Source organism: Pimephales promelas, chromosome 20, assembly GCF_988280905.1.
Source record: "Pimephales promelas chromosome 20, fPimPro1.hap1.1, whole genome shotgun sequence".
NCBI classification, from domain to species: Eukaryota; Metazoa; Chordata; class Actinopteri; order Cypriniformes; family Leuciscidae; genus Pimephales; species Pimephales promelas.
The window spans coordinates 20177699-20464583 of NC_142788.1; the positions used below are offsets into that span (position 1 = coordinate 20177699).

At 39.1% G+C, this 286885-nt stretch overlaps 7 protein-coding genes across 17 annotated transcripts; 6 read left to right on the forward strand and 1 right to left on the reverse strand.

Annotated features, from left to right (window-relative positions):
- Positions 1-15078: 15078 nt before the first annotated feature.
- idh3g (isocitrate dehydrogenase (NAD(+)) 3 non-catalytic subunit gamma) lies at positions 15079-24455 on the reverse strand. The gene is made up of 14 exons (XM_039652208.2): positions 24338-24455; positions 23888-23935; positions 23486-23497; positions 23268-23365; positions 23063-23178; positions 22894-22954; positions 22573-22705; positions 17741-17874; positions 17538-17640; positions 17294-17440; positions 16566-16660; positions 16358-16418; positions 15786-15917; positions 15079-15655 (listed from the first exon to the last, which is right to left on the reverse strand). The coding sequence occupies exons 1-13, from the start codon at positions 24404-24406 to the stop codon at positions 15816-15818; spliced, it is 1179 nt and encodes a 392-aa protein (XP_039508142.2). The 5' UTR covers positions 24407-24455; the 3' UTR covers positions 15079-15655; positions 15786-15815.
- A 359-nt stretch (positions 24456-24814) lies between these two features.
- On the forward strand, positions 24815-30017 carry fam3a (FAM3 metabolism regulating signaling molecule A). The gene is made up of 10 exons (XM_039652209.2): positions 24815-25072; positions 25483-25544; positions 25634-25741; positions 26632-26655; positions 26749-26872; positions 27242-27300; positions 27395-27445; positions 27551-27635; positions 27779-27905; positions 29734-30017. Exons 2-10 carry the CDS (start codon positions 25532-25534, stop codon positions 29830-29832), a joined length of 690 nt encoding a protein of 229 aa, XP_039508143.1. The 5' UTR covers positions 24815-25072; positions 25483-25531; the 3' UTR covers positions 29833-30017.
- A 2583-nt stretch (positions 30018-32600) lies between these two features.
- On the forward strand, positions 32601-82264 carry wnk3 (WNK lysine deficient protein kinase 3). 5 transcript variants are annotated; one of them, XM_089124683.1, is made up of 25 exons: positions 32606-33092; positions 42528-43595; positions 60320-60492; positions 60880-61100; positions 62763-62920; positions 63204-63292; positions 63374-63593; positions 64014-64338; positions 64459-64565; positions 64732-64953; positions 66223-69495; positions 69953-69993; positions 70108-70237; positions 70328-70444; positions 70574-70675; positions 71014-71062; positions 71265-71417; positions 71611-73229; positions 73528-73765; positions 74122-74211; positions 76224-76309; positions 77340-77668; positions 77756-77991; positions 79051-79232; positions 79783-82264. In XM_089124683.1, the coding sequence occupies exons 2-25, from the start codon at positions 42894-42896 to the stop codon at positions 80212-80214; spliced, it is 9294 nt and encodes a 3097-aa protein (XP_088980809.1). In that variant the 5' UTR covers positions 32606-33092; positions 42528-42893; the 3' UTR covers positions 80215-82264. The 5 variants fall into 5 exon arrangements, with proteins under 5 accessions (XP_088980808.1, XP_088980809.1, XP_039507371.2 ...); XM_039651437.2 differs by lacking the exon at positions 74122-74211 and having other exon boundaries at positions 32607-33092; XM_039651438.2 differs by lacking the exon at positions 74122-74211 and having other exon boundaries at positions 32608-33092; positions 73528-73624.
- A 1434-nt stretch (positions 82265-83698) lies between these two features.
- Positions 83699-105410, forward strand: erbb3b (erb-b2 receptor tyrosine kinase 3b). 2 transcript variants are annotated; one of them, XM_089124200.1, is made up of 29 exons: positions 83699-83865; positions 84191-84380; positions 90982-91133; positions 91242-91422; positions 92244-92369; positions 92780-92842; positions 93378-93496; positions 93632-93773; positions 94722-94835; positions 94959-95076; positions 95338-95411; positions 95527-95617; positions 96941-97155; positions 97264-97396; positions 97505-97598; positions 98623-98780; positions 98870-98923; positions 99019-99160; positions 100051-100170; positions 100265-100363; positions 100445-100630; positions 100744-100899; positions 101370-101445; positions 101526-101672; positions 101770-101867; positions 101965-102141; positions 102769-102840; positions 103445-103691; positions 104232-105410. In XM_089124200.1, exons 2-29 carry the CDS (start codon positions 84302-84304, stop codon positions 105038-105040), a joined length of 4242 nt encoding a protein of 1413 aa, XP_088980326.1. In that variant the 5' UTR covers positions 83699-83865; positions 84191-84301; the 3' UTR covers positions 105041-105410. The 2 variants fall into 2 exon arrangements, with proteins under 2 accessions (XP_088980326.1, XP_088980325.1); XM_089124199.1 differs by having other exon boundaries at positions 83821-83928.
- Positions 105411-106058: 648 nt separating this feature from the next.
- Positions 106059-112298, forward strand: pa2g4b (proliferation-associated 2G4, b). Its single transcript, XM_039652800.2, has 13 exons — positions 106059-106276; positions 107055-107183; positions 107303-107408; positions 107501-107570; positions 108513-108605; positions 108756-108819; positions 108902-108980; positions 109067-109145; positions 109226-109359; positions 110154-110248; positions 110518-110645; positions 111351-111404; positions 111849-112298. The coding sequence occupies exons 1-13, from the start codon at positions 106189-106191 to the stop codon at positions 111912-111914; spliced, it is 1185 nt and encodes a 394-aa protein (XP_039508734.1). The 5' UTR covers positions 106059-106188; the 3' UTR covers positions 111915-112298.
- Positions 112299-117072: 4774 nt separating this feature from the next.
- Positions 117073-130208, forward strand: esyt1a (extended synaptotagmin 1a). Its single transcript, XM_039652213.2, has 31 exons — positions 117073-117604; positions 119883-119924; positions 120745-120879; positions 121036-121109; positions 121482-121554; positions 121636-121725; positions 121820-121875; positions 122184-122304; positions 122545-122721; positions 122996-123078; positions 123568-123616; positions 123775-123864; positions 123953-124054; positions 124162-124233; positions 124328-124414; positions 125012-125161; positions 125239-125397; positions 125491-125667; positions 125818-125900; positions 126753-126801; positions 126891-126980; positions 127068-127163; positions 127313-127384; positions 127469-127555; positions 127674-127820; positions 128197-128318; positions 128430-128528; positions 128658-128789; positions 128868-128973; positions 129052-129101; positions 129185-130208. Exons 1-31 carry the CDS (start codon positions 117263-117265, stop codon positions 129210-129212), a joined length of 3240 nt encoding a protein of 1079 aa, XP_039508147.2. The 5' UTR covers positions 117073-117262; the 3' UTR covers positions 129213-130208.
- A 2920-nt stretch (positions 130209-133128) lies between these two features.
- fmnl3 (formin like 3) lies at positions 133129-176692 on the forward strand. 6 transcript variants are annotated; one of them, XM_089124434.1, is made up of 27 exons: positions 133129-133907; positions 152113-152196; positions 152985-153065; positions 154051-154127; positions 158718-158801; positions 159145-159279; positions 160487-160595; positions 160815-160891; positions 161912-162005; positions 163550-163624; positions 163700-163810; positions 163981-164130; positions 165066-165167; positions 166022-166361; positions 167430-167510; positions 167649-167773; positions 167866-168068; positions 168161-168395; positions 168720-168788; positions 168890-168970; positions 169044-169173; positions 170380-170540; positions 170626-170727; positions 171485-171577; positions 172025-172148; positions 173638-173686; positions 174919-176692. In XM_089124434.1, the coding sequence occupies exons 1-27, from the start codon at positions 133794-133796 to the stop codon at positions 174947-174949; spliced, it is 3117 nt and encodes a 1038-aa protein (XP_088980560.1). In that variant the 5' UTR covers positions 133129-133793; the 3' UTR covers positions 174950-176692. The 6 variants fall into 6 exon arrangements, with proteins under 6 accessions (XP_088980560.1, XP_088980561.1, XP_088980562.1 ...); XM_089124435.1 differs by having other exon boundaries at positions 173641-173686; XM_089124433.1 differs by lacking the exon at positions 173638-173686 and adding an exon at positions 173099-173231 and having other exon boundaries at positions 133131-133907.
- The last annotated feature ends 110193 nt before the right edge of the window (positions 176693-286885 follow it).

Genomic DNA, 286885 nt, shown 5'->3' on the forward strand with positions numbered 1-286885 from the left:
TTTCATTTATGGATTAAAAAAATACATGGATTATACTAATACATAAAGTACATTACTATAATATTAGTGTGTTTATATATTATTCTAAAAATGAACCTTATCTTAATGGTTTTTGTCCATTCTATAAAAAGACAATGGGGTCCAAAACAACATCAGACCCCATTGACTTTCATTGTATGGTGAAAAAAAACCCATAACATTTCAAAGAAGAAAAAAAAGGAGCCATGAATCAGAGCTACTTCATGTCTGTATGTCCACTACTGCAGGAAACGCCACAGCCTAATAACCTTGATCATGTCTCGAGTTTACGTAACCATCCATGGATATGGCTATACATGTTAGTGTGTGTGCAGCCATATGTATATGTGTGTAAAGCGGTCCTCCTCTCAGCGGAGGGCCGTCCTGATTGCAGTCATTAACTCAGTGGGGGGCAAAAAGAAAACAGATCAAGGACACCAATGCCTCCTTATCCGCTTTAAACTTCGCTTTGAACGAAAGCTTTCTCATCTCTGCCCTGCCTTCCGTGATAGACAAGACAGAGAAAAGCAACAAAAGCCTGGGAGGACTAAAAAAGATGACAAACTAGAAAAACTTAAATTGACAGTTAACTACAGATCCTCTACCGCACCATTCATGCAAACACAAAGAAACTGAGAAAATCACAAACAAAGGCTCTCTATTCAAAGGATGAATCTTCAACAGAGTATAATGTTATGTTACTAACCAGCTGAGGCAAACAAACTGGCAGCTGAGGAAATGAAACCGCTGTGCAGTTCTGTGTAACTGTCTTTTTCATGGACTACTGGGCTTCTCACACTAATGATTTTAACAAGCCCATTTCATTTTCAGAGTGTTTTTATTGTCACTCATTTGGATGTCCGAGAGAGTACATACGTCATGCAGTGATCATGACGATGATTGTATTTATTTGTGAGAGAAGGTGGAAAAGGGACTGAAAGGCAGCTCTGTTGCAGAGGAAGGTAGATGCTGAAAGGAGCTACAGAAAAGAGGTGGTGAATGGTGCACTTGTGGTCAGTTTTACTGTTAATCCTGAGGCTGAATGATAATGTCAGTGAAACCTTTAAATGTGTATTAGATTTACACAAAGAAATTTCAAATTTGTGAGAAGAATTTCAACCAAATTAAACAGACATATTCAAATCTTACTGCAATCCTGGACAATAATGAAAAAAGTCACATGGCGTATTTATTTGATTTGTTTAATATAAAATTGCCTAAAACTTATTTAATAACAAACAAATTTGGGAGGCCAAACATACTTTAAAAAACTTTGTTAGTCCCTCAATTTACATGAGCTCATAAATGCATGATTAAAAAAAATATGGAAAATAGCATCAAACGTCAACGTGCCAAAAGTTTATTTCATGTCAACTATCCCATTATAAACATTCAGATTACAGATCAAAGTCTGGCTGTACAATTGTTTCTGTTTGTATAATGAGGGATGACACTGAATAAACTCCTGATGGACAAATGCAGGAAAGAGGACATTTCCGATTCATCTTGATAATAATGTTTAATTTTGACTAAAGCAAACATAAATGGATTGTCAAGTGTGACACGAGGGCAATGGATGGTATGAGAGAAGATGAAAGAGATGGAGAGAAAATATAAGGTGAAAACAATAGTGGTTTCTTTTCATTACATTATAGTTGACATAAATAAATAGAGAACGAAGTTGAAGCCTACAGAAAAAAAGAGACATAAAATACACGTCACAGAATGAAACTTGGTTACACGTGGAGTCAAAATTATTTTTAAAAATATATACTTTATATAAAATAAGGACTGTACATTTGTTTTACAGTAAATGTTCTATGCCGTATAACTTTTTTTACACTTTTTTTTTAAAGTGCTTTCACTTAAACATTAATCTGATGAGTGCTTAGTTCTTTAAAAAGAAACCAACCAATCTGTATTCCAAAGCATTCATGAATTACACTCATTTAAGTTTGGATAGTGCATTTTCATGTCTATGCTCAAAAATGGGGTGACAGTTAAGGAGTCTTAAAAATCGCTCTAATTTTAGAACAGTTAGTAGTTTTGCAATATGAAGATATTGCAAATATTCCAAAATTAGGATGCTATAGTAGCCTATGCTGTTTTGAATTAAGCCACTGAAAAGTACCAAAGATGTTCATATACCATATCATAATCCATCTTAATAAGCAGGGACAGTCATATGTTGGTAGAAAATTCTTCTGTGGCATTATCAAAATATTATTGTTAATATTTTGGTGTGTGTTTGGGGCAGGACGGTCTTTCTAACTGACCAATGGGAGACAAGGGAGAAATTTAGAGGGAAACCTGTTTTTTTTTTTTTTTTAGCAAACTAGTGCTGGTGCAAAATGAAACAGACAAAAATGTATTCCTCATAGGGAACAAATAGACAATTTTTAAAATTAGTGTGAAACAACTATTTGTATTTTATTAGAGTTTTTCTAATTCTTAAGGCTTAAATTATGAATTATGCATTACCCTGCAGTGGACCATGTTTTCTTTTCTTTTTTTAAGACAAATAAGCAAGGGATTTATTTGTTTTGTAAATAGCTGTGTAATGAGCAGGTTAATGTAATCTGGCTATTATCGGAAAATAAACTAGACAAAACCCTGCTGGGGTCTATTTTGCAATAAATGACGTCTGAATGTGCGTTATAGCTTTTTAAAAATCAATGAATAAATGGACATGAAATGTTGGTTTGAGTTAAAAGTATTTGATTAAGGCACTGAGTGCTAGTGACACAGTGTTGCCAGGGACAATAGTCACTATGCAGTTTAGTGGTCATTATTCAAAAATATTTGACCAAAAAATGTAGCAACTGATCAAACAGACTTGTGTATTCCAGTCCAATCATGAAAAAAAAAAAAAATTGTGCAGCTCCTGGAAACACTCTCACAGCCTTCAGAGAATAAAAGTGTAAACATTAGAAAGCAGTAAACAAGAGCCAAACAATATAATGGAAATAAGTACTCAAAGTGCTCAATAGAAGAGAGAGATGCTTGTTGGCATTGTATAAAACATAAGTTTGTTGTTCAGCTAATGCAGCACAGGATGTGTTTGAATGAGGGAGCTTTACACACACATGCTCAAATTTATGAGGTTTTGTTGTCAGTCTGGGTGAGGTCAGAAAAAACAAAGTTGCCGCAGACACTGACTAATTAGGCCTATTTGTTGTCATCTATTTACATTTCAAAGCCATAGAGTCACGCTTGGGTGAACGGAGGTATCCTCTAAGGTTCAGCGAGAAAATGTTTGTTCATCTCATTCTCTCGAAGCAAATTGTGTTTAACGTTTATGTGCAACAATATCTGAATGATGTATTACAGACCTAATGATTTCTACTTTTATAAGGAAATGATGGTCTTACTTCACCTTCTCATAAAATGAAGAATTAACCATTTTATAAAATGTTGTTGTACTTTATGGATGACTCACGTAATTGAAAGAGAAAACCGACACCTGTTTTCCAGGGCTGTTTTGTCAAATGAGGCAAGAAAAGCTGGGCCTCCACAAAACAATTTAGATGAGAAAATAATAACGGTACTAAAGGAAATCAAACAAATAAAAATGACATCAAATAGAGTGTAAATCACTTTTCTGAAAGTGACAGCAATTTTGGGAAAGTAAATGAACATGAAATGATCTGTGAGAGAGCCGGATTTAGCAAGCACTCAGCTTGGGTAGATTAAAGCTGCACCTCTGTGCCTGTGGCCTTCATTACACCTGCAGTGTTTACAGAGGATGTGATGACTAATGGTCTGAAAAGAAGGTAACTATTAATAATAATAGCCCAACAACAGCTGGTGGTGACAAATAAACAATGCCCACATATTTTTGTTATTGTACTGAAGCATTAAAAAAATGCATCAACTAAAAGTTACCATGAAATCAAAATTGACAATTCTTATTTTAATGGAATGGATTTTTTTTTTAATATTTATGTATGGAATATCTTCATTATGTAATGAAACATGAATTCACGTCATCGGCCCTAAAAAAAACTAAATAAAAACCAAAGAGACTTTTCCTCTTCCTTTCAGAGGTTCACCACACGCTGTTTCCTTGCGAGTCCCGATACAAAAGATCAGATATCAGTCACACAGTGGATAATTTTACATAATTATTCTTAGCAAATTACATGACTTAAAATAGTGTTACCCTAGTTAACTTGATCTTTTCAAGAAAAGACTATCAAATGTCAGTCTTTGTTGCATATTTTAGTCATACTATTTTTGGATTATAAAGCAGTGAGGATATGGGCAACAGGCCATTAGTGTTTAATGATGCTGACTCTAGAGTGTATTAAATGTACTTCAATAATGGAGAGGAAGGCAAGAGAAACCTCACAAAGCCTCACTGCCTTTGTGTCAGGGATTCATTATGCTACAAGGATTAAGGAGCTTTTCCTATCATATTCTCTTTAAATTGAAAGTGGGTGGAGATCTGATTATCCTAAATTATTCTTTATTATATCATCTTAGATTAAATCAAGAGGACTCAAACAGATATAATACTTACGGATACAATAGGGAGCGGAGACATTACGTTGGATGACAACAAATGAGGTTTCGCTTAGAAAGCCTATCAACTTCGAGTATTACAAAACGAGCCAATGGCAAAGAAATGCCATGGGTCTGCGGAATTTGCATGGCGCAACTCCGACCCACCTCGTGGGCTTAAGATATCTTTCTTTTAAGATATCAGATATCTTTCTTCGCTGAGGAGCCAAGACTGAGCTCAGGTGATCCCCGTGGTACAGTGGAAGTGACAGGCTGATGTAATGTCACCGTTCCCTACTCAGGGAACTACTGTAGGGTTACTTGCGTAACCAAGACGTTCCCTTGTGTTGTCACTCCGAGTTACGTCAGATGACAACGATTGGGGTTACCAGTCTAATCATGCCACCTTCACAGCTGACTTCCACTGCCCTGCGTAAATCTGAGATCCCTGTCGTGAGACTAGGCATGGACGAAGGACGGGGCTTAGAGAATACACATTTGACCCGAAGGGATACATATGGAAAACTCCCCCAAAACATATGGAAATTTTCAACCCCAGGGGTGCCGAGGGAAAGACACTTACAGAGAGGCTTACACTTGAAACACTCATGTGTGCCTCGAATTGTCTCAGGCAAGTCAGCGCGCTCGCTCGTAAGCTGTGCGGACATGGCGACCTAGTCGATATCCATACCTAGAAAACAGACCTCATTTCGGCTGGAGGGACAGTCCCAATCACACCTTCGCCAATAGGGTAGCAACCTCTGCTACAGGGGCACTGCCACTGACCATAGTGAAGCCGATTCTTCTGTCGCGGGGAGGAGACTGCGCAAACTGAATCGTGTAGCCGAGCCTGATAGTTTGTGCGACCAAGCGGGACAGACGAACCACAGACGTCCTCTCGGTGGGGCAGTGAAGCGGAGTGACCAGCCCAGACGTGGACGGGAAAGCAACCCGGTGTGGGGGCACGCACACTGACAGAAGAGACCAGGGAAGGACCAGCATTCCACGGGGGTTTGCTCTGCCAGGGTTCTGGCGACAGGGGGGGATGAGAGCGGTACAGTCCGGGGAAGGCATACACTGTCATCCGACTCTGAAACAGAGGAGGACGAAGGGTGCTCAGCAGAAGACTGAGAAGAAGCACTGTGAGGACACAGTAGCATCGCAACAGAGAATTCAACCCCCGTGTACCCATGGGCAACGGCCCCGTTGGCAACATGGGGGTCTTCCAGAACTTCGATATCTCATTATGCACATCCGGGAAGATAAGTATTGGAGTTGGGCGTGGACGAGGGTCGGCGGCCGCACCCAAAGACCAATTGTCCAGCCACGAGTGCTCGGGACAGGGCGGAGGGTTCCACTCTAAACCGATGCTCGCGGTCACCCGGGAAAGCATGGCCATCATCTCTGGATCAGACTGGACAAATGCCATATGCACACCCGAAGGTGGCAGCACTGTCGAATCTTCACTTCCTGAAGATTCTAGGCCACCCTGTGATGCTGTGATGGACATCAGATCCAAATCTGGAGCGAGAAGTGAAACTCGCGAGGCATCCGAAAATAGCAGGGAGAATCCCCTGAACACTCGCGCGTTCCGTCACTGAATAGGGGGACATGGTCCACGGACAAACAGTCGGCATTTTGTTCCACACTCTCACCCTCAGGTCACCCTGGCCACCAGCTGAAGTACCACCTCTTGTGGAGGGTGTAGATCAGGGTGTGGATGAGGGGACTTTCTCTCTAACAAGATGATTGAGTCTTGACCGTAAGGATGAGATTCTCGTGTAGAGTCATCCCGCAGAGAAAACATCAGTCATCCACAAACACTGCTCTAGCGTGATCAATGCCCAAACACGCAGAGCAGAGAACGTGCCCATCAGAATCAGAAATGAATCGACCGCAACCAGAAATGCACAGGCGAGACGTCTTTAAAAAGATGTGCTGTGTTTGAGCTCTTTTGGGAGAGGAAAAAAACTCAGTGGATGCTGAAGCGAGCAGGGAGAAACACACTCAGGCAGATCATTGCACAGATCAGCAGGCAGTGTGAACTCGCTGGAGATCGTCGTCACACCAACATCGCAGAGTCGCTCGTCTTGTAGAGGAAAGTCAGAAATGGCTATGGAGTGAAGAGAAACTCTTGGCTCCGAAGCCAAAAACATATCTGCATATTGCCGGCTTCTTTCTTTTATACCCACGAGGTAGGACGGAGTTGCGCCATGTAAATTCCGCTGACCCATGCCATTTCTTTGCCATTGGCTTGTTTTGTAAAATTCGATAGCCTATTATTTGATAGGCTTTCTAAGTGAAACCCCATTCATTGTCATCCGACTTAACTCGGAGTGACACGAAAGGGAACATAACGGTTCTTGTGAGTCATCAAGTTCACATACTGCGGATAATAAGCACTAAAAACCTATTTAATTTTGGAGTACATGTAATCCTTACCAAACAACTACTCAGTGTCCCTCATGACATGTGCCATTCCAACCCTGAGGACATAAAAACATATCCAATAAACATTGGGCAAAAGCAAAACAAATTAACACTCCGTGTTGGAAAAGACTTGGTGACGACGTGCATGTACAAACAAATGTTTCAGACTGACAGGAGAAAATAAACTGACTTGAAACAGCACCACTTTGAGTACCATCAGAAACATGGAAAACCAATACTCATGCATTGGTCTAGTGCCATGATTTTGAGAAAGCAAGCATTAATGGTAATAGCTTGTGGTATATAAAGAACCCAGTCATACTAGAGTCAAAGTAGATACCTTTATAGACAGCAAAATTTCATTGCATATGCAGCTGATTATAGCCATAGCAACTAGCTGAGTGGCAGGCAATAACAATGAGGTGCTAGAATCTCTGTTAGGATATGTGCTCTACTACAGTTGTGCAAAGGTGCGCAACACATCAAATTATCACAATGATGTTAAACCAACAGAAAACTGACTTACATTATTTTCAGGATTCTTTGATAAATAGACAATTCAAAAGAACAACATTTGAAATAGAAATATTTAGTAAAACTGTCACCTTTGATCAGTTTAATGTGTCCTTGCTAAAGTGTTTATTTATTTTCTATTTTCTATTTTTCTTTGAATGCTACTGTATCCGTTTCTTGAGCACAAAATCACAGGAATAAATTACATTGTTAAAATATATTTCTGTCATGACAACTCTAGGAGTGATTGGGATGGTAATGGGTATGACAATGTTGTATGTTTGGTGCGCTTTTATTGCCTCAGAGCAAGTACGAGATTTGCTACTGTCAATTCATACACAACACTCTGCTGTGAGCAAGTAAGACATGCTGCTGCTGTACAATACAGCATCAATTAGCTGTAGCAGATCTATACAGGTGGAGATGGGGACAGCAAAGACAAATGCTACCCAAGTATTTGAGGGTTGAGCCTCGAGCTCATTGGGTACTGATACAGCAGGAACCAATCAGCAACCCCTTATAGATAGCAAAGTGATTATGAACTGGTAAGTAAAAGGACCTATTAGCCTGCACCATCTAGAGGCTACATTTACACATTGCCAGCTATTTTCCATTGTTGCAAGAGTATTTAAGACTAGAAGTGAGGCAAAGGGGTGGTGGAGGGATTGTAAACAAAACATCACTACATGCAAACGTGCAAAGTTTTCCAAAATCTCCGCTCTGGCCGGAGTTTTTAGAAAGATTCGTTTTCAGAGGCGAATTCTCCATTTGCATGTAAACGAAGGGCAAAACCGGTAAATGTCTCGGTTTTTCAAAATAACCATATACATGTAAACAGAGCCAGAGTTTCATGCCAGAACTTTGTATTGAAACAGAAAACAGTTTTTTTTTTTAAAGTGCATTAATATTTTAAAACATTACTGTTTTTTACTGTATTTTTGATCAAATAAATGCAACCTTGGCAAGCATGGAAAGACTTTTTTCAAAAACATTAAAAATGTACTTATTGCTAACTATCAAATTCTTGAAAATTCTTCATTCCTTATGTTTAGGTAAAAACATATCAAATTAATTTTATATACAAATGCTGTCTCATCTGTTTAGATTTCCCAGTGGGAATCAATTGCGTGTTGTCCGGAGCACTTCTCTACTGATTCTGAGGAATGTTAATAAATAAGGCCCATATTCATTTGGAGCTGGAAACAATTGCCTTTTATCCTGAAAGCAAATACACGCAGACTAGCAGAATGCATTGCTTTTAAATCACGGAAAAACGGATTTCCTGTGTTCTTTTGATGATGTATGATGAAGGCTACTGTGTTACTCGAACTTTCAGAATTCAAAACTCCTTCCCCAGTCCAACCATTTAACTAAGCAGCAGAAACAGGTCTTCTGAAATCTTTGTGGTTGTGTAGTATGTACTGTGAAACTCAGTATACATGGGAAATTATATATAGAATTGTATTTCATAATACTGTCATGTTTAAAGATGTAGTAAGAGATTTGAGAAACTCTTTATCACTTCTTTATCATAGCAGAAGCGAAACCAAATAATGTTAGCGGAACAAATCACTTTTATTTGTATCTATAGCATTTTTCACAATACATATCGTTTCAAAGCAGCTTTACAGAAAATTCTTGTCTAAATTACAATTTAGAGTGATCTGTTATCAGAGGTGACTGTATGAGTAATCCATTTCAATTCAATTTTCATTCAGTTTCATTGTTAAACAATGTATTAAGATAAGACAGAAACAAGCTCATTGAAGTAAAGTAACCAGAAAACTTAACCATTTGGTTTTTTTTTTACAGACTCAAAATATGAGTGTAAAAAAGTCAACAAACTGAAAAAATAAAACCAAAGTTTGTATAATGTTGTTAAAACCGATTCGATTTTTTTTTTTTTTAAATTGGTATCGAAAAAAGTATCATTCAGGATCCGGAATGGGAGTCCCTAAAATGTTCTTTAGAAATGCCTGCCAGAAGCCTTAAAGTTTCTTTTGTAGTGTATTGTCGTGAACTGTACCATATTTTCACATAGTAGAGAGGAGCTCACTGCTACGTTTTAATAATTACATTACCTCTGCATATCAGTTGGAAGCCCCAAGAAATTTCTGACTGATTGATGGTTCGATAACTTCAAACCTCAAATAAAGCCGTCACAGCCATGCTTATCCGAAGCACTTTTGATAGGAAGAATGAAAGCGAAAGTAATCAGACTTGTGTTTTCTGGTGGATTTCAGAAAAATTTGTTTCATCAAAAGCTCTTTAGTTACGGTTCTCCAATATATTTGGAGGGAGAACACTAACATCAGAGAGACGGGGAGAGGAGTTTGATGCATGCTCTCACTCTCTCATTATCGTTGTCTACATGTACTTGTCCCCTGCCTTAAATCCGTTATTAGAAATTTCTATAAATGTCCTTAATCACAGTCTAGACAAGTCTTTGGCGATCATGACTAGGGGAGGCTACAGCTGAGAATTACGCTGCTCTTTGATGGACTCTCCTTTTTAACATGTTGTGCACCTTAAACCTGCTTTACTTAGGGGAGTAAGGGAGGTTTCTCATTTGCATAAGTGATAGTATGATTCCAGCGCTCAGAGGAAATTGGGAGAGTTGTAATGTGACAGTAAAAGTAAACTGAATGATGTGACAAGAGCAATGTGATGATGTTAAACTGATAAGAATTACAAATACCCCTCAAAGAGGGAAAGGAGAATAAGTCATTCTGAGACTATTCCAAGCTAGAGCATAAGCTTCTGCTGCAAAAGTGTCTCTCATTTTTCTCTAAAATACTTTATATATATATATATATGAAAACATTTTAACACTTATGATCTTGACAAATGGTAGTGACATACTATATAGTGTCAAATTAGCCAGTGAGCCATTATAGCCACTATTTCTCCCTATTCACTATTTACCAACCTCTTTTTCACAATTGAAGCAAATGGGAAAGTTCATTTTATTTAATTGTTTGATTTTTTTTTTAAATTGTACTTAAAATGTACTTTAAATTTATTCGGACATTATAATACAATTTTTGTGCACTGACACGTCACTTTCCATCAATGTTTTTGAGAAAACCTCCATTGTCCATTTCACAAGCAGTTTAACATTGTACTTTAACTTAAGTGTAATTTCTTGGTATTTTTTACACCCGTTATTGACGTTGGATTGACTCACTACTTTTTGGCTCAGTTTAAACTGGCTAAACACACTGTAAAAATGAATATGCTTTATCTAATCAATAAAATTGTGGCAACAGATTACAAGCAATATTATTAATTAAATTGAACAAATTAGAATTGAGTAATACTTAATCAAAACATTCCTTAAAAGTTAACCATTTAAAATGAGTAAAGTTTACACCAAAAAATTAAACAAAAATATCTGAATAACAGACAGACGTCAAAGATTAATTATTTTATATTATCTTTATTTTATATTGCCAACATTGAAAACACTTGATGTTAACCAGCAGAATCACTGAAGGAGAAAAACGTCATTTTTAAACAAACCTAAAACAAACACTGAGCACCATAATGGTGACTTAAACATACTTTCTTAAAAAAGTTGTACTCATTTTAAATGGTTAACTTTTAATGAATTAATTAGATTAATTATTACTTAATTCTATTGTTAAATTTAATTAATAATATTGCTTGTAATCTGTTGCCACAATTGTTTTGATTAGATAAAGCGCATTCATTTTTACAGTGCACAACAAAAAGTCTCGTGGCATTTTCTGGCAACAAATTCCCAAAACCCCAAATTCAAATTTAGAAAATTGTGAAAAGGCTTTCATAGCTGTAAGCCATAATCATCAAATTATAACAAATAAAGGCTTGACAATTTTGGATAATTTTGCATTCAAAAAACAACACCTCTTTCCCACTTTTATAAAAGGAACAAATATATCAGAGTATCTTGCAATTAATGATTTAACAGGATAATGGTATGCAAAAATTTTCTTATATTAAATTAAATTTCAATTTTAAATTTTCTTTTTTCGTATTTCTTTGGTTTTATTATTAATATTTAAAGGAGATTAACCAAGTAGTCAGCAGATAATATTAATATATTATCAATAATAGGGTTCCAAAATCCTCTAGGTGCTATTTTATTTTGTATTTGAAATATTGTACAAATATTTTATAATAATGCATTTTTTCATCAATCAATTCAATGCCATTTAAAATTAATTTTGGATTTATCATTAATGTGGAGTTAATTTGAATATGACTTTTGATAAGATGAGTCAGAGTAGGGTAAATAGCTTTAATGACAGAATTAAATTCTTTAAATGCACTGGAAAACTATAGATTCACATACATTTTTTGTATGTTAAAATATTTCAGTCATTATCAAACATATTCATAAGATGATTAATATCCCTGTTAAACCAATTCCTTAAAAATAACAAGGATGTATTGGTTGAGTGGTAGGCCTAACCAACAGTTTAATAACACGTTTGTCTTTTTTAATCTAGAGGGGAAGTTTAAACTTTGACATCCATTCTCTTGTTTTCCTCATAGTAATGACTGTGACGCGCAAACGGAAGCGTGTGTACATCGCGTGCACTGAAATGTATGGCGTGCGCACGTGATAGTATTTTTTATTTTTATTTTTTTTTGCAAAGGTCCCTTTAGGGGGGCTCCATAAAATACACCCCATATCATTAATCATGATAATGTGTGAGAAGCTTAAATGAGGGCAATGAAAAAAACTCCTGAAATCATGGGCCTGAAATCCATTGAGGAAATGACTAAAGAAAAGCTGCTGGAAATGAGTTTGAAAGCAAGAATGTAGTAGAGTGATGGTGCCGTATAAATAAGTGATTTCATGTGCTGTTATACCAAATGGAAAAGCGTGGAAAATTGATAGAGTGAGAGAATGCTCAGGACACAGAAAGTAAAAGCATTGTAAATCACCTGGACTGGACATAATAGAGTAAGTGTCTTATAAGTAACTCCTGTTTCCTAATTACACTGGAGCTACATTTTGGAAACTAGAGGTGCCCTGAACAGGAGTTGTTCAAAAGTATTGAAACTCAGACCAAGAACATATTTCCATGCAGTCCCCTTGACATTCACTGTCTGCCAATATTCACTGAGTCACTATTTGACCTGAATATAACCTTAACTTTAAGTAAAAAACATAAGTTAAAAGTTCTTGAACCTTCCGAAACTATCTGGATATCAACTGATGCATACATTAAGCTAAACAGTCACAGAATATGTACAGGGAGGAAAATAAGTATTTTTGAACACCCTGCTATATTTGCAAGTTCTCCCACTTAAAAATCATGGAAGACGGTCTGAAATTGTCATTGTAGGTGCAAGTCCACTGTGAGAGACTTAATAAAAAAAATAAAAAAAATCATAATGTTTGATTTTTTTTTTTACTATTTTTTATGATACTTTCTATCAGCTAGAAACTGACCCTCAAACAAAGGCTACTGTAACAAATATTAACATTGATTTTCTAAGGTGTTCAAATACTTACATGCAGCTGTATCATACAAATAGTTAAGATTTCTGGATTTATTTATTTATTTTTTGATCATTTTTAGACAATTTCAGACCCCTGCATGATTTCTAAGTGGGAGAACTTGCAAAATAGCAGGGTGTTCGAATACTTTTTTTCCTCACTGTGAACCTGACAAGCAGTGGTTGATAGATCAGTCCTGTCGTGTATAAACTCTGTTCCTCATATCATAACTCTAAAGGATGACCGAAGATTCGCTGAAACCTCTACTCTTCAGATTCAGTTGGCATTCTGCAATTATCTGTGGAAGAGCAAGACAAAGAATCCATGAACCAGAACCCCAGAGGGGCGATATAGATCAGCAGACATTTCTTTCTTGTAACATCTTTTGTTCATTAATCTCCATAGATCTGCAGTGTATTTGTGAATCTGCTCAGATAAACAAGTGCACAGCAATATCCAATATGCTTTACTGCCTCGAGACCTGGACAGCTTACAATTGTGAAGGGATCAATGAATTCCAAGCCATATCAGAAAATTCTAAAGCAAAATATTTGGCCAACTGTGTGTGAACCAAAATTCCCAAGTAGTGATGCCATGCAACCTGATCATGATTTTAAAAAGCAAACAAACAAACATCCACATAATAGTATGGAAATACAGAATATCAACATCAGACTCGAATAAGAAATAATGTGCCATGAATTCATACACAACTTTCAGACAATGCAAAAATCTATGAGAAATTAGATTGGGACTGGGTCAAACTACCTTTATTTTGCTATATTGACTGGCTATTGTCCATCATCCTGCTTATTACACAACTATTCAACAAATAAATATGTTAACATGAAATATTCAGCATTGACTGATTGAGTTCAGATCATGCACTGCAGTACAGCAATGGTTAATTCTCAAGACTTTCTCCAAGACATCACCTTTATCAGACTGCATGTTCTAGTATTCACAGATTTTTACAAGCCATCTCACTCGTTTTGGCTCTCGTTAAAAACACTTGATGTACAGGGCTACATGATATTTAACCCCAATATTTGTTCAAAGACTTGTATAATGTACTACAAATAACATTCCACATATTTTCCCCAGCTGCTGTATTTTGTTAGCGATTGCAAAGGCTGTTGAACGGCAGTGGGAATGGCTGTTTTTTTTTCTGACGCATGTCACTGGAAATTAAATTTCTAAGATTCATAATATAATTTTTTTTTTATAATATTCCCTTGGGTTTCCAGCTCAGAACATCATGATATTTTTTTTTCCACACAGAGAGGTCCAGCTGTAAACAATCAAAAGATTTTCATGTCATCTTGTCGGATTATTTGGAAAAGAACACATGCGGTTTTGTGGCTAAGAATCAATTTGAACTGACTTTATTGGTTATGCACAAAGCTGTTTCCAAAAAGATACATTTATCTATGATTTGTTGCCCTCTAGTGCCCAGACTCACACTTGATGCATAAATCCTTTAGTCAGTATGTTGGCCTGTAAATAACGATGTCTGCAGGAAAACATGTTTCTTTTTTTTCTTGGTTCAAAATACAGAACATTCGGCAATAGCCCCAAAAAGATATAATTCTTCGACTGGAAAGTTGATGTTTTCTTGCCACTATTGTTCACTTGGACAGTGTTTGCTTTAATGGAACTGCAAGTGTACTGCCAAACTCTCCGGCTCCTGAAAGCCTTAACACAACACATCTTGAATACATCCCATAGCTAACACTTGTCTTGTTTGTCATGTCAGATGTGAAAAACAAAAATGTGCAAATGTATATTTCTCAGTCTTTAAGTAGTCAGTGATCTACACTAAACAAGACATTTTAAAGAGGACAACCATTTTATTCATTATGTCATTGGATTACCTTTGAGCCATTAATGATTTGTGAGACAGTACAGTTTTTTTTTAACTCTTACAGCAGTGTTTCTCACTCATGGGGACTGGGTGACTCAGAGAGAGTTATTTCAATTACATTTTTTAATAATTAGCAGTATATAGTAATGTCAAGCTCTGATATATTTTATCAGGTAGAACTTACAAGTAAAAACTAATTTAAAAAAAGTTGTGGACAGCCTTGGAGTCAAAAAGGCTTGGCATGACAACTTGCATGTTTGATGTAAAATGTGCATGTTTAACTCATAAGATGACAGTATGACAGATCAATAATACAATTAACCACTGCATATCAAGAACTTAAATTAACATAAAGGTCTGAACTAAATGATGCAACAGTAGACCAACATTAAGTATTAAGCTTAAATAATACTAGTCTAATGAAAAAATATCATACCAGAGCATGAAGTCCATTTAAACACCCAACACTGTAAGCTGCTAGAAAAGTAAAATGCAGTAGTTTATACAAGTATGAAATGGACAGTTGGAGGTTTGTTCATATTATTCAGGTTCATTGAAGTAAACCCAAAATGAATACACTGTGTTGTAGAATAACGTGTTAAGAACTGATCAAATTTGGAATGCAATTGAGCAGCAGAAACAGAAACCTAAATTCAAGAACCTCATAAATACTGTGTTAGCATAGCATTTAAACAATATGATACATCTAAAAGCTCTACCGTTCCCAAGGAAAGACCACTATGCCCAAGAAACACCAAATGTACAATGCTGCATTTTAAATGAATCTTTGGACTGAAGTTCATGTAACGGATGTCCTTACGAAGCTGATGCATCTGAAAGTAAATTGGAAAGGGAAAAGTTGAGATGAAATATAAACAGATTTACCAAATAGGAATTGGAAGGAAACTTAGGCTTGTTACTCCTGGGCATGGATTATAGACTGATTGACAAAAGAAAATGTACCAAACAGATGTGGAGTGATGCTGACTGAGCTTAGATATCGGTGGTGAGGGGACCGCCACTCTCGATGTTCCTCATGATAGACTGAACCACTTCTGAAGTTGTGCCCTGCCCCCCAATGTCAACTGTGTGTAACTGAAACAGGAAACATCACAGAACACATTACAAACATGTCCTGGAGTACCACAACCAAAGTGTACAGGGCTGGTGGTACTCCAGAACAGGTTTGAAAACCACAGCATTACAACATGACTGTGCAACATCAATTGTGCAACAAGCATGTGACCTCACCCTATGAAAAATCTACAAATTGTACCAAGAAAAAGGAACGGTAGTGTAACTACATCAATATCTATACAGTCAAATAATATTACTGATTACTACAAAGAAATCTTTCATGCACAAATCCAATGAATAGTAGAATTGCTTGGTCTAAATGGTAACTTCATGAACAGGTTTTCACACCAGACAGTATCCAAGTTGTGAGCTAGAACCTGCCATACAAGATGTGCTAGACCAACTGTAAAATGTTTAGAGGTTGAATTAATATTTTAGAAAGAATCTATATAACTGACCCTGGTCTTGTTCATAGTGGTGAGAATTGCACCTCGGATCATGGTGGCATAGTCATAAAGCCTGAAAAAGAAGTCATATCGTAAATATTCTGTCCGTTCATCAAGTTAAAGATACAAGAGCTAACAAAGAACCAGAAAGGCAAAAATTAGCAAAATTATCATCATAAGAGTGGACACTTATAATATAACACATGAGCTCATCACTTACTTGAGATGATCTAACATGAGGCAGCTGGCAAGCAGCATGGCAGTGGGGTTGGCGATGTTCCTGTTGGCAATGCTCTTTCCTGTATTCCTGGTGGCCTGTTATGACATATTTAAACCCAGCCATTTAAAAGTTACTCAATATTTGCATTTTATTTTCAGTGGCATAGCTCAATTTCAATAGAGAAATAATAAATAAACATAATTCTTTTAAAGTTACAATATGTAGGAATTTTGTAATAAAATATCCAAAAATCACTCGCACAGTGCGATTTATTTCCTGCAGTTGTGAACTTACAATATCCCAAAAGTCTCCAAAGTTTTTTATTTTGGAGAAATTCCGATTTTAAATAAGTGGCCGTCCCGGAAAAAAAAAATGCCGCCTCGCCTACCGATTTGGCGCTCAAGAAACATTATAAGTATTAAAAACATTGTTATTTTTTTTTTTTTTTTTTGTGGAAACTGTGATGCATTTTGTTTAGGATTTTCCAGTGATTAAGAAGTTATAGCATTTATCTTATTGACCCTAAACATGAATGGCAGCGTTTTGCTAGCCATTTTATGTGGGCAGGTCTTAAAGCCATTTACATAGCTGACTATAATTATGATTCACACCGAGGCCAAAGAAAATAAAACTCTAAAAACATAAGGATTATTGTTAAGGGGTGACCTTCAAAATTCCTGCAAGTTAGGATTGTACTAATTGCTCAGTTTTTTTTCCTTCAAACCAACCGTTTCAAACACAGCATAGTCTCGTCCGTAGTTGGCACCAGGCACCAGACCGGGTCCACCCACCAGCCCCGCACACACATTGCTGACTACATTGCCATAGAGATTAGGCATCACCATAACATCAAACTGTTGGGGCTTAGAAACAAGCTGAAAGAAATAACACAATAAATATAGTAACAGGCTTATTTTTCTTTCTCATAACACATCAAAATTGTCAGCATGATTTGTTTGATTATTTGCTCACCTGCATGGTGGTGTTGTCTACAATCATGCTATCAAACTCAATGTCTGGGTAACCAGAGGCCACCTCCTTACAGCACTGCAAGAAAAGCCCATCCCCCAGTTTCCTGTAAAGAGAAAAGTGTGTTTTAACACATTATTGACACATTGATTTTTTGTGCCACAAACTGTGAATTAATTGTACAGACAAGTTGTAGACTAACTAACATGATGTTAGCCTTGTGGACAGCCGTGACCCTGCGGCGACCTTTCTCTCGGGCCAGTTTGAAGGCATAGTCAGCGATGCGGAGGGAGTTGGTCCTCGTGATGATTTTCAGACACTCTACAACTCCTGAAACACTCTAAAACACAAAGAAAATTCTTTATTTTTTCTAGGGTATATATACATTAAAGGCCATGGTGCAGGTTAAACACTACTGTCGATTAATGGGTACATAAAGCAGTTAAGATATGTATATGAAGTTAGAAATATCTCAAAAATGGTGTTAAAGTCCCGTTTTTGTAGTTTTTGTTTAGTGACGGTTATTTTTCACGCGACTCGGCGATGACGTCACATGAGGCAGACGCAGCTGCAGGCTGCAGGCAGCGGCGCGCTTCAGAATCGGTTCACAGTAGTCTGATGGTTCAAAGCCGAGGAGATCGATGTTCTCGTCAGGGCTGTAAAAGAAATAGAAGTGACATTGGGGATGGGACAAACCCACCCATATTAGCTTCGGTTATGCATATCAATTTGGGCAAATGTGTATGCTTTATGCCTATTTTTCCTATCGTCATCATGAACACAACAATGATTTCCCTCGTGTTTAAATAGTTTTCCTTATAATAATGCATCATTTGTAAAAAGTAAAATGCATCTGTGTAAATGAGAGAATAATCTACTATGTGTATGCGCGTTGTTCACTCTGTATCTGCAAGCATGCGGATAAAATAGCATCTGAAAGTACACGCAACGCGCCACTGACTTTAGACTTGGTTAGGGTGACCAACAGTCCTGTTTTACCAGGACATTTTCTGTTTTCACGTCCTGTCCTGGCTGTTTTTATTTTATTTTTTTAATTATGAAAATGTCCTGGTTTTCAAAAAACTTCTGGGAAAGATCAGATGGGCAAACAAGCATGAGGAAGAAAAACAGGATAAGGAGGAAGAAAACTAGATACATTTTGTTAGTTCGTTTTTGTAAGTTTGTGAGAGCTATTTTTGTTACATTTGGAGGTATTTATTTTAGTTATTTCTTAATTATATATTTATTTTTCTAATACAGAAGAGACATTTCATTCATTCAAACCTAAAATAATTATATATTTATTTTTCTAATACAGAAGAGACATTTCATTCATTCAAACCAAACAGGCTCTGAGAAGCCTATCTGAATTTGTGTCTTGTAATATAACAATTTTCTATCCATACAGAGGAGGCAGGCTACTTTAAAATATACTGATACAGATGTAACGTGTACATATCCAGCATTCTGGATATGAGGCATAATGCCTGAATCCATTTGTGCTACACATAGCATACTCACACTTCATGCAAGATAATGGTCCCCTTCAAACCAGCACGCATGAGTATGTTCATGAACAACAGCTATAGGTGACAGGAGATGTGTTGCATACACAATAAACATGAATCAGAGACGTTTCCAACCTACTTACAGAGTTTAAAACTTAAGAATCTTTCCTACTTATCCCTAGGCAATACCAGTACAGTGCATACAGACAGGCTATATGCTGGGCTTATGGTGTTTTAAGCAAGAGCAGAAGAAGCCTCTCGTGTGGTTTCAACCATCAGACAACAATTCCAAAGTCGTGACCAGACCTATCAGGGCTTTCAATCGCCTCGTTTGGATGAAAATTAATTTAAAAATATAATTGCTTATTCTGTTGTCATCACCCAATTGCCCTCAAAATGTTATAAAGTACACAGAACACATGAATTTTTATAAGAATAAAACAGTTTATTGGCATTGCTTGTAATGGTTACTAAACATTTTCTGAACAAGGACAAAGATTACTGAACAAAGACACAGGTTTTAAGTAAACAACTCTATACAAAAAATCTTTAGCCTGTAATAGTGTAGTCCAGAGAGCCATAGAGAGAGAGAGTTACGACACTCCCATAGACCGCCATAGGAACTCTGGAACTCTGAACTAACGCGTGTCGTGGAGCTGGTAAATTAATGAAATTACTGTATTGTTTTACTTTTACACACATTAGCCGACCTCTCGTGAATCTAGTCAGTACATTTTATGTAGCCAGTTTTAGTTAATGCTTATTGGAAGATAATGCATTAATTGCAGCAAGCTATAGCTTACATGACCAACTCTTCATTAAAGTTAGCTAACTTATGGTAACCTGAAGTATATATTATTTATAATATATATTCACGTATGTATGTAGGCCTATGCATATATACACACATAACCCTAACCCATTTAAATAAATGAATTGTGTGTGTGTGTGTGTGTGTGTGTGTATATATATATATATATATACACACACAATTAATATATTATGTTTATGGGTTAAGGTTAGTTATGTGTGATTCAAATATACATGTGTACTGTACATCAAATACATGTATTTGTATGTGTTTTCTGATATGGTTTAGTCCATGATTAGGGTAGGAAGAAGGGGCACATTAGCCATGCTGAAATTAATCCCGTTAACAGTTATGGATGATTAACTATCTCTCCGGTTTCATTTTATGTTAATAAAGTTTATTTTTACCGAACATTACTGCAAATTTGTACATGCACACTTATATTTTATGTTGGTTGTAATTCTGAACAGACCGCCTCTCCAGACCGCTTTGCGTGATCACGAAGGTAGGCTAATGGCTGAATCGGAATTTATAATCAATAGCCTAAGAAAAAAAAGTAATGATTTTGTGCAAAGTAAAACCAAAGAAACAGCACACAAAGAAAAAAACAAAACATGCAGAATGCAGGAAACCACCACTAAATGAGATGACAGGGACAGAAGGAAAGAAGATAACTAACAACTAAAATAAATAAATACAACTAAACCATTGGACTTGTCTGTGGAAAGAAAATAATGTGAAATTAGGTTCTTGAAGCGTGACTGCCGGGCTAGGTAGAGGCTGACGGCCTCCTCAGGAACCTGTTTGAAGGATGTGGCGATGGGGCGATGGGGACAAACTGGCGCTAACCTCTCGAAGAGCCGCAGGTGAATTGGTGTAGCTTTCCCGAAGGGCCTTCATTAATGATGTTGCATAACCTGCAGACATAATAATAATACTGTATAAAGATCATTGCCACTAATGGAAAAACATGAAATTGTCCTGCATATGAATTATAGCAAACATAAACAGTAAACAGAATGTTATGAGATTGCCAGGGAGATTACCCATTGGACCCTAATATGCACTACTAAATGTTTTAAAAAATAAATAAATAAAAAAATGCAGACCATATTTGATGATTTGAATGTTACTATTAAATGTTATACAATACTAGTGGTAATACACGTGGTAAAGTTAGTAACATAAACTCTGTGAGGTAGTGAATTACTGAGAGGTAACTTAGCTAAACTCTGAAGTGAAAAGTGGATAAACTGTTTCTGACCTAATTTCAGCAGGTAAACTGCATTTAGCCTCCACTACAGCCCTGACGACACGGTCAATGAAAAAGAGAACAGTAGGTAGCAGTCTAACGTTATAACAAAACGCAAACACACGATTGCGAAAGCCGCTTGATGATCATCACCACTGATCCAAACACTAGCCACGAAGCCTTCATGACAATAATGGACATTTACTTCTGGGCAATTTTGTTTTGGCTCAAATTCGTGCATCACGAAAAATGCTCTTCTAATGTCATAGTGATCGTGCTTGTAGTGGAGGCTATTATGTCAAAGGGAACACGGTAGTTATACAAAATACACACAGAGCTAGCTAACATGCAGCTTGTAAACATTAACGTTAGCATGATGCTTACCGTGGCAATTTCTCGCTTGCGGCAGACGGTGTCTCTCGACCTCGGGACAGGGCAAGCAGAGAGGTTTGCGTTCACAGACGGCAGTGCGGTTGGAAGTAATTTAGCACTCCTCTCACTCTTTAATCCAAGTGAAGTAAGACCATCTTGGCATCCCCTGAGTGGTTATCCTCCTCTTTGAAATGCGCGCTGCATATTCTCGAGTAGGCGGCGACAGAGCTAACGTTAACTTAGCTGAAAAATCTGCTCGCCTAATCTTGACAAACTGCACCCAGCTTCGGAAGATCTATCTATCTATATTTACTTATAAATCTGTAACTGTCAGTGTCACTGCTTCACTAGCTAGCTAACTTAAACTCCTCGTATCACTCTCCCTCAAAATGGTAGGCGGGCCGCGGGGCTGTCTGTCGTCCAACAGTCAGCGAGTGCCTCATGTGACGTCATGGAATGCATTGTGGGAGAAATAAGAATCCTCGCTTAGCTTTAGCTAAAAGCTAACATTTCACCCACTTTTCCGTGTTATATTTTAATTTTTGAGTACCCTACAACATCAGATACAATGGATAACTGTTTAAATGTTTATTACCAACTAGAAAATTGCCAAAAAAGAAAAAAAAAAAACCTGCACCATGGCCTTTAAGTTATAACATTCATTTTGGCAACAAATTTTTTTTTATTGTACTATTATTCCATGATAAACAAATATTCAAAATTATGAATGCTTACTATGTACAATACCATTTAAAAGTTTGGGGTCAGTGACTTTTTTTCCCCTTTGAAATACATTAATACTTTTATTCAGCAAGGAAGTATTATATTGATCAAAAGTGACAGTAAAAAATATATTTTTTTATTTTTATTATATTTTTTATTATTTACTTGAGACTTTGCTCAAGAATTAAAAAAAAATCTTACTTAACCCAAACTTTTGAACAATAGTGTATTTTTCTACATGACCAATAAAATAACACATTTGAATGTATTTATTGATAAATTCATGTCAATACCCTGTATGTGAGGAAAGATGTGCTAGAAACAGGTGGAGCTGTGTGAAAGTCTAATGAGTGGGTGATGTTAACTCCTGACCTCATGCTCCAGACTGCTGTACTCGCCCTCCGTGTTCTCTCTAATGATGATGATGTCGATGTTTTTGTGGCGCGTCTGGACTCCAGAAAGTGACTGGCAGTGCATCACATTGGCATACAGATCTAGACTTGTGCTGACAGAGAGAGAGAGAGAGAGAGCTGTGGTTGGAGATGAACCAGTCTAGACACACAGTAATAGACTGGAGGCCAAATCTGAGGCATTCTCACTTAAACTGAGGGGCCCAACAACTTTCTGTACAGCATCATAAACATCTGATGGATAAATAGATTATTTGTGTAATTATTAGTCTTTCAGCCTTACCGTAGAAGATTGTTCCTTGACTTGTGGTTAGGGGGCATTACGTGGTTGGTCTCTATGTTACCTGAGAAAAAAAGATAAATGATTAAATATAAACAGTTTGTTATCTAAAATCTCACTAATAACAGAGAAACAACTGTAACATTGTCAATAAGTAGCTGATTGTACAGACCCTTAAGAGCAACTCCATTGCGGCGAATGGCCATAATGGCATTTTTTATGTCGTCCTCACTGGTTAATGAAGAATTTACATTCACCACCTCAAAGTCCACAGGAACACAGCTGAATCTGTGATTCAACATGAAAATCTTAGTGTGGTAACACATTATTACTAGACACTAATTATATATTGTTTTAAAAGTATTGATTTGACAAACCTGAAGAGTTCCCGCACATGGCCAAGCAGCTCAGGTCCTATTCCATCCCCAGGAATCAATGTTACAGTATGCCGGCCTCCATACTTGGCAGGAGGAGGCTGCAAACAAACATTATGAATTAACATTCAGTGGCTATATTACATGTGCATGTTAATCATGTAAATAACTTGGGTATTTGGCTTCATTCTTTCTGTTTACTTTTGTCACTCCATACTTACTATGATTTGTCCCTTCAAGACAGAGGAGGACCGGAGGTGAATAAGAATAAACAAAAAATCCACAGTTAGTGAGAGAATTGGGAACCACCATTCATTATTATCTTATGACTTATGTTGAAGACATGTTTTTGTTTCACTCAATAGTACCATAAAGAACACTTTTCTGTCAAATAATGAATAACCAATCATATCTGATAGATAGATCTCAACTTATATTGAAACAAGTGTTGGACAGTTTCAAAAAACTAAAAATAACACTTGTTAACAGGAAACATTATTAGCCCTAGATTACTGTGTTGTACTCAAGACATTAAGCTAAAAATTTCTTTAGTACAACCCAATGCCATGTATATAGACAGGCATTATTAGCTGCCTGCCTGCCATGTAAAGACAACAACCCACTGTGTATGTAGGTTTTCCTCTTTGATTGCTGACTGCTGCGCCAAAGACCTACAAAAACAAACCGATTAAGCATTACAATATGTAATAGCACCCCTCACGTCATGCTAGTGTTTCAAAGCCTTGTAAGCTGCAGACATATAGAACATCATTTGGTTACTATAATGCAAAAAAAAAAAAAAAAACAGCAGGTCATTACGTTTTAAGACACTGCCAAATCACTGAACTAATGCCGTCAGTTTAATTTTAAATATGAATGAACAAATTTGTGAATTGAGTGAGCTAAAATACATGTATAATACGGACTAATACATAATCTGACATTTAGCAAGCTAACTCTGACCTTGTCTTAATAACATGTCACGCTAATAGGAAGGGTTGAGAAATCATTTCTGAATATTACTTGTATGTATACGGTTTCTCTGGTCATAATATGTAAATAAAATGTCTTGCCTTTGGTGCATTTCCCAATTGCCTTCCCAAGATTGGTTTTAAAGCTTTAGTAAGAGTGGCCATGATCATGACAGTAGTATGCGCATGAGTATGCGTGTGTGTGTGTGTGTGTGTGTGTTAACCTACTCTCCGGATTAAACACAGACCTGTGGAGAATAGTTCCGACTGCGTTTTTTTTTTAAAAATCTTTAAAAGGATATTAACGTTAGTTACTTTGGCACTGGCAAATTTACACTCATACAGATTTGTTATTGTACATTTAAATATGTCGTTCTGCTGTAATATCACAAACCTACATATTTAAAGAATGACTACTATCTATCTATATAAATTACACAATTTTGCATGGGTCAAATGTAATTTGGATTTAATTTAAATAAACACTAGGAAGTGGAGCATAGATTATATTTGCATAATGGGTTGGCAAAAGAACCACGTGTTCATCATTTTGGAACCGAACCGGAAGACTGTCATCGGGATTGGTGTTTTGGCAACAAATGTAACGTTATGCTTCTAGAGGTCGACGAACAAGGAAAACTTGTTAATACGTAGCTAATTGTGTGTTCGTTGACGTTGTGTTTTCGTTTATTTGCTGCCGACTAATCCAGTCGTCACTGGTTTTTAAGATGAACGTGTTTAGGACGCGAGTAAATTAGTCGTGACAGTTTCACAACCCAAGAGAGTAGCTGCAGCAAACCTGTAGCTACAGGTCAGGTTCACTTCACGTTTTGAAAGGTAACGTTATTTTTATTATTATTAGTGTGTTTTGGTTCAATTGGTGTGGTCCGGTATAAAAATGAGTTTGTTTGTTTATTTAACTTGCATCAACAGATTTGGCGTATGAAGCTTTGCCTAGGTTTCAATTCCAGGGAGGTTTGCTTCCCAAAAGACTAATAATGTCATAAAAGTGGGCTAAAACTGTAATTAAAACACATTTTAGCCATTAAATACCCAGCTAGATGTATTGAAATCAAAATAGGAAGTAGACTTAGGGGTCAAACTATCTTATAAGTAAGCGTTAACAGCTAAATGTCCTTAATGACAAGTTACTGAATCCTGTTGTTTGGAATGTTAGAAGCGTTTAATCTGAAAACTTACACGATGCGTATTTTTTTCATTAATGCTGTCTTTCTTGCTCCAAACAGAATATTAAAAGTGACCATTTGCTGACAAGATTTTTGACATCTGTCCACCATGAGGTTTACAGGTCTGTGCATTTTCTCACGTATCACGAACTAGACAAGTTCCTTGTCACAATGAAATTAAAGTACTATTTCCTTCCTTTGTATTCCCCAGTGGCCATGCGTGCTGTTGCCTTGATACTTCTTTTGGGGTTCACATGGCTTCTAGCAAATTCAATGCTAGGAGGGGATGGGAACTCCTTGATAAAGACACTCTTTAGTGGTAAGGCTATTTTATATGATGTAGGTTTTTCCATGGCCAATGCTGTTATCTTGGAAAGCATATAACATGTAGTTCTATTAATAGCTTTAAAGGAGTGGTTGAGTGCGATTTCCCTTTTTTCATTTTAAATAGTGTTTAATGTTGATGTTGGTGCATGAACATATGCAAAGTTGCAGCACTGAAAGTTCTGTTTAAGCAGAGATAGCGTCTTTTAAAAAACAGGCCTACAAAAACAACTCGAATGGGACAACAGCGGGTTGTCCCATGTTGTAACTAACCCATACATTTACATAAACCCTCTCTCCAGAATATGCAAAAAAGGGCATGGCCATATTTCTGCGGCTCGTCGAAAGTGTGTTATTTTCACCCAGCTGTCAGGTCTTAATGTGTTCGGGCTTCCCACGGACTTTGTAGTTCGTGAAAGATTGTAGTTTTTAAATGTGCTTTATAAAAATAAAAAATAAAGTGCACCAAAAGTTATTTTGAGTTTGCACGCTTTGCCTGTGATTGGTGTGTTATTTTAAATGCGTCTGAGTTTTGTTACGGTGCTGTGCAAAATCATCAGTTATTTCCGCCACTTGATCATGCCACTTTTCTTACAAGTTGTGATGGTCTTTTCTTCCCTATTGTGATGTATATCTTAGTAAAACAGCTTTTCAAACGAGAGAAAATGTTGATTTTTGTCCCTCAGGAAAGGAGTCCCTGTGGTTTGCTATTACTGTTATCTCATGTTTCAGGTTGTCCTGTCCCACCCAGTGAACATGTCATCAGAGAAGAGATGTTTTATTTAGATTTTTATTTTTTTATTGTGTGTGTGTACCATATGTACCATTTGTTTGATCTTATATGACTTGTTAGGCTTACTTTGATTATATATATATCATTCATAGGTGGACAAGAAGAAGCCACTCCAGGTAAAAATGACTTAAAGTACATCTACTTTGACATTTTCAGAAGAAACATTTAAGCAATCTGAACATTCAATGCAATAACCTTCTCCCCTGCAGAACCACGACCACGCAAGTACAAATGTGGCCTGTCGGCACCGTGCCCCCCCAAACATCTCGCGTTCCGGCTGACTTCTGGCGCTGCCAATGTCATCGGCCCCAAAATGTGTCTGGAGGATAAAATGCAAGTTGACTGACATTTTTAAATGCTGCGGCATCACTGTCGGTCTCTTTAAAGAGCTTGCATGGGCACCGCTGCACACTAAGCTTCGCATGCAACCTCCCTCCCTTTTTCTTGTTCTGTCTCCACTGGTATTCATTATATCGTCTTTGTTTTTCTCATGGCCATCACTACCAGAATCATAATCTTATTGGGGAACGTGATGCAAGTAGGCATTGGTTTCTCTTTCCGTGCCTGTGTTTTTGCTCATATTCATATTCCATTTTCTGGTCCTCCCTTAACTTCTACCTTAGAATTAAGTGTCTATTTAGAATAATATTTACAATAGCTGTTTACGAATGTTGTTTGACTTCTACTTGTTTGATCTTACAGTCTTGTCAGCAGTGCTAAAAACAATGTGGGCAGAGGTCTCAATATTGCTTTAGTAAATGGTAAATAGCTCAAATTCTTTTATACTGTTATGCTTGAATGTACAACATATTCACTTAAACAAGTACTAATTAATAGGAATATTTCCATTTTCAGGGGTCAGTGGAGAGGTTTTGGAGATAAAAGCATTTGATATGTGGGCAGGAGGTAAGTTGACCTTTAGGGTGATATATTATTTGGCTAGTTTGCCGTTTTCTCATGGATGTGGTCCATCATCTCCTAATATGAGTGTTTTCTCTCTTTCCGCCACAGAGGTTGCAGAGCTGCTGAAGTTTCTTCGGCCTCTCCATGAAGGAACGCTAGTATTTGTTGCTTCTTTTGATGACCCTGCCACCAAGTAAGAGTCTTATTAATTTGTGCACTCCTCTTTCAAACCCAGATTACTGTTGTTCTGTGACCTAATCTCTCTCGCATATCAGGGTTCTTTTCTTTCAGTGTTTCTTGTTGGATTTTAAACCAGAGTGTTTAACCCATTCACAGGTTAAACGATGAGGCCCGGCGGCTGTTCGAGGAGCTGGGGAGCACGGCAGCGAAGGAACTGAGCTTCAGGGACAGCTGGGTGTTTGTTGGAGCCAAAGGAATAGAGAATAAGAGTCCATTTGAACAGGTAGGACTTATGGAAAGAAATATGCATTATTGTCACTATAAAGAAACCACTGAGGAGATCGACAAAAGACAAGAGTCTGCAAAATAAGCCATGCTAAAATCTAATACTCGGGAAAAACTGAATCTGAGAAAAGATGTTAAATAGGCATTTAGAAAATGTCTTTAAGATGTTTATGATTTAGAATGTATGTAAAACTACTTTTTCTAAAATGTTTATCAGATTAAGCGATCTTTAGCAGATATCTTAGAGACGTAACTGTGCTATCTGGGTATATACAATGTATGTAGATGCTTTAAAGCAAGCAGCTTTACAGTATTCAATATAAAGAAAACAGTGTCATGCAGTCATGGTTTGGAATATGAACTTTCTGTTGTGAAATACTGTGTCTTTGTAGACAACCACACAACCACCATACAATGAAAAAAATCCACCTCTTTTTTTTATATTTCTCATTCTAAACACTCTCAATAATCGGCCGAGCACTATGTTATAATGCTCATCCTCCACCCAATGACAGACTGTTCCGTATTCGCATATTTCTGCCCTCAGTCATTTGACACTCCTCATGGAAGAGAGGGGTGGGGTGAGCAGTTGCTCATTATCATTTAAAGAGACATGCACCGAAATAAAGCTGTTTTTGAGGAGGTAAAATGTGTGTTTTACACAAGCATTAAGGAATTTTAACCAAAGTATAGAACAAATTTTATATGAACACTCTAAAGAATCCTACCTAATTGTGGAAAATGGGCATCCGATGACCCCTTTAAAGCAGGATCCAAGAATATATCCAATATATATGTGTATACCAGATTCTTGCTGATACACAGCCCTAATTTATGTGTTATATTACACCAGTTATATCACTGTATACCTCTTAGTAAACATATGAACACCATTTCCTGTTCCCTACATACAAAAACATGTTTTTCATACTGTAATAGAATAAAAAACATGGTGCCATGGACAACATGGAGGTATTATATAGGTTATATATAATGGTCTAAGGTTAGATCTAATATAGGTCTAAGATTATTAGAGGTGATATTTTCTAAATATAAATTTTACTATCTATATGTATTTTTTAAAAAGTAATTGATGCTTATGCTTTGCCTTAGTATCAGAAAAGCTATTGCTTCTCCTGTGCGTTTGGATAAAATAGTTAAAATAATTCAAGCTATCCAAAAACAACCAGGACAGAAACCTACGTGTAGTGTTTGATGATAACTACCCAAATTTAAATGACCACCCAAGATCTAGTTTGAACTTTCTAACATCAGGAAAATCAGAGCCTTCATGCGGTGGACCATTACGACCTTCATGAAAAACACCAAAATGCTCCTTTTTCTGCAACCTAAACCACAATTAAACATTTGCTAAAAAATAAATAGTTTCAAATATCCTTTTCTTGTCTCTTTACTCTAATTTTCTGAAATGTTTACTTCCTCACAAGCAAAGTCTCAAATTTACTTTTGTATAATAAATTGCTTCTAATATTCCTCATTTGCAAGCCTCTTTGGATTAAAATGTCTCGCTTGATGTTGTAATCACTTTAATTGCTGTGTTTCTTTAAAGCAGAAATTAGCGATAAAACGCCTTGCAATTTCATTTTAGCCCACGTACAATATAATTTCCAAATTGTGCAACTTTGAGCACATTTGGGAACATTTTATTCCAAACTGAGCTGTTTGTGGATGTTTTGACAGCTTGTCTAAGTGAACAACAGTAAGAAAAGGATTGAAGAGCTTACCTAAGAGACCATTTTGAAAAGGTTAATTACGGTTTAGAATTCTTAAAGCATGGATTTTACCTCCTTTTCTCTGTCTTTCAGCGAATGAAGAACAGTAAAAGCAATAATAAATATGAAGGCTGGCCTGAGTCACTGGAGATGGATGGCTGCATTCCTCTGCGCTCTCCGTTAGAGACTTGAGGACTCAAGTGGACTTTGAACTGTAGGAACACATCAAACCCAAAAAATCAAGGAGCAAAAGTGACTTGACTGTCTGAAGTGAACATAGAAGTGGAAGAAGCTGTCTGGTCCAGTGAAATTAGAATAGTTTCATTGACCAAAGAAGTAATTTTTCTTTTTGTTCTTTATTATATTTTTTAAAATATGTTTAAACAGAATGTTTATATATATATATATATATATATATACGGGTTGGGTGAAGTTGACTGTATATAAAAGCTGTGTCTAGTGGTTGCTCTGAAGGGTAGCATTTGCATTTACATTCAAAGACAGATAATTATATACACATTAAAGAATGTCCATGCAGAGAGTCCATTGTGGAATGTTAGTCTAATCCATACTTCTGAAAAGTGTCATAAGACTTGTCATAAGTGGCACCAATCTTCTTCCAGGTGTTCTATGTGAAAGTATGCACTGATGAAATGCACTGTAAACAAAATTAGATAGGAATCGACCTTAACATCGTTGAGTTTTTTTAGGACAGCTTTTTTTTTTTTTTTTTTTTTTTTTTTTTTTTGAGGATTATGTTTTTCTTATATAATAATAAACACACACACAGATGTTTATCCCTTCGTGCTTGACCAGAGTAATTGTTGGCTGTTTGACTGGAATTCAGGATCGCGTGTTGTCAGCGAATGAAAGCACGCAAACAAGGACCATGGACAGCGGCGTTACTGCTCATTTACACTAGAGGGCAGAAGAGAACCGAGAATAGTATTAAAAGTATTTAACATACTAGAGCATTAGGTTAGATGCTTGCACTTATTCCAGTGATGACAGGCCTATCAATTCAATTAGTCAGAATTACAGTTCTGTCAAGGAATAATCAAATTTATTCAACCCCCATTGCAAATCAGGTTTATTGGCAAAATGTACAGACTTATAACAAATCAAACAAAAGTAATTGAAATAGCTAAATTCAACTAATATTTTAAGTGTTTCCCCAAATTCAACTAAAAATGCAATTTATACTGACTTCTGCAGTCTCAACATTATTCAACCCCCTGAAAAGAATCTCACACAACAGCACAAATCTGCTAAACAGGTGTTGTCTCAAGCACACCCGAGGGCTTCATTAGTTGCACCAGGTGTGCCTGAGCTATATAACAGTTTGACTGCATAGAAATAAAATAATGGTTAAAAAAGTTAAGAGAAGATATCATTGCCCTTCACAATCAAGGAACAGGATACAAAAAGATATGAAAGGCACTTAGACACCGTTGGAAGCATAGATCACAGGTTTAAAGTTAAAGGAACAGTGGTTACACTACCTGGTCAGAATAGAAAAAGGAAGCTGTAACCATATTTCTGAGAAGGCAGGTTCAGAAAAACCCTTGAATGACTGCAAAGACCTGCAGGAAGACTTGATGGCAACAGGCACTGAGTTTTCAGCTTGCACAGGCGTGTGCTAAACCCAGGTGGTTTCCATCCATGCCAGAACTCCAAGATGTACTTACCCAAAACCACAAGAAAAGTTTGATCTGATTTGCTCAATATCATATAAATAAGTCACAGAAACTTTGGTATTCTGTTATGTGAAGCGATGGAACTTTTCGGCCCTGTGGGTCAGCGATATCTCTGGAGGAAGAAGAACAAAGCGTATGCTGAAAAGAACACTGTGTTGGTGGTGATGCTCTAGGGCTGCTTTGCATCCTCTGGCTCTGGAAACCTGCATGGAATGCAAAACGGATTGATTAAAATAGGAAACTCATGCCACCTATGAGGTAGCTGAAGCTTGGGCGTCATTGGACCTTCTTACACAATAATCCCATACCTCAAATACCACCAAGACTTGGTTGTAGAAGAAGTTCTGGAAGACAGTGGCCATTCCTGTCACCTGACTTGAACCCCATAATATTACTGAACTTGAGGCCATTGCTCATGAGGAATGGACTAAGATTCCTTAAAAACGCTGCCAGACACTGGTGTGGTTATACGTCTCGTTTGCAGCGGGTCATAACAGCAAAAGGATGTTCTACTAAGTATACCAAAGATGCTTGCCATGAAAGGGTTAAATAATTCCTTAAAAGTTGCATTTTCAGTTCAATTTAGGAAAACTTGAAACATTTGTTGTGTTGAGCTATTTAAATTACTTTTGTTTGATTTGTTCATTACAAACTGAAAGTCTGTACATTTTGCCAATAACCCTGATTTGAATAATTTTGATTACAACTTCCTATGCTACTCACTTTCCAAATAGGTTATTTAATTGTTATAGGTGATAAACTGCGAATTATGCCATAGAATAATAATTAATTAACTATTCACTTCAGACAAAGATGGTCTATTCCAGTCTTATTGGTATGCTTGAATAGTTTTATTACTAGCCTTATTGATTTTTTATTTTAACATTTTTATTTTATATTTGTATTTTACATTTATTAGGGGTGAATTCAGGTTAATTGAGAAACTTTTTGCTATTGTCATCTCCTTAATTTGCCTTATTTGTTGTATACAGTTAGAAACTCTTTTGCTTTAATTATATCATATCTTGTAATTTACATGACTAGTAGGCTATTAATTGACGTATTTTCATTAGGCAGTTAAGGCCACATGAAGTGAAATTGAAATTATTAATAGAAAAGCCAAAACAAAAGTAAAGGCAGGCATGCCCTTTAATTCAACATGTAACCCTATTAAAATGTAAATTAATTATACCAGAATGGCCAAATCGTATTGAACAGAGACGATTATTGGGACAATGCGCGGTCCCGCTTGGTCAGACAGGCGGCGGCGCGCATAGTTGGAGCACGCGGTACGAGCGAACAAGCACGCGCGCGTCTCTGTCGTTAACCGAAAAAGGAGAAACGATTGTGCTCGAGTGAACTACCACGAACGTCGCAGCGACGGACGTTGCTTTGTAAATTATGTAAAATAAAGATATGTATCACGCTATACGCCTGTGAATACGTTAACGTTGCATTCACCGGCGGAAATGTGTGCTAATAATCTCGCGGAAAAGAACAACAATATATTTTTAACAGATGATGTGTCCAGGAAGATTTGCAGGATTTAACGACGCCGCTCAAACAAGAGAACCAAACGCGCGTATAAGAAAAGGAGTACGTTACGTTAAACACCGGCAACGTTACACGACAAATTACGTTTATATCCAACGAGATGATGACGAGCTGTTGAGTGTTTGACAGATACATTGGAGAAAGCGAGACCTTTCGACGACCTGTTTCAGTTTTAATAACGACAGAGAATGCTGCACACCGGTGAGTATACCATTGGCTATTATGTTAAATAATCATCAGCTTCTGTCTGATATTCGAAGGACCACTATTTGCAGATATAAATTGTAAAATAAAAATGCATCTTTAGTTGCTGTAGCATATGTCTTTCAGACATATAGAAATCCCAGGCAAACATAGCTTAGATGCTAACACAACACGGTGGTGCTGAAATAGATATTGGTAATGGGCGAGACGAGCAATATTGCCGCCTGAACGGTAAAAAATAAAGATGTTTTCATCTTTTTTGGTCTGCTTTTCACTTCTGGTTCCACGTAGGTTTCTGCTCTTGATCGTGTCTTTTATTTTCTTTATCCGTATTTGACTTGCTAACTGAGTGACAGTAAATGAAGACTGAATGTGCAGCTAAGATAGGCGTTTGCTCTCTATCTATATCATTCTGCATTGTCATATTCTGCTCTCTTAACAGATTCACTTATGCTTGTTATTGTCAATTTAACGACTAATGGTGGTTGATTTAGCTAGTTACAACCTAATAGCACACATTTGTGTATATTTTATTGCTGCCATATGTTCTGTTGCTATGTGTTTTCAACTCAAAGCGTTGGCCACTGTTGCTCGGTGTAGTGGCTCATAGATGGTCCCTGTATATTGGTTGTTTACCTTATCTTTCTTTTATAATATAAGCATAATTTTGTAGTAGTAAGATTTTGAGTCAACGAAAGATAAGTATGTCTGAGGTTATGAAAACTAGAAATTAGTTAAAAGTGCTAAGTTCCTTGAAAATGGGTCGTACGATTTTCTACAGATGTTTTTGAGTTGTCAAGTGGTGCAAAAAAATGTATCATACATTTAAAATGGGTTTACTTCGGTGGGCCTGATGTGACCTGCCTTTTCACATTGTCACAATGTGTTTTTTTTAATTTATGACCATGAAAGACAGTAATAAGGCTCTATATGTATGATTTATGGTTTTCTTCTCACATGACATGACATAACAATGGTTTCCTGCTTGTTGGTTACTCCATGCTAACTTTGGTTTGATTAGCAGATGTTTTTCAAATATTAATCTTTTTAAAATGTAAAAGTGAATTTATAGATCTAGACAAAAATAAAAGCATCAGTTAGCCTAATTGATCCATACACGATGTATTGCTGTATAAAGAACTTTTTTACGAATAAAAAAAGTCTCTTGCTCACTCCGCTGAATTTATTTGATCGAAATACAATAAAATTGTAAAATATTATCAACTGTGACTTATCAACAGTTGTGCTGCTTAATACTTTTGGAAACCATGATAAAAAAAAATGTCTTGGCTTCTTTGATGAATAGAGTTCATCCTTGTTTATATGTATATATATATATATAAACAATATAGAAATATATATATCTAACACAGGTTTGTTCATTTAACTGTAGGATCTAGGGAAATATTTTGTAATGTCTTTACTGTACCTTTAGATAAATTTCATGTGCCCGAGTGAAAGTAATTCTTTAAAAAACAATCTTACTGACCCAACCCTAACTTGGATGCAGCTTTGTGTATTTGTGCAATGATGGGGACAAAGCAGTGATTAGTGTAAAAGTAATGTTAAAAATCAACTCAAATCTCAACTTCATTGGTAATCTTCTCCGTATTGTATGAAAGGATAAAAACAGATTTTATTTTAGTCATCAAAAGCACAGTAGTAGCCGCTTATTATTTGTAATCCACTTCGTAAGCTTTGATTTAACCTGGATTATATCATAGTCTGAACAAAGAGAATGCAGTATTAGGTAGTAGTCTCTCTTTTCTGGTTCACAGTTCACTGTGTACCCTATACCTTCTGTGACCACAGTGACACTCACTTTCACATGCTTGACCTAGATTGGACAAAAGTGTTTGTTTTGTGTTGTACTTGGTGTTACTTAATGGGATGAGGACAAACTTTATGCTTTCAACTCCAGCTGTCACATTGCTGTAATTTTCACCTTTGAATTTTACAAGCAGATTTTATAGGAACATTTGTCTTGACGCTGTGCTGGGTCCTCTTGGCCATAGCTTATTTTACTTTTAAAAGAGCATTTTGTAATTTTTAGTCAGATTTAGCATGATTCAGAGTTTACAGCCATTATCTTTGTGAATTATAACACAATCTCTTTTTCCTAGAAATAGACTGTGGTTGAGGAATGTGACTGGTTAAAAAGAAATCAATTGTGACAGCAAATTATCCAGCCTACTTGCATCAGCGCCTGAAGCAAATGCAGATCCACAATCTTCAATCATACATTTGATGATTTTTGCCTCTAGTGTCATTCAGAATAATATGACAAAAAACATATGACCATAGACATTTGTTGTACTGCTAACTGACCTTTTCATCTCAGCTTGAATGGCACTTAACTCGGTTGCAAACTAAGCTGTAAATTATGTAGATACCTCAGTAATCCAAGACAGACAGCAAATGACGGATGTTCCAGTTTAAAATGACTTTTTGTTGTTGTTGATGCACTTTGTGACACTTTAAATCTAAAAGGAATAGTTTTGAAAATCAAAAAAAAAAAAAATCTGATCATTTACTCACTCGTGTGTAGTTGCAAACCTGCATGACTTCTGCAAAACCACACACACACACACACACACACACACACACTCAAAACAGCAAGACATTTCTAAATTATATTCTTTATAATTTCTTCACAGAAGTAAAGCAGCATACTTGCAGACATGAAGATAATCAATTTTCATTTTTGGGCGAGTGGTACCCTTGATGTAATAAAAACAAATAAACACTAAATGTGATGTCAGTTAGGGTTAGGGTTAGGGTAGTTAGTTTTTTCTAATACACACACACACACACTCACTCACCTAAAGGATTATTAGGAACACCTGTATTATTAGGAAAGCGAAATATTTGTCGTATCATCCTTTTAACGTTCACGTTATGGGTATTTACCATAAATGCGCGTCAGCAGCAGCGCTAAAACGAAGATCAACATCTTTCGAAATGCAGAGAGCTCCACGTCCGCGACTAACTTTGGCTTGACGGAGACTCGAATGTTGCATGTTACTTTATTAAACAGGTGAGCAAATGTTAAGCATGGTGAGCAAACTAATCAATGTTATTTAGTTCAACATGATGAGACGTTAGAATATGATCTGTATGTTATTCTCTAATGTTAATCTAGCTTAGTCTCATACAGCCAACAAACAACCTAACTAACAACATACAACACACTCAAATAGAGCAAGAGAAGCAGCGCTGTGTTACCTCTAGTAAACTGACCTGTGTGAGTAATTCAGCATTTGCGTGTAGTTCAGTAGAATGAAATGTCCTTATTCCTTTATATCCGCGGGACTCGCGTTGCGTCTGGCGCTGGTATACATCTATCAATCGCGCCCTGCTTCATACCACAGTCATGTTAAAAACATTCATGTATTCACTTATCCATAAAAGATCCATCAGCTTGATGACAAGATCCATAAGTCCGCTTATTGCAGAATATGCTTTGTTAATTGTAAGAGGTTAGCGACCCCTGGTGGTGAAAAAATCGTCCATGTTGTACCTTTAAGTACCGAAAAACATGACATGTTTCGATATTCTGTAGTACCGAGGCAATTTGGTCGGTACCTAAAACGTACCAAACTCGGTACCCAGCCCTAACTAAAATTTCCCCACCCCACAGTCACTAGATCTCAACCAAATAGAGCATCTTTGGGATGTGGTGGAACAGGAGCTTTGTGCCCTGGATATGAATCCTATCAATATGGGCCAACATTTCTAGACAATGCTTTCAGCACCTTGTATCAATGCCACATAGAATTAAGGCAGTTCTGAAAGTGATAGGGGGTCAAACACAGTATTAGTAGGGTGTTTCATATTTGTATATATAGTTTTAATTTAGATTGTGTTAATGTAACTCAATTTGAATAATTCTAATATTCTAATTCTATTATTGGAGCCCCCCTGGAAGTTTGCTAAAACCCCTAGTGGGCCCCAGCTCCCTGGTTGGTATCCTCTGGTTTAAGAGGCAGAAAAAACTGGAGTGGAGTTACAGTATGATTATGTCTGTGGCTGTGCATTGTCAACACAGAAAGGCTATACTTACTTTGTACAATTTATTTACAATTGAAACATAGCTGACACTTATTCCATTCCATTTTATTTATTGCTTTGGCTGATACTCGTACTCATATTCTGCTCCACACCTCTTCAACTCCCACATGCTCAAACTTCAGTTGGTTTTCTTGTGGTGGAATTTTGTCTATTGTCACTGCTGTCACTCACACTCAAACTAGCACATATTTTATCACGGGGAAATCTCCTCAACTCTGTGTGTGTGTGTGTGTCTGTGTCTGTGTGAGTGACACCCCCCCCCCCCCCTTTATATCCCTCTCTTGTTCTCATTCTCACACATTTTTCCCACCCATTTCAACCCAACCCCCCTTATCTGACTCCCCCCTCGACTGGCTGTCTAAAAACTTGATGTCCTCTCTTCCTACCCACAATCCAATCCTTTCCTGCCCCCCCCCCCCCCTTTTTCATCCAGCTTCATCATAGCTCAATCCCCCCAAACCTCTCTGTCTGCCCCCTCCCTAAACACATACACACACACACTACGTTCCCTGGCTCCCTCTTTGTCTGCCTCAGTAAATCAGCAGAGCCTGCTCAGTTCCAGGGGATTAATGTGTGTATGCCAGTGAAGAGAGCATTGAAAAAACTGGGAGAGGCAGAGAGAGCTTGATTTTTTTGTGTGTGTGTGTGTGTGTTTGGGGTTTCAGAGCACTGTGGGAGCGGACAACGCGGCGTGTGTGTGTGAGGGAGAGAGAGAGAGAGAGTGCTTTACCAACACAGTGCACTGATTAGCTGTATCTTTGTTGAGGAAGAGCTTGGGTATGGCATGATAAAGTGTTTTCAGAGACATTTGAGAAGATCCTGTCCAATGTGAGCTGCAGTTGATGCACTCAGAATTTTTAAACCCACCTAGAGAAAGTGTTTGCACATTTCAAAGAGGATTAAATCACAGGCACGGATTTTAAAATTAGCGATACATCTGGGTGAGGTTGAACACCGTATGTCATGATCAGTCCCACATGCTCCACTGAAAGATGAGAATGTAGAATAACAGAGCTAATATATCAAACTCAACATCCTCACAGTTGACTGGGCTTGTCATATTCCGATTTTCCCTGAAAGCATTGCATGCTATATTACACAGGCAAGTTAAGGCTACTCTGAGGTTTTGCCTCCAAATGTGTTGTGCATGTATGCATGCAATGCTCAATATAAGCTAAAATATGCTGCACCGATTCGCCTCGGTTCTGGTTGTGTTTTTGCTCTGTGTAAATTAAGTGCAAAATCAGTGCAGCCTTAAAGGTGCAGTAAGCAATTTCTGAAATACGCTTTTGAAAGTGGATCAGACCGATCACCACAACACACTTGTTGCCAATCAGTAGTAGCAGTTGTGGCCTAATGGTTAGAGAGTTGAACTTGTTACCCGAAGGTCATGGATTTGAGTCTCAGTACTGTCAGGAAATGTAAGTGGGGGAGTGAATGAACTCTTCCACTCTCATTACCCACAATTGAGGTGCCCTTGAGCAAGGCAGCTAAACTCAAATCAATCGTGTGCAGCAGCAAACATAGTGGTCGACCGATATGGGTTTTTTGATGGCCGATGCCGATATCTGAGAGAGCAGGGTGGCCGATATAAAGCCGATATTTCAATATCAATATTTATTGATATTGTTGACAATATTTATTGACAATATATTTCAATATTTAATAAATTAGATAGATTTAATAAACTTATATTTAAAAAATCTTTAAAATAAACATGCTTAGGCTCTTTAATTTAGATTGCATCAACTTCTTGAATCTGCAATTCCATTACAGTCTTTTTTCACAAATAAAGTCATTGATTAAAAACATATGAATATGTGAATAAAAAGGAAGTAAACACTGTAACAAGGCATTCAGTAATCTGGCAATTTCATGCGCACTGATAATCATATATATATTTTTAAATACTTTTTTTGACTTTAACTTTTGACAAGGTAAGACTAATTTTACATACAGCACACAGTGAAAACGACATGAATATGACACAGTGGGCAACTGGATATAGAACAGCATATTTTAAAATAAAGGATTTAAAATGTTTCGATCGCTTCTCCTGTGAAGCTGATCTTCTGTTCGCATTCACTCACTGGGCACGGAGCATCACTCGCAGTAACACGTATATGCCAGCTACAAATGGACACTTCAGAAGATCCCACAGCTGGATTCGATTAAATCTGTAAGGTTTGTGAAATTATTTGTTTATAGATATTCGGAGATTTGTTTAAATGATGTAGATGTGCATTTGCTAAATGTTGACGGTAAATGAGAAAGTATTTTAGGCTGATTGTTTGCCTTTTGTTACAAATAAAATAAAAGCAAACGCATTACTTTTTCACATGCCATTTACTTTATTTGATTACCAGTTCTGAAGCCCCCTGTTCTGTCAAACAAACTATTAGATATGACTGACAGAGATCGTAAACTAATGAAGACGGACAATGTAAGTGAGCGCTGTTGTGTGATCACTGATCAGGTGCTGCGTTCTCTTCTCAGGTGCTGGTGTTCTCGGCGCCGTCAAAATAAAAGTCCCGCTTCCAACACATCGGCAAATCAGAAAAACGTATCTGCAGATATTTAAAAAATGCCAAATATCAGCCGATATATCGGCCGTGGAGAAATAAATAAATTATGTTCTTTTGAACTTTCTATTCATCAAAGAATACTGAAAAAAACATATCACTGTTTCAACAAAATATTAAGAGGCGCAATTGTTTTCAAGATTGATAATGAGAAATTTTGAATCATATAAGTTATCCTTGAAACTGAAGACTGGAGTAATGATGCTAAAATTTACTACCATAACATTTATACTCTACTTTTAAAAGATTGAATATTATTTGTAAAACAATAAAATATATACTATAATAGTAATATAAACTTTATATAATATATATTTTTATATGTATACATACATTTTACCCTACAAAATGCTCTCGAATCCTTGCCAGTATTCAAATTATTTTCTCCAAAGTTTCAGTGACCAAAACTTTGGTGCATTTCCACTCGTTTGGTACTTTTTGAAATAACGTCAATTGACTTTTCAGATGTAGTCATTGTTAAACCCGCTCCTGTCTGCTGTTGTTTGTTTAATACAATTTGAAAGTGGAACTTTGTAATAAATTGAGAAAATCGACTGTTCGAATGTAGGCTACGTAACAGTATTTAACTCTCTTAAACAGGACTGACAACCATATTCTGTTGTGGGAATACAGCCATAGATGCAATGAAGGAATATCTGATTGTGACATGATCCGAATCCTCTGTGTCAGACATGAGTTTGGGAAGGGACTGTGAATGATGTGTTTGATGTACGTTTGTGACGTTCTGTAATCACTCTGTGCGGTATGTGGCTGTTATGGGAACTCCTTGCCCTGAGGACACAGGCAAATAAGCTTGTGTTTAAAGCAGCACTTCCTCCACTTTTATGGGTTGCTGTTGTTGATATCCTTTTACACCCAAACCATCATAGACACCCACATATTGATATATAGTTAGATTGATTTGTTTTTAAAAAATTCTGATGTTTAGATTGATTTGTTTTTAAAAAATTCCGATGTAATTCGAGACTTTTCATAGATACAAAACTTTTCAATTATTTCCTGACATGCCATTCATGTCCTGATCATTGTAAGAATGCAGCCAGTTTATGGAGTTCCTGATGTCAACTATACAACTAGTCTAATGTGAACCAGCCTGCTTGCTCAGGTGGAGGGGTTACACTTACATCTCTTGTGCTATCCCTTTCAATTTTTTAAGTTCGCATTTGTGTGTGTGTGTGTGTGTGGGGGGGGGGGGGGTTACTTTAATCTTATCAGCAGTTGTTTTTTCAATAAACCAGAGTCGCCTGCTAAACCTGCATTTCAAGATATTTTCCTCATGATATCTATAAGCACAAAAACAAAATGTAAAAAGAGCTTTCAGTGATTGTTCTTCCAAACACAGAGTTAAGCTACTTCCTCTCTCCTGAAATACCTTCATCTGATCAATTTTTGAAGGCAGCATATGAAGAGTTCAGATGCAAAAGCCTCTAAATGCCATTTGAAATTTTCTTCTTTAATGATGATTTTTATCAAACTTGTATATTTAAGTTCAGTAATTTCACTTAAATAACAATTAATAGGTAATTATCATTGCCATTTAAGTGAAATCACTGAACTTAAATATACAAGCTTGATAAAAATGATCATTCTAGAAGAAAATTTCAAATGGCACTTAGAGGCTTTTGCATCTGAACTCTTCATATATCCTTCACCTGTGATATCCCACAATCCTATGCGTTCCATTCTGTGACATTTGAACAAGAAATAAATATGGTGTCTGAAAGTTGCGGTTGGTCGTCAGTTTGTGGGTAAAAGAATGTTTTTGGTATGTTTTTATCACTTTTACTCTTTTACTTTTACTCTTTTTACTTTTACTCTTTTTATCACTTTTAAAAGTATGTTTTTTTCACCTTTACTTCCATAACAACCAGAATAAATAGTTAACCTTTGTTTTCCCAGTTTTATTTCCTGAGAGAAAGCAAGGAACATCTTTTTCTGAATCAGTCATGTTGTTAGCATGTTGCCTGTAGCAATCTAACCTGATGGATGTGGCCTGCCAGAAGACAGATGAGCATGACACTAGGAGAGCTGAAGATAATGATGTCACCAGAGAGTAAAAGAAGGGATACTGAGTTTGTGATACTGGCAGAATTTGGTTTTATGGGTCACCAAGATCACTGGATCTTGTGAAAGGCATTGTCAGGTGTTGCTCTGTATAAATGCATCCGGAGAACACTAATAGAGGAACAATGAAAATCCACTCACTGTAAACATGAGAAGCTGTAATGCTCTCCATGTGGACCAATTCTGCTGACTACAATTAATATGGTTTTACTGCATGATCCCTTAGCGATGATCTGTGATGGTCACTCATGTTCATTGTCTATCTGCTCTGCCTCTGAATTATTTAACAATATAGGTCCTTTATGCCATCATTCATTATTAATCAATCACAATCGATCACAAAATGTTTTAATGGCTAATATTTGTTGGCACTTTTTAGATTTGTTATGCTTCAGCACCAGGTACCCCTCATGATTCTGGACAGCTTAACTGGATTAGTCATTTACTCTTGTTTAGAATATTGCTGGACTACTAATCATTTTAAAATGTTGCTACCGTCTTGGTACCGAAGTATTCTTATGACAACCTTATTCACGATATCAAATATAGAGACTTTTAAATAAAATAAGATTTTAAAAAATTGCAGTGAATGATATCATGAAAAACGTGTCCCTCTGTGACATTGTGTGATGGTTTTTAAATGCTCATTTGAGCCAAATACTCAATAATGATTCTCTGTGTTCTTCTTCCTTAGGATACACCTGAAAACCTCAATGAAGGTAATTTACCTGTGAATCTGTCACCTGAGCCAGCCAGGAAAAAAAAACTCTATGTAGGAAATGGAGATAAGGAAAGTACACATCAAAAACTGAATTAACCTGCACGGATATACTAACAAAACAAGCTCCCTCTGATACTCCTGTGAACTCGTGGAACGTGGAAGATAAGAGCTGCAGAAAAGAGTGAGTAATTCTTGTCGCTGACAGCTGGCAAGACTGGAAGGACGGCTGAGAAACTTCATAAGAGGGTGAGAGGGTGATCACTGAGTGAGAGAGACGGGGACTGACAGAGAGCCAGAGTGCAGGAGGGGGCGGAGGAGGAGTGGGAAAGGTCAATCGCCATGGCTACGGACCCAGGAGAGCCCACTGCCACAGAGGAATCCTCTGGAGAGAAACCTGATGGAGAGAGGGAGGAGGAGAATGACCAAGGGAACAGGGCTGCCCGTGAGAGAGAGAGGATGCACAGCATGCCGTCTGACTTCCCCTCCTCCCAGTCGCAGGAAAAGAGAGCATGGTGCGCAGGAGGAGGAGGAGGTGGAGTGGAGGACGGTAAAGAAATGGATGCACCGGTCAGACCTCTGACCTTCTCCATGCCCTCGTCCCCAGCAGGTCACGAACCGTGCAGGAAACGGGAGAACAAGCGTTTTTTCCGAAAGAGCGTGGAGATATGCGAAGATGATGATGATGAGGTGGAAGGAACCACCGATGCCCCTCACAGCGCCCCTCACCTCGAGTTTTGTGCCTCCGACTCTGTTTTCACCAGCGGAGCCCAACAGTTACCCGCCAGTGCCTCGGCTGCTTTGTGTGAGGATGGCACTAATGGCACTCAGGATCTGGATAAGACCGGCCTTTCGGCGCCCACTCTAAAGGGGAAGGAAAGAGATAGAGAACAGGAAGAAGAGGCTGAGATGAAGGCTGTTGCCACTTCACCCAGTGGCCGCTTTCTGAAATTTGACATCGAGCTTGGCCGAGGAGCGTTCAAAACTGTTTACAAAGGCCTAGACACAGAAACTTGGGTGGAAGTTGCCTGGTGTGAACTACAGGTGAGTCTTGTTTACCCAGAAATGAATTCTGTTTACCGTATTAATACAACTATTGCACTTAAGTAGCAAAGGTTTTGACCTTTCATTGCAATATGGTGGGCCGATAGCAGCGTTTAGTTAGTTTTTTTTGGACAGGAATTTGAGTTGTATCATGTTTTTCAGTCTAAGTGCTTTAGCCCTACTTGTTTGAATTAGGATGCTGTTACTCAGGAGTTTTCCAAGCTTGTTGGTGAAATCTTAGCCTCTTGTGTTTCTCTCTTCAGGCTGTTACAGTTGAGTGCTGTGAGAACGGTAGGAAACAAAAAAAAAGTTTCAAAGTCAGAGCTCAATAGCTTTATAGATTACACAGAGACTATTCGTGGGAGAGAAGGGTCAGGCCTACTCATGGGGCAATGAACTGGACAAACAACAAGGCTCAAAGAAGCTCTCTTGTTGTGAAGTGGATTCTATTTGACTTTGCCTCTATGCTGAACCTATTGTTGCCCACTGCGTGTTGCATTTATTTTCCCAGAAAAGTCGTCATTGAAAGACCCAACTGTTTTATGATGCAGTTGTCAACAGAGGGGCACACATAACTAGATGCCGACTGCGGACCGCATTGCTCTTGTATCCCAACAGTATAACATACAATAGCTTAGCCAGCATGCCATTAGAAATATTTTGGTGCCACGTGTCCTTTATAATCCTCTCGTGAAGCAAAGTCTTTCAGCGCATGCAAAACCACCAGCTGAGAGGAAAGCCTGCTGCATTTCAGCACTAAGATGGCACTCGGTACAATAATAATTAGCCAATAAGGTCCATTTGAGGAGGTTAATATCAGCTTATATAAGAGGCTTAGTGAATCAGATTATTGATTAAAAGGTTGAAGTGGCTTGTAAATCATGGGTCTGATCAAGGGAGATTATTTAGAGAAGTAAATAATTCACCCTCCCAACATTGATCATTTTTAACTGCACAATTTGCCGTTCATAAACCAACCATGCAATTTATTATCCCCAAAAACATTAACTCTGGCATGATAGACTGGATAGATGTCCCTTCTGATGTGGCAGTTTGTTGTCAATAGCAAAACAAAAATGGAGAATAACAACACTTGGATGTACTTGTATGATGATTCTTCTAATGTGTTCAAAAAGTTAATAGGGTGATTTAGTTTTTTAAACGGTTGAGAGATGAAGTGGTTGCTGTAAGCAGTTAATTTTCCAGGATTTTATCATTGTTTTAAACAAACAACAGAAAAACAACCAAAGGGTGCCATGGTGGAATACAGATCTCTGATAATCTGACAGTAAAAGAGGAATAATGAAAAATCGCAAAGCAGGGACTGAATGAGCAATCGGATATTTGTTCTCAGTTCTCTTTATCATGTGTGGTTTGTTTAGTTGCTTTGTGTTGAAAGGTTGGGAGTCATGTGTTTGGCTTGGAGCTAATCCCACTCACACTAAAGGGCCAATTCACTAAACAGTTGCACCATTTTAGTTTGTGATTTATCATGTGTTTGCTTATCTAATATAGTCTAGTGTTAAAACAATGTGGACAGCATGTGCAAATAAACAGTTCATAATGTGTTAAAACAGTCCATCCATTCCTTCCTTCAACTTCCTCTTTATTCTTATGTCAGCCTGGTACTTGACATGACAAAAACATAAGAGTGTGGCCTGCTATATGATTCACTTTAATTTTTTACAGTATGATTTGTGGTGTAATCTGTTGACTGAGATTGAGCAGATGAAACTATGTTTAGAAGGCATTCTGTCAAGCCACCGTGACCCTCAACAGTCCACACTGCTTCTTAGAGATTAATGTGATGCACAACTAAACTATCCAACTCTTAGACAGCTTCCTGATGTGAGCTGTTTGAACAATGTGGTTATTGCCATTTCGTGAAAATCTTGGTCAAGGAACTGTGAAAAACCCAGAATTACTCCTTTTCCACCAAAGCATTTTGAGAGGCGATTCGGAGCCGGTGCCGGCATCAACTCTTCGCTGGACTAGAACCGTTTACGTTGGGTGTTGGGGGCGGGGTTATTGTGACCAATAACGTGACTGGAATGGAAAAGCTGTTGACGTATGAATATGACGACGTACATGAATGTGACGAATATGACGACGTACACAGTGACATAACGACGTCGTTCGCTAGGCTGGGCTTTCTAGTCAGTGGAAAAACAAACAGGTTTGCATCTCCACTGAATTGACCAAAACAGCTGAAAATGGTCCTTTCCGTTGAGCCCTTATATGTGTCATTCTACCTTATGCAATATTTCTTTACAAACATTTGGTCCTATGTTGCTTCTAACTTGGTGACATAACATAAGCATAGAAGTCTACTGAATTGGCAATCAGAATTATTTGCATGCCAATTAATCATCAGCCAAACCTCTATAGTGACAGCCATATTGTCAAGAACAAGTTTATACTGTGTATAATACAATTAAAAGTGCTGAAGGAGTGTGAGAGGTGGACCGGGTGAAGGATGAGCCAAATAGAAGATTAACATTGCATCAGTCCCAGAGAAGCTGAGTGTATATATAGGCGCTATATAATATATGAGCAGAGGGGCACAAACATTTAATGATGCAATGAATCATAAGATAAGAACATAAGGCTCTATCATGCCTTGGCCTTTCATGTGAGTGCACAAAGCACACAACTGATTATAAGCAAAATTGCTTTCTTTGGTGTTCATTCACTTTATGATATATTGATCTATCATTAATAACTAGAATCTGGGGTTTGGCCTTCCTTAGAATAACCTGTTATTTTCAGCTGAGGTGAGTTCTGGTGGATTGCTTTCACTTTTAATTCTGATTTTGTATGAGATTCATCCCTGTTTTTTTTTTACATTTTACTATGATATAAGGACAAGGACAGCTTAGGTTATTTACGAACAGTGCTACTCTCTACGACCTCACTGAGTCCAAACATATTTGTACTGGGTGTCAGTAAGCACAGTAGTGATGGTTAGAAGGCATGTTGTTCTGTCATTTCGATGACAATTGTCTTCTCTATTGCCTGGATCCAGATAAACTTGGACAAGTGCATAACCCTGTAATGTAAATTTGGCTATTTTTGCAGCTAAATAAGGCGAGCAGAGCTGGCTAGACGGATATTCTTCCACAGCATCTAGGTTGTTTGTTGAAGATGGTTCTGTCTGGCCAGCATATCCTTTAATGACTCCTTCAGCGCAGGAGCAAATGTGAATTTATGCTGTTTAGTGTTTACAGCATTATCACTTATATGCAACTTATCTATCTGATATTTATTCATTTCATTAGCCAATCAAGACCTAATTTTCTTCATTGAAAAGCCCCATCAGAATCACATCCCACACACTCGTATATGAAGCATTTGTAGTTGATTGTAAGAAAGGTGCAGGGTTTAAGAGGATTAAATGATCTGAGAGAGAAGTCTGTCGTTTTTAGTTATGAAATGCAGTTTTACCTATTCATTAAGACGTTATTTATGTTTATTAAAACATTTTCCTCAACGGGACCATTCGCTGTTCAGTGAGTTTTCAGTGTTTACTAGTGGTCACATTTGGTCCTAACTTAACCCCACACTCACACAAGTGTCTACACACATTGAAATGGAAGGGAATGTTGAGCTATATTCCACCCAAAAATGAAAATTGTCATCATTTACTCGACCTCAAGTTGTTGCAAACCTGTATGAGTTTCTTTCTTCTGCGTGGAGTATCCCTTTAAGGATATTAAAACACTTGAAAGACTGGGAAATAAATGTTCATATTTCAGTTCCTCCCTTTGTTCTGTCCCATATAAAGCTCTTAGTAAATACTTACTAAGTTCTTTGTCAGTTTATGTCTTTAGGTGTTCTTTGTTCATTTAGGCCTATTACTTTGTGTAAATCCACACACAACTAAAGATTTATTATTATGTTCTCTTCTCTCCTATACTGGCACGTGAACTACAGTGTTGTGTGCCTTGATATGCGTGTGTGTGTGGGGCGTAGTGTTGGAGGGATGTTCTATCTGACCGTGTGATTGAGTATACAGGGTGATCCAGGGAGTTAATTACAGTGGGTGCCTGTCAGGCCTGAACAAAAAGCCTGCACAGACAGCACAACTCGCGCAGAAACAACTGGCTGAATGTAAGCAGCCCAGACCAGTCTGCCCTAGTTCAGCTCCAGCCTACTGCCACAACAAAACTCTCCAGACCATAGAAAAATAGTTTGATTTAGACATTTTACAAAGAGCAGCACTAGCTGAAACGCTAATCAGCTATAAAACAATATAATCATATTATATGTACTGCTACTGATATGGAAGGGATTTGGCTCTTCACTAGTTTTTAATTCAGTCTAGATGTGGGTTTTATTGGAGTCATGCGCTTTGGAAGCGATGGTCACAAAATGAAATCGCAAGACCTAAGTGATTTTAATTATATTTTTTATAGTATCATGTGAATCATGTTATTTTAGCCAGAGAGTTGGCCAAAAGGTCCATAATGAAGATGCATACTGTAAGTCAGAAATAAGAGCTTTTTCACAATACTAAATCATATTCTCTCTGTCCCAGTCTAAACTCTTTTAGTATTTAATTCAGTGTAATGTACTGTGAGTGCAGCAGAACCTTTCACCCCATCAGTTGTTGTCAACTTTAGTGTCAGGCATGCAGTGACGTAATGTGGCTCTGAGTAAAAGAGAAACTGAGGCAATGACTCTGTATGAACATCTTCCTTCTGATGACTGAGCTCTGAACCCTCTATTAAATATAGAGACCAACCCACTGGCATTTTGCCCCGTCTGTGCAAAAGGCTGGTGTCCGCAATGTTCAGTAGGAGGAGCACATTCAGACATATGGTGTGTGTTCAGTGAGAGTGAGTCTTTTGGCACCTCACAATACAATCCGATTCTAAAATGACTATTTATACATTAAATAATAATGAGTACTGACTGCTTCAAAGGATGCATTTTTAAATTATTTTATAAATTATATTTATGATTAAATTACTTTTCCTTGTCATTTATTTAAGCCATTTAAATTATATTAATTTAATGACTTAAATGAATATCATAAACTTAAAGAAAGTCCTGTGAGTATTTCTATTTTGCATATTCTGCCAAAAAGCGAGTCTTGTTAAACTTCACAGAGTAAAATGAGCTCCGGTGTGTGCACACACATCAAACAGACAGAGAATAATAGAAAAGGAGCGCAATAATTCTGACTTAAATACAGATATTGCTAAAATATGTTTTGTTAGAATATAAGTGTAGTTTTAAAATTCTACATGTAACCGAAGTAATCATATTTATGAGAGCAGTAACAGTAAAGGCACTATTGTTAAATGTAATATATTTACTATGATCAGATGTGTTAATGTGTGTGTTCTTCATACCCTGTACAAGTAAACATTTTGTGCTTTTGCTTTTGTTTATCATTTTTAATTTATTTGTTTTAATTTCTGCTTTAAAATAGTAAGCAATTACTTGTTTTTAGGATATAGAATAAAATAGTTTAAAATTAATGGATTACAATTGTTTAAAATCATGGATTTAAAAATAAATTATGTATAATAATTTTTAGATTTTCATTTGATTCATTGAAAAATAGTCAACAGATTAAATGGTTATCAAAATAATCGTTAGTTGCACCCCTTGATACATGACTAAATTTGTTATTAGTGACACTAGCATCAGTCTGTTCAGTTTTTACTAAAATGTGATTATATCATTCTGTATGAGTAATATGTATTAATTTCAGTTCTAGGTATTCGACTTTAGAGGAGTTAGCGTAATATATTTGAGTAATTCTGACATGCAGTTGCTCATGTTATTGATTTGTTTTTAGAGGATTGCTAAAATCTAGGATCGTTAAAATCGAAATGTTTGTGGTTGTCTTATTTTTCACCAACGCACACACATATACACTGACAGGCATGTGTCTTCATTGCAGTGCTTTGAACTAGTAGTGGGTATTATGTTGCTTTTGCCATGCTGCTGAATAACAGTGAATGTGTTAGTAATATGAGCTGATCATCCACCATCCCTCTCTTCTTCATTGAAGTTAAACCCAAAATGCGTATCGGCTAGCACAGTAATAAAAAGATGATGGTCATGATTGCTTTACACATCCATAGGGATCGGATAATTCAGTTAGATAAGTGAACATGGATTTCAGAGTCAATTCAATTTAAAAGCCATAATATACGCAGTTTTGTCTAGCATACTTTCTCTTTCTATGTTTTTCATCAGCACAAGCAGTAACTCAGCAAGTATTTATGCATAATGCTTTTGTGGGAGTTTTATGAGGCTGACCAGGTGACTGGTCCTGAGTGTTTCTTTTTGTGGAAAGGGTCAGGCTGGCTTAGGCTTTATGCTGTTTACGGTAGCCTGAGCGACTGCAGCCTCACCTGACAACTGAACAAACACGCCGCCAAACTAGATACATCTTCAGCATGGGAACTCAACTTGCATAATGTTTAAAGTGTGGTTGACATGTTGCTGGACCGGTTTGTTGTAGGCTGTCATTTGTGTGACTACTGACTAAAGCCATAGATATTGAACAGCTTTATCATTACCAAGCTACAGTGCAAATTTTTTGAACTCAACCTTTTGTTTTGTATTAAGTGTAATTTAATTTCTGCTGACTTTCAACATCTCAAAATACAGTTGGTTATGTGGTCAAGGTCTAGGGTCTTGAAATCCAAATGATGCAGGTTCTAATCCTTTAACTCTTCCTTAAAAGGGAAATGTCAGTTGGACAATAGTTGAACAGCAAAAACATTGTCCATTTGGTTTTGCATGATGTGATTAATGACTTTCTTAGTTATTGCTGAACATAATGTTTTAATGCAAGGTCAAGACAGTGCTGCATGAAGAGGGCAAAGGACTGGTGGAACTCAGACAGACAGAGGCGCCCTTACCAGACAGTCTTAGACACTAACTCAGCATTCAGGGGGGCACGTGGATGCTCAGACAAACACCCGCACACACAGGCACATATGCTCTCATGTTAGCTTTCAGCCACAAAATACAGTGCTCAGCACGAATTTTCAGTGCACCACAAAACAGGAAGCATCTGTCAACACAAAGATACCGGCTTGTTATATAGTTGCACTGGAAATAATCAAAGTTCAAGGAAATAGGATGGTACTTTTAGTGATGTGTGGGTTTGTTTGTAACTGTTAGAAGCTTTATTTTGATAGTTTCTTTGGAAATTGGAAAGAGAAACCTTTTAGATCAGTATTGTTTTTTTTTTAAATGAAACATTCTTAAACTGAAATATTTGGTCACACAAGTCTAATATATTTGGTTGCAACTTTGACAATGCCAGCAAAACTCATTCTGTATACATGCAAGAGGTGGGGGAAAATCAATTTCCTGATGCATCGTAATGCTTTCCTAAACGATTCTGGATCGATCCTCAAATTCATCGGAATTTAAATTAATTATTAATAATTCTGGTTATTGAAAATGCTTACACAGGGCCAAACGTTACAGATAAGTGCCATGCTGTGTGCTGTGCAACGCTGCAAAAATGGCACGGAACGCATATTCATAGTGGAATTTATACAATGAAAAGGTATGCTTGCACTGTACAAACAAGCATACACAAGAGCATTTAACATCTAAATGGAGTATACTACTGCAGAGTCAGACTAACACTTGTTCTGTTTTTTATGGATCAAAGCAGACGTGTGTGTGTGTGTGTGTTTATTTAACCTTCACACAAAATTAGCTAGGAGACACCTTGACAAATATTTTGTGCCTTTACACTGTTGCTGAAGAGTTGTTGCAGAATTGATTTAGGATCATTTTGCAATCATATGACGTTTGAAATTGAAGTCTACTGCTTTTTATTGGTAGCTGAAAGCATTTTCAAATGAGCTTTTTTAAAATTTTTAAGTAAAATAAAAAATGTCGGTGATAAGTGAAGTTTGAGGTTTATTTGAAAATATTTTTTTGAAAAGTCACTTATGCTCACCATTCTGCATTTTTTTTATCAATAAAAATTGTAATATTGTGAAATATTATTAAAATATAAAACAGTCTTCAACGTCACACAATCCTTCAGAAATCATTCAAATATGCTGATTTGTTGCTCAAAAAATATTTCTTATTATTATAAATGTTAAACTGTTGGGCTGCTTAACTTTTTTTTGAAACTTGTACTTTTTCAGGTTTTTTTAATGAATAGAAAGTTGATTTAAAGAAAGTTCAAAAGAACAGTATTTATTTAAAATATTTATAATGTTTAAATTGGTCAAAAGTGACATTAAAGACATTTATAATGCACCTTTGCTGAATAAATGTATCAATATCTTTACAAATGAGCTCTGACCTCAAACTTTTGAACACTAATGTATGCAAAACATTTTGTGAATGGCTGGTATTTGGATTATGGAGCGCTTTCGTCGCCGTTCTGCGAGCCGATTGGTTGTGGGCCTACGCATTACTTACTGGCATAGGAAGGAGGAAAAGAAAACAAGAGGCCTCAACTTCCACAGAATACTTCCTCAAAGTAACAATGTAGTTGATGGCTAAAAGGTGCGATGTCACACGTTTTTAGGCCAGCAAACATCTCCTCACTATCCGCGAGCTCCCTGTCCCCTGAACACATTGTAAAAAATCTGCTGTCTCTGTAGACAGCCCAGGCTACACAAACAGCAACAAAAACAATCTGGGGCAACTCGCTCTGCGAAACAAAACAAACAGTGTTCCAGCCAATAACCGACTTGAAGGATTTGGGGGGTTTGTGCGCGTGCACATGAAGGGCGTGGAGGAGAGAGAAGCATGAAGAGGGAAGTTAGAATTAGTCAAGTCAAACTTTATTAAGATCCCTTTTGGGCAATTTGGGTGCAGCACAAATAGACAGACACAAACTGACACATGCAGTACATCAAAACAGTAATGATGGCAATACATTTTTCAAAAAGCATAAATATATTATTATTAAAAAACAAAGAATAAAAAAAAATATAAAAACCTTAATAAATACCTTTAAGAATCATTTAGTAGTCTAATTGCATTCGGAACAAAAGAGAATTTGTATCGATTGTTTTTAATTTTTGGTAATCTGTAACGACGACCCGAGGGCAGCATAGAGAACTCTGAATATAATTATAACTCTGAATTATAACTCTTTAACTTTGATATGGCCGACACGACCAAAGAGATGACGTTCCTATGATGAACAGATTGCAAAAATGCATAGGAGAAGGAACTCGCGCAGTCCTGAATTTACATTGGAAAAGCCTTTGAAAGGTGGCGAGATCTCCGCCAGCACAAGGGCGACCAATCTGACATTCAGGTAACTTAGTTCTAGTTTTGCTGGACCGGTGGGTAAATCCAGTATGTTTTTTTACTAAATGGACTTTCATGTTTGCCTAACTAACACAAGCATATAATTAGCTAGAACAATGCATTCAGCGCTAACTTTGGTGAAGACAACATATAGGTTTCTAGCATCTAGCTATCGATCTCAATTGTAAAATATAGCTGCGAGCAGCGATGGCGGGCCCAAGCCGGAGGCACCGCAACCCCGGTTCCTTTAGTTACCTAAAGGCACCCGGGTGGCGGTGCCGAAGGCTTTGGCCCTTTCATGATTAAATGTTAAAGCGGCTTGCCATACTCTGTCATTTCGACTAGTCACAATTATGTTACAGATATCTTAAATGATAATACAAACTATCCAAAGTGTAACGACTAGACAGAAAGACGTTGTTGATATCTACAATGTTAATTCCGGACAGGCAAACTTAGCTTTTAAATGTTAAAAGGGCTTGCCATACAGGGACGTAGGCTCAGAGAGAGGCTCACCATATTCAGACCAAAATATCTGACTTCCTCTTGGTCCGAGCTAATGACTATGTATTAGAAAGTTGTACGGCTTGAGGAGTACAATGTATATACCGATTTTTGTAACTGTAGATAAAACTAACAACCAATGTAGTAGCACTTCTCTTTTTTTGATTGGCTGATGCGTAGCAGGGTCGACTGCTGAACTCCAGGCGAGACGCGCTTGATTCTCACGTGAGAGCGGCGCGGCCAGAGAAATTGCGTATATTAAATATATTATTAATAGTTTTTCCGCATGAGAAATACAATGTGTGACGGGAGTGTGAGACAAAAGACTGAAACGAGTGACTGTCATGCTCAATGCGTGACACACTATAAAAAAATATTTCACACTGACTCCACATTTAGGGGGCCACAAGGGGGTCCAAGCTTGTTGTCGCAGGGGCACTGGCCCCCCCAGGCCCCCGCCTAGAACCGCCATTGCTCACACACACACACACACACACACTTTCTCTCTCTCTCAAGAAGCAAAAACATGACTGCTAAAGGTTGTATCAGCGATGGCGGGGTAACATCACTTAACATCACGAGTGCTATTCCCTTAGGCCACGCCCCCTTGTCTCCCCAAAGTATTATAAGCAATCATGCGCATCCCGTGTGCAGAATGATGCACTTGAAGCAACACCAAGTCACAGCACGCAACGCTTCACATTGAAAAGAACATAGCGAAGGGATGGTATCTATAATCTATGCTTAGTAGGGCTGCACGATTTGGGAAAATGTCATATTGCCATTATTGAGCCAATATTGCAATTGCGATTTGCGACTCCGATATAATAAAATGGTTTCATGAGTCCAACTTGCTTGGTTCTAAAGTAAAATGCACACACAGATTAATGTTTATTTCTCAACTCAAACTAAAAACAACAACAACAATAAATGATTGATAACACCTATAATGATCAATAAACCATCAACCAAACCAACATTACAGTGATTCCATCAATTGAAAGCCATCAACTTTTTAAAAAATTATTACGCTTAAAAAAAATATATAACAGCTTTTAAATTAAGTGAACTTCAAACAATCCCCACATAAACCCATAATAAAAAACATATTTACCTGTGCCCTTCCTGTCTTAACAGGTACAGAAATTGAATAAAGTTATCAAACAGTCTGCGCTGCCTGAATCATAAATTATATATATAATAATCCTTATTAAAGCTACAAAAGTTCTTTACTCAAGATCAGTGAGTAATTTTCTAATTTCCCTTTGTTCTTTTAACTTTACTGAAAGAACGCTTTATTCGCTGCTGGCCCTTTAAGAGCACCCGTTGCCGAGACGCGGATCTCACACGCGCCTCATAGCACAACTCTTTTCATCCATAGACTTTTCTTATGTTATGAAGATACTAGACAAAATCACATTTTGGCATAATTGTGTGTGCTATTGTTCGTTCAAGCTCGAAAGAGAACTGTTTATTCTGGGCTGGCACACGGTCAGTGCATGCGCATTATGCGAGTCTCATCTATTCTAATCTAGGGCACTCACAGGCAGCTTTTCACTTCTTGTCGTGCAAAATGCGAAAAGGCATTTGAACCAATAAGAGGGGGATCTTGTAACACTAGTCAAAGGATGACAAAAAAGAAGAGATGCTGCGCTAATAGCCCTACTTTGTTTATTTCATATAAAATCGCGGCATTTTGCGAAATATAATTGCATAGGTTTGAGATCGCTATTACGACTGCGATATAATTAATCGTGCAGCACTAATGCTTAGTGTATTCTAAAGGGCAATAAACTCCACTCCAGCAAGATAGTCATTTTATGCAAATCATAGACCTTTATGCCTTATCTACAAATAAAGTATAATATTGGGAACATTGATCTTGAAGAGAGTGTCGTCGTGTTACTGTCGCAACCGAACGCGACGCGCTAATGCTGATGCATGGAGAATGACTGAGGCGAGATGACTTTCCGTTAACTTTAACTTAGAGACTAAAATATTAATTTTACCACACATTAAGCTATTGAATGACTTTAGAAGTCTTGGAATATAGTGTGAAAACTTGATTGTGCTTTACAGTTTTTTATGCCTTTAGTGGGGCTTAACAAAATAACACAATATGCAGAATGTCGGACGTCACTTATAGGCTAAACTGTTTTTATAGATAAAACTATTTACATTCGGCAGTCATGAAAACAAATCTCAGATAACGGTTGACTAGGTAACAATGTGTAATTTTGCGCCGGAGTTCTCCTTTAACTTACATTAGCTAGCTAACTACGAACGAGCTAACCAGATAACATTAACAAATTGACAAGCACTTACTGGGCACAGTGGGCAGAATGGCTCTTCAAATGACCGACGAAATTGGAGGTTGTCATCTGACTGTCCGCGATCTTAACGTTGCATGTCTTGCAAAGCGCTGTTCTTTTGCCATCTTGTTGTAAGAAATTCTTGAATCCAAAAGCGACGACGACCCTCGTTATCCCTCCGGCTGACATGTTGATGTGATCTGATGTAAGTGGGCGTGGTGTGCGCGTAAGGTATGAGAGGGCATGACTGATGATCTCGTGATCCAGTCATGACAGCGCTATTCTCAGCCTGCGCTCCAGCTGGATCAACTTTATTTTTTTTACATAATTTATATATTTTATATTCAAACTGAAAACATGATGTGATTAACACTCAAGTCATATTATTACATGCAAGTGTGTTTGATTTATGGACCAAATTTTCAGATCAAGTTTATGGACCAAGTTAATTTAATTAATAAACCTATAAAACTATTAATGCACTACAATTAAACTGGTTATATGCCTTTACTTATAAAAAATAAAAAACTTATTAAAAAAAATACCAGGCTTAAGGCATTTATTTTTTATGCAGGCCATACACACAGGAGTGAAATGGTTAAGACCCCTCCCCCTACAAACACACACACATACACAGACAGGCAAAGACAGAGATGTAGGCTCAGATTAAGCAAGACCACATTCAAACAAACATATCTGACTTTCTGTGGGTCCTAGCTAATGAGTGTCAATTAGAAAGTTGTCCGGCTCGAGGAGTACAATATACATACCGATTTTTGTAACTGTAGATAAAACTAACAACCCTACTTTTGTCAAAAGGTGGCGCTACTGAGCCCTCACCACGCCCGTTTCTGAAACATTGCACGTGTCTACTGGCTAATAAATGTGATGTGTCTGTCGAGTTTCATGCATTTTGAAGCATGCTAAGGGTCTCAAAAGCATCCTAAAAGCATCCTAAAAGAAGGGTAAAGTTTGATGTGTCGCCACGGCAACAGTTTCAAAAATATCAAGAATCCATTCACAGGTCTACATCTTCCGTATGTTTACATTATACATATGAAGTTTGAAGCAAATCGGGTAAAAATAAAAGGGTGATATCAAAGCATTTTGAAAGTGACACACTTCCTGCTGCCAGTTGGTGGCGCTATAACTTTGACTCACAATAGTCACATCCATGTGATCGTCCTCTTACAGCGAACACACTGCTGAAGTTTCATCAAGATCAGTTAATGTATGCTGAAGTTATAACAAACTTCCTGTTTCACGTTTCTCGCCATGATTTCGTTTCCTCGCCACGGCCAAACCGTTCGAGATATCAAAAATCCCCACACAAGCTTTCATCCTCAATGTCTTCACTTTACGCTGACCGAGTATCGTCGAATTTGGATCAAAGCTCTAGGAGGAGTATTTCAAATAACATTGCGAGCGTTTTACAAGCAAACCTCAATAGCCGACTTCCTGTTGGGCTGGGGTAAAAAGTAAAAGCGCGAGGTATAGATGAAACGATGAGATCAACATGCGTACCGAGTTTCATATTATTACATGCAAGCGTGTTTGAGTTATGGACCAAGTGTTCGGACCCCATTCCAGGGGGCGCTGACGAGCCCCCCTGCCACGCCCGGGTACCATCTTCAGCCCGGCTCTGATGGCCGCGGGTTCTGACCCGTGTGCAAAGTTTCAAGAGTTTTCGAGCATGTTAAGGGCCCCAAAAGTGCCCGAATAGTCGTAAGAAAAATAATAATAATAATAATAATAATAATAATAATAGAAAAGAATAATCCTAAGGAAAACAATAGGGCCTTCGCCCTTTCAGGGCTTGGGCCCTAATGATCAAGCAAACTCACAGTAGGGCAACAGTTTCTGTGAATGATTGTTTTCACCCACTGTTTGTTATGAATTTTAATGTTCATTCATAGCCTTTTGACAACTTTGACTAAATTTGATTACGACGGAGCCATTGTTTATGCTCACTAGGAAACGCGAAGCTAACGTTATCTTGCTATTATTTATTGCGTCCTTGTATGGGAGCTAAAGTTATAACCTCAAGTGGTGAAACGTTTTACCGTGTTTTTCTGTAATGTTTTTCTTTTTCTCCATTGGGTCATCTGATGGAGTTTTAGGACACCATAGGGTCACTTGATGGAGTTTTTCGGTTCCTTGTCACTGTTGCCTTTGGCTTGCTCAGTTGGGGATATTAAAATTAAATGACCCATCATACCATTGAACTGATCTACCAAACTTGGATTTATTACTTATTTCCAGTAATAAACAAACACTGTTAAGTTGTCTTGATTGATACTGTGAAGCAGCATTGATACAATCTGTATTGTGAAAAGCGCAATATAAATATATTTGACTTGACTTGACTCCTTGAATGAAGTATCAGTAAAACTACAGGGGGAGGGGACGGGGTGAGGAGGAGGGAGGGTCTTGCTAGCCTCCGTTTTGTTTGACAATACATCGAACGTCAACAAGAAGTGACGTCTCCCAACATCGCTCTGAGCACCTGTAAGAGAGAAGGAGAGAGCCGAGGAGAGAGGATGACATGATGATACAGTATACAGATGAAAGTTTAACGAGAGAAAAACCTCATTACATGGCAAATCAGATTGTATGCCACAAAAAAAAAAAAAAAAACCTCCAGAAATTAGCCCTCTTTGTTGATGCATAGACAGCAGGCCATTGGAAAGTTGTTTACAGAAATTAAAGTAAGATTATGTCCATAAATCTCATGCAGTGAGTTTGCTGAGCTGTGAAAGCTGGAATTTTTTTGCTTCTATTTGGTTGTTTATTTTACTGTTACTTGCGTAACTATTTTTGTGGCCTTTGACCCAGATATCTTTGATTTATAGTATCCATGTAGGTCACAGACAAACACTCAAAGCCAAGGAATCTCAATACTTCTTTTGTATCATGTACCAAATGACCTGTAAGAACCAATGTAGATTATCACAGTTAGACAGACTGTTTTTTTTTTTTTAGTCTATGAAATCGGAAACCGGAAAGATGTTTCATCATCTTGCAGATTAAAGATTACAAGCCTTTTTTGGGTGCTTGTTTTAACATCTGTTCAGATTTGGTGGAGAAAAGAGACAAAGAACAGTTTGTCTTAAAGGTATAGTTCATCCAAAAAATTAAAATTCTGTCACAATTTATTCACCCTCATATTGTTTAAAAACTTGATTTAATTTATTTTTCTGAGAAACACAAAAGATGATGTTTTATTTATTTATTTATTTGTACATGCAGTGAAGTCATAGGCGTCCAATGTAGTTTTAGTCCCCATTGACTTTCATTGTATGGACAGACATTTGAAACGTTCATCAAAATATCTTCTTTTGTGTTTCACAGAAGAAAGGAAGTCATACAGGTTTAGCTTGACTAAAGGCTGAGTAAATGATGACCGAATATTCACTTTTAGGCAAACTGTTTCTTTAAAAACTAATGCATTATATTGTTTTATTAGTATCGTGGGGTTGCTCCGAGTGAGCATAGTTAATCATGCAATGTTGCTTGTCTGAATAAGCGTGTATGTGCTGTTTGTCAGTGGAGTGAGTGTGTGCTTGGTGTTGGCAGTGTGGCATTTTCCCCCACTGTGTGCCAGCGAAGGGATTTAATCAACATCCGCCACACTGGGGCAATCTGGCCATGGTGGCTGAAATTTGATTTTTAGGCTAATGCTGGGTGTTGCCTCCCTGTCACACATCTCCTTTTTGCCAGCGCCACCTGGTGACCATTGATTGGTAGTGTACTGTCTATGAAGCTGTGCTGAGTGTATGTGCCAATGGTGAACTAAGCGTTTTGCTGTGATCATCAGCCGTCGGAATACACCTCTAAATATCTCTCCCTTCACCCCACCTGCCACAGTGCTCTATTAAAACCACCAAAGATGGCAGATTCGCTGATGACCGACATAACGTTGCATATTTGGGAGGGTTACATTCTTGCAGTAAAACTGAATGGATACAAAGCTTTGAACATTCCTCTCTCGCAGCACATTTTTTAAAGGGGAACTCATTTTCTCTCAGCAGCAAGTGACTGGCTGTGTGCTGTGCTATCATGGTATGCTGCTGACATTCATAATTAATGAGGCAATACAATATAATTTATGAGTATTTTGCTGTGATAATTTAAATCACATTTATATGAAATCACAGAATAGTTAGGAATATTTATGACTTGGTCATTAACATGATTAATAGGACGGTCGAGAGCACTTTTGGGTGTGGACATAATTATATCTTTCATGAAGAGGATGTTGAATCAAGAGCTGTTCCATTTCTTAACTCATTTTTGCTTAAGTACAGTCATAATTTGTTTAGACAGATATACTTTTATTATTGTCCATTGTTTGTAAGGTGTTATGCTTATGAAAACTAGCCCTAGGCTAACTTGACTGTTGTTAATAATATGCACTGTCCTGGTAAATAAATATATAAATTTGAAAGTTGAGACATGTCTGTGGTTTAGGTAATCTGCTTTTTTCCCCCTCTTTCTATCCCAGTCACTGTTTTTATTGTGAAGTGAATATTTAGACTAGCAAGAGTTAAACCAGTTTAATGGGATTTTAAATCATTACAGACTGCATTTTACTTGCATTTTATACTGTATTTAATGTTAATGTTTTGTTTGTTTATGTGTCAGGATCGAAAGCTGACCAAGGCGGAGCAGCAACGGTTTAAAGAGGAGGCTGAAATGCTGAAGGGTCTACAGCACCCCAACATTGTGCGTTTCTATGACTCCTGGGAGTCTGTTCTTAGAGGAAAGAAGTGCATCGTCCTTGTGACAGAGCTCATGACATCAGGAACACTCAAAACGTGGGTACAACACCGCCTCCCCCACTGTATCACGATTTCATGGGGATGAAACAAACCCCCAATCCATCCCACAAGCACTCCATCATAAACCCAATTTCAAGGGGGCCAACAACCTGCATCAAGGCCCCGGATACCCCAGCAACAGCCCTGGCTATAAACGATCAATGTTTTGCACCATATTACGTCATCCTGTTCAATTTGTTTGTAAATCTGGCCGACTTGTCAGCTTTTTCTGGTATTAGTGCATTTGTTTTTTTTTTGTTTTTTTTTAAACCATTTAGGCTGTTGCTGACAAGATTCATTCTATTTATCAATTTATCAACATCCAGTAAGGTTGCAAATTCTTACTTTATTAATGAACTCATAACGTTTTTTCCTGTGCTTCAGGTACCTTAAGCGCTTTAAGGTGATGAAGCCCAAGGTTCTACGCAGCTGGTGCAGGCAAATCCTAAAGGGTCTTCAGTTCCTACACACACGTACGCCACCCATTGTGCACCGTGACCTCAAGTGTGACAATATCTTCATCACAGGTCCAACCGGATCAGTGAAAATTGGTGACCTGGGCCTTGCCACCCTCATGCGGACATCTTTTGCCAAGAGTGTCATAGGTCTGTTACTTTTATTTAGTTTCCTGTGTATAGTATAAGTTAATATGTGACGGACCCCTTTATAGCCTTTTGGTGAAACGCCTTTCCTAAATGGTTGCAGGTCTTCCACGACTGTAATTGCGAGGACTATCAAAAAGGGCTGGGCGATTGTACAGTAACTTCAGTTTGGATGCAGATGTAAATACATCTTCATTAAAAAAACATCTGTAAAAATTGTAACAACCTCATTTTTATTGGGTAAAACTATGTTTTGGATAGTATTTAGTAGTGGTGTGAATCGTCACTCGTCTCACGATTCAATTCGATTACAATAGTCAATGATTTGATTCGACAGGACCATTTAGAACAAACACTAGTAAATACTAAAAACAAATGAAAATGTCAAGTGTACTTAAGTTATAATGACACACACACTGGCACTCAGCTCACGCACGCACACAGTTGCATGTAGCCACGCACGCAGCCTCATGCGTGCACACTAACTCACTAACACACTAACTGTTTTGTTGTCGCTCAATGTTTCTCCTGTTTTCCACGTAAATATCGGCGCCCTTTCATCTGGCTTTAAACTAGTTTAAATCATGAGGCTTTTGATTTGTGGTTTGGATGGGAGAACTCTGCACCGAACATGAACGCTTCTCACTGGATCTCACAGTGCTGTTTAGTGGGCAAGTGATCGGGACGGTCAGCCTGAGTAAATACATTCTCTTTAAGCTCACTGCGGTGTGTTTTGAGCCAAGTTAATACATTTTCTGTGTGGCGCGGTTTAAATGAGCAGCTCTGTTTTCTCTCCACTTTTGGCACATTTTCTGTTTAATGTTTCCCAGATGAAAACGAAATGAGAGCTTTTATTAGTTAGGCAAATTGATATTGGCACCAGTGCGTTGTTTTGTAACACGCATGCGCAGCATTATTTGCATCCTGCATAAACATTATATCGAATGCTTAACAAACTTTTGTTATACATTTATCGATGAAAATAATATTGTGGTAATTTTCTTTATCGTTTTATCGCCAAGCCCTACTCTCAAGGATATCCTGTGCTCTTCAGCTATCTTAACTCGTATTGCCACATTGGAGCTAACTAAAGAACACAGTTCCACATTATTGATCGCAATATGTGCACACATAAAACATCAATACCTATTGATTTTTTTAATATTTGCTGAGAAGAAAGTTAGCACACCAGATATTCACATTTGTACAAGCATAATAAAGCAAGCAACCTGAACACTCCCAGCAGCAGCATATTTGGGAAAAAGTATTCAATTATTGAAGTCTTACTAAGATAGAGGTCGCTGCAATGATTAGCAAGATTCGTGGAAGCACCAGGGTGCTGCATAGATGATGATTTCTGCTTGCAGCGGCTAAAATCCTTCAAGCCTTCTTGATTTTAAAGATTATATACCTCTATTTTGCAGTTGAATCTGAGGGAAATGATTTGCACTTGTTTTGGCTTGTTTGAGATTAAAAAAATGTCTCAAATATGGAGGATGCACATTTATACTTGTTCATTGATTGGCATAAGTCATGTCTTGTTGTTTCATGTCTTTTTGATTTCAAGGAAAAAAGTAGTTGTTTTTATTCATAGCAAAGATACCAAAAATGACAAACAGATGCCAAAAGAGAGGATTTCAAATGAATGTTCTATTGGTTTCTTAGGTACTCCCGAATTCATGGCCCCAGAGATGTACGAGGAGCACTATGACGAATCAGTAGATGTCTATGCCTTTGGCATGTGCATGCTAGAAATGGCTACCTCAGAGTACCCATATTCAGAATGCCAAAATGCTGCACAGATCTACCGCAAAGTCACCAGTGTAAGTCTTTGTATGACTCTTGATTTGTAGATTATTATTGGGTGAATTCACTAAATTATTGTAATACTTAAACAATATTGGAAAGTGAGCAGGCATATTGTTTAGCAAAGATTCACAAATAAACATCACTCTCAGCAGGAAAAGTTCATTCTTAGTGAATTCACCCTATTGTTTTTATTATTAATATTTAATCACACGATTTTTCTATGCACATACTAGGATCCAGGTGTTTTGAGAATCATGTGGGGGATTAACACACTAAATATTCTCTCTCTCTGTGCAGGGTATCAAGCCTGCCAGTTTTGACAAAGTAAATGACCCTGAGGTAAAAGAAATCATTGAGGGCTGTATTCGCCAAAACCGATTAGAGCGGTAAGCACTTAAATGGTTGAAGTTCTTGTGTAAGTGAAGCAAGATTGCAAAGTGATGTAAATTCACTCTTTTTACCTTCAGGCTCTCAGTGAAGGACCTTCTAAATCATGCCTTCTTTGCGGAGGACACCGGCGTGCGCGTGGAGCTTGCTGAGGAAGATACTGGCTGCAAAGACTGCCTTGCCCTGCGCATCTGGGTTGAAGATCCAAAGAAACTCAAAGGCAAGCACAAGGACAATGAGGCCATCGAGTTCAGCTATGACCTGGAGAATGACAGTGCTGAAGAAGTTGCACTGGAGATGGTGAGAAACAGCATTTTTTTTTTATATAAATCTGTAAAAACTGAAATAATGGAAACTACAATTTGTGCTATTTATTGTGTTTTAATGAACAGTTCAACCTAAAAATGGAAATACTGTCCTCATGTCATTCCAAACCTGTTTGACTTTTGTCTAGAACACAAAGTTTTTATATATATATATATATATATATATATATATATATATATAAATAACTATAATTAATTTCTGTTCTTTTCAATAAAATAAAAGTCAAAGATTTTTTTGTAAGATTTTGAAGTTTTTACATTTTCTGTTTCTAAGGTGCTTTTGTATAAAGTTTAGAATGACATGAAAATTATGAAAACGATGACAGTTTTTATTTTTGGGTGAACTCTCTTTATTCTTTTTTATTTATTCTCTATTTCTATTACTTTTTTATAGGTGAAATCTGGCTTTTTCCATGAAAGTGATGCTAAGGTGGTGGGAAAGTCCATTAGAGACAGGGTGACTCTAATTAAGAAGTCCCGTGAACGGCGACAACAGCAGCTCCTTCAGCAGCAACAACAACAACAACAACAACAAAGTCTTGATGACCGCCGTGACTCCACAGTCCTTACCTCCTCCTTTTCTTATGTTCATCCTTCCTGCACCACCTCCTCGCAGGGCACAGGAGCAGCTGCAACTGCTGGGGGTCAGGGAGAGGCAGAGGAGCTGCCAGAAGTAGACCAACATGTCCAACAGCAAGGGACTCCATTGGGCTTCAAAGGTGCACAATTAATTTAGGATCACAATCTTATTAAGAGGATATAACATGCACTTTTAACTATTATTTGTCCCAAATTGGTGTATACATGTTGATTTGTCTGTCTACTTTTTCCATATTTAGAGGGTGAGAGTCTTACCCCTGTCAGTGGACAAAGCCAAGCCTTTTCTGTAGCTGAGTCAGGGAACCCATGTGCTCATGCTCAAACCAGCTACCCCACTGGCACATCTGTAAGTACCACTACTTCAGAAACATTTTTTTTTTTATCTAGTGCCATACAACCCCTGTTGCTAAATCACCACCATTCTTGCTCATTTGAAACCTTTGTTATACAGTAAAAGTAAATGTTGTGTGAATGTACTCTTTGGTCAGATAAGAATTGTTTCCTTTATTTAGGGAGTGAAAGGAGCAGGGGTTATATCTCACCCCCAGCTGCTCCCTATTGGTCAGAGCGGAGGGGTTTCAAATGTGCCTGTTGGCCAGAATGGTGGGATATCTGGCATTTACATTGGTCAAAGTGGTGGTGGGGCTCCTAACATTCCTGTGGCACAGACTTTCATTCAACCAGTCGCTATGGCATCACAGGTCCCATTAAGTGTGCCTCAACAATATTCTCAGGTGATTGTCTCCCTTGTGTCCAGCTTCACTGTGTGTTTTTCCCCTTCTTTCAGTTCACTGTTGCACTGGACACAATAATTCATATCTAAAGCAAATCAATCCAGGGAGACTTCATTCAGTCTAACAAATGTTAAGTTATTTTAGAGGAATATGTTGAGGGACTGCTTGGTTATTTCACTCATGAAGTTATGTGCCTTTGACAAAATATGGATATGGCACAGAAAAACATATATTTTGATAAGTGACAATATATAGAAATGGAGCTCTGTTACTGAAATACTGAATTGAATTTCCTAAGATATCTATCTGTGCAATCTGTGACTTTGATTTAGGTCATGTGCTGAGTTACATGATGTTCACTGACCTACATTTTAATGTCTGGTCCAGAGAACATATTTGTTGTTGAAATTTACTGAATGTTGAACCAAATGAGCTGGTAATTTGAAAGAAATAATGGTTTTATTGGCTGTATATAGTCCTTGAATTGTAAATATGAATTGTGTCTGGAATATAATTCATAGTTCAATTTATTGTTGTATAACATTGTATGGTGTTAGACAGTAGGACATTTGTCAAGTCAAGAATACAGATAAATGCAAAAAAGTGAATCAAAGCAAACTGACTGCAAAAATAGCCAGTTTTTCTGGCTATTCTGGCTAAAAATAGAATAATTTTTCTGCTGACAAAACACTGCAAAAATATCTTTCCAAGAAATTTCAGTAGACAAAAAGAAAAAAACAAACCTCCAGACAAAATGATCTGTGGAAAATTAGTTGGGATTTAGGGGCTTTATACAGCTTTTTACAGCCGATGCCTTTAAAAACATGGCAAGTCTATCCCTCACAACCTCACTTTCATACCTGTCATGACTCGGCTCGAAATAAAGTCAGTAGGTTGTTTTGTTTTGTTTTTTTAATGCTTTTTGCATTTAGTATAGTACAGCTAGTTTATGGTGGATTGGTCTGACCTGAACACCATCTGTAATGTCTTTCATTCCTGGTGTACAGCTGCCTCTGATCTGAAGTGGTGTATAATCAAAAAACAGCTGCATTGATCGTAGTATGAACAGTCTTAGAATAACCTAATAACCGCACGTGCAGAATGTTGTCTTTTGCTTACCAAAATGTCTTGTTTCCTTTGGATGATTAATGAAGTGCACTAATGCTTCGCTCTCTCTTTTTCTCCCTCCCACCACTACTTGCTACCCAACTCCATGATCTGGCCTATCCATCCTTCCCAAATAATTTCCAAATGTGTTTTTCCCACCAGCCCCTTCCACCATACTCAACAGATGTTACATCCTCGCAAATGTTACACTCCCGACCCACCGATGCTTCCACTCCCCACAGTTCTCTTGTACAGTCGCAGTCATACATCCCCCCAATATCACCCCAGGCACCCATGACTGTCCTCACTTCCTCCATCCCAGCTGGAGAACCCATAGCATCAGCAGGCAACAACATGCCACCCATGCAGACCCAAACTAGTATTGCTTCTGTTCAACCTACTGATGTTTTGCCCAAGCAAACAATTGTTCAGACGCAACAGCAGGTGATGTCAGAATTGCCTGGAACGTTGCAACTGAACATTCAGCAAGCAACACCACAAAAGCAGGCAAATATAATGCAGCAGCGCCAGACTGTGGTGTTGCCACAGCCGACGGACCAGGTTCAACAAATGGCCGTTTTATTACAACAGCCACAGAATATAGAACAACCCCAGGTGGTTCTACAGGAACAGCCACCACATTCCAGTGCATCTCAGCAGCCATATATCCCATTGCCACAGCAGAACCAGCCGACAATGCCCAATCCACAGCAAAGTGAGCTACAACAGCAGGTGTACATACAACAACCTCCAAGCAAACCCCAACAAGTTGTGATACAGCAGCATCAGCTGTCAGCGCAACAATCCTCAGTAGAACAATATCAACACCAGACTCAGCAGCAACAGGCACAGCAAGTTTATGTGCAACAAATAGCTGAATCACAAGAGCAGAGCATGATAACAACCATGGTACAACAGCCACCGGTACTCCAAACAATCCAGCAGCCATTGCAATTGACAGAGCAACAACAACAGCAACTTCTGATTAGGCAACAAATTGAGCAGCAACAGAAATCCGTTTTGCAAAATCAAATGGAGCAACAACAGCAGCAAGTTTATATTCAGCCACAACAACAACAAGTTGAGCAACAACAAATTCTTCTGCAGCAACAACAAAACTTGGCCGTACAGCAACAGATCGAGCAACAGCAGCAAGCATTACAGCAACAAAAACAAATAGAACAGCAGCAAAAAGCCATTTTACAGCAACAGGTGGAACAACAAAGACAACAGCAACAGGCTCTGTTTCAGCAACAGCAACTGGAGCAACAGCAAGCACTATTGCAGCAGCAGCAACGTGAACAACAACAGGCTCTTCTGCAGCAACAACAGTTGGAACAGCAAGCTCTGCTACAACAACAGCAGCAACTCCAGTTAAAGCAGCAACAAGCGCTTTTACATCAGCAACAGTTGGAGCAGCAACAGCAGGCTTTGTTTAAACAGCAGCAACAGCAGCAGCAGCAGCAGCAAGCACTCATTCAGCAGCAGCAAAAGTTAGACCAAAATGTACTACTGCAGCTTCAACAGCAGACAAACATTGAACCGCAGCAAACTGTACTACGCCAGCAGCCTCAGCAGATAGAGCAACATGTTTTACAGCAACCGCCGCAACTACAGAAGCCGACAGATCAACAATTGCAGCAGCAGATATTTCAACAACAGACTGAGCAGCAACAACAGACATTGCTACAACAGAGAGAGTCACAGATGCAGCAACATTTTCTGATGCAACAACACCAGATTGAATTACAGCGACAACAAGCTCTACAAGCCGAGAATCAACTGCAACAAGTTTTGATGCAGCAACAGCATATAGATCAACATGCAGCTCTCGTAGAACAGACAAACCTAGGCAAATCAAAGCCTCCTGAGATGGTCCAGCAGATAAGTCAATTGCAGCACTCTCAACAAATGATGTCCCCACAACCTCAACCTCATCTTTCTCAACAACAAACACAAACTGAGCAGCAGCAGGTGTTGATTCAGCAGCAACAAGCCATCCTTCCCCTGGCATCGCATAGACCTTCTCTGGTAGATTTACAAGTTCCATCCCTGGTTCAAGCGGTTCCAAAAGTGGTTAGTGCTCAAATACCTAGTCAAGTTCCAGCCCCTGTACTCATCCAGCAACAGGTCCCACCTCAGATGTTGGCTCAACCTTCAACGCAAGTTCAAATCCAGAGTCAAGGGGACCCTGGAATTTATGGTCCGATTCCCCTGCAGGCTCAAAGTCATCCTGCACATCAGTCAATTGGAGGCCATATTCAAGCAGGCCAGCTGCAAGTTCCACAACCGACCCAACAAATCAAATCTCCCACACAAGTTCCTACACCACAACCCATTCATTCGTTTGTACCAACTCCAACACAAATGGTCTCACAAGGGCAAACTCAATTGGTACCACCTCAAGCTGCAACTTCTCTCCAGTGTCAAGTTGTGGTAGGGTCACCTGCACCTGCTCCTCTTGTGCATGCTACAGTGCCCACTGCTTCTACACTTATGCCCACACAATATGCTCAAGCACCTGTCGGCCCGCAAACCATTCAGTCTCTTCAACTAGACCTCACACAACCTGTGAAACCTCAACTGCAGCAATATCAGCAAGGAGTACTTTCTCCTGTGGCACATGCGCCTACCATCAACCCAGTGGCCACTTCATCAATGCAGTGCTATTTACAACAGACAAACCAATCACAAATGCAGGCTCCTCCCGTCATCCAAACGCAGCAACATCCAGTCAGTGGGGCCTCGATGCAGGCGGTCTTGAAGCCCATGCCTCCAGTGCAACCTCAGGCTACCCAACAGCATGAGCAGCAACAGCTCCACCATCAACATCAGACCCAACCTGTGCAGCAGCTTCTACCCCCTAATGTTGTTCTACCGCAAGATCTCCACCAACAACCTTGTCAGCCTCAATCATTGCTCCAACATATGCTCCCGGTAAACATAGCTCCCAGTCAGGTACCTCAGACCCAAGCTAGAACGGTACCTCTGTATAGTCAGGTGGTTTCGTGTCTACCACCCTTGCCCCAGAACCAGCAGAAACAAACTCTTCCTGCTCAAACACACACACAGACTACCATGCAGTCACAAACGCACTCAAATGTACAGGCGCATACCCATACCCACATAGAGGCTACTGGGAGTTACGAGCAGCCTCATTACTCCCAAGCTGGCCTTATACCATCACAAATCCCCCCAAGTCCATCTCATTATTCCCTACAGCCCTCTCCCAATCTCCCAGCCCTACAACCAGCTTTCCCAGTTCCAGAAATTCCTGTCCCAGCAGAGGCACAGCTAAACCAGGCATTGCCTGCTGAAATGATCTCTGATTCCCCTCCTACTGTCAATGCTTCACAGACCCATGACTCTAATGGCTCTGTGTTGCCCACCACCTCGCTGGCAGAAAGTGATGCTGCGGTGCTGGGCATTGCTCAGGTACAAAAGCACTTTATATTAGTTTCAAATATATAACGCATTACAGTGAGCATTTTTGTCCTGTGAGTTTATTGCAATACCTAAAAGTGCCCCATATACATGTATATGAAGGTTCTGCAGAACAGATTAATGAAGGTAGAAGACAAACAAACGTCTATCACTTCTAACTCTGTTAACTTGAGATACACTACCCACTACTTCTTAACACATCTTAGTAACACCTGCAAAACCAGTTTAACTTTCAAAAATCAAACTTGTTTTGTCTCTTGAATTCAGGACAGTTATTTTGTGTTGTGTAATACTTTGCATTTATTTTACTTATGGAGTTTTTTTTTTATAATTTGTTTTATTATTTGCATAACTCATTACATAACTGATATTTTGTTTTTCTTTTTGTTTTTCTGTTGGTATGTTGTGGTTCCTGTGTGTTTGTTTGTATTTTCTCTTGTCTAAACAGGAGAGCCCACATCAGTCTGCCAACAGGGGCTCCTCATCGGGGTAAATACAGTAGTTTTGTGTACTTTTTTTAAAAAAATATTTGGTATACATTTAACTATGCACAAACCATTTTTCTGATTTACCTTTTTTTGTTTTTTCGTTTTATAAATCCAGCTCTGTTCCTGCCAATGGAGATGAGGCTCAATCGCTGTGGGCCAGTGGAAAACTAGATAAACTGAAATCTCAGAGGAGATCATCCTGTCAAAAGACTGAAAAAACTCATTTTCAACTCAGCATGTTGCAGGTATGGAAATCACAATTTATAATAATTTCTGAGCTTTAATTTTAATTTGATTCATTGAATCATATATTATGAACACCGTCTATGTTTTAGGTCTCAGGAACAGGGGACAACATGGTAGAGTGCCAATTGGAGACTCACAGCAACAAGATGGTCACATTCAAGTTTGATATTGAGGGTGATGCACCTGAAGACATTGCAGATTACATGGTGAAATATGTTCAGCTGCTTTGTGTATCATTTGCTTCTTGAGAAGCAACATATTAAGAGAATTTGTGGTAGCTGATCCTGACCTGTTGTTCACTGGTAAATAATATCCTCTCAATTTGTTTTGTTTAGGTGGAGGAGGATTTTGTCCTTGAGCCTGAGAAAGAGAAATTTGTTGGGGAGCTGAGAGCTATAGTGACGAAAGCTCAAGGAATACTTAGCACTCAGTCACAGGTCTAATTTTTTGCTTCTGAAATGCCATTGAATGTATGCTAGCATTAAAATGCAATGTTTACCAATGCTGCGTTTATTTGATCAAAAAATACAGTAAAAAATTATTATTTTGAAATATCAGTTGCTTAATATTCTTTGTGCAAACTGTGAAACCTTTTTTTAGGATTTTCTTTGATGAATGGAAAGATCAAAAGAACAGCATTTAGTTGTTCACTAACAAAAGTCTTTAACTGTCACATGATCAAAAAACTGTAATGTGTCCTTGCTTCTTACTTTTTAAAATTTTGAGTATGTATGGTTTTTTATTTCTAATTTTATGAGTTTTTTTCCTGTCTCAGACTGGGTCCTTGGAGCAACTCCATGTGAGCACCCCATCCAGTGCAACAAGTGTGTATAACCTTCTGACCATGAAATTGAAGAATAAAGTTTAGATTAAAGTTGTATTGTCTTTGGAACTTTGGTGTCTTTTTATCTTGATTTAAAAATAAATAAATAAATAAATATTAACCAAGACTTTTTTTTTAATTTTGCACTGTTGTTACAGTTAGTAGCAAAATAAATGTTCTGTGTTATTCTCCTATTTGCGAAGTGGATTCAGCCCCTCAGTCATCCCCCGTGGGTCGCTGGCGATTCTTCATTAACCAAACCATTCGCCATCGTGACTCACAGTCCAACCAGGGAGCTTCCACTTCCCCACCAATGGGAGAGAGCCTAGTTCCCAAGTCCATAGAAATGGAGAAAGGTAGATAATTCACTGTGACACACAGTACTTTTTGTCTGGTGTGAAATTTGAAATTGATAACTTGAGTGAACGGTTACAACATTTCTGCTGTTAATTTCAGCTAAGATAGTGACATAGTGATGATAATTAATAAGATGGTTATTATTTAGCATGACATCTTAAGAATTTTACACTCTGTCTAATGTATTATCAGATCATGAGAGCCCTCAGCGCTCAGAGTCTTTTGCTGGGATAGCATCTTCCCCAAGTTCTTCAATATCTGCATCCTCTCCTATGGTCTCTGCTGTATCAGCCCCTGCATCCATGTCAGCCTCGGCCATTGCTACCCAAAAAGATACAACATCCTCTGCCTTGCCAACAGTTGAGCAAGTCTCCTCTGCTATCTTCACTTCAGGCTCAATCCCTGTCATGGCATCTAGCACCTCTGCTGCTCCTTTCCCTGCAGTTGCAGCCCTCACAGGCTCCAATGTGGAACAAGGAGATGCTGCAGTTAAAGGTGAGGGTGAACAGCCCCTCTCTAACTTGTCTGCTTATGGGACCCCTCCAGCATCTCTGGTGACCCACGCTGATCCATCACAGAAATTGCTAGCTCAAACCCAAATGGCACCCTCACAGACACCAGATATACTTCAACAGGGCCAGACACTACAGTTAGCAATGGCCACCACCGAACAGGCTCAGCAACCACAAATTGCACCTCATCCAGTGCTCCAGGTCGCTCCACAGCCACCTAAACTCCAGCCTAGCGAGTCAAAAGCACCATCACAGCCGATACCAGTGGAGACGGTCCCTTTCCAGGAAGGCCTTCCTGCTACCCAAGTTCAGCAGGTCCCTCACCAACAAGTACCAGTTGATTCTCATACGCTAGCAATGCAACAGACCACATTCTTGCAGCAACACGGCCTCCAGCAAACAGCCAATGCCGAGCAGATCCAACACCACACGGTAGAACAGTATGTGTCTCAAGAAACCACACCGGCCCCAACAATGGTGTCCATGCATCCTCAGCATTGCTTCCAGACCCAGGATCCCATACAGCTTCGAGCTCAGTTTCAGTCTGTAATCCCGCAGCAGCTCTCCACAGAGCAAACGCAGATGTTACTTCAGCAGGTACAGCATGATATGATGCCTATGGCACAAGCGGGAATGCCTCCGGCTGTGCAGAAGCAGGCATCTGTCCAGCAGTCGGAGTCTGAGCTGTCCACTGGTGAGGACACCGTCAGCCACTCCGCCCCACCCCATCCCTCTTCGGACACCTCTCTCCCACCCCTCCCACTTTCTGATGCTAACCTTCCCACCCTCTCCCATACATTCACACCCTCTCCTGCCCAGCCCTCGTCGGTTGCTGAGTCAGACAGCGAAGGCCCACCCAAAATCGAGTTTGTGGACAACCGAATCAAGACTTTGGATGAGAAACTGAGGACTCTGCTGTATCAGGAGCACAGTGGGAGCGGGGCAGCTCTGGGAACTGGCTCCACGGGCGGCGCTGCTCCTGCCCCCTCAGGATCTTCTGCAGCCTCCACAGCAGTTGATGAATCTTCAGAGCCCCCCTGTACGTTCTCCCCACCTCCTGCCTCCTCCTCAGACACCTCCCCTCACTCCACCTCTTCCAGCACCTCCTCCACCATCCCTCGTTCTTCCTCCACCTCTCCAGATGGAGAGCGGGAGAGGGCAGGTGAGGAGGAAACGATCCCTTCTGCCGTGCAACAACAGCCTGCATCATCCTTCTCCACTACATCCCCTCCGTGCTCCCTCCTTTCCCCTCCACAGGACCCTGGATCCCCGAGAGTGCCCAGTGAAACATCAGTAAGCGTAAGTGGGGTGTTAAGAACAGATCAGTGGCTGGAAGCTTTTATTCATACAAACAAACAAATGCATCTCTTCAATAGTATGTTTTATAACTTCTGAATTAAGATTAATTTCATTTTTTGGCAGGACATAAGGTAATAATGTCAGGTAGTACAGCTGTCCACATATAATGAAAATTAAAGCTTTTTAAAGATAATTTTTAGTTTGTCGTGATATTTTATCATTAAAAAAAACTTAGACCGAGATTTTATTTTCACATCTTACTTTTGTTCAATTCCTGTTGCTTACATGTTGTTTCTAGGCTCCCCCTTCCCTCCCTGGAGATGTTCTTTTGCCTTCCTCTTCTCAGTCGCCCATCCCACTGTGGCCTGGACAGCAGCAGCAGCACAATGAAGGAGGTGGATATTTTGGCCTAAACCTGACATGTCCTAGTATCAGAAATCCTGTTAGCAAGAAATCCTGGACTCGCAAATTCAAAAGCTGGGCATGCAAACTGCGCCACTCCGCCAGCTTGTTCAAGAAGCCCAGAGTCCAGCAAGGTAGTGTCCATAGGAAGAACGCAAGAGAGAGCGAGTGAGGGATGTGGGTGGGCACTGACCTATAACAAATGTTTAGCTTAAAATGAATGTAGCCAGTAATATAGCTGAGTCTTACCTTGCTAGATAGGGATTTCTTAATTTCTAAAAATACTGTTAGAATTAATAATTAGTTATTAATCCTAATAGTCTTTCCATGGTGACGTGGTTGTTGCTTTGCTTAGTCTGTACTGAAATCATTACATCATCTAGCGATACATTTGTTCTTGCTTGAGTTTTTGTTAAAAAGGAATTGCTCTGCTGTACATTAACATTTTTGTTGTAGATTCCTTTTTGTTTAGTCTGCATGGGTTACCCAGGGGTAAGAACAGAGGAGTGTAGAAAGGAAAGAGAATCTAAGAGGGATGACCCTTGTGCGTCGCACCTGGATCTGAGTCTCCATCCCCAGCGTATGCAGTGCAGTATTGCGGCACCCGTGCCCCTCACCTTCCTGAACCATGCCTCACTCACCCAGAAGCACCTGCAGTTGCGAAATAGCACACTTGTTTACGAGTCACATGGGCCAGACTCTGAAGTTTGCACCTGTTCATTTTTATTTGTTTAGGAATTGAAGAGGCGTGACACTAGGTACTACATATTGTTCATCATGCCCACTCTAATTAAATTTCTGTCCATTCTAATGCAAAAATAACAGCTGCAAACTTTTTTACTGATATACTGATGAATTAAAAATCTGGCCCATTTTTGAATTGACATTTTATGCACCATTGACACTGCATATTTATGAATTAACTCACTGAAGCTTTAGCAAGTAAGTCATTCTTATGTCTAAAGCGAACAGCTATTTTCCAGGTGCTATCAATCCATTTTTCATATAGTGTAGATTTTATTTCTCCCTGAACTTTAGATCATATCCTGTTCTTTCCTATCTGGGCAGACTTTTAGAAGGTTTTATTTTTCGTATTTTTTTTGCATGTCCATGGGTTTGTTTGGAATGGAATACTAGCATACTGCGGTCCTTACGGTTTTTGTTAAAAAACTGGCATGTGAAAAAGTACACAGTATGCACTGATCAACATTTCAACATTTCATTGCAATAAGTTTGGGATCAGTAAGAGTTAGAAGAAATAAGTAGTAGAAATAATTATAAATTAATACTTTTATTCTGCAAGGATGCGTTAAATTGACCAAAAGTTTCAGTAAAGACTTGCATTGTTGGCAAATATTTGAAATTGCGTTTGAAAATATATTTAAATAGTTATTTTAAATTGTAATGTTTCACAATATTTACTGTTTTTACTGTATTTTTGGTTAAATAAATGCAGTCTTGGTCAGCATACTCCAAACTTTTGAACATTAGTGTACATTCAGTCGCATGTTGGAAAAATATTTTTGTAGTACAAATGGCAGTCTAATCAAGTAATGAGTAAAAAAAGATTAGTGTTAGATTTTGTGCAGATTTTATTGCTTAAATTATTATTTCATTGAATGAAAACTGAACATTTGCATTCTATCCACAGTATACATACTTAGTATAAGTAGTATGATGGGATACAGTATTCCTTGTATAGGTTTCTGCTTGTATTCAACACATTTTGGTGAAAATGTCATATCTAAGTCATCTGGATGTTCTATAAATACTGAAAACTTGTATACTGTCCACAAAATGCTTGCTTAGTATAAGTAATATGGTAGTATACCATTCCTAACACAGCCTACATGTATTTCATCAGTCTAAAGCAATAGAGCAATAGTTTTTAGCAATTCAAGTCTTACAGACTGTAAATATTCAATATGTGTGTGTCCATGTGGATATGTATCATGAAAATAACCTTAGGACCATCAACTAGATATAGAATCACTGGAATGATATACAGTGTTTCTATGTACGCACCATGAACACACAGTAGATAGATTATTCACACATGCTTACTGGTATCACTGCCACTTTCTAGGGAGTGATATTAGAGTCTGACAGATGAATGCAATCGTGTGAGTGTGGATGGATGGGGCATACCGTACTTTTGTTTATTACTCTCGATTTTAGAAGTTATGGTGCAGAGATTGTTCTTCCATGAACTGGCTTTACTGTTTAAATCTGCTCCCTGCCACCCCTACCCAAACCCATTCCCCATCGCACTCTGCGTCCACTCAGCATGACATTTGAGATGATAATCATGTGCGTATTCATGTCCACCGACTGCCAGTGATGGTGTAATTTGACATGCTGACTCTATAATCTCACCATGTGAACATGCATGGATGCTTGTTAGTCAAAGATCCGTTGTGTGGTGTGGTTATTAATGCCATCTTTCTGTGTCTGTGGTGTCTTCTGTTTGTGTGCTTATTTGTGTGTGTGTGTTTTTTTTTTTTTTCTCATTATCTGTATATTCCCGTTTAATTTTACTATTGTCATTGTGTTCCCTCGTCTTTTGCGTCTCTCTTTATTCCTTCTGATAAGATGGCAACTTCAGCCAAGGGCTGGAGGAGGAGAGGGAGGCATCTGCAGATAATAACAAACCCTGCTCACACAGAGGGCGTTTCCAGGTACGGCCATTGTTCTGCCATTCTCATTTTGCAATGGCTCAATCTTTTTAGTTTCTCATCAGACTGGAAGAAGTGTAAACATTGAGACAAAACCACATACACAATAGACACAGTTAAAAAAGAAATTCTGCTGGGAAAATGACTACATAATGGAATTATTCATTATTTTGGTTGAGATCTAAAGAACGATAATGTCATATTTCTCCAACTGACAAAGGCAGATCTAATTTGACACAAGATGCATATTAAGTGTGAATTTGATGTATATAATGCTGCCACAGAGAATACTGGGAATTACTGCGGCCTTTTCATAAACCAGATTAAAAAAATCAAATAAATCATCAACATTTATTATTACAACATATTTACACTACCCTTCAAAATTTTGTTTGGTAAGATTTTTATATATATATTTTTGAAAGAAGTGATGTTCATGTTATTATAATTTTAAATAGCCATTTTTTGTTTTATCTTTTAAAATGTATTTTATTCCTGTGAAGGCAAAGCTAAATTTTCAGTGTCATTACTCCAGTCTGAAGTGTCTTTTGATCCTTCAGAAATCATTCTAATATTCAGATTTGCAGCTCAAGAAATATTTCTTATTATTATGTTAAAAGCAGTAGCGCTGATTAATATTTTTGTGGATACTGGTAAAATGTTTAGGATTATTTGATGAACAATTTTTGTTGTTGATTTTGCAATCTTTTGTATTGTTAAATGTATTTACTCTCAATTTTATCAAATTAACGTAAAAGTATTCATTTCTTTATATATATATATATATATATATTGATGTTTGAATAACGCTTTCCATTTACAATCTCATGGTGGTGTTCATGTGTTTAGCTTACAAACACAAGAAGTATGAGATCACTGGGTGACTTTCCCAGATATATGACAAGTAGTCCATCCAATCAAATTTTTTTAGCTGTTGGTCAGTTTACGCTTATTGTACGCTTTTTGTCTTAGTTACCTGAAATAATTTTAACTTTGTGACGTAACTGTTTCTTTCTATTCTCTTTTCTTGTAGGTGATTCCAGTGTCCCAGTCCGCAGAGCCCCTTTCACCACAGGAAGCTGCACCAAGCCAAGGATTAACGCAAAGAAAAGTTGGCCGTTTTTCAGTTACACAAGCCGAACACAGTGAGGAAAATTTGACGGACAGCTCTCCTGTGTCACCTGACCTTGAACGAGAGAGGAGGAAAACGAAAGGGAAGGATGGTGAAAAAGAGGAGAAGAAAACTACAGTATCCACCCACCCACCCAGGAGTCACGCACGCTCGCCCCTGGGCAGCAGCGACGATGAGAGCGAGGTGGAGGATGAAGATTTGAGGAAAGAGCTCCATAAGCTGAGAGAGAAGTGAGAGCAGTTGAATTCTGCATTGCTGTTCTTCTTATACTAATACTTCTAATTCTACTATTACTTCCTCCTCTTTTATTTTTGTAGACACATCAAAGAGGTAGTGTCCTTGCAGGCACAGCAGAACCGAGAGCTGCAGGATTTGTACAGGCAGCTTCGCTCTCTGAAAGACCACAGACATCCTCTGTCCATGACCCTGCCCCGGACCTCTCCTTTGCCCGCTGCACCCCTCGCCATCTCCCCACGCAGACCCCGGCCCGCCAAAACCAAGCTCCGGCCCCGACCCCACTCTCACATGGATAACAACGGAGTCACACACCAAGGTACTGTCATAATGAAGAGTTAGAATTAGCTTCTTCTTCTTTTTATTACTATAATCCACTTTTACGGTTTTCCTGTTGCTTTTAAAACACACTCAGGAAGTCTTCAGCAGTCTTGTAGGGAGAAAGGCAGGGAGTAATGCAGTAGGGAGTTTTCTGGTAGGGAGAAAGGCAGGCTTCACTGATACTGCAAGCCTGAGAAAACCCCATCACAGACAACTAATAGAGGTACTAAAGCTATAGAACATGCTCAAAATAATAATACATTACTGTTTAAAAAAAAATACAGTTTTGAAGGAAATTAATAGTTTAATCAACAAGGATACATTACATTGATCAAAAGTGACAGCAAAGATTTGTGTAATTTTGCAAATAAATGCTGTTCTTTTCAACTTTCTATTCATCAAGGAATCTTTGCATATTCGATGTGCACATTAGGCAGCAAAACTGGATAATTAATTATGTTTTATTTACAAAGTTCAGGAGGAGCACCAGATAATTAATCTAAATGAACTCAAGAGGAGCACACTCATTTAATCAACCAATTACCAAAATAAGAGGTATATGACAGTTTAACAGCATCCCTCCACCAACCCTTCTCCTCACTTCTAGTCCTAACTACAACAGTACCCTGGGTTCGGGCAAAAAAATCAGAGTCTGGAGCCCTCCCCCCTGGACAGCACGCCAAATACACATAACCTTTACTCCACTTAATTACATTTAAGTCTAAACTCGTGAATAAGAAATGTTTCTTGAGCAGCATATAACAATAATTTCTAAAGGATCAGGTGACACTGAAGTAATGATGCTGAAAATTCAGCTTTGCCATCTCGGGTATAACAATTTTAAATGTATTAAAATAGTTATTTTAAATTGTTATAATATTTCACAATATTCAATATGATATTTACTTTGATCAAATAAATGCAGCCTTGTTGAGCATAAGAGACTTCTTTCAAAAACCTCCACCTATCCTACATTTTTGAATGGTATTGTAATCAATTAGAATTACTTTGAGTTTATTTAATGGCATCTTTAACAATTCCATCATTTTGTTTTCAGACCAGAGTCCTTCAGGCAACATTTCTACCAATAGAAAGAGCACATTCACAGATGAACTGCATAAGCTTGTCGATGAGTGGTCAAAAGAAGCTGTGTGCCCTGTTCAGCCTAAGCCTTCACTGAATCAAATCAAACAGATCCAACAAGTGCAGGAGTTGGGCGGATGGGGTCAGACTACTGAGGTAAAGCATTCATCACAACAAATAGAGTATCTCCATTTGTCGTCATTTATGGATTCAAATATTTTGTCGTGATATACGATATACGAAAAGTCTAAGGGTAAGATCACGTTACTTTAATTTTGCAAAAGTTGTCAATAATGAAGAAATATATGAAGCACCGCTCACACAAATTACTTCCAAACCAAGCAGTTTTGAGTGACCAACAAACCCGTTGTGAAATCTGATGGAAAATCTTTCACCCTGATGAAATTACTGTATTTCATCAACAAAAACTCACTAAAACTTAACAATGGTAATCGTGTCTTCACCGTATGAACACAAGTGGAAAACTATCCTATTTTGCATTTTTCTTATTTAATACCACACGTGTGTGCGTAGACTCACGAGGCGGCTTTTAGAAAGGGTTAAAAGATGAACTAAAACCTATTTTCAGATTTTGCCAACTCCTCTATTTTCAATATATTTTCAGACATTTGGATTCCTCTGTATTGTTATTTGTGATGCAAGACAAATAAAAAAAATGAAGTAAATGAATGTTTCTATCTTGCAGACTACAGCTTCATCGGGTTGGTTTTCCGGGGCTCCTGTATCAGTCAGCATGACTACAATGGCGTCCACCCCCTATAGTACCATCAGTGGACAAACGCAGCCGCCTTCAACGCAATTTCCCATCGCTCCTCTACCCCAGCAGAATGCGCATGTGCAGTTCAGCCCGTGTCCCCTGCACCCGCAGCAGGTCCAGCTCCTGACAGGATCCCAACCCCTAGTGTCTGGCACGCCTCCCCCCAGCGCCTCGCCCTCACTCCTGACTGCAGCGGGGTCTCCTCTGCCCCCCGCCACCAGCATCCCAGCTGTCTCTGCCCCCGCCGAAACCATTTTCTGCTCGTGCACCTCCTCCTCGTGCTCCACCTCCGCTCTGCCCTCCAGTGCCAAACTTCACTCCAAACCCTCCACGTCCACCCTTCCTCTAGGACAGCAGTGAGGAATAACCGATGTACATCCTGTACAGGAAGGACACTAGTAGCAAGTGGTTGCGCGTTGGAGTGTGTGGGTATGGGGGTGTATTAATACTGTAGTGTGTGTGTTTGTGTTGCATTTTTCAATACATTTCCTCTTGCGTGTTTCCCCACCGTCAAGTTTTATATCAGAAATAGTTGGACCTGAACTCGCCCTATATAGAGACATTTTTGGACATGAGAGGTGATCCTCATTGTTTTTATTTATCAGTGCTTCAAACGAAAGGACTATTTGAATTTTAAAAAGTGCAATTAGTAAAGATATTTAAATTCTTTTCTGTGTTGTTGTGACGTGGGTCTGTATAGCTTAAAAGAAATATTTTTTATATATATACGCACAGAAACGACAACAACCAGACGTCAGCAGCGAAGCGCCATCTTAAAAGAGCACAACGGATTCTGCCGGTGGCGAGACCAATCGCATGTTCCAGTGCAGAGCATGGTAACCCTGCAGCTACGAAAACAGTCGAAAACACGTGTCGTGTACGGATAAGGCATGCTTCTCATGTATTATATTTTAGATTTAGCCAAGATTTTTTTTCTAGAATAACAAATAGCCATCGACTAATTCTTTTTACGATCCTGCAATTGATTCTGAGAAAAGAACAGTTGTTCAGTTCATTTGATTTCAAATGAAACTAGCTAATATGATTGCAGTATTTTTCACTAGCAGGCCATCATTCTTTTAAGGTTTACACTATTAACATTAATCCTGTGGTGAAGAGTGCGAGACTAGACGGGTGTTTGGAAAGCTCAACTGAAGTGAACGCAGCTTGTTCTTGTTGTTGTCTATTTTTGCACAGTCCCGTGTGAACAACGAACTGTGATCTGTGAACTGTGAGTTTGCTTTTCGTGAACGCAGCGCATCAGCAAAACACTGGCAAAAGGTTGTGTTCCTCATTGAATCTGGCATTTCATCAGATACTGCTCTGGTGCTAGATAAGATATAGACATATATACGTAACTGCCATGTAAATTTATGATTGGGAGAACATTCTGAAATAGGTTGCCTTCTACGGTGTATTTTTCTACACTGTAATTCTGATCTGATCATGTGGTTCATCTAGACCAAGATATCAGTGCCCAGACTTTAAATCAGACCTGTAACCAGACTGAAGATTCAGTCATTTATAAACCTGCAATGCCCATATACAGAAAACTGGCTGTTTTTAATGTTTTGTTGGAAAAAAAAAAGGAACTGAAGGTTGGTATGAAAGAGGCAACCTGCGTTTTTCAACCAGTAGGAAAGACGTGGACTGGATGGAATGTATTGTGTTAAGTGGAATGTGGAATGGGTTCATTTTGTGAAGCTTTTTAAATTGTGCTAATGCTAGAACTTGTGGATGTTACAAAAAGAAGTCAACATGACCGTTGCCTACAGAGGATTGGGATCATACAGTTTCCAGTATTTTATGTCCTTTTTCTAAAGACAAGACCCACCTCCTTACAGTAAACCCACAGTACAGTGGTGAGCAAAAAGCTGTTGTGTCTAAGTAAACTTAGCCATTTGATCTGTACAAATGGGAAATGTAAAGATAACCCTCTGCTGAAGTGTTACAAAAATGTAATCTAAAAAGAAACCATTATTTTTGTATTTTGAAAGGGGTTGTAAAAATGTAAAATTGTGTACTGATCAGTGTTGAGAAGGCTGTGGTTTTCTGATAAGACACAAGTCCTAAACAGTTTCTTGAGTTCCCCTGGCTTGCAGCTTTACCCCAAAAGTGTGTTCAAAGATTACGACCTGATACAAAATTTAGATTTATTTTTAATTCAATGCAAATGATTGGGAATATTATGAATCAAATCATTTCTACAGTGGAGTAACTTTTGGGTGAAGTTGTTCAGTAAAACTAGGGGGACCACCAATAATTAAAGGTTATTTAAGTTCAAATAATCTATAGAGGACTAAAATTATTGCTGGTGATTTAGCTACTGTAAATTATAACTAATTCAACTGTTGATTCTATTTATGTTTTGTAACTAATCAGAAATAAACATCAAATGTTGAATATCAAAGAGTTAAGGTTTATTTTATGTAACCCAACAGATGTGCTGCCTAATATTTTTATGAAAAAATAGATACTTTTATCAATCGTTTAACATAACAGAATTTATTTGAAAAAGGTATTTTTGTACAAATCTCTTTACTGTCATAAAGTTCTACTGACCCCAAACTTTTGAACTGTAGTGTAGCTATATGCATTGCTCATATTACACAGCCTGTAATATTCAATGTTACCGGTAGAGGTCTCAGTGTCCTAATATTCTGAAAAGAGAGCAAGCATTATTTCCTTTACAATCACAATAATAAGACCTGTTTCTTCTGCCAATCTCTAATCAGTGATAATAGGCTATAATTAACAGTTTTATCAATGCAAAGACAGTAAGCACATATTAGCTACTATTCAGTAAGCAACATGTTAGTCGGACTTTAAAAAAGTTTAAAATAAGTAGCCTACCGCAAAGAAAGGTTTTGCTGTCAGATAAGAAAATGAATCAGCCAGTAGCTGCCATAACTGTAAATTCATATAATGAAGCGTGATCTTAAGCGTTTACTCCGATGTGAGTGTTTACCACTGTACAGTGGACAGTCTGTTGAGATCAGGCATGTTCTGCTGTGGGTCCAGAAGTCGCCAAACCCCTTGACAATGTGTCTATTGTGATCGCTCGGTCTATATGCATCAATGGGGGGGATTAAGCAGCAGTTGACATGGCACGAGTACAATAATGCTCTTCACTGTGAACAAGAAACCCATGCAAGACCCCTGCCGGATGACGACCCGCTCATAAAACTCTGCGAGACTCTGACAAGATAGGCTACCTGTAGAATTATTAACACTCAACGAACCCTATATAATTAGCATGATTAAATATCCTGAAGGAAGGTATTTAATGGCCTTGTAAATTAGTCATTCTTCGATTATGTGTTCCCTTAATTAGCTAGTTATTTTGACCTGGAAGAGAGAAATTAAAACCAATACTTTATATGAGTGTTGAAATGTACATTTTGCCAAATTTGAAAGGGGGAAAAGCGAAATTTGTAGAATTCTAACAAGGTGAAAGATTGTTGACGAGTGTTACGAGCAGAGTGATTTAAAAAAATAATAATTTGTTTGTTCTTTCAATTCTCAAAATATAGCAATTATAAATATAAGCTATAGTCTACAGTTCATTCTTTCATACCCACAAAATAAATAGTTAATAGAGGGGATACTCAATTAAATTTGCGAAAGAAAGAAATTTGCCTCCTTCCGCATATATCCAATCATTGACAGAGATAAACATTCAAGCCAATCATCTTTTAGAAATGCGTTAGCGCGTCATCATATTTTCAACAGGTAAGGAGAAACTTTAAAGGTGAGACCGAACGATCTGATCCATTTACTATACTGACAATGACAAGTGTTGTGTTGTTGATCATAGGTATTATTTCAGGACATGGATTCAACATAATCTAAAAAAAAGTTGTTTTAAAAGATTGTAAGAAGTTTAAAGGTGCTCCTAATTTTACTTCTCTAGGCCTACTTCATGAAGAAACATCATATCGGTTTGTGAGTCACGGCATGCTGTTGTGCCAGTTTCCGAAGGGTGGAGAGGCGCAGTTCATGCAGTGATTGGTAAATGGCACAGCGCTCTATCGGGCCAATCCACATCTCAACATCATGTACACTCAGGGAGTGGTGAGCCTGCGTCACACTTTCAACTTTCCTTCTCACACTTCTAATCTCGTTTTAGCCTAGTAAATAGTTTATTATCCGTTGACTAAGTGGGAAAATCCAATGGGAATTGTGGTACTGCAAAGTGGAAATTATACAACGCGGCTGACAGGGAACAGAGATTATTCAACAGGGAAGCACCCAAAGTAAACAACTAGCCTAAATTAATTTCGTGGATATTTCATTTTAGCATAATTTTTTTCTTTTTTGTCCACCGGAATATCAGCCTCACGCTGCCCATCTTCCTTGAGAGGGGAGCACTTGGTGTGTGGATTTTCCGCAGCGCGCGGTATGTAGCTCGTGTCAGCTCGAGACGATTCTTCACTCAAGAGACGAGATGAGACAGCAGGTGCTCGCGCTCAGCGCGCTGATGTGTTTCTATCTACACCAGATAGTAACTTCACAAACACTAGAAGGTATAAAAGTCTTAATTCTCTTATATTTCTATATTATGTTAATATTTTAAGATACACTTAGACCTAAATTATGTGAATTTCTGAAGGAAATTATCGTTATTCCCTAACAATTCTTCGTTTGAGTTTAAAAGTAAACGATTTGTGTGATTGTGGCCAGTCACAGGAAAGCAGGTGGTGTGACTGACCACAAGTTGTTCAGTTTCAACGACTTAGGATATAGCTTTTTGCATTTAAATGCCCTGTGGTGTGACCGTGTGACAAATGGGTTTTAAAAGCACAAACTTTCCGTGTAGTCATTAAAACTTGTGTAGACTAGAAATCATAATAGTGGCATAATGTTTTATGAAGTTTACCATGTCCCAGTGCAGGACACTGCTGTCACTGCCTGACGTCATCGTGTTAAACACTCATTTGGACTTTCTATATGTCACTGTTGACCACAACCCTAGATAAGATAACTTAATTGTTCTCATATAAGAATGGACGAATGATTTGAGAAGGGTGAATGATTTGAGAAGTGTGTGTGACTGAGATGAGCTTAAACATTTCTAAAAATACTAGGGGAACATGTCTAACATTATGGCTACTGTGCTTTCACAGTAGGATTTTGAGTCTCTGATTATGCCAATTGCCAGACAACATTTGAGGCAACATAATTAGCCTATAAATATGCATACTTGTTCATTTAAATGAACTATAACATGTGGCACAGTGGTGAGTCATGTTGACTTGATATATTGACACTGATTAAACGATTGAAATTATTAAACCAGTTTCAACTTAAACAGCTTTAGGGCACAAATCTTTTTCCTCAGGAGCTCTTTTTCACAGAACTTTAGCTTCAAGCATTGTGATAGCCAGTCCCAATCACTTATAGCCTACTGTATTTGCCGCCAATCACACGTTACTCAGCTGAACAGAATAAGGTGTGGGACTATAGAGCCATATCATAAACCGCTCTTTAATAACTCCTTTACAGTCATGGCTCCAAAGTTCAGCCTCTTTTAAGCATACAAGAGGTTTGAAAGGAAGGACTTTATAAGTTAATAATCTAATCACCCTTTACTTCCGGAGAGAAAAAAAAACGAGTAGATTTTCATTGGAAGACATCTGCTCAGACCTAATAAAAGCGCAATATCCAATATTAGGTTACTATAGATTGGCAACGCCTGTTTGTTATAAAAGAGAAATGCAACACTTCATTGAACAGATTTAAAAAGAAAAGACAGAAAGCATGCATAGTTCCAGCCAACAGCCGAACGTACTGGCCTCAGATTTGGAGCAGTCTGTACTTGCAGAAGTTCATGTGAATAGGCGTGGATGTGTGTTTTGGAAGTTGTCTTTTTTGTTTCATGTTGGCTCTTCTTTCAGTTTGACACTTGTACTCGTGTCATATCTTTCTCAATGTGTCTACTAGTCTATCTTTGCTTTCCCTCATGGGTTCTTCCACTCACCCTCTTTTTTTGTCTCTTGTTCTGTCTGTCATGAGTGCCCAGTCCCCACCCTGACTCTCTTTGAACTATAATCATTGTGTGCTGCTGGATTCTATTGTTCCATAGTGGCTTCTGCTCACTGTCTCTGGTCCTGTTGATTTAAGATTACATGTATGAATGAACAGGACTCTGTAAATCCATACATTATTAGCATCCAAACATCATGTGTGTGTGTGTGTGTATGAATATGCACATGCTATCTAGACAATACCTGACGCAACAGCAAATATGTCATGTGGGTGTGTTCACCTTTACATGCGCATGTCTGCATAGTCTTTTCTATCTCAGATTTCATTCCTCATTCATTATCATTGACTGCTGGACAGATAATAGGGATGCACTGATTAAAATTCTGGTCATTACAATTATTACTCAATGTTATGGCAAGGTCTGCTATTTTGACTAAAAAATCAAAAAAATTCCTTTCAACTACTTTAGTTAACATGAATTAAGAATTAACAATACTTCTACAGCATTTATTAATCATTCATTTCAACATTTACTAATACATTATTAAAATCAAAAGTTGTATTTTTTAACATTAATTTTAATGCACTGTAAACTAACATGAACAAATAATGAATGATTGTATTTTTATTAACTAACATTAACAAAGATTAATAAATACTGTAAAAAATTATTTGTTCATTGTTAGTTCATGTTAGTTTATTCATTAGTTGGGAATGCAAAAATTGAATGCCGAATTTGAATGGATTATGTGAGTTAAAAGTAGCTAAAAAGTCTATTAAAATCTAAGTTTATGCAAAAAAGGATCTGCAGATTAATATCCAAAATTGGTCAATAAATATGTCTATAATATAAATATCAACCAATAAAAGTGTGCAATCCAAGTAGCCCTAGTTGTAAGTTCAAACTTGACTGTTAAATTCAATGTATAACATATATTGCAGAAACTAGAAATAAAAGGGCCATGTTTATAGATATATTGTGTTACAGTGTTCATACATGTTCAAATTTATTCATCATTAATTAATTATTCTAATTTTGAGGTTGTTTTTTTTAATCTTAGATAAAATTGCAGAATTTGCAAACAGCAACCCATGTGACAGCACTTCCTGTAAGCAGCACATTTTTATGCATTCCCAGAATAGATGCTGCTATAACTCATCCCCTCCAGCTTCATTCCTCGGGTATCAGAAGCACAGTTCAGTGAGTTTGACTGCTGTTGTAAAGTCACTCAGTGGTGTGATTGTACACATTTCAGGACGCAGTAACATATAGACTGGAGCAATGTGAAGGAGAGCGGTCACACTTAGATTATGTCCCTATGCACCCCCCGCCCCTCCGGACTCCCCCTCCTCTTGATAGAGTACTACACTCACACTCATCCTATTGTCTGGTTGTATGATCTCAACCCTGGACACACACACACACAGTCAGTGTCAATCAGAGCTACACATTAACAGAGCCACACATTTATAGCTAAGTGACAATACTGTGCTTTGTTCATTAATAATGCCCCTCTAGATCTCATAGCCAGATAGAGCCTTAGGCCTCAGACATGCAGCTGAGCATTACACTCGGCCAGTCTCGGGAATATACCGTTTAACCCCTCGCAAAATACGCCCACAATGCACACTATAGGTTCTCTTGGCTCTCAGGCAGTTGCCGGCTCCCAATGCTTAAAGATTTTTTTTGTTCTTCCTGAGTGTTGTTTGCACATTGCTAATATTTTACAGCAACACTATGATTGATGGGTTTATTGAATGCGAACATAAGCAGGTTCACCAGCCAGAACTTGCTGTGTTTGTTTTACAATGTCATTTTCAAGTTCTCCTATGTTTTTAAAAGCTATATTCAAAATTAAACTCACGCCCCATTGACATATTTGTGGCCGGATCGTCCAATCTTTAAAGGTTGATTTACATAACTCTGCTCTACAAAGGCAAAACACAGTACCGATTTTGTCTAAATTAAATGAAATTGGGTTTCTTAAGCCAGCTACACACTGTAGAATTTATAATAGTCCTTCATGTTTGTTGCTTGTCTGACTGTACAAACGATTCGTGCAGTAAGCCTTGTCACACTGTAGGATTTCAGTTTTCAATAAAGTCAGACCGTACAACAGTCACAGACACTTAACAATAAAACAGACGCACACTCGAAGACTCGTCTTGAGTTTTACATCATTATTCCGTGACATGTTCAGTGACTCTGGGCTGCATTTACATGCTGGGGGCTAGCAAACAAAAACAATCATGATCAATTTTGATCATGGCTTTTCTTGACAAGAAAATCGAGACAACAACACCATAGATGTTTGGGGAGCAAGTGGTGGTTTGTTGTTGTCTCACTAATTGCGTCATGTGGTTCTTGGCTCCTATTGGTTTTTGATTTTACGGTTGTCATAAGAGACTGGAGGGAATGTACCTCAAACCTGCACTGACAGAATCTCGTCGGAGGTCAAATTTGATTCGATGTTGGTGAACATGAAAAACTAGCAATTTGGCCTAGAATCGACAAAATGTGTCTCAGACGACCAAACCGTGGCAAAAATCGTTTTTTTTTAAACTAGTGGGTCCCCCACCACTGTGTATTTTGGATGTCTCACTCTTAACACACTTGATTCAGCTCATTAAAGGGTTAGTTCACCCAAAAATGAAAATTCTGTCAGTATTTACTCACCCTCATGTTGTTCCAACCCCGTAAGACCTTCATTCATCTTCGGAACACAAATTAAGATATTTTTGATGGATCACTCCTCCATACTAGTCCATAGGCTTCTTGAGGGATTGAAACTTACCGGCCTCGAAAAGTTATTAAAGACAACTTTAAAATAGTCCAAGTGACTACAGTGGCTCAATCTGAAGTTCAAACGACGAGAACTTTGAAGTTCAAACGACGAGAACTCTTTTTGTGCAGCCAATAGTGAGCCTACGTGTGACTTAGCTCTGCGCTATCACACTACGTTAACTGACTAGAGGCCCAGAGAAGGGCATGAATAGTTGAAATAAAGTTGTTATTTATGTTTGTTTTTGCGTACAAAAGGTATTCTTGTCGTCTGATAAACTTAAGATTGAACCACTGTAGTCACTTGGACTATTTTACCAATGTCTTTAATAACTTTTCGAGGCTGGCAAGTTTCAATCCCTCAAGAAGCCTATGGACAAGTATAGAGGAGTGATCCAGGTCTCAAATTTGCATTGTTGAGCAAAACTTATGCAACAGTAAATAAAGATTTAAATAAAGATTTAAAGCATTTTTTTTTTACAGAGGGTAACAACAATACAAACTTTACATTATACAATAGTTTTCCAGAATGTTCATATAACCAAGACAAATCTTCTTAAAACATAAGAAATTAATGTTTTTGTTATCATTAAAGCAACAAGAACATTAGGAAAACCTTCTTATAACATTATTATAGGGTACAGTAGCATGTATTATACGTTCACTAAAGATGATAACTATAAACTTTAAATAATTGTACTAATTCTATGATAATAGGGAAGTCCACATACATATATGTAATGATAATGAGAATTATGTTTTCCAGCTAGTGGACAATAAAAAAATTGACAATCAGAATCCATCAGACCTTAAAAGAGCTTGAAAATAATAAGTGCCAGATGTCATGACCACAGCTCATGATTATATTAAACAAATATATATATATATATATATATATATATAGATTATATTATATTAAACACAGGATCCTGTGTTCGTGTGGACACCAATATAGTTATCGCTATAGTTATCATTTTTGGTGTGAACAGGCCTTCAGTTGGATGGTTTTTATTCTCAGTGTACTTAATATGCATTCTCTGTTCATTTTTTTTTTACAAACTGAAGTTGAGTTTTACTAAAACTCAATTTGTACTGAACCTGGAATATTCTTGATATAACTAGAAGATTAGGTTTATTGTCATGTCTCATAAGACCAGGATCTCAAATCTGTATGCTACAATGCATCCTGGGTAATTTTGGATGCCACAGTAATATAGAGTGATATACACAGAGTGTTCACACACATGCTCATGGTAAACATGCACTGCAAGAAGACCCTTGAGTGTTTAATATGTGGGGTGAGTGAGAGTGACTTTTCTATCAGTTGTCATGTCTCAGTCACCTCAGGCCAATAATTGTAGATTCCTTCTCTGTCTGAAGCTGTTTCCCACTGTTATGCTCGTCTCTTTTTAAGTCTGTTTCGGGAATTTCAGTTGTCTTGTACTACATCCTGACCTGCAGCATCTTGGTGATCTCTGACCTTGCCCTCATTATGTTAATGACCTTGTGGTGTGGCTTCTGCATGATGCCTTTGTGTGCGCTGTGAGTGGAAGCCTTGTGTGGAAGTGGCCACTTCAAAAGGGCTATAGAGGCCTCTGTGACTGTTCTTCTGCAGTCTCTTACATTATTGCTATTTACAAATAGACGATCAAACAGATTGCCAGCCTATATATTTGAGCTGTACACCATAAAGAAGTATTCTGGGTAATTTACTACTTAACAAGTCTAAGGGCAGCATATCTGGCGTGCCATTGATTACTCCAGGAAGTTTACTTTGCCCTTTGGTTTGTACAGTATAGGGAAAATGCATGAACATTCATATACTTGCATTTGGAAGTCCTGCAGGCAAGTGAGCTGTACCACAAGTAAATGTTTAACACACCGTATCAGATAAGTTCAAGCCAAAACGAAGGGCTCTGCTCAAATTAATCTTCATAACAATATACAATTGAAAAATGTAAGGTCGGTAAGATTTTTTAACACTTGGTTTTTGAACAAAGTGTCTTATGCTCAGCAAGGCTGCATGAATTTGACCAAAATACTCTAAAACCGTAATATTGTGAAATAGTATTACAATGAACTGTTTTGAATTTTCAGCATCATTACAGAAATCATTCTAATAGACTGATTTGATGACCAAGAAACTTTTTCATTATCAAAAAACATTTTCAAAACATAAATAACAATGATTTTACTGTCACTTTACTGTCTACTGAATTCAAGGATTAATTTCTTTTTTTTTCTTTTAAAGACAAAAGACAGCGTTGTGAAATTTACTTTAAATTTATTTTCAAATGATCCACAAGCTCATATACAGTTCAACATAGTTAGATATAAGCAATCTCTTCCCTCACCAGTTTGCACAGGCACCAAGAATGCTCTGAGCTCCACGGGCACCCCTGAACAACACTACAACAACCTGAAGGAACGCTACACTGGGTGTGAGATCGTCATGGGCAATCTTGAGATCACACAGATGGAGAATGACCTCGATTTTTCATTTCTTAGAGTAGGACATTTTTTATATATATATGATATATTGATTTGACTGTGATATTACTGTAACATAACTGATTACTGATTACTTTAACATGCTTGTCTTACGCTTCTCTTTCAGAGTATCCGAGAAGTCACAGGCTACATCCTCATTGCTATGAACCAGTTCTCTAGGTTGCCTCTGGACCAGCTCAGAGTGATTCGTGGTAACAGCCTGTATGAGAAGGAATGGGCCCTTTCTGTCTTCCATAACTTTGAGAGTCACAGTGGCCTGGAAGATCTGGGCCTCACCAACCTTACAGGTGAGCCGAGATTGTAAAAAACTCTGTGAGGGAAAACACACATCGAGTTTCCAGCAATAAATCATTTTTCCAAACTGAGCATGCAGCGTGCCACTGCAGAAACAGAAACCAAGTAATCTCTTGGATTACAAATGCTTCCTTAGATTCCTCTTGTAAAGCTACCTTCTCAAAACAAATGGATGTGGCAGAAAGTAAATTTGACATCAGTGATTTGCGGAAGTGTGTAGGAGTATTTAGAAATCTGGCAGATTTGCATAGTGTTGCTCTGGCACACCCATTTCACTCAACAGAGCAAACTGATATACAGACAGGCCCTCGAAAGAGCTTGAGCCTGGCAGAAGTGTTTCTGTTTTGTGGATCACATCACTTAAACTGCATATTTTCTATTATTTGGCCTGTCCAGACTCATATGAAAATAATATGCATTGAATGGGCACATTACAGGGGTTGGAAAATGAAACTAAAATGCCTGGTTTTAGATAGGGTCTATTAGTTAGGTGTAGTGCCTTGTTTTGTATGCCATTACAGCATCAGATCGTCTTGGGAATGACAGAAAGAACAATTTTTGGGGTACAATCTTGGTTAGTACATGGACATTTCTTTTTAGACAGCTTCTTCTTGCGTCGACAGTTACTCCTGTTGGATGTGGTTTGTCCTACGTAGTGGTATGCCGACATTACATTTCCAAGAACTATAACAGCACCTCTTGATGAGAAAAAGAAACTTAAAATTAATCTTCATGCTCAATAAAGTGCAGACAATTCTTTAGACAAGCAGAAGTGCAAACAGGTGTTTGTTCCCTCTCTATGCGTCCCCTGCAGAGATCTTGGAAGGTGGAGTACAGATTGTCCATAACAGGAACCTCAGTCATGCTCCATGGATCAACTGGAAGGACATTGTCAGAGACAGTGATGCTCGCATCCAGATTCAGAACAATGGAGAAAAAGGTTTGTACATTCACTCCCTGATTGGGTGGTTATAGATTGAGTGTGTGACATTGAATTATGTTTTATATCCATGTCTAGAAAATGTTTTAATCATTTACTCACCCCCATGATGTCCCTTACCCATATTCTTGTCTTCTTTCTCTACCATGTGTAAAATGTGGATGAGGATGATGATATGAAAGAAAAGTAGTATTGGAAATGTCTTTCTTGAATATATGTTCAAGAACCAATGGCTTTTAGCACCAATGATTTCATTGTTTAAAAATGCTGTTTTGAAGCAAAAGCACAAAATCACTTTAAATGAGACAAAACTGGGTTAGAACCAAATAAGAATCTATTATTATTTTTTATTGTGAACTATTCCTTTGACTGCTCTCATTTAGATATTTGACCTCTCTTTGTGTTCATAGGGTCATGTGATTCTGCATGTGGAGAATTCTGCTGGGGTCCACATAAAGATCAGTGCCAGAAATGTAAGTAACTTAGATTCATTTCACATACACCACTGTTCAAAAGTTTGGGGTTGGTTTAAATTGTTGTTTAATGTTTTTGAAAGAAGTCTCTTTTTCTCAGCAAGGCTGCATTTATTTGAACGAAAATACAGCAAAACTAATATTGTGAAAATTAGAAAATGACTATTTTTTTATTTTAAAATATTTGAATTTCAATTGATTCCTGTGATGGCAAAGTTGAATTTTCACATGATCCTTCAGAAATCATTCTAATATGCTGATTTAGTGACGCATTTAAGAATAAGAATTTTACAATAAGAATAATTTATCAATGTTAAAAACAGTTGTGCAGCTAAAAAAAATGTATGGAAACCATGATTTTTTTTTTACTCACTTTTTTTACTCACTTTTACTGTCAATTTAATGCATTCTTGCTGAATTAAAGTTTGAATTAAATTAAATTGTTTGAATAATTTAATAGCTTTCTTTTAGTCATACACAATGTTACAGAGGTATTTTGTCTGTGTGTGTGTGTGTGTGTGTTTGTGTGTTTCAGTGACAAAAACAGTGTGTGCACCTCAGTGTCATGGCCACTGTTTTGGGACCAACCCTAATGAGTGCTGCCACACAGAGTGTGCTGGAGGCTGCACTGGACCAAGGGACACAGACTGCTTTGTGAGTTCCAGCACTATTGTCATAATGCTCTCATTGCATTGCTCAAGATCTGTCACATCTATTGTAAGAAACGAATACAATGAAAACAAAACAAAGCATTGTAACAAACTTTAACTCTTAATACTTTATCATAAGGCATGTCGGCGTGTCAATCACTCAGACTCTTGCGTCCCTCACTGCCCTTGGCCTCTGGTGTATAACCGACAGACCTTTCAGCTGGAGCCGAACTCTGAAGCCATGTATCAATTTGGTTCGATCTGCGTACCCAAATGCCCAGGTGAGTTACGAGCCTCAACACCCGGTTTACCACAGAGAAGGGCTTCACTAAAGCATGAGCCATAAAATAAATAGTTTCTGGGATATGGTGGCTTGGTGTATAAAGATCTAGGATAATTCAAAGAATACTGTTTTTTTAACTTGGTAGAACCGATGTATGGTCTAGTAAATTATTGTAAATGAACTGTGAATGAACTCTTGGAGCATTCAGTGAGAGCTTTGGGTGACATGCCTCATTGACAGTGCATCAGAACTGCACTGAGGTATCCATGGAAGACCATACACAACAACGTTAAACATAACACAAGTTTAAACAGATGCCAGATTTGAATCGTGCTACACCACTCCCCTTTCTGTGTTTTACTTTTAGATTCAATTTGATTCCACAATTAACTCTCACCAAACACTGCTTGCGTTGGCGTTGGAAAGTAAATAAAACACAGAATAGTTGGCTGTTGACATTTTTAGGAATTTCAACATAATTACTAAATTTGACTTAAGCAATATGAACAAATCAAATCAGAGATACAAGACGACTACTGAAGAAAACAGACTAAAAGTTTCCCAAGACACCAAAAGAAATGTATGTTTTTTATGTGACTTAAGCAAATAATATCAGATACCAGAAGTCTACCAGAAAGCCACTGAAAGAGAACACATGAATAACCATTAATAATAATAAAAAAAATAAATAATTCCTTTTTCTTTTTTTAAGTCTCAAAAATATATATTTTTTTCTTTTTCTTTTTCTTTTTCTTTTTTTTTTGAAAGAAATACAAAATACTTTCATGGCAGACGGCTCTTCTTTAGGATCTATGCATATCTATCTGTAATAATGGTAGTCTACAAAGCACACACACAAATAAAGAGAATCTTGTAACTGTCTTAACACATAATAAGGAGTTCAGCATGTAGAATGGGTGACCTTTCCTCTTATTTTTTTCTTCAGCACACTTTGTTGTGGATGGCAGCGCATGTGTGAGCAGTTGCCCTCCTGGTAAAACAGAAAAAGAGAAAAATGGCATTAAACAGTGTGAACTTTGCATTGGCCTGTGTCCCAAAGGTAAATTGTCCAACTGTCCATCCACCCATTCTAATCTACTGGATCATAGCAGATGAATGCATTGTACGAGTCTTGAATAAAGAAAATGAATCTGTTGTGACCCCTCATATTTGTTCTCTTTAGTATGTGAGGGAACGGGAGCCAATCATAGACAAACAGTGGACTCCAGTAACATAGACAGCTTTATCAACTGTACCAAGATCCAAGGAAGTCTACATTTTCTGATCTTAGGTATCAAAGGGTAAGACACACACAAACACTCTGCCATAAACAGTCTGTCCTATATTCCAGACCTTTGCCCTGTAATGTCATTGAAGGTTTTAATTAGGTCTTTACACCGTGATTCATGGGCTATTTCTCATTAAGACTCCAGCTCAGATTCCTTCGCTGCCTTCCACAGGTTATTAATTAATGAATAAACAGAGAGCAGATTGATGAGTGCCCACAGGGAGTCCATTACTGAGATTGTTTATGCTAATATCTGCACTGTTCTATTCCGCAGAGACGTCTATCATAACATACCACCTCTGGAGCCTGACAAGCTCAAAGTATTTAACACTGTCAGAGAAATTACTGGTATGCTACTTTACTTTAGGCACACACTGATTGCTCTCTGTTTGTGTTCTTGTTACTGTATTTTTTGTTACGTCATTCCGTCTCATTTTGTGACTCAGTGTGTGTGTGTTTGTAGGCATTTTGAATATTCAGTCTTGGCCCGATGAACTCAGTGATCTGTCTGTTTTCTCCAGTCTCACTACCATTCAAGGAAGATCTCTGCACAAGTAAGACTGAGTGTGTGTGAGAGTGACTTATGTGTGTTTGCCTGGTCTAATGTTAACTTTTTGCAACATACACAAATGGGTGAATTGACGTAAATATTTCCTACAGACCATGGAAATGTAAATTCAAATTGCATTTTTGTTATTCCAGAAAACATTTTTCTTACCAAAAAAATATGGTAAAATGTGTAATATTGTGAAATTTATATTTTAATTTATTTGAAAATGTAGTCAGAGTCTATAGCCTTGTGGGCAGCGACATGTAGTGCGGTTGTGTTGTTGTTGACTTTTATTATGCGCATGGGGAAATTTTGTTTCAGTGAGTTTCAACATGCGTTCACACACACACAAAAAAGCAATGTACACAAATATGAAAATCACACATTATACAAATCTCAAAATTGAAAAGACAAACAAATCTCCCCTGACTCATCACTGAGACCCGCTCAGTAAATTCGAAAAAATCTTTAATTTCAGCATTTTACCACCTATGGCAAAGGGCATTGTTTCCCCCAGTTAAAAAAAAAAAAACTTAAATCTCCAACCCGAAGGTAATAGCTGTTTACTACCTATATTAGCTATTACCTTTGGGTTGGAGATTTTAAATGCCAGTGTTTTTGGTTTTTGTACTTTTCATTTAACAGTTGATGCCTATGGTCTGGTATAATTTTCATTACTTTGTTGTGCTTCAGATGACCTGAGTTTGAGTCCCGGCTCAATAAAAGTATTCATTTTTAACCTGTGTGTGTCTGTGTGTGTGTGTGTTGCACATCAGTCAATATTTTGTGTCATATTCCAGTCACATCCTGTTTTTTTTTCCTTTAAATGTTTGTCTCTCCTCCACTAAGTGTTTTATGCTTTTTATTCCTGCCGTGTTTAACATTGTGCATGCGTCTCACCATTGTTTTTTGTTTTCCCTGTGTTTTGTATGTTACTCCCCTCATTCTCCACATGTGCTTATGTCTGTCCTGCAGCCCTAAAAGGTATGTACTCCCTGCAACCCATCTAAAAACCGGTATCTCCATACCGCCAAATCTCTCAATTACATGGGCAAACATTGTCTTTTTTCCTGCTGTGGGTGCCAAGTAATGACAGCAATCTTCCTGATAAGTTGTGAAATGTTTCTGTAGGGATAACAGGGGCATGTATGAGCATATATTCAAACTGACATGAGATGAGGGTCATGAATGGTTCATGTGCTTTCATTTGTGATCTGGCACTGGGAGCTTGTGGTGTGCTAAGGGGAAATCACTGTGGATCTGTCCCTTCCTTCGGTCATCCTCCCTTTATGCTCCAATTTCTCATTCATTTCATTCTCTCCATTAGGCCCTTCTCTTTGTTGGTGATGAAGATTCCCTCCCTCACATCTCTGGGACTGTATTCCTTGCGTGAGATCAGCGATGGCAGTGTATACATCACTCAAAATATAAACCTGTGTTATCACCACACTGTCGACTGGAGTCAGATCTTCACCGGTAACCGCCGGCAGCGCCGACGCAATAACAATGACATCAAGGACAATAAACCCCAGAACCAGTGTGGTCAGTTAAGTTTCTCACTAACAACAGAATGTGTACTGTCTGTTTCACATGTGTTATTATGTTGTCGTTCATTGTTAACTTGCATGTCCTTGCATTTCGTGTAAACAGAGGAAGAGGGCCATGTGTGCGACCCGTTGTGCTCAGACGCAGGATGCTGGGGCCCGGGGCCTGAGCAATGTTTGTCATGCAGGAACCATAGTCGGCACGGTACCTGTGTATCTCACTGCAATCTCAACTCCGGGTCAGTTTGCTTGGTAGATTTGTTTTATTTTTATATATTTATAAGTTCATTGAAATTTGGTTCAGTGTATGAAGGACTGTGTGTGTGTGTGTGTGTGTGTGTCCACAGAGAGCCACGGGAGTTTGCAGCATCTAATGGAGAGTGCCTTGCTTGTCACCCTGAGTGTCTACCACAAAATGGGAAACAAACATGCCAAGGAGAAGTATGCAACTTCAAACTTGTCAAATTAGTGTTAGTATTAACTAAAACTAAAATGATTGAAAATCAAATGAAAAAACGTAAACTAAAGTACTAAAATGACTAAAGCTAAAACTGAAATAAAAAAGCTTTATTAAAAGAACAAAATGAATACAAATGACAAAAGCACAATAAAATGACTTAAAAGAAACGTAAAATAAAAGCTCACTCAAAATATTAATAAATGCTACTTAAATAACACTGGCCCAAAATTTACACTAAATATTAATTTCAGAAATAATAAAAATTCCATCATTCATTTAAATTCAATTCAGTTCAATTAACTGATTTTTTTTCTTTTTCGTTTATCTGTTTTGATAATTGATTCTGATCCTAACATGTTTAGTTTCTATTTTTATTGAGAATTTTTAAAATCTCTCTTTTTTTGGTCACATTTGAAGCCCCATAACTTTCTCACACATTTGTTCTATCAGTCTGGGAAACCATTTTAGGTATGTAGACTCTTAAACACTTCAAGTTTCTGTTCCTGTGCACAAGTCACATCCTCGCTTTTGTAAAATAACGCAGTCTGTGTGTCCTTTGAAATAGTTCAGATATTTCCCCACTTACTGTAAATCAGCTGTTCTAGTGATTTGTTTTACTTCAACTTTATGTTATCCAAGTCTTTGTTTTTACCAGTGCCTATTACAGATTTTTAATCAACCTCTCACATATTTCTTACTGTGTCAAATAGTGCTAAAGGGTGTTATGATAATGATGTGAACAACTTTTTTTTTTTTTTACGGTAAATCCAACCCACACACTCTCTGTGTAATGTCTGCATGTTCGGTTCATTACAGTAACTTGCCAGACAGGCTTTGCCGGCTCTTTGCTTCAGATCTGTTCGTTGTGCAATACATCACTATTAACAGTGACTTAAAAAAATTCATTTGAACTGTTTGTCCTAGTGCTGGTGCTTAGTGACAGGAATATTTGTTCTATTAATATATAACTTATAAGTTTGTTTTCTTTCCTTCTCTGTGCATCAGGGTGCTGATCAGTGTGTAGCATGTTTAAACCTGATGGATGGCCCTCATTGCGTTTCTACTTGTCCTAATGGAGTGAACGGGGAAAAGGGTCAGACCATATTTAAGTACCCTAATGCAACAAATCATTGTGAGCTATGCCACCTCAACTGCACAAGAGGGTAAGTCCAATTGAGAGAAAGTCGCGTGCTGAAAACACTGTGTATTGGTATGTAAATGTGTTTCTTTGTGGTATGTGTCCCCTCACCAGATGCACAGGCCCTGCGCTCAGAAACTGTGTAGATCATGACAGACTTGTGAACAGGTTTGTAGCACCATCTTCTGGTTTCAATTAGATAGTACAAACGTTTTCAGATATACACATCAAAAGTTTTTCTTCACCAAGCATTTTCCTCTCAGCTCTCAGATCGCAGTTATAGCAGTTGGTGTATTTGCTGGTATCATTGTGCTCTTGGCACTGTTTGTGCTTGGCATGCTGTATCACAGAGGCCTGGCAATCCGTCGCAAAAGAGCTCTGAGGAGGTACCTTGAGAGTGCTGAGGTAAGTCATTTTGGTCTCTTTGAATATAATGCTTTTTATTTAACCTATATGTATTTTTTTATTTTTTTTTAAATGAGGTTCCTTGCATTTTTTAATACAATGATCTAATTATAATCGATACACACTACCATTCAAAAGTTTGGGGTCAGTAAGATTTTTTTAAAAGAAATTAACATTTTTATTCAGCAAGAACCTATTAAATTGATCAAAAGTGACAGAAAAAAAGAATTTCAGTTTAAATAAATGCAGTTTAAAAATGAAAAAAATACAACTGTTTTCAGCATTTACAATAATAATTATTGAGCACCAAATCAGCATATTAGAATAATTTTTGAAGGAGCATGTGACACTGAATATTAATGACTCCTGAAAAGCTCAGCTTTTTATATATATATATATATATATATATATATATATATATATATATATATATAGTTATTATAAATTGTACTAATGTAATCATATTTCACAATATTACCATGTTTACTGTATTTTTGAGCATAAAAATGCAACCTTGAGCATAAGAGACTTCTTTTAAAAACGTAAAAAAAATCTTAATGACCCCAACGATTTTAACGGTAGTGTATATAATAAAGCGAAGACCCATTTTAAGGCTCTCCGCATGCATTGTTCAAATACAATATTAATCTGTATCACTAGACTCTACATTTGTGACATACTGTATGTAATGTAAACATACAGTACGTCACAAATGTAAAGTCTAGTGATACAGATTAATATTGTATTTTAACATTGCATGCGGAGAGTAACTAAATAAACAGTGGCATCTGAAAGTGACATTTTAACTGTGTCATAAGTGTGTTATTGGCCACTGTACTTCCTTGGCTATCAATATTATATGATGTGCATTTCTTCCTGTCTCCACACAGAGCATTGAGCCACTGGATCCTGGAGAGAAGGGGACAAAAGTGCATGCTCGCATCCTAAAACCACAAGAGCTGCGAAAAGGCAAACTTTTGGGCTATGGAGTCTTTGGGACTGTGAATAAGGTAGGAATGCGTCACACATTTAAGTTTGCCTTTGGTCGATTCAATTCAATTCTGTTCTCTGGGCCGTGATTAACCCTAAGTGACTTATCCTTAGGGTTTCTGGATCCCTGAAGGAGACTCTGTAAAAATCCCTGTGGCAATAAAGACCATCCAAGACCGCAGTGGCCGGCAGACCTTCACAGAAATTACTGATGTGAGACATCAGCTTGCACTAAAGGTAGACTGATACATGCATTGCTTCATGCCTTCATACTTATTTTTCACCTGTCCGCAGCACATGCTTGCAATAGGAAGCCTGGATCACCCGTATATAGTGCGTCTCCTTGGGATCTGCCCAGGGACAAGTTTGCAGCTGGTCACCCAGCTCAGTCCTCAGGGATCCTTACTGCAACACCTTCGCCAAAACAAAGACAGCCTAGACCCCCAGCGTCTGCTAAACTGGTGTGTGCAGATCGCAAAGGTGAGATGAGAAGAGTATTTACTGAAGTGTCCTGATAAATTATTTACAAATGGTCTTTACATAAAGCTCTTTGGTGCAAAATGTTTATACACAACAAATGTATGTATCTTTAGGGCATGTATTATCTGGAGGAGCACTGCATAGCACATAGGAACCTTGCTGCACGCAACGTGCTGTTCAAGAGTAACTACATGGTACAGATCTCAGACTATGGAGTTGCAGACCTGCTCTATCCAGATGATAAGAAATATGTGTACAGTGAGCATAAGGTAATCTACAGATTAAATTTCTCCTGAAATAACATATATACACTACCGTAGAGGTTGGGGTCGGTACGATTTTTTTTTTTCAAGGCTGCATTTATTTGATAAAAAAAACTGTAAAAACAGTAATATTGAGAAATATTACTACAATTTAAAATAACAATTTTTATTCTATTTTTGTGGAAACTGTAATACTTTGTTGAGGAATCTTTGCTCAATATAGAAATTTCAAGAGCAGCAGTTATTTGAATTCGTTTTGAATTAGAAATGTTAAAGTCTTTATTGTCACTTTTGATCAATTTATCAATTCGCAGACTTGCTAAATAAAAATATAAATTTCCTTAAAAAAATATTTCTGGCCCCAAACTATTCATTGTTAGTCTATATATTTTTAAATATGAATAAAATTATTATAAAATGATGTATATGAGAAAGAGGTTTACTAAAAAGGCATCATCTGTTGCCTCTTTTTTCAGACGCCAATTAAATGGATGGCATTAGAGAGTATCCTCTTCAGAAGATACACTCATCAGAGTGATGTGTGGAGCTATGGTGAGTCTCAGCACTGTTGAATATCAGCTTTTAGTTGTTTAGAAGTTTATCTGAGTCAATGTTCTTCTTATTTATTTCAGGTGTGACTGTATGGGAGATGATGTCATATGGAGCAGAGCCATACGCAAATATGCATCCTCATGATGTGCCAGGTTTACTGGAGAAAGGAGAGCGGCTGGCTCAACCACAGATCTGCACCATAGATGTCTACATGGTCATGGTCAAGTGTAAGACGGATGCTTGATGCGTTTGAGCAATGATTTAATGCACTGTTAATTCATTGAAGGTCCTTATAAAGACTTTTTATTCCCCACCTTTCCCTAGGCTGGATGATTGATGAAAACGTAAGGCCTACATTTAAAGAACTGGCCAATGAATTTACAAGAATGGCAAGGGATCCACCACGTTACCTTGTGGTGAAAGTAAGAAACCAGGATTTTCTTTGCAAGTGGTCAAATATAGGCACTAGAAATCATTTTGTGACTGATTTAAGTGTTTTTTTTTTTTGCCATAATGTAGCCTGCTCAAAATTGCACTGGTTCAGAGGAAAGCCACCAACGTGTCAAAGGCACTCAATTAGAGGCAGACTTGGAGGAAGATGATGATGATGAGGTATTGCAGGATGGCTTTAATACTCCTCCCCTTCAGCTATCACCATCTAGAAGTCATTCTCGCCTCCGTATGGCCTCCTACAGGGTGAGATGTCCAACATTTCTATCATGTTTACACTATCGTTCAAAAGTTTGGGGTCTGTAAGATTTTTTTTTAAATAATTTTTTTGAAATAAGTCTCGGGATTTATTTGCATATCTGAATTTATTTAATCAAAATACAGTAAAACTGTAATGTAAAAATGTTCTAATATTGTTTTCTATATTAGTATATACAAATATTTGATTTTATTCATGTGATGTCATCTAGTAGACATTACTCCAGTCTTTAGTGTCACATGATCCTTCAATAATTATTGCTGATTTTGTGCTCAGGAAACGTTTTTTTTTTTTATTAAGTTGAAAGGTTTAGCTGCATAATATTTTTGTATTTTTTATGATTATTTGAGGAATGGAAAGTTCAAAATAACAGCATTTATTTGAAATAGAAATCCTTTGTAACACTATAAATGTCTTTACTTTTTAATGCATTTCTGCTGAATAAAAGTATCAATTAAAAACAAAACAAAAAAAACCCATTTGTACTGACCCTAAAACTTTGAAATGTAGTGTATGTTTGTTATTCTTCTCTGAATAGAACTGTCCTGGGTATGAATAGAAACTGCACAATTATTCCCTTCTCACTCTCTGTCTCTCTCTCGCTCTCTCATTAGGGCACCTCAGAACACACAACAACTATAGGTTATCTCCCTATGACCCCTGGCCCAGGAGACGACCTTAGACAGGTCAGCTTATATATCATGTTGACTTGATACTACAAGCTTTCATCTTAAATAACTGTTTTGTTATATGTCTGGACATCAGGAGTTTTCAAACATTTTGATGCCCCTTTCCTAAAATATAAAGGCAGACATATATATTTTCTTGTATAAAGAACCATAGTGTTAAAGAATAGTACAAAATTTGCATAATAGGCTTTTATATTACTTGTGTTATGAAACATGTCATAGCATGTTACTGTCCTGGAGCAAAATACTTTATCTAAAAAATACTGACTGGTTCTCAATCTTCAAAGATTGAAGGTCCTATGTTGTCCAACACAATATTCAATATTTCCAGTATTTCTCCTGCGATAATGACAAAATGATTTCAGTTTACATATTGATTGTCTTTTAATTTAGAATTTTTTTAAAGCTTTGCACTGTATATCTATATATTACAGTATTTGTATATATGTATATTAAATGTTGTCTATATATGTGAAGCACCACATTAGATGGAACTAACTGCCTGCCCCAAGGGATTAATAAAGCTCTAAAATAATAATAATAAACATTTTACAAATAAATACAGAATGTGAACTGATATACTTGCATTGATTCCACCCAGATGAGAGCCCAGAGGAGGAAAACTGGCTCAGTGAGGACAGATTCGGAGTGCTCAGAGGGCAGGGGGACCATGGTGGACATTGAAATGGCTGAACTTACTTCTCAAACAGGCAGTCTTCGCAGAGGTCGTAGTCGTATGGACAGTGCCTACATGTCCAATGGTGTGTCTGTGACGTCAGATCCATTCTCTCCAGGTCTGGAGGGCGTAGATGAGGACCATTATGGTTACGTGCTTCCCACAGAGAGAGGTAAAACAATATTGATCTTAAATGTATTACTTGCCATGTACACACTGTAACATTTCTGGAGTGACAACTGCTTTAAATACATGAGTGAATTCTCTAAATTATCATTCTGTGTGTGTACGGAATACAACTAATTCCCAAAATTGCGATGACTGACACTATTGTAACCATAGCAAAATTCTGCCGTCTTATGTGTTTGGTATCCGCAATTTTTGATCATAGTAATATTACAGCGACCAAAGATTTGTTCTGTTCTGCAATTTTAACATAACCACTGCCAACAGCAGCGTTGTGTTTTGTTTATGCTGGAAATTTGAAAATGTTGGTCTTTTTTCAATATAAACTATTTGGATTACAGAAGTGAGACAAATACATGTGATGTATTTAAACATGACAAAATTCGGTTGTCTCTCCTGTAAATGACTGAACTGGGTGTTACAGAACTAAGCACTAAACGGCGAAATGACATCTGACTAGCTGCAGTGTGTACATGGTTTTTGGGACTCGGCTGTGCATTTTAATGACACATATTTTCTCATTTAGGTTCCAGAAGCTCTGTTTCTCACACAAGGATGTCCAGTAACTCCAAGAGTGCTCTCTCGACACCGAAAACAGACACCACACAAGAGTACGAGCTAATGAACAAAGAGCCCCCTCGGCTTTCTACTTCAGCTACAGAGAGCGGTGATGCTTTGTCTGCACTGAGCAAACCATCTTCCCCTGCTTCTCCTCCTTACACATGCAACATTTTACCACAGAAGAGAGACGCTGACTCAACACAAACCGAACAGTCAGATAAGGCCACTACTCCCCCTGAAGGGGACAGCCTGGAGTCTGCTGCTTGTAAAAACGGTCGGGACGAAACAGTAACATGTACTGGCGGGAGTCAATCTGAGATCAGCGCTGTAGAGGACAAACCCTCAGAGGAGCAGCAGCCACAAGAAGCGGTGGTTGAGTATGAATACATGGACATACGTGCAGACATACACCAGCAAAACGTAGCAGGGGAGAGCACAGCGAGCAGTCCGGATGAGGTGGAGAGTGGCGTCAAAGAAGCAATTTACCAGAATGTAAGCAATCTACCAAGGTTGACTGCAAAACATGAGGATTCTGATTGCACTACACAGCACAGTGAATATGTGGACATGGAGGCATCTGAGGATGGGGATCAGGCTGATTATCAGAACATTCCGCTGAATGGAAGGCCTGTTGTGGGAGAGGAGTCACAAAATCCTGGTCTCAGATCCTTCATAAAAGTGTGTACTGGAGTGGAGGCTCAAAACACTTCATTTGACAACCCAGACTACTGGCACAGCAGATTATTCCACAAGCAGGACGCTGTATGCACGTAATTATTGACCTCAACTTACTAACAGAAACAATGTGATGGATGAACGATGGAAACAGAATGGACTGGGATAACTAGGATGTTTCTAACGATGTATATCTACCATGTGTTCAGTATTTGAACGCATGAATTTATGCTTATGTGCCGACAAAATAAGCTTTATAATAATATGAAATGTCTTGTTGAAGATTGGCCTACCTCTATTTGTTTGTCTCTGAAGTCCAAATCCTGTGGTTTTGTATACAGATTAAAGTTTGTTTTTTCAAGATGATTTTTGTTTACTTGATGAGGAACAATTTTTTTTCAAAAACAAAAACTGTTGTATAAATTGTATATTGATTTTCTGAATAAATAAAATCATTTTCACTTGAGTACTTACATTTATTGTCTCCCATAGTTAATTGTTCACATATTATACATAAAGAGTTTGCTATCACCAATGTCAAACAAGCGTAGGTCATTTTATTTGAAATGTTTCATTAAAAAATGGAAAAAAAATTACTTTATTTAAAAAAATCTGACACAAAACAATTTTCACACAGAAATTAGAAATCAGCTATTAATTTCACAAAGAAATACACTTTAATTAAACAGCAAGTAACATTGAATTGAATGTACAATTTTGTCCTAGAAAGACTGAAACAATATTTTCTTGTAAAACATACATTAAAAATCTTTTGTTTTATTTAAAAATGTATTTATTTATTTTTTACAGTGTACATTTGAAACATTTTCAGAATAAAAAGTATTGATGATGCTACTAAAATTTCAATGAGAGTTGACTGCTGTGGTTAGACATTAAAGCCGAGAATGTGTGCAAATTGTTTTGTGTAACATGAACAATTTTATATGGTATTGTAAAATCCCAAACTAGAAAATTATGCGATATAAGGCCTACTATTAATATTTCATCTAGTTCCCGCAGAGGTCACTATCATCAGAGAATGTCTGCTATCAGTGTGTCCGCATGTTTGTGACTTTTATTTTGAAGATCAGGGCAGTAAGCGGCCATCTTGCGTGTTTCCACGGCTGCTGCCTGGTGGCGCAGGCTGTGAGACCTGAAGCGTGCTGTGCGTGCTCCATCATTCTACAAGCGAAGCGAGGGAAAAAGTTACAACTACGAGCTCCTCTTGAATCCCAACACTGACAAGCATGTCAGGAGACGACGAACAGCAAGAGCAGACCGTTGCTGATGACTTGGTGGTCACCAAGTACAAGATGGGGGCCGACATAGCAAACCGTGAGGATGATTCTGTAGCACTAACTATCTTTATGCGAGATTAAGGGTTGAATTTGACCGAGCTGGGGTTCAGCTCCGCGCTCGGCCATGTGTCTGCGAGCTGTAGTGAGATTGCCATCGATGCCAGTCATTTCAGTTTATTTGACTCGACGTAACGTTAACTTGCAATCGTATCGACTAGCTTCAGCACCCTATGTTTTGTAATCTTAACTGCGTTATTTTATATTATTAAATATTCGGCTAGCGGGTTAGCCAGTTAGCTTTAGTTGTAACTTAGGGACACACAGTGATTGCCCAGAAAGTTTAATTCTTTCATTTTTACTCACGCTCATGTTGCTCTAAATCTGTATGACTATGAACCCGAAAAGAAAATGTTTGACAGAATGTAGACTAGGTGACTGACAGCCTTAGTCTCCATTCACTTTCATTGAATCTTGTTCCTTAGAATGAGAGTGAGTGGCGACTGACCCTGTGATTCTGCGTATCTCCTGTAGAGTTTACAGTCGTCTGTGTGGATAGATAGATCGTAATGTAAAAAAAAAAAGTGTGTCGATAGTGTTAAGTATTGTCTTCAAGTAAAATTTATGGTAAGGTGCTGAGAAAGCTTCAGGAAATGTCATCAGTCTTCTATTTGTTTGTCACGATTCCTTTTAAAAGTGCTAACAGATTTAATGTGTATTGATCTCGTTCTTCAGACCTTGTCACAGTGCTTTAGCTAGCGTTTCCAAATCCTTTGGGTGGGAAACTTTGTTATTTCATGTGAAATCTTTCCCCTCAGAGGCTTTGAAGACTGTCATCGAAGCAGCCAAGCCTGGTTTGTCTGTCCTCAGTCTGTGTGAGAAAGGAGACGCTTTCATCACTGCGGAAACGGGCAAGGTCTTCAAGAAGGAAAAAGAAATAAAGAAAGGTAAGAATGTTTCTGAAACCCCAAGTGTTTGTCCAAATATATATACATATCATATATTTAAAAAATTTAGAAAATTTATTTATTGTAATTATAAATGTGGTATTCTTCTTGTGTGACAGGGATTGCCTTTCCCACCTGTGTGTCTGTGAACAACTGTGTGTGCCACTTCTCACCAATAAAGAGCGATCCAGACTATACGCTTAAAGACGGTGACTTGGTTAAAATGTGTGTGTTATTTCTGCTTTTGTGTACATATATGTATATGTTCATCTGTTTTTCAGAACATTTCCTCAATACTGCATTCTGTTTTTACACAGTGACCTTGGAGTGCATGTGGATGGCTTCATCTCCAACGTTGCTCACAGCTTTGTAGTTGGCGCAACCAAGGTATGTCTCTCTTCTTTGTGGATGCCACATTCTGTTTCAACTAGGGGTGTAACGGTACACAAAAATCACGGTTCGGTACGTACCTCGGTTTTAAAGTCACGGTTCAGTACGTTTTCGATACAGCAAAAAGAAAGAAATGCCAGAGAAATTTCCTATTTGTTTAAAGAAAAAATATTTTTAAATAAGTGTGAGTTTTCCTAGATCTTGAAACTTTCAGGTTTATAAATGGGGGTCATCTTTGAAGGATGAACAAATAATGTTTTGGTCATCACATTAAAAATAACATTTAAATATATATTTATTTATATAATATTTGAATTTTGAAGAGCTGGAAAAAGATGTGTGAAGTACTTGAAAGCATTTCACCATTCCAGCCAAACTGGTTCCAGTTAGTGTTACTATATTAAATCCATGGTGAATGTTGCTGGTCTGTGGACGAAAGTATTACTAGTTCATTCACGGCACAATGTTTCTCCTGGTTTCCATGACAGCGCTGTTTGATCTAATAGAGATCTACGGTTAATAACGGAGAAATGTGAATGCATCTCACTAGATCTCGCAGCGATGTTATTACCTCAGTGGCGAATTCAAATGTGTTCTTTACCGGATCTCTTAGCGCTGTGTAGTAACAGTGTTGCTTGATCAAGATCGGCTCGCGCTGCACAGATGTTGCTGGTCCGAACTGATAAACGATCCGTGAAGCACATAACGAGTAGCGCAGTTTCGTTCTGCTTTCATTACGCTTGCCATTTGATGTTGCGCAACGTTGTGTTGGCCGCGTCAGCACGAATTTTGCCGGCAGGAAAAATGTTCCAAGCAATCGTTCGGTTTGTATGCGTACCGAACCGGAAGCCTCGAGCCGAAACGGTTCAATACGAATACATGTACCGTTACACCCCTAGTTTCAACGTGCACTAACATATAATTTTGCTGTTCTTCTAGGACAATCCTGTGACTGGACGGAAAGCGGATGTGATCAAAGCTGCCTACTTGTGTGCAGAAGCTGCTCTTCGGCTGGTTAAGCCTGGGAATCAGGTAAGATAGAATCAGTCTGGTCATGTAAATAACTGCTTATAACATTTTCTTGAAAAGTGTAAATAGTGTAATTTTACCTTTGTCATTAATATGTTTGAAAATGAAAATGTTTTTATTATTTTCTTCATCATCTGTTTTTCTGTCTCTCAGAACACTCAGGTCACAGAGGCCTGGAACAAGATTGCCCAATCATTCAAATGCATGGCCATAGAGGGTGAGCTAAACATAACCTGAACTCACTCACTGTTAAAGCATCATTGCGTGGTTTTTAAAATTCATTCCGTCTCTCTTCACAGGCATGCTGTCTCATCAGTTAAAGCAGCATGTCATTGATGGAGAGAAGACTATCATTCAAAACCCCACCGACCAGCAGAGGTCAGGACGATGAAGCACTAGATTGTTTTGGAAAATGATTGAGTGTTCCTCTATGCTAAATGCTCTCTGTCCTTGTCTGCTCTAAGGAAGGACCATGAGAAGGCAGAATTTGAAGTGCATGAGGTGTACGCTGTGGACGTGCTCATTAGCACTGGGGAGGGAAAGGTGAAAACTCGTATTAGCGCCACTTTTCCCTCAATTTCTACAATTAACACGTCATAACCTCGCTCTCTTTCTCCCTGCAGGCTAGAGACTCTGGGCAGAGGACCACCGTTTACAAGCGAGACCCCAGTAAGCAGTATGGCCTAAAGATGAAGACCTCCAGGGTGTTCTTCAGTGAGGTGGAGCGGCGATTTGATGCCATGCCGTTTACTCTGAGGTAATTTTTTTTTTTCAGTTCAAGTCATGGTTTAATATTTTTGCTGTCACTACTTGAGTATCTTATTTTAAGGACAACCACTTAAAAATTTAATTAAATAATCCTTTATCAAAGAGGTAAATCACAGAGGTAAACCTGGCTAGAAAAGCGAAATTGTTTTTTAATAGCTACTTAACGAAAGAAAATAGGGAAGTGTGATCTGTAATTTTCATAACAGCCTTGGAGCTGTCAAAAGTCCATTAAATGACTTGATTTGTTTCTCCGTAGTTCAGTAATGCAAATGTAAAAGATCGAAAAGATGCATCACTTTCAAATTGAATGTCAGGGTTTCTTTATTTCATGTTCTTAAATGTTACTAGAGTGTAAAATTAAGTCTCCTTTCTTTCTCCTTTTGCTAAATTATCAATTGTTCAATTTAGTTAAAAAGTCATTACTCTGCTCTTCAGTGTCACATGATCCCTGTAGTGAATTCAGTTTTAATAATTTGTTACATTATAAATATCACTTTTTATCAATGTAATGTATTCTTACTATTAAAAGTATTAATATCTTTAAAAAAAAAACTGACCTGACTGAGCAGTATATGTATTAATAAATAATATGCATGCATTATATAAATATTATATTAGAACAGGTCGCTTTACATTTATGCATTTAACTTGATGTACTTTGTTTATATGCATTTTCCTCCCAATCAAACATGTGCAAGACAAACTATTTACCTCTGTTGTTCATCACATTTCATTTGGTCTCTCTCCTTGTCCTTGTGTTGTCTGATGCCTGTGTGCTATCAGGGCGTTTGAGGATGAGAGTAAAGCTCGGCTGGGTGTGGTTGAGTGTGCCAAGCATGAGCTGCTTCAACCCTTCAGTGTCCTGCATGAGAAGGAAGGTGAGACACAAGTGCCTCTGTATTAATTTCACTTCTATATGTAAAATGTGCAACCAAGCATGAAGATGATAGTTAAAATTTTACAACAATTCTTTAAATCCAAATAAAACATTATTTCCTGTCACGCTGGTGCTCTGAGAAGCGCAACCAGCTAATTTTTCCGCATGACTAGGTCAAAAACTGTTAATATTTTAGAAGTTTGGTGCCATCCGCAAAGTTTCAAGAGTCACTTTGTCAAACCATCTATCGCCTTATTTTTCTCTTTCAAGGTGAATATGTTGCGCAGTTTAAATTCACAGTGATGCTAATGGCAAACGGCCCTCTGCGTATCACCAATGGGCCTTTTGAACCAGAGCTTTACAAGTCTGAGTTTGAAGTACAAGACCCAGAGCTTAAGGTAAGAGACTCAAACGCAGGGAACTAGTGTGTGTTTTACCCCAAGGGGCTGTAAGGAGTCTATGAAAAATTCGAAATATGTAATGTTATCTACAGAATTTGGTTTCCATGGGCTGGTTGGAAATCATAATTTTATTGACAAAACAAATTTTTCAATAATATATATATATATATATATATATATATATATTTTTTTTTAGACTAAGTACGACTAATTGTCTAATTATGAAAATAATTGTGGACACTATCTGATAACACAGCTTTGATTCCTCTTTCATGTTTCCTTAAACATTCACACAAAATGTACACATACACACAAAATTGTCAAAATACCGAAAAATTATCCGATCCGTGACTGAAAAAACATATTATTCGAACCATGAGTTTTGTTTTTCAATATATATAAACAAGACAATTTCTTACAAATTGTTTGACTATAAACAATTTATATATATATATATATATATACATGTTTAATATTATATATTATGTAAGTTTAATATTTATATAATATATAAGTTTGATATTTATATAATATTTATATTATATAAGTTTAATTTAATCTGTTTGTACTATTTCTTTTTACTATTTTTAGTGAAGTGGTCCCTTGAAATAAACATGAGACACGTATTTAAGGGTCCTTGGCAACAACATTTGAAAATCTGGTCTATACAATGAGATGTATTTATTTTTATTTTTCCCGCAGGCATTGTTGCAAAGCTCAGCCAGCCGCAAGGCACAGAAGAAGAAGAAAAAGAAGGTTGGTTGTGTCAACAACTGCTTAAACAATTTGTAATGGCACTTTGTTGTGAATATGAAACCATATCAGAGACTTTAGATATACAAAGACTGACTATTCATATTACTATGAATGGGAGAATATGGTGAAATACACCCTGCTTTCTAAATAATAGAGCCTCTCACCAATAGGTAAAGTCATTGCATCACTGCAGCTGCCGTTAGAAACAGTCACTGTTCTGAGACGTGCACTTCTTGCCTTGGCTGGTCCAACCTGAAAAAAAATCAGCATTTAGAAACTTTATAGTTGTCAGATTTTATTGGTGATTTCAAATATGAAGTTTAATCGTAAGCTTGGTGAATAGGATCTTTATTTGCACTCCAAAGATGTCCGCCTAGTGAAATGACTTGCCTTAAAGAATTTACATACATTGACCATTTTTACATGATTAATCTTGTCCCCCAGGCATCCAAAAATGTGGAGAGTGCTGCAGGACAACCCGTGGAGGCTGAGAGCGAAGCTGCTGCATAGACTCCCACTGCCCAACAAGCTGACTGACAGAGCCTCTGCACAGCCCAAAGAACTGAACCGTTAAAGCTAATTATGACCTGCCCCACTGAGAGGCCTTCGGGCCAAGCCTTCTGTCTTTTTGAATACCTCCTCATTAGATATACAAGACTGCTACAGGGTTTGTGCAGTTTACTTGCAATTGGTTGTCTTTAAATGAGGCTGCTCTTAGAGAGGAGTGTACCGATGAGCAGGCAGATACTGTCCAACCGTGTTTACAGGAGGCGACTGCTGGGGTTCTTTTGACCCTCTCTGTCATTGTACAAGCCATCATGAACAATAAAAGTGTAATGGTGGCACTGTTAAGGCAGCATTGCTGTGAAGTGCCATTCATCTCCATGCAAATGAGATCCCTGTTTGAAATCTGTTAAAGATTGAGTTTTTGTTTTGTTTTTTGGGAAGTGATCATAGTTTGTATTGATGACCTGTAATGAGTCTTTGGAGCAGTAACTGCCTCACCACAACTTGAATATAGCAAACAACTACAATAGAAGCGCTGTTTATCGAACAGCTTTGATTTCTGTTAAGATTACATTTTAAGCATTCGTTTTCTAGTATTTCACAAACTATAAAATTGTTTCAATGTAGATCTTCCCTACAGGTTATTAGACTGACTCCTGAAACCATTGTTTTTTTTTTTTGGTTTTTTTGACTGAACTGACCAAATTATCCTGCCATTTTGTAAGCGTATATCTAATAAATTTAATTAGCCAATTTATGGATCAGAGCCTGGTTTGTTTCAATTTAAGCACTCAAATATTACTATTTTAATTTTTTTTTTTACTCCTGCGGAAAACCTTCTAAACAACTGTGATGCATGGATCCATCAGAATGCAGTCATGTGATAAGTAGTGGCCCCAAAGGGAAAAGTTGTTTGAATCTCAGAAGACAAAAAAAATGTCAAACTAAGTGGCTGGCATCTGCAAAACCAATGACATTATACGTTTTTTGGGGGAGAATTTATCTTGCAATAACTTAACCAACTTGTCCTTGTAGAAAAGTGGTTGTAAATTCAGTCTTATATAAACTACTATTAATATATTAGTCAAATCTGCATTGTTCTGGAGCCAACACATTTCATTTGTTTTTACTCAAACTTTAAGTTGGGTGATTAAATGCTGTGGCAAAACCGTCAAGTTACTATTTTAGACAATTAAAAACATGTTGTTTTTTTCATAACTAGAAAATAATTTAGAATTTGTCCAAGAGAGGATCAAATTACTCAAAATATTTTATATAGATGTATATATTAGGGGTGTAACGATAGCCTTATGTCACAAATTAATACATATCAAGATACTGATCTCAGGATGTAATGATATTGCAATTAAAAAAAAATACTGTTAATGTTTGATGATACATTGTGGGTGTAAATGAATAGGCTTGGGCTTTGTGCTGGTAACCCAATGCACAGAACATTAATGACACCAGAATAAAAATATTCATGATTCTGAAGCTGAAAATACAGAATTATGTCACTGACTAGATATATATAAAATAATCTTGGCCACTTTTTATTGGTAACGAGACATTTGCCATTATCAGGAGGTGTTCACCCATTGCATTATACATTATATATGGTAGTACCTCTTTTTACAGTCTATGGGTAGTACTGACACTAAAACTCTGAAAACGTATAAATTATATTTATATAAATTTTCATTTTGGGTGAACTATACACAATATAGAATCAGATTGTCACTATCCACGATAGATATTGTTGTATTTTTTTTTATTGCAATATTGTGACATAATATTGTTACAACGCCCCTAATATATATTTATTATTATATTCAATTTTTATATTCCTTATATATTATTATATTCCTTTTATATATTAGGGGTGTCAACATTTGAGGTGGATCAAAAAAGTTAATCAAATTTGTCCTAAAACAAGAATGGGTATTGTTTAAATTTAATGTGCAGTACGTGCAGAATTTTTTCTTCATTCTATCAATTCCAAACCACATTAATCTTAGTAAACTATTATTAATTTTGTCCATGAAGACTGGAAATGAAAAACGCCTTATATTCAGGTGTGCATAATTAGGCACGTTTTCTTTTACAAATATAAGCCAAAAAAGAGATTTTTTTTAAGATTGTATTTAAAAATTAGATCTCAATTTAATTGTATTATTTTGTTTAATAAACAGGGCTTGTGTGTTAATTTGCGTTAAATCTCTTTTTTGTTTTAAAAATTATTAAATTCCCATGAGAAGGATGCAATAGTGCATATAAGGCATGACCGTGTGTGTCCCAAAAGTCCTGCTTGCATTACTGTGATGATGAAGAAGACTATTGTACTACGTTTGTAAAAGGCTTTTTAAAGTACAAGGGCAGTAAAGAGTTCTGTCCGTGTGTGTGTGTGTGTGTGTGTATATATATATATATATATATATATATATATTTATATATATTGTTTCTTTATGCATATCACTGCATTTGATATGTTATAATTAAAAATATATCTAAATATAATACATGTTGTATTTAAAAATTAGATCTCAATTTAATTGTATTATTTTGTTTAATAAACAGGGCTTGTGTGTTAATTTGCGATGGGTTAATTTGATGATTATTGACAGGTGCAATCGCATTCGTTTCTTTCACGTCGCTGAAAAATGACGCAATCGAGACGTATAAAAGAGCCCGTCCTCCTCATGATGTTCTCTTGAAGTCGTTATCGCTCGACGAGGTAAGGAAGTGGTCTCTGCTGGTCTTGCGTTAACATCTTGTACAATCCAGCGTAATCTGAGTTATTTACGTGCCATCCAGCTTTATTTCTAACATTACTTGTTTATTTACAGGACTATCTTGTCATCATGAGAGCGAAGGTAAGTTCAACTTTCATGTTTAAGTTAAATGGTGTTTGTCCTTATCTGGCTAGTCTTGTTCGCGGCTAGGATGTTAGTAACGTTACACCTTAACGGTAAATTCATTTAATAGTTTTTAAGCGATAATTATTAGTTGGTTTTTAAATGAGCGTTTTGCTTTTAATGTCGATTTTCTTTAGTTATTTGACCGTGGAATAGCCACACGCAGTTTAAGTTTGTTTGGGCCTTCTCTGCTAACGTTAGCCTGCTAAGGCGGTTGTTTCGCAGGACCACGTTGAATTTGCAGCTGCCGCATGTTGGTTTTATTGATTGTTTTTCATTGTTAAATGGCACTATTAGCAATTAAGTCACGTTTAATACCGTTGTTTCTTGCATTTAATTTTTCCGAACCAGCCATGCTGGTTTGCATTTTGGCGAAAATGCAGCCATTGCGCTAGTTGCTAATGCGCATGTGCAGTACTCCTTAAATGCTTTGTCTGAATTACCTGATGAATTCAAATATTAATGATTGTGCTTTCTTTTAGTGGCGAAAGAAGCGCATGCGCAGGTGAGTTGTCAAATGAGCTTTCTTTTTGTCCCTCCTGCATTGGGAAAAAGCATGAAATGTTTTATGTTTGTTTGGGTTTTAGGCTGAAGCGTAAGAGGCGAAAGATGAGGCAGAGGTCCAAGTAAAGCGGCCGCCGTGCGCTGAAGCTGGGAGTGCTCCTCCACTTCGATCTCCTCAGCACGAGTCTGCTGGAAGCCCAACTGAAGCTCCACTCAAGCACCATCTATGAGGCCTGCTTTCATCTCTGAATGAGGATTTGGTTTTCCGTCACCTGGTTCTGCGGAGGAAGCATCCTGGTCTTCATGACCATGTGAACTGTTTTGGACATTCCTCAGACCTGTCAGCTCAGCGTTTTTTGTTAATGTCTAAAATAAATCTTTTTGGTTTAAAAGAATCCTTTGTGGTGACTTATTGATTTGAATTTGTTTATATGATTCGAGAAGTCTAAGGGTGTATCTGTACGAGCAGCCGTGTGGATGCGTGAAACAATTCGATCATACATTTGTCTACTATTTAAGTGCTTTTCCTTTTCTGCCATGTAAAAATTTTTAGAGCTAAATCACGCTGGATTTACTGATTAGGCAATTAAGTCTTAGTTTAAGCTTTCAAACTACAGAATTTCATGGATTTCTAAACATGAAGCTCAGACCCAACTGTCTGCAACCAGCAGATTGTGTTCAAGCCAAGGTTGGCTATTGGTCTCTTTATTTAGCACTTAGATTCAAAGCAGCTTTATAGTGACTGAGGCAAAACCGGTCTTTTTTTTATTATTGGAAAGGGTGTCAGCTGAAGTCAGTTCTATAGATCAAATTAAATCTGAACTAGTTCGGCATAAAATGGTGTTCAGATCTCAGTGTCAGTTTAGTTGAATCTATGGTGTGAAGCTCAGTCAATGATGAGTTTGACATTTTTAACAGTTATACATTTTTCCTTAGGTTGAATCTTATTTTTATGGTTGTATAATCATTGAGGACCCCTACAGGGTCTCATGCTGGGTTTTGAACCACTGGTATAGTTGCAGACTGCAGTGGTAGCTGGTATTAGGTATTGATCTTTTACAGTCTATGGTATTGACATTACCTCAGAGTGATTGTAGAAAGCGTGTTATTGAATAGAAAGTGCTATTGATTTATGAAACTGTTGCATTAGTAGGCTACATAATCTCAGTTGCGGTTTTGTGAACCAACAAACTCGGTGATGTGTTGTTTTTTTTTGCTACCCAACAAATTCTAACAAACTTGGTGACAGCAATGGATTTAGTGTGTTTTGATTGTAATCCCCTCACTGATCTATAATGACTTTATATAGATCAGTGAATGCACTGCAGCTTTCCCGTTAGCAGATGTAGTCGAATTTTGACAAATGTTCGTGTGTTTTATACTTAATTAAAAAAAAGGGAGATTTTATAAAGCACACCGCATTGGTTGTCACATGACAGTGCTATAAAACACCCACCCACGCGACAGCTTAATGGTGTGCTGGAAGATAAATATTTTTAAAGTAGGCTACTAGTATTTTCTTTTCTTTTTTAATCTCTTTTAACTGTCTGATTTAGCGTTTAGTATTTTCTGCAGCGCACAGCACAACATAACGGGGCTATAGTCAGTGACTGGTAAATGTCTGAGCCAGGCATCTTCGTGAAATATGTGTTATCCCACACCCAGACATTTTAAGGTTCTTGCTGTGGTTTTAACAAGAATCGAGAAGGGCTGAAGCCGCTAAAACACGCCCCTACACGCCCTTCTTTTAGCAAACTACAAATCCACAACTTTCCGCTGCAAAGGAGCTGACGTTGGTGCTGTTTTTTCCCGCAGAATGACAAATTGTAATATATTTTCTGATCATATTTAATCGTACGCGTATAGTACCCGCTAGTTTTGAGCTGTATTGCTTGGTTGTTATTGTCTAGCGCTCGCGGTAGTCAGGATTTGATGCATAAAGAGCCGATGTCATTTGATGATGCGGGGCCGAGAGCGGGTGCCTCTCCGGAGGCTGCGGATTTGCCTCTGCCTCAAGACTCCGCTGGGAAACACGCCGTGTCAGTTCTCTGGTCCTTCGGAAAGTGCGTCGCTGCCTTACTGCCAGTCTACCTGGCTGGATATTTCGGATTCAGCATCTTTTTAGTTTTACTCGGTCTTCTGGTTTACACAGGATGGAAACACGGTCGCGATGGAAAACAAGCGCGATTGTTAAGCGCAATGTATCTTTTGGAGAATGAGCAGGATGTAATCCCTACACGGGTGTTTCGAAGTAAACGGGACTTACCGGCATGGGTAAGTTAAGTGTTTTTGTACCATAATTGGTATCATTCTGGACTGGTTGTCACCCGTTCACCAACGCAGTCTGCAACAAATGTAAAATCTTTGCGCAAAGAGAAAGACAGTACCTATTTATCATGTAATTTCTTGCTATTTGGCCTATTTGTTTTTACAACAAGCGTTAGAAGTGAATGGGTAGGCTACTCTGTGGCACTGACAGACTGATTTCGTGTTACTGGTGGTATGATTTTAATAAAGTTCTCCTACTTTTACACTATTGTTATTTATGACAACAATCACATTATTCTTCAACCCGTGAATATTTATCCTCATAATTACACATTTGATGCAATTTATAGATATTTTCTTAGCATTTTTTTAGGCTACTGGTACATATTTTTTTGTTATTACTTAGTAGCTAATCCAGTAGTTACCAGGACTAGTTAGAGGATCTTTTCCTATTTCACAATTTAAGATTAGTACTTGTTCCAAAAGTGACTAGTATCTATTAAATTAGTCACTAAAACGTATAAGTTACCTGGTAGTACATTTGTAACTATTAACATGTGAATATCCCATTTTGAACTGCTGCTAACCAAATGCATTTACCACTGAATTTTAAATCTGTAATTCTTATATAAACTATTCCCTTCTGACATATACAGTCTAGGAAGATATTCATTAGTATACTACTAGTACATAGGCTACTAATATAGTCACTATCCCATTAACTAGTTAGCATTTACCACTGAATTTTAATGAGGGCCTGTTCAGATATTAATCCACTTCTCGCCATATGCATTCCAGTTGCTGGTAGTAGGCCTACTTATTTCAGTTTTACTAATAACTGGGTGACAGTACTTAGCCTTTAGTTAGTTATAACAAAATAGTTGTTGGTATATTCCAGGTTTCCTAGCAGTAATTTAATACAGACGGCTGCCTGTGTATTAGGCACTATTAATGTGTATTGCAGCTTGTAGTAGTAACATGTTATTCTTACTAGTAAGATTATTAATTGAATCATAAAGTAGCTAAATAGCTATTCTGACTGGTCTACATATGACAGGGAAAAAAGTAGTTGTTACTAGTGATATTAGTGGACATCGCCTTCACTCATACAAAAGGTTTGTTGAATTTTTGTTTTGCATTGAATTCATAGTTTTGGTGCTGTTTATAACAGTATTGCAACAGAATGCATAATCCTGCATTAGAACAACGTCATGGTGAGACCTGCTTTCAGCCACTTCTGACAATTAATTTTTTTTACAGTTGTGCCCCTTTCATAAGCATTCCTCTCTGATACAGTTCAAGTTTATATTCTTATCTCTTCTCCTTACCCTCATCAACGTCATTACATTCCTAAGTCAGACCAGCCTTTGCTATATTTGGAACATTGAAGTATCCAATCTCATGGGACTGAGTCACCAGCAGCAAAAGGGCAAAACGAGCAATTTGTAGCAAGAATTTGGTGAGGGGGTGACAGGAAACATGAAGAAGTTGAAAATTGTTTGGAGAAGTTTGACCTTGGCTCAGAGAAACAGTGGTGCCACTTTCCTCACGTACCTCAGTAGCTTGTGGCTTTATTTAACTAATGCTTTTTTTTCCCCTTTTTTTTGAGTAAACCTACCCACATCCTATTAGAAATTATGTGTTTAATTTAAAGAGCACTGGTGTCTTTAAATATGTATTACATACTGTATATATTAATCCTCCCTTTTCCAGTGTCTTTATTTTTTAATGCATATTATATATATTTCTAGATATTAAAAAACGTATGTCTCAAAGTTCCTGGTTGGGAATCACTTATACAGAGGATCAAGGATTAAAATAGTTTTTTTACCTTTATTATTTAATTGTATTTATTTAAATGTGTTACTTATTTACAGTTAAACATTTAATATGAAGTCAGAGATGACCTTTAATCAAGGTTTCCTTTGCCACTGAATACTTGTTTATAAACACACTATACTTTATACATGCTCGCTAATGATTCTAGCTGCTTACTATTATGATTCACCATTGCCATATATAATTTGTTAAACATTTACAAGTGTGCAAGAATGACAGTATTTTCAAGAATCGACAGAACTTAATATTACGGTGTATGCACAGCTGATCTCTTCCCTGGAAAAGGCTGTGTTTTGTTAACAACAGCTCCCGACCTTCACAGTATTTACTTACAGTGTACACTGTACAACATAAGAGGTCTCCTTGCATACAGCATGTAAAACCAATCTGTTATACAGCCTGTGTTGACATCGGAAGTCAAAGTGTACTCCTTGTTTTTCCACAGGTAAACTTCCCTGACGTGGAAAAGGTTGAATGGATTAATAAGGTATTAAACTCTGTTCAAAAACACAATGTGCATGTGACCGCAGCCGCTCTGTGTCCCCGAGGGCACTGTCACTCTGTGTATGTTTTCAAATTTAGTGCCTGAAGGTAAATAGTTGAACGGTTAGGCAGCTCTCCAGTCTGTGTAATGTCTATTAAGTTAGTGGTGTTTCTGTTGTCACTGGTGTAATATAGATCTTATTTTAGAATAAAGGACCCACAGACAAAAATAATTAATACTGATTTAATTAGTCTGTTCACATATAAGAGCTTTCAGAGTACCAGGACAGACATTTCACAGATTATTCTTGCACACCAGACTTGTTGTCAGGATTCAGGCTTCAAAGGTTTGCCTCAAATAACCCTTTAAGTTTGGATAGTGAGAATGGGAGTTTGGATTGTGGGATGTGCTTTCAAAGCTCACTACAAACACACACTACTCTTACACATTACTTGAATTGATGACATTTGCAAACACCCTATATGTGAGTCTGTTATGATACAGGTTTTGTGATGTTGATTTAACCATTTTTTGCTGTGAAACTTTTTGTGCCAATGTATAGAAAATCAATCTAGTTTTATTGAATGCAGCAGTCTGATATAGAAAATAGATAGGGGTTTATATGGTTTCCGTCTGAGGTTTGACTGAAAAATTAGAATCGTTTCAACAAATGTAAGGATATAATGTTTGTTTATATCATAGAGTAAATGATATCCCATTACATATTTATATAATATTCCTGTCAGCAAAAATGTCTTCATTGACTTGTCATCTTTGTGAGTCTCCACTAGTTCTTATTGTTTGTAACTATCCTGGCTCATAGATACTGCAGCAGGCCTGGCCGTTTATTGGACAATATCTGGAAAAGCTGCTGGTGGAGACTATTGCCCCTTCGATCCGAGCCGCCAGCGCTCATCTGCAAACTCTCAGCTTCACCAAAGTTGACTTGGGCGACAGGGTATACAAATCTGTTTCTGATAAAAGTTATTTGCATGCGTTTCTCATATTTACATTTCTCATAATTGCTGTCCAGCAGAGATATTTTGTTTTAAGCACAGACCGTTGACTAAGATGTTTAAACATAATTGTATGTATTTTTTTTTTTTTTTAACAGCCTCTGAAGGTAGTTGGGGTGAAGGCCTACACTGAGCATGATAAGCGTCAGGTGATACTGGATCTTTACATCAGGTAGTGTCTTTGGTCTCTTTCTTAGCAAACAGGTTCTCAACTTTGGAGTCTTGACTGCATCTTATTTCATTGCATTCTTTATAAACTATTTTATTGTATTTTTAAATAAAATTATTTTTTATAAAATATTGATTATATTCAAAAACTATATTGTTAAAAATATTATGATTATTTTTCATTTAAATTATATATATATGAATGCCCATGAAGCGATCTGTTCTGACTAAATTGAAATATTTTTATAATTTCCTTGCTGTGTGATATTAAAGTGTACGCCTCTCATGTGGAACATCACAAGACCTTTTGGGCCAAAAAATAGTCTTGGCGTGTGAAACTTTCAGCCATATTTCAAACTTTTTGTCTGTTTTGCAGTTATGCTGGAGATGTGGAGATTAACGTTGAGGTGAAGAAGTACTTCTGTAAAGCTGGAGTGAAAGGCATTCAGGTAAGGAAGAGGACAGTGGGACCCCTCAAAGATAACTGACGAAAGACTCATTGACTGAAACCAGTACCCCTCCTTCTACAGCTCCATGGAAAATTGAGGGTGATCTTGGAACCTCTAATTGGAGATGTTCCTCTTGTTGGAGCCGTCACCATGTTCTTCATTCGCAGACCTGTTAGTCAAGAATTTTCCATTTATATTACTATATCACATCATAATAATAACCCCATTTTACAACATTCTTTTTTTCTACTTCATTTCCCCATAGACACTTGACATCAATTGGACTGGCCTTACCAATTTGTTAGACATACCTGGTTTGAAGTGAGTGCATTTGTTTTGTATCATCGTTGTCTTTTGGCTTTATGATTCAGATACACCACAACTCCACTGGACCTGTTAATACGTTAACTCTTTCTTCTCATACGCTTCATTCAATGATAATCAGTTGAGCACTGGTCTGATTATTCAGTCTGCTTCCCTCTATTCAAATTAAGCAGGGAAACATGCAGTCATTCATATAGATCATAGCTTAACCCATTATGATCACCCTGAAGCCATGCTGTCAAATATTTGAAATGTACTTTGTTTGTGTTCCATCCTCTGTACGAACCCCTTGCATTCATTTTCAGTGCCATGTCGGACACTATGATAATGGATGCTATCGCCTCTTTCCTGGTTCTCCCCAATCGTCTAACTGTGCCTTTGGTGGCCAACCTGCACGTAGCACAGCTGCGTTCCCCTCTCCCACGGGTAACACTTCACTGTGCTCTAATGGAGTATTTAACTATATTAACCGCTTTATTTGAACTATTCATGATCCATTGAATGTACTTTAATACTCCATATAGTATCATCACGCATGCTTGTCTAGTGTGTAGCTGCTTCATAATGTTGAATTGCAAGGGCGTGTTTCTCATTTACATAATGACATATGCTAAATTAGACACTCTTCATACACTCTGCTTACACTTGTTTTGTGTTTTCCAACAGGGTATTGTGCGTATCCACTTGCTGGAGGCAGAAAACCTTGCCGCCAAAGATAACTTCATGAAAGGGGTGATATCTGGCAAGTCTGATCCATATGCAGTGCTACGGGTGGGAACCCAGACCTTTACCTCTCACCACGTGGACAATAACCTTAATCCTCAGTGGAGAGAGATGTACGAGGTCAGAGAGAGATGTGTATGGGTATCATGTGATCAGTGTGGTTTATGTGCTTAAAAAAGTGTCTAATTTCTGAGTAAAAGGAAGCTGTGGTTTTCAAGCTACTAACAACATGTAGATAGTGCAGGATGTGACTATCATGTGCTGAGATCAGATGAGCAAAGGCACAAGCTCAGAGAAAACAGCTACAAGATTGTTTGTTCCTAATCATAAAGATGTCAGCATGTTAATTGATCAATACTGTTTATCATATTTTATATGTTTGTGTGTTTGTCAGGTGATTGTTCATGAAGTACCTGGTCAGGAGCTAGAGCTGGAAGTGTTTGATAAAGACCCTGACCAGGATGACTTTCTTGGGAGGTATTGTTTTATATTACAGATTAATTACAATAATATATATATGAAGAGTTCAGATGCAAAAGCCTCTAAATGCCATTTGAAATTTTCTTCTAAAATGACCATTTTTATCAAGCTTGTTTATTTAAGTTCAGTAATTTCACTTAAATGACAATTAATAGGTAATCTTCATTGCCATTTAAGTGAAATTACTGAACTTAAATATACAAGCTTGATAAAAATGATCATTTTAGAAGAAAATTTCAAATGGCACTTAGAGGCTTTTGCATCTGAACTCTTCATATATATGCATATTTTATAATTAATATAAAATGATCAAAATATGATCTAAACATGCTTAATATTATTATAAATAAACTAATTATATATATATATATATATATATTCCTTATATATCATCATTTTGATTTCGTATTTTATTAATCTTTATTGATACAATAACTATGCTTTCCTATTTTTTGTGTTCCCATCTCTGAATTACTTTCTTTTTAGAATGAAGCTGGATTTAGGTATTGTAAAGAAAGCAGTTCTATTAGATGAGGTACATCTTTTACACTGACTTTCTTTCATATATATATAATTTTAGATGTTTTTCTTGAAATCTTTCCATTATTGATCCTATTTATTTCACCACCCTTTCAGCAGTGCAGTCTGTATTGTTTATAATACTAATGTAATGCTTTTTCTCTGTGGTTTTAGTGGCACACTTTAAAGGACGCAACATCTGGTCAGGTTCATCTCAAGCTAGAATGGCTCTCTCTGCTGCCCTCTGCAGAGCGCCTTAATGAAGTAAGATCTTACCTGATAGACTGTAAAAAACAGTGTATTTGCTGCCCTGCTCCTTTCAATCCCACACTAAACCTTTTATTAAATACAGGTGCTAGAGAGGAATAAAAACATTACGATATCTGGTAAGACAGCAGATCCTCCTTCTGCTGCCATTTTAACTGTTTATCTGGACCGGGCACAAGATCTACCTGTAAGTTTGTATCCTGAACCGCTTTTGTCCTTCTTTCAACAGCTATTGTTTTGTTTAAGGAGTGCTTTAGATGTTGGCGTTATTCAGTACAATGCATTTCTATTCAGTTTAAAAAAGGTAACAAGGACCCCAGCCCCATGGTGCAGGTTTCTGTGCAGGATACCACCAAAGAGAGCAGGGTATGGTGTCATCGCTCTTATTATACATCACATGTGAACATTTATGGCATTTATTCACGCTATTAAATATATTCTCTCATTATTAATAATCCAGACGGTGTATGGGACTAATAATCCTGTATGGGAAGATGCCTTTACGTTTTTCATTCAGGACCCACGCAAACAAGATATTGACGTCCAGGTACAGTTGGTATAGTTACTGTGATAGTAAAATATTGTTAAATATGGTTTTTAATGATGTAATGTCAATAATATTCTTATAAGTGCTTATTTAAAGTGCCCATAAAATGTCTGCAAAGTTTTAAAGATCAAAGTGAACAATAAATAGAGTTTGTAATAAATCTGCTTAATTCATTGTATGTCCGTGAACAACTTCTACTCTGATGATCCCTCAAACACTGTAGTCGAAGCTGAGGCATTCGAGAAGACGCTTCTTTGTGCTGTTCGTTCGGATATGGTAATAGGCGTCCAATCACAACAGACTGGGCCGTTTGACCAATCAGAGCAGAGTAGACTCTCCGAAAGAAGGGGTTTGGAGAGGCCGAATCGTTCACTGATCTGTTTCAGACACTGCGAGAAAAACGATGATACTGCTGTGCAATGAGAAAATTAAAGCATTTTTTTGACCTCGGATGCATATAAACCTATTGTGGGAGATTCCAAAACAAAATCAGGAACCTTTAAAACAGCATAAAAGGGGCACTTTAATTGTATATATTTATGTTAACTACCATTTCTTCACTGTAATTTTGTTTATCTTTGCTTCCACCTGTTCCAGGTGAAAGATGATGACAGGGCTTTGACTCTGGGTACTCTGTCCATCCCCATGTCCCGTTTGCTCTCCAGCGCTGAGCTCTCTATGGATCAGTGGTTTCAGCTAGAAAAGTCTGGACCGGCCAGCCGTATCTACATCACAGTTATGCTGAGGGTAGGATTGATTGATTTTTTTTATGATTAAAAACTTTGAGCACACATAATGCAGGAGTTCTGTGACGTTGGTTTCAGGTGTTGTGGCTAAATGAAGAAGCCATCCTTACCACACCTGTGTCTCCATTACCCGGAGATGGAGATGTTGAATCAGAAGTAACTCCAGGGGTAACAAATGTGACCCCTACTTTAAAACGTCCCGAGCACACTAGTCCAGACAGCAATTTTGCTTCTGAGGTGAGCCTTTAGAGAAGTGTAGAATTTGAAAAAATAAATAAATAAATAAAAATACAGACTTGATGTTATCAATATTTGTAATTGTCAATATAGGGTGTTCTGCGGATCCACTTGGTGGAAGCCCAGAGTCTTATCGCTAAGGACAATTTAATGGGTGGCATGGTAAAGGGAAAGAGTGACCCGTATGTGAAGATCCGAGTGGGAGGAATAGCCTTCAAGAGTCAGGTCATCAAAGAGAACCTCAACCCCACCTGGAACGAACTTTATGAGGTATTCATGCTGATTTGTTTTGTGTGTAACATGAAGGCATATGGCTTCTTTCTCAAAACAGAAGGATTCCATCTTGATTTCTGCTTCATTCCTCCACTGCTGCATGCATGTTCAAACATTTATTTTCATCTCTGCCTGCTTGTACTGTAGGTGATCTTGACCCCGCTCCCTGGTCAGGAGGTGGAGTTTGAGCTTTATGATAAAGACATTGACCAGGATGACTTTCTTGGCAGGTGAGACAACATCCTTCCTCTTCTCCTTTTAGAATAATATGCTGTTGTTTAGTTTTATTTGATGGATTCTTAAATAATAATTGAAAAAAAACTTGTTCAAAGTTTAAGGTTGGGAAAATATTTGTTTAATGTTATTGAAAGAAGTCTCTTATGCTCACCAAGTCTGCATCTATTTGATAATAAAATACAGTAAAAACAGTGACGTTGTTGTTCTGAACCGCAGGATCCAAGTGCAGCAGTGTTTTTATTAAATAAAGACTAAAACTTTGACAACCTAAGACTCATGAACCGAACCGAACCGAACTCATGAACCGAACTCATGAACATGCAACATAAAAACAAATCAAGAACTCGCAAAAACTGAACTAGGCGCAGGGCTTAAACACATACTGGACTAATGACGAGACAAGGGACACTTGTGAACATTTAAACAGTTAACCAATGACAACATGACACAACAGACAGGGGAACACAAGGCAAGATCACATGACTAGAACAGGGGATCACATGACAGACAAGAACCAGGACAAAGAAACAAAACCCAAACCATGACAGTTGTGTTTTTTTTTTAGTAAAATAGGTAATATTAAACATTTATATAATTTTTAATATTATAAATATTTGCATTGTCACATACCGAATTGCTATAAATAAATAAATAAAAACTTACTGACCCTAAACTTTCAAACTGCATTGTTTTAGTGCAATATCCTGCTTTCATTTATAATCTCTGATTTGTTTCAAAGTGGCAGGTAAGATTGTGTTGTGTGTGTAATAATATTTTGTCTAGTGTATCTAGAGTATCAGTTCTTCTTTAGATGAATATCAGTATTGTTGAATATCTGCTTGCAGGGTTAAAGTAAGTCTCAGAGACCTCATCAGTGCTCAGTTTACTGATCAGGTAAGCCTCTCAGTGCATGTTTGTTTGTTTTTAAATGTTTTCTATATCTGGTTGTATGCTTGTTTATTTATGCTGGCTTCCTCATACAGTGGTATACTCTAAATGATGTGAAATCTGGACGACTTCACCTTGTGTTGGAATGGGTGCCTAAAGTTTCAGACCCAACCAGACTTGAACAGGTAACAGTTTATACTGTACATGCTTTTATTTGTCATCTGAATTCATAAAATATTAACATTTTGTTTGTGATTTTTGTCTTTCTTCAGATTCTAAGTTACAACTATCGTCAGTCTTACCTGAATAAAACGGTTCCCTCTGTTGCACTTCTTTTTGTGTATATCGAAAGAGCACATGGTCTGCCTGTAAGATTCATTTTATGTTCATCAATATATTACATTTATTTCATCACTACTTAATTTGCCATAGCCAGTAGTTAGCATCGACTTTGCTTCAATGAACTGTATTAATATATTATCAGCACACAGCATTAAAAAATTATTATTGTTCACAGTTAAAGAAGAGCGGGAAAGAGCCAATGGTGGGAGTAGAAGTATCTTTCAAAACCATATCCTACCGGACCAAAGTAAGGCCCCTTAAACCATGGGTCATTTATGCCGATGTTATTAAAATATCAAAGACTCACAAGGGATCATTTTCCCCCTACTAGGTTTTCAATCGCTCGACTTCTCCACAGTGGGATGAAGCTTTTCATTTCTTGATCCATAATCCAACAGATGACACACTTGTAGTCAAAGTGAGAAGCTGCATTTTACAATAAATATTGATATTAATGTGTGCATTTATGTCTGAAGGACAATATTGACATAATTTGTTCTGCTTTGGAGTGTATTTTATGAGTTTGGTGTGTGTAGCTCTCTCACAGCTGGGGTCAGGCTCTGGGTTCACTTGTGCTTCCACTGAGAGAGCTGCTGAATGAGAAGGATCTGGTGCTGGACCGCTGGTTCAGTCTGGATGGAGCCATGCCTGAGAGTCAGATTCTCTTGAGAGCTGAACTCAAGGTTAGAAATCACACATATTTTCAATGTGCTGAGCAACTGGACACCTTTATATTCAGCAACATCCACATACCTTTTTTGCCATATAGTGTGCTCTATTCAACATGTAATTAAACACATGCTCACCAATTCTGCATGTATTTAACCAAAAAAATTATATTATATTATATTAAACACTGTTTTCTCTATATTTCAAAATGTAATTTATTCCTGTAATGGCAAAGCTAAATTTTCAGTATCATCACTCCAGTCTTCAATGTCACGTGATCCTGACTTTGTGCTCAAGAACCATTTCATATTATTTACATATGTTATATGTTACTTACCCCAAACTTTATGACCGTATGTATAAAATAAAAACATCTTACCTGTTTATCAGCTTCTAGACAGCAAGCTGGCACAGTGTAGTGATGCGGAGGATGCTAGTCATGTGATCCCCAGAGGAGAGGCAGCTGCTGCAGCCAATCGTGAGCTCCGACACAGAAGTGTGCCCGCCCAAGGGTGAGACAAAAGGAGCTATATTTCATTTGCAACTGTAGGTTAGTACTCATAGGTAGAGACAAAAAAGTAACTGACCTTGACGTATGTATTGGTTTATGGATGCAAATACAGAGGTGAGGATGCCAGTTCATCCGTGAATGCCCAGATGAAGCTCTCTGTTGCCTACTCATCTGAGGAGAACAGATTGGTTATAACCATCCATGCCTGCAGGTAGGAATCATACAAGCACCACAAATTATTAAAAAAAAATCTTACATAAATTATAATTTTTCTTTAAAAAAAAAAAAGAGCCTTATTACTAGTTATGTTCCTCAGTTTGTTTTCATAACTATTGCACAGGAACTTGGCGTCCTATTCTAAGGATCCTCCAGACACTTACATCTCATTCATTCTGCTTCCGGACAAGAACCGGCACACCAAAAGGAAGACCAGTGTTAAGAAGAAAAGCCTAAAACCTGAGTTCAATGAGAGGTTCGTATGAACATCGTTAAATCTTTATCTGATGACACACTGAGTCAAAGGTTAATCATCTTTCTCGCTCTCCTACAGATTTGATTTTGACATTCCACTTGAAGAAGCTAAGCAGAAACATCTTGAAGTGTCTGTCAAGAACAGCGTTTCCTTCATGAGTCGTGAAAAAGAGCTTCTTGGCAAGGTATTCATCACGTGACATGTTAGATAACACCACCACAAACAATACAGACCCTCTTAAAATGACTAAATTTCGTTTCAGCTTCAGATAGACTTGAGTCAGCTGGATCTCAAGACAGGAGTATCACAGTGGTATGTGCTATACTGTTGTTCACTGTAGATTACTCTGGGATTACAGTGTTTGCTTACATCTATTCTTATTTGTATAATTTCAGGTTTGACTTGTCAAATGAAACCAACTGAATGGCCTTCCCATGTTGACTTTATTCGCAGTCGTTTGAAGTGAAGGTCACGAATGTTTACTTATTCTGGCACTAGCAGGGGTCGGAGTGTTCCTAAAACAAAGTGTCCTGAGTTTGACGGTGTAAGGACTAAGATTGTATCTTGCTGTGCAACTAGCTTTGACCCAAAATATAGCCTGCTTGATTCCCATCATAAAGAATGCTCACACAAGAAGGCTACGAGGATGCCACCTTGAGTCAGCATGACCGCTTGTTGGAGAAATGTTACATTTTTAAGTATTTCGTTTTAATGAGCTCCTGCACTTTATGGGTCATTGAGAATGCAGCAATGGGAAGTTGGAGCTTCTGTTCAGCTGTGATTTTTAGTGTTTATTACGTATCATTCCAACATTTCAACAAAAAATACTTTTGCAATTGCTTCGTTCCATATCATGCATTTCAGAAGAACCAAATTACAAAATATTAGTGTTCAGTATTTCTTTTTTTTTTTTTAAAGAAAATCTATGAAGAAGCCCGGATGAAAGAAACATTTTTAATTGTTTCCTCTTTGAAATCCCAGGCATGAAAAGCGTTTTGTTTAGTTATTATGTGAGGACTTCTTTATATCTTTGTTTCACATATTTTTGCTTCATGTTTGTGAGTTGACAAATCATTTTACACATATCAAAAAAGTTTCAATCACTGTGCAACGTCTGTACTTGCCTAAAGATTTTAATTTTTTTTTTTTTGCGTATGTATGTTTGAACCAAGACGTATCATGAATATTTCAATTTTAAGTGCCAATGAGTCTCTGAGAGACGTTGGTCAAAAATGTTACAAAAAATGCTTGAATTGTGTCTTGCAGTAAAGATTTACTTTCTGATGAGAAAGACGCTTGAATAAACAGGTGTAGGGAGAAGAATAATGTTTTTATTTTTTACTTTGAAATGTTGTGCTTCTGCACCCTATTATTCTGTTCCTGTATTGCAGTTTTAATAAATATGCCATTTGCACTTAAGACATGTGCTTTATTGTTAGATGTTTTAAACATGCATTTAGTAAATTTATAAAAAAATATTTATACATTCCTTTATTCAAAATTAGTTAAGTTATTATATTCAGAATTATATAGACAGTTGTGGCATTCGATGTTTGACCATTATCTGAAAAAAAAAGTAGTTAGGGTAGTAGTACGCTTCTACTATGGCAAGGCGTTTTAGCTTAAATTGTACCCAACCTCACTCGTCGTAATTTCATTTTTACAAGTAAGGATTCAATTAGAGAGCTTTACAGTTTAATTCCTACTAGTAGCAATTAGAATTATGGAGCTCTCTAATTAAATTCTTACTAAAAACAATTACGATTAGAGAGCTCTCGAATTCTCTGCAATTCGATTAGAGAGCTCTTTAATGCAATTGTTACTAGTAACAATTCAATTAGAGAGCTCTACAATTCAATTCTTACTATTAGCAATTACAATTAGAGAGCTCTCTAAATCAGAAAATACAATTACAGAGCTCTCTAATTCAATTATTACTAGTAACAATTACAATTAGAGAGCTCAACAAATATGGCAAGCCGTTTTAGCTTAAATTGTACCCGGCCTTACTCGTCATTATTGCATTTTTACCAGTAAGAATTCAATTAGAGAGCTCTACAATTTAATTCCTACTAGTAGCAATTACAATTATAGAGCTCTCTAATTAAATTTGTACTAATAACAATTACGATTAGAGAGCTCTTTAATTCGATTTTTACTAGTAAGAATATAATTGCAGAGCTCTTTAATTGAATTGCAGAGCTCTGCAATTGCATTCTTACTAGTAAGAATTACATTAGAGAGCTCTCTAAATCAGTTTTTACTAGTAAGAATTACATTAAGAGAGCTCTTTAATGCAATTATTACTAGTAAAAACTGATTTAGAGAGCTCTACAATTCAATTCTTACTAGTAGCAATTACAATTAGAGAGCTCTCTAATTCAATTCTTACTAGTGAAAATACAATTTCAGAGCTTTCTAATTCAAGTATTACTAGTAACAAATAGAATTGCAGAGCTCTCCAATTCAATTCTTACTAGTAACAATTACAATTAGAGAGCTCAATAAATGAATTTTTACTAGTCATATGTCTCCATTGACTTCCATTTAATTTTAATTACAGAGCTCTCAAATTGAATTGTTACTAGTAAGAATTACAATTAGAGAGCTCTCTAATCCAATTATGACTAGTGACAATTGCAATTAGAGAGCTCTCTAATTAAATTCTTACTAGTAACAATTCAATTTGAGAGCTCTCTAATTGAATTCCTACTAGTAAGAATTACAATAGAGAGCTCTTGAATTAAATTAAAGAGCTCTTCAATTGCATTCTTACTAGTAGCAATTCATTTAGAGAGCTCTCTAATGCAATTATTACTAGTAAGAATTAATATTATTGAGCTCTCTAATTCAATTCTTACTAGTAACAACTCAATTGCAGAGCTCTTTAATTCATTTAGAGAGCTCTCGAATTGAATTATTACTAGTAAGAATGCAATTAGAGCTCTCGAATTCAATTCTTACTAGTAACAATTCAATTCGAGAGCTCTGTGATTTAATTAAAGAGCTCCCCAATTGCATTTTTACTAGTAACAATTCAATTAGAGAGCTCTTTAATGCAATTGTTACTAGTAATAATTACAATTAGAGAGCTCTTGAATTGAATTGTTACTAGTAAGAATGCAATTGGAGAGCTCTTTAATTAAATTAGAGAGCTCTACAACTGAATTGTTACTAGTAAGAATAACAATTAGAGAGCTCTCTAATTCAATTATTACTAGTAACAATTATAATTAGAGAGCTCTCTAATTCAGTTTTTACTAGTAAGAATGCAATTACAGAGCTCTCTAATTCAATTACAGAGCTCTGCAATTATACATATCTTTAATTCGTTTTTTTACTAGTAACAATTAAATTAGAGAGCTCTGCAATTGCATTCTTACTAGTAAAAACTGAATTGTAGAGCTCTCTAATTATAATTGTTACTAGTAATAATTGGATTAGAGAGCTCTCTAATTGTTATTCTTACTAGTAAGAATTCAGTTGTAGAGCTCTCTAATTGTAATTCTTACTAGTAACAATTTAATTGTAGAGCTCTCTAATCAAAAATGAATGGAAGTCAATGGAGACATATGACTAGTAAAAATTCATTTAGAGAGCTCTCTAATTGCAATTGTTACTAGTAATAATTGAATTAGAGAGCTTTGTAATTGTAATTCTTACTAGTTATAAATGAATTAGAGAGCTCTACAATTTTAATTGTTACTAGTAAGAATTGAATTGTAGAGCTCTCTAATTGCAATTGTTACTAGTAAGAATTGAATTGTAGAGCTCTCTAATTGAATTGTTACTAGTAAGAATGAAATTATGACGAGTAAAGCTGGGTACAATTTAAGCTAAAACGGCTTGCCATAAATAATTGGATTAGAGATCTCTAATTGTAATTCTTACTATTAACAATTCGATTAGAGCTCTTAAAAATGAATGGAAGTCAATGGAGACATATGACTAGTAAAAATTAATTTGTGAAGCTCTCTAATTGCAATTGTTACTAGAAATAATTCAATTAGAGAGCTCTGTAATTGTTATTCTTAGTAATAATTGAATTAGGGAGCTCTACAATTGTAATTCTTACTAGTAAAAATTAAATTAGAGAGCTCTCAAATTTTACTTCTTACTAGTAAGAATTGAATTGTAGAGCTCTCTAATTGAATTGTTACTAGTAAAAATGCAATTATGACGAGTAAGGCTGGGTACAATTTAAGCTAAAACGGCTTGCCATAATTAGAGAGCTCTCTAATTGTAATTGGTAAGAATTGAATTGTAGAGCTCTATAACTTAATTCTTACTAGTAAAAATACAATTACGACGAGTAAGGCAAGATACAATTTAAGCTAAAATGGCTTGTCATACTTCTACCATCAATAGTCTGAATGAAAAGTCACTGAAATGCCACGGCGGGGTCTACATGGATTCCCAATATTAATGCTGTAGTTACAGTTTGCGCGGCCAGGTGGCGACAGAGAGAACGGAAAACCCCAGCCATTCATTTACGCTAGCGTGTGTAGTTTGTACACTAGTTAGAGGGTGGAATCACTCGCATCTCGCATGTCGAAAGCTTTCATTGTGGACGCAGTGAGTACACTGATGAGCACTAATCGGGATCCCACAAAATAAACAAAAACTCTACAGCGTAGACAAGAGAAGAGGGACAACATGATAAAGAAGAATTAAGAGGACTGACTGCTTGACATGGATTGTCCAGACATCTGCAATACAATACTTTTCAAGAGGACAGCAAAGTAATACTTTATGGATTTTTATTCTCTTGCATGATTTACATGATCTCATTATTATTTAAGTAAGATTCGTCAAATTAGGAATCGATTCTGAAATGCATCACTTTTTTTCTTTTTAGTTTTTTTTTTTTTTTTTTTTAACAAAACAAAAGTGGAATGTGATCGCACGTATTGGATGTATATTGGATTTATAAAGGACGCCGGGAGGCAAAGACTGAATTAGACACAGCGCATCTGAATCCTGCATCACTTTATAAAAGTAAATATGGGGAATATTGAGAGTGTGGACGGGCAGTCTGAGATGAAGCATCATATCATGCCCTTGAAAGTTCCAATGCCTGACCCAACAGAGCTGGAAGAAAGATTTGCCATAGTTTTGGTGAGTATGGCTGTGTAGCAGTTTCGTGTATAAATATTGAGTGTATATGTGTTTTTACGTTTAAAAATATATTTCAAACTTTTCATTTTAAATATTTATATTAAGTTTATTTCACTTTATCCTAAAAAATTTAGACCGTGTATTTACATTAAATCATTGTTTGCGTTTCCTTCATTTAAGTAACTATTATATTGTTTTCATCCAGTGTTCCTATTGATATTGCTTGGCATCTCAAACTTTACAGTGATAGCCTAATCACAACGCTTAGACGAGCTAAAGAGTCGTGTTGACATTTCTCTGATATGTTCCGTATGTTAGCAGCTTTATGACTTTCTCAAATGTTTCACTGCCACCCCCATTTTGTTCCTCGCACGCTTCTCCTCAGTTCTTTTGTCTCTGAAGCTTCACGAGCGCTGACAAATGATGTGATATTTCACACGAGGGTGAAAGACACATAAACAAAAGTCACTTTACATCCCAAAAGTTTTCTTTGGTAAAATTACATACAGTCAAAGAGCGTAATTTTGTAAGGGATGTAATGTAATTCATCTCCTCACAGAGCGCTGCATTTTCTGAATTCCCCCAAAACTCCTACGAGCGAGAGATGGTGAAAGATCCGCCTCCTCCTCTTCTCTCAATCCAGCGCCCGCTGTTCGTTTTGAGCAGTTTTTTGTGTTGAACACACGCTTACACGCTCGTCGTCTGTCATTATGAATCTGACATTATGAGGCAATCAGGCGTGTTTATGTAATACAGTAACTTAATCAACATCATAGCATTTGTAAACATCGCTCGCCCTTAATTTGTCATGCAGTCTTTGTAGTTTGTTTATTTATATTTCTTTGTTAACCAGCTGTTTCTCTCTGTTTGCATTTTAAAAAACTGATTAATAACTACTTCCTTAGCTTACTTTTCATAGTTGTTCTCTGAGGCAAAAAGTCAATAAGTCAGTCAGTAATAGATAGGCTAGATATTTTTTTAATTGATCAAAGAGTTGTAGTTTAGCAACAAAGTGACCTCTCCATTCTGGACTGATGATGGAAAGCCTGACCATCCCAGGGTGGATCCGAGGTCAGTTTTAGAGCCTTTGTCGGCAGTCTTTAAGTTCAGATTTCCTCTCACTGCTTTAACTTTGTGGGAAAGCATAACATTTTGAGTCACATTTGTTTCTGTTATCGAATGGGCTCTGTCTGTCCCACTGGAAAGATAACGGAACATCAAAGTGTGTGTCTCCACTCAGGAAAACAGGCCTTCGGCTTCACACTATGATACTAATTAGACTCACACAGGTTGAGAGTGTTTCTTCCATCATCGATTCAGTCGGAACCAAACCACATTATTACATGTGCATGTTTTGTGCATTCAAAAGAAACAAATAGGAAAAACGTGATTCTGACAGCCACAACCTCTTTTTTATTGTGCATTTATAACTTTCCTGACAGCATACAACTAGTATAATCAGTGACGTAACACCTCCTTCCCTCACTTCCGCCTTTTATTTCCTATGTGAAACTGCTTGTGATACACATTTAGCTCAGTGTGAGGTAAGGTTGTATCTGCTTGTACCATCTCTCCTCCCTCAGACACACGCTCTCAGACGGACAGCGCCTAATGATGTCATAGGTGTAGGCTGTGCCAGCACAGTAATATCCGTGCAGTGATGGCTTTAACAGGAGCTTAGCACACAGCAGGGCGGGCTGTGTGTGGAGATGGATCAGGGGATGAGATCCCTGGGTTACATCAGACGACTTCATGCAGCCCGCTCATAAAACGCTTGGTTCAGCCTAACCGAGCGCATGTGCCATATACATCGTTTTGCTCTTTTTCCTTTGTCTGGCTGATTCAGACTCTGCTTCATCTCAGCTCTCTGCGGCTGGAAACAGCTGCCTGACATTTTTCCCTCGTTTGCGAAAGGAAATTGCATTGTGGATCTGGCTGAGGCTAGTTTCTCCAGCAGTGCCTAGAGAGTTTAGTGTGTTGGCTACTGGCTTTCTTGATGTTCTCAATCTAGAGTCTAGACTATTGCATTGGTTTGCTTTGGTCACGCAGCCTTCAAGATTCAGTCAGAAGATTTTGGTTTTCTTTATTGAAATTGGCAACATCTTGACTAAATATGTGTAAGGGAGGCAAGCTAGTAAGAGCTGTGAGAGTTAACATCACTCCCCTAGCGATTGGAGCGCCTCCCATGCCAGAGACGTGGGATTGAATCCCGATTGGAGCGCACAGGTTCGATTCCCTCTCGGAGAGGGATTTCATAATGACTTAATAGGATAGTATGGGCCTGAGACGAGAGTTCAAGAGATTTCCACGACGCATGCGCGAGAACTGCGATCTAACTCTACTCCTTTTTCAGTTCTCGCGCATGCGTCGTGGAAATCTCTTGAACTCTCGTCTCAGGCCTACAAGGAAGAAATGGAATAGTTGAATAAAGTCGTTATTTTTGTTTTATTTCCGCAAAAAAAGTATTCTCGTCGCTTGATAAACTTATAGTTGAGCCACTAGTCACATTGAATATTTAAACATTTTCTTCAATGACTTTCTGGGCCGTCAAGTTTTAATGCCTTAGGCAGCCTATGTAGCAGTGATCCACCTCTCAAATTGAATCAAAAATATCTTCATTTGTGTTCCGAAGATGAATGAAGGTCTTACGGGATTGGTACAGGATGGGGGTGAGTAATTAATGACTTAATTTTCATTTTCGGGTGAACTAACCCTTTAACAATGTAAGTGGAACCCTAAATCCATCTGGAATATTCTATAGTAATGGGACACTCTTACACCTCACTCGGTGTCTGAAACTGAAGTTGGGGTCTGGCTTCCTGGCTAAACTTCTCCATATGGGCCTCTGTTTTGTTAAAGAGACAGGAGGTGTAATTTTTTTCTGAGGTGCAGCGATGGAGCGGGAGTAGATGTGTGTGTGTGTGATATCCTCTTTCAAAGTGCTCCCGCTCGACTGCACCGCGGCGGATTCCTGTGGTCTGCTCTCGGTTGAAGCCACGGGAGAACTTTAGAGAAGGAAAATTCCCTTTGAACTGGCTGTCTGCCACTGTGCACCGTTGTAATGACTTTAACAACACTTTTAGCAGAATGCCATACTGTGGGGCCATTGGTTTATTGTCTTGTTTGTCTACTATGAAGTACACGCAGAAAGATTTGCCATCTTGGTTCTTGTAGTAAACTTCTACTTTTCACAATTAAAGAGCTTTAGCTTTGCGAGTGTTAAAGTGCGAGCTTTGCCACACAGGAAGAAGCTACATGGTGACCCTTCCAGCCCCATTGCTTGTCAGTGTGACCCTTGACACTGTGCTGTCCGTCATGTCACAGTATTTGATAGATGTCACTCAAGTGGAACTAATGGAGTCAAGCTGTGGCTCCTGTTTATGGGACATTAAACCTAAATCATTTTCATTAGTTTGGCCTGTGTTTAGTTTATCCGCTCTGTGTGTCCGGTCAGTCTGCTTTCGGACCGAGTGGAGCGCTTCTAAAGAGCCTGCAGGTGGGGAGGAATCGGCCATTGTTCGTTTGTTATGCCGAAGACTCAAGCTGTGGGAGTGTACATCTGTCTCTCGTATGGCTCCGTCGCTGGGATGTCTGAGGCTCCTCTCTGTGGGCATCCTTGTCTTACACGATAACACACGTATGCGTTAAGTCTGACAGGTTTTTGTGTTGTGCTGAGTTTAAAGTGCCACTGTTATGCTTTGTTTTTTATTTTTTCTAAATAAGTTCCAAGGTTTGCAGCATCAACCCTTGTCTCTTAGTGACTGAAATGGTTCAATCAAGGATTCAGGCTCTTTAAACCTCTCCTACTCTGCTCTGATTGGTTAGATGGCTCAGATGGTTGTGCTCTACTACTTACAGCACGTGTCGAAAATGAAACGCACAATGGATTTCAGCTCTGGAGGCTTCCTCAGCAATTGTATATTCAGTTCTACCTGAAAGACTGGGGAGAATAAATGAAGAGTTCAGATGCAAAAGCCTCTAAGTGCCATTTGAAATTTTCTTCTAGAATGATCATTTTTATTAAGCTTGTATATTTAAAGATACACTGTGTGATTCTTACCCCATCTTGCGGTAAAAAGGTATATGACCATCCAGTGAATATTAGTTTATGTTCCTCTCAATTCCGATTTCGTTTTAACTCCTACGGTGGCCAATGTAGTCCAAGATTAACATGGCTTCCAGTTCGACCTCGTCCATGAGTGTTAACTCAAACGTAAAGGCGAAGCTTGAATTAACGGGTATGTCCCTCTTTGGCTAATGTACTTTCAAGATGGAGGGGCAACATGGCGACCGACATTGGAACCCCTTACCCGTATGTATTTTCAATGGCATATTATACACTCATGAGAATACTTTATTACTTGAATACTTGAACGAAGTAAATATACATTAATAAGCACATATATTTTTGAAAGAACTAAGTGTTTTTAGCTAAGAATAAACTAAAAGAGTTACACATTGTAGCTTTAAGTTCAGTAATTTCACTTAAATGGCAATGAAGATTACCTATAATTGTCATTTAAGTGAAATTACTGAACTTGCATATACAAGCTTGATAAAAAAATGTAAATGGCACTTAGAGGCTTTTGCATCTGAACTCTTCCAATACTGTAACAATAAATACATTTACTGATAGCCCAGCAAGCAATAAAGTTCTTTGGTGTAGGCCCCGTCCATATCTCGCAATCCGAGGGTCCGGACTCTGCATTTCCTGCCTGAAGACGAAGGTAGGGGCGCAGCCGACCCCCTGGGAGGTATAGGAAGGGACCATCCTGTGGTGGTGGGGAGAATGGAGGTGAATGAAAGCGTCAGCATCTGCGAACTCAAACATTTGTAAGTACTGGTCTTTTATACCGCAAGTATTAGACACGATTGGATAGATGAGAAAGTAATAAGTGACGTAGCAATTGAGTCTTCCTGGCAGAACTTACGCCAAAGCTTCCATTTATATGATCAATAACAATGTTTTCGGTTTAACCGTATTAGTTTGAGCCTGAGTCTCATCCTTTGGAAATGCATACAAAGTGGATTTGCTTTTGCAGCGCAGAAAACTGTTACTGACATGTCGACAACACAAACCTAACTCTCAGCTACAACCACAGTGTTTGTGGTCGGGCCAAAATAGAAGTTGTTCGTGGGCAGGCAATGAAGACCATATAGACTGGCATTATGCTACTTTGTTTCAAACTTATGTAGACTCATCCAAGAAATAAGACTGGAATTGCTGACAACTTGTTTCGGGCAGTTCAGAATTGGTTCCTTCTTTTGGGAGACAAAAACTCCATTTATTGTGCACTTTGATTTTTGAAAGTTGCAGACCTTTAACATTCACAAACCGATATGCAAAGTAATAATAGAAAAAGCATAATAGGGGTACTTTACATTTAATTTAAATTCTGTCATCATTTTCTCCCCCTCACGTCGTTCCAAACCCGTAAGACTTTCATTCATCTTCACACTAGTAAAGATATTTTTAATGAAAACTGACAGCTTTCTGTCCCTCCATTGACAGTCTACGCAACTACCAATTGATGTTTCAAAAATTTCAGAAATAGATCGTAAAACTAAACTACATGAATTGAATTGAAAAGAGACACCATCGCTTTATGATTAACCAATGTAATTTATGCTTTCATTTCACATATAAACATTCATCAATGCACACATCATTTGTAGTAAATGGAAGCTCAAGCATGTTTGCTTGACGTGCGAGAACCAATGAGGTTCATTCTCGTGTTACGCAGCACGCTTACTCACGCGTCAAGCAACTATGGTTGAGCTTTTGTTTAAGTTTGCTGATCAATCTTTATAAGCTATTCATTAAAAGTATAATGAATATATTTTCTTAAATATATTTAAGAAAAAATATTATTTATAAATAAAATATTTATATTTTATATATAATATAAATTATATATAAATCTATATACAGTATATACATGAAAATATATCTTAAATATATACAAGCATGTGTGTGTATTTATATATATAAAATAATTATACACAGTGCACCCACATATATTATGTAAACACAAACTTTTAATTTGGATTCGATTAATCGCGATTAATCGTTTGACAGCCCTAATATATTTTCTTTCCTGTTAAGCATAAATTGAACATTTTGCTTAAACAAGAAGAAAAAAAATTGCTTGCACTGTTGCACAATAAGAAAAATTCAATTAAATCAACTATATAGTCTAAATTTCTTATGCAGTGTTGCCTGTCAAGTACATTTATCTTGTTTCAAATATTTTTTTTGTTCTTGATTTAGTCATAAACAGCAATTTAATGTAATTTTTGTAGTGTATGCCGCCATGTACAATATATTGAACAATATATGCAAATTTATTGTTGTGGATGGTTTATATTTGGCCGTAGGTGTGTGTGTGTGTCAGGCTGTTCTCTTTTGCAGCTGTGTTGAGGGTCCACTCTGAGCAGTGGTTTCCTCTCCAGCACAATGGAGGCTCTGTGAGTGTGTGTTGTTTTAGAGAAAGGGCCTCTCCCCCCTGAGCCCTTTGTGCTCGTTTCTTTTACTCTAGAGCTCGCAGGAACTGCTGTAAGAGTTCTTTCTTGCAGATAAATACTATTTCTGCACATGCCTGTAAATAAATATTGTTTCGTTTTTATCAGTATCACAAAACCCGAGTTAAGGAAACCTATGTTTCCTCTTTTTTTGGAGCCTTTTCTCAGACTCGCGTTTAGAAAAGAGTATTTCCGTTGTTCCGTGTATTTTAATGTTGGCAGGTCTTAGTGGGTGGGGACTCTGCACTAGAACTCACCATTATTATTATTATCTCAGGGTGAATTTACTCACCACATTATGATGACATGGGTCTGGTGGCCTCCACAGCTAGAGATTTTCTTTAGGATTCTCCTCAGCAAGTTCCACTTTTCCATGCTGGCAGCATTTTGAGCCACTATGATATTTTCATGGATAGATCTCCAACTGCTGTGTGTGTGTTAAATAATGGAACACTATATATAGATGTTGCTTTCTTTTACATGATTAATGCATCTGTCTGTCTGTCTGTCAGTCCATCTATATGTGTGTATGTATGTGTAATACTTTTTTCTTGTTGTAAGCATAAACCTCTCTAAAATTAGATTAATTATTAAAAGAAATAAAAAAGACATATATATATAATGAATGAATATATATCAGGTCAGTTGCCATAAAATATGTGCTAACATACTGTATGTGTGCAAGAGTGTGTACAGTCGTGCATGTTTTGATGTCGAAGTGAAGCCGTCTCCTGTTCTCCCATTCCTGTGTATATCCGTTATGACCCTGTTCCTCTCCATCTCCTGTGTGGCCGACCGAAGACGCAAACAGGACATCCTCTTTTTAAGTGTCAGCCAGAGGCTCTGATTCACTATAAATTGTATTTGCCGAATGTTTATATTTATATCACTATAAGCTCAGTTCCTTCTTCATAACTCCAGATCAGATTCACATGTTTAGAATGAATCCTGCTCCTATTTAAGAACTGAGATGTGTTTGATCATGACACCATTAAAGGGAGTCTGAATAATGAATGTGTCGCAGATCCTGTCAAGTAGAAAGAGAATTGCGACGTCACATCTGGAATCCTCATGATCTTCCTGAAATCACAGGAAATGTTTCTGATTAACCACATCACTGAAAAGAATAGTTCAAGAAGACCCATTCATATAGCATGCTTAAGAGTGTACATTTTTCTCAATATTTATTAGATAAGAATGGCCAGGTTGTTTTACGAGCTTCTGAACTTTTCTGTTTTAGAGGGAAATGTGTTTCTGTGTCTTTGACCTGACTTATGATTTGTAGCGGACATAGCGGAGTTGCTAAAAGCCCCAGGGAATCTGGTGGAGAAGAGCATAGTTCACTAGTATGCAGGAGGCACACCACAGCTGTAGACCATCGAGGCGTTAATGGCCTCATCAACATTACAACGTCTGTGTTTACCAGTTAACGTTCGCTGTGTTGTTGAGAAATTTGAGAGGGAAATTTCGTATGCTGTGCATTTTTAGTGTTCTCTAACAGTTCTGAACTGCTAGTTTTATTTTAAATGAGCAAGTTCATTCTCTTTTCACAGCTGACAATAGTGGTGTGTCCTAAGGCTGATAAACAAAGGCAACACAATCTGCTCTGAAACCTGGTGATATGGTCATTACAGAAAGGTTTTTGTGAGAAAATCATTTTAATTAATAATTCTATATTTTTTAATAATAATAAATAATAATAATATATTACTATATATTGTTATTATCATTTGAATTGTATTATATATTAATTGTATTATATATTTTTATTTAAAATTATTATTATTATTATTATTATTATTATTATTATTTTAATAATTATATTATATTTTATTATGAGTATTATTTTAGGTATTTATATTGTATATTTTATCTTCTTCAAATTACTATTTATTATTATGTATTTTAAATTAAATGTTTTATTTATTTTATTTTATATTGATATACTAAATTTTACACTCATCTAAAGAATTATTAGGAACACCTGTTCAATTTCTCATTAAAGCAATTATCTAATCAACCAATCACATGGCAGTTGCGTCAATGTATTTAGGGGTGTGGTCCTAATCTCCTGAACTCCAAACTGAATGTCAGAATGGAAAAGAAAGGTGATTTATGCAATTTTGAGCGTGGCATGGTTGTTGGTGCCAGACGGGCCGGTCTGAGTATTTCTCAATCTGCTCACTGGGATTTTCACGCACAACCATTTCTAGGAATTACAAAGAATGGTGTGAAAAGGGAAAAACATCCAGTATGTGGCAGTCCTGTGGGCGAAAATGCCTTGTTGATGCTAGATCTCAGAGGAGAATGTGCGATTCAAGCTGATAGAAGAGCATCATGCCTTGTTACCACTGTGCAGGCTGGTGGTGGTGGTGTAATGGTGTGGGGGATGTTTTGTTGGCACACTTTAGGCCCCTTAGTGCCACTTGGGCATTGTTTAAATGCCACGGCCTACCTGAGCATTGTTTCTGACCATGTCCATCCCTTTATGGCCACCATGTACCCATCCTCTGATGGCTACTTCCAGCAGGATAATGCACCATGTCAACATGACAATGAGTTCACTGTACTAAAATGGCCCCCACAGTCACCAGATCTCAACCCAATAGAGCATCTTTGGCCCTGGATGTGCATCCCACAAATCTCCATCAACTACAAGATACAAGAATGCTGTCAACACCTTGTTGTATCAATGCCACGTAGAATTAAGGTAGTTCCGAAGGGTGTTCCTAATAATCCTTTCGGTGAGTGTATTTATCATATTCAACTTTAAGCCCAAACTATACTTAGGTTTTTATGCATACGCAAGAACAGTGCATGTGATGCAAATTTCGTCACCAGAACAGTACGCACGCAGGCTGATATTTGTAACAGCACGTACTTTATATACGTAGGTCCCACATGCGCATTGAATTTGTTTTGCACTAACCAGTTGTTCCACTAGACATTTTTTCACAGTAGAAAACAGAAATATAACTTTAGTTTAAAACGAATGCAAAGACATTTTTATACTTTTTGTACATAACTTCTGGAGAAAAACACAGGCACTGGACAAAGCTGAAACTTTCTAAAGCGCAAGTGCCCGCATTCGTGCACGCTATTAAGTGGAGTATACTTTACATTAAAAAAATAAGTATACTTTGGGCTCTTCAATCCAGAATGGTTTGGAATGCGGATTGTTTGTGTTTCTTATATAAACAACTGGTGGGGGATGGTGTGGCAGTTCACTAGTACCTTGACCTCATCTCTTACTGTGTGGTGGTGGATGGGACATTTGTGTTTTGTGGATTTGCTTTGTTGTGATTGCCTGGTTCAGGTTACTGGTTCGGATTGGGAGATTAGGTGTCATAGCAGTGAATGGAGGACAGCATTTTCTCACACTCCATTTAGTCTTGTTCAATGCCAGGAGACTTGCTTGAGAACAGCCCCGTCCTCCTTTTGGTCAGAGTAAACTGTTACTTTTAAACTAAAGGTGGAAATCCCCCTAGGCTTGTGATACCCTTCATGACTGAGGTGCCTGTGCTTCTTACTTGTATGATACACTGTTTCAAGGAATAGAAGCTTCAAGACTTTGTGTTGTTTGCAAAATACGAAAATTCACCCATGAACCCAATACTGTCGTTTACATGTGATATGTGATGTCATTGCCTAAGGTCATTTTTTTTCAAAGAGACTGATCCTGTCCTGCAAGAGGTCCATTTACAGATATATAATTTTATTTTAAAATAAATAAATAACATTTATTCAAAATATCATGTCATATTATTAAATTAATATCTAACTATGGTAACTAGGGTCTCTTTTAAACTCCCCTTTTTTTGGAAATAGCCTCATTTTACAACCCCAGAGTTAAACAGTTGGGTTTTACCATTTTCGAATCCATTCAGCCGATTTTCTGATATTTAGAAGAATATTTGGTCTCATTGACTTCCATAGTAGGAAAAAAAATATACTATGGAAGTCAGTGAGACCAGGTTACTGATATTCTTCTAAATATCAGAAAATCGTCTGAATGGATTCGAAAAGTGTTTAACTCTGGGGGAGTTGTAAAATGAGCCCATTTCCAAAAAAAGGGGAGTATCCCCATAAAATTTGTCCATGTTTGTCGTAGGGCCAGTTTTTTTTCAACCAGGGTCTACAAATGTACTGTATGGTTGGAAAGTTTTCATATTTTACTGCTTTATTAATGACTGCACAGAAGGGTTTCTTCAAAACACACTTTTCCCCAAAAGTACCAAACAATTTTGGAAAAATGGGAGGAAAAGGCTTCAGCTCAGTGTGACGTTCAGTAAGAGCTATTATTTCCCATTCAAACTCGCAGTCCACTATACCTGGCAGGGTTGGTGTACATTCCTCAGGTCCTGCGTTGACGCTCGGCGCCTGGGGACCTATTAGGTTGAGCTCAGTAGCTGAACGGGGGAGACGGTTTAGATGGGGAGACGGTGTGTGTCTGGCGGTCTGCTCTGGTCTATTCGACTATGCTGACACATGCTAGATCCATTGAAAGAATATAAGATCCCAGACTTCCCCCCTCATTCTTCCTTTACTACTGTAGGCTACCATTAAAACTGATAAAATGGAGTGAAGTAGGGGACTCTACCTGTTGACTTAGTAGTCAAAGAGCTGATTAGATCAGTTTGTAAACCACTCTTATTGGCTTTACGGTTTAAATTACATTAAGCTTGTAGGTTTAAGTGGGCTTTGGAGGAGTTTATGTTGGATGTCTCTCAGAGTCTAGGCTCAAGCATGGGAGCAGTCACTCGGAGCTTTACATGGGCGCAAAACATTTTTGCATTGTTTGTGTTTATAAATGCAGCTAAGAATTTTTGCTCACATGAACTCCTACTGACCTCTCAGAGCGGACGGAGGACCGGCCAAATAAGGCTGTAAAAGTGTGTGGCCCTCTTTTAAACATGCCATAGCTGTCCCCCTGGTGAAGACTAATATTTGACCACATTAATATGGGGAAGACGGGCCATTTTGAATGATGCTGATTTGTGATGTTGGTCTTTTATCTGTCTTTTAAAGTCAAAATGAAATCAAAATTAACCATAATTATACTTTATTAATATGTTATATGTTCCTGGTCTTATTATGAATGATTCATCAGTGCATGTTATTTTAAAGAAAATTTTATAATATTTTTTATAAAAAAAATATAGCAACTTAAATATTGTAAATAATATCAATTGATTACAATAATACAAATTTCTCCATTTGTGGTCTGGGATGCTGATAGGCTCCACCATCCTCTGCAGAGGATATCATCATTATTAATTGTTATATAATATAAAAACTTAAGTAATTCGAATTATAATAATACAATTATTTAAACAAATATCATTATATCTTTTTTCCAGACATTTTTCCAGATTTTTTCAGATTTTCAGATGGTGTCTCTTAAAGTCGTTTATGACAAATAAGGCAATTTTTGATGTAAAGTAAAAGAAAAGAGCTGTGAAATTAATGTGGATTAAGTCTAGATTATTTGGTTTTGGAAAACAATGCTAAGAAAGAACTGTTTGAATTCAAATTGAAGTTGTCCTTTAGTGTATTGGCAAATATGAGATATTGTTGAAATCAGAAATAGGTCAGCTTTATATCACATTATAGAAGAAAAAAATTGTAAATACATTTCATGTTGACTTTGAAAAGTTTACATTGGTATTTCTGGCAATGTTACTATTCATAAACAGGAGGCCAAGCCTCCAGATGAGAAAGCACAGATTGGTTTCTTTGAATTTATGTTGTCTTCCTGTCTGAACTGTGCTTTCCATCATGTAAGGAGGGCTGTGCGTGACTGGGTTTTTTTCCCCCCTTCTGTTCTCTGTCTTTTGGACTCTTTACTTCTCTTCATTCTCTGCAATCGGATACCCAACAACAAATCAAGCTACTGTTCTCTTAACACACATACCCCCCCCCCCCCCCCCTTTGCCTGTCCTACTCCCTCATGTCATCAGCCAACTGTCCACATTTCTATAGTTAATTTAACTCCACCTGTAATTTGTAGCATGGTCTTTGTTCACAATTTAATTTCCAGTGAATCACACGGTTCATCTTATAATGGGTCTTTCCTCTCCCACACTTCTATTTCTCTTTTTTTGAAATTGTTTGGTATTATTAGAAAGGGGCTTTCCATATTTGTCATACATGTAAAAATTAATGTTCCCAGAAAATAAAATAGCCTACATTGCACTTGAGTCATTTTTTTTTCACTTTAGTGTTAAAAACGAGTGTAACCGATAGCCACAGTCTATTGTTCAACATAATCATTTGCCAAACAACTCAACATGCCAGAGAAAGGGAATGGTTCTTTGTTGTGTCCCCACAGTCACCCTTTCACAAACTATACTGGGATCAAACAGAAGCTCTTTTTGTCCCTGTCGTGGGTAGAGTGCACTCTATTCTGGAAGTTAAGAGCTTTAGGGAGTTGATTTTATGTTTAATTTTCAGACATTGGTCCTACTTTGAAAATTGAAGGTATTTTCATCTCACATGTACGATGTGGGTCTCTTTTTAAATCATTTATGGCTGGAAAACAAGACTGGACTTTTGTAGGAAAAGTCAAATGAGATTAGCAAAATTAGATTAGGGATTGCCAGTTAGCTGATCCCTTTGCTCTAGCAGAGTTTTGGGGAATGTAGATCATCTGGTGTTTTTTGTTTTGTTTTGTTTTATCATTCGTATTTTTGGACATGACCACCTTTTTATATTGTAATGTTCTCAGCCGTTTCATGCTGAATGTGTGGGACTTTTTATGCCAAAATAACACGTTCTTCCTTTCCAGGAATTGACAAAGCAGTTTCATTGTGTGCCATCTCAGTGGTTAGGACCGAATTCAGCATTTTGTTATTTCTGACTGCTGTTTTCAATGTGGCCTGGGGTGGACAGGCTAGTTTTTCTCATTCAACTATATAAATATTAAAATCTTCATAGTGTTTTCTTTGATCTTACTTCAGTGAGTTTTGATGGTTCCCCCTTTGATTCAAAGATGTTCTTCTATGATATTTTTTTATTTATTTTTTGTACTTATGCAAGTTTCTCTGTAGTGGTGTAGATCTCCAATGGTTTGGCTAATAATATCTGTGCAGGTCTTGGGGCCTGAGAAAAACCCCTAGGGTAAATACTGCAGAACTGAATCCAAAAAGTGAAGCTTAAACTTATTTACTTAGACACTCGTTTCTTGGCCTAAAACTACTGAGAGCTACTGTAGATCAGATAAAGACTCATCTGAGCTCTTTGCAGCTGCTGTTATCAGTGATGGCACCAGATCTTGGATTGTCATGTGAAAGGAGGACTGGAACCTCTCTGTGTCCTAAGTGCCCTAATTACATATCAGACCAACAAATGGTCACTAGGCTGTCCCCTGACAACCCAGCAACAGACATATGGCCAGATCCAACCTCTGACTCCTATTCTGAAGCTTCCTTAGGTTGCTCTCTCATAGCTTTGGGGGCTGGACTTATGTATCGACTTTGTTTTTAGATGTTTCTTATAATTTGCTTATTATAAATAAATATACACAAATAATGCAATTATTGACCAAAGTATTTGGTTTTGTGGAAAAAGATGAAGAAATGTATGAATTCATATTGAAATCTTTGACTTTTGATTCCAGACTTTAGTATATTAGCAAATATGAGACATTAAGATCTCTCCTTTTATACATAGCATGTAGAGACATTTTCTGAGAATTGGGAAATTTAAGAATGAGTTTCAATGTACAGTTTATTTAGTCTCATTTCTGTCTAGATTAAAAATACAGTAGCACCTCATTGCAATACACGAGATCCAGGGGGCGGAGTTGGATCCAGATTTAAGGGGTGGAGATGGGTAGGATTGGGGGTGGGGTTAGGGATCAGGGGGCGGAGATGGGTAGGATTAGGGGTGGGGTTAGGGATCAGGGGGCAGAGATGGGTAGGATTAGGGGTGGGGTTAGGGATCAGGAGGCGGAGATGGGTAGGATTAGGTATATGAAAGGTGGGAGGAGTTGGATCCGGGTCCAACTCCTCCCCCTGGATTTCGTGTTCTGCAGTGAGTACCATTTCGAAAAAAAAAATTAGGTAAAATAATGAGATTAAATTTCTTTCAAACTGGATTTGATCAACAGACTCTTTTGCTGTTTTGTTGACAAAAAATTGCATTGTGCATTTCCTCAGAGACTGGAAACTTTCATATTGACTAAGCATGGATGATGGTATTTTTGTAGGCTTTTCTGTCCTTTCCTCCTCAAAAACAATGGATGCGGTTTGTTTTGTGAAATGTTCGGAAGCAGTGAGCTCATCAGAAAGAGCTGCCGTTTACGTCATTTATTACATGCTGCATGCTAACAAGTGTAGGATTCGCCCACTCCATCTTTGACATTTGAGTCGGAGAGAGTAGAGAGAGAAAGATTTAGAGAAAGAGATAAAACTTTATCCTCCAAGAATGTGAAATCTGTATGCTCTGTCAAAGAGAAGGCGATGCAGGGAAAATAGAGTGAAATAAAAGATGAAGTGAGATAATTTATAGCCAAATTCATTACTGTTATAAACACGGCACATTCCGTCTGTAACTGTGGACATCTGGAATGCACAATGTCGGTCACTACACTACTGAAGAATAAAAAAACATCGGAAGGGGAATTGTGGGAGGGAATGGTAATGCTTGAGATCTTCACAGACAGAGCCAAATAACATTCTCCAGGGCCTCTTTTTACACATTGTCATTTCTACTGAAATTTGTTAGCTTTTCAGACATTACAAACCCTAGTCATCATAATTGGGATGTCTTCCAGCCGAATGTGGTTTCAAACAAAACAAATTTACTACATGGTCAGTTGAGTCTGTCTGCTGTTGTATTAAATGTTGGAAGTTGAACTGTCTGAGAACCATTGGATTTATAACCCAATTCCTAAATCTATAGCTCCATTGTAATCGGACAGCGGTGGACTTTAATTCTGAATAAACATTTATAAATTATTATGAATAAAAAAAAACTTTTACTAATGATTGGTGCACTCTTGAAAATATTTAGTTTCGAATTCGTGTTTTGGCGCGCACAGCTCTTAAAGGGGCCACACCTTATTTTGTACTCCCCCACCCCCATTTTGGATGAGCAGGACGAGCATTTGTAGTTTAAAAGTATACATGTTTATTATTTTTTTTAGAAAATGACCGATCATTTCGCTAGATAAGACTCTTATTCCTCGGCTGGGATTGAGTCCTTTGAAGCTGCATTGAAAACGCAAATTGGACCTTCAAACCGTTGTATACTATTCAAGTTCATACTATTCACTGTATGGAGAAAAATTCTGGAATGTTTCTCAAAAACCTAAATTTTCGACTGAAGAAAGAAAAACACCTAACATCTTTGACGACGTGGGGGTGTGTAAATTATCAGGACATTTTAATTCTGACACTACTATAATAGATACTGCATTCACCACCAGCCTTTCCCAGACTTGTCACTGAATATGATTCATATGGGCTTGTGGAAAGGTGGAATCACTTTACAGTGGAAATAAAATAAAACAAATTTTTTCTACACACAATATGCACTTCCCACAAATCATAGAGTCAGAATGACTGGAAAAACATGTTGTTTATAATGATGTGGTCATGTAATTTCACTGAGGTGATATGTTGCCTTGGCTGTAGATTTTGTAGCTGTCGACTTTTGGGGTGGATGAATCACTCTAATGTGGAGTGCAAGGACGTAGGTGATAGACAGATGCTCGGGCGGGTGTTGGTATGGGGGTGTATGGCATCTTCAGAACAAACACCTTTACCATCTTCAAAGGGAAACCCTCTGAGAGGTCTGTAACATGCTGTGATAATCTGGCTCAGTGCCTATCTGTTAGTTATCTTTAATCACAGCACAGAGTCTCAGGTTAGTAAAGAGAAATTCAGTGTTGTTGGAGACAAAAAGCTCAGCTCACACCCAACAACTGACTCAGCGTGTGTTCCACCATTAAAGTCATTTAGAAGACAAATCACTTACTGTTCTGTTTGTAGTGCAAACGTGACCTGAAAAAAGAGAGTAGTAGGCTTATGTGCAATGTCCTGCTAAGAAGTGGCATGCAGTTCAAAAATTTATATTTCAGTAGAACAATAGCATTATTATTGTAATCATAATGATTTATAAGAATAAATAGAACATGCATACAGGAGGCCAAATCTAACACTTAGTCTACGGTTTAAAAGTTTGAAGTCAGTAAGATTGTTTTATTTCAAGAAATTAATACTTTTATTAAGGAAGGATGCATTCAATTGATCAAAAGTGACAGTAAAGACATTTATAATGTTACAAAAGATTTTAATTTCAAATAAATGCTGTTCCTTTAAACTTTCTATTAATCAAAAAATCCTGAAAAAATTCAGTTTTCATAAAAAATATTAAGCAGCAACTCTTTTCAGCGTTTCTTGAGGACCAAATCAGAATGATTTCTGAAGGATCATGTGACACTAAACACTGGAGCAATGGCTGCCATTAACTTTGCCATTACAGGAAAAAAATTAAATGTATAAAACATCATTTAAAATATTTCACAACATTATTTGTTAATAATATGTTTTTACTGTTTTTTTTTTATCAAATAAATGCAACCATGTGAGCATTTTTCTACAAAGCATTAAACATTTTACATTAAACATTTTTACTGACCCTCTAGAAAATTTGATGATACATAAACGCAGACGCTAGTGCTTGCTTTTGTCTGACGTTAATAAACTTCAGTAGTCAGATGCCCGTACCATTTAACCAAGTGTGTTAATATTCATGCAAGCATCTATAAACATATGCCACAAAGTTCCTTTAAGACAAGCTATTTCACTTATTGAAACTCCTCTCAGGCATGCAAGTGCAGCTACTATTTCTTTAAGTGGGGAAACATCCAATTCTCCAAAGATGTTCACCAAGCTTACAATTGAATTTCATTGAAATCACCAATGAAATATGACTACAACTGTCTCATACATTTTATTTATAAATGCTCTAATCAAGACAAAAAGCAGCAGTTTTCAGGCTTTTGTTTTTTGCCATGCATTTGAGCGTTTAGACGAAACAAAATGTATGCACTTTCTTCCCATTCGTATGTAATAGGAGTGAACCATCTTTCTGTTTATAAAGTCTTTGCAAGCAAGGTTCTATTTAGCTGTTGCTCCGCTGTAAAATAGGTTTATACTTATGTTCATATTATCAGCTCTTGCAGCACATCTGATACACAGTAACACAGCGACGCAAAAACATCTAAAAAAAACTTTGACACGTAATTAATCCTGCAATTTTGTTTGTGCTATGGACATAAATGCTACTTCATGTAATTCAGTTTGGTGTGTAACTTTCTAACAACCCCTTAGTAAACACATAACAACACACTACATAAAATCACCCACAATTGTGGTAGTGAGTTTTGCAAAGGCAAGCACTGCTCATAATTTCCTTCATATAGTTTGAGATGGAGAATTTGGTACAAAGATTTTCTTGATGTCTGACTCTGAAGATAAATAGGATTTGAAACAGGATATAAGAAGTCAGCACAGGACGTGAGATCAGATATTGCAGGGTTTCTCGTATCTGGCTAGAAACCACTGTGACCCAAAAAAGAAAAAAAAAAAATGAGCACAGAGACGTCTCCATGGGTACACTGAGGAAAACATGACTTCCTGTTTGTTCTGATGCAAAAGTGCTCTCTGTTTTTCAGAACTCTATGAACTTGCCACCAGATAAAGCACGTCTCCTCCGGCAGTATGATAATGAGAAGAAGTGGGACCTCATCTGTGATCAGGTACAGCCTCCACAGTGACCCACACTTATGCCACACCCTTGCTTCTGTAATGCAGTCCTGAAGAACATGCCTCCAACAATGGTGTCGTCGACATGATCTTTACAATTATTATTAACAAGTTAAGAGACAAGTTGCTTGATGTTTTATTGACACTTAGAAAAAGATTTTAATTATTTCTTACACAAAAGAAAAGGTAGATTGCAAGATTCTGAACAACTGGATATCATTTAAAGGAACAGTACACCCAAAAAATGAAAGTGCTGTCATAATTTACTCTCCCTCATATTGTTTTAAACCCATATTTCACTGTGAAATAATCAAAATGAACGGGGACTGAAGTTTTCCATTAGTCATATGGATTATTTTTATGAACATTTTATTGTGATTTTGGTCCCCATTCATTGTAATTGCATGGAAAAGAGCAGCCTGAACAGTCTTTAGTATTTCTCCTTTTGAGTTCATACTGTCATGCAGGCTTGGAATGACATGAGGGTTTTTTTTTTAGAGAAACTGTACCATTAGGTAAAATTGCACATCTTGTTAAATACAGGATTATGTAGAAAAAAAGGATGACTTCAATGTCTTGTAAAACTACTATTTATAAATGTCATGCATCTTGACAAATCTATGTTGCTGAAAAAGGGAGTTCATAGTCAAAGCAAAAAAAAAAATGTTAATATGGATATTTTAAGAATAAGTGCGTGTGTTAGATAAAACAGAACATTCATATTTTATCTGAGATGTTTAATAATCTGTGTATAACTTTCTCCCCCTTTTCTGTTTGTTAGGAGCGTTTCCAAGTGAAGAATCCTCCACATACATACATCCAGAAACTACGTGGATATTTAGACCCAAGAGTCACACGCAAGGTCAGCATCATTCTCTAGAAAATATAACTATTGTCTGTTTCTCAGCTGGTTATATGTGAACATTATTTACAGCAGTTAAACGGTTGTGTTGTGAGAAATCAAATTTCCCTTCATCTCTTTCAGTGAATGTTCTTTAAAACATATTGTAACTTAAAAACTTAAAAAAAATTCTTCCCTGTACATAAAGACTATCTATTAAAACTGAACTTTGCTTGTTCTGAACTTCCACAACTTACTAAAGATGTACATAGAAGACCAAAATCAACAGCAGAGAAAAATAACCATTTTAAAGACAGGGAGGATGGTAAAGAAAATACATATGTAAAGATTTTTATATACAATATGTAAATTGTTTAAAATGTTGGGGTCAGTAAGATTTAATTTAATTCACCAAGGATACATTACACTTAAATTCAAAGACATTTGTAACATTGAAAAAGATTTCTGTTTAATACATAAATGCAAATTAATGCTCATCTTTTGAACTCTCTATTCGTCAAAAAAGAAAAACCCTTAACAAATGTATCACAGTTTCTACAAAAATATTGAGCAGATAAACGGTTTTCAACATTGATAATAATAAATGTTTCTAATTCAAAGCAAATCAACACATTAGAATGATTTTTGAAGGGTCATGTGACACTGAAGACTGGAGTAATGATACTAAAAATTCAGCTTTGCCATCACAGGAATAAATTACATTTCAATATATATAAATTAGAAATCAGTTATTTTACACTGTAATAATATTTCACAATTAATTAATGTTTTTTGAACTGTATTTTAGACCATAAGCCAATAACCATAAACTTTTGAATGGCAGTGTATATGCAGGACATTAGTGTTGACATATTTTATATGCTAAAATGTTGTTTTACCCGGCACTAGTTAGTGTTTTTTTAAATGTTTAAAAAAAACTTTATTCTGGGGAGGTTGCAGAGTTTTCTCCAAACATGCCAATAATCATCAGTTTCTCTGTGTGCAGAAATTCCGCAGGAGGGTTCAGGAATCCACCAAAGTCCTGCGAGAACTGGAGATATCGCTGAGAACCAATCACATAGGGTGACTAATTCCTGTCTCCTCTCATTAAATCCTCCTTTTACATCTCTTCATCTTGTGCTGATCTCTACAAACAGCCTTCCCAGGATTCACCCGGAGTAACATCCCATGATCCTCCAGTAACCAATCCATTGAGGTTATGAGGTTCCTGTATACAGTGCAGGGAACAATAGCACTGCTAGTGGTATGGGTGGGAAGCTGTGGTATTGTTTGGTTTTCCCCCTCTAAAGAATCACTCTTTCTTTGTTCTTCCTGTTGTAGAAAGCTAGAGGTAGTGTTTGCCCATGCACACATCCCTGCTGTTGGGCTGTTCTGCCAGGTTCCCTGTGCTTATAGCACTGTCTGTAGACCTCGGCAGCGTCCAGATGGTTTTTATTCATCTCGTCCCTCTCACACAACACAACCCCCTTAGTAGCTTTAGCAAGCAGGAAGCTGAGTAGTGTATGCCGGAGAGCCAGGAAGCCTGGAGCATCCAACAATGTATGAAAGGACACGTACACACACACAAAGCTTTATAACTCACATTGATGAACGCAGACAAAACACTGACACAAATCTGCAACACAATGAGGTACAATGAAACATTGACAACTGGGAACATCTTTTCACTGTTTATATTCCGCTTTCAAGGACACACACACACACTTATACATACAAAAAACAATGTGTTGTGAAACTGTGACGCTATTCACACACAACCGCATGCTTTGTTACATCCGTACCAACTGTATGAACCCATACACATAAGCGATGGGAAGTAATAACTGGCAGTAGTGCCATTACTAACTTTAATGCATATTTTAATAGTCCAGCTGTTTTACATATTACAAAATGCTACAGTGACATATTACAAAATGTCACATTGTATTGTGCATTATAATAGGCAGTTGAGAGAACACACTCACACTCAAAAAGCACTGGAAAAATAGCATTGATTTGTTTGGACCGTGCAAATGAGCGATTCAAAAATAATGCTTCATCGGTCTCCACATAGTAGCAAATCATTTTAGATATTTTTTGTGGCAAAATATTCAGTTACATGCTGCTGTTTGGTGCTATGTTTTTAACTCAGTTATATAAATTAGGTTGCATTCTGGTATTTGTTTAGTGTGAACTTTAGTCTGTTTATTTTAAGAGACGTTTATTAATTCAATGCCTATTTACACTAAAATAATATTATTTAAATGTATATTATTTATTATATATTTTATTTTATATTTATTAAATATTTATTAATATTTTATATTAAATATTTTACATATTTTAAGTATTATCATTTTGTTTATTAATATTTTAACATTTTATAACAGCAATTTTAGATTTTAAATGATACATTTAAAGAATAAATTATATCATCTTATATTTAAATATTTAAGAAGATATTGTTCTTAAGTTTCTAGCTAATTTTTTATTAGTTGTCCATACTACAGCTAATATCACAAACACTCAGTTACTCACTCTTTGATGTTTGATTCTTTTTCATGGACTTTTAGTTTGTTATCTTCAATCACATGTGTTCCTTTAGGCTTGCACAGACCGATCGGTGAATGACATCAATGGACCTTGAGAGCGAACAGAGAACAGACGGCCCCGCATGCTTTTGAATCTAGCTCTTGCGGTACTTCGATGTCATAAACCAATCGGTCTGTCAAGTCGAACAAGCCTTTTGTCTTAGTTTCCCACCAGTCAACAGTTGTCATGTACACTCATCTAATCATCACACCTGTTCGTTATCATCTCATTATCACTGTGTATTTAAGTTGTTCTGTTTCATCCCTCAGTGGTTGGTTGTTGTTCGTGTTTGTGTGTAGACATGCTGTTACTTTACCTCTGTGGATTACCTGAGGTTGTCATTAAAGGATCATTTTTGTATTTTGAGCCCTTTTTGGACTCTCCTTCATCTTGTGACAGAACAACTAACCTAGTTTGGATTATCCAGCAAGTATGGGTCACCAGCAAGACTCTGAAGTAATTCTTCTGGATCAGGGATAATTATCATTACCCTGTAGACCTGAAGAACATCTATCCCCGGTCCAGTTTCACCACCTTCAACTGCGGAGAAATCGGAGAGCTACTGCCTGCTGCGACACGTGAGCCAGAGCCTGTGATGGAAAGGAAAGAGACGAACCTTTCAGTGAGTCTGACCAGGGGTGAGCCCATGACACTAGAGGTTGAGGGAATGCTGGTGGAAACTGGGGACAGGCTGATGGTCTTCAATGCGGACGGATCAACTCCTACCCGGTACTTCATCATCGCTGTTTTAAGACTGCACTGAGACCGGTAGTCTAAATTCTAAATTCTGTCTGTCTTTCGGCACTATTTCTACAAACGATTTTGATCTGCTCCCATCACTGCAGAGCCCGCCTCTGCTAGATGTTTGGAGCCCTTCGTCGTCTCAAGGGAAGCCTTGCTGTGACATCGAGCCTCAGGTCGTTCAACAACCAGAGGATCCCTCGGCTCTGCCTCCAGTATCTGATCACTTCGCTCTATCCTCCCACCTTCAGCTCCAACAGAGACCCTTGGCCTTGCGGCTCCACCGGGTTCTCTAGTTCCACCAGCTCCCCCTTGGTCACTCGACTCTTGTGGGCTGTGAGCTACGCTCCATTCCTCCATCTCTACAGCTACGGCTGGTTCCGCCTTCCCTTCAGCTTCGCCTCTGTCCTCCATCACACTGGCTCTGTCTCAGATGTGGCGGCACATCGTGGCGGCACCGCCTGGGTCTCCAGTGCCAGCGATGTTGCTCAGTTCCATTGGCTTTCCGTCTGCGCGTGTGGATTCTTCGGCCTTCAGTGTTGGTCGTACCCCAGTTGTCATCAGCCACTGTTACACCGTGGCTCCTCCCTCCCTCGACTCTTCCGTGGGCTGTCGGCACTGTGACACTCGGGGTCAGCTGCATCGGCCTATCATCATCCTCACGTCACTATTCCTCCATCACCATCTCCTGTCACTATCCCTTCACCGCCCCCTCGCCCACCTTCTAAGCCCCCATCCTCACTGCCTCCCTCATCTGTTTGTTATTGTTATGGCGCGAGGTTGCGCCTTTCGGGATGGGGCATAAACGCTCAGTTATCTCTGTTTTTCATGGACTTTTAGTTTATCTTCAATCACATGTTTCTTTGTCTTGGTTTCCCGCCAGTCATCAGTTGTCATGGACACTCATCTAATCATCACACCTGTTCACTATCTCACTATCACTTTGTGTCTCCGTTTCACCCTTCAGTGATCGGTTGTTGTTGTTCACGTAGACACAGTTACTTTTGCTTTAATCTTCATTGGTTACCTGAGGTTATTGTCATTAAAGGACCATTTTTTTGGACTCTCCTCCTCAATCTGTGACAGCTAACTACTTCTGAAAGTAAAGGCGGTAAATTGAATTACTTGCATTGAGTAGCTGTTCAAACTACTGTTTCAAAGTTTCTTCCTGAACACTCATACACAAGCACATAAAATGTAAGCAAAATCTCAGAAGACACTGTTAAAATATGATTCTGAATTACTTCCTTTGTCTTCTGTGTGAGCCATAAATAACCAATACACTCCTCTCTTGCATTATTAAGAGCTAGGGGTAATGTGTTTCTCATTAAGAACAAAAGGAAAAGAATAGGCAAGCCATTTTCGCTGACTTTTTGGGGCTGGATGAAATGGAACAGAGGACTGTTTATTGCATGTGTCCGATCCCTGGCCTCTTTCCGATGTGCTACTCCTTGCTTTGCCAAGACAATCTGAAATAGCATCTGGACGGACAGGAAAAGAGTCTAGAGGGGAGCGGGGAGGGGGAGGGGGAGGGGGAGGTGGTAGACAGGAAGCCGATGATCGAGTGAGCCCCCACCACCTTTTCAATCTGAAAAGTCTGTTTCTTGCTCAGTCGCACTCTTTTTTTTGTCTGTCTTTCCTGTGCTCTTTTGGGAGTCTTGTTGCTTTTTTCTGATGCGTCCATGGCCATTTAACAATAGTGACAGATTTCAACTAATCATTACAGCTTGTGTTTGAGAGGTAAAATAAGAATGAAAATGAGAGACTAGCAGAAAAAAAGAATGCATGTGTGTATATAAATGAATGCTTGCTCAGGGGAGGCAGTCTAAACACTCCCACTGTCAGAGATTTAACCTCTTCTCTCAAGCTATGATCTCCACGTTCCTTTGCTCTGCATGGTGGGAATTCCTTTTGCTTTAAGTTTCCCTAAATGAAGGAAATCTAAAACTAGCCTCTATTTTGGACTTTCCATATTAGTCTTGCCAAACCAGTCAACTCTGAGCTTCATTTTAGTCAACTTTAAACGACATTTGCTACTTCTATAATATGGTATATTAATTCAATAGGATATTTAACAATAAAAGGGGCTTGATGTTATCCACCAGTGATGAATCATTAACAATAAATCCATGTTCACTTGTCAGTCTGAGGGTTAAGTTTGATGTCATGTTGACAGTCTAGAAAAATATCTGTTTTATTTCTTCACTCCTTTTTAATATCTTTAACATTTTAAGAGCCTTGTAAATATTTCTTACTAACCCCAAACTTTTGAATGGTAGTGTATATAGAGTGTTTAATTTCAGTAGGATGTTAACATCATCTGTCTCTTTAATGTGGCAGGTGGGTTCGTGAGTTCCTTAATGATGAGAACAGAGGCCTGGACATCCTGGTGGAGTATCTCTCCTTCGCCCAGTGTGCCGTCATGTAAGTGACACACCCTAAAAGCAACCAACCACTGTCAACTTCACAACACGCCAATCCATGCACCATCTTTAGGACATTTAAAAGATCCCAACAAGAAGCCAGGCTTCCGCTGTAGATAAGGACTGTGATGAATTCACTGTTGTTTAATGATTATGAGTGTGCTGGGGGCCTCGTTGTAGGTGCGCTGCATTTTGTTTTGTGCTTTGTTATGCCCTGCTATATTGTGCTTGGATGGTCCTGTGCGGCTCTCTGCAAAACCCTGGACCCCCTGTTACTGAGCTCTGTTGCTAACCCTCCCCACCCTTACCCCCGCTCTGTGCGGTTCCCTGTGTATGCGGCTCAGGTTGGATTTTGAAGGGCTGGAGATTGGCGAGGACTTTTCGCTGGACAAGGCTAAGTCCTGGAGCAGGTCCATTGAGGATCTGCACCAGAATGGCTGCAATACGCTGGTCCGCTCTGCGCGGCAATCCGTCCTCCGGTATGTACTGGCCTGCTTGTGCTTGCTATGCTCTGCCTCGCTTTAAAACGACTGTATGTTCGCTTTTATGATAATTTGCATTGGTTTGGTTCAGGCTGCTGGTAATAGTTAATGTAGTTTGGAGAGTGTTACATTTTTTTTTTTTTATTATTCTTTCTTTTTTTTGTTTTTTAAGAAGCTTGAAGAGCTGGCACTTTCCAAGAACAGGGTAAAAAAGAGCCTCAAAGTCCTAAAAAATAACCATATAAAGCCAACCCAAATATTTGAAATGCAAAATTCTAAAGCCTCTAAATTATTACCATGATCAAAACTAAATCTACTTCATGCCTTCTGTCATGTGATTATTAGTTTAAACTTTTTTAGCAAATAAAAAGGACTTTTAGTATCATTTAAAAAAACCTCCATCTTCAGGTCATGGTATATGTGTTTTTGCTGTGAAATATTTACTGATTTCTATAAAAGTAAACATAAGAATATATATATTTTTAATCTTTTATATTAAGTAATATTATTAGAGTGATAATTTATATTTATATGGATCTTGAGTAGTCTGCTATACTGTTTTAAAGATCTTATTGATTTACACAAACTATCAGAACTTCTACATTTTGTCATATTATTATCAGCAACTGGGCGTATTTGCATATTTTTTGCTCATTTTGGACCTCTGAATAAAACTGAGGTCCCCCCCCCTAAGAATGAGCACCAAATTCTCCTTTATAATCTTATAATGGCCTGATGTATCAAATATGATTTTTTTTTTAATACAACCATTTTAATGCAGGATTTTAATACAACTGTTTAAAGTGTTTTAAACTATCTACTCATACTAGGTCCATTTTATGCTGGATAATTACTATAATAAATATAATAGTTTTCACATAAAAATGTTTAGCCGCTTTTTGCATTGTTTCATGAGTAATTAATCCCTATTTGAGGAAAGTGTCAACTATTGTTACTGACTTGTCAGTTAGCTTCCTGTCTCACTTCACTGGTTATAAGAATGCTCATGCTATGAAAGGAACATTAGTGCTTTGCACCGAAGCTAGGAGTCACATGCGTGCATTATTTTGCCCACTAAGCCAAAGCCACACTTCCTGAGGGTAGACAACTCACACGAATGAAAGTATTTCTTTATGTGGCGTGTATGATTCTGTCAAATCAAACACTGCGCTTGTGAACTACTAAATTTGTCCTTATATTACAGCTATGGCTCAACTTCCAACAGCAAAACCATCAAGAACTCCAGATTAGTCAGTCAAAAGGACGATGTACACGTGTGCATCATGTGCCTCAGAGCAATCATGAACTATCAGGTACAGGATGCACAGACCTGATTGGTCACAAAAACCTTGGGGATGTCTGCCCATTCTGAAACCTTATCAAACACAAGAACTAATCCAGATTGTTTTTTCATATCAGTGTCTGTCCATTTTACAAAGGCAGCACAACATTTTTATTCAATAACCATTCCATGGGGTAAATGTTTTTTTTTATATACTCAAACCACATTGCTTTTTCCTTTCTTTCCCTAGTATGGCTTCAACCTCGTCATGTCTCACGTGCATGCGGTCAATGAAATTGCCCTGAGTTTGAACAATAAGAACTCAAGGTAAGAATTAGGTTATTGTTTAATAGTTTTAAGGGACAGAACATATTTTTATGTTTAAACAAAATGAGTATCAGGGCAATAAAATGTGAAAAAGCAAGGTCTGGAGACACATTGTTTTAACTTGAGTTCCTCTTTTTTAGAAAGTAATGTCAGAGCGCAGAAGTCAGTCTCATCCGTGTTTACATAAGAAACAACGGAAAAGCAGCGCAGTGCAATGGAAAAAAAACATTCTGTGTGAACAGTCAATTATTCTAGACTTGATCTTTTTCACTTCCAGAAACTGTACATTTATGAGTATTTCACTGTAAAATTACATAAAATGTTTCATTAGATCTATTATACTTTTTGATTGTATAGAATATGCGATCTTACCGTTAACCAATTAACAGGTTTTTACCATAACATTTTTAGTCTTTTACTTGTAATTAAAAATGATGTTATTTTTTACAGTGTAAGTAACTAGCAAAGGAGCCTTTTAAAAACAATACTTTCAGTGGCCTTTAGTTTTCATTAGGGTGTGAAGTTGGAGATTAGAGTTGTGCATTTGTTTGGTTAGAATGAACCCTTTAGAGCGGATTACTGTCAGTCTGACTAATTGCATGTTGAAAGTTTAGATCATTTCAGACTGAAGCATGGAAAAACCCCAGCCTCAGCATCGTTCCTTGAGCTCAATGAATCAGTGCACTAATCTATCACTCAATCACAGCTATAAAGGTTTTCTGGGATTGTGTCATTTCAAAACATCTCTGAAAAATTGACCCCAACTACAATTACTGATACTCAACATCAGACCTGACCCCTATGAGAGGCTCAAGATGAAAGTGCGATATCACATTTCTGATTTTGAAAATTGTATAACAATGGACAAAAAGCTGCTGTTCTCCTTGAAGGATAGATCTAAGCAGGTGTGGGTGGGTGATGATCTGTCAAGTTGGTAATGTTACCCGTCTTATTGTGCAAATCCTGCTCTGCCACTCTAGGCCAGTTGAATGCTCACAGAAGCTTTTGTTCTGCTTATAGAACAAAGGCGCTGGTCCTGGAGCTGCTGGCTGCTGTATGTTTGGTGCGAGGTGGTCATGAAATCATCCTCTCAGCGTTTGATAACTTCAAAGAGGTAGATCCTGGGATATATACACCTGCATGTGTATTACAATAACCACAGATGCTGTATAAAATGTAAAAAAAAAAGTTGTTTTGTTTTAGTTTGTGCACATACAAAGCCAATTAGCTGGCAATATCTTTTTTGCTTCCCAAATGCATCTGTGGGAAAACACCACATTTTAAGCCAGTCGTTTTATTAAACCCACATCTTTGATAAAGATCTGTGTTTTGGGGGGAGTGAATTGCCTGCAGACTCAACCGTTCACTCAACCTCTCAGTTTTGTTTGCCTAGTCATTTAAATACCGGAAATGGGCCAATTACCCCGTAACTGTCCAACTCTATCCTGAGAAAGTAGGAGAGCTAATCAACACAGCAGTTACAACAATACTGTGAGAGAGACTGATGTGATATGCTGTCTGCAGACTCAAAGAGTCTGTGGTTGAACTAACTTTGAATTTAGACTAAAGAATTAAATGTTCCACATTTAATTCAGCAGGGCATTATTGACCTAGGCAAGAAGCTGATTGAAGAATTTTGAATATTGAATAGTATTGTTAAAGGAGTAGTTTTGCTGATAATTTACTCACCTCCATGTCATCCAAGATGTCCATGTCATTCTTTCTTCAGTTGAAAAGAAATTAAGGTTTTTGATGAAAACATTCCATGATTTTTCCCCATATAATGCACTTCAGTGGGAACCAAACGGTTCAAGGTCCAAAAGACACTTTCAATACAAACTGCAAACTGTTCAAAGGGCTTTAAATGATTCCAGGTGATGAATAAGGGTCTTATCAAGCGAAACAATAGCTCATTTAATAAATACATAACAAAGTTTATAAGCTCAAATGCTCGCCTTGCTCTGTTCTGTGACGCACGTTTGTGACTATCCTTTTCGAACTCGTTCTTCGAAGCATTTAAAAAGAATCTGTTTCCAATTCATTTGTTTCATTCAATGAAAAATTTGTTCATTTTTCATTGTCTGGAATAGTTTAAAGCCCAGTTTGAACAGTTTTCACTAAACTGTCTTTTGGACCTTGAACCATTTGGTTCCCACTGAAGTCCAATATATATGGAGAAAAATGCTGGAATATTTTTATCAAAAACCTTAATTTCTTTTTGACTGAAGAAAGAAAGACATGGACATCTTGGATGACGTGGGGGTGAGTAAGTTATCAGCAAAGTTTTTTTGCAAAGTGAACTACTCCTTTAATAGCAGCATATTCTGCAAGTTTCCATTTTTCTATGGTGAAACATGAGGCCTAACATTGCTCCTTTGCCCCTTTGATCCCAATCTTTTCCCATAAAGTCTATAAAGAAGTCTGACTTTTTTCTGATCTGAATTGTCCATCTCATCTTCTCTGAACCCCATAATCTCATACCCTGCTGTTTTGAGAAATAGAAAACGCAATATGTTTTTTTCTCAAAGTGTTCTAAGTAGGATGTTTATTTGTGAGCATATTGTTGTCCATCACACTTTATTATTTAACACTTGAACTATCTGACTGTACTCAGGGGTTACTGTGTTTCTGTGATTGTCTAAATAAAAATATCTGCAGGTTTGTAAGGAGAAGCACCGCTTTGAAAAGCTGATGGAGTATTTCCGTAGTGAAGATGGGAACATCGACTTCATGGTAGGTGCATGAAAGCACATGGGTATTTTTGTACCAGTTTTGATTGTGCGAGATATGAATGTGTTTGTGTCTCAGGTGGCCTGTATGCAGTTCATCAATATTGTGGTCCATTCTGTGGAGGACATGAACTTCCGTGTACATCTGCAGTATGAGTTCACTAAGCTGGGGCTTGATGACTTCCTGGAGGTATTTAGTCAATGTTCAAAATACTCTCAAATTATTCAGTGTTTAAATGGGCAAGTCAAATGTTTTATTTGAAATGCTAATAAATAATTATGTCAAACAGAATATATTCTTAAACTCTGAAGAGTAACCACATGATAAAATATTCTGAAATCCCCTGTGTTTCCTCACAGAAATCCAAGCACACAGAGAGTGATAAGTTGTCGGTGCAGATCCAGGCTTATCTGGATAACGTGTTTGATGTCGGAGGTTTGTTGGAAGACGCTGAAACAAAGAATGTGGCCCTGGAGAAAGTGGATGAGCTGGAAGAGCATTTGTCACATGTAAGAACCGTTGGATACTCCCTTTCCTTCCATTGCTAAATGTTATTATTATTATTAAAACATAATGTGTAGAATGGTAATATAATACCAATTATCAGTCGACATTTCATATGATGGAGAATCTTTAGAACCAGAAAAAAGTAAAATGAGTAAATCTTCCTGGGTTACATTAAAAATGATGCAGAGCAGATTATATTGTAAAAAAAAATATATGGATAATGTTGCAATATACATGACTTTGAAAATCAATTAATCTATCTATCTATCCATCCATCCATAGCAGTAAATTTTGTGTTCAGTTGTCCATGTTGTCACTTCTAATATCTTATTGACCCTTATCAGAGTTCACTGAGTTCAGGGAATTCAGAGTTATTCCCTATCATTCACCACCACAGCATAAAGCAGCATGCACAGCTTAATCATTCACTTTTGGTGCAGAGGGATCTTAAAATATAATTCATATTTGTAGACTGAATGGACTTTTAAAAGTGCTTTAGTTTATCACACACTGGCTTGTAAATCGCAGTATGCAGACAGTGTGAAAACAAACCTCATATTGTTCCTCTGATCTTGACGCAGTAGTGGGCCTTTCTGCTGGACTATGTTATGCTCATGGCAAAGGTCATGAAATGAACCAAGAATCATAACAATCCTTTTGCTCTCGCTGGGGGTGGAGGACAGAATTCCCCAAATATTCCACCAATTGTGTAATCTCCACTGCTTCAAAAGTGAAAGTGATGCTGCCTCATCTGCTCTGTCATACTGCTGGGAACATTTTCTTTATTGATCCGTAAGAGAGTGAGAGACAGAAGAAAGCTTAAAAGGGTATGGGATAGATGTTTATAGTATCAATGCTCTGAACTGCCTCTCTTCTCTCATTTTTTTCCCCGCCACCTCTCACACTGTCATGTTTGCTCCCTTTGTTTTTGTTCTAGGTGACAGAGAAGCTTTTAGATGTTGAAAATGAGACCATGATGAAGGTAGCAGACCTGGAGAAACAGCTGTTACACAAAGACAAGGAACTGTCAGCCATAAAGGTAGGCAACGATCAATCACTTATATCACCTTCACTCTTGAGCTTGACATGCAAATAGCTCATATAATTATTTATTTATACATAGAAGTATGACATATAATTTGAATAAGTAATAATGATGATGACAAATGTAATCAAGAATATCTCATTAGTAAGGACTGATTATTAATCATTTGTTGCTTTTGCATGGTCTGGTTACTAGATGTATAAATGTTTAATAACATACCGTGGACGTTTACCATGGTACAAACAAGCTTTGTATATGCTGGTATGCTGATTTGTTGTTCAAGAAACATTTCTTATTATTATCAGTGTTGAAAACATTGCTATTTCATATTTTTGTTGAAACTTTTTTTGTAGTTCGTACTGACCCCAAACTAGTGTACCAAAGAGCATCATAATATAATTTTTTTCTTATATCACTCACACTTTGATTTAATTTAATTCATAGTTACTTAAGATGTCATTTAAATTGAATGTCTTGTAAATTCTCTGTAAAATCTCTCTCTCTCTCTCTCTCTCTCTCTCTCTCTCTCTCTCTCTCTCTCTCTCTCTCCATGTATATATATGGAGAGAGAGAGAGAGAGAGAGAGAGAGAGAGAGAGAAATTTGGATGTCTACTACTAGGTGGTTCTTTAAAGTACTGTTAAAGAAAATACCATGGCAAGTAATTATGATAATCATTCACTACAGTGGACCCTTTTCAGTTATTAACATTGTAAAGCAAAATTGAGTATTGTATTGATGGATTCTGACCAACTTAATCTCTTCATATTTTTTTACTGTACATATGTTGTATGTACCCCATCATCCTTGACTCTTGACTGCTCTTTCTTCCTTCCCATGGTTATCCAGGAGACGTATGAGTCCGCCAGCACACAGGTGCACACACTGCGGCGGATGATCCAGGAGAAGGATGCTGCCTTCCAGAGGCACAACAACATCGAGAAGCGGCTGTTGGAGATGGAGCAGCAGGGCACCATCCGATTACGCAAGCAGCCTGATGGGGACATTGCCATTGAGGCTCTGGGTGGTGGAGGAGCAGCTGGAGCTCCTTTGAGAGACCTGAACTCACTAACTGCAAGCATGATTGGGACTGGAGGTCCGGGTGTCACTTCAGTCGCTCCTATTGAAGCCGTTGCTCCACCTCCGCCACCACCACCACCTCCACCGGCCCCACCGCTCCCTTCAGAAGGTACTCAGAGAATAGCCATGAAAAACAATAGGGTGAATGTGTGTTTTGCATATGAAATTCACTTTATAATATCACATATATTCATTATGCAATAAGCTATCAAAAATCTTCATGGGAGGTCCTCTTGGAGACTCAAAGCAGATTTTATGTGACAAAAGATACTTGTATGCATGACAATCCCTGCAATTTTACCCTTCTATATTTGAATTTGCAGTACAAACCTTCCATAAGAGGGATAGAGAGGGAGATGCTCACCTATTGAAATTGCAACATTTATTTGTAATAGAAATCTTTTGTAATTTTACATGTTTTAATTACTTTAATTACTATCACTTACGATCAATTTACTTCATCCTTGCTGAATAAAAGTAACAAAAAAATCTTACTTAACGGTAGTGTACATATGAAGAGTTCAGATGCAAAAGCCTCTAAATGCCATTTGAAATTTTCTTCTTTAATGATGATTTTTATCAAACTTGTATATTTAAGTTCAGTAATTTCACTTAAATAACAATTAATAGGTAATTATCATTGCCATTTAAGTGAAATCACTGAACTTAAATATACAAGCTTGATAAAAATGATCATTCTAGAAGAAAATTTCAAATGGCACTTAGAGGCTTTTGCATCTGAACTCTTCATATATATATAACATAACATAACATTAAAGGAATCGTTTGATTTTAGGCGAACAGGGTAAATATTTGATTTGGCACAAGCGCAAGCTCACTGTCAATGGAAAGCGGGTATGTAGGGATTCCCTTGAAGCTCAAGATTATGGAGATTATTAGAGTTATTGTAGAGTAAGGTAACCCGGAAAACAAGGCAAAGCTGTGCACGCTGTTTCTCTCTGAGCTACAGACCTTCAAATGTACAAGTCGTTGCACACTTAGCAGGAAAAGGAAAAGCTAAGGGTGTTTCCTTTAGCTAAGGAGCGGTTTCTGCTGAGGAAGCAGCTGGACTAGAACTAACTAAATATCCATTAAGGTTTTTAAGTGTTTAGGAAGCGTTTTAAGAGTAAGTGAAAATAAGCACATGCTAATTTATAAAATCTCTCTTGTTTTATAGTCGAGTGTGTTCCTATTCCTCCTCCACCTCCTCCACCTCTGCCCGGACCATCACCAGTCATCTTTACTGCTGGCTTATCGGGTAATACATCATTTAAAATAGTACTAAGAAAACTGTATTACAGTATCTTGACATACACAACTATATACATACATATATAAATATATTCTAAGTTAGTTAAGGTATTGTATGACCCTTATGTTTCTTCATGTCTCATAGCCATACGCATCAAGAAACCCATAAAAACCAAGTTCCGCCTTCCTGTCTTCAACTGGGCTGCACTGAAACCCAACCAGATCAATGGCACAGTCTTCAACGAGATCGACGATGAACGTGTGCTTGAGGTAATATTGAGCGTGAATCAGATGTGCACATATTATGAGTGTGTTCCTTGAAACTCCTCACTCATCCTAAGTGCTTTTGTTCTGTCATGTAGGAGTTAGACCTGGAGAAGTTTGAGGAGCTGTTCAAGACTAAAGCTCAGGGTCCTGTGGTGGATCTGTCATGCTCAAAGAGCAAGGTTTCCCAGAAGGCCATTAATAAAGTGCAGCTACTTGATGCCAATCGCTCAAAGAACTTGGCCATCACTCTGCGCAAGGCAAACAAGACCACAGAGGAGATTTGCAAAGCCATTCAAACGTACGCACATACTCAAGGTTTTCGTCATATTGTGTCTTAATCTTCTCAATGATGTCATCTTAGATGAATATGATGCAATTTCCATGTTGCAGGTTTGATCTGAAGGCCCTGCCGGTGGACTTTGTGGAATGCCTGATGCGGTTCCTGCCCACGGATGCTGAGAGCAAACTAATGCGTCAGTACGAGCGGGAGAGGAGACCTCTGGACCAGCTTGCCGAGGAAGACCGCTTCATGCTCTTCTTCAGCAAGATTGAGCGGCTCACTCAGAGAATGAGCATAATCACGTTTGTGGGCAACTTCAGTGATAATGTCAACATGCTGACCCCGGTGAGCAACTATGATTGTCAACAAATGGAAAGCTGGGGATTTTTTTTGTATATAATGTAGATCATTTTTATTTTATTTTTTTTTGCAACATCATTGTTGTTAGTGGAACAGCATTTACATTTTAGGCGTAGGCATAGGCGTAGACTTATCAACCTGTCATTACTCGCTGATTTTAGAGTTGTTAGGCTTGTGGTAAAGTATGTTTGTTTGATTTTATTCCTGGAACAACAACAGATGTTTATACAGAAACACGTTCTTGCCAATATCATGGTCACCTTGATCATATCATGAATTGACATCTCTTTAACTCTTTGACATCCACAGCAACTCAATGCCATCATCGCGGCATCAGCTTCAGTGAAGTCCTCTCCAAAGTTAAAGAGGATTCTTGAAGTAAATGTCTACTTGTCTTCATTATAAAGGCTCAAGATCAGCTGAAATTTGTCTAGCGTTATGCTTAACTTTCTGTTTGTTTGTTTTTTGTCTCCACACAGATAATTCTGGCTGTGGGCAACTACATGAACAGTAGTAAAAGAGGCTCAGTGTATGGTTTCAAACTTCAGAGTCTGGATCTGGTGAGCTTGGTTGTAGAAGTGGCTTTCTACCTGATCACAGTGCTGTTCTTATGCTGTTGTTGTTCTCTCTCAGCTGCTAGATACTAAGTCTACTGACAGGAAGATGACACTGCTCCACTACATTGCTCTGGTCGTCAAAGAGAAATATCCTGAACTGGCTACCTTCTACAATGAACTGCACTTTGTGGATAAAGCTGCTGCAGGTCTGTGTCCTACAGAGTTGGAATTTGAATCAAATTGACCATGTCCCTTAGGACGTCAAATTGGAATTTAAATTAGAAATACAAAAAGAGGAATTGTACAGAATGGCAATTCAAAGAAAGTTACACAGCAGAGGAAATTAATTAATTCATGCTTTGTGTTTGGGGTAAATTAGAGCATTGATACAAATCATTTATTTATGAATTTATTAAATATAGTGAAAAACACTTTACCGTTCAAAAGATTGGGGTCAGTATTTTTGTTTTTGTTTTTGTAAGAAGTCTCAGTTCATTCGATAAAAATACAGTAATATTGTGAAATAATATTACAATTTATAATAACTACTTTCTATTTTAATATATTAAAAAAATTAATTTCTTCCTGTGATGGCAAAGCTGTATTTTCAGCGTCATTACTCCAGTCTTCAGTGTCTCATGATCCTTCAGAATTCATTCGAATATTCTGATTTGGTGCTCACGAAACATGTATCTGCTGCTTAATATTTTTTGTTGAAACGTGATACAGTTTTTTTTCAGGATCATTTGCTGAATAGAAAGTTAAAAAGAACAGTATTTATTTGAAATAGAATTTTTTTTGCACATTATAAATGTATTTACATTATTTTGATACATTTGTACTGGTGAATGAATGTGTTAATTTCTTTTTTTAAAAAAAGTCTTACTGACCCTAAACTTTTGAATTGTAGTGGAAGAATACATTTTCCAATAAGGTTTAATTCATTAAAGTTATTAAATAGAATAGAATTAAATAGAATTTATTAATCTACAACTGTAAATTTATAAATATATTATTGCTCATTGTTACTTCCTGTTCATTCATAACACAGTTATAATGAGTAATCTATACAACCTGAAATATTAAAAAGAATTAATGAATATTATTCATTAGTATGTAGGCATTATCATTAACCTAAATTGTCAGTTAATGATACCTAAAGCATTAACTAATGTTAACAAATGAATATTTATTGTGAAGTGACACCTACATTTCTAATAGGTACCATTTTAAATGTGCTATGTAATGTTTATGGAAATACCTTTTAAGTTGTGTGTATGATTATCTTAATGGGTGATTCACACCGAAAAAGTAACTGGAAAATCTACTATACAGCAATTATATTCATTTCTTTGGATTTTTTTTTTTCCATTTTAACTGTAACTACATTCATTTCAAATCTTCGGTGACAGTGTCCCTGGAGAACGTGTTGTTGGATGTTAAGGAGCTCGGCAAGGGCATGGATCTGGTCAGGAGAGAGTGCAGTCTGCACGACCACGCCATACTCAAGAGCTTCCACCAGACCAGCGATACACAGCTGGACAAACTACAGAAAGACGCCAAGACTGCTGAGGTGTCCTGTCTGTCCTTTTAGAAAACACTTTCTGGCAATTAAACAGTACCAGGTTATTTCAATCTCACATTGTATCCACTTACAGGAGGCCTTCAACAATGTGGTTCATTACTTTGGGGAAAGTCCTAAGACCACGCCGCCCTCTGTCTTCTTCCCAGTGTTTGTACGGTTCATCAGAGCCTACAAGGTAATCCATTCAGTTATTCACTCAGCAGTTCTAGGCACAGCACACTAACTAACAGATAATGAATCTTCATATTTTGACAAGGAGGAAACACATTTGTGGCTCCGTATATTCATCAGGTCAGGAAGAGACTTTTAATTTCTAAGCCTCAGGGGGGAAGGTGAACCCGACCTGCTTTCAAGTCATTGAGGACAGGAAGGAATAGTTCACATGATCTGCTTCCTGGTGTGTTTAGTAAACATGAAGTGGTGAAAGATCTGGCCTGCTAATTGAAAGGTTGTAGGTTGAAACCCTGAAAGGACACACACACTTTCTATGTGTGTTTATATCCTTTGGCCATCCTAGTTTGAGTGTCTTCCCTGTTGAAGCGTCAGCGTCAGAGCGCTGGGGTGGAGTAGCAGACGTTAGCAGAGGGTGAATAACAGGAAGGGGCAGCTGGGCTGAGATTTAAGGGCAGCTGCTCTGTTTAGACTGGGTTTTGCCTTCACCGCCTTTAACCCGGACACACACGCATACACACACCTCTTCCTCACATTGTTCTGCTGGTGGATTTATGAGTCTACATGAGGAACCGCAAAAAGCTCCAAGATCTCTGTGTGTTTGTGTTCGTCCATATTCATATCCCTTCTCAGAGGTTGCTGTGATTGTTTAGATGTGAGGTCGTGGCCTGTGTTTTGTGCAGTGTCAGGGCCTGGATCACACTTACATCTCTACCTATCATAACTTATCTCTCTAAGTTGCAAACTGTTGTTTTCTGCAGGAGGCTGTGGAGGAAAACGAACAGAAGAAGAAGCAAGAGGAGGCCATGAGAGAAAAACTACTAGCACAGGAGGCCAAACAGCACGACCCCAAGGTGAAATCTGAACCTGTGAAAAATAACTAAAATACCCCCACACTTAATGTGTTTTTCATACTAGAATGTGAAAGGTGGGTGACATTTTACAATAGGGTTCACTTTGTTAACATGATTTGAAGTCCTCCTTGTAACTCTACACCCTCGCTTCATTTAGTATACACGGATTCATGATTATGCAAATTCGCCCCGCCTCCACTCACTCACACCATCTCAGAGACCCACTCGGTCAACAATAAGGAACATTGATAAATACTGTAACATATTAACATACAGTAAAGATATTGCCCATGGTTAGTTAATGCATTAAGTATCAGGACCTTATTTTAAAGTGTTACCAATAATTTATGCAATTGGTTAATGGTGCTTCATGTGCCCCTGATTCTTTTAAATGTTTAAAAATGAGTGCAATGAGTGGTGAATATATTTCTCGTTTCCTCAATGCAGGTCCAGGCTCAAAAGAAGCGACTTCAGCAGCAGGATTTGATCGCAGAGCTCCGGCGCAGACAGGCCAAGGACCACCGGCCTGTATATGAGGGCAAAGACGGCACCATTGAAGACATTATCACAGGTGGGCTAGGAAGGACTGCAGTACCCATCAGCCAGGGGTCCAGAATCACTGTGGTGGTCCACTGCTCTCCGCATCAGCAATGTACTCTCTGTTATGTTAAACAACAGCCCTTACAGCTCGATCAGCACACTTTACAAGTGCACATCAGTTAAAACAAAGCAATGACATTTGAATCAACTCTCAGGGATCCACAGAAATAACTATATGGTGTATTAACTAAGCTCTTCTTTCTGAAGTATGTAAAGAAATCATAGAGGATGCATATAGAAGATATTGCAGAAACTGTCCAGGAAGAAATAACACCCTTAAATTCATTGTGTTAATAATAGATAATTATTTTTTAATTTTATTTTTTTAAACAATGTTCTCAGACAAGGCTATTTATGTAATAATGAACCACATAACTCACACATAATCAGTTAAAATTCTAAAATTGATACTTTAACATTTCATAAACAATGCTCCAGACTTATGAAGCCATATACTGTATATATTATTGATAGAATGAAGAATAGTCACTTTTTCCTCTCCTGCCACTGGAATTTATTTGATCAAAACAGTAATTTTGTCAATTTTTTATACTTTTTCTATATTTTAAGTTGTAATTTAGTCCTGTGATGGCAAAGCTGTGTCCTCAGTGTCACGTAATCATTCTAATATGCTGATTTGCTGCGTGAGAAATAAGTCTTATTATTATCAGTGTTTTTTAAAATACTTAATATTTTTATGGAATGTGTGATACCTTTTCAGAATTGTTTGATGACCCAAAAGTTGAAATAAGTTTGCTATGGCTGTTCCATAAGGTTGAGAACATCTTGCACACACACAAAAAAAAAGCCAGGAAGTTGCAAAGATCAAAACGAATGGTTTATTTTTTTTTCGGAACACATGGTCCTTCTTAAGCTCGGATATAAGGTTCTGTCTCTGACCTCCTTCCCTCCCTCCCTCAGTGCTGAAGAGTGTGCCCTTCACTGCCCGCACGGCCAAACGGGGCTCGCGCTTCTTCTGCGATACCAACCTCTTCGACGAGTCCATCTGCTAGCCCCCCAAACCCCCCCCCAAAAACTGCCCCTAATGCCGCAGGTTATCCCGTTCTCTTACCAGTTGCAAAGTGCATGCATACTCCCACCACTCGCATGACCCACTCTGTCACTCTGGTTACCCAGCATCCTCTACTAACCCAAGCACAACAGAATAGTGGGAAACACAAGCTGTGGCTGTTCACAGATCTGAAACATGGACAGGCCAAATCTTTCTTAAGGGAATAATGACAAATTAAGTGACAATGCATTAGTATATAATAAATATAATATAAAATGCAGATTTGAACTAATATTAATCTATGTTCTAATCATAGGTCCTTTTATTTGTCATATTGTCCAGATTGAGAGAGATTTGGCCTGTGTAGCAGTCCTTGTTATGTTTCACTTGGTTTGTTATCTGCTAACTCTCATCTTCTCCCCCATAACTGTGTGTTCTACCTTTCCAGCAGAACAGGGGATTAATCTGAGTAAATTTGAGCACAAAATAATTGGAGGGTAAGAAAGGCATCATGGAGCTTTATCTCGCTTTGCTCCTGTCTGCCTTTTTACCGTCAGCTCAATTGCTTTGGCTGTGCTACATTTTGCACAACGCTACAGCGCTGAAGCTTATGTGGCCAAATGTAGTCTTGTACTGAATATTGCTTTTTTTGCATTGCTAATTATATGGTTTATGATATTTCACTGTGTGAAAGCAATACAAGATATTTAGCCTTAAGGCTGTTTTTATAGCACACAACAAACTACCACATGATGGTGGTGATAGTTTGTAGAGATCTAATATTATTACAAACTAAACTTTGGATGTCACTAAACTAAATATTATTTTGCTAGTATAATTGTAGCTTTTCCACAGTATTTTCTTAGATCTTTTGGAAGGATCCAGGAATGAAATCTTTTTCTTGTCATGTCCGTTGCATGTAAAGCTGTTTGTCTGCTGTATCTTTGCATTGTGCCATTTAGCTAACATGTTTACGTATGTCCTCCGCTGTATATCGTCACATGCATGCAAATCTGTGTTCTGTTCAGCAAGATCTACAGTACATGTAATGGTCATTTGGTGATACAGTGTTTCATTATGTACAGAAATGTTATAGTATCTTTCAAGACCTTGCTGAACACAGAATCCATCAGTTCAAACGTATTTGTAATGTGCTAAATGGTCTTACTGCAGTGATCATATTTTGTGGTCTTTGTTAATGTTTTACATTGTATGCTTTATACTACAAGCAGTTTTGAGATTAATTTTAACTGCATATTTTAATACTTTAAAGTGTTAGTTCACCTAAAAATGAAAATTCTGTCATCATTTTCTCACCCTCATGTCGTTCCAAACGCTAATGTATAAAAAATTTAGACGTGACCAATTGCTTTCAGGCTCCAAAACGATTATATTCGATAGTTTTGTATACGTTTTATGTCCCTTTTGGAGCTTGAAAGTTGCCGGTCACGGCTTTCGTTGTAAGTAAGGATACAAACAGTGTCAACATTATGTTGAATATCTCCTTTCAAAGATAAAAGCATAAACAACCTGAGGATGGGTAAATGACAGCATCAAATTTTTGGGTAAACTGTTTCTTTAAGATCTGGGAAGCCAAAAGCAAAAAAAAAAAAAAAAAAAATCAAGCAATGACAGCAATTATTTGCAGCCAACTGAGGTGCTAAGAATGACCCCTGCTATCCTGAGTGTTCCCTGATCTAACTCTAACTCTCTCCCTCCCCACTCACAGATCTCCGAAGCCAGCCCTTCCTGCGAGCTGACGCGGTGATCCGGAATGGGTGGAAGCGACCCTAAAGACCCCTCACTCACTCACCCTCTGCTACTCTCCCCCCGCTTTCTGAAATGGCATCTTCCTGCAATTCACGGTGACTGAGGGAAGTGCAGGACCAAAACAATGTCTTTTGGTTTTAAGGGGGTGGGGAAGTTATTTATTTATGGAAATCCTTTTTGGATTGTGCACTGGAGGCTCTTTCAAAAAAGCCATTACAGCACAGACTGCCAACCTGGCCTCATGAACGCTTGCGCACGCAAATCCTAAGGAGCGTTGGTAAAAGCTTGTGTTGGCACAGGAATAATAGCAGTAACACTAGCCTGCTGACCTTGAAGAGCCTTCCAACGGCAGGCCCATTAACGTGGATCTCCTCTTATTGTGCAATTTAAGCATGACTTCGTCTAGTGGGATAGCGCTGAGGTCACTGATTCCGTTTGTACAGTTCTTTAAGTATGAACAAATTATTTGTTAATCCTTTTCCTCTACCTGGCACAGAATAGCCTGTCTCCAGTATTTTAACCTAGACCAGTACTATGGTTACAAAGAAGTGCCTTTCTGTTGAGTCAGTATTATTTCTTATAACCAATATTGATGTATCTAAGTTTATATTATTGTTAATCGTTATGTTGTAATATTTCTTATACTTAATGTAAATATAATACGCAATAATCCAAGAAACGCATTGCAGCGTTAACAAAAGAGCCTGGACAAGTGCTCTGTTTGACTGACTTTGTGCCTTGTATTAATGGCTCTATCTTCACTCGGTTCTTTAAATCAGTTTAATGCTCATGTACCAGAACAAAGTGTAGGCCTATGTAACTTTGTCATGCCATGAAACTTCTCAGAGAATAGTGCTCTGGTCCATTTTTTTACCCCCCAGAATTATGATGTATATAAATGAATTTTTCTCTGTTTTTAAAAGGATACCAAATGGGAACCACTCCTAGATTGTAAACATGACTATATAATATTTTGAATGCGCAATTTGTACGTAATTCGCTCTAAGTTAGTAAATGAAGGACAGTCGTCATGCTTTTCAGGAATTAATTCATTAGGTTTCAGCAAAAAAAAATACGTTTTGTAAGATGATTTTTTCATATCACTTCTTCTAACAGAGTAATTACTCTCTTTGCACTAACACTGATTAAGCGATTCGGAAATTGAGCTCTATTAAGCAATAATGTAGCTACGTGATGCTGCGGATTATTGTGAAACGGCCTCAAGTGCCTATTGCTTTTATTAGATAGTCTATAAATGATAAAGATATTAAACGTTAAGCAAATACACATGTGGTAAAGCGGCATCTTTCGCACTAGAACATGTTCCTCCTGTCCTGACTGACCGAAAACTTCTGCGCTTCAGTGATGTCAACAGGTGTTTGGCGTCATAGTTGGTGGAACGCTGTTCTGACCAATCATAAGCCAGGACCGGAACTCACCGTTAAAAAAGGGACATAACACTGCATGTTGACTCGAGCTCGAGAGAAGTGAACAAACATAAAATCAACACTAATGTTGTGTGGTATTTTCTAGGAGTTATTTCTTAGACTGAACTTTTTTATTTACCTAATGTTGTACCACAGCATAAACTAAATCAAGCCATTTGGGAGGAAAAGCAAAGCACAAAATGAATGTACCAAAGTTTTAATGTTATTTGGTTGATATGGACCAATGAATGCAGCAGTTAACTGGATATTCTGTTCAAGTGGCAAATAAAAATATTTGAGACTAGACTTATAACAATGTTGTCAATAAATGTTTGCACAGGAGCAATACGGTAAAGAGGACAAGTTTTCTCAGTCTCTTTGGTACATTTCTCAGATCATAATTGAAATTCTCAAAACTACCCATTCAATCTTCACATTGTGTACTGTACATCCATGCAAATGATTATGTACAATTCTCTGCTGTGTCCTACATTATGAATTGCTTATGTCATGTTGATCAAAATGATTATAATGGGTCTCTGTTGGCATTAGTTCATAACATAAGTCTTTACATGCAAAATGGTTGAACAAGTTGTCATAGTCAAGCATATTGGAATTGGAATTATGGGATGGCGCTTGGTTCTATGGACTTGGTTCTATGGACTGAGTGCAGATAAATGGTTTTCATTTTGACAGGAACTTTAATTAAAATGTCCATCAAATGTACACTAACCAAAATCCCCATTCAATAGATTGCAGGCGGGATTCTGTCCAATTGCAGCTTATTGCATGAAGGCCGGGGTTAATACTTTTTTTAAAAATAGTGGGTTTTTGGACAAAAAGTGGGATCGTGGACACATGCTTTTATTGGTTTTTGACCGTGAATAAGTCCAGAACCACGCCGACTTGGGGCTCAAACTCTAGGGTATTGGAGGTCCCATTGGTACCTCCCCACTCCCCGAGTTAGGAGTTCCAACTCGGCTTGGTTTCCGAGATTCATCCGGTCAAACCTGGACAGGAAGTGGCCGTATCTCAGGAGCTGGGGATGGGACCCTGGGCGGCTCCCCACACCCGGAGTTTCGAGCTCCAAGTCGCTTTAGTTTCTGAGATATACCCGGTCAAAGCTGGACCAGAAGTCGCCGTATCTTGGAACCGGAAGGACCCAGGAGCTGGGGACGGTGGGGTCTGAAGGGTTTGGGGTCCCAAATCCAGAGTTTCAAGAAGATCAGAGAAACGTTTTTTCTTGTACCAAAAAAGTCGACAGAGGCACCCCTGTCGTTTTTTTTTTCGGCGCGAAAAAATGAGTTTCTCCAATCTTCTCACTACTCTGGATTCTGATAGAGGGCCATGGGACTTAGACATATAATGGCATACATGCTACGTGGGATCTCGATATCTCAGCTCTGGAAGGGTCGAGAGCCTCCATTTTTGCACTCAGGTCTAAGTCCCATGGCCCTCTATCAGAATCCAGAGTTTTGAGAAGATTGGGGAAACTTAATTTTTCGCCCCCCAAAAAAACGCAAGAGGTAACACTGTCGTTTTTTTTTCGGGTCGAATTTTTGAGTTTCGATATCTCAGCTCTGGAAGGGTCTAGAGCCTCCATTTTAGCATTCGGGTTTAAGTCTCATGACCCTCTATCAGAATCCAGAGTTTTGAGAAGATTGGGGAAACTTAATTTTTCGCCCAAAAAAAAAACGTAAGGGGTAACACTGTCGTTTTTTTTTTCGGGTCGAATTTTTTAGTTTCAATATCTCAGCTCTGGAAAGGTCCAGAGCCTCCATATTTGCACTCAGGTTTAAGTCTCATGGCGCTCTATCAGAATCCAGAGTTTTGAGAAGATTGGGGAAACTTAATTTTTCGCCCAAAAAAAAAAAAAACGTAAGGGGTAACACTGTCGTTTTTTTTTTCGGGTCGAATTTTTGAGTTTCGATATCTCAGCTCTGGAAGGGTCTAGAGCCTCCATTTTAGCACTCAGGTTTACGTCTCATGACCCTCTATCAGAATCCAGAGTTTTGAGAAGATTGGGGAAACTTAATTTTTCACCCAAAAAAAAAAACGTAAGGGGTACCACTGTCGTTTTTTTTTTTTCGGGTCGAATTTTTGAGTTTCGATATCTCAGCTCTGGAAGGGTCTAGAGCCTCCATATTTGCACTCAGGTTTAAGTCTCATGGCCCTCTATCAGAATCCAGAGTTTTGAGAAGATTGGGGAAACTTAATTTTTCGCCCCCCAAAAAAAACGTAAGGGGTAACACTGTCGTTTTGTTTTTTTTCGGGTCGAATTTTTGAGTTTCTATATCTCAGCTCTGGATGGGTCCAGAGCCTCCATATTTGCACTCAGTTTTAAGTCTCATGGCCCTCTATCAGAATCCAGAGTTTTGAGAAGATTGGGGAAACTTCATTTTTCGCCCAAAAAAAAAAAAAACGTAAGGGGTAACACTGTCGTTTTTTTTTCGGGTTGAATTTTTGACTTTCGACATCTCAGCTCTGGAAGGGTCTAGAACTTCCATTTTAGCACTCAGGTTTAAGTCTCATGACCCTCTATCAGAATCCAGAGTTTTGAGAAGATTGGGGAAACTTCATTTTTCGCCCAAAAATAAAAACGTAAGGGGTAACACTGTCGTTTTTTTTTCGGGTTGAATTTTTGACTTTCGACATCTCAGCTCTGGAAGGGTCTAGAACTTCCATTTTAGCACTCAGGTTTAAGTCTCATGACCCTCTATCAGAATCCAGAGTTTTGAGAAGATTGGGGAAACTTCATTTTTCGCCCAAAAATAAAAACGTAAGGGGTACCACTGTCGTTTTTTTTTTTCGGGTCGAATTTTTGAGTTTCGATATCTCAGCTCTGGAAGGGTCTAGAGCCTCTATTTTAGCACTCAGGTTTAAGTCTCATGACCCTCTATCAAAATCCAGAGTTTTGAGAAGATTGGGGAAACTTCATTTTTCACCCCAAAAAAAAAACGTAAGGGGTAACACTGTCGTTTTTTTTTTTCGGGTCGAATTTTTAAGTTTCGATATCTCAGCTCTGGAAGGGTCTAGAGCCTCCATATTTGCACTCAGGTTTAAGTCTCATGGCCCTCTATCAGAATCCAGAGTTTTGAGAAGATTGGGGAAACTTCATTTTTCGCCCCCAAAAAAAACCGTAAGGGGTAACACTGTCGTTTTTTTTTTTCGGGTCGAATTTTTGAGTTTCTATATCTCAGCTCTGGATGGGTCCAGAGCCTCCATATTTGCACTCAGGTTTAAGTCTCATGGCCCTCTATCAGAATCCAGAGTTTTGAGAAGATTGGGGAAACTTCATTTTTCGCCCAAAAAAAAACAAAAACGTAAGGGGTAACACTGTCGTTTTTTTTTTCGGGTTGAATTTTTGACTTTCGAAATCTCAGCTCTGGAAGGGTCTAGAGCCTCCATTTTAGCACTCAGGTTTAAGTCTCATGACCCTCTATCAGAATCCAGAGTTTTGAGAAGATTGGGGAAACTAAATTTTTCACCCCCCCCCAAAAAAAACGTAAGGGGTAACACTGTGGTTTTTTTTTTTTCGGGTCGAATTTTTGAGTTTCGATATCTCAGCTCAGGAAGGGTCTAGAGCCTCCATTTTAGCACTCAGGTTTAAGTCTCATGACCCTCTATCAGAATCCAGAGTTTTGAGAAGATTGGGGAAACTAAATTTTTCACCCCCCCCCAAAAAAAACGTAAGGGGTAACACTGTCGTTTTTTTTTTCGGGTTGAATTTTTGACTTTCGACATCTCAGCTCTGGAAGGGTCTAGAGCCTCCATTTTAGCACTCAGAGGGTCATGAGACTTAAACCTATCAAAATCCAGAGTTTTGAGAAGATTGGGGAAACTTCATTTTTCACCCCCCAAAAAAAAACGTAAGGGGTAACACTGTCTTTTTTTTTTCGGGTCGAATTTTTGAGTTTCGATATCTCAGCTCTGGAAGGGTCTAGAGCCTCCATATTTGCACTCAGGTTTAAGTCTCATGGCCCTCTATCAGAATCCAGAGTTTTGAGAAGATTGGGGAAACTTAATTTTTCGCCCCCCAAAAAAACCGTAAGGGGTACCACTGTCGTTTTTTTTTTTCGAGTCGAAATTTTGAGTTTCGATATCTCAGCTCTGGAAGAGTCTAGAGCCTCCATGTTTGCACTCAGGTCTAAGTCTCATTGCCCTCAATCAGAATCCAGAGTTTTTAGAAGATTGGAGAAACTTAATTTCTCGCCTGAAAACAAAAAACGAAAGGGGTACCACTGTCGTTTTTTTTCGGGTCGAAATTTCGAGTTTCGATATCTCAGCTCTGGAAGGGTCTAGAGCCTCCATTTTTGCACTCAGGTCTAAGTCTCATGGCCCTCTATCAGAATCCAGAGTTTTGAGAAGATTGGAGAAACTTATTTTATCGCACCAAAAACCCCCCCCAAAAAACGAAAGGGGTACCACTGTCGTTTTTTTGGGGGGTCGAAATTTTGAGTTTCTCTGATCTTCTTGAATGTCTGGATTCTGATAGAGGGCCATGGGACTTAGACCTATTGCAAAAATGGAGACTCTAGACCCTTTGTTTTATGGTATTAGATCAATCCTTGTATCCTAGTTATAAATCATTTACCTTCTACCTTATTTTGTTTATTCTCAGGTAAGGTAAAGATGTTCAAATTCTACATTAGATATTAAGTACACAAATTCATACTTACACCCCAGTAGAAAGACCCCTCCGTGGCTAAGTTCTTTACTGCAAGTAGAGACTCTTGGCAGGCAAATTTCTTTTATCTATTATTTGTATTTTTATTGTATAGAGTTTTCCAAAGTTTTTCTATCAGACAGTTTAACAAAATTAGTTCAATAAATGCAGTTCACAAGTTACACCAGCAGGTGTCAGGCTTGGATCATCAAACAATGGAGAGTCTGGTCCAGTTTCCAGAGTCAAACCCCATACATTTCAATGTACGTTTTATAATACATTTACATGTCACACCTCTCTCTTACATAATCAAGTCATATGCACAATCTGTCCAATCCTAGTCCTGAATCCAAGTTTAACTCTTTTAATCCCTTCAACAATCTCCTATAAAAGGCCTTCTTTATCTTGATCTTCCTTCTCCTCGCATGGTTTCTCAGCCACCGTCTCCTTTTAGTCTAGAACACAACATTAAGGTAATACATTTTCCCTTTACTACTCACATGCATAATACTGGTTACATTGTATTAATAAAGTATTTTGTTACAATACATTTGTGTCTTTCTTATAAAACCAATAAACATTTGTTACAATATGTTTCTGTGTCTTTCTTATAAAACCAATAAACATTTGTTACAATATGTTTCTGTGTCTTTCTTATAAACAGTCTTGTGTTATACAGTTTTTATACGTAAACTATCTATAATGCCTTTACATATGGTTTTTATAAAAGCTGTTCTACATGAAAGACTGTTTATAAAGTCTTTACTAGCAGTTTACATATTTTTTCATATAAAAGCTGTTTTACATAAAAGACTGTTTATGAAGTTTTACAAGCAGTTTACATATGGTTATCATAAAATAAATTGCATCATTTCAAACAACACCTTCCAGAGCTGAGATATTGAGATCCCAGGTAGCATTTATGCCATTATAAATATCTCAATATCTCAGCTCTGGAAGGGTCTAGAGCCTCAATTTTTGCACTCAGGTCTAAGTCACATTGCCCTCTATCAGAATCCAGAGTTTTGGGAAGATTGGAGAAACTTAATTTTTCGCCTGAAAAAAAAAAAACGTAAGGGGTACCACTGTCGTTTTTTTTTTTCGGGCCGAATTTTTGAGTTTCGATGTCTCAGCTCTGGAAGGGGATAGAGCCTCCATTTTTGCACTCAGGTCTAAGTCTCATGGCCCTCTATCAGAATTTGGGAAGATTGGAGAAACTTAATTTTTCGCCCCAAAAAAAAAACCGTAAGTGTTGTTTTTTTTTTCGGGCCGAATTTTTGAGTTTCGATATCTCAGCTCTGGAAGGGGCTAGAGCCTCCATTTTTGCACTCAGGTCTAAGTCTCATGGCCCTCTATCAGAATTTGGGAAGATTGGAGATACTTAATTTTTCGCCCAAAAAAAAAACGTAAGGGGTATCACTGTCGTTTTTTTTTCGGGCCGAATTGTTGAGTTTCGATATCTCAGCTCTGGAACGGGCTAGAGCCTCCATTTTTGCACTCAGGTCTAAGTCTCATGGCCCTCTATCAGAATTTGGGAAGATTGGAGAAAGTTAATTTTTCGCCCAAAAAAAAAACGTAAGGGGTACCACTGTCGTTTTTTTTTTGGGCCTAATTTTTGAGTTTCGATATCTCAGCTCTGGAAGGGGCTAGAGCCTCCATTTTTTCACTCAGGTCTAAGTCTCATGGCCCTCTATCAGAATCCAGAGTTTTGGGAAGATTGGAGAAACTTAATTTTTCGCCCAAAAAAAAAAAAAAACGTAAGGGGTACCACTGTCGGGTTTTTTTTTTCGGGCCGAATTTTTGAGTTTCGATATCTCAGCTCTGGAAGGGGCTAGAGCCTCCATTTTTGCACTCATGTCTAAGTCTCATGGCCCTCTATCAGAATCCAGAATTTTGAGAAGATTGGAGAAACTTAATTTTTCGCCCGAAAAAAAAAAACGTAAGGGGTACCACTGTCGTTTTTTTTTTCGGGCTGAATTTTTGAGTTTCGACATCTCAGCTCTGGAAGGGGCTAGAGCCTCCATTTTTGCACTCAGGTCTAAGTCTCATGGCCCTCTATCAGAATCCAGAGTTTTGGGAAGATTGGAGAAACTTAATTTTTCGCCCGAAAAAAAAAAACGTAAGGGGTACCACTGTCGTTTTTTTTTTTCAGGCCGAATTTTTGCGTTTCGATATCTCAGCTCTGGGAGGGGCAAGAGCCTTCATTTTTGCACTCAGGTCTAAGTCTCATGGCCCTCTATCAGAATCCAGAGTTTTGAGAAGATTGGAGAAACTTAATTTTTCGCCCCCAAAAAAAAAACGTAAGGGGTACCACTGTCGTTTTATTTTTCGGGCCGAATTTTTGAGTTTCGATATCTCAGCTCTGGAAGGGGCTAGAGCCTCCATTTTTGCACTCAGGTCTAAGTCTCATGGCCCTCTATCAGAATTTGGGAAGATTGGAGAAACTTAATTTTTCGCCCAAAAAAAAAAAAACGTAAGGGGTACCACTGTCGTTTTTTTTTCGGGCCGAATTTTATGAGTTTCGATATCTCAGCTCTGGAAGGGGCTAAAGCCTCCATTTTTGCACTCAGGTCTAAGTCTCATGGCCCTCTATCAGAATTTGGGAAGATTGGAGAAACTTAATTTTTCGCCCAAAAAAAAAACGTAAGGGGTACCACTGTCGTTTTTTTTTTCGGGCCGAATTTTTGAGTTTCGATATCTCAGCTCTGGAAGGGGCTAGAGCCTCCATTTTTGCACTCAGGTCTAAGTCTCATGGCCCTCTATCAGAATTTGGGAAGATTGGAGAAACTTAATTTTTCGCCCAAAAAAAAAAACGTAAGGGGTACCACTGTCGTTTTTTTTTTCGGGCCTAATTTTTGAGTTTCGATATCTCAGCTCTGGAAGGGACTAGAGCCTCCATTTTTGCACTCAGGTCTAAGTCTCATGGCCCTCTATCAGAATCCAGAGTTTTGGGAAGATTGGAGAAACTTAATTTTTCGCCCAAAAAAAAAAAACGTAAGGGGTACCACTGTCGTTTTTTTTTTTCGGGCCTAATTTTTGAGTTTCGATATCTCAGCTCTGGAAGGGGCCAGAGCCTCCATTTTTGCACTCAGGTCTAAGTCTCATGGCCCTCTATCAGAATTTGGGAAGATTGGAGAAGGTTAATTTTTCGCCCAAAAAAAAAAACGTAAGGGGTAGCACTGTCGTTTTTTTTTTTCGGGCCTAATTTTTGAGTTTCGATATCTCAGGTCTGGAAGGGGCTAGAGCCTCCATTTTTGCACTCAGGTCTAAGTCTCATGGCCCTCTATCAGAATCCAGAGTTTTGGGAAGATTGGAGAAACTTAATTTTTCGCCCAAAAAAAAAAAACCGTAAGGGGTACCACTGTCGTTTTTTTTTCGGGCCTAATTTTTGAGTTTCGATATCTCAGCTCTGGAAGGGGCTAGATCCTCCATTTTTGCACTCAGGTCTAAGTCTCATGGCCCTCTATCAGAATTTGGGAAGATTGGAGAAACTTAATTTTTCGCCCAAAAAAAAAACGTAAGGGGTACCACTGTCGTTTTTTTTTTCGGGCCTAATTTTTGAGTTTCGATATTACAGCTCTGGAAGGGGCTAGAGCCTCCATTTTTGGACTTAGGTCTAAGTCTCATGGCCCTCTATCAGAATCCAGAGTTTTGGGAAGATTGGAGAAACTTAATTTTTCGCCCAAAAAAAAAAACGTAAGGGGTACCACTGTCGTTTTTTTTTTCAGGCCGAATTTTTGAGTTTCGATATCTCAGCTCTGGAAGGGGCTAGAGCCTCCATTTTTGGACTCAGGTCTAAGTCTCATGGCCCTCTATCAGAATTTGGGAAGATTGGAGAAACTTAATTTTTCGCCCAAAAAAAAAACGTAAGGGGTACCACTGTCGTTTTTTTTTTCGGGCCTAATTTTTGAGTTTCGATATCTCAGCTCTGGAAGGGGCTAGAGCCTCCATTTTTGCACTCAGGTCTAAGTCTCATGGCCCTCTATCAGAATCCAGAGTTTTGAGAAGATTGGAGAAACTTAATTTTTCGCCCAAAAAAAAAAAACGTAAGGGGTACCACTGTCGTTTTTTTTTCGGGCCTAATTTTTGAGTTTCGATATCTCAGCTCTGGAAGGGGCTAGAGCCTCCATTTTTGCACTCAGGTCTAAGTCTCATGGCCCTCTATCAGAATCCAGAGTTTTGGGAAGATTGGAGAAACTTAATTTTTCGCCCAAAAAAAAAAAAACGTAAGGGGTACCACTGTCGTTTTTTTTTCGGGCCTAATTTTTGAGTTTCGATATCTCAGCTCTGGAAGGGGCTAGAGCCTCCATTTTTGCACTCAGGTCTAAGTCTCATGGCCCTCTATCAGAATCCAGAGTTTTGGGAAGATTGGAGAAACTTAATTTTTCGCCCAAAAAAAAAAAAACGTAAGGGGTACCACTGTCGTTTTTTTTTCGGGCCTAATTTTTGAGTTTCGATATCTCAGCTCTGGAAGGGGCTAGAGCCTCCATTTTTGCACTCAGGTCTAAGTCTCATGGCCCTCTATCAGAATTTGGGAAGATTGGAGAAACGTAATTTTTCGCCCAAAAAAAAAAACGTAAGGGGTACCACTGTCGTTTTTTTTTTCGGGCCGAATTTTTGAATTTCGATATCTCAGCTCTGGAAGGGGCTAGAGCCTTTATTTTTGCACTCAGGTCTAAGTCTCGTGGCCCTCTATCAGAATTTGGGAAGATTGGAGAAACTTAATTTTTCGCCCAAAAAAAAAATGTAAGGGGTACCACTGTCGTTTTTTTTTTCGGGCCGAATTTTTGAGTTTCGATATCTCAGCTCTGGAAGGGGCTAGAGCCTCCATTTTTGCACTCAGGTCAAAGTCTCATGGCCCTCTATCAGAATTTGGGAAGATTGGAGAAACTTAATTTTTCGCCCAAAAAAAAAACGTAAGGGGTACCACTGTCGTTTTTTTTTTCGGGCCGAATTTTTGAGTTTCGATATCTCAGCTCTGGAAGGGGCTAGAGCCTCCATTTTTGCACTCAGGTCTAAGTCTCATGGCCCTCTATCAGAATTTGGGAAGATTGGAGAAACTTAATTTTTCGCCCAAAAAAAAAACGTAAGGGGTACCACTGTCGTTTTTTTTTTCGGGCCGAATTTTTGAGTTTCGATATCTCAGCTCTGGAAGGGGCAAGAGCCTCCATTTTTGCACTCAGGTCTAAGTCTCATGGCCCTCTATCAGAATCCATAGTTTTGGGAAGATTGGAGAAACTTAATTTTTCGCCCCCCAAAAAAAAACGTAAGGGGTACCACTGTCGTTTTTTTTTCGGGCCGAATTTTTGAGTTTCGATATCTCAGCTCTGGAAGGGGCTAGAGCCTCCATTTTTGCACTCAGGTCTAAGTCGCATGGCCCTCTATCAGAATCCATAGTTTTGGGAAGATTGGAGAAACTTAATTTTTCGCCCCCCAAAAAAAAACGTAAGGGGTACCACTGTCGTTTTTTTTTCGGGCCGAATTTTTGAGTTTCGATATCTCAGCTCTGGAAGGGGCTAGAGCCTCCATTTTTGCACTCAGGTCTAAGTCGCATGGCCCTCTATCAGAATTTGGGAAGATTGGAGAAACTTAATTTTTAGCCCAAAAAAAAAAACGTAAGGGGTACCACTGTCGTTTTTTTTTCGGGCCTAATTTTTGAGTTTCGATATCTCAGCTCTGGAAGGGGCTAGAGCCTCCATTTTTGCACTCAGGTCTAAGTCTCATGGCCCTCTATCAGAATCCAGAGTTTTGGGAAGATTGGAGAAACTTAATTTTTCGCCCAAAAAAAAAAAACGTAAGGGGTACCACTGTCGTTTTTTTTTCGGGCCTAATTTTTGAGTTTCGATATCTCAGCTCTGGAAGGGGCTAGAGCCTCCATTTTTGCACTCAGGTCTAAGTCTCATGGCCCTCTATCAGAATTTGGGAAGATTGGAGAAACTTAATTTTTCGCCCAAAAAAAAAAACGTAAGGGGTACCACTGTCGTTTTTTTTTCGGGCCTAATTTTTGAGTTTCGATATCTCAGCTCTGGAAGGGGCTAGAGCCTCCATTTTTGCACTCAGGTCTAAGTCTCATGGCCCTCTATCAGAATTTGGGAAGATTGGAGAAACTTAATTTTTCGCCCAAAAAAAAAACGTAAGGGGTACCACTGTCGTTTTTTTTTCGGGCCTAATTTTTGAGTTTCGATATCTCAGCTCTGGAAGGGGCTAGAGCCTCCATTTTTGCACTCAGGTCTAAGTCTCATGGCCCTCTATCAGAATCCAGAGTTTTGGGAAGATTGGAGAAACTTAATTTTTCGCCCAAAAAAAAAAAAACGTAAGGGGTACCACTGTCGTTTTTTTTTCGGGCCTAATTTTTGAGTTTCGATATCTCAGCTCTGGAAGGGGCTAGAGCCTCCATTTTTGCACTCAGGTCTAAGTCTCATGGCCCTCTATCAGAATTTGGGAAGATTGGAGAAACTTAATTTTTTGCCCAAAAAAAAAAACGTAAGGGGTACCACTGTCGTTTTTTTTTTCGGGCCTAATTTTTGAGTTTCGATATCTCAGCTCTGGAAGGGGCTAGAGCCTCCATTTTTGCACTCAGGTCTAAGTCTCATGGCCCTCTATCAGAATTCAGAGTTTTGGGAAGATTGGAGAAACTTAATTTTTCGCCCAAAAAAAAAAAACGTAAGGGGTACCACTGTCGTTTTTTTTTCGGGCCTAATTTTTGAGTTTCGATATCTCAGCTCTGGAAGGGGCTAGAGCCTCCATTTTTGCACTCAGGTCTAAGTCTCATGGCCCTCTATCAGAATTTGGGAAGACTGGAGAAACTTAATTTTTCGCCCAAAAAAGAAAAACGTAAGGGGTACCACTGTGTTTTTTTTTTCTTGCCTAATTTTTGAGTTTCGATATCTCAGCTCTGGAAGGGGCTAGAGCCTCCATTTTTACACTCAGGTCTAAGTCCCATGGCCCTCTATCAGAATCCAGAGTTTTGGGAAGATTGGAGAAACTTAATTTTTTGCCCAAAAAAAAAAACGTAAGGGGTACCACTGTCGTTTTTTTTTTCGGGCCTAATTTTTGAGTTTCGATACCTCAGCTCTGGAAGGGGCTAGAGCCTCCATTTTTGCACTCAGGTCTAAGTCGCATGGCCCTCTATCAGAATTTGGGAAGATTGGAGAAACTTAATTTTTCGCCCAAAAAAAAAAACGTAAGGGGTACCACTGTCGTTTTTTTTTCGGGCCTAATTTTTGAGTTTCGATATCTCAGCTCTGGAAGGGGCTAGAGCCTCCATTTTTGCACTCAGGTCTAAGTCTCATGGCCCTCTATCAGAATCCAGAGTTTTGGGAAGATTGGAGAAACTTAATTTTTCGCCCAAAAAAAAAAAACGTAAGGGGTACCACTGTCGTTTTTTTTTCGGGCCTAATTTTTGAGTTTCGATATCTAAGCTCTGGAAGGGGCTAGAGCCTCCATTTTTGCACTCAGGTCTAAGTCTCATGGCCCTCTATCAGAATTTGGGAAGATTGGAGAAACTTAATTTTTCGCCCAAAAAAAAAAAACGTAAGGGGTACCACTGTCGTTTTTTTTTCGGGCCTAATTTTTGAGTTTCGATATCTCAGCTCTGGAAGGGGCTAGAGCCTCCATTTTTGCACTCAGGTCTAAGTCTCATGGCCCTCTATCAGAATTTGGGAAGATTGGAGAAACTTAATTTTTCGCCCAAAAAAAAACCGTAAGGGGTACCACTGTCGTTTTTTTTTCGGGCCTAATTTTTGAGTTTCGATATCTCAGCTCTGGAAGGGGCTAGAGCCTCAATTTTTGCACTCAGGTCTAAGTCTCATGGCCCTCTATCAGAATCCAGAGTTTTGGCAAGATTGGAGAAACTTAATTTTTCGCCCAAAAAAAAAAAACGTAAGGGGTACCACTGTCGTTTTTTTTTCGGGCCTAATTTTTGAGTTTCGATATCTCAGCTCTGGAAGGGGCTAGAGCCTCCATTTTTGCACTCAGGTCTAAGTCTCATGGCCCTCTATCAGAATTTGATAAGATTGGAGAAACTTAATTTTTCGCCCAAAAAAAAAACGTAAGGGGTACCACTGTCGTTTTTTTTTCTGGCCTAATTTTTGAGTTTCGATATCTCAGCTCTGGAAGGGGCTAGAGCCTCCATTTTTGCACTCAGGTCTAAGTCTCATGGCCCTCTATCAGAATTTGGGAAGATTGGAGAAACTTAATTTTTCGCCCAAAAAAAAAACGTAAGGGGTACCACTGTCGTTTTTTTTTCGGGCCGAATTTTTGAGTTTCGATATCTCAGCTCTGGAAGGGGCTAGAGCCTCCATTTTTGCACTCAGGTCTAAGTCTCATGGCCCTCTATCAGAATTTGGGAAGATTGGAGAAACTTAATTTTTCGCCCAAAAAAAAAAAACGTAAGGGGTACCACTGTCGTTTTTTTTTCGGGCCTAATTTTTGAGTTTCGATATCTCAGCTCTGGAAGGGGCTAGAGCCTCCATTTTCTGCACTCAGGTCTAAGTCTCATGGCCCTCTATCAGAATCCAGAGTTTTGGGAAGATTGGAGAAACTTAATTTTTCGCCCAAAAAAAAAACGTAAGGGGTACCACTGTCGTTTTTTTTTTCGGGCCTAATTTTTGAGTTTCGATATCTCAACTCTGGAAGGGGCTAGAGCCTCCATTTTTTGCACTCAGGTCTAAGTCTCATGGCCCTCTATCAGAATCCAGAGTTTTGAGAAGATTGGAGAAACTTAATTTTTCGCCCAAAAAAAAAAAAACGTAAGGGGTACCACTGTCGTTTTTTTTTCGGGCCTAATTTTTGAGTTTCGATATCTCAGCTCTGGAAGGGGCTAGAGCCTCCATTTTTGCACTCAGGTCTAAGTCTCATGGCCCTCTATCAGAATCCAGAGTTTTGGGAAGATTGGAGAAACTTAATTTTTCGCCCAAAAAAAAAAAACGTAAGGGGTACCACTGTCGTTTTTTTTTCGGGCCTAATTTTTGAGTTTCGATATCTCAGCTCTGGAAGGGGCTAGAGCCTCCATTTTTGCACTCAGGTCTAAGTCTCATGGCCCTCTATCAGAATTTGGGAAGATTGGAGAAACGTAATTTTTCGCCCAAAAAAAAAAACGTAAGGGGTACCACTGTCGTTTTTTTTTTCGGGCCGAATTTTTGAGTTTCGATATCTCAGCTCTGGAAGGGGCTAGAGCCTCCATTTTTGCACTCAGGTCAAAGTCTCATGGCCCTCTATCAGAATTTGGGAAGATTGGAGAAACTTAATTTTTCGCCCAAAAAAAAAACGTAAGGGGTACCACTGTCGTTTTTTTTTTCGGGCCGAATTTTTGAGTTTCGATATCTCAGCTCTGGAAGGGGCTAGAGCCTCCATTTTTGCACTCAGGTCTAAGTCTCATGGCCCTCTATCAGAATTTGGGAAGATTGGAGAAACTTAATTTTTCGCCCAAAAAAAAAACGTAAGGGGTACCACTGTCGTTTTTTTTTTCGGGCCGAATTTTTGAGTTTCGATATCTCAGCTCTGGAAGGGGCAAGAGCCTCCATTTTTGCACTCAGGTCTAAGTCTCATGGCCCTCTATCAGAATGCATAGTTTTGGGAAGATTGGAGAAACTTAATTTTTCGCCCCCCCAAAAAAAACGTAAGGGGTACCACTGTCGTTTTTTTTTCGGGCCGAATTTTTGAGTTTCGATATCTCAGCTCTGGAAGGGGCTAGAGCCTCCATTTTTGCACTCAGGTCTAAGTCTCATGGCCCTCTACCAGAATTTGGGAAGATTGGAGAAACTTAATTTTTCGTCCCAAAAAAAAAAACGTAAGGGGTACCACTGTCGTTTTTTTTTCGGGCCGAATTTTTGAGTTTCGATATTTCAGCTCTGGAAGGGGCTAGGGCCTCCATTTTTGCACTCAGGTCTAAGTCTCATGGCCCTCTATCAGAATCCAGAGTTTTGGGAAGATTGGAGAAACTTAATTTTTTGCCCAAAAAAAAAACGTAAGGGGTACCACTGTCGTTTTTTTTTTCGGGCCTAATTTTTGAGTTTCGATATCTCAGCTCTGGAAGGGGCTAGAGCCTCCATTTTTGCACTCAGGTCTAATTCTCATGGCCCTCTATCAGAATTTGGGAAGATTGGAGAAACTTAATTTTTCGCCCAAAAAAAAAACGTAAGGGGTACCACTGTCGTTTTTTTTTTCGGGCCTAATTTTTAAGTTTCGATATCTCAGCTCTGGAAGGGGCTAGAGCCTCCATTTTTGCACTCAGGTCTAAGTCGCATGGCCCTCTATCAGAATTTGGGAAGATTGGAGAAACTTAATTTTTAGCCCAAAAAAAAAAACGTAAGGGGTACCACTGTCGTTTTTTTTTCGGGCCTAATTTTTGAGTTTCGATATCTCAGCTCTGGAAGGGGCTAGAGCCTCCATTTTTGCACTCAGGTCTAAGTCTCATGGCCCTCTATCAGAATCCAGAGTTTTGGGAAGATTGGAGAAACTTAATTTTTCGCCCAAAAAAAAAAAACGTAAGGGGTACCACTGTCGTTTTTTTTTCGGGCCTAATTTTTGAGTTTCGATATCTCAGCTCTGGAAGGGGCTAGAGCCTCCATTTTTGCACTCAGGTCTAAGTCTCATGGCCCTCTATCAGAATTTGGGAAGATTGGAGAAACTTAATTTTTCGCCCAAAAAAAAAACGTAAGGGGTACCACTGTCGTTTTTTTTTCGGGCCTAATTTTTGAGTTTCGATATCTCAGCTCTGGAAGGGGCTAGAGCCTCCATTTTTGCACTCAGGTCTAAGTCTCATGGCCCTCTATCAGAATTTGGGAAGATTGGAGAAACTTAATTTTTCGCCCAAAAAAAAAAACGTAAGGGGTACCACTGTCGTTTTTTTTTCGGGCCTAATTTTTGAGTTTCGATATCTCAGCTCTGGAAGGGGCTAGAGCCTCAATTTTTGCACTCAGGTCTAAGTCTCATGGCCCTCTATCTGAATCCAGAGTTTTGGGAAGATTGGAGAAACTTAATTTTTCGCCCAAAAAAAAAAAACGTAAGGGGTACCACTGTCGTTTTTTTTTCGGGCCTAATTTTTGAGTTTCGATATCTCAGCTCTGGAAGGGGCTAGAGCCTCCATTTTTGCACTCAGGTCTAAGTCTCATGGCCCTCTATCAGAATTTGGGAAGATTGGAGAAACTTAATTTTTTGCCCAAAAAAAAAAACGTAAGGGGTACCACTGTCGTTTTTTTTTTCGGGCCTAATTTTTGAGTTTCGATATCTCAGCTCTGGAAGGGGCTAGAGCCTCCATTTTTGCACTCAGGTCTAAGTCTCATGGCCCTCTATCAGAATTCAGAGTTTTGGGAAGATTGGAGAAACTTAATTTTTCGCCCAAAAAAAAAAAACGTAAGGGGTACCACTGTCGTTTTTTTTTTTCGGGCCTAATTTTTGAGTTTCGATATCTCAGCTCTGGAAGGGGCTAGAGCCTCCATTTTTGCACTCAGGTCTAAGTCTCATGGCCCTCTATCAGAATTTGGGAAGACTGGAGAAACTTAATTTTTCGCCCAAAAAAGAAAAACGTAAGGGGTACCACTGTGTTTTTTTTTTCTTGCCTAATTTTTGAGTTTCGATATCTCAGCTCTGGAAGGGGCTAGAGCCTCCATTTTTACACTCAGGTCTAAGTCCCATGGCCCTCTATCAGAATCCAGAGTTTTGGGAAGATTGGAGAAACTTAATTTTTTGCCCAAAAAAAAAAACGTAAGGGGTACCACTGTCGTTTTTTTTTTCGGGCCTAATTTTTGAGTTTCGATATCTCAGCTCTGGAAGGGGCTAGAGCCTCCATTTTTGCACTCAGGTCTAAGTCGCATGGCCCTCTATCAGAATTTGGGAAGATTGGAGAAACTTAATTTTTAGCCCAAAAAAAAAAACGTAAGGGGTACCACTGTCGTTTTTTTTTCGGGCCTAATTTTTGAGTTTCGATATCTCAGCTCTGGAAGGGGCTAGAGCCTCCATTTTTGCACTCAGGTCTAAGTCTCATGGCCCTCTATCAGAATCCAGAGTTTTGGGAAGATTGGAGAAACTTAATTTTTCGCCCAAAAAAAAAAAACGTAAGGGGTACCACTGTCGTTTTTTTTTCGGGCCTAATTTTTGAGTTTCGATATCTAAGCTCTGGAAGGGGCTAGAGCCTCCATTTTTGCACTCAGGTCTAAGTCTCATGGCCCTCTATCAGAATTTGGGAAGATTGGAGAAACTTAATTTTTCGCCCAAAAAAAAAAACGTAAGGGGTACCACTGTCGTTTTTTTTTCGGGCCTAATTTTTGAGTTTCGATATCTCAGCTCTGGAAGGGGCTAGAGCCTCCATTTTTGCACTCAGGTCTAAGTCTCATGGCCCTCTATCAGAATTTGGGAAGATTGGAGAAACTTAATTTTTCGCCCAAAAAAAAACCGTAAGGGGTACCACTGTCGTTTTTTTTTCGGGCCTAATTTTTGAGTTTCGATATCTCAGCTCTGGAAGGGGCTAGAGCCTCAATTTTTGCACTCAGGTCTAAGTCTCATGGCCCTCTATCAGAATCCAGAGTTTTGGCAAGATTGGAGAAACTTAATTTTTCGCCCAAAAAAAAAAACGTAAGGGGTACCACTGTCGTTTTTTTTTCGGGCCTAATTTTTGAGTTTCGATATCTCAGCTCTGGAAGGGGCTAGAGCCTCCATTTTTGCACTCAGGTCTAAGTCTCATGGCCCTCTATCAGAATTTGATAAGATTGGAGAAACTTAATTTTTCGCCCAAAAAAAAAACGTAAGGGGTACCACTGTCGTTTTTTTTTCTGGCCTAATTTTTGAGTTTCGATATCTCAGCTCTGGAAGGGGCTAGAGCCTCCATTTTTGCACTCAGGTCTAAGTCTCATGGCCCTCTATCAGAATTTGGGAAGATTGGAGAAACTTAATTTTTCGCCCAAAAAAAAAACGTAAGGGGTACCACTGTCGTTTTTTTTTTCGGGCCGAATTTTTGAGTTTCGATATCTCAGCTCTGGAAGGGGCTAGAGCCTCCATTTTTGCACTCAGGTCTAAGTCTCATGGCCCTCTATCAGAATTTGGGAAGATTGGAGAAACTTAATTTTTCGCCCAAAAAAAAAAAACGTAAGGGGTACCACTGTCGTTTTTTTTTCGGGCCTAATTTTTGAGTTTCGATATCTCAGCTCTGGAAGGGGCTAGAGCCTCCATTTTCTGCACTCAGGTCTAAGTCTCATGGCCCTCTATCAGAATCCAGAGTTTTGGGAAGATTGGAGAAACTTAATTTTTCGCCCAAAAAAAAAACGTAAGGGGTACCACTGTCGTTTTTTTTTTCGGGCCTAATTTTTGAGTTTCGATATCTCAACTCTGGAAGGGGCTAGAGCCTCCATTTTTTGCACTCAGGTCTAAGTCTCATGGCCCTCTATCAGAATCCAGAGTTTTGAGAAGATTGGAGAAACTTAATTTTTCGCCCAAAAAAAAAAAACGTAAGGGGTACCACTGTCGTTTTTTTTTCGGGCCTAATTTTTGAGTTTCGATATCTCAGCTCTGGAAGGGGCTAGAGCCTCCATTTTTGCACTCAGGTCTAAGTCTCATGGCCCTCTATCAGAATCCAGAGTTTTGGGAAGATTGGAGAAACTTAATTTTTCGCCCAAAAAAAAAAAACGTAAGGGGTACCACTGTCGTTTTTTTTTCGGGCCTAATTTTTGAGTTTCGATATCTCAGCTCTGGAAGGGGCTAGAGCCTCCATTTTTGCACTCAGGTCTAAGTCTCATGGCCCTCTATCAGAATTTGGGAAGATTGGAGAAACGTAATTTTTCGCCCAAAAAAAAAAACGTAAGGGGTACCACTGTCGTTTTTTTTTTCGGGCCGAATTTTTGAGTTTCGATATCTCAGCTCTGGAAGGGGCTAGAGCCTCCATTTTTGCACTCAGGTCAAAGTCTCATGGCCCTCTATCAGAATTTGGGAAGATTGGAGAAACTTAATTTTTCGCCCAAAAAAAAAACGTAAGGGGTACCACTGTCGTTTTTTTTTTCGGGCCGAATTTTTGAGTTTCGATATCTCAGCTCTGGAAGGGGCTAGAGCCTCCATTTTTGCACTCAGGTCTAAGTCTCATGGCCCTCTATCAGAATTTGGGAAGATTGGAGAAACTTAATTTTTCGCCCAAAAAAAAAAACGTAAGGGGTACCACTGTCGTTTTTTTTTTCGGGCCGAATTTTTGAGTTTCGATATCTCAGCTCTGGAAGGGGCAAGAGCCTCCATTTTTGCACTCAGGTCTAAGTCTCATGGCCCTCTATCAGAATCCATAGTTTTGGGAAGATTGGAGAAACTTAATTTTTCGCCCCCCAAAAAAAAACGTAAGGGGTACCACTGTCGTTTTTTTTTCGGGCCGAATTTTTGAGTTTCGATATCTCAGCTCTGGAAGGGGCTAGAGCCTCCATTTTTGCACTCAGGTCTAAGTCTCATGGCCCTCTACCAGAATTTGGGAAGATTGGAGAAACTTAATTTTTCGTCCCAAAAAAAAAAACGTAAGGGGTACCACTGTCGTTTTTTTTTCGGGCCGAATTTTTGAGTTTCGATATTTCAGCTCTGGAAGGGGCTAGAGCCTCCATTTTTGCACTCAGGTCTAAGTCTCATGGCCCTCTATCAGAATCCAGAGTTTTGGGAAGATTGGAGAAACTTAATTTTTTGCCCAAAAAAAAAAACGTAAGGGGTACCACTGTCGTTTTTTTTTTCGGGCCTAATTTTTGAGTTTCGATATCTCAGCTCTGGAAGGGGCTAGAGCCTCCATTTTTGCACTCAGGTCTAATTCTCATGGCCCTCTATCAGAATTTGGGAAGATTGGAGAAACTTAATTTTTCGCCCAAAAAAAAAACGTAAGGGGTACCACTGTCGTTTTTTTTTTCGGGCCTAATTTTTAAGTTTCGATATCTCAGCTCTGGAAGGGGCTAGAGCCTCCATTTTTGCACTCAGGTCTAAGTCGCATGGCCCTCTATCAGAATTTGGGAAGATTGGAGAAACTTAATTTTTAGCCCAAAAAAAAAAACGTAAGGGGTACCACTGTCGTTTTTTTTTCGGGCCTAATTTTTGAGTTTCGATATCTCAGCTCTGGAAGGGGCTAGAGCCTCCATTTTTGCACTCAGGTCTAAGTCTCATGGCCCTCTATCAGAATCCAGAGTTTTGGGAAGATTGGAGAAACTTAATTTTTCGCCCAAAAAAAAAAAACGTAAGGGGTACCACTGTCGTTTTTTTTTCGGGCCTAATTTTTGAGTTTCGATATCTCAGCTCTGGAAGGGGCTAGAGCCTCCATTTTTGCACTCAGGTCTAAGTCTCATGGCCCTCTATCAGAATTTGGGAAGATTGGAGAAACTTAATTTTTCGCCCAAAAAAAAAAACGTAAGGGGTACCACTGTCGTTTTTTTTTCGGGCCTAATTTTTGAGTTTCGATATCTCAGCTCTGGAAGGGGCTAGAGCCTCCATTTTTGCACTCAGGTCTAAGTCTCATGGCCCTCTATCAGAATTTGGGAAGATTGGAGAAACTTAATTTTTCGCCCAAAAAAAAAAACGTAAGGGGTACCACTGTCGTTTTTTTTTCGGGCCTAATTTTTGAGTTTCGATATCTCAGCTCTGGAAGGGGCTAGAGCCTCAATTTTTGCACTCAGGTCTAAGTCTCATGGCCCTCTATCAGAATCCAGAGTTTTGGGAAGATTGGAGAAACTTAATTTTTCGCCCAAAAAAAAAAAAACGTAAGGGGTACCACTGTCGTTTTTTTTTCGGGCCTAATTTTTGAGTTTCGATATCTCAGCTCTGGAAGGGGCTAGAGCCTCCATTTTTGCACTCAGGTCTAAGTCTCATGGCCCTCTATCAGAATTTGGGAAGATTGGAGAAACTTAATTTTTTGCCCAAAAAAAAAAACGTAAGGGGTACCACTGTCGTTTTTTTTTTCGGGCCTAATTTTTGAGTTTCGATATCTCAGCTCTGGAAGGGGCTAGAGCCTCCATTTTTGCACTCAGGTCTAAGTCTCATGGCCCTCTATCAGAATTCAGAGTTTTGGGAAGATTGGAGAAACTTAATTTTTCGCCCAAAAAAAAAAAACGTAAGGGGTACCACTGTCGTTTTTTTTTCGGGCCTAATTTTTGAGTTTCGATATCTCAGCTCTGGAAGGGGCTAGAGCCTCCATTTTTGCACTCAGGTCTAAGTCTCATGGCCCTCTATCAGAATTTGGGAAGACTGGAGAAACTTAATTTTTCGCCCAAAAAAGAAAAACGTAAGGGGTACCACTGTGTTTTTTTTTTCTTGCCTAATTTTTGAGTTTCGATATCTCAGCTCTGGAAGGGGCTAGAGCCTCCATTTTTACACTCAGGTCTAAGTCCCATGGCCCTCTATCAGAATCCAGAGTTTTGGGAAGATTGGAGAAACTTAATTTTTTGCCCAAAAAAAAAAACGTAAGGGGTACCACTGTCGTTTTTTTTTTCGGGCCTAATTTTTGAGTTTCGATATCTCAGCTCTGGAAGGGGCTAGAGCCTCCATTTTTGCACTCAGGTCTAAGTCGCATGGCCCTCTATCAGAATTTGGGAAGATTGGAGAAACTTAATTTTTAGCCCAAAAAAAAAAACGTAAGGGGTACCACTGTCGTTTTTTTTTCGGGCCTAATTTTTGAGTTTCGATATCTCAGCTCTGGAAGGGGCTAGAGCCTCCATTTTTGCACTCAGGTCTAAGTCTCATGGCCCTCTATCAGAATCCAGAGTTTTGGGAAGATTGGAGAAACTTAATTTTTCGCCCAAAAAAAAAAAACGTAAGGGGTACCACTGTCGTTTTTTTTTCGGGCCTAATTTTTGAGTTTCGATATCTAAGCTCTGGAAGGGGCTAGAGCCTCCATTTTTGCACTCAGGTCTAAGTCTCATGGCCCTCTATCAGAATTTGGGAAGATTGGAGAAACTTAATTTTTCGCCCAAAAAAAAAAACGTAAGGGGTACCACTGTCGTTTTTTTTTCGGGCCTAATTTTTGAGTTTCGATATCTCAGCTCTGGAAGGGGCTAGAGCCTCCATTTTTGCACTCAGGTCTAAGTCTCATGGCCCTCTATCAGAATTTGGGAAGATTGGAGAAACTTAATTTTTCGCCCAAAAAAAAACCGTAAGGGGTACCACTGTCGTTTTTTTTTCGGGCCTAATTTTTGAGTTTCGATATCTCAGCTCTGGAAGGGGCTAGAGCCTCAATTTTTGCACTCAGGTCTAAGTCTCATGGCCCTCTATCAGAATCCAGAGTTTTGGCAAGATTGGAGAAACTTAATTTTTCGCCCAAAAAAAAAAAACGTAAGGGGTACCACTGTCGTTTTTTTTTCGGGCCTAATTTTTGAGTTTCGATATCTCAGCTCTGGAAGGGGCTAGAGCCTCCATTTTTGCACTCAGGTCTAAGTCTCATGGCCCTCTATCAGAATTTGGGAAGATTGTAGAAACTTAATTTTTTGCCCAAAAAAAAAACGTAAGGGGTACCACTGTCGTTTTTTTTTTTCGGGCCTAATTTTTGAGTTTCGATATCTCAGCTCTGGAAGGGGCTAGAGCCTCCATTTTTGCACTCAGGTCTAAGTCTCATGGCCCTCTATCAGAATCCAGAGTTTTGGGAAGATTGGAGAAACTTAATTTTTCGCCCCAAAAAAAAAAAACGTAAGGGGTACCACTGTCGTTTTTTTTTCGGGCCTAATTTTTGAGTTTCGATATCTCAGCTCTGGAAGGGGCTAGAGCCTCCATTTTTGCACTCAGGTCTAAGTCTCATGGCCCTCTATCAGAATTTGGGAAGATTGGAGAAACTTAATTTTTCGCCCAAAAAAAAAAAAAACGTAAGGGGTACCACTGTCGTTTTTTTTTTCGGGCCTAATTTTTGAGTTTCGATATCTCAGCTCTGGAAGGGGCTAGAGCCTCCATTTTTGCACTCAGGTCTAAGTCTCATGGCCCTCTATCAGAATTTGGGAAGATTGGAGAAACTTAATTTTTTGCCCAAAAAAAAAAACGTAAGGGGTACCACTGTCGTTTTTTTTTTCGGGCCGAATTTTTGAGTTTCGATATCTCAGCTCTGGAAGGGGCTAGAGCCTCCATTTTTGCACTCAGGTCTAAGTCTCATGGCCCTCTATCAGAATCCAGAGTTTTGGGAAGATTGGAGAAACTTAATTTTTCGCCCAAAAAAAAAAAAACGTAAGGGGTACCACTGTCGTTTTTTTTTCGGGCCTAATTTTTGAGTTTCGATATCTCAGCTCTGGAAGGGGCTAGAGCCTCCATTTTTGCACTCAGGTCTAAGTCTCATGGCCCTCTATCAGAATTTGGGAAGATTGGAGAAACTTAATTTTTCGCCCAAAAAAGAAAAACGTAAGGGGTACCACTGTGTTTTTTTTTTCTTGCCTAATTTTTTGAGTTTCGATATCTCAGCTCTGGAAGGGGCTAGAGCCTCCATTTTTACACTCAAGTCTAAGTCCCATGGCCCTCTATCAGAATCCAGAGTTTTGGGAAGATTGGAGAAACTTAATTTTTCGCCCAAAAAAAAAAAAAAAACATAAGGGGTACCACTGTCGTTTTTTTTTCGGGCCGAATTTTATGAGTTTCGATATCTCAGCTCTGGAAGGGGCTAGAGCCTCCATTTTTGCACTCAAGTCTAAGTCTCATGGCCCTCTATCAGAATTTGGGAAGATTGGAGAAACTTAATTTTTCGCCAAAAAAAAACCGTAAGGGGTACCACTGTCGTTTTTTTTTCGGGCCGAATTTTTGAGTTTCGATATCTCAGCTCTGGAAGGGGCTAGAGCCTCCATTTTTGCACTCAGGTCTAAGTCTCATGGCCCTCTATCAGAATTTGGGAAGATTGGAGAAACTTAATTTTTCGCCCAAAAAAAAAAAAACGTAAGGGGTACCACTGTCGTTTTTTTTTCGGGCCGAATTTTATGAGTTTCGATATCTCAGCTCTGGAAGGGGCAAGAGCCTCCATTTTTGCACTCAGGTCTAAGTCTCATGGCCCTCTATCAGAATTTGGGAAGATTGGAGAAACTTAATTTTTCGCCCAAAAAAAAAACGTAAGGGGTACCACTGTCGTTTTTTTTTCGGGCCGAATTTTTGAGTTTCGATATCTCAGCTCTGGAAGGGGCTAGAGCCTCCATTTTTGCACTCAGGTCTAAGTCTCATGGCCCTCTATCAGAATTTGGGAAGATTGGAGAAACTTAATTTTTCGCCCAAAAAAAAAAAACGTAAGGGGTACCACTGTGGTTTTTTTTTCGGGCCTAATTTTTGAGTTTCGATATCTCAGCTCTGGAAGGGGCTAGAGCCTCCATTTTTGCACTCAGGTCTAAGTCTCATGGCCCTCTATCAGAATTTGATAAGATTGGAGAAACTTAATTTTTCGCCCAAAAAAAAAACGTAAGGGGTACCACTGTCGTTTTTTTTTCTGGCCTAATTTTTGAGTTTCGATATCTCAGCTCTGGAAGGGGCTAGAGCCTCCATTTTTGCACTCAGGTCTAAGTCTCATGGCCCTCTATCAGAATTTGGGAAGATTGGAGAAACTTAATTTTTCGCCCAAAAAAAAAAACGTAAGGGGTACCACTGTCGTTTTTTTTTCGGGCCGAATTTTTGAGTTTCGATATCTCAGCTCTGGAAGGGGCTAGAGCCTCCATTTTTGCACTCAGGTCTAAGTCTCATGGCCCTCCATCAGAATTTGGGAAGATTGGAGAAACTTAATTTTTCGCCCAAAAAAAAAAACGTAAGGGGTACCACTGTCGTTTTTTTTTCGGGCCTAATTTTTGAGTTTCAATATCTCAGCTCTGGAAGGGGCTAGAACCTCCATTTTTGCACTCAGGTCTAAGTCTCATGGCCCTCTATCAGAATTTGGGAAGATTGGAGAAACTTAATTTTTCGCCCAAAAAAAAAAAACGTAAGGGGTACCACTGTCGTTTTTTTTTTCGGGCCTAATTTTTGAGTTTCGATATCTCAGCTCTGGAAGGGGCTAGAGCCTCCATTTTCTGCACTCAGGTCTAAGTCTCATGGCCCTCTATCAGAATCCAGAGTTTTGGGAAGATTGGAGAAACTTAATTTTTCGCCCAAAAAAAAAAACGTAAGGGGTACCACTGTCGTTTTTTTTTTCGGGCCTAATTTTTGAGTTTCGATATCTCAGCTCTGGAAGGGGCTAGAGCCTCCATTTTTGCACTCAGGTCTAAGTCTCATGGCCCTCTATCAGAATTTGGGAAGATTGGAGAAACTTAATTTTTCGCCCAAAAAAAAAAAAATGTAAGGGGTACCACTGTCGTTTTTTTTTCGGGCCTAATTTTTGAGTTTCGATATCTCAGCTCTGGAAGGGGCTAGAGCCTCCATTTTTGCACTCAGGTCTAAGTCTCATGGCCCTCTATCAGAATTTGGGAAGATTGGAGAAACTTAATTTTTCGCCCAAAAAAAAAAACGTAAGGGGTACCACTGTCGTTTTTTTTTTCGGGCCGAATTTTTGAGTTTCGATATCTCAGCTCTGGAAGGGGCTAGAGCCTCCATTTTTGCACTCAGGTCTAAGTCTCATGGCCCTCTATCAGAATTTGATAAGATTGGAGAAACTTAATTTTTCGCCCAAAAAAAAAAAACGTAAGGGGTACCACTGTCGTTTTTTTGTCGGGCCTAATTTTTGAGTTTCAATATCTCAGCTCTGGAAGGGGCTAGAGCCTCCATTTTTGCACTCAGGTCTAAGTCTCATGGCCCTCTATCAGAATTTGGGAAGATTGGAGAAACTTAATTTTTCGCCCAAAAAAAAAAAACGTAAGGGGTACCACTGTCGTTTTTTTTTCGGGCCTAATTTTTGAGTTTCGATATCTCAGCTCTGGAAGGGGCTAGAGCCTCCATTTTTACACTCAGGTCTAAGTCTCATGGCCCTCTATCAGAATCCAGAGTTTTGGGAAGATTGGAGAAACTTAATTTTTCGCCCAAAAAAAAAAAAACGTAAGGGGTACCACTGTCGTTTTTTTTTCGGGCCTAATTTTTGAGTTTCGATATCTCAGCTCTGGAAGGGGCTAGAGCCTCCATTTTTGCACTCAGGTCTAAGTCTCATGGCCCTCTATCAGAATTTGGGAAGATTGGAGAAACTTAATTTTTCGCCCAAAAAAAAAACGTAAGGGGTACCACTGTCGTTTTTTTTTTCGGGCCGAATTTTTGAGTTTCGATATCTCAGCTCTGGAAGGGGCTAGAGCCTCCATTTTTGCACTCAGGTCTAAGTCTCATGGCCCTCTATCAGAATTTGGGAAGATTGGAGAAACTTAATTTTTCGCCCAAAAAAAAAACGTAAGGGGTACCACTGTCGTTTTTTTTTCGGGCCGAATTTTTGAGTTTCGATATCTCAGCTCTGGAAGGGGCTAGAGCCTCCATTTTTGCACTCAGGTCTAAGTCTCATGGCCCTCCATCAGAATTTGGGAAGATTGGAGAAACTTAATTTTTCGCCCAAAAAAAAAAACGTAAGGGGTACCACTGTCGTTTTTTTTTCAGGCCTAATTTTTGAGTTTCAATATCTCAGCTCTGGAAGGGGCTAGAGCCTCCATTTTTGCACTCAGGTCTAAGTCTCATGGCCCTCTATCAGAATTTGGGAAGATTGGAGAAACTTAATTTTTCGCCCAAAAAAAAAAAAACGTAAGGGGTACCACTGTCGTTTTTTTTTTCGGGCCTAATTTTTGAGTTTCGATATCTCAGCTCTGGAAGGGGCTAGAGCCTCCATTTTCTGCACTCAGGTCTAAGTCTCATGGCCCTCTATCAGAATCCAGAGTTTTGGGAAGATTGGAGAAACTTAATTTTTCGCCCCAAAAAAAAAAAACGTAAGGGGTACCACTGTCGTTTTTTTTTCGGGCCTAATTTTTGAGTTTCGATATCTCAGCTCTGGAAGGGGCTAGAGCCTCCATTTTTGCACTCAGGTCTAAGTCTCATGGCCCTCTATCAGAATTTGGGAAGATTGGAGAAACTTAATTTTTTGCCCAAAAAAAAAAACGTAAGGGGTACCACTGTCGTTTTTTTTTTTCGGGCCTAATTTTTGAGTTTCGATATCTCAGCTCTGGAAGGGGCTAGAGCCTCCATTTTTGCACTCAGGTCTAAGTCTCATGGCCCTCTATCAGAATCCAGAGTTTTGGGAAGATTGGAGAAACTTAATTTTTCGCCCAAAAAAAAAAAACGTAAGGGGTACCACTGTCGTTTTTTTTTCGGGCCTAATTTTTGAGTTTCGATATCTCAGCTCTGGAAGGGGCTAGAGCCTCCATTTTTGCACTCAGGTCTAAGTCTCATGGCCCTCTATCAGAATTTGGGAAGATTGGAGAAACTTAATTTTTCGCCCAAAAAAGAAAAACGTAAGGGGTACCACTGTGTTTTTTTTTTCTTGCCTAATTTTTTGAGTTTCGATATCTCAGCTCTGGAAGGGGCTAGAGCCTCCATTTTTACACTCAAGTCTAAGTCCCATGGCCCTCTATCAGAATCCAGAGTTTTGGGAAGATTGGAGAAACTTAATTTTTCGCCCAAAAAAAAAAAAAAAACATAAGGGGTACCACTGTCGTTTTTTTTTCGGGCCGAATTTTATGAGTTTCGATATCTCAGCTCTGGAAGGGGCTAGAGCCTCCATTTTTGCACTCAAGTCTAAGTCTCATGGCCCTCTATCAGAATTTGGGAAGATTGGAGAAACTTAATTTTTCGCCCAAAAAAAAACGTAAGGGGTACCACTGTCGTTTTTTTTTCGGGCCGAATTTTTGAGTTTCGATATCTCAGCTCTGGAAGGGGCTAGAGCCTCCATTTTTGCACTCAGGTCTAAGTCTCATGGCCCTCTATCAGAATTTGGGAAGATTGGAGAAACTTAATTTTTCGCCCAAAAAAAAAAAAACGTAAGGGGTACCACTGTCGTTTTTTTTTCGGGCCGAATTTTATGAGTTTCGATATCTCAGCTCTGGAAGGGGCAAGAGCCTCCATTTTTGCACTCAGGTCTAAGTCTCATGGCCCTCTATCAGAATTTGGGAAGATTGGAGAAACTTAATTTTTCGCCCAAAAAAAAAACGTAAGGGGTACCACTGTCGTTTTTTTTTCGGGCCGAATTTTTGAGTTTCGATATCTCAGCTCTGGAAGGGGCTAGAGCCTCCATTTTCTGCACTCAGGTCTAAGTCTCATGGCCCTCTATCAGAATCCAGAGTTTTGGGAAGATTGGAGAAACTTAATTTTTCGCCCAAAAAAAAAACGTAAGGGGTACCACTGTCGTTTTTTTTTTCGGGCCTAATTTTTGAGTTTCGATATCTCAACTCTGGAAGGGGCTAGAGCCTCCATTTTTTGCACTCAGGTCTAAGTCTCATGGCCCTCTATCAGAATCCAGAGTTTTGAGAAGATTGGAGAAACTTAATTTTTCGCCCAAAAAAAAAAAACGTAAGGGGTACCACTGTCGTTTTTTTTTCGGGCCTAATTTTTGAGTTTCGATATCTCAGCTCTGGAAGGGGCTAGAGCCTCCATTTTTGCACTCAGGTCTAAGTCTCATGGCCCTCTATCAGAATCCAGAGTTTTGGGAAGATTGGAGAAACTTAATTTTTCGCCCAAAAAAAAAAAACGTAAGGGGTACCACTGTCGTTTTTTTTTCGGGCCTAATTTTTGAGTTTCGATATCTCAGCTCTGGAAGGGGCTAGAGCCTCCATTTTTGCACTCAGGTCTAAGTCTCATGGCCCTCTATCAGAATTTGGGAAGATTGGAGAAACGTAATTTTTCGCCCAAAAAAAAAAACGTAAGGGGTACCACTGTCGTTTTTTTTTTCGGGCCGAATTTTTGAGTTTCGATATCTCAGCTCTGGAAGGGGCTAGAGCCTCCATTTTTGCACTCAGGTCAAAGTCTCATGGCCCTCTATCAGAATTTGGGAAGATTGGAGAAACTTAATTTTTCGCCCAAAAAAAAAACGTAAGGGGTACCACTGTCGTTTTTTTTTTCGGGCCGAATTTTTGAGTTTCGATATCTCAGCTCTGGAAGGGGCTAGAGCCTCCATTTTTGCACTCAGGTCTAAGTCTCATGGCCCTCTATCAGAATTTGGGAAGATTGGAGAAACTTAATTTTTCGCCCAAAAAAAAAAACGTAAGGGGTACCACTGTCGTTTTTTTTTTCGGGCCGAATTTTTGAGTTTCGATATCTCAGCTCTGGAAGGGGCAAGAGCCTCCATTTTTGCACTCAGGTCTAAGTCTCATGGCCCTCTATCAGAATCCATAGTTTTGGGAAGATTGGAGAAACTTAATTTTTCGCCCCCCAAAAAAAAACGTAAGGGGTACCACTGTCGTTTTTTTTTCGGGCCGAATTTTTGAGTTTCGATATCTCAGCTCTGGAAGGGGCTAGAGCCTCCATTTTTGCACTCAGGTCTAAGTCTCATGGCCCTCTACCAGAATTTGGGAAGATTGGAGAAACTTAATTTTTCGTCCCAAAAAAAAAAACGTAAGGGGTACCACTGTCGTTTTTTTTTCGGGCCGAATTTTTGAGTTTCGATATTTCAGCTCTGGAAGGGGCTAGAGCCTCCATTTTTGCACTCAGGTCTAAGTCTCATGGCCCTCTATCAGAATCCAGAGTTTTGGGAAGATTGGAGAAACTTAATTTTTTGCCCAAAAAAAAAAACGTAAGGGGTACCACTGTCGTTTTTTTTTTCGGGCCTAATTTTTGAGTTTCGATATCTCAGCTCTGGAAGGGGCTAGAGCCTCCATTTTTGCACTCAGGTCTAATTCTCATGGCCCTCTATCAGAATTTGGGAAGATTGGAGAAACTTAATTTTTCGCCCAAAAAAAAAACGTAAGGGGTACCACTGTCGTTTTTTTTTTCGGGCCTAATTTTTAAGTTTCGATATCTCAGCTCTGGAAGGGGCTAGAGCCTCCATTTTTGCACTCAGGTCTAAGTCGCATGGCCCTCTATCAGAATTTGGGAAGATTGGAGAAACTTAATTTTTAGCCCAAAAAAAAAAACGTAAGGGGTACCACTGTCGTTTTTTTTTCGGGCCTAATTTTTGAGTTTCGATATCTCAGCTCTGGAAGGGGCTAGAGCCTCCATTTTTGCACTCAGGTCTAAGTCTCATGGCCCTCTATCAGAATCCAGAGTTTTGGGAAGATTGGAGAAACTTAATTTTTCGCCCAAAAAAAAAAAACGTAAGGGGTACCACTGTCGTTTTTTTTTCGGGCCTAATTTTTGAGTTTCGATATCTCAGCTCTGGAAGGGGCTAGAGCCTCCATTTTTGCACTCAGGTCTAAGTCTCATGGCCCTCTATCAGAATTTGGGAAGATTGGAGAAACTTAATTTTTCGCCCAAAAAAAAAAACGTAAGGGGTACCACTGTCGTTTTTTTTTCGGGCCTAATTTTTGAGTTTCGATATCTCAGCTCTGGAAGGGGCTAGAGCCTCCATTTTTGCACTCAGGTCTAAGTCTCATGGCCCTCTATCAGAATTTGGGAAGATTGGAGAAACTTAATTTTTCGCCCAAAAAAAAAAACGTAAGGGGTACCACTGTCGTTTTTTTTTCGGGCCTAATTTTTGAGTTTCGATATCTCAGCTCTGGAAGGGGCTAGAGCCTCAATTTTTGCACTCAGGTCTAAGTCTCATGGCCCTCTATCAGAATCCAGAGTTTTGGGAAGATTGGAGAAACTTAATTTTTCGCCCAAAAAAAAAAAAACGTAAGGGGTACCACTGTCGTTTTTTTTTCGGGCCTAATTTTTGAGTTTCGATATCTCAGCTCTGGAAGGGGCTAGAGCCTCCATTTTTGCACTCAGGTCTAAGTCTCATGGCCCTCTATCAGAATTTGGGAAGATTGGAGAAACTTAATTTTTTGCCCAAAAAAAAAAACGTAAGGGGTACCACTGTCGTTTTTTTTTTCGGGCCTAATTTTTGAGTTTCGATATCTCAGCTCTGGAAGGGGCTAGAGCCTCCATTTTTGCACTCAGGTCTAAGTCTCATGGCCCTCTATCAGAATTCAGAGTTTTGGGAAGATTGGAGAAACTTAATTTTTCGCCCAAAAAAAAAAAACGTAAGGGGTACCACTGTCGTTTTTTTTTCGGGCCTAATTTTTGAGTTTCGATATCTCAGCTCTGGAAGGGGCTAGAGCCTCCATTTTTGCACTCAGGTCTAAGTCTCATGGCCCTCTATCAGAATTTGGGAAGACTGGAGAAACTTAATTTTTCGCCCAAAAAAGAAAAACGTAAGGGGTACCACTGTGTTTTTTTTTTCTTGCCTAATTTTTGAGTTTCGATATCTCAGCTCTGGAAGGGGCTAGAGCCTCCATTTTTACACTCAGGTCTAAGTCCCATGGCCCTCTATCAGAATCCAGAGTTTTGGGAAGATTGGAGAAACTTAATTTTTTGCCCAAAAAAAAAAACGTAAGGGGTACCACTGTCGTTTTTTTTTTCGGGCCTAATTTTTGAGTTTCGATATCTCAGCTCTGGAAGGGGCTAGAGCCTCCATTTTTGCACTCAGGTCTAAGTCGCATGGCCCTCTATCAGAATTTGGGAAGATTGGAGAAACTTAATTTTTAGCCCAAAAAAAAAAACGTAAGGGGTACCACTGTCGTTTTTTTTTCGGGCCTAATTTTTGAGTTTCGATATCTCAGCTCTGGAAGGGGCTAGAGCCTCCATTTTTGCACTCAGGTCTAAGTCTCATGGCCCTCTATCAGAATCCAGAGTTTTGGGAAGATTGGAGAAACTTAATTTTTCGCCCAAAAAAAAAAAACGTAAGGGGTACCACTGTCGTTTTTTTTTCGGGCCTAATTTTTGAGTTTCGATATCTAAGCTCTGGAAGGGGCTAGAGCCTCCATTTTTGCACTCAGGTCTAAGTCTCATGGCCCTCTATCAGAATTTGGGAAGATTGGAGAAACTTAATTTTTCGCCCAAAAAAAAAAACGTAAGGGGTACCACTGTCGTTTTTTTTTCGGGCCTAATTTTTGAGTTTCGATATCTCAGCTCTGGAAGGGGCTAGAGCCTCCATTTTTGCACTCAGGTCTAAGTCTCATGGCCCTCTATCAGAATTTGGGAAGATTGGAGAAACTTAATTTTTCGCCCAAAAAAAAACCGTAAGGGGTACCACTGTCGTTTTTTTTTCGGGCCTAATTTTTGAGTTTCGATATCTCAGCTCTGGAAGGGGCTAGAGCCTCAATTTTTGCACTCAGGTCTAAGTCTCATGGCCCTCTATCAGAATCCAGAGTTTTGGCAAGATTGGAGAAACTTAATTTTTCGCCCAAAAAAAAAAAACGTAAGGGGTACCACTGTCGTTTTTTTTTCGGGCCTAATTTTTGAGTTTCGATATCTCAGCTCTGGAAGGGGCTAGAGCCTCCATTTTTGCACTCAGGTCTAAGTCTCATGGCCCTCTATCAGAATTTGGGAAGATTGGAGAAACTTAATTTTTTGCCCAAAAAAAAAACGTAAGGGGTACCACTGTCGTTTTTTTTTTTCGGGCCTAATTTTTGAGTTTCGATATCTCAGCTCTGGAAGGGGCTAGAGCCTCCATTTTTGCACTCAGGTCTAAGTCTCATGGCCCTCTATCAGAATCCAGAGTTTTGGGAAGATTGGAGAAACTTAATTTTTCGCCCCAAAAAAAAAAAACGTAAGGGGTACCACTGTCGTTTTTTTTTCGGGCCTAATTTTTGAGTTTCGATATCTCAGCTCTGGAAGGGGCTAGAGCCTCCATTTTTGCACTCAGGTCTAAGTCTCATGGCCCTCTATCAGAATTTGGGAAGATTGGAGAAACTTAATTTTTCGCCCAAAAAAAAAAAAAACGTAAGGGGTACCACTGTCGTTTTTTTTTTCGGGCCTAATTTTTGAGTTTCGATATCTCAGCTCTGGAAGGGGCTAGAGCCTCCATTTTTGCACTCAGGTCTAAGTCTCATGGCCCTCTATCAGAATTTGGGAAGATTGGAGAAACTTAATTTTTTGCCCAAAAAAAAAAACGTAAGGGGTACCACTGTCGTTTTTTTTTTCGGGCCGAATTTTTGAGTTTCGATATCTCAGCTCTGGAAGGGGCTAGAGCCTCCATTTTTGCACTCAGGTCTAAGTCTCATGGCCCTCTATCAGAATCCAGAGTTTTGGGAAGATTGGAGAAACTTAATTTTTCGCCCAAAAAAAAAAAAAAAACGTAAGGGGTACCACTGTCGTTTTTTTTTCGGGCCTAATTTTTGAGTTTCGATATCTCAGCTCTGGAAGGGGCTAGAGCCTCCATTTTTGCACTCAGGTCTAAGTCTCATGGCCCTCTATCAGAATTTGGGAAGATTGGAGAAACTTAATTTTTCGCCCAAAAAAGAAAAACGTAAGGGGTACCACTGTGTTTTTTTTTTCTTGCCTAATTTTTTGAGTTTCGATATCTCAGCTCTGGAAGGGGCTAGAGCCTCCATTTTTACACTCAAGTCTAAGTCCCATGGCCCTCTATCAGAATCCAGAGTTTTGGGAAGATTGGAGAAACTTAATTTTTCGCCCAAAAAAAAAAAAAAAACATAAGGGGTACCACTGTCGTTTTTTTTTCGGGCCGAATTTTATGAGTTTCGATATCTCAGCTCTGGAAGGGGCTAGAGCCTCCATTTTTGCACTCAAGTCTAAGTCTCATGGCCCTCTATCAGAATTTGGGAAGATTGGAGAAACTTAATTTTTCGCCAAAAAAAAACCGTAAGGGGTACCACTGTCGTTTTTTTTTCGGGCCGAATTTTTGAGTTTCGATATCTCAGCTCTGGAAGGGGCTAGAGCCTCCATTTTTGCACTCAGGTCTAAGTCTCATGGCCCTCTATCAGAATTTGGGAAGATTGGAGAAACTTAATTTTTCGCCCAAAAAAAAAAAAACGTAAGGGGTACCACTGTCGTTTTTTTTTCGGGCCGAATTTTATGAGTTTCGATATCTCAGCTCTGGAAGGGGCAAGAGCCTCCATTTTTGCACTCAGGTCTAAGTCTCATGGCCCTCTATCAGAATTTGGGAAGATTGGAGAAACTTAATTTTTCGCCCAAAAAAAAAACGTAAGGGGTACCACTGTCGTTTTTTTTTCGGGCCGAATTTTTGAGTTTCGATATCTCAGCTCTGGAAGGGGCTAGAGCCTCCATTTTTGCACTCAGGTCTAAGTCTCATGGCCCTCTATCAGAATTTGGGAAGATTGGAGAAACTTAATTTTTCGCCCAAAAAAAAAAAACGTAAGGGGTACCACTGTGGTTTTTTTTTCGGGCCTAATTTTTGAGTTTCGATATCTCAGCTCTGGAAGGGGCTAGAGCCTCCATTTTTGCACTCAGGTCTAAGTCTCATGGCCCTCTATCAGAATTTGATAAGATTGGAGAAACTTAATTTTTCGCCCAAAAAAAAAACGTAAGGGGTACCACTGTCGTTTTTTTTTCTGGCCTAATTTTTGAGTTTCGATATCTCAGCTCTGGAAGGGGCTAGAGCCTCCATTTTTGCACTCAGGTCTAAGTCTCATGGCCCTCTATCAGAATTTGGGAAGATTGGAGAAACTTAATTTTTCGCCCAAAAAAAAAAACGTAAGGGGTACCACTGTCGTTTTTTTTTCGGGCCGAATTTTTGAGTTTCGATATCTCAGCTCTGGAAGGGGCTAGAGCCTCCATTTTTGCACTCAGGTCTAAGTCTCATGGCCCTCCATCAGAATTTGGGAAGATTGGAGAAACTTAATTTTTCGCCCAAAAAAAAAAACGTAAGGGGTACCACTGTCGTTTTTTTTTCGGGCCTAATTTTTGAGTTTCAATATCTCAGCTCTGGAAGGGGCTAGAACCTCCATTTTTGCACTCAGGTCTAAGTCTCATGGCCCTCTATCAGAATTTGGGAAGATTGGAGAAACTTAATTTTTCGCCCAAAAAAAAAAAACGTAAGGGGTACCACTGTCGTTTTTTTTTTCGGGCCTAATTTTTGAGTTTCGATATCTCAGCTCTGGAAGGGGCTAGAGCCTCCATTTTCTGCACTCAGGTCTAAGTCTCATGGCCCTCTATCAGAATCCAGAGTTTTGGGAAGATTGGAGAAACTTAATTTTTCGCCCAAAAAAAAAAACGTAAGGGGTACCACTGTCGTTTTTTTTTTCGGGCCTAATTTTTGAGTTTCGATATCTCAGCTCTGGAAGGGGCTAGAGCCTCCATTTTTGCACTCAGGTCTAAGTCTCATGGCCCTCTATCAGAATTTGGGAAGATTGGAGAAACTTAATTTTTCGCCCAAAAAAAAAAAAATGTAAGGGGTACCACTGTCGTTTTTTTTTCGGGCCTAATTTTTGAGTTTCGATATCTCAGCTCTGGAAGGGGCTAGAGCCTCCATTTTTGCACTCAGGTCTAAGTCTCATGGCCCTCTATCAGAATTTGGGAAGATTGGAGAAACTTAATTTTTCGCCCAAAAAAAAAAACGTAAGGGGTACCACTGTCGTTTTTTTTTTCGGGCCGAATTTTTGAGTTTCGATATCTCAGCTCTGGAAGGGGCTAGAGCCTCCATTTTTGCACTCAGGTCTAAGTCTCATGGCCCTCTATCAGAATTTGATAAGATTGGAGAAACTTAATTTTTCGCCCAAAAAAAAAAAACGTAAGGGGTACCACTGTCGTTTTTTTGTCGGGCCTAATTTTTGAGTTTCAATATCTCAGCTCTGGAAGGGGCTAGAGCCTCCATTTTTGCACTCAGGTCTAAGTCTCATGGCCCTCTATCAGAATTTGGGAAGATTGGAGAAACTTAATTTTTCGCCCAAAAAAAAAAAACGTAAGGGGTACCACTGTCGTTTTTTTTTCGGGCCTAATTTTTGAGTTTCGATATCTCAGCTCTGGAAGGGGCTAGAGCCTCCATTTTTACACTCAGGTCTAAGTCTCATGGCCCTCTATCAGAATCCAGAGTTTTGGGAAGATTGGAGAAACTTAATTTTTCGCCCAAAAAAAAAAAAACGTAAGGGGTACCACTGTCGTTTTTTTTTCGGGCCTAATTTTTGAGTTTCGATATCTCAGCTCTGGAAGGGGCTAGAGCCTCCATTTTTGCACTCAGGTCTAAGTCTCATGGCCCTCTATCAGAATTTGGGAAGATTGGAGAAACTTAATTTTTCGCCCAAAAAAAAAACGTAAGGGGTACCACTGTCGTTTTTTTTTTCGGGCCGAATTTTTGAGTTTCGATATCTCAGCTCTGGAAGGGGCTAGAGCCTCCATTTTTGCACTCAGGTCTAAGTCTCATGGCCCTCTATCAGAATTTGGGAAGATTGGAGAAACTTAATTTTTCGCCCAAAAAAAAAAACGTAAGGGGTACCACTGTCGTTTTTTTTTCGGGCCGAATTTTTGAGTTTCGATATCTCAGCTCTGGAAGGGGCTAGAGCCTCCATTTTTGCACTCAGGTCTAAGTCTCATGGCCCTCCATCAGAATTTGGGAAGATTGGAGAAACTTAATTTTTCGCCCAAAAAAAAAAACGTAAGGGGTACCACTGTCGTTTTTTTTTCAGGCCTAATTTTTGAGTTTCAATATCTCAGCTCTGGAAGGGGCTAGAGCCTCCATTTTTGCACTCAGGTCTAAGTCTCATGGCCCTCTATCAGAATTTGGGAAGATTGGAGAAACTTAATTTTTCGCCCAAAAAAAAAAAAACGTAAGGGGTACCACTGTCGTTTTTTTTTTCGGGCCTAATTTTTGAGTTTCGATATCTCAGCTCTGGAAGGGGCTAGAGCCTCCATTTTCTGCACTCAGGTCTAAGTCTCATGGCCCTCTATCAGAATCCAGAGTTTTGGGAAGATTGGAGAAACTTAATTTTTCGCCCCAAAAAAAAAAAACGTAAGGGGTACCACTGTCGTTTTTTTTTCGGGCCTAATTTTTGAGTTTCGATATCTCAGCTCTGGAAGGGGCTAGAGCCTCCATTTTTGCACTCAGGTCTAAGTCTCATGGCCCTCTATCAGAATTTGGGAAGATTGGAGAAACTTAATTTTTTGCCCAAAAAAAAAACGTAAGGGGTACCACTGTCGTTTTTTTTTTTCGGGCCTAATTTTTGAGTTTCGATATCTCAGCTCTGGAAGGGGCTAGAGCCTCCATTTTTGCACTCAGGTCTAAGTCTCATGGCCCTCTATCAGAATCCAGAGTTTTGGGAAGATTGGAGAAACTTAATTTTTCGCCCAAAAAAAAAAAACGTAAGGGGTACCACTGTCGTTTTTTTTTCGGGCCTAATTTTTGAGTTTCGATATCTCAGCTCTGGAAGGGGCTAGAGCCTCCATTTTTGCACTCAGGTCTAAGTCTCATGGCCCTCTATCAGAATTTGGGAAGATTGGAGAAACTTAATTTTTCGCCCAAAAAAGAAAAACGTAAGGGGTACCACTGTGTTTTTTTTTTCTTGCCTAATTTTTTGAGTTTCGATATCTCAGCTCTGGAAGGGGCTAGAGCCTCCATTTTTACACTCAAGTCTAAGTCCCATGGCCCTCTATCAGAATCCAGAGTTTTGGGAAGATTGGAGAAACTTAATTTTTCGCCCAAAAAAAAAAAAAAAACATAAGGGGTACCACTGTCGTTTTTTTTTCGGGCCGAATTTTATGAGTTTCGATATCTCAGCTCTGGAAGGGGCTAGAGCCTCCATTTTTGCACTCAAGTCTAAGTCTCATGGCCCTCTATCAGAATTTGGGAAGATTGGAGAAACTTAATTTTTCGCCCAAAAAAAAACGTAAGGGGTACCACTGTCGTTTTTTTTTCGGGCCGAATTTTTGAGTTTCGATATCTCAGCTCTGGAAGGGGCTAGAGCCTCCATTTTTGCACTCAGGTCTAAGTCTCATGGCCCTCTATCAGAATTTGGGAAGATTGGAGAAACTTAATTTTTCGCCCAAAAAAAAAAAAAACGTAAGGGGTACCACTGTCGTTTTTTTTTCGGGCCGAATTTTATGAGTTTCGATATCTCAGCTCTGGAAGGGGCAAGAGCCTCCATTTTTGCACTCAGGTCTAAGTCTCATGGCCCTCTATCAGAATTTGGGAAGATTGGAGAAACTTAATTTTTCGCCCAAAAAAAAAACGTAAGGGGTACCACTGTCGTTTTTTTTTCGGGCCGAATTTTTGAGTTTCGATATCTCAGCTCTGGAAGGGGCTAGAGCCTCCATTTTTGCACTCAGGTCTAAGTCTCATGGCCCTCTATCAGAATTTGGGAAGATTGGAGAAACTTAATTTTTCGCCCAAAAAAAAAAAACGTAAGGGGTACCACTGTGGTTTTTTTTTCGGGCCTAATTTTTGAGTTTCGATATCTCAGCTCTGGAAGGGGCTAGAGCCTCCATTTTTGCACTCAGGTCTAAGTCTCATGGCCCTCTATCAGAATTTGATAAGATTGGAGAAACTTAATTTTTCGCCCAAAAAAAAAACGTAAGGGGTACCACTGTCGTTTTTTTTTCTGGCCTAATTTTTGAGTTTCGATATCTCAGCTCTGGAAGGGGCTAGAGCCTCCATTTTTGCACTCAGGTCTAAGTCTCATGGCCCTCTATCAGAATTTGGGAAGATTGGAGAAACTTAATTTTTCGCCCAAAAAAAAAAACGTAAGGGGTACCACTGTCGTTTTTTTTTCGGGCCGAATTTTTGAGTTTCGATATCTCAGCTCTGGAAGGGGCTAGAGCCTCCATTTTTGCACTCAGGTCTAAGTCTCATGGCCCTCCATCAGAATTTGGGAAGATTGGAGAGACTTAATTTTTCGCCCAAAAAAAAAAACGTAAGGGGTACCACTGTCGTTTTTTTTTTCGGGCCTAATTTTTGAGTTTCAATATCTCAGCTCTGGAAGGGGCTAGAACCTCCATTTTTGCACTCAGGTCTAAGTCTCATGGCCCTCTATCAGAATTTGGGAAGATTGGAGAAACTTAATTTTTCGCCCAAAAAAAAAAAAACGTAAGGGGTACCACTGTCGTTTTTTTTTCGGGCCTAATTTTTGAGTTTCGATATCTCAGCTCTGGAAGGGGCTAGAGCCTCCATTTTCTGCACTCAGGTCTAAGTCTCATGGCCCTCTATCAGAATCCAGAGTTTTGGGAAGATTGGAGAAACTTAATTTTTCGCCCAAAAAAAAAAACGTAAGGGGTACCACTGTCGTTTTTTTTTTCGGGCCTAATTTTTGAGTTTCGATATCTCAGCTCTGGAAGGGGCTAGAGCCTCCATTTTTGCACTCAGGTCTAAGTCTCATGGCCCTCTATCAGAATTTGGGAAGATTGGAGAAACTTAATTTTTCGCCCAAAAAAAAAAAAATGTAAGGGGTACCACTGTCGTTTTTTTTTCGGGCCTAATTTTTGAGTTTCGATATCTCAGCTCTGGAAGGGGCTAGAGCCTCCATTTTTGCACTCAGGTCTAAGTCTCATGGCCCTCTATCAGAATTTGGGAAGATTGGAGAAACTTAATTTTTCGCCCAAAAAAAAAAACGTAAGGGGTACCACTGTCGTTTTTTTTTTCGGGCCGAATTTTTGAGTTTCGATATCTCAGCTCTGGAAGGGGCTAGAGCCTCCATTTTTGCACTCAGGTCTAAGTCTCATGGCCCTCTATCAGAATTTGATAAGATTGGAGAAACTTAATTTTTCGCCCAAAAAAAAAAAACGTAAGGGGTACCACTGTCGTTTTTTTGTCGGGCCTAATTTTTGAGTTTCAATATCTCAGCTCTGGAAGGGGCTAGAGCCTCCATTTTTGCACTCAGGTCTAAGTCTCATGGCCCTCTATCAGAATTTGGGAAGATTGGAGAAACTTAATTTTTCGCCCAAAAAAAAAAAACGTAAGGGGTACCACTGTCGTTTTTTTTTCGGGCCTAATTTTTGAGTTTCGATATCTCAGCTCTGGAAGGGGCTAGAGCCTCCATTTTTACACTCAGGTCTAAGTCTCATGGCCCTCTATCAGAATCCAGAGTTTTGGGAAGATTGGAGAAACTTAATTTTTCGCCCAAAAAAAAAAAAACGTAAGGGGTACCACTGTCGTTTTTTTTTCGGGCCTAATTTTTGAGTTTCGATATCTCAGCTCTGGAAGGGGCTAGAGCCTCCATTTTTGCACTCAGGTCTAAGTCTCATGGCCCTCTATCAGAATTTGGGAAGATTGGAGAAACTTAATTTTTCGCCCAAAAAAAAAACGTAAGGGGTACCACTGTCGTTTTTTTTTTCGGGCCGAATTTTTGAGTTTCGATATCTCAGCTCTGGAAGGGGCTAGAGCCTCCATTTTTGCACTCAGGTCTAAGTCTCATGGCCCTCTATCAGAATTTGATAAGATTGGAGAAACTTAATTTTTCGCCCAAAAAAAAAACGTAAGGGGTACCACTGTCGTTTTTTTTTTCTGGCCTAATTTTTGAGTTTCGATATCTCAGCTCTGGAAGGGGCTAGAGCCTCCATTTTTGCACTCAGGTCTAAGTCTCATGGCCCTCTATCAGAATTTGGGAAGATTGGAGAAACTTAATTTTTCGCCCAAAAAAAAAAACGTAAGGGGTACCACTGTCGTTTTTTTTTCGGGCCGAATTTTTGAGTTTCGATATCTCAGCTCTGGAAGGGGCTAGAGCCTCCATTTTTGCACTCAGGTCTAAGTCTCATGGCCCTCCATCAGAATTTGGGAAGATTGGAGAAACTTAATTTTTCGCCCAAAAAAAAAAACGTAAGGGGTACCACTGTCGTTTTTTTTTCGGGCCTAATTTTTGAGTTTCAATATCTCAGCTCTGGAAGGGGCTAGAGCCTCCATTTTTGCACTCAGGTCTAAGTCTCATGGCCCTCTATCAGAATTTGGGAAGATTGGAGAAACTTAATTTTTCGCCCAAAAAAAAAAAAACGTAAGGGGTACCACTGTCGTTTTTTTTTTCGGGCCTAATTTTTGAGTTTCGATATCTCAGCTCTGGAAGGGGCTAGAGCCTCCATTTTCTGCACTCAGGTCTAAGTCTCATGGCCCTCTATCAGAATCCAGAGTTTTGGGAAGATTGGAGAAACTTAATTTTTCGCCCCAAAAAAAAAAACGTAAGGGGTACCACTGTCGTTTTTTTTTCGGGCCTAATTTTTGAGTTTCGATATCTCAGCTCTGGAAGGGGCTAGAGCCTCCATTTTTGCACTCAGGTCTAAGTCTCATGGCCCTCTATCAGAATTTGGGAAGATTGGAGAAACTTAATTTTTTGCCCAAAAAAAAAACGTAAGGGGTACCACTGTGTTTTTTTTTTCTTGCCTAATTTTTTGAGTTTCGATATCTCAGCTCTGGAAGGGGCTAGAGCCTCCATTTTTACACTCAAGTCTAAGTCCCATGGCCCTCTATCAGAATCCAGAGTTTTGGGAAGATTGGAGAAACTTAATTTTTCGCCCAAAAAAAAAAAAAAAACATAAGGGGTACCACTGTCGTTTTTTTTTCGGGCCGAATTTTATGAGTTTCGATATCTCAGCTCTGGAAGGGGCTAGAGCCTCCATTTTTGCACTCAAGTCTAAGTCTCATGGCCCTCTATCAGAATTTGGGAAGATTGGAGAAACTTAATTTTTCGCCAAAAAAAAACCGTAAGGGGTACCACTGTCGTTTTTTTTTCGGGCCGAATTTTTGAGTTTCGATATCTCAGCTCTGGAAGGGGCTAGAGCCTCCATTTTTGCACTCAGGTCTAAGTCTCATGGCCCTCTATCAGAATTTGGGAAGATTGGAGAAACTTAATTTTTCGCCCAAAAAAAAAAAAACGTAAGGGGTACCACTGTCGTTTTTTTTTCGGGCCGAATTTTATGAGTTTCGATATCTCAGCTCTGGAAGGGGCAAGAGCCTCCATTTTTGCACTCAGGTCTAAGTCTCATGGCCCTCTATCAGAATTTGGGAAGATTGGAGAAACTTAATTTTTCGCCCAAAAAAAAAACGTAAGGGGTACCACTGTCGTTTTTTTTTCGGGCCGAATTTTTGAGTTTCGATATCTCAGCTCTGGAAGGGGCTAGAGCCTCCATTTTTGCACTCAGGTCTAAGTCTCATGGCCCTCTATCAGAATTTGGGAAGATTGGAGAAACTTAATTTTTCGCCCAAAAAAAAAAAACGTAAGGGGTACCACTGTGGTTTTTTTTTCGGGCCTAATTTTTGAGTTTCGATATCTCAGCTCTGGAAGGGGCTAGAGCCTCCATTTTTGCACTCAGGTCTAAGTCTCATGGCCCTCTATCAGAATTTGATAAGATTGGAGAAACTTAATTTTTCGCCCAAAAAAAAAACGTAAGGGGTACCACTGTCGTTTTTTTTTCTGGCCTAATTTTTGAGTTTCGATATCTCAGCTCTGGAAGGGGCTAGAGCCTCCATTTTTGCACTCAGGTCTAAGTCTCATGGCCCTCTATCAGAATTTGGGAAGATTGGAGAAACTTAATTTTTCGCCCAAAAAAAAAAACGTAAGGGGTACCACTGTCGTTTTTTTTTCGGGCCGAATTTTTGAGTTTCGATATCTCAGCTCTGGAAGGGGCTAGAGCCTCCATTTTTGCACTCAGGTCTAAGTCTCATGGCCCTCCATCAGAATTTGGGAAGATTGGAGAAACTTAATTTTTCGCCCAAAAAAAAAAACGTAAGGGGTACCACTGTCGTTTTTTTTTCGGGCCTAATTTTTGAGTTTCAATATCTCAGCTCTGGAAGGGGCTAGAACCTCCATTTTTGCACTCAGGTCTAAGTCTCATGGCCCTCTATCAGAATTTGGGAAGATTGGAGAAACTTAATTTTTCGCCCAAAAAAAAAAAACGTAAGGGGTACCACTGTCGTTTTTTTTTTCGGGCCTAATTTTTGAGTTTCGATATCTCAGCTCTGGAAGGGGCTAGAGCCTCCATTTTCTGCACTCAGGTCTAAGTCTCATGGCCCTCTATCAGAATCCAGAGTTTTGGGAAGATTGGAGAAACTTAATTTTTCGCCCAAAAAAAAAAACGTAAGGGGTACCACTGTCGTTTTTTTTTTCGGGCCTAATTTTTGAGTTTCGATATCTCAGCTCTGGAAGGGGCTAGAGCCTCCATTTTTGCACTCAGGTCTAAGTCTCATGGCCCTCTATCAGAATTTGGGAAGATTGGAGAAACTTAATTTTTCGCCCAAAAAAAAAAAAATGTAAGGGGTACCACTGTCGTTTTTTTTTCGGGCCTAATTTTTGAGTTTCGATATCTCAGCTCTGGAAGGGGCTAGAGCCTCCATTTTTGCACTCAGGTCTAAGTCTCATGGCCCTCTATCAGAATTTGGGAAGATTGGAGAAACTTAATTTTTCGCCCAAAAAAAAAAACGTAAGGGGTACCACTGTCGTTTTTTTTTTCGGGCCGAATTTTTGAGTTTCGATATCTCAGCTCTGGAAGGGGCTAGAGCCTCCATTTTTGCACTCAGGTCTAAGTCTCATGGCCCTCTATCAGAATTTGATAAGATTGGAGAAACTTAATTTTTCGCCCAAAAAAAAAAAACGTAAGGGGTACCACTGTCGTTTTTTTGTCGGGCCTAATTTTTGAGTTTCAATATCTCAGCTCTGGAAGGGGCTAGAGCCTCCATTTTTGCACTCAGGTCTAAGTCTCATGGCCCTCTATCAGAATTTGGGAAGATTGGAGAAACTTAATTTTTCGCCCAAAAAAAAAAAACGTAAGGGGTACCACTGTCGTTTTTTTTTCGGGCCTAATTTTTGAGTTTCGATATCTCAGCTCTGGAAGGGGCTAGAGCCTCCATTTTTACACTCAGGTCTAAGTCTCATGGCCCTCTATCAGAATCCAGAGTTTTGGGAAGATTGGAGAAACTTAATTTTTCGCCCAAAAAAAAAAAAACGTAAGGGGTACCACTGTCGTTTTTTTTTCGGGCCTAATTTTTGAGTTTCGATATCTCAGCTCTGGAAGGGGCTAGAGCCTCCATTTTTGCACTCAGGTCTAAGTCTCATGGCCCTCTATCAGAATTTGGGAAGATTGGAGAAACTTAATTTTTCGCCCAAAAAAAAAACGTAAGGGGTACCACTGTCGTTTTTTTTTTCGGGCCGAATTTTTGAGTTTCGATATCTCAGCTCTGGAAGGGGCTAGAGCCTCCATTTTTGCACTCAGGTCTAAGTCTCATGGCCCTCTATCAGAATTTGGGAAGATTGGAGAAACTTAATTTTTCGCCCAAAAAAAAAAACGTAAGGGGTACCACTGTCGTTTTTTTTTCGGGCCGAATTTTTGAGTTTCGATATCTCAGCTCTGGAAGGGGCTAGAGCCTCCATTTTTGCACTCAGGTCTAAGTCTCATGGCCCTCCATCAGAATTTGGGAAGATTGGAGAAACTTAATTTTTCGCCCAAAAAAAAAAACGTAAGGGGTACCACTGTCGTTTTTTTTTCAGGCCTAATTTTTGAGTTTCAATATCTCAGCTCTGGAAGGGGCTAGAGCCTCCATTTTTGCACTCAGGTCTAAGTCTCATGGCCCTCTATCAGAATTTGGGAAGATTGGAGAAACTTAATTTTTCGCCCAAAAAAAAAAAAACGTAAGGGGTACCACTGTCGTTTTTTTTTTCGGGCCTAATTTTTGAGTTTCGATATCTCAGCTCTGGAAGGGGCTAGAGCCTCCATTTTCTGCACTCAGGTCTAAGTCTCATGGCCCTCTATCAGAATCCAGAGTTTTGGGAAGATTGGAGAAACTTAATTTTTCGCCCCAAAAAAAAAAAACGTAAGGGGTACCACTGTCGTTTTTTTTTCGGGCCTAATTTTTGAGTTTCGATATCTCAGCTCTGGAAGGGGCTAGAGCCTCCATTTTTGCACTCAGGTCTAAGTCTCATGGCCCTCTATCAGAATTTGGGAAGATTGGAGAAACTTAATTTTTTGCCCAAAAAAAAAACGTAAGGGGTACCACTGTCGTTTTTTTTTTTCGGGCCTAATTTTTGAGTTTCGATATCTCAGCTCTGGAAGGGGCTAGAGCCTCCATTTTTGCACTCAGGTCTAAGTCTCATGGCCCTCTATCAGAATCCAGAGTTTTGGGAAGATTGGAGAAACTTAATTTTTCGCCCAAAAAAAAAAAACGTAAGGGGTACCACTGTCGTTTTTTTTTCGGGCCTAATTTTTGAGTTTCGATATCTCAGCTCTGGAAGGGGCTAGAGCCTCCATTTTTGCACTCAGGTCTAAGTCTCATGGCCCTCTATCAGAATTTGGGAAGATTGGAGAAACTTAATTTTTCGCCCAAAAAAGAAAAACGTAAGGGGTACCACTGTGTTTTTTTTTTCTTGCCTAATTTTTTGAGTTTCGATATCTCAGCTCTGGAAGGGGCTAGAGCCTCCATTTTTACACTCAAGTCTAAGTCCCATGGCCCTCTATCAGAATCCAGAGTTTTGGGAAGATTGGAGAAACTTAATTTTTCGCCCAAAAAAAAAAAAAAAACATAAGGGGTACCACTGTCGTTTTTTTTTCGGGCCGAATTTTATGAGTTTCGATATCTCAGCTCTGGAAGGGGCTAGAGCCTCCATTTTTGCACTCAAGTCTAAGTCTCATGGCCCTCTATCAGAATTTGGGAAGATTGGAGAAACTTAATTTTTCGCCCAAAAAAAAACGTAAGGGGTACCACTGTCGTTTTTTTTTCGGGCCGAATTTTTGAGTTTCGATATCTCAGCTCTGGAAGGGGCTAGAGCCTCCATTTTTGCACTCAGGTCTAAGTCTCATGGCCCTCTATCAGAATTTGGGAAGATTGGAGAAACTTAATTTTTCGCCCAAAAAAAAAAAAAACGTAAGGGGTACCACTGTCGTTTTTTTTTCGGGCCGAATTTTATGAGTTTCGATATCTCAGCTCTGGAAGGGGCAAGAGCCTCCATTTTTGCACTCAGGTCTAAGTCTCATGGCCCTCTATCAGAATTTGGGAAGATTGGAGAAACTTAATTTTTCGCCCAAAAAAAAAACGTAAGGGGTACCACTGTCGTTTTTTTTTCGGGCCGAATTTTTGAGTTTCGATATCTCAGCTCTGGAAGGGGCTAGAGCCTCCATTTTTGCACTCAGGTCTAAGTCTCATGGCCCTCTATCAGAATTTGGGAAGATTGGAGAAACTTAATTTTTCGCCCAAAAAAGAAAAACGTAAGGGGTACCACTGTGTTTTTTTTTTCGGGCCTAATTTTTTGAGTTTCGATATCTCAGCTCTGGAAGGGGCTAGAGCCTCCATTTTTACACTCAAGTCTAAGTCCCATGGCCCTCTATCAGAATCCAGAGTTTTGGGAAGATTGGAGAAACTTAATTTTTCGCCCAAAAAAAAAAAAAAACATAAGGGGTACCACTGTCGTTTTTTTTTCGGGCCGAATTTTATGAGTTTCGATATCTCAGCTCTGGAAGGGGCTAGAGCCTCCATTTTTGCACTCAAGTCTAAGTCTCATGGCCCTCTATCAGAATTTGGGAAGATTGGAGAAACTTAATTTTTCGCCCAAAAAAAAACGTAAGGGGTACCACTGTCGTTTTTTTTTCGGGCCGAATTTTTGAGTTTCGATATCTCAGCTCTGGAAGGGGCTAGAGCCTCCATTTTTGCACTCAGGTCTAAGTCTCATGGCCCTCTATCAGAATTTGGGAAGATTGGAGAAACTTAATTTTTCGCCCAAAAAAAAAAAAAACGTAAGGGGTACCACTGTCGTTTTTTTTTCGGGCCGAATTTTATGAGTTTCGATATCTCAGCTCTGGAAGGGGCAAGAGCCTCCATTTTTGCACTCAGGTCTAAGTCTCATGGCCCTCTATCAGAATTTGGGAAGATTGGAGAAACTTAATTTTTCGCCCAAAAAAAAAACGTAAGGGGTACCACTGTCGTTTTTTTTTCGGGCCGAATTTTTGAGTTTCGATATCTCAGCTCTGGAAGGGGCTAGAGCCTCCATTTTTGCACTCAGGTCTAAGTCTCATGGCCCTCTATCAGAATTTGGGAAGATTGGAGAAACTTAATTTTTCGCCCAAAAAAAAAAAACGTAAGGGGTACCACTGTGGTTTTTTTTTCGGGCCTAATTTTTGAGTTTCGATATCTCAGCTCTGGAAGGGGCTAGAGCCTCCATTTTTGCACTCAGGTCTAAGTCTCATGGCCCTCTATCAGAATTTGATAAGATTGGAGAAACTTAATTTTTCGCCCAAAAAAAAAACGTAAGGGGTACCACTGTCGTTTTTTTTTCTGGCCTAATTTTTGAGTTTCGATATCTCAGCTCTGGAAGGGGCTAGAGCCTCCATTTTTGCACTCAGGTCTAAGTCTCATGGCCCTCTATCAGAATTTGGGAAGATTGGAGAAACTTAATTTTTCGCCCAAAAAAAAAAACGTAAGGGGTACCACTGTCGTTTTTTTTTCGGGCCGAATTTTTGAGTTTCGATATCTCAGCTCTGGAAGGGGCTAGAGCCTCCATTTTTGCACTCAGGTCTAAGTCTCATGGCCCTCCATCAGAATTTGGGAAGATTGGAGAGACTTAATTTTTCGCCCAAAAAAAAAAACGTAAGGGGTACCACTGTCGTTTTTTTTTTCGGGCCTAATTTTTGAGTTTCAATATCTCAGCTCTGGAAGGGGCTAGAACCTCCATTTTTGCACTCAGGTCTAAGTCTCATGGCCCTCTATCAGAATTTGGGAAGATTGGAGAAACTTAATTTTTCGCCCAAAAAAAAAAAAACGTAAGGGGTACCACTGTCGTTTTTTTTTCGGGCCTAATTTTTGAGTTTCGATATCTCAGCTCTGGAAGGGGCTAGAGCCTCCATTTTCTGCACTCAGGTCTAAGTCTCATGGCCCTCTATCAGAATCCAGAGTTTTGGGAAGATTGGAGAAACTTAATTTTTCGCCCAAAAAAAAAAACGTAAGGGGTACCACTGTCGTTTTTTTTTTCGGGCCTAATTTTTGAGTTTCGATATCTCAGCTCTGGAAGGGGCTAGAGCCTCCATTTTTGCACTCAGGTCTAAGTCTCATGGCCCTCTATCAGAATTTGGGAAGATTGGAGAAACTTAATTTTTCGCCCAAAAAAAAAAAAATGTAAGGGGTACCACTGTCGTTTTTTTTTCGGGCCTAATTTTTGAGTTTCGATATCTCAGCTCTGGAAGGGGCTAGAGCCTCCATTTTTGCACTCAGGTCTAAGTCTCATGGCCCTCTATCAGAATTTGGGAAGATTGGAGAAACTTAATTTTTCGCCCAAAAAAAAAAACGTAAGGGGTACCACTGTCGTTTTTTTTTTCGGGCCGAATTTTTGAGTTTCGATATCTCAGCTCTGGAAGGGGCTAGAGCCTCCATTTTTGCACTCAGGTCTAAGTCTCATGGCCCTCTATCAGAATTTGATAAGATTGGAGAAACTTAATTTTTCGCCCAAAAAAAAAAAACGTAAGGGGTACCACTGTCGTTTTTTTGTCGGGCCTAATTTTTGAGTTTCAATATCTCAGCTCTGGAAGGGGCTAGAGCCTCCATTTTTGCACTCAGGTCTAAGTCTCATGGCCCTCTATCAGAATTTGGGAAGATTGGAGAAACTTAATTTTTCGCCCAAAAAAAAAAAACGTAAGGGGTACCACTGTCGTTTTTTTTTCGGGCCTAATTTTTGAGTTTCGATATCTCAGCTCTGGAAGGGGCTAGAGCCTCCATTTTTACACTCAGGTCTAAGTCTCATGGCCCTCTATCAGAATCCAGAGTTTTGGGAAGATTGGAGAAACTTAATTTTTCGCCCAAAAAAAAAAAAACGTAAGGGGTACCACTGTCGTTTTTTTTTCGGGCCTAATTTTTGAGTTTCGATATCTCAGCTCTGGAAGGGGCTAGAGCCTCCATTTTTGCACTCAGGTCTAAGTCTCATGGCCCTCTATCAGAATTTGGGAAGATTGGAGAAACTTAATTTTTCGCCCAAAAAAAAAACGTAAGGGGTACCACTGTCGTTTTTTTTTTCGGGCCGAATTTTTGAGTTTCGATATCTCAGCTCTGGAAGGGGCTAGAGCCTCCATTTTTGCACTCAGGTCTAAGTCTCATGGCCCTCTATCAGAATTTGATAAGATTGGAGAAACTTAATTTTTCGCCCAAAAAAAAAACGTAAGGGGTACCACTGTCGTTTTTTTTTTCTGGCCTAATTTTTGAGTTTCGATATCTCAGCTCTGGAAGGGGCTAGAGCCTCCATTTTTGCACTCAGGTCTAAGTCTCATGGCCCTCTATCAGAATTTGGGAAGATTGGAGAAACTTAATTTTTCGCCCAAAAAAAAAAACGTAAGGGGTACCACTGTCGTTTTTTTTTCGGGCCGAATTTTTGAGTTTCGATATCTCAGCTCTGGAAGGGGCTAGAGCCTCCATTTTTGCACTCAGGTCTAAGTCTCATGGCCCTCCATCAGAATTTGGGAAGATTGGAGAAACTTAATTTTTCGCCCAAAAAAAAAAACGTAAGGGGTACCACTGTCGTTTTTTTTTCGGGCCTAATTTTTGAGTTTCAATATCTCAGCTCTGGAAGGGGCTAGAGCCTCCATTTTTGCACTCAGGTCTAAGTCTCATGGCCCTCTATCAGAATTTGGGAAGATTGGAGAAACTTAATTTTTCGCCCAAAAAAAAAAAAACGTAAGGGGTACCACTGTCGTTTTTTTTTTCGGGCCTAATTTTTGAGTTTCGATATCTCAGCTCTGGAAGGGGCTAGAGCCTCCAATTTTCTGCACTCAGGTCTAAGTCTCATGGCCCTCTATCAGAATCCAGAGTTTTGGGAAGATTGGAGAAACTTAATTTTTCGCCCCAAAAAAAAAAACGTAAGGGGTACCACTGTCGTTTTTTTTTCGGGCCTAATTTTTGAGTTTCGATATCTCAGCTCTGGAAGGGGCTAGAGCCTCCATTTTTGCACTCAGGTCTAAGTCTCATGGCCCTCTATCAGAATTTGGGAAGATTGGAGAAACTTAATTTTTTGCCCAAAAAAAAAACGTAAGGGGTACCACTGTCGTTTTTTTTTTTCGGGCCTAATTTTTGAGTTTCGATATCTCAGCTCTGGAAGGGGCTAGAGCCTCCATTTTTGCACTCATGTCTAAGTCTCATGGCCCTCTATCAGAATCCAGAGTTTTGGGAAGATTGGAGAAACTTAATTTTTCGCCCCAAAAAAAAAAAACGTAAGGGGTACCACTGTCGTTTTTTTTTCGGGCCTAATTTTTGAGTTTCGATATCTCAGCTCTGGAAGGGGCTAGAGCCTCCATTTTTGCACTCAGGTCTAAGTCTCATGGCCCTCTATCAGAATTTGGGAAGATTGGAGAAACTTAATTTTTCGCCCAAAAAAAAAAAAACGTAAGGGGTACCACTGTCGTTTTTTTTTTCGGGCCTAATTTTTGAGTTTCGATATCTCAGCTCTGGAAGGGGCTAGAGCCTCCATTTTTGCACTCAGGTCTAAGTCTCATGGCCCTCTATCAGAATTTGGGAAGATTGGAGAAACTTAATTTTTTGCCCAAAAAAAAAAACGTAAGGGGTACCACTGTCGTTTTTTTTTTCGGGCCGAATTTTTGAGTTTCGATATCTCAGCTCTGGAAGGGGCTAGAGCCTCCATTTTTGCACTCAGGTCTAAGTCTCATGGCCCTCTATCAGAATCCAGAGTTTTGGGAAGATTGGAGAAACTTAATTTTTCGCCCAAAAAAAAAAAACGTAAGGGGTACCACTGTCGTTTTTTTTTCGGGCCTAATTTTTGAGTTTCGATATCTCAGCTCTGGAAGGGGCTAGAGCCTCCATTTTTGCACTCAGGTCTAAGTCTCATGGCCCTCTATCAGAATTTGGGAAGATTGGAGAAACTTAATTTTTCGCCCAAAAAAGAAAAACGTAAGGGGTACCACTGTGTTTTTTTTTTCTTGCCTAATTTTTTGAGTTTCGATATCTCAGCTCTGGAAGGGGCTAGAGCCTCCATTTTTACACTCAAGTCTAAGTCCCATGGCCCTCTATCAGAATCCAGAGTTTTGGGAAGATTGGAGAAACTTAATTTTTCGCCCAAAAAAAAAAAAAAAACATAAGGGGTACCACTGTCGTTTTTTTTTCGGGCCGAATTTTATGAGTTTCGATATCTCAGCTCTGGAAGGGGCTAGAGCCTCCATTTTTGCACTCAAGTCTAAGTCTCATGGCCCTCTATCAGAATTTGGGAAGATTGGAGAAACTTAATTTTTCGCCCAAAAAAAAACGTAAGGGGTACCACTGTCGTTTTTTTTTCGGGCCGAATTTTTGAGTTTCGATATCTCAGCTCTGGAAGGGGCTAGAGCCTCCATTTTTGCACTCAGGTCTAAGTCTCATGGCCCTCTATCAGAATTTGGGAAGATTGGAGAAACTTAATTTTTCGCCCAAAAAAAAAAAAACGTAAGGGGTACCACTGTCGTTTTTTTTTCGGGCCGAATTTTATGAGTTTCGATATCTCAGCTCTGGAAGGGGCAAGAGCCTCCATTTTTGCACTCAGGTCTAAGTCTCATGGCCCTCTATCAGAATTTGGGAAGATTGGAGAAACTTAATTTTTCGCCCAAAAAAAAAACGTAAGGGGTACCACTGTCGTTTTTTTTTCGGGCCGAATTTTTGAGTTTCGATATCTCAGCTCTGGAAGGGGCTAGAGCCTCCATTTTTGCACTCAGGTCTAAGTCTCATGGCCCTCTATCAGAATTTGGGAAGATTGGAGAAACTTAATTTTTCGCCCAAAAAAAAAAAACGTAAGGGGTACCACTGTGGTTTTTTTTTCGGGCCTAATTTTTGAGTTTCGATATCTCAGCTCTGGAAGGGGCTAGAGCCTCCATTTTTGCACTCAGGTCTAAGTCTCATGGCCCTCTATCAGAATTTGATAAGATTGGAGAAACTTAATTTTTCGCCCAAAAAAAAAACGTAAGGGGTACCACTGTCGTTTTTTTTTCTGGCCTAATTTTTGAGTTTCGATATCTCAGCTCTGGAAGGGGCTAGAGCCTCCATTTTTGCACTCAGGTCTAAGTCTCATGGCCCTCTATCAGAATTTGGGAAGATTGGAGAAACTTAATTTTTCGCCCAAAAAAAAAAACGTAAGGGGTACCACTGTCGTTTTTTTTTCGGGCCGAATTTTTGAGTTTCGATATCTCAGCTCTGGAAGGGGCTAGAGCCTCCATTTTTGCACTCAGGTCTAAGTCTCATGGCCCTCCATCAGAATTTGGGAAGATTGGAGAAATATAATTTTTCGCCCAAAAAAAAAAACGTAAGGGGTACCACTGTCGTTTTTTTTTCGGGCCTAATTTTTGAGTTTCAATATCTCAGCTCTGGAAGGGGCTAGAACCTCCATTTTTGCACTCAGGTCTAAGTCTCATGGCCCTCTATCAGAATTTGGGAAGATTGGAGAAACTTAATTTTTCGCCCAAAAAAAAAAAACGTAAGGGGTACCACTGTCGTTTTTTTTTCGGGCCTAATTTTTGAGTTTCGATATCTCAGCTCTGGAAGGGGCTAGAGCCTCCATTTTCTGCACTCAGGTCTAAGTCTCATGGCCCTCTATCAGAATCCAGAGTTTTGGGAAGATTGGAGAAACTTAATTTTTCGCCCAAAAAAAAAAACGTAAGGGGTACCACTGTCGTTTTTTTTTTCGGGCCTAATTTTTGAGTTTCGATATCTCAGCTCTGGAAGGGGCTAGAGCCTCCATTTTTGCACTCAGGTCTAAGTCTCATGGCCCTCTATCAGAATTTGGGAAGATTGGAGAAACTTAATTTTTCGCCCAAAAAAAAAAAAATGTAAGGGGTACCACTGTCGTTTTTTTTTCTGGCCTAATTTTTGAGTTTCGATATCTCAGCTCTGGAAGGGGCTAGAGCCTCCATTTTTGCACTCAGGTCTAAGTCTCATGGCCCTCTATCAGAATTTGGGAAGATTGGAGAAACTTAATTTTTCGCCCAAAAAAAAAAACGTAAGGGGTACCACTGTCGTTTTTTTTTCGGGCCGAATTTTTGAGTTTCGATATCTCAGCTCTGGAAGGGGCTAGAGCCTCCATTTTTGCACTCAGGTCTAAGTCTCATGGCCCTCCATCAGAATTTGGGAAGATTGGAGAAACTTAATTTTTCGCCCAAAAAAAAAAACGTAAGGGGTACCACTGTCGTTTTTTTTTCGGGCCTAATTTTTGAGTTTCAATATCTCAGCTCTGGAAGGGGCTAGAGCCTCCATTTTTGCACTCAGGTCTAAGTCTCATGGCCCTCTATCAGAATTTGGGAAGATTGGAGAAACTTAATTTTTCGCCCAAAAAAAAAAAAACGTAAGGGGTACCACTGTCGTTTTTTTTTTCGGGCCTAATTTTTGAGTTTCGATATCTCAGCTCTGGAAGGGGCTAGAGCCTCCATTTTCTGCACTCAGGTCTAAGTCTCATGGCCCTCTATCAGAATCCAGAGTTTTGGGAAGATTGGAGAAACTTAATTTTTCGCCCCAAAAAAAAAAACGTAAGGGGTACCACTGTCGTTTTTTTTTTTCGGGCCTAATTTTTGAGTTTCGATATCTCAGCTCTGGAAGGGGCTAGAGCCTCCATTTTTGCACTCAGGTCTAAGTCTCATGGCCCTCTATCAGAATTTGGGAAGATTGGAGAAACTTAATTTTTCGCCCAAAAAAAAAAAACGTAAGGGGTACCACTGTCGTTTTTTTTTCGGGCCTAATTTTTGAGTTTCGATATCTCAGCTCTGGAAGGGGCTAGAGCCTCCATTTTTGCACTCAGGTCTAAGTCTCATGGCCCTCTATCAGAATTTGGGAAGATTGGAGAAACTTAATTTTTCGCCCAAAAAAAAAAAACGTAAGGGGTACCACTGTGGTTTTTTTTTCGGGCCTAATTTTTGAGTTTCGATATCTCAGCTCTGGAAGGGGCTAGAGCCTCCATTTTTGCACTCAGGTCTAAGTCTCATGGCCCTCTATCAGAATTTGATAAGATTGGAGAAACTTAATTTTTCGCCCAAAAAAAAAACGTAAGGGGTACCACTGTCGTTTTTTTTTCTGGCCTAATTTTTGAGTTTCGATATCTCAGCTCTGGAAGGGGCTAGAGCCTCCATTTTTGCACTCAGGTCTAAGTCTCATGGCCCTCTATCAGAATTTGGGAAGATTGGAGAAACTTAATTTTTCGCCCAAAAAAAAAAACGTAAGGGGTACCACTGTCGTTTTTTTTTCGGGCCGAATTTTTGAGTTTCGATATCTCAGCTCTGGAAGGGGCTAGAGCCTCCATTTTTGCACTCAGGTCTAAGTCTCATGGCCCTCCATCAGAATTTGGGAAGATTGGAGAAACTTAATTTTTCGCCCAAAAAAAAAAACGTAAGGGGTACCACTGTCGTTTTTTTTTCGGGCCTAATTTTTGAGTTTCAATATCTCAGCTCTGGAAGGGGCTAGAACCTCCATTTTTGCACTCAGGTCTAAGTCTCATGGCCCTCTATCAGAATTTGGGAAGATTGGAGAAACTTAATTTTTCGCCCAAAAAAAAAAAAACGTAAGGGGTACCACTGTCGTTTTTTTTTCGGGCCTAATTTTTGAGTTTCGATATCTCAGCTCTGGAAGGGGCTAGAGCCTCCATTTTCTGCACTCAGGTCTAAGTCTCATGGCCCTCTATCAGAATCCAGAGTTTTGGGAAGATTGGAGAAACTTAATTTTTCGCCCAAAAAAAAAAACGTAAGGGGTACCACTGTCGTTTTTTTTTTCGGGCCTAATTTTTGAGTTTCGATATCTCAGCTCTGGAAGGGGCTAGAGCCTCCATTTTTGCACTCAGGTCTAAGTCTCATGGCCCTCTATCAGAATTTGGGAAGATTGGAGAAACTTAATTTTTCGCCCAAAAAAAAAAAAATGTAAGGGGTACCACTGTCGTTTTTTTTTCGGGCCTAATTTTTGAGTTTCGATATCTCAGCTCTGGAAGGGGCTAGAGCCTCCATTTTTGCACTCAGGTCTAAGTCTCATGGCCCTCTATCAGAATTTGGGAAGATTGGAGAAACTTAATTTTTCGCCCAAAAAAAAAAACGTAAGGGGTACCACTGTCGTTTTTTTTTTCGGGCCGAATTTTTGAGTTTCGATATCTCAGCTCTGGAAGGGGCTAGAGCCTCCATTTTTGCACTCAGGTCTAAGTCTCATGGCCCTCTATCAGAATTTGATAAGATTGGAGAAACTTAATTTTTCGCCCAAAAAAAAAAAACGTAAGGGGTACCACTGTCGTTTTTTTGTCGGGCCTAATTTTTGAGTTTCAATATCTCAGCTCTGGAAGGGGCTAGAGCCTCCATTTTTGCACTCAGGTCTAAGTCTCATGGCCCTCTATCAGAATTTGGGAAGATTGGAGAAACTTAATTTTTTGCCCAAAAAAAAAAAACGTAAGGGGTACCACTGTCGTTTTTTTTTCGGGCCTAATTTTTGAGTTTCGATATCTCAGCTCTGGAAGGGGCTAGAGCCTCCATTTTTACACTCAGGTCTAAGTCTCATGGCCCTCTATCAGAATCCAGAGTTTTGGGAAGATTGGAGAAACTTAATTTTTCGCCCAAAAAAAAAAAAACGTAAGGGGTACCACTGTCGTTTTTTTTTCGGGCCTAATTTTTGAGTTTCGATATCTCAGCTCTGGAAGGGGCTAGAGCCTCCATTTTTGCACTCAGGTCTAAGTCTCATGGCCCTCTATCAGAATTTGGGAAGATTGGAGAAACTTAATTTTTCGCCCAAAAAAAAAAACGTAAGGGGTACCACTGTCGTTTTTTTTTCGGGCCGAATTTTTGAGTTTCGATATCTCAGCTCTGGAAGGGGCTAGAGCCTCCATTTTTGCACTCAGGTCTAAGTCTCATGGCCCTCCATCAGAATTTGGGAAGATTGGAGAAATATAATTTTTCGCCCAAAAAAAAAAACGTAAGGGGTACCACTGTCGTTTTTTTTTCGGGCCTAATTTTTGAGTTTCAATATCTCAGCTCTGGAAGGGGCTAGAACCTCCATTTTTGCACTCAGGTCTAAGTCTCATGGCCCTCTATCAGAATTTGGGAAGATTGGAGAAACTTAATTTTTCGCCCAAAAAAAAAAAACGTAAGGGGTACCACTGTCGTTTTTTTTTCGGGCCTAATTTTTGAGTTTCGATATCTCAGCTCTGGAAGGGGCTAGAGCCTCCATTTTCTGCACTCAGGTCTAAGTCTCATGGCCCTCTATCAGAATCCAGAGTTTTGGGAAGATTGGAGAAACTTAATTTTTCGCCCAAAAAAAAAAACGTAAGGGGTACCACTGTCGTTTTTTTTTTCGGGCCTAATTTTTGAGTTTCGATATCTCAGCTCTGGAAGGGGCTAGAGCCTCCATTTTTGCACTCAGGTCTAAGTCTCATGGCCCTCTATCAGAATTTGGGAAGATTGGAGAAACTTAATTTTTCGCCCAAAAAAAAAAAAATGTAAGGGGTACCACTGTCGTTTTTTTTTCTGGCCTAATTTTTGAGTTTCGATATCTCAGCTCTGGAAGGGGCTAGAGCCTCCATTTTTGCACTCAGGTCTAAGTCTCATGGCCCTCTATCAGAATTTGGGAAGATTGGAGAAACTTAATTTTTCGCCCAAAAAAAAAAACGTAAGGGGTACCACTGTCGTTTTTTTTTCGGGCCGAATTTTTGAGTTTCGATATCTCAGCTCTGGAAGGGGCTAGAGCCTCCATTTTTGCACTCAGGTCTAAGTCTCATGGCCCTCCATCAGAATTTGGGAAGATTGGAGAAACTTAATTTTTCGCCCAAAAAAAAAAACGTAAGGGGTACCACTGTCGTTTTTTTTTCGGGCCTAATTTTTGAGTTTCAATATCTCAGCTCTGGAAGGGGCTAGAGCCTCCATTTTTGCACTCAGGTCTAAGTCTCATGGCCCTCTATCAGAATTTGGGAAGATTGGAGAAACTTAATTTTTCGCCCAAAAAAAAAAAAACGTAAGGGGTACCACTGTCGTTTTTTTTTTCGGGCCTAATTTTTGAGTTTCGATATCTCAGCTCTGGAAGGGGCTAGAGCCTCCATTTTCTGCACTCAGGTCTAAGTCTCATGGCCCTCTATCAGAATCCAGAGTTTTGGGAAGATTGGAGAAACTTAATTTTTCGCCCCCAAAAAAAAAACGTAAGGGGTACCACTGTCGTTTTTTTTTTTCGGGCCTAATTTTTGAGTTTCGATATCTCAGCTCTGGAAGGGGCTAGAGCCTCCATTTTTGCACTCAGGTCTAAGTCTCATGGCCCTCTATCAGAATTTGGGAAGATTGGAGAAACTTAATTTTTCGCCCAAAAAAAAAAAACGTAAGGGGTACCACTGTCGTTTTTTTTTCGGGCCTAATTTTTGAGTTTCGATATCTCAGCTCTGGAAGGGGCTAGAGCCTCCATTTTTGCACTCAGGTCTAAGTCTCATGGCCCTCTATCAGAATTTGGGAAGATTGGAGAAACTTAATTTTTCGCCCAAAAAAAAAAAACGTAAGGGGTACCACTGTGGTTTTTTTTTCGGGCCTAATTTTTGAGTTTCGATATCTCAGCTCTGGAAGGGGCTAGAGCCTCCATTTTTGCACTCAGGTCTAAGTCTCATGGCCCTCTATCAGAATTTGATAAGATTGGAGAAACTTAATTTTTCGCCCAAAAAAAAAACGTAAGGGGTACCACTGTCGTTTTTTTTTCTGGCCTAATTTTTGAGTTTCGATATCTCAGCTCTGGAAGGGGCTAGAGCCTCCATTTTTGCACTCAGGTCTAAGTCTCATGGCCCTCTATCAGAATTTGGGAAGATTGGAGAAACTTAATTTTTCGCCCAAAAAAAAAAACGTAAGGGGTACCACTGTCGTTTTTTTTTCGGGCCGAATTTTTGAGTTTCGATATCTCAGCTCTGGAAGGGGCTAGAGCCTCCATTTTTGCACTCAGGTCTAAGTCTCATGGCCCTCCATCAGAATTTGGGAAGATTGGAGAAACTTAATTTTTCGCCCAAAAAAAAAAACGTAAGGGGTACCACTGTCGTTTTTTTTTCGGGCCTAATTTTTGAGTTTCAATATCTCAGCTCTGGAAGGGGCTAGAACCTCCATTTTTGCACTCAGGTCTAAGTCTCATGGCCCTCTATCAGAATTTGGGAAGATTGGAGAAACTTAATTTTTCGCCCAAAAAAAAAAAAACGTAAGGGGTACCACTGTCGTTTTTTTTTCGGGCCTAATTTTTGAGTTTCGATATCTCAGCTCTGGAAGGGGCTAGAGCCTCCATTTTCTGCACTCAGGTCTAAGTCTCATGGCCCTCTATCAGAATCCAGAGTTTTGGGAAGATTGGAGAAACTTAATTTTTCGCCCAAAAAAAAAAACGTAAGGGGTACCACTGTCGTTTTTTTTTTCGGGCCTAATTTTTGAGTTTCGATATCTCAGCTCTGGAAGGGGCTAGAGCCTCCATTTTTGCACTCAGGTCTAAGTCTCATGGCCCTCTATCAGAATTTGGGAAGATTGGAGAAACTTAATTTTTCGCCCAAAAAAAAAAAAATGTAAGGGGTACCACTGTCGTTTTTTTTTCGGGCCTAATTTTTGAGTTTCGATATCTCAGCTCTGGAAGGGGCTAGAGCCTCCATTTTTGCACTCAGGTCTAAGTCTCATGGCCCTCTATCAGAATTTGGGAAGATTGGAGAAACTTAATTTTTCGCCCAAAAAAAAAAACGTAAGGGGTACCACTGTCGTTTTTTTTTTCGGGCCGAATTTTTGAGTTTCGATATCTCAGCTCTGGAAGGGGCTAGAGCCTCCATTTTTGCACTCAGGTCTAAGTCTCATGGCCCTCCATCAGAATTTGGGAAGATTGGAGAAACTTAATTTTTCGCCCAAAAAAAAAAACGTAAGGGGTACCACTGTCGTTTTTTTTTCGGGCCTAATTTTTGAGTTTCAATATCTCAGCTCTGGAAGGGGCTAGAACCTCCATTTTTGCACTCAGGTCTAAGTCTCATGGCCCTCTATCAGAATTTGGGAAGATTGGAGAAACTTAATTTTTCGCCCAAAAAAAAAAAAACGTAAGGGGTACCACTGTCGTTTTTTTTTCGGGCCTAATTTTTGAGTTTCGATATCTCAGCTCTGGAAGGGGCTAGAGCCTCCATTTTCTGCACTCAGGTCTAAGTCTCATGGCCCTCTATCAGAATCCAGAGTTTTGGGAAGATTGGAGAAACTTAATTTTTCGCCCAAAAAAAAAAACGTAAGGGGTACCACTGTCGTTTTTTTTTTCGGGCCTAATTTTTGAGTTTCGATATCTCAGCTCTGGAAGGGGCTAGAGCCTCCATTTTTGCACTCAGGTCTAAGTCTCATGGCCCTCTATCAGAATTTGGGAAGATTGGAGAAACTTAATTTTTCGCCCAAAAAAAAAAAAATGTAAGGGGTACCACTGTCGTTTTTTTTTCGGGCCTAATTTTTGAGTTTCGATATCTCAGCTCTGGAAGGGGCTAGAGCCTCCATTTTTGCACTCAGGTCTAAGTCTCATGGCCCTCTATCAGAATTTGGGAAGATTGGAGAAACTTAATTTTTCGCCCAAAAAAAAAAACGTAAGGGGTACCACTGTCGTTTTTTTTTTCGGGCCGAATTTTTGAGTTTCGATATCTCAGCTCTGGAAGGGGCTAGAGCCTCCATTTTTGCACTCAGGTCTAAGTCTCATGGCCCTCTATCAGAATTTGATAAGATTGGAGAAACTTAATTTTTCGCCCAAAAAAAAAAAACGTAAGGGGTACCACTGTCGTTTTTTTGTCGGGCCTAATTTTTGAGTTTCAATATCTCAGCTCTGGAAGGGGCTAGAGCCTCCATTTTTGCACTCAGGTCTAAGTCTCATGGCCCTCTATCAGAATTTGGGAAGATTGGAGAAACTTAATTTTTCGCCCAAAAAAAAAAAACGTAAGGGGTACCACTGTCGTTTTTTTTTCGGGCCTAATTTTTGAGTTTCGATATCTCAGCTCTGGAAGGGGCTAGAGCCTCCATTTTTACACTCAGGTCTAAGTCTCATGGCCCTCTATCAGAATCCAGAGTTTTGGGAAGATTGGAGAAACTTAATTTTTCGCCCAAAAAAAAAAAACGTAAGGGGTACCACTGTCGTTTTTTTTTCGGGCCTAATTTTTGAGTTTCGATATCTCAGCTCTGGAAGGGGCTAGAGCCTCCATTTTTGCACTCAGGTCTAAGTCTCATGGCCCTCTATCAGAATTTGGGAAGATTGGAGAAACTTAATTTTTCGCCCAAAAAAAAAACGTAAGGGGTACCACTGTCGTTTTTTTTTTCGGGCCGAATTTTTGAGTTTCGATATCTCAGCTCTGGAAGGGGCTAGAGCCTCCATTTTTGCACTCAGGTCTAAGTCTCATGGCCCTCTATCAGAATTTGATAAGATTGGAGAAACTTAATTTTTCGCCCAAAAAAAAAACGTAAGGGGTACCACTGTCGTTTTTTTTTTCTGGCCTAATTTTTGAGTTTCGATATCTCAGCTCTGGAAGGGGCTAGAGCCTCCATTTTTGCACTCAGGTCTAAGTCTCATGGCCCTCTATCAGAATTTGGGAAGATTGGAGAAACTTAATTTTTCGCCCAAAAAAAAAAACGTAAGGGGTACCACTGTCGTTTTTTTTTCGGGCCGAATTTTTGAGTTTCGATATCTCAGCTCTGGAAGGGGCTAGAGCCTCCATTTTTGCACTCAGGTCTAAGTCTCATGGCCCTCCATCAGAATTTGGGAAGATTGGAGAAACTTAATTTTTCGCCCAAAAAAAAAAAACGTAAGGGGTACCACTGTCGTTTTTTTTTCGGGCCTAATTTTTGAGTTTCAATATCTCAGCTCTGGAAGGGGCTAGAGCCTCCATTTTTGCACTCAGGTCTAAGTCTCATGGCCCTCTATCAGAATTTGGGAAGATTGGAGAAACTTAATTTTTCGCCCAAAAAAAAAAAAACGTAAGGGGTACCACTGTCGTTTTTTTTTTCGGGCCTAATTTTTGAGTTTCGATATCTCAGCTCTGGAAGGGGCTAGAGCCTCCATTTTCTGCACTCAGGTCTAAGTCTCATGGCCCTCTATCAGAATCCAGAGTTTTGGGAAGATTGGAGAAACTTAATTTTTCGCCCCAAAAAAAAAAACGTAAGGGGTACCACTGTCGTTTTTTTTTCGGGCCTAATTTTTGAGTTTCGATATCTCAGCTCTGGAAGGGGCTAGAGCCTCCATTTTTGCACTCAGGTCTAAGTCTCATGGCCCTCTATCAGAATTTGGGAAGATTGGAGAAACTTAATTTTTTGCCCAAAAAAAAAACGTAAGGGGTACCACTGTCGTTTTTTTTTTTCGGGCCTAATTTTTGAGTTTCGATATCTCAGCTCTGGAAGGGGCTAGAGCCTCCATTTTTGCACTCATGTCTAAGTCTCATGGCCCTCTATCAGAATCCAGAGTTTTGGGAAGATTGGAGAAACTTAATTTTTCGCCCCAAAAAAAAAAAACGTAAGGGGTACCACTGTCGTTTTTTTTTCGGGCCTAATTTTTGAGTTTCGATATCTCAGCTCTGGAAGGGGCTAGAGCCTCCATTTTTGCACTCAGGTCTAAGTCTCATGGCCCTCTATCAGAATTTGGGAAGATTGGAGAAACTTAATTTTTCGCCCAAAAAAAAAAAAACGTAAGGGGTACCACTGTCGTTTTTTTTTTCGGGCCTAATTTTTGAGTTTCGATATCTCAGCTCTGGAAGGGGCTAGAGCCTCCATTTTTGCACTCAGGTCTAAGTCTCATGGCCCTCTATCAGAATTTGGGAAGATTGGAGAAACTTAATTTTTTGCCCAAAAAAAAAAACGTAAGGGGTACCACTGTCGTTTTTTTTTTCGGGCCGAATTTTTGAGTTTCGATATCTCAGCTCTGGAAGGGGCTAGAGCCTCCATTTTTGCACTCAGGTCTAAGTCTCATGGCCCTCTATCAGAATCCAGAGTTTTGGGAAGATTGGAGAAACTTAATTTTTCGCCCAAAAAAAAAAAACGTAAGGGGTACCACTGTCGTTTTTTTTTCGGGCCTAATTTTTGAGTTTCGATATCTCAGCTCTGGAAGGGGCTAGAGCCTCCATTTTTGCACTCAGGTCTAAGTCTCATGGCCCTCTATCAGAATTTGGGAAGATTGGAGAAACTTAATTTTTCGCCCAAAAAAGAAAAACGTAAGGGGTACCACTGTGTTTTTTTTTTCTTGCCTAATTTTTTGAGTTTCGATATCTCAGCTCTGGAAGGGGCTAGAGCCTCCATTTTTACACTCAAGTCTAAGTCCCATGGCCCTCTATCAGAATCCAGAGTTTTGGGAAGATTGGAGAAACTTAATTTTTCGCCCAAAAAAAAACAAAAAACATAAGGGGTACCACTGTCGTTTTTTTTTCGGGCCGAATTTTATGAGTTTCGATATCTCAGCTCTGGAAGGGGCTAGAGCCTCCATTTTTGCACTCAAGTCTAAGTCTCATGGCCCTCTATCAGAATTTGGGAAGATTGGAGAAACTTAATTTTTCGCCCAAAAAAAAACGTAAGGGGTACCACTGTCGTTTTTTTTTCGGGCCGAATTTTTGAGTTTCGATATCTCAGCTCTGGAAGGGGCTAGAGCCTCCATTTTTGCACTCAGGTCTAAGTCTCATGGCCCTCTATCAGAATTTGGGAAGATTGGAGAAACTTAATTTTTCGCCCAAAAAAAAAAAAACGTAAGGGGTACCACTGTCGTTTTTTTTTCGGGCCGAATTTTATGAGTTTCGATATCTCAGCTCTGGAAGGGGCAAGAGCCTCCATTTTTGCACTCAGGTCTAAGTCTCATGGCCCTCTATCAGAATTTGGGAAGATTGGAGAAACTTAATTTTTCGCCCAAAAAAAAAACGTAAGGGGTACCACTGTCGTTTTTTTTTCGGGCCGAATTTTTGAGTTTCGATATCTCAGCTCTGGAAGGGGCTAGAGCCTCCATTTTTGCACTCAGGTCTAAGTCTCATGGCCCTCTATCAGAATTTGGGAAGATTGGAGAAACTTAATTTTTCGCCCAAAAAAAAAAAACGTAAGGGGTACCACTGTGGTTTTTTTTTCGGGCCTAATTTTTGAGTTTCGATATCTCAGCTCTGGAAGGGGCTAGAGCCTCCATTTTTGCACTCAGGTCTAAGTCTCATGGCCCTCTATCAGAATTTGATAAGATTGGAGAAACTTAATTTTTCGCCCAAAAAAAAAACGTAAGGGGTACCACTGTCGTTTTTTTTTCTGGCCTAATTTTTGAGTTTCGATATCTCAGCTCTGGAAGGGGCTAGAGCCTCCATTTTTGCACTCAGGTCTAAGTCTCATGGCCCTCTATCAGAATTTGGGAAGATTGGAGAAACTTAATTTTTCGCCCAAAAAAAAAAACGTAAGGGGTACCACTGTCGTTTTTTTTTCGGGCCGAATTTTTGAGTTTCGATATCTCAGCTCTGGAAGGGGCTAGAGCCTCCATTTTTGCACTCAGGTCTAAGTCTCATGGCCCTCCATCAGAATTTGGGAAGATTGGAGAAACTTAATTTTTCGCCCAAAAAAAAAAACGTAAGGGGTACCACTGTCGTTTTTTTTTCGGGCCTAATTTTTGAGTTTCAATATCTCAGCTCTGGAAGGGGCTAGAACCTCCATTTTTGCACTCAGGTCTAAGTCTCATGGCCCTCTATCAGAATTTGGGAAGATTGGAGAAACTTAATTTTTCGCCCAAAAAAAAAAAACGTAAGGGGTACCACTGTCGTTTTTTTTTCGGGCCTAATTTTTGAGTTTCGATATCTCAGCTCTGGAAGGGGCTAGAGCCTCCATTTTCTGCACTCAGGTCTAAGTCTCATGGCCCTCTATCAGAATCCAGAGTTTTGGGAAGATTGGAGAAACTTAATTTTTCGCCCAAAAAAAAAAACGTAAGGGGTACCACTGTCGTTTTTTTTTTCGGGCCTAATTTTTGAGTTTCGATATCTCAGCTCTGGAAGGGGCTAGAGCCTCCATTTTTGCACTCAGGTCTAAGTCTCATGGCCCTCTATCAGAATTTGGGAAGATTGGAGAAACTTAATTTTTCGCCCAAAAAAAAAAAAATGTAAGGGGTACCACTGTCGTTTTTTTTTCTGGCCTAATTTTTGAGTTTCGATATCTCAGCTCTGGAAGGGGCTAGAGCCTCCATTTTTGCACTCAGGTCTAAGTCTCATGGCCCTCTATCAGAATTTGGGAAGATTGGAGAAACTTAATTTTTCGCCCAAAAAAAAAAACGTAAGGGGTACCACTGTCGTTTTTTTTTCGGGCCGAATTTTTGAGTTTCGATATCTCAGCTCTGGAAGGGGCTAGAGCCTCCATTTTTGCACTCAGGTCTAAGTCTCATGGCCCTCCATCAGAATTTGGGAAGATTGGAGAAACTTAATTTTTCGCCCAAAAAAAAAAACGTAAGGGGTACCACTGTCGTTTTTTTTTCGGGCCTAATTTTTGAGTTTCAATATCTCAGCTCTGGAAGGGGCTAGAGCCTCCATTTTTGCACTCAGGTCTAAGTCTCATGGCCCTCTATCAGAATTTGGGAAGATTGGAGAAACTTAATTTTTCGCCCAAAAAAAAAAAAAACGTAAGGGGTACCACTGTCGTTTTTTTTTTCGGGCCTAATTTTTGAGTTTCGATATCTCAGCTCTGGAAGGGGCTAGAGCCTCCATTTTCTGCACTCAGGTCTAAGTCTCATGGCCCTCTATCAGAATCCAGAGTTTTGGGAAGATTGGAGAAACTTAATTTTTCGCCCCAAAAAAAAAAACGTAAGGGGTACCACTGTCGTTTTTTTTTTTCGGGCCTAATTTTTGAGTTTCGATATCTCAGCTCTGGAAGGGGCTAGAGCCTCCATTTTTGCACTCAGGTCTAAGTCTCATGGCCCTCTATCAGAATTTGGGAAGATTGGAGAAACTTAATTTTTCGCCCAAAAAAAAAAAACGTAAGGGGTACCACTGTCGTTTTTTTTTCGGGCCTAATTTTTGAGTTTCGATATCTCAGCTCTGGAAGGGGCTAGAGCCTCCATTTTTGCACTCAGGTCTAAGTCTCATGGCCCTCTATCAGAATTTGGGAAGATTGGAGAAACTTAATTTTTCGCCCAAAAAAAAACCGTAAGGGGTACCACTGTCGTTTTTTTTTTCGGGCCGAATTTTTGAGTTTCGATATCTCAGCTCTGGAAGGGGCTAGAGCCTCCATTTTTGCACTCAGGTCTAAGTCTCATGGCCCTCTATCAGAATTTGATAAGATTGGAGAAACTTAATTTTTCGCCCAAAAAAAAAACGTAAGGGGTACCACTGTCGTTTTTTTTTTCGGGCCGAATTTTTGAGTTTCGATATCTCAGCTCTGGAAGGGGCAAGAGCCTCCATTTTTGCACTCAGGTCTAAGTCTCATGGCCCTCTATCAGAATCCATAGTTTTGGGAAGATTGGAGAAACTTAATTTTTCGCCCCCCAAAAAAAAACGTAAGGGGTACCACTGTCGTTTTTTTTTCGGGCCGAATTTTTGAGTTTCGATATCTCAGCTCTGGAAGGGGCTAGAGCCTCCATTTTTGCACTCAGGTCTAAGTCTCATGGCCCTCTATCAGAATTTGGGAAGATTGGAGAAACTTAATTTTTTGCCCAAAAAAAAAAACGTAAGGGGTACCACTGTCGTTTTTTTTTTTCGGGCCTAATTTTTGAGTTTCGATATCTCAGCTCTGGAAGGGGCTAGAGCCTCCATTTTTGCACTCAGGTCTAAGTCTCATGGCCCTCTATCAGAATTCAGAGTTTTGGGAAGATTGGAGAAACTTAATTTTTCGCCCAAAAAAAAAAAACGTAAGGGGTACCACTGTCGTTTTTTTTTCGGGCCTAATTTTTGAGTTTCGATATCTCAGCTCTGGAAGGGGCTAGAGCCTCCATTTTTGCACTCAGGTCTAAGTCTCATGGCCCTCTATCAGAATTTGGGAAGACTGGAGAAACTTAATTTTTCGCCCAAAAAAGAAAAACGTAAGGGGTACCACTGTGTTTTTTTTTTCTTGCCTAATTTTTGAGTTTCGATATCTCAGCTCTGGAAGGGGCTAGAGCCTCCATTTTTACACTCAGGTCTAAGTCCCATGGCCCTCTATCAGAATCCAGAGTTTTGGGAAGATTGGAGAAACTTAATTTTTTGCCCAAAAAAAAAAACGTAAGGGGTACCACTGTCGTTTTTTTTTTCGGGCCTAATTTTTGAGTTTCGATATCTCAGCTCTGGAAGGGGCTAGAGCCTCCATTTTTGCACTCAGGTCTAAGTCTCATGGCCCTCTATCAGAATTTGGGAAGATTGGAGAAACTTAATTTTTCGCCCAAAAAAAAAAAACGTAAGGGGTACCACTGTGGTTTTTTTTTCGGGCCTAATTTTTGAGTTTCGATATCTCAGCTCTGGAAGGGGCTAGAGCCTCCATTTTTGCACTCAGGTCTAAGTCTCATGGCCCTCTATCAGAATTTGATAAGATTGGAGAAACTTAATTTTTCGCCCAAAAAAAAAACGTAAGGGGTACCACTGTCGTTTTTTTTTCTGGCCTAATTTTTGAGTTTCGATATCTCAGCTCTGGAAGGGGCTAGAGCCTCCATTTTTGCACTCAGGTCTAAGTCTCATGGCCCTCTATCAGAATTTGGGAAGATTGGAGAAACTTAATTTTTCGCCCAAAAAAAAAAACGTAAGGGGTACCACTGTCGTTTTTTTTTCGGGCCGAATTTTTGAGTTTCGATATCTCAGCTCTGGAAGGGGCTAGAGCCTCCATTTTTGCACTCAGGTCTAAGTCTCATGGCCCTCCATCAGAATTTGGGAAGATTGGAGAAACTTAATTTTTCGCCCAAAAAAAAAAACGTAAGGGGTACCACTGTCGTTTTTTTTTCGGGCCTAATTTTTGAGTTTCAATATCTCAGCTCTGGAAGGGGCTAGAACCTCCATTTTTGCACTCAGGTCTAAGTCTCATGGCCCTCTATCAGAATTTGGGAAGATTGGAGAAACTTAATTTTTCGCCCAAAAAAAAAAAAACGTAAGGGGTACCACTGTCGTTTTTTTTTCGGGCCTAATTTTTGAGTTTCGATATCTCAGCTCTGGAAGGGGCTAGAGCCTCCATTTTCTGCACTCAGGTCTAAGTCTCATGGCCCTCTATCAGAATCCAGAGTTTTGGGAAGATTGGAGAAACTTAATTTTTCGCCCAAAAAAAAAAACGTAAGGGGTACCACTGTCGTTTTTTTTTTCGGGCCTAATTTTTGAGTTTCGATATCTCAGCTCTGGAAGGGGCTAGAGCCTCCATTTTTGCACTCAGGTCTAAGTCTCATGGCCCTCTATCAGAATTTGGGAAGATTGGAGAAACTTAATTTTTCGCCCAAAAAAAAAAAAATGTAAGGGGTACCACTGTCGTTTTTTTTTCGGGCCTAATTTTTGAGTTTCGATATCTCAGCTCTGGAAGGGGCTAGAGCCTCCATTTTTGCACTCAGGTCTAAGTCTCATGGCCCTCTATCAGAATTTGGGAAGATTGGAGAAACTTAATTTTTCGCCCAAAAAAAAAAACGTAAGGGGTACCACTGTCGTTTTTTTTTTCGGGCCGAATTTTTGAGTTTCGATATCTCAGCTCTGGAAGGGGCTAGAGCCTCCATTTTTGCACTCAGGTCTAAGTCTCATGGCCCTCCATCAGAATTTGGGAAGATTGGAGAAACTTAATTTTTCGCCCAAAAAAAAAAACGTAAGGGGTACCACTGTCGTTTTTTTTTCGGGCCTAATTTTTGAGTTTCAATATCTCAGCTCTGGAAGGGGCTAGAACCTCCATTTTTGCACTCAGGTCTAAGTCTCATGGCCCTCTATCAGAATTTGGGAAGATTGGAGAAACTTAATTTTTCGCCCAAAAAAAAAAAAACGTAAGGGGTACCACTGTCGTTTTTTTTTCGTGCCTAATTTTTGAGTTTCGATATCTCAGCTCTGGAAGGGGCTAGAGCCTCCATTTTCTGCACTCAGGTCTAAGTCTCATGGCCCTCTATCAGAATCCAGAGTTTTGGGAAGATTGGAGAAACTTAATTTTTCGCCCAAAAAAAAAAACGTAAGGGGTACCACTGTCGTTTTTTTTTTCGGGCCTAATTTTTGAGTTTCGATATCTCAGCTCTGGAAGGGGCTAGAGCCTCCATTTTTGCACTCAGGTCTAAGTCTCATGGCCCTCTATCAGAATTTGGGAAGATTGGAGAAACTTAATTTTTCGCCCAAAAAAAAAAAAATGTAAGGGGTACCACTGTCGTTTTTTTTTCGGGCCTAATTTTTGAGTTTCGATATCTCAGCTCTGGAAGGGGCTAGAGCCTCCATTTTTGCACTCAGGTCTAAGTCTCATGGCCCTCTATCAGAATTTGGGAAGATTGGAGAAACTTAATTTTTCGCCCAAAAAAAAAAACGTAAGGGGTACCACTGTCGTTTTTTTTTTCGGGCCGAATTTTTGAGTTTCGATATCTCAGCTCTGGAAGGGGCTAGAGCCTCCATTTTTGCACTCAGGTCTAAGTCTCATGGCCCTCTATCAGAATTTGATAAGATTGGAGAAACTTAATTTTTCGCCCAAAAAAAAAAAATGTAAGGGGTACCACTGTCGTTTTTTTGTCGGGCCTAATTTTTGAGTTTCAATATCTCAGCTCTGGAAGGGGCTAGAGCCTCCATTTTTGCACTCAGGTCTAAGTCTCATGGCCCTCTATCAGAATTTGGGAAGATTGGAGAAACTTAATTTTTCGCCCAAAAAAATAAAAAAGTAAGGGGTACCACTGTCGTTTTTTTTTCGGGCCTAATTTTTGAGTTTCGATATCTCAGCTCTGGAAGGGGCTAGAGCCTCCATTTTTACACTCAGGTCTAAGTCTCATGGCCCTCTATCAGAATCCAGAGTTTTGGGAAGATTGGAGAAACTTAATTTTTCGCCCAAAAAAAAAAAAACGTAAGGGGTACCACTGTCGTTTTTTTTTCGGGCCTAATTTTTGAGTTTCGATATCTCAGCTCTGGAAGGGGCTAGAGCCTCCATTTTTGCACTCAGGTCTAAGTCTCATGGCCCTCTATCAGAATTTGGGAAGATTGGAGAAACTTAATTTTTCGCCCAAAAAAAAAACGTAAGGGGTACCACTGTCGTTTTTTTTTTCGGGCCGAATTTTTGAGTTTCGATATCTCAGCTCTGGAAGGGGCTAGAGCCTCCATTTTTGCACTCAGGTCTAAGTCTCATGGCCCTCTATCAGAATTTGATAAGATTGGAGAAACTTAATTTTTCGCCCAAAAAAAAAACGTAAGGGGTACCACTGTCGTTTTTTTTTTCTGGCCTAATTTTTGAGTTTCGATATCTCAGCTCTGGAAGGGGCTAGAGCCTCCATTTTTGCACTCAGGTCTAAGTCTCATGGCCCTCTATCAGAATTTGGGAAGATTGGAGAAACTTAATTTTTCGCCCAAAAAAAAAAACGTAAGGGGTACCACTGTCGTTTTTTTTTCGGGCCGAATTTTTGAGTTTCGATATCTCAGCTCTGGAAGGGGCTAGAGCCTCCATTTTTGCACTCAGGTCTAAGTCTCATGGCCCTCCATCAGAATTTGGGAAGATTGGAGAAACTTAATTTTTCGCCCAAAAAAAAAACGTAAGGGGTACCACTGTCGTTTTTTTTTCGGGCCTAATTTTTGAGTTTCAATATCTCAGCTCTGGAAGGGGCTAGAGCCTCCATTTTTGCACTCAGGTCTAAGTCTCATGGCCCTCTATCAGAATTTGGGAAGATTGGAGAAACTTAATTTTTCGCCCAAAAAAAAAAAAAACGTAAGGGGTACCACTGTCGTTTTTTTTTTCGGGCCTAATTTTTGAGTTTCGATATCTCAGCTCTGGAAGGGGCTAGAGCCTCCATTTTCTGCACTCAGGTCTAAGTCTCATGGCCCTCTATCAGAATCCAGAGTTTTGGGAAGATTGGAGAAACTTAATTTTTCGCCCCAAAAAAAAAAACGTAAGGGGTACCACTGTCGTTTTTTTTTCGGGCCTAATTTTTGAGTTTCGATATCTCAGCTCTGGAAGGGGCTAGAGCCTCCATTTTTGCACTCAGGTCTAAGTCTCATGGCCCTCTATCAGAATTTGGGAAGATTGGAGAAACTTAATTTTTTGCCCAAAAAAAAAACGTAAGGGGTACCACTGTCGTTTTTTTTTTTCGGGCCTAATTTTTGAGTTTCGATATCTCAGCTCTGGAAGGGGCTAGAGCCTCCATTTTTGCACTCATGTCTAAGTCTCATGGCCCTCTATCAGAATCCAGAGTTTTGGGAAGATTGGAGAAACTTAATTTTTCGCCCCAAAAAAAAAAAACGTAAGGGGTACCACTGTCGTTTTTTTTTCGGGCCTAATTTTTGAGTTTCGATATCTCAGCTCTGGAAGGGGCTAGAGCCTCCATTTTTGCACTCAGGTCTAAGTCTCATGGCCCTCTATCAGAATTTGGGAAGATTGGAGAAACTTAATTTTTCGCCCAAAAAAAAAAAAACGTAAGGGGTACCACTGTCGTTTTTTTTTTCGGGCCTAATTTTTGAGTTTCGATATCTCAGCTCTGGAAGGGGCTAGAGCCTCCATTTTTGCACTCAGGTCTAAGTCTCATGGCCCTCTATCAGAATTTGGGAAGATTGGAGAAACTTAATTTTTTGCCCAAAAAAAAAAACGTAAGGGGTACCACTGTCGTTTTTTTTTTCGGGCCGAATTTTTGAGTTTCGATATCTCAGCTCTGGAAGGGGCTAGAGCCTCCATTTTTGCACTCAGGTCTAAGTCTCATGGCCCTCTATCAGAATCCAGAGTTTTGGGAAGATTGGAGAAACTTAATTTTTCGCCCAAAAAAAAAAAACGTAAGGGGTACCACTGTCGTTTTTTTTTCGGGCCTAATTTTTGAGTTTCGATATCTCAGCTCTGGAAGGGGCTAGAGCCTCCATTTTTGCACTCAGGTCTAAGTCTCATGGCCCTCTATCAGAATTTGGGAAGATTGGAGAAACTTAATTTTTCGCCCAAAAAAGAAAAACGTAAGGGGTACCACTGTGTTTTTTTTTTCTTGCCTAATTTTTTGAGTTTCGATATCTCAGCTCTGGAAGGGGCTAGAGCCTCCATTTTTACACTCAAGTCTAAGTCCCATGGCCCTCTATCAGAATCCAGAGTTTTGGGAAGATTGGAGAAACTTAATTTTTCGCCCAAAAAAAAACAAAAAACATAAGGGGTACCACTGTCGTTTTTTTTTCGGGCCGAATTTTATGAGTTTCGATATCTCAGCTCTGGAAGGGGCTAGAGCCTCCATTTTTGCACTCAAGTCTAAGTCTCATGGCCCTCTATCAGAATTTGGGAAGATTGGAGAAACTTAATTTTTCGCCCAAAAAAAAACGTAAGGGGTACCACTGTCGTTTTTTTTTCGGGCCGAATTTTTGAGTTTCGATATCTCAGCTCTGGAAGGGGCTAGAGCCTCCATTTTTGCACTCAGGTCTAAGTCTCATGGCCCTCTATCAGAATTTGGGAAGATTGGAGAAACTTAATTTTTCGCCCAAAAAAAAAAAAACGTAAGGGGTACCACTGTCGTTTTTTTTTCGGGCCGAATTTTATGAGTTTCGATATCTCAGCTCTGGAAGGGGCAAGAGCCTCCATTTTTGCACTCAGGTCTAAGTCTCATGGCCCTCTATCAGAATTTGGGAAGATTGGAGAAACTTAATTTTTCGCCCAAAAAAAAAACGTAAGGGGTACCACTGTCGTTTTTTTTTCGGGCCGAATTTTTGAGTTTCGATATCTCAGCTCTGGAAGGGGCTAGAGCCTCCATTTTTGCACTCAGGTCTAAGTCTCATGGCCCTCTATCAGAATTTGGGAAGATTGGAGAAACTTAATTTTTCGCCCAAAAAAAAAAAACGTAAGGGGTACCACTGTGGTTTTTTTTTCGGGCCTAATTTTTGAGTTTCGATATCTCAGCTCTGGAAGGGGCTAGAGCCTCCATTTTTGCACTCAGGTCTAAGTCTCATGGCCCTCTATCAGAATTTGATAAGATTGGAGAAACTTAATTTTTCGCCCAAAAAAAAAACGTAAGGGGTACCACTGTCGTTTTTTTTTCTGGCCTAATTTTTGAGTTTCGATATCTCAGCTCTGGAAGGGGCTAGAGCCTCCATTTTTGCACTCAGGTCTAAGTCTCATGGCCCTCTATCAGAATTTGGGAAGATTGGAGAAACTTAATTTTTCGCCCAAAAAAAAAAACGTAAGGGGTACCACTGTCGTTTTTTTTTCGGGCCGAATTTTTGAGTTTCGATATCTCAGCTCTGGAAGGGGCTAGAGCCTCCATTTTTGCACTCAGGTCTAAGTCTCATGGCCCTCCATCAGAATTTGGGAAGATTGGAGAAACTTAATTTTTCGCCCAAAAAAAAAAACGTAAGGGGTACCACTGTCGTTTTTTTTTCGGGCCTAATTTTTGAGTTTCAATATCTCAGCTCTGGAAGGGGCTAGAACCTCCATTTTTGCACTCAGGTCTAAGTCTCATGGCCCTCTATCAGAATTTGGGAAGATTGGAGAAACTTAATTTTTCGCCCAAAAAAAAAAAACGTAAGGGGTACCACTGTCGTTTTTTTTTCGGGCCTAATTTTTGAGTTTCGATATCTCAGCTCTGGAAGGGGCTAGAGCCTCCATTTTCTGCACTCAGGTCTAAGTCTCATGGCCCTCTATCAGAATCCAGAGTTTTGGGAAGATTGGAGAAACTTAATTTTTCGCCCAAAAAAAAAAACGTAAGGGGTACCACTGTCGTTTTTTTTTTCGGGCCTAATTTTTGAGTTTCGATATCTCAGCTCTGGAAGGGGCTAGAGCCTCCATTTTTGCACTCAGGTCTAAGTCTCATGGCCCTCTATCAGAATTTGGGAAGATTGGAGAAACTTAATTTTTCGCCCAAAAAAAAAAAAATGTAAGGGGTACCACTGTCGTTTTTTTTTCTGGCCTAATTTTTGAGTTTCGATATCTCAGCTCTGGAAGGGGCTAGAGCCTCCATTTTTGCACTCAGGTCTAAGTCTCATGGCCCTCTATCAGAATTTGGGAAGATTGGAGAAACTTAATTTTTCGCCCAAAAAAAAAAACGTAAGGGGTACCACTGTCGTTTTTTTTTCGGGCCGAATTTTTGAGTTTCGATATCTCAGCTCTGGAAGGGGCTAGAGCCTCCATTTTTGCACTCAGGTCTAAGTCTCATGGCCCTCCATCAGAATTTGGGAAGATTGGAGAAACTTAATTTTTCGCCCAAAAAAAAAAACGTAAGGGGTACCACTGTCGTTTTTTTTTCGGGCCTAATTTTTGAGTTTCAATATCTCAGCTCTGGAAGGGGCTAGAGCCTCCATTTTTGCACTCAGGTCTAAGTCTCATGGCCCTCTATCAGAATTTGGGAAGATTGGAGAAACTTAATTTTTCGCCCAAAAAAAAAAAAACGTAAGGGGTACCACTGTCGTTTTTTTTTTCGGGCCTAATTTTTGAGTTTCGATATCTCAGCTCTGGAAGGGGCTAGAGCCTCCATTTTCTGCACTCAGGTCTAAGTCTCATGGCCCTCTATCAGAATCCAGAGTTTTGGGAAGATTGGAGAAACTTAATTTTTCGCCCCAAAAAAAAAAACGTAAGGGGTACCACTGTGGTTTTTTTTTTTCGGGCCTAATTTTTGAGTTTCGATATCTCAGCTCTGGAAGGGGCTAGAGCCTCCATTTTTGCACTCAGGTCTAAGTCTCATGGCCCTCTATCAGAATTTGGGAAGATTGGAGAAACTTAATTTTTCGCCCAAAAAAAAAAAACGTAAGGGGTACCACTGTCGTTTTTTTTTCGGGCCTAATTTTTGAGTTTCGATATCTCAGCTCTGGAAGGGGCTAGAGCCTCCATTTTTGCACTCAGGTCTAAGTCTCATGGCCCTCTATCAGAATTTGGGAAGATTGGAGAAACTTAATTTTTCGCCCAAAAAAAAAACGTAAGGGGTACCACTGTCGTTTTTTTTTTCGGGCCGAATTTTTGAGTTTCGATATCTCAGCTCTGGAAGGGGCTAGAGCCTCCATTTTTGCACTCAGGTCTAAGTCTCATGGCCCTCTATCAGAATTTGATAAGATTGGAGAAACTTAATTTTTCGCCCAAAAAAAAAACGTAAGGGGTACCACTGTCGTTTTTTTTTTCGGGCCGAATTTTTGAGTTTCGATATCTCAGCTCTGGAAGGGGCAAGAGCCTCCATTTTTGCACTCAGGTCTAAGTCTCATGGCCCTCTATCAGAATCCATAGTTTTGGGAAGATTGGAGAAACTTAATTTTTCGCCCCCCAAAAAAAAACGTAAGGGGTACCACTGTCGTTTTTTTTTTCGGGCCGAATTTTTGAGTTTCGATATCTCAGCTCTGGAAGGGGCTAGAGCCTCCATTTTTGCACTCAGGTCTAAGTCTCATGGCCCTCTATCAGAATTTGGGAAGATTGGAGAAACTTAATTTTTTGCCCAAAAAAAAAACGTAAGGGGTACCACTGTCGTTTTTTTTTTTCGGGCCTAATTTTTGAGTTTCGATATCTCAGCTCTGGAAGGGGCTAGAGCCTCCATTTTTGCACTCAGGTCTAAGTCTCATGGCCCTCTATCAGAATTCAGAGTTTTGGGAAGATTGGAGAAACTTAATTTTTCGCCCAAAAAAAAAAAAACGTAAGGGGTACCACTGTCGTTTTTTTTTCGGGCCTAATTTTTGAGTTTCGATATCTCAGCTCTGGAAGGGGCTAGAGCCTCCATTTTTGCACTCAGGTCTAAGTCTCATGGCCCTCTATCAGAATTTGGGAAGACTGGAGAAACTTAATTTTTCGCCCAAAAAAGAAAAACGTAAGGGGTACCACTGTGTTTTTTTTTTCTTGCCTAATTTTTGAGTTTCGATATCTCAGCTCTGGAAGGGGCTAGAGCCTCCATTTTTACACTCAGGTCTAAGTCCCATGGCCCTCTATCAGAATCCAGAGTTTTGGGAAGATTGGAGAAACTTAATTTTTTGCCCAAAAAAAAAAACGTAAGGGGTACCACTGTCGTTTTTTTTTTCGGGCCTAATTTTTGAGTTTCGATATCTCAGCTCTGGAAGGGGCTAGAGCCTCCATTTTTGCACTCAGGTCTAAGTCGCATGGCCCTCTATCAGAATTTGGGAAGATTGGAGAAACTTAATTTTTAGCCCAAAAAAAAAAACGTAAGGGGTACCACTGTCGTTTTTTTTTCGGGCCTAATTTTTGAGTTTCGATATCTAAGCTCTGGAAGGGGCTAGAGCCTCCATTTTTGCACTCAGGTCTAAGTCTCATGGCCCTCTATCAGAATTTGGGAAGATTGGAGAAACTTAATTTTTCGCCCAAAAAAAAAAACGTAAGGGGTACCACTGTCGTTTTTTTTTCGGGCCTAATTTTTGAGTTTCGATATCTCAGCTCTGGAAGGGCCTAGAGCCTCCATTTTTGCACTCAGGTCTAAGTCTCATGGCCCTCTATCAGAATTTGGGAAGATTGGAGAAACTTAATTTTTCGCCCAAAAAAAAAACGTAAGGGGTACCACTGTCGTTTTTTTTTCGGGCCTAATTTTTGAGTTTCGATATCTCAGCTCTGGAAGGGGCTAGAGCCTCAATTTTTGCACTCAGGTCTAAGTCTCATGGCCCTCTATCAGAATCCAGAGTTTTGGGAAGATTGGAGAAACTTAATTTTTCGCCCAAAAAAAAAAAAACGTAAGGGGTACCACTGTCGTTTTTTTTTCGGGCCTAATTTTTGAGTTTCGATATCTCAGCTCTGGAAGGGGCTAGAGCCTCCATTTTTGCACTCAGGTCTAAGTCTCATGGCCCTCTATCAGAATTTGGGAAGATTGGAGAAACTTAATTTTTTGCCCAAAAAAAAAACGTAAGGGGTACCACTGTCGTTTTTTTTTTTCGGGCCTAATTTTTGAGTTTCGATATCTCAGCTCTGGAAGGGGCTAGAGCCTCCATTTTTGCACTCAGGTCTAAGTCTCATGGCCCTCTATCAGAATCCAGAGTTTTGGGAAGATTGGAGAAACTTAATTTTTCGCCCCAAAAAAAAAAACGTAAGGGGTACCACTGTCGTTTTTTTTCGGGCCTAATTTTTGAGTTTCGATATCTCAGCTCTGGAAGGGGCTAGAGCCTCCATTTTTGCACTCAGGTCTAAGTCTCATGGCCCTCTATCAGAATTTGGGAAGATTGGAGAAACTTAATTTTTCGCCCAAAAAAAAAAAAACGTAAGGGGTACCACTGTCGTTTTTTTTTCGGGCCTAATTTTTGAGTTTCGATATCTCAGCTCTGGAAGGGGCTAGAGCCTCCATTTTTGCACTCAGGTCTAAGTCTCATGGCCCTCTATCAGAATTTGGGAAGATTGGAGAAACTTAATTTTTTGCCCAAAAAAAAAACGTAAGGGGTACCACTGTCGTTTTTTTTTTCGGGCCGAATTTTTGAGTTTCGATATCTCAGCTCTGGAAGGGGCTGGAGCCTCCATTTTTGCACTCAGGTCTAAGTCTCATGGCCCTCTATCAGAATCCAGAGTTTTGGGAAGATTGGAGAAACTTAATTTTTCGCCCAAAAAAAAAAACGTAAGGGGTACCACTGTCGTTTTTTTTTCGGGCCTAATTTTTGAGTTTCGATATCTCAGCTCTGGAAGGGGCTAGAGCCTCCATTTTTGCACTCAGGTCTAAGTCTCATGGCCCTCTACCAGAATTTGGGAAGATTGTAGAAACTTAATTTTTCGTCCCAAAAAAAAAAACGTAAGGGGTACCACTGTCGTTTTTTTTTCGGGCCGAATTTTTGAGTTTCGATATTTCAGCTCTGGAAGGGGCTAGAGCCTCCATTTTTGCACTCAGGTCTAATTCTCATGGCCCTCTATCAGAATCCAGAGTTTTGGGAAGATTGGAGAAACTTAATTTTTTGCCCAAAAAAAAAAACGTAAGGGGTACCACTGTCGTTTTTTTTTTTTCGGGCCTAATTTTTGAGTTTCGATATCTCAGCTCTGGAAGGGGCTAGAGCCTCCATTTTTGCACTCAGGTCTAATTCTCATGGCCCTCTATCAGAATTTGGGAAGATTGGAGAAACTTAATTTTTCGCCCAAAAAAAAAATGTAAGGGGTACCACTGTCGTTTTTTTTTTCGGGCCTAATTTTTGAGTTTCGATATCTCAGCTCTGGAAGGGGCTAGAGCCTCCATTTTTGCACTCAGGTCTAAGTCGCATGGCCCTCTATCAGAATTTGGGAAGATTGGAGAAACTTAATTTTTAGCCCAAAAAAAAAAACGTAAGGGGTACCACTGTCGTTTTTTTTTCGGGCCTAATTTTTGAGTTTCGATATCTCAGCTCTGGAAGGGGCTAGAGCCTCCATTTTTGCACTCAGGTCTAAGTCTCATGGCCCTCTATCAGAATCCAGAGTTTTGGGAAGATTGGAGAAACTTAATTTTTCGCCCAAAAAAAAAAACGTAAGGGGTACCACTGTCGTTTTTTTTTCGGGCCTAATTTTTGAGTTTCGATATCTCAGCTCTGGAAGGGGCTAGAGCCTCCATTTTTGCACTCAGGTCTAAGTCTCATGGCCCTCTATCAGAATTTGGGAAGATTGGAGAAACTTAATTTTTCGCCCAAAAAAAAAACGTAAGGGGTACCACTGTCGTTTTTTTTTCGGGCCTAATTTTTGAGTTTCGATATCTCAGCTCTGGAAGGGGCTAGAGCCTCCATTTTTGCACTCAGGTCTAAGTCTCATGGCCCTCTATCAGAATTTGGGAAGATTGGAGAAACTTAATTTTTCGCCCAAAAAAAAAACGTAAGGGGTACCACTGTTGTTTTTTTTTCGGGCCTAATTTTTGAGTTTCGATATCTCAGCTCTGGAAGGGGCTAGAGCCTCAATTTTTGCACTCAGGTCTAAGTCTCATGGCCCTCTATCAGAATCCAGAGTTTTGGGAAGATTGGAGAAACTTAATTTTTCGCCCAAAAAAAAAAAAACGTAAGGGGTACCACTGTCGTTTTTTTTTTCGGGCCTAATTTTTGAGTTTCGATATCTCAGCTCTGGAAGGGGCTAGAGCCTCCATTTTTGCACTCAGGTCTAAGTCTCATGGCCCTCTATCAGAATTTGGGAAGATTGGAGAAACTTAATTTTTTGCCCAAAAAAAAAAACGTAAGGGGTACCACTGTCGTTTTTTTTTTTCGGGCCTAATTTTTGAGTTTCGATATCTCAGCTCTGGAAGGGGCTAGAGCCTCCATTTTTGCACTCAGGTCTAAGTCTCATGGCCCTCTATCAGAATTCAGAGTTTTGGGAAGATTGGAGAAACTTAATTTTTCGCCCAAAAAAAAAAAAACGTAAGGGGTACCACTGTCGTTTTTTTTTCGGGCCTAATTTTTGAGTTTCGATATCTCAGCTCTGGAAGGGGCTAGAGCCTCCATTTTTGCACTCAGGTCTAAGTCTCATGGCCCTCTATCAGAATTTGGGAAGACTGGAGAAACTTAATTTTTCGCCCAAAAAAGAAAAACGTAAGGGGTACCACTGTGTTTTTTTTTTCTTGCCTAATTTTCGAGTTTCGATATCTCAGCTCTGGAAGGGGCTAGAGCCTCCATTTTTACACTCAGGTCTAAGTCCCATGGCCCTCTATCAGAATCCAGAGTTTTGGGAAGATTGGAGAAACTTAATTTTTTGCCCAAAAAAAAAAACGTAAGGGGTACCACTGTCGTGTTTTTTTTTCGGGCCTAATTTTTGAGTTTCGATATCTCAGCTCTGGAAGGGGCTAGAGCCTCCATTTTTGCACTCAGGTCTAAGTCGCATGGCCCTCTATCAGAATTTGGGAAGATTGGAGAAACTTAATTTTTAGCCCAAAAAAAAAAACGTAAGGGGTACCACTGTCGTTTTTTTTTCGGGCCTAATTTTTGAGTTTCGATATCTCAGCTCTGGAAGGGGCTAGAGCCTCCATTTTTGCACTCAGGTCTAAGTCTCATGGCCCTCTATCAGAATCCAGAGTTTTGGGAAGATTGGAGAAACTTAATTTTTCGCCCAAAAAAAAAAAACGTAAGGGGTACCACTGTCGTTTTTTTTTCGGGCCTAATTTTTGAGTTTCGATATCTAAGCTCTGGAAGGGGCTAGAGCCTCCATTTTTGCACTCAGGTCTAAGTCTCATGGCCCTGTATCAGAATTTGGGAAGATTGGAGAAACTTAATTTTTCGCCCAAAAAAAAAAACGTAAGGGGTACCACTGTCGTTTTTTTTTCGGGCCTAATTTTTGAGTTTCGATATCTCAGCTCTGGAAGGGGCTAGAGCCTCCATTTTTGCACTCAGGTCTAAGTCTCATGGCCCTCTATCAGAATTTGGGAAGATTGGAGAAACTTAATTTTTCGCCCAAAAAAAAAACGTAAGGGGTACCACTGTCGTTTTTTTTTCGGGCCTAATTTTTGAGTTTCGATATCTCAGCTCTGGAAGGGGCTAGAGCCTCAATTTTTGCACTCAGGTCTAAGTCTCATGGCCCTCTATCAGAATCCAGAGTTTTGGTAAGATTGGAGAAACTTAATTTTTCGCCCAAAAAAAAAAAAACGTAAGGGGTACCACTGTCGTTTTTTTTTCGGGCCTAATTTTTGAGTTTCGATATCTCAGCTCTGGAAGGGGCTAGAGCCTCCATTTTTGCACTCAGGTCTAAGTCTCATGGCCCTCTATCAGAATTTGGGAAGATTGGAGAAACTTAATTTTTTGCCCAAAAAAAAAACGTAAGGGGTACCACTGTCGTTTTTTTTTTTCGGGCCTAATTTTTGAGTTTCGATATCTCAGCTCTGGAAGGGGCTAGAGCCTCCATTTTTGCACTCAGGTCTAAGTCTCATGGCCCTCTATCAGAATCCAGAGTTTTGGGAAGATTGGAGAAACTTAATTTTTCGCCCCAAAAAAAAAAAACGTAAGGGGTACCACTGTCGTTTTTTTTTCGGGCCTAATTTTTGAGTTTCGATATCTCAGCTCTGGAAGGGGCTAGAGCCTCCATTTTTGCACTCAGGTCTAAGTCTCATGGCCCTCTATCAGAATTTGGGAAGATTGGAGAAACTTAATTTTTCGCCCAAAAAAAAAAAACGTAAGGGGTACCACTGTCGTTTTTTTTTCGGGCCTAATTTTTGAGTTTCGATATCTCAGCTCTGGAAGGGGCTAGAGCCTCCATTTTTGCACTCAGGTCTAAGTCTCATGGCCCTCTATCAGAATTTGGGAAGATTGGAGAAACTTAATTTTTTGCCCAAAAAAAAAAACGTAAGGGGTACCACTGTCGTTTTTTTTTTCGGGCCGAATTTTTGAGTTTCGATATCTCAGCTCTGGAAGGGGCTAGAGCCTCCATTTTTGCACTCAGGTCTAAGTCTCATGGCCCTCTATCAGAATCCAGAGTTTTGGGAAGATTGGAGAAACTTAATTTTTCGCCCAAAAAAAAAAAACGTAAGGGGTACCACTGTCGTTTTTTTTTCGGGCCTAATTTTTGAGTTTCGATATCTCAGCTCTGGAAGGGGCTAGAGCCTCCATTTTTGCACTCAGGTCTAAGTCTCATGGCCCTCTATCAGAATTTGGGAAGATTGGAGAAACTTAATTTTTCGCCCAAAAAAGAAAAACGTAAGGGGTACCACTGTGTTTTTTTTTTCTTGCCTAATTTTTGAGTTTCGATATCTCAGCTCTGGAAGGGGCTAGAGCCTCCATTTTTACACTCAAGTCTAAGTCCCATGGCCCTCTATCAGAATCCAGAGTTTTGGGAAGATTGGAGAAACTTAATTTTTCGCCCAAAAAAAAACAAAAAACATAAGGGGTACCACTGTCGTTTTTTTTTCGGGCCGAATTTTATGAGTTTCGATATCTCAGCTCTGGAAGGGGCTAGAGCCTCCATTTTTGCACTCAAGTCTAAGTCTCATGGCCCTCTATCAGAATTTGGGAAGATTGGAGAAACTTAATTTTTCGCCCAAAAAAAAAACGTAAGGGGTACCACTGTCGTTTTTTTTTCGGGCCGAATTTTTGAGTTTCGATATCTCAGCTCTGGAAGGGGCTAGAGCCTCCATTTTTGCACTCAGGTCTAAGTCTCATGGCCCTCTATCAGAATTTGGGAAGATTGGAGAAACTTAATTTTTCGCCCAAAAAAAAAAACCGTAAGGGGTACCACTGTCGTTTTTTTTTCGGGCCGAATTTTATGAGTTTCGATATCTCAGCTCTGGAAGGGGCAAGAGCCTCCATTTTTGCACTCAGGTCTAAGTCTCATGGCCCTCTATCAGAATTTGGGAAGATTGGAGAAACTTAATTTTTCGCCCAAAAAAAAAACGTAAGGGGTACCACTGTCGTTTTTTTTTCGGGCCGAATTTTTGAGTTTCGATATCTCAGCTCTGGAAGGGGCTAGAGCCTCCATTTTTGCACTCAGGTCTAAGTCTCATGGCCCTCTATCAGAATTTGGGAAGATTGGAGAAACTTAATTTTTCGCCCAAAAAAAAAAAACGTAAGGGGTACCACTGTCGTTTTTTTTTCGGGCCTAATTTTTGAGTTTCGATATCTCAGCTCTGGAAGGGGCTAGAGCCTCCATTTTCTGCACTCAGGTCTAAGTCTCATGGCCCTCTATCAGAATCCAGAGTTTTGGGAAGATTGGAGAAACTTAATTTTTCGCCCAAAAAAAAAAAACGTAAGGGGTACCACTGTGGTTTTTTTTTCGGGCCTAATTTTTGAGTTTCGATATCTCAGCTCTGGAAGGGGCTAGAGCCTCCATTTTTGCACTCAGGTCTAAGTCTCATGGCCCTCTATCAGAATTTGATAAGATTGGAGAAACTTAATTTTTCGCCCAAAAAAAAAACGTAAGGGGTACCACTGTCGTTTTTTTTTCTGGCCTAATTTTTGAGTTTCGATATCTCAGCTCTGGAAGGGGCTAGAGCCTCCATTTTTGCACTCAGGTCTAAGTCTCATGGCCCTCTATCAGAATTTGGGAAGATTGGAGAAACTTAATTTTTCGCCCAAAAAAAAAAACGTAAGGGGTACCACTGTCGTTTTTTTTTTCGGGCCGAATTTTTGAGTTTCGATATCTCAGCTCTGGAAGGGGCTAGAGCCTCCATTTTTGCACTCAGGTCTAAGTCTCATGGCCCTCCATCAGAATTTGGGAAGATTGGAGAAACTTAATTTTTCGCCCAAAAAAAAAAACGTAAGGGGTACCACTGTCGTTTTTTTTTCGGGCCTAATTTTTGAGTTTCAATATCTCAGCTCTGGAAGGGGCTAGAGCCTCCATTTTTGCACTCAGGTCTAAGTCTCATGGCCCTCTATCAGAATTTGGGAAGATTGGAGAAACTTAATTTTTCGCCCAAAAAAAAAAACGTAAGGGGTACCACTGTCGTTTTTTTTTTCGGGCCTAATTTTTGAGTTTCGATATCTCAGCTCTGGAAGGGGCTAGAGCCTCCATTTTCTGCACTCAGGTCTAAGTCTCATGGCCCTCTATCAGAATCCAGAGTTTTGGGAAGATTGGAGAAACTTAATTTTTCGCCCAAAAAAAAAAACGTAAGGGGTACCACTGTCGTTTTTTTTTTCGGGCCTAATTTTTGAGTTTCGATATCTCAGCTCTGGAAGGGGCTAGAGCCTCCATTTTTGCACTCAGGTCTAAGTCTCATGGCCCTCTATCAGAATTTGGGAAGATTGGAGAAACTTAATTTTTCGCCCAAAAAAAAAAAAATGTAAGGGGTACCACTGTCGTTTTTTTTTTCGGGCCTAATTTTTGAGTTTCGATATCTCAGCTCTGGAAGGGGCTAGAGCCTCCATTTTTGCACTCAGGTCTAAGTCTCATGGCCCTCTATCAGAATTTGATAAGATTGGAGAAACTTAATTTTTCGCCCAAAAAAAAAAACGTAAGGGGTACCACTGTCGTTTTTTTTTCTGGCCTAATTTTTGAGTTTCGATATCTCAGCTCTGGAAGGGGCTAGAGCCTCCATTTTTGCACTCAAGTCTAAGTCTCAGGGCCCTCTATCAGAATTTGGGAAGATTGGAGAAACTTAATTTTTCGCCCAAAAAAAAAAACGTAAGGGGTACCACTGTCGTTTTTTTTTCGGGCCGAATTTTTGAGTTTCGATATCTCAGCTCTGGAAGGGGCTAGAGCCTCCATTTTTGCACTCAGGTCTAAGTCTCATGGCCCTCCATCAGAATTTGGGAAGATTGGAGAAACTTAATTTTTCGCCCAAAAAAAAAAACGTAAGGGGTACCACTGTCGTTTTTTTGTCGGGCCTAATTTTTGAGTTTCAATATCTCAGCTCTGGAAGGGGCTAGAGCCTCCATTTTTGCACTCAGGTCTAAGTCTCATGGCCTTCTATCAGAATTTGGGAAGATTGGAGAAACTTAATTTTTCGCCCAAAAAAAAAACGTAAGGGGTACCACTGTCGTTTTTTTTTCGGGCCTAATTTTTGAGTTTCGATATCTCAGCTCTGGAAGGGGCTAGAGCCTTCATTTTCTGCACTCAGGTCTAAGTCTCATGGCCCTCTATCAGAATCCAGAGTTTTGGGAAGATTGGAGAAACTTAATTTTTCGCCCAAAAAAAAAAAAACGTAAGGGGTACCACTGTCGTTTTTTTTTTCGGGCCTAATTTTTGAGTTTCGATATCTCAGCTCTGGAAGGGGCTAGAGCCTCCATTTTTGCACTCAGGTCTAAGTCTCATGGCCCTCTATCAGAATTTGGGAAGATTGGAGAAACTTAATTTTTCGCCCAAAAAAAAAAACGTAAGGGGTACCACTGTCGTTTTTTTTTTCGGGCCTAATTTTTGAGTTTCGATATCTCAGCTCTGGAAGGGGCTAGAGCCTCCATTTTTACACTCAGGTCTAAGTCTCATGGCCCTCTATCAGAATCCAGAGTTTTGGGAAGATTGGAGAAACTTAATTTTTCGCCCAAAAAAAAAAAAACGTAAGGGGTACCACTGTCGTTTTTTTTTCGGGCCTAATTTTTGAGTTTCGATATCTCAGCTCTGGAAGGGGCTAGAGCCTCCATTTTTGCACTCAGGTCTAAGTCTCATGGCCCTCTATCAGAATTTGGGAAGATTGGAGAAACTTAATTTTTCGCCCAAAAAAAAAACGTAAGGGGTACCACTGTCGTTTTTTTTTTCGGGCCGAATTTTTGAGTTTCGATATCTCAGCTCTGGAAGGGGCTAGAGCCTCCATTTTTGCACTCAGGTCTAAGTCTCATGGCCCTCTATCAGAATTTGATAAGATTGGAGAAACTTAATTTTTCGCCCAAAATAAAAACGTAAGGGGTACCACTGTCGTTTTTTTTTTCTGGCCTAATTTTTGAGTTTCGATATCTCAGCTCTGGAAGGGGCTAGAGCCTCCATTTTTGCACTCAGGTCTAAGTCTCAGGGCCCTCTATCAGAATTTGGGAAGATTGGAGAAACTTAATTTTTCACCCAAAAAAAAAAACGTAAGGGGTACCACTGTCGTTTTTTTTTTCGGGCCGAATTTTTGAGTTTCGATATCTCAGCTCTGGAAGGGGCTAGAGCCTCCATTTTTGCACTCAGGTCTAAGTCTCATGGCCCTCCATCAGAATTTGGGAAGATTGGAGAAACTTAATTTTTCGCCCAAAAAAAAAAAACGTAAGGGGTACCACTGTCGTTTTTTTTTCGGGCCTAATTTTTGAGTTTCGATATCTCAGCTCTGGAAGGGGCTAGAGCCTCCATTTTCTGCACTCAGGTCTAAGTCTCATGGCCCTCTATCAGAATCCAGAGTTTTGGGAAGATTGGAGAAACTTAATTTTTCGCCCCCAAAAAAAAAACGTAAGGGGTACCACTGTCGTTTTTTTTTTTCGGGCCTAATTTTTGAGTTTCGATATCTCAGCTCTGGAAGGGGCTAGAGCCTCCATTTTTGCACTCAGGTCTAAGTCTCATGGCCCTCTATCAGAATTTGGGAAGATTGGAGAAACTTAATTTTTCGCCCAAAAAAAAAAAACGTAAGGGGTACCACTGTCGTTTTTTTTTCGGGCCTAATTTTTGAGTTTCGATATCTCAGCTCTGGAAGGGGCTAGAGCCTCCATTTTTGCACTCAGGTCTAAGTCTCATGGCCCTCTATCAGAATTTGGGAAGATTGGAGAAACTTAATTTTTCGCCCAAAAAAAAAACGTAAGGGGTACCACTGTCGTTTTTTTTTTCGGGCCGAATTTTTGAGTTTCGATATCTCAGCTCTGGAAGGGGCTAGAGCCTCCATTTTTGCACTCAGGTCTAAGTCTCATGGCCCTCTATCAGAATTTGATAAGATTGGAGAAACTTAATTTTTCGCCCAAAAAAAAAACGTAAGGGGTACCACTGTCGTTTTTTTTTTCTGGCCTAATTTTTGAGTTTCGATATCTCAGCTCTGGAAGGGGCTAGAGCCTCCATTTTTGCACTCAGGTCTAAGTCTCAGGGCCCTCTATCAGAATTTGGGAAGATTGGAGAAACTTAATTTTTCACCCAAAAAAAAAACGTAAGGGGTACCACTGTCGTTTTTTTTTCGGGCCGAATTTTTGAGTTTCGATATCTCAGCTCTGGAAGGGGCTAGAGCCTCCATTTTTGCACTCAGGTCTAAGTCTCATGGCCCTCCATCAGAATTTGGGAAGATTGGAGAAACTTAATTTTTCGCCCAAAAAAAAAAACGTAAGGGGTACCACTGTCGTTTTTTTTTTCGGGCCTAATTTTTGAGTTTCAATATCTCAGCTCTGGAAGGGGCTAGAGCCTCCATTTTTGCACTCAGGTCTAAGTCTCATGGCCCTCTATCAGAATTTGGGAAGATTGGAGAAACTTAATTTTTCGCCCAAAAAAAAAAAAACGTAAGGGGTACCACTGTCGTTTTTTTTCGGGCCTAATTTTTGAGTTTCGATATCTCAGCTCTGGAAGGGGCTAGAGCCTCCATTTTTACACTCAGGTCTAAGTCTCATGGCCCTCTATCAGAATCCAGAGTTTTGGGAAGATTGGAGAAACTTAATTTTTCGCACAAAAAAAAAAAACGTAAGGGGTACCACTGTCGTTTTTTTTTCGGGCGTAATTTTTGAGTTTCGATATCTCAGCTCTGGAAGGGGCTAGAGCCTCCATTTTTGCACTCAGGTCTAAGTCTCATGGCCCTCTATCAGAATTTGGGAAGATTGGAGAAACTTAATTTTTCGCCCAAAAAAAAAAACGTAAGGGGTACCACTGTCGTTTTTTTTTTCGGGCCGAATTTTTGAGTTTCGATATCTCAGCTCTGGAAGGGGCTAGAGCCTCCATTTTTGCACTCAGGTCTAAGTCTCATGGCCCTCTATCAGAATTTGGGAAGATTGGAGAAACTTAATTTTTCACCCAAAAAAAAAAACGTAAGGGGTACCACTGTCGTTTTTTTTTTCGGGCCTAATTTTTGAGTTTCGATATCTCAGCTCTGGAAGGGGCTAGAGCCTCCATTTTTGCACTCAGGTCTAAGTCTCATGGCCCTCTATCAGAATTTGGGAAGATTGGAGAAACTTAATTTTTCGCCCAAAAAAAAAAACGTAAGGGGTACCACTGTCGTTTTTTTTTCTGGCCTAATTTTTGAGTTTCGATATCTCAGCTCTGGAAGGGGCTAGAGCCTCCATTTTTGCACTCAGGTCTAAGTCTCATGGCCCTCTATCAGAATCCAGAGTTTTGGGAAGATTGGAGAAACTTAATTTTTCGCCCCCCAAAAAAAAACGTAAGGGGTACCACTGTCGTTTTTTTTTCGGGCCTAATTTTTGAGTTTCGATATCTCAGCTCTGGAAGGGGCTAGAGCCTCCATTTTTGCACTCAGGTCTAAGTCTCATGGCCCTCTATCAGAATCCAGAGTTTTGGGAAGATTGGAGAAACTTAATTTTTTGCCCAAAAAAAAAAACGTAAGGGGTACCACTGTCGTTTTTTTTTCGGGCCGAATTTTTGAGTTTCGATATCTCAGCTCTGGAAGGGGCTAGAGCCTCCATTTTTGCACTCAGGTCTAAGTCTCATGGCCCTCCATCAGAATTTGGGAAGATTGGAGAAACTTAATTTTTCGCCCAAAAAAAAAAACGTAAGGGGTACCACTGTCGTTTTTTTGTCGGGCCTAATTTTTGAGTTTCAATATCTCAGCTCTGGAAGGGGCTAGAGCCTCCATTTTTGCACTCAGGTCTAAGTCTCATGGCCTTCTATCAGAATTTGGGAAGATTGGAGAAACTTAATTTTTCGCCCAAAAAAAAAACGTAAGGGGTACCACTGTCGTTTTTTTTTCGGGCCTAATTTTTGAGTTTCGATATCTCAGCTCTGGAAGGGGCTAGAGCCTTCATTTTCTGCACTCAGGTCTAAGTCTCATGGCCCTCTAACAGAATCCAGAGTTTTGGGAAGATTGGAGAAACTTAATTTTTCGCCCAAAAAAAAAAAACGTAAGGGGTACCACTGTCGTTTTTTTTTTCGGGCCTAATTTTTGAGTTTCGATATCTCAGCTCTGGAAGGGGCTAGAGCCTCCATTTTTGCACTCAGGTCTAAGTCTCATGGCCCTCTATCAGAATTTGGGAAGATTGGAGAAACTTAATTTTTCGCCCAAAAAAAAAAAACGTAAGGGGTACCACTGTGGTTTTTTTTTTCGGGCCTAATTTTTGAGTTTCGATATCTCAGCTCTGGAAGGGGCTAGAGCCTCCATTTTTACACTCAGGTCTAAGTCTCATGGCCCTCTATCAGAATCCAGAGTTTTGGGAAGATTAGAGAAACTTAATTTTTCGCCCAAAAAAAAAAAAACGTAAGGGGTACCACTCGTTTTTTTTTCGGGCCTAATTTTTGAGTTTCGATATCTCAGCTCTGGAAGGGGCTAGAGCCTCCATTTTTGCACTCAGGTCTAAGTCTCATGGCCCTCTATCAGAATTTGGGAAGATTGGAGAAACTTAATTTTTCGCCCAAAAAAAAAACGTAAGGGGTACCACTGTCGTTTTTTTTTCGGGCCGAATTTTTGAGTTTCGATATCTCAGCTCTGGAAGGGGCTAGAGCCTCCATTTTTGCACTCAGGTCTAAGTCTCATGGCCCTCTATCAGAATTTGGGAAGATTGGAGAAACTTAATTTTTCGCCCAAAAAAAAAAAAACGTAAGGGGTACCACTGTCGTTTTTTTTTCGGGCCGAATTTTATGAGTTTCGATATCTCAGCTCTGGAAGGGGCAAGAGCCTCCATTTTTGCACTCAGGTCTAAGTCTCATGGCCCTCTATCAGAATTTGGGAAGATTGGAGAAACTTAATTTTTCGCCCAAAAAAAAAACGTAAGGGGTACCACTGTCGTTTTTTTTTCGGGCCGAATTTTTGAGTTTCGATATCTCAGCTCTGGAAGGGGCTAGAGCCTCCATTTTTGCACTCAGGTCTAAGTCTCATGGCCCTCTATCAGAATTTGGGAAGATTGGAGAAACTTAATTTTTCGCCCAAAAAAAAAAAACGTAAGGGGTACCACTGTCGTTTTTTTTTTCGGGCCTAATTTTTGAGTTTCGATATCTCAGCTCTGGAAGGGGCTAGAGCCTCCATTTTTACACTCAGGTCTAAGTCTCATGGCCCTCTATCAGAATCCAGAGTTTTGGGAAGATTGGAGAAACTTAATTTTTCGCCCAAAAAAAAAAAAATGTAAGGGGTACCACTGTCGTTTTTTTTTCGGGCCTAATTTTTGAGTTTCGATATCTCAGCTCTGGAAGGGGCTAGAGCCTCCATTTTCTGCACTCAGGTCTAAGTCTCATGGCCCTCTATCAGAATCCAGAGTTTTGGGAAGATTGGAGAAACTTAATTTTTCGCCCCAAAAAAAAAAACGTAAGGGGTACCACTGTCGTTTTTTTTTTTCGGGCCTAATTTTTGAGTTTCGATATCTCAGCTCTGGAAGGGGCTAGAGCCTCCATTTTTGCACTCAGGTCTAAGTCTCATGGCCCTCTATCAGAATTTGGGAAGATTGGAGAAACTTAATTTTTCGCCCAAAAAAAAAAAACGTAAGGGGTACCACTGTCGTTTTTTTTTTGGGCCTAATTTTTGAGTTTCGATATCTCAGCTCTGGAAGGGGCTAGAGCCTCCATTTTTGCACTCAGGTCTAAGTCTCATGGCCCTCCATCAGAATTTGGGAAGATTGGAGAAACTTAATTTTTCGCCCAAAAAAAAAAACGTAAGGGGTACCACTGTCGTTTTTTTTTCGGGCCGAATTTTTGAGTTTCGATATCTCAGCTCTGGAAGGGGCTAGAGCCTCCATTTTTGCACTCAGGTCTAAGTCTCATGGCCCTCCATCAGAATTTGGGAAGATTGGAGAAACTTAATTTTTCGCCCAAAAAAAAAAACGTAAGGGGTACCACTGTCGTTTTTTTGTCGGGCCTAATTTTTGAGTTTCAATATCTCAGCTCTGGAAGGGGCTAGAGCCTCCATTTTTGCACTCAGGTCTAAGTCTCATGGCCTTCTATCAGAATTTGGGAAGATTGGAGAAACTTAATTTTTCGCCCAAAAAAAAAACGTAAGGGGTACCACTGTCGTTTTTTTTTCGGGCCTAATTTTTGAGTTTCGATATCTCAGCTCTGGAAGGGGCTAGAGCCTTCATTTTCTGCACTCAGGTCTAAGTCTCATGGCCCTCTAACAGAATCCAGAGTTTTGGGAAGATTGGAGAAACTTAATTTTTCGCCCAAAAAAAAAAAACGTAAGGGGTACCACTGTCGTTTTTTTTTTCGGGCCTAATTTTTGAGTTTCGATATCTCAGCTCTGGAAGGGGCTAGAGCCTCCATTTTTGCACTCAGGTCTAAGTCTCATGGCCCTCTATCAGAATTTGGGAAGATTGGAGAAACTTAATTTTTCGCCCAAAAAAAAAAACGTAAGGGGTACCACTGTGGTTTTTTTTTTCGGGCCTAATTTTTGAGTTTCGATATCTCAGCTCTGGAAGGGGCTAGAGCCTCCATTTTTACACTCAGGTCTAAGTCTCATGGCCCTCTATCAGAATCCAGAGTTTTGGGAAGATTAGAGAAACTTAATTTTTCGCCCAAAAAAAAAAAAACGTAAGGGGTACCACTGTCGTTTTTTTTTCGGGCCTAATTTTTGAGTTTCGATATCTCAGCTCTGGAAGGGGCTAGAGCCTCCATTTTTGCACTCAGGTCTAAGTCTCATGGCCCTCTATCAGAATTTGGGAAGATTGGAGAAACTTAATTTTTCGCCCAAAAAAAAAAAACGTAAGGGGTACCACTGTCGTTTTTTTTTCGGGCCTAATTTTTGAGTTTCGATATCTCAGCTCTGGAAGGGGCTAGAGCCTCCATTTTTGCACTCAGGTCTAAGTCTCATGGCCCTCTATCAGAATTTGGGAAGATTGGAGAAACGTAATTTTTCGCCCAAAAAAAAAACGTAAGGGGTACCACTGTCGTTTTTTTTTTCGGGCCGAATTTTTGAGTTTCGATATCTCAGCTCTGGAAGGGGCTAGAGCCTCCATTTTTGCACTCAGGTCTAAGTCTCATGGCCCTCTATCAGAATTTGATAAGATTGGAGAAACTTAATTTTTCGCCCAAAAAAAAAACGTAAGGGGTACCACTGTCGTTTTTTTTTTCTGGCCTAATTTTTGAGTTTCGATATCTCAGCTCTGGAAGGGGCTAGAGCCTCCATTTTTGCACTCAGGTCTAAGTCTCAGGGCCCTCTATCAGAATTTGGGAAGATTGGAGAAACTTAATTTTTCACCCAAAAAAAAAAACGTAAGGGGTACCACTGTCGTTTTTTTTTTCGGGCCGAATTTTTGAGTTTCGATATCTCAGCTCTGGAAGGGGCTAGAGCCTCCATTTTTGCACTCAGGTCTAAGTCTCATGGCCCTCCATCAGAATTTGGGAAGATTGGAGAAACTTAATTTTTCGCCCAAAAAAAAAAAAACGTAAGGGGTACCACTGTCGTTTTTTTTTCGGGCCTAATTTTTGAGTTTCGATATCTCAGCTCTGGAAGGGGCTAGAGCCTCCATTTTCTGCACTCAGGTCTAAGTCTCATGGCCCTCTATCAGAATCCAGAGTTTTGGGAAGATTGGAGAAACTTAATTTTTCGCCCCAAAAAAAAAAACGTAAGGGGTACCACTGTCGTTTTTTTTTTTCGGGCCTAATTTTTGAGTTTCGATATCTCAGCTCTGGAAGGGGCTAGAGCCTCCATTTTTGCACTCAGGTCTAAGTCTCATGGCCCTCTATCAGAATTTGGGAAGATTGGAGAAACTTAATTTTTCGCCCAAAAAAAAAAAACGTAAGGGGTACCACTGTCGTTTTTTTTTCGGGCCTAATTTTTGAGTTTCGATATCTCAGCTCTGGAAGGGGCTAGAGCCTCCATTTTTGCACTCAGGTCTAAGTCTCATGGCCCTCTATCAGAATTTGGGAAGATTGGAGAAACTTAATTTTTCGCCCAAAAAAAAAACGTAAGGGGTACCACTGTCGTTTTTTTTTTCGGGCCGAATTTTTGAGTTTCGATATCTCAGCTCTGGAAGGGGCTAGAGCCTCCATTTTTGCACTCAGGTCTAAGTCTCATGGCCCTCTATCAGAATTTGATAAGATTGGAGAAACTTAATTTTTCGCCCAAAAAAAAAACGTAAGGGGTACCACTGTCGTTTTTTTTTTCTGGCCTAATTTTTGAGTTTCGATATCTCAGCTCTGGAAGGGGCTAGAGCCTCCATTTTTGCACTCAGGTCTAAGTCTCAGGGCCCTCTATCAGAATTTGGGAAGATTGGAGAAACTTAATTTTTCACCCAAAAAAAAAAACGTAAGGGGTACCACTGTCGTTTTTTTTTCGGGCCGAATTTTTGAGTTTCGATATCTCAGCTCTGGAAGGGGCTAGAGCCTCCATTTTTGCACTCAGGTCTAAGTCTCATGGCCCTCCATCAGAATTTGGGAAGATTGGAGAAACTTAATTTTTCGCCCAAAAAAAAAAACGTAAGGGGTACCACTGTCGTTTTTTTTTCGGGCCTAATTTTTGAGTTTCAATATCTCAGCTCTGGAAGGGGCTAGAGCCTCCATTTTTGCACTCAGGTCTAAGTCTCATGGCCCTCTATCAGAATTTGGGAAGATTGGAGAAACTTAATTTTTCGCCCAAAAAAAAAAAACGTAAGGGGTACCACTGTCGTTTTTTTTCGGGCCTAATTTTTGAGTTTCGATATCTCAGCTCTGGAAGGGGCTAGAGCCTCCATTTTTACACTCAGGTCTAAGTCTCATGGCCCTCTATCAGAATCCAGAGTTTTGGGAAGATTGGAGAAACTTAATTTTTCGCACAAAAAAAAAAAACGTAAGGGGTACCACTGTCGTTTTTTTTTCGGGCGTAATTTTTGAGTTTCGATATCTCAGCTCTGGAAGGGGCTAGAGCCTCCATTTTTGCACTCAGGTCTAAGTCTCATGGCCCTCTATCAGAATTTGGGAAGATTGGAGAAACTTAATTTTTCGCCCAAAAAAAAAACGTAAGGGGTACCACTGTCGTTTTTTTTTTCGGGCCGAATTTTTGAGTTTCGATATCTCAGCTCTGGAAGGGGCTAGAGCCTCCATTTTTGCACTCAGGTCTAAGTCTCATGGCCCTCTATCAGAATCCAGAGTTTTGGGAAGATTGGAGTAACTTAATTTTTCGCCCAAAAAAAAAACGTAAGGGGTACCACTGTCGTTTTTTTTTTCGGGCCTAATTTTTGAGTTTCGATATCTCAGCTCTGGAAGGGGCTAGAGCCTCCATTTTTGCACTCAGGTCTAAGTCTCATGGCCCTCTATCAGAATTTGGGAAGATTGGAGAAACTTAATTTTTCACCCAAAAAAAAAAACGTAAGGGGTACCACTGTCGTTTTTTTTTTCGGGCCTAATTTTTGAGTTTCGATATCTCAGCTCTGGAAGGGGCTAGAGCCTCCATTTTTGCACTCAGGTCTAAGTCTCATGGCCCTCTATCAGAATTTGGGAAGATTGGAGAAACTTAATTTTTCGCCCAAAAAAAAAAAACGTAAGGGGTACCACTGTCGTTTTTTTTTCGGGCCTAATTTTTGAGTTTCGATATCTCAGCTCTGGAAGGGGCTAGAGCCTCCATTTTCTGCACTCAGGTCTAAGTCTCATGGCCCTCTATCAGAATCCAGAGTTTTGGGAAGATTGGAGAAACTTAATTTTTCGCCCAAAAAAAAAAAACGTAAGGGGTACCACTGTGGTTTTTTTTTCGGGCCTAATTTTTGAGTTTCGATATCTCAGCTCTGGAAGGGGCTAGAGCCTCCATTTTTGCACTCAGGTCTAAGTCTCATGGCCCTCTATCAGAATTTGATAAGATTGGAGAAACTTAATTTTTCGCCCAAAAAAAAAACGTAAGGGGTACCACTGTCGTTTTTTTTTCTGGCCTAATTTTTGAGTTTCGATATCTCAGCTCTGGAAGGGGCTAGAGCCTCCATTTTTGCACTCAGGTCTAAGTCTCATGGCCCTCTATCAGAATTTGGGAAGATTGGAGAAACTTAATTTTTCGCCCAAAAAAAAAAACGTAAGGGGTACCACTGTCGTTTTTTTTTTCGGGCCGAATTTTTGAGTTTCGATATCTCAGCTCTGGAAGGGGCTAGAGCCTCCATTTTTGCACTCAGGTCTAAGTCTCATGGCCCTCCATCAGAATTTGGGAAGATTGGAGAAACTTAATTTTTCGCCCAAAAAAAAAAACGTAAGGGGTACCACTGTCGTTTTTTTTTCGGGCCTAATTTTTGAGTTTCAATATCTCAGCTCTGGAAGGGGCTAGAGCCTCCATTTTTGCACTCAGGTCTAAGTCTCATGGCCCTCTATCAGAATTTGGGAAGATTGGAGAAACTTAATTTTTCGCCCAAAAAAAAAAAACGTAAGGGGTACCACTGTCGTTTTTTTTTTCGGGCCTAATTTTTGAGTTTCGATATCTCAGCTCTGGAAGGGGCTAGAGCCTCCATTTTCTGCACTCAGGTCTAAGTCTCATGGCCCTCTATCAGAATCCAGAGTTTTGGGAAGATTGGAGAAACTTAATTTTTCGCCCAAAAAAAAAAACGTAAGGGGTACCACTGTCGTTTTTTTTTTCGGGCCTAATTTTTGAGTTTCGATATCTCAGCTCTGGAAGGGGCTAGAGCCTCCATTTTTGCACTCAGGTCTAAGTCTCATGGCCCTCTATCAGAATTTGGGAAGATTGGAGAAACTTAATTTTTCGCCCAAAAAAAAAAAAATGTAAGGGGTACCACTGTCGTTTTTTTTTTCGGGCCTAATTTTTGAGTTTCGATATCTCAGCTCTGGAAGGGGCTAGAGCCTCCATTTTTGCACTCAGGTCTAAGTCTCATGGCCCTCTATCAGAATTTGATAAGATTGGAGAAACTTAATTTTTCGCCCAAAAAAAAAAACGTAAGGGGTACCACTGTCGTTTTTTTTTCTGGCCTAATTTTTGAGTTTCGATATCTCAGCTCTGGAAGGGGCTAGAGCCTCCATTTTTGCACTCAAGTCTAAGTCTCAGGGCCCTCTATCAGAATTTGGGAAGATTGGAGAAACTTAATTTTTCGCCCAAAAAAAAAAACGTAAGGGGTACCACTGTCGTTTTTTTTTCGGGCCGAATTTTTGAGTTTCGATATCTCAGCTCTGGAAGGGGCTAGAGCCTCCATTTTTGCACTCAGGTCTAAGTCTCATGGCCCTCCATCAGAATTTGGGAAGATTGGAGAAACTTAATTTTTCGCCCAAAAAAAAAAACGTAAGGGGTACCACTGTCGTTTTTTTGTCGGGCCTAATTTTTGAGTTTCAATATCTCAGCTCTGGAAGGGGCTAGAGCCTCCATTTTTGCACTCAGGTCTAAGTCTCATGGCCTTCTATCAGAATTTGGGAAGATTGGAGAAACTTAATTTTTCGCCCAAAAAAAAAACGTAAGGGGTACCACTGTCGTTTTTTTTTCGGGCCTAATTTTTGAGTTTCGATATCTCAGCTCTGGAAGGGGCTAGAGCCTTCATTTTCTGCACTCAGGTCTAAGTCTCATGGCCCTCTATCAGAATCCAGAGTTTTGGGAAGATTGGAGAAACTTAATTTTTCGCCCAAAAAAAAAAAAACGTAAGGGGTACCACTGTCGTTTTTTTTTTCGGGCCTAATTTTTGAGTTTCGATATCTCAGCTCTGGAAGGGGCTAGAGCCTCCATTTTTGCACTCAGGTCTAAGTCTCATGGCCCTCTATCAGAATTTGGGAAGATTGGAGAAACTTAATTTTTCGCCCAAAAAAAAAAACGTAAGGGGTACCACTGTCGTTTTTTTTTTCGGGCCTAATTTTTGAGTTTCGATATCTCAGCTCTGGAAGGGGCTAGAGCCTCCATTTTTACACTCAGGTCTAAGTCTCATGGCCCTCTATCAGAATCCAGAGTTTTGGGAAGATTGGAGAAACTTAATTTTTCGCCCAAAAAAAAAAAACGTAAGGGGTACCACTGTCGTTTTTTTTTCGGGCCTAATTTTTGAGTTTCGATATCTCAGCTCTGGAAGGGGCTAGAGCCTCCATTTTTGCACTCAGGTCTAAGTCTCATGGCCCTCTATCAGAATTTGGGAAGATTGGAGAAACTTAATTTTTCGCCCAAAAAAAAAACGTAAGGGGTACCACTGTCGTTTTTTTTTTCGGGCCGAATTTTTGAGTTTCGATATCTCAGCTCTGGAAGGGGCTAGAGCCTCCATTTTTGCACTCAGGTCTAAGTCTCATGGCCCTCTATCAGAATTTGATAAGATTGGAGAAACTTAATTTTTCGCCCAAAATAAAAACGTAAGGGGTACCACTGTCGTTTTTTTTTTCTGGCCTAATTTTTGAGTTTCGATATCTCAGCTCTGGAAGGGGCTAGAGCCTCCATTTTTGCACTCAGGTCTAAGTCTCAGGGCCCTCTATCAGAATTTGGGAAGATTGGAGAAACTTAATTTTTCACCCAAAAAAAAAAACGTAAGGGGTACCACTGTCGTTTTTTTTTTCGGGCCGAATTTTTGAGTTTCGATATCTCAGCTCTGGAAGGGGCTAGAGCCTCCATTTTTGCACTCAGGTCTAAGTCTCATGGCCCTCCATCAGAATTTGGGAAGATTGGAGAAACTTAATTTTTCGCCCAAAAAAAAAAAACGTAAGGGGTACCACTGTCGTTTTTTTTTCGGGCCTAATTTTTGAGTTTCGATATCTCAGCTCTGGAAGGGGCTAGAGCCTCCATTTTCTGCACTCAGGTCTAAGTCTCATGGCCCTCTATCAGAATCCAGAGTTTTGGGAAGATTGGAGAAACTTAATTTTTCGCCCCCAAAAAAAAAACGTAAGGGGTACCACTGTCGTTTTTTTTTTTCGGGCCTAATTTTTGAGTTTCGATATCTCAGCTCTGGAAGGGGCTAGAGCCTCCATTTTTGCACTCAGGTCTAAGTCTCATGGCCCTCTATCAGAATTTGGGAAGATTGGAGAAACTTAATTTTTCGCCCAAAAAAAAAAAACGTAAGGGGTACCACTGTCGTTTTTTTTTCGGGCCTAATTTTTGAGTTTCGATATCTCAGCTCTGGAAGGGGCTAGAGCCTCCATTTTTGCACTCAGGTCTAAGTCTCATGGCCCTCTATCAGAATTTGGGAAGATTGGAGAAACTTAATTTTTCGCCCAAAAAAAAAACGTAAGGGGTACCACTGTCGTTTTTTTTTTCGGGCCGAATTTTTGAGTTTCGATATCTCAGCTCTGGAAGGGGCTAGAGCCTCCATTTTTGCACTCAGGTCTAAGTCTCATGGCCCTCTATCAGAATTTGATAAGATTGGAGAAACTTAATTTTTCGCCCAAAAAAAAAACGTAAGGGGTACCACTGTCGTTTTTTTTTTCTGGCCTAATTTTTGAGTTTCGATATCTCAGCTCTGGAAGGGGCTAGAGCCTCCATTTTTGCACTCAGGTCTAAGTCTCAGGGCCCTCTATCAGAATTTGGGAAGATTGGAGAAACTTAATTTTTCACCCAAAAAAAAAACGTAAGGGGTACCACTGTCGTTTTTTTTTCGGGCCGAATTTTTGAGTTTCGATATCTCAGCTCTGGAAGGGGCTAGAGCCTCCATTTTTGCACTCAGGTCTAAGTCTCATGGCCCTCCATCAGAATTTGGGAAGATTGGAGAAACTTAATTTTTCGCCCAAAAAAAAAAACGTAAGGGGTACCACTGTCGTTTTTTTTTCGGGCCTAATTTTTGAGTTTCAATATCTCAGCTCTGGAAGGGGCTAGAGCCTCCATTTTTGCACTCAGGTCTAAGTCTCATGGCCCTCTATCAGAATTTGGGAAGATTGGAGAAACTTAATTTTTCGCCCAAAAAAAAAAAAACGTAAGGGGTACCACTGTCGTTTTTTTTCGGGCCTAATTTTTGAGTTTCGATATCTCAGCTCTGGAAGGGGCTAGAGCCTCCATTTTTACACTCAGGTCTAAGTCTCATGGCCCTCTATCAGAATCCAGAGTTTTGGGAAGATTGGAGAAACTTAATTTTTCGCACAAAAAAAAAAAACGTAAGGGGTACCACTGTCGTTTTTTTTTCGGGCGTAATTTTTGAGTTTCGATATCTCAGCTCTGGAAGGGGCTAGAGCCTCCATTTTTGCACTCAGGTCTAAGTCTCATGGCCCTCTATCAGAATTTGGGAAGATTGGAGAAACTTAATTTTTCGCCCAAAAAAAAAAACGTAAGGGGTACCACTGTCGTTTTTTTTTTCGGGCCGAATTTTTGAGTTTCGATATCTCAGCTCTGGAAGGGGCTAGAGCCTCCATTTTTGCACTCAGGTCTAAGTCTCATGGCCCTCTATCAGAATTTGGGAAGATTGGAGAAACTTAATTTTTCACCCAAAAAAAAAAACGTAAGGGGTACCACTGTCGTTTTTTTTTTCGGGCCTAATTTTTGAGTTTCGATATCTCAGCTCTGGAAGGGGCTAGAGCCTCCATTTTTGCACTCAGGTCTAAGTCTCATGGCCCTCTATCAGAATTTGGGAAGATTGGAGAAACTTAATTTTTCGCCCAAAAAAAAAAACGTAAGGGGTACCACTGTCGTTTTTTTTTCTGGCCTAATTTTTGAGTTTCGATATCTCAGCTCTGGAAGGGGCTAGAGCCTCCATTTTTGCACTCAGGTCTAAGTCTCATGGCCCTCTATCAGAATCCAGAGTTTTGGGAAGATTGGAGAAACTTAATTTTTCGCCCCCCAAAAAAAAACGTAAGGGGTACCACTGTCGTTTTTTTTTCGGGCCTAATTTTTGAGTTTCGATATCTCAGCTCTGGAAGGGGCTAGAGCCTCCATTTTTGCACTCAGGTCTAAGTCTCATGGCCCTCTATCAGAATCCAGAGTTTTGGGAAGATTGGAGAAACTTAATTTTTTGCCCAAAAAAAAAAACGTAAGGGGTACCACTGTCGTTTTTTTTTCGGGCCGAATTTTTGAGTTTCGATATCTCAGCTCTGGAAGGGGCTAGAGCCTCCATTTTTGCACTCAGGTCTAAGTCTCATGGCCCTCCATCAGAATTTGGGAAGATTGGAGAAACTTAATTTTTCGCCCAAAAAAAAAAACGTAAGGGGTACCACTGTCGTTTTTTTGTCGGGCCTAATTTTTGAGTTTCAATATCTCAGCTCTGGAAGGGGCTAGAGCCTCCATTTTTGCACTCAGGTCTAAGTCTCATGGCCTTCTATCAGAATTTGGGAAGATTGGAGAAACTTAATTTTTCGCCCAAAAAAAAAACGTAAGGGGTACCACTGTCGTTTTTTTTTCGGGCCTAATTTTTGAGTTTCGATATCTCAGCTCTGGAAGGGGCTAGAGCCTTCATTTTCTGCACTCAGGTCTAAGTCTCATGGCCCTCTAACAGAATCCAGAGTTTTGGGAAGATTGGAGAAACTTAATTTTTCGCCCAAAAAAAAAAAACGTAAGGGGTACCACTGTCGTTTTTTTTTTCGGGCCTAATTTTTGAGTTTCGATATCTCAGCTCTGGAAGGGGCTAGAGCCTCCATTTTTGCACTCAGGTCTAAGTCTCATGGCCCTCTATCAGAATTTGGGAAGATTGGAGAAACTTAATTTTTCGCCCAAAAAAAAAAAACGTAAGGGGTACCACTGTGGTTTTTTTTTTCGGGCCTAATTTTTGAGTTTCGATATCTCAGCTCTGGAAGGGGCTAGAGCCTCCATTTTTACACTCAGGTCTAAGTCTCATGGCCCTCTATCAGAATCCAGAGTTTTGGGAAGATTAGAGAAACTTAATTTTTCGCCCAAAAAAAAAAAAACGTAAGGGGTACCACTCGTTTTTTTTTCGGGCCTAATTTTTGAGTTTCGATATCTCAGCTCTGGAAGGGGCTAGAGCCTCCATTTTTGCACTCAGGTCTAAGTCTCATGGCCCTCTATCAGAATTTGGGAAGATTGGAGAAACTTAATTTTTCGCCCAAAAAAAAAACGTAAGGGGTACCACTGTCGTTTTTTTTTCGGGCCGAATTTTTGAGTTTCGATATCTCAGCTCTGGAAGGGGCTAGAGCCTCCATTTTTGCACTCAGGTCTAAGTCTCATGGCCCTCTATCAGAATTTGGGAAGATTGGAGAAACTTAATTTTTCGCCCAAAAAAAAAAAAACGTAAGGGGTACCACTGTCGTTTTTTTTTCGGGCCGAATTTTATGAGTTTCGATATCTCAGCTCTGGAAGGGGCAAGAGCCTCCATTTTTGCACTCAGGTCTAAGTCTCATGGCCCTCTATCAGAATTTGGGAAGATTGGAGAAACTTAATTTTTCGCCCAAAAAAAAAACGTAAGGGGTACCACTGTCGTTTTTTTTTCGGGCCGAATTTTTGAGTTTCGATATCTCAGCTCTGGAAGGGGCTAGAGCCTCCATTTTTGCACTCAGGTCTAAGTCTCATGGCCCTCTATCAGAATTTGGGAAGATTGGAGAAACTTAATTTTTCGCCCAAAAAAAAAAAACGTAAGGGGTACCACTGTCGTTTTTTTTTTCGGGCCTAATTTTTGAGTTTCGATATCTCAGCTCTGGAAGGGGCTAGAGCCTCCATTTTTACACTCAGGTCTAAGTCTCATGGCCCTCTATCAGAATCCAGAGTTTTGGGAAGATTGGAGAAACTTAATTTTTCGCCCAAAAAAAAAAAAATGTAAGGGGTACCACTGTCGTTTTTTTTTCGGGCCTAATTTTTGAGTTTCGATATCTCAGCTCTGGAAGGGGCTAGAGCCTCCATTTTCTGCACTCAGGTCTAAGTCTCATGGCCCTCTATCAGAATCCAGAGTTTTGGGAAGATTGGAGAAACTTAATTTTTCGCCCCAAAAAAAAAAACGTAAGGGGTACCACTGTCGTTTTTTTTTTTCGGGCCTAATTTTTGAGTTTCGATATCTCAGCTCTGGAAGGGGCTAGAGCCTCCATTTTTGCACTCAGGTCTAAGTCTCATGGCCCTCTATCAGAATTTGGGAAGATTGGAGAAACTTAATTTTTCGCCCAAAAAAAAAAAACGTAAGGGGTACCACTGTCGTTTTTTTTTTGGGCCTAATTTTTGAGTTTCGATATCTCAGCTCTGGAAGGGGCTAGAGCCTCCATTTTTGCACTCAGGTCTAAGTCTCATGGCCCTCCATCAGAATTTGGGAAGATTGGAGAAACTTAATTTTTCGCCCAAAAAAAAAACCGTAAGGGGTACCACTGTCGTTTTTTTTTCGGGCCGAATTTTTGAGTTTCGATATCTCAGCTCTGGAAGGGGCTAGAGCCTCCATTTTTGCACTCAGGTCTAAGTCTCATGGCCCTCCATCAGAATTTGGGAAGATTGGAGAAACTTAATTTTTCGCCCAAAAAAAAAAACGTAAGGGGTACCACTGTCGTTTTTTTGTCGGGCCTAATTTTTGAGTTTCAATATCTCAGCTCTGGAAGGGGCTAGAGCCTCCATTTTTGCACTCAGGTCTAAGTCTCATGGCCTTCTATCAGAATTTGGGAAGATTGGAGAAACTTAATTTTTCGCCCAAAAAAAAAACGTAAGGGGTACCACTGTCGTTTTTTTTTCGGGCCTAATTTTTGAGTTTCGATATCTCAGCTCTGGAAGGGGCTAGAGCCTTCATTTTCTGCACTCAGGTCTAAGTCTCATGGCCCTCTAACAGAATCCAGAGTTTTGGGAAGATTGGAGAAACTTAATTTTTCGCCCAAAAAAAAAAAACGTAAGGGGTACCACTGTCGTTTTTTTTTTCGGGCCTAATTTTTGAGTTTCGATATCTCAGCTCTGGAAGGGGCTAGAGCCTCCATTTTTGCACTCAGGTCTAAGTCTCATGGCCCTCTATCAGAATTTGGGAAGATTGGAGAAACTTAATTTTTCGCCCAAAAAAAAAAACGTAAGGGGTACCACTGTGGTTTTTTTTTTCGGGCCTAATTTTTGAGTTTCGATATCTCAGCTCTGGAAGGGGCTAGAGCCTCCATTTTTACACTCAGGTCTAAGTCTCATGGCCCTCTATCAGAATCCAGAGTTTTGGGAAGATTAGAGAAACTTAATTTTTCGCCCAAAAAAAAAAAAACGTAAGGGGTACCACTGTCGTTTTTTTTTCGGGCCTAATTTTTGAGTTTCGATATCTCAGCTCTGGAAGGGGCTAGAGCCTCCATTTTTGCACTCAGGTCTAAGTCTCATGGCCCTCTATCAGAATTTGGGAAGATTGGAGAAACTTAATTTTTCGCCCAAAAAAAAAAAACGTAAGGGGTACCACTGTCGTTTTTTTTTCGGGCCTAATTTTTGAGTTTCGATATCTCAGCTCTGGAAGGGGCTAGAGCCTCCATTTTTGCACTCAGGTCTAAGTCTCATGGCCCTCTATCAGAATTTGGGAAGATTGGAGAAACGTAATTTTTCGCCCAAAAAAAAAACGTAAGGGGTACCACTGTCGTTTTTTTTTTCGGGCCGAATTTTTGAGTTTCGATATCTCAGCTCTGGAAGGGGCTAGAGCCTCCATTTTTGCACTCAGGTCTAAGTCTCATGGCCCTCTATCAGAATTTGATAAGATTGGAGAAACTTAATTTTTCGCCCAAAAAAAAAACGTAAGGGGTACCACTGTCGTTTTTTTTTTCTGGCCTAATTTTTGAGTTTCGATATCTCAGCTCTGGAAGGGGCTAGAGCCTCCATTTTTGCACTCAGGTCTAAGTCTCAGGGCCCTCTATCAGAATTTGGGAAGATTGGAGAAACTTAATTTTTCACCCAAAAAAAAAAACGTAAGGGGTACCACTGTCGTTTTTTTTTTCGGGCCGAATTTTTGAGTTTCGATATCTCAGCTCTGGAAGGGGCTAGAGCCTCCATTTTTGCACTCAGGTCTAAGTCTCATGGCCCTCCATCAGAATTTGGGAAGATTGGAGAAACTTAATTTTTCGCCCAAAAAAAAAAAACGTAAGGGGTACCACTGTCGTTTTTTTTTCGGGCCTAATTTTTGAGTTTCGATATCTCAGCTCTGGAAGGGGCTAGAGCCTCCATTTTCTGCACTCAGGTCTAAGTCTCATGGCCCTCTATCAGAATCCAGAGTTTTGGGAAGATTGGAGAAACTTAATTTTTCGCCCCAAAAAAAAAAACGTAAGGGGTACCACTGTCGTTTTTTTTTTTCGGGCCTAATTTTTGAGTTTCGATATCTCAGCTCTGGAAGGGGCTAGAGCCTCCATTTTTGCACTCAGGTCTAAGTCTCATGGCCCTCTATCAGAATTTGGGAAGATTGGAGAAACTTAATTTTTCGCCCAAAAAAAAAAAACGTAAGGGGTACCACTGTCGTTTTTTTTTCGGGCCTAATTTTTGAGTTTCGATATCTCAGCTCTGGAAGGGGCTAGAGCCTCCATTTTTGCACTCAGGTCTAAGTCTCATGGCCCTCTATCAGAATTTGGGAAGATTGGAGAAACTTAATTTTTCGCCCAAAAAAAAAACGTAAGGGGTACCACTGTCGTTTTTTTTTTCGGGCCGAATTTTTGAGTTTCGATATCTCAGCTCTGGAAGGGGCTAGAGCCTCCATTTTTGCACTCAGGTCTAAGTCTCATGGCCCTCTATCAGAATTTGATAAGATTGGAGAAACTTAATTTTTCGCCCAAAAAAAAAACGTAAGGGGTACCACTGTCGTTTTTTTTTTCTGGCCTAATTTTTGAGTTTCGATATCTCAGCTCTGGAAGGGGCTAGAGCCTCCATTTTTGCACTCAGGTCTAAGTCTCAGGGCCCTCTATCAGAATTTGGGAAGATTGGAGAAACTTAATTTTTCACCCAAAAAAAAAAACGTAAGGGGTACCACTGTCGTTTTTTTTTCGGGCCGAATTTTTGAGTTTCGATATCTCAGCTCTGGAAGGGGCTAGAGCCTCCATTTTTGCACTCAGGTCTAAGTCTCATGGCCCTCCATCAGAATTTGGGAAGATTGGAGAAACTTAATTTTTCGCCCAAAAAAAAAAACGTAAGGGGTACCACTGTCGTTTTTTTTTCGGGCCTAATTTTTGAGTTTCAATATCTCAGCTCTGGAAGGGGCTAGAGCCTCCATTTTTGCACTCAGGTCTAAGTCTCATGGCCCTCTATCAGAATTTGGGAAGATTGGAGAAACTTAATTTTTCGCCCAAAAAAAAAAAACGTAAGGGGTACCACTGTCGTTTTTTTTCGGGCCTAATTTTTGAGTTTCGATATCTCAGCTCTGGAAGGGGCTAGAGCCTCCATTTTTACACTCAGGTCTAAGTCTCATGGCCCTCTATCAGAATCCAGAGTTTTGGGAAGATTGGAGAAACTTAATTTTTCGCACAAAAAAAAAAACGTAAGGGGTACCACTGTCGTTTTTTTTTCGGGCGTAATTTTTGAGTTTCGATATCTCAGCTCTGGAAGGGGCTAGAGCCTCCATTTTTGCACTCAGGTCTAAGTCTCATGGCCCTCTATCAGAATTTGGGAAGATTGGAGAAACTTAATTTTTCGCCCAAAAAAAAAACGTAAGGGGTACCACTGTCGTTTTTTTTTTCGGGCCGAATTTTTGAGTTTCGATATCTCAGCTCTGGAAGGGGCTAGAGCCTCCATTTTTGCACTCAGGTCTAAGTCTCATGGCCCTCTATCAGAATCCAGAGTTTTGGGAAGATTGGAGTAACTTAATTTTTCGCCCAAAAAAAAAACGTAAGGGGTACCACTGTCGTTTTTTTTTTCGGGCCTAATTTTTGAGTTTCGATATCTCAGCTCTGGAAGGGGCTAGAGCCTCCATTTTTGCACTCAGGTCTAAGTCTCATGGCCCTCTATCAGAATTTGGGAAGATTGGAGAAACTTAATTTTTCACCCAAAAAAAAAAACGTAAGGGGTACCACTGTCGTTTTTTTTTTCGGGCCTAATTTTTGAGTTTCGATATCTCAGCTCTGGAAGGGGCTAGAGCCTCCATTTTTGCACTCAGGTCTAAGTCTCATGGCCCTCTATCAGAATTTGGGAAGATTGGAGAAACTTAATTTTTCGCCCAAAAAAAAAAACGTAAGGGGTACCACTGTCGTTTTTTTTTCTGGCCTAATTTTTGAGTTTCGATATCTCAGCTCTGGAAGGGGCTAGAGCCTCCATTTTTGCACTCAGGTCTAAGTCTCATGGCCCTCTATCAGAATCCAGAGTTTTGGGAAGATTGGAGAAACTTAATTTTTCGCCCCCCAAAAAAAAACGTAAGGGGTACCACTGTCGTTTTTTTTTCGGGCCTAATTTTTGAGTTTCGATATCTCAGCTCTGGAAGGGGCTAGAGCCTCCATTTTTGCACTCAGGTCTAAGTCTCATGGCCCTCTATCAGAATCCAGAGTTTTGGGAAGATTGGAGAAACTTAATTTTTTGCCCAAAAAAAAAAACGTAAGGGGTACCACTGTCGTTTTTTTTTCGGGCCGAATTTTTGAGTTTCGATATCTCAGCTCTGGAAGGGGCTAGAGCCTCCATTTTTGCACTCAGGTCTAAGTCTCATGGCCCTCCATCAGAATTTGGGAAGATTGGAGAAACTTAATTTTTCGCCCAAAAAAAAAAACGTAAGGGGTACCACTGTCGTTTTTTTGTCGGGCCTAATTTTTGAGTTTCAATATCTCAGCTCTGGAAGGGGCTAGAGCCTCCATTTTTGCACTCAGGTCTAAGTCTCGTGGCCTTCTATCAGAATTTGGGAAGATTGGAGAAACTTAATTTTTCGCCCAAAAAAAAAACGTAAGGGGTACCACTGTCGTTTTTTTTTCGGGCCTAATTTTTGAGTTTCGATATCTCAGCTCTGGAAGGGGCTAGAGCCTTCATTTTCTGCACTCAGGTCTAAGTCTCATGGCCCTCTAACAGAATCCAGAGTTTTGGGAAGATTGGAGAAACTTAATTTTTCGCCCAAAAAAAAAAAACGTAAGGGGTACCACTGTCGTTTTTTTTTTCGGGCCTAATTTTTGAGTTTCGATATCTCAGCTCTGGAAGGGGCTAGAGCCTCCATTTTTGCACTCAGGTCTAAGTCTCATGGCCCTCTATCAGAATTTGGGAAGATTGGAGAAACTTAATTTTTCGCCCAAAAAAAAAAAACGTAAGGGGTACCACTGTGGTTTTTTTTTTCGGGCCTAATTTTTGAGTTTCGATATCTCAGCTCTGGAAGGGGCTAGAGCCTCCATTTTTACACTCAGGTCTAAGTCTCATGGCCCTCTATCAGAATCCAGAGTTTTGGGAAGATTAGAGAAACTTAATTTTTCGCCCAAAAAAAAAAAAACGTAAGGGGTACCACTGTCGTTTTTTTTTCGGGCCTAATTTTTGAGTTTCGATATCTCAGCTCTGGAAGGGGCTAGAGCCTCCATTTTTGCACTCAGGTCTAAGTCTCATGGCCCTCTATCAGAATTTGGGAAGATTGGAGAAACTTAATTTTTCGCCCAAAAAAAAAACGTAAGGGGTACCACTGTCGTTTTTTTTTCGGGCCGAATTTTTGAGTTTCGATATCTCAGCTCTGGAAGGGGATAGAGCCTCCATTTTTGCACTCAGGTCTAAGTCTCATGGCCCTCTATCAGAATTTGGGAAGATTGGAGAAACTTAATTTTTCGCCCAAAAAAAAAAAAACGTAAGGGGTACCACTGTCGTTTTTTTTTCGGGCCGAATTTTATGAGTTTCGATATCTCAGCTCTGGAAGGGGCAAGAGCCTCCATTTTTGCACTCAGGTCTAAGTCTCATGGCCCTCTATCAGAATTTGGGAAGATTGGAGAAACTTAATTTTTCGCCCAAAAAAAAAACGTAAGGGGTACCACTGTCGTTTTTTTTTCGGGCCGAATTTTTGAGTTTCGATATCTCAGCTCTGGAAGGGGCTAGAGCCTCCATTTTTGCACTCAGGTCTAAGTCTCATGGCCCTCTATCAGAATTTGGGAAGATTGGAGAAACTTAATTTTTCGCCCAAAAAAAAAAAACGTAAGGGGTACCACTGTCGTTTTTTTTTTCGGGCCTAATTTTTGAGTTTCGATATCTCAGCTCTGGAAGGGGCTAGAGCCTCCATTTTTACACTCAGGTCTAAGTCTCATGGCCCTCTATCAGAATCCAGAGTTTTGGGAAGATTGGAGAAACTTAATTTTTCGCCCAAAAAAAAAAAATGTAAGGGGTACCACTGTCGTTTTTTTTTCGGGCCTAATTTTTGAGTTTCGATATCTCAGCTCTGGAAGGGGCTAGAGCCTCCATTTTCTGCACTCAGGTCTAAGTCTCATGGCCCTCTATCAGAATCCAGAGTTTTGGGAAGATTGGAGAAACTTAATTTTTCGCCCCAAAAAAAAAAACGTAAGGGGTACCACTGTCGTTTTTTTTTTTCGGGCCTAATTTTTGAGTTTCGATATCTCAGCTCTGGAAGGGGCTAGAGCCTCCATTTTTGCACTCAGGTCTAAGTCTCATGGCCCTCTATCAGAATTTGGGAAGATTGGAGAAACTTAATTTTTCGCCCAAAAAAAAAAAACGTAAGGGGTACCACTGTCGTTTTTTTTTCGGGCCTAATTTTTGAGTTTCGATATCTCAGCTCTGGAAGGGGCTAGAGCCTCCATTTTTGCACTCAGGTCTAAGTCTCATGGCCCTCCATCAGAATTTGGGAAGATTGGAGAAACTTAATTTTTCGCCCAAAAAAAAAAACGTAAGGGGTACCACTGTCGTTTTTTTTTCGGGCCGAATTTTTGAGTTTCGATATCTCAGCTCTGGAAGGGGCTAGAGCCTCCATTTTTGCACTCAGGTCTAAGTCTCATGGCCCTCCATCAGAATTTGGGAAGATTGGAGAAACTTAATTTTTCGCCCAAAAAAAAAAACGTAAGGGGTACCACTGTCGTTTTTTTGTCGGGCCTAATTTTTGAGTTTCAATATCTCAGCTCTGGAAGGGGCTAGAGCCTCCATTTTTGCACTCAGGTCTAAGTCTCATGGCCTTCTATCAGAATTTGGGAAGATTGGAGAAACTTAATTTTTCGCCCAAAAAAAAAACGTAAGGGGTACCACTGTCGTTTTTTTTTCGGGCCTAATTTTTGAGTTTCGATATCTCAGCTCTGGAAGGGGCTAGAGCCTTCATTTTCTGCACTCAGGTCTAAGTCTCATGGCCCTCTAACAGAATCCAGAGTTTTGGGAAGATTGGAGAAACTTAATTTTTCGCCCAAAAAAAAAAAACGTAAGGGGTACCACTGTCGTTTTTTTTTTCGGGCCTAATTTTTGAGTTTCGATATCTCAGCTCTGGAAGGGGCTAGAGCCTCCATTTTTGCACTCAGGTCTAAGTCTCATGGCCCTCTATCAGAATTTGGGAAGATTGGAGAAACTTAATTTTTCGCCCAAAAAAAAAAACGTAAGGGGTACCACTGTGGTTTTTTTTTTCGGGCCTAATTTTTGAGTTTCGATATCTCAGCTCTGGAAGGGGCTAGAGCCTCCATTTTTACACTCAGGTCTAAGTCTCATGGCCCTCTATCAGAATCCAGAGTTTTGGGAAGATTAGAGAAACTTAATTTTTCGCCCAAAAAAAAAAAACGTAAGGGGTACCACTGTCGTTTTTTTTTCGGGCCTAATTTTTGAGTTTCGATATCTCAGCTCTGGAAGGGGCTAGAGCCTCCATTTTTGCACTCAGGTCTAAGTCTCATGGCCCTCTATCAGAATTTGGGAAGATTGGAGAAACTTAATTTTTCGCCCAAAAAAAAAACGTAAGGGGTACCACTGTCGTTTTTTTTTCGGGCCGAATTTTTGAGTTTCGATATCTCAGCTCTGGAAGGGGCTAGAGCCTCCATTTTTGCACTCAGGTCTAAGTCTCATGGCCCTCTATCAGAATTTGGGAAGATTGGAGAAACTTAATTTTTCGCCCAAAAAAAAAAAAAACGTAAGGGGTACCACTGTCGTTTTTTTTTCGGGCCGAATTTTATGAGTTTCGATATCTCAGCTCTGGAAGGGGCAAGAGCCTCCATTTTTGCACTCAGGTCTAAGTCTCATGGCCCTCTATCAGAATTTGGGAAGATTGGAGAAACTTAATTTTTCGCCCAAAAAAAAAACGTAAGGGGTACCACTGTCGTTTTTTTTTCGGGCCGAATTTTTGAGTTTCGATATCTCAGCTCTGGAAGGGGCTAGAGCCTCCATTTTTGCACTCAGGTCTAAGTCTCATGGCCCTCTATCAGAATTTGGGAAGATTGGAGAAACTTAATTTTTCGCCCAAAAAAAAAAAACGTAAGGGGTACCACTGTCGTTTTTTTTTTCGGGCCTAATTTTTGAGTTTCGATATCTCAGCTCTGGAAGGGGCTAGAGCCTCCATTTTTACACTCAGGTCTAAGTCTCATGGCCCTCTATCAGAATCCAGAGTTTTGGGAAGATTGGAGAAACTTAATTTTTCGCCCAAAAAAAAAAAAACGTAAGGGGTACCACTGTCGTTTTTTTTTCGGGCCTAATTTTTGAGTTTCGATATCTCAGCTCTGGAAGGGGCTAGAGCCTCCATTTTTGCACTCAGGTCTAAGTCTCATGGCCCTCTATCAGAATTTGGGAAGATTGGAGAAACTTAATTTTTCGCCCAAAAAAAAAAAAACGTAAGGGGTACCACTGTCGTTTTTTTTTCGGGCCTAATTTTTGAGTTTCGATATCTCAGCTCTGGAAGGGGCTAGAGCCTCCATTTTCTGCACTCAGGTCTAAGTCTCATGGCCCTCTATCAGAATCCAGAGTTTTGGGAAGATTGGAGAAACTTAATTTTTCGCCCCAAAAAAAAAAACGTAAGGGGTACCACTGTCGTTTTTTTTTTCGGGCCTAATTTTTGAGTTTCGATATCTCAGCTCTGGAAGGGGCTAGAGCCTCCATTTTTGCACTCAGGTCTAAGTCTCATGGCCCTCTATCAGAATTTGGGAAGATTGGAGAAACTTAATTTTTCGCCCAAAAAAAAAAAACGTAAGGGGTACCACTGTCGTTTTTTTTTCGGGCCTAATTTTTGAGTTTCGATATCTCAGCTCTGGAAGGGGCTAGAGCCTCCATTTTTGCACTCAGGTCTAAGTCTCATGGCCCTCTATCAGAATTTGGGAAGATTGGAGAAACTTAATTTTTCGCCCAAAAAAAAAACGTAAGGGGTACCACTGTCGTTTTTTTTTTCGGGCCGAATTTTTGAGTTTCGATATCTCAGCTCTGGAAGGGGCTAGAGCCTCCATTTTTGCACTCAGGTCTAAGTCTCAGGGCCCTCTATCAGAATTTGGGAAGATTGGAGAAACTTAATTTTTCACCCAAAAAAAAAAACGTAAGGGGTACCACTGTCGTTTTTTTTTCGGGCCGAATTTTTGAGTTTCGATATCTCAGCTCTGGAAGGGGCTAGAGCCTCCATTTTTGCACTCAGGTCTAAGTCTCATGGCCCTCCATCAGAATTTGGGAAGATTGGAGAAACTTAATTTTTCGCCCAAAAAAAAAAACGTAAGGGGTACCACTGTCGTTTTTTTTTCGGGCCTAATTTTTGAGTTTCAATATCTCAGCTCTGGAAGGGGCTAGAGCCTCCATTTTTGCACTCAGGTCTAAGTCTCATGGCCCTCTATCAGAATTTGGGAAGATTGGAGAAACTTAATTTTTCGCCCAAAAAAAAAAAACGTAAGGGGTACCACTGTCGTTTTTTTTCGGGCCTAATTTTTGAGTTTCGATATCTCAGCTCTGGAAGGGGCTAGAGCCTCCATTTTTACACTCAGGTCTAAGTCTCATGGCCCTCTATCAGAATCCAGAGTTTTGGGAAGATTGGAGAAACTTAATTTTTCGCCCAAAAAAAAAAAACGTAAGGGGTACCACTGTCGTTTTTTTTTCGGGCGTAATTTTTGAGTTTCGATATCTCAGCTCTGGAAGGGGCTAGAGCCTCCATTTTTGCACTCAGGTCTAAGTCTCATGGCCCTCTATCAGAATTTGGGAAGATTGGAGAAACTTAATTTTTCGCCCAAAAAAAAAAACGTAAGGGGTACCACTGTCGTTTTTTTTTTCGGGCCGAATTTTTGAGTTTCGATATCTCAGCTCTGGAAGGGGCTAGAGCCTCCATTTTTGCACTCAGGTCTAAGTCTCATGGCCCTCTATCAGAATCCAGAGTTTTGGGAAGATTGGAGTAACTTAATTTTTCGCCCAAAAAAAAAAACGTAAGGGGTACCACTGTCGTTTTTTTTTTCGGGCCTAATTTTTGAGTTTCGATATCTCAGCTCTGGAAGGGGCTAGAGCCTCCATTTTTGCACTCAGGTCTAAGTCTCATGGCCCTCTATCAGAATTTGGGAAGATTGGAGAAACTTAATTTTTCACCCAAAAAAAAAAACGTAAGGGGTACCACTGTCGTTTTTTTTTTCGGGCCTAATTTTTGAGTTTCGATATCTCAGCTCTGGAAGGGGCTAGAGCCTCCATTTTTGCACTCAGGTCTAAGTCTCATGGCCCTCTATCAGAATTTGGGAAGATTGGAGAAACTTAATTTTTCGCCCAAAAAAAAAAACGTAAGGGGTACCACTGTCGTTTTTTTTTCTGGCCTAATTTTTGAGTTTCGATATCTCAGCTCTGGAAGGGGCTAGAGCCTCCATTTTTGCACTCAGGTCTAAGTCTCATGGCCCTCTATCAGAATCCAGAGTTTTGGGAAGATTGGAGAAACTTAATTTTTCGCCCCCCAAAAAAAAACGTAAGGGGTACCACTGTCGTTTTTTTTTCGGGCCTAATTTTTGAGTTTCGATATCTCAGCTCTGGAAGGGGCTAGAGCCTCCATTTTTGCACTCAGGTCTAAGTCTCATGGCCCTCTATCAGAATCCAGAGTTTTGGGAAGATTGGAGAAACTTAATTTTTCGCCCAAAAAAAAAAAACGTAAGGGGTACCACTGTCGTTTTTTTTTCGGGCCTAATTTTTGAGTTTCGATATCTCAGCTCTGGAAGGGGCTAGAGCCTCCATTTTTGCACTCAGGTCTAAGTCTCGTGGCCCTCTATCAGAATTTGGGAAGATTGGAGAAACTTAATTTTTCGCCCCCCCAAAAAAATGTAAGGGGTACCACTGTCGTTTTTTTTTTCGGGCCTAATTTTTGAGTTTCGATATCTCAGCTCTGGAAGGGGCTAGAGCCTCC

Excerpts from the sequence above, each read along its gene's own strand:
- pa2g4b (XM_039652800.2), top strand. The coding sequence starts at position 106,189 with ATGTCAGGAGACGACGAACAGCAAGAGCAGACCGTTGCTGATGACTTG. Across the intron at positions 108,606-108,755 it reads TGGTTAAGCCTGGGAATCAG|AACACTCAGGTCACAGAGGC; the intron begins GTAAGATAGAAT and ends TCTGTCTCTCAG. Across the intron at positions 110,249-110,517 it reads TGTCCTGCATGAGAAGGAAG|GTGAATATGTTGCGCAGTTT; the intron begins GTGAGACACAAG and ends TTCTCTTTCAAG.
- fam3a (XM_039652209.2), top strand. Across the intron at positions 27,636-27,778 it reads TTTGATGACCCTGCCACCAA|GTTAAACGATGAGGCCCGGC; the intron begins GTAAGAGTCTTA and ends ACCCATTCACAG. Across the intron at positions 27,906-29,733 it reads ATAAGAGTCCATTTGAACAG|CGAATGAAGAACAGTAAAAG; the intron begins GTAGGACTTATG and ends TCTGTCTTTCAG.
- wnk3 (XM_089124683.1), top strand. The coding sequence starts at position 42,894 with ATGGCTACGGACCCAGGAGAGCCCACTGCCACAGAGGAATCCTCTGGA. Across the intron at positions 62,921-63,203 it reads TCTACCGCAAAGTCACCAGT|GGTATCAAGCCTGCCAGTTT; the intron begins GTAAGTCTTTGT and ends CTCTCTGTGCAG. Across the intron at positions 63,594-64,013 it reads AAGAAGTTGCACTGGAGATG|GTGAAATCTGGCTTTTTCCA; the intron begins GTGAGAAACAGC and ends ACTTTTTTATAG.
- erbb3b (XM_089124200.1), top strand. The coding sequence starts at position 84,302 with ATGAGACAGCAGGTGCTCGCGCTCAGCGCGCTGATGTGTTTCTATCTA. Across the intron at positions 84,381-90,981 it reads AACTTCACAAACACTAGAAG|TTTGCACAGGCACCAAGAAT; the intron begins GTATAAAAGTCT and ends TTCCCTCACCAG. Across the intron at positions 99,161-100,050 it reads GGTACCTTGAGAGTGCTGAG|AGCATTGAGCCACTGGATCC; the intron begins GTAAGTCATTTT and ends GTCTCCACACAG.
- idh3g (XM_039652208.2), bottom strand. The coding sequence starts at position 24,406 with ATGATCATGGCCACTCTTACTAAAGCTTTAAAACCAATCTTGGGAAGG. Across the intron at positions 23,179-23,267 it reads CATGTGCGGGAACTCTTCAG|ATTCAGCTGTGTTCCTGTGG; the intron begins GTTTGTCAAATC and ends GTTGAATCACAG. Across the intron at positions 17,875-22,572 it reads ACAGCAGTCTGGAGCATGAG|AGTGTTTCAGGAGTTGTAGA; the intron begins GTCAGGAGTTAA and ends TTTGTGTTTTAG.
- esyt1a (XM_039652213.2), top strand. The coding sequence starts at position 117,263 with ATGCATAAAGAGCCGATGTCATTTGATGATGCGGGGCCGAGAGCGGGT. Across the intron at positions 127,556-127,673 it reads ATGACACACTTGTAGTCAAA|CTCTCTCACAGCTGGGGTCA; the intron begins GTGAGAAGCTGC and ends TGGTGTGTGTAG. Across the intron at positions 129,102-129,184 it reads AAGACAGGAGTATCACAGTG|GTTTGACTTGTCAAATGAAA; the intron begins GTATGTGCTATA and ends GTATAATTTCAG.
- fmnl3 (XM_089124433.1), top strand. The coding sequence starts at position 133,794 with ATGGGGAATATTGAGAGTGTGGACGGGCAGTCTGAGATGAAGCATCAT. Across the intron at positions 152,197-152,984 it reads GGGACCTCATCTGTGATCAG|GAGCGTTTCCAAGTGAAGAA; the intron begins GTACAGCCTCCA and ends TCTGTTTGTTAG. Across the intron at positions 164,131-165,065 it reads TGGAAGAGCATTTGTCACAT|GTGACAGAGAAGCTTTTAGA; the intron begins GTAAGAACCGTT and ends TTTTTGTTCTAG.